At 48.8% G+C, this 286,030-nt stretch overlaps 4 protein-coding genes and 1 non-coding gene across 15 annotated transcripts; 4 read left to right on the top strand and 1 right to left on the bottom strand.

Moving 5' to 3' along the window:
• Positions 1–5,538: 5,538 nt before the first annotated feature.
• CALM2 (calmodulin 2) lies at positions 5,539–22,068 on the top strand. The gene is made up of 6 exons (XM_066267070.1): positions 5,539–5,656; positions 11,627–11,657; positions 19,909–20,052; positions 20,146–20,252; positions 20,556–20,691; positions 21,429–22,068. The coding sequence occupies exons 1-6, from the start codon at positions 5,654–5,656 to the stop codon at positions 21,455–21,457; spliced, it is 450 nt and encodes a 149-aa protein (XP_066123167.1). The 5' UTR covers positions 5,539–5,653; the 3' UTR covers positions 21,458–22,068.
• Positions 22,069–28,252: 6,184 nt separating this feature from the next.
• STPG4 (sperm-tail PG-rich repeat containing 4) lies at positions 28,253–69,857 on the top strand. Its single transcript, XM_066267075.1, has 7 exons — positions 28,253–28,366; positions 31,243–31,302; positions 32,420–32,677; positions 43,296–43,360; positions 43,940–43,994; positions 65,611–65,715; positions 69,606–69,857. Exons 1-7 carry the CDS (start codon positions 28,331–28,333, stop codon positions 69,720–69,722), a joined length of 696 nt encoding a protein of 231 aa, XP_066123172.1. The 5' UTR covers positions 28,253–28,330; the 3' UTR covers positions 69,723–69,857.
• An 11,003-nt stretch (positions 69,858–80,860) lies between these two features.
• Positions 80,861–214,765, bottom strand: TTC7A (tetratricopeptide repeat domain 7A). 2 transcript variants are annotated; one of them, XM_066267061.1, is made up of 20 exons: positions 214,430–214,765; positions 205,636–205,799; positions 199,556–199,724; positions 184,583–184,713; positions 181,942–182,057; positions 166,601–166,679; positions 165,749–165,906; positions 165,131–165,194; positions 154,147–154,284; positions 152,456–152,539; positions 148,377–148,481; positions 132,031–132,148; positions 130,837–130,894; positions 129,674–129,746; positions 126,566–126,726; positions 110,922–111,038; positions 106,244–106,341; positions 103,474–103,608; positions 95,056–95,258; positions 80,861–83,190 (listed from the first exon to the last, which is right to left on the bottom strand). In XM_066267061.1, exons 1-20 carry the CDS (start codon positions 214,611–214,613, stop codon positions 82,969–82,971), a joined length of 2,577 nt encoding a protein of 858 aa, XP_066123158.1. In that variant the 5' UTR covers positions 214,614–214,765; the 3' UTR covers positions 80,861–82,968. The 2 variants fall into 2 exon arrangements, with proteins under 2 accessions (XP_066123158.1, XP_066123159.1); XM_066267062.1 differs by lacking the exons at positions 80,861–83,190; positions 95,056–95,258; positions 103,474–103,608 and adding an exon at positions 105,124–105,560.
• Positions 214,708–249,236, top strand: MCFD2 (multiple coagulation factor deficiency 2, ER cargo receptor complex subunit). Of its 10 annotated transcripts, XM_066267066.1 has the most exons (5): positions 215,187–215,403; positions 215,496–215,578; positions 245,349–245,509; positions 246,264–246,423; positions 247,808–249,236. In XM_066267066.1, exons 3-5 carry the CDS (start codon positions 245,361–245,363, stop codon positions 247,937–247,939), a joined length of 441 nt encoding a protein of 146 aa, XP_066123163.1. In that variant the 5' UTR covers positions 215,187–215,403; positions 215,496–215,578; positions 245,349–245,360; the 3' UTR covers positions 247,940–249,236. The 10 variants fall into 10 exon arrangements, 6 of the variants coding, with proteins under 6 accessions (XP_066123163.1, XP_066123161.1, XP_066123160.1 ...); XR_010730284.1 differs by lacking the exons at positions 245,349–245,509; positions 246,264–246,423; positions 247,808–249,236 and adding exons at positions 218,086–218,183; positions 238,327–239,239 and having other exon boundaries at positions 214,708–215,403; XM_066267064.1 differs by lacking the exons at positions 215,187–215,403; positions 215,496–215,578 and adding an exon at positions 239,233–239,355.
• Positions 230,812–230,887, top strand: TRNAA-CGC (transfer RNA alanine (anticodon CGC)). The gene has a single exon. It is a non-coding gene; the product is annotated as a tRNA-Ala (tRNA).
• Positions 249,237–286,030: the final 36,794 nt, after the last annotated feature.

Raw genomic sequence — 286,030 nt, 5'->3', positions numbered from 1 at the left:
AAGAGGACAGCTTAACTTTATCAACCAGTGCTCCTTAGCCAAACCAAAGAACAAGAAAATGACTTGAGTACTATTTTCTCAATTCTCTCAAAGTTAGCACATAACAAGTATTATTCTAGATGTGCAGGAGAGAAGCTGATGTAATTCTATAGATGCCTTAGGGCATTTAGGGCTCCTTCTTCCACCTGTTGAGAATCACACAGGCCTTACAGTCAGGAGTGCCAATGTGATTGTCCTCTGCTCTTGTTCATTAGTACAACTGACTGGAGGAGAAAGACTATAGGAAGAAAGTGTCAAAGAACTGGACCTGTGTTATCTCTGTTCTGCAAATTAAAGAACTGAGGCCTGAAAAGGAAGTGCGTTCTCATTTTCCCATGATGGACAAAGGTAGAAAGCTATAAGGTCTCACTGGTTAGGAGGGGAAAATAGAAAGACAGCTAGCTACCACCTCTGCCTTGATGTAGTGGTTGTCACCAACTTGGCTTCTCAACTGGCAAATGCCAAAGTCAGGTTGCACTATATATCATCTTGTGGAAGACAAATGATCTATAAATAAATTGACTTGGAACAGTCTCAAATACATATAAACCACAATGACTTTAAATGTAAGTATTGACTTTTTTTCTCATTTCCCCCCCTCTTCTTGGAGAGGTCAGCAAGGAAGATTCTACAAGAGAGGCCTTACTGACATTCAACCCCAGAAACTAGGAAGAAGTTTTCTGTATTCCCTTTTTTTCATTTTCTTTTTTTTTTTTTTCCTGAAGTGAGAAGCAGGGAGGCAGAGGGACAGACTCCCACATGTGCCTGACCGGGATCCACCCGGCAAGCCCACCAGGGGGCGATGCTCTGCCCATCTGGGATGACGCTCCATTGCAACTGGAGCCATTCTAGTGCCTGAGTGGAGGCCATGGAGCCATCCTCAGCGCCCGGGGCCAACTTTGCTCCAGTGGAGCCTTGGCTATGGGAAGGGGAGAGAGAGACAGAGAGAATGGAAAAGGGAAGTGTGGAAAAGCAGATGGGCACTTCTGTGTGCCCTGGCTGGGAATTGAATCCGGGACTTGCACATGCCGGGCTGATGCTCTACTGCTGAGCCAACTGGCTAGGGCCTTCTGTATTCTCTTTGACAGACATATTTTATTACCAAATATTTGTTTAAAAGCTCCTTGATTCAATACATACATCTCTAAGCATGCACCTGTGTATTAGACTTAAGCTCCTGCTTGGTATGTTATGTATCAATTGTTTAAAAAGTTCGTTTTCTCAAGGAGGCAACTATTGATTTTGTCATTCAATTTCCCATCATTAAAAATTTCATATGTAAAATCAATGGCTACTGATGGGGTAATGTGTAAGAGGGACTCTTTTTAGTGACTAAGCTGAAGGAAAAGATTGTTAATGGCTCTTTCATCTGAAGAGGAATCAGAGACAAATTTCTGAATAATACCTTGAAAAGACTTGGGAGCTACTGGAATGCAGAGTATGTAATGGCAGCCTTAGGGCTTCATTTTCAGCTCAGATTCTAAAGCAGAGGTACCCACTTTTAAATAACATTCTTAATGGTATTTCATTAGTGGGATAAAGTTAATTAACCTCCTTTCTTTCCCCCATGGCATCATTACAACACCATATTAGCAAGGACAATAGAAACAAAGGGTTCTGAGTTTTTTACTGAAGTCATTCATCTGAATTAGTTGTCAATACTAACTTAAAAAGCACTTATTTTATGTCCAATTTGCATGATTGTCAGAAAGTAAATCCATCTCTGGCCTAGTAAAGAAAATACTTTTGAAAGCATTTGAAAATGTCTAACTCGACTAAAAGAGGTAGAATTCCACTGAAGCTTTATAAATGGTACAGATAACCACTAGAAAAGGTCTTGGTCTTAGGCCCTGGCCGGTTGGTAGAGCGTCAGCCTGGCATGCAGGAGTCCTGGGTTCGATTCCTGGCCAGGGCACACAGGACAGGTGCCCATCTGCTTCTCCACCCCTCCCCCTCTTCTTCCTCTCTGTCTCTCTCTTCCCCTCCTGCAGCCAAGGTTCCATTGGAGCAAAGTTGGCCCGGGTGCTGAGGATGGCTCTGTGGCCTCTGCCTCAGGCGCTGGAATGGCTCTGGTTGCAACGGAGCGACACCCCGATGGGCAGAGCATCTCCCCCTGGTGGGCATGCCGGGTGGATCCCAGTTGGGCGCATGCGGGAGTCTGTCTGACTGCCTCCCAGTTTCCAACTTCAGAGAAATACAAAAAAAAAAATTAAAAGGTCTTGGTCTTGCTGGGCAGGAAGATGCTCTGGAGGCAACCTTCTCCTCAGAAAGAATAATTTCACCTTGGCTTGCTAAAAATGCTGTTCTCTAGGTTTCAAGGGTCTACATGCCTGTGCTTTTAATTTTACTTGGAAATTCTAAGGTTGATGTAGCCTAAGATAATTTTTTTTCTGGATAATTTCTACCAGCAATTTTCTTTTTTTTTTTTTTTTTTTTTTTTTTTTTTACAGAGGCAGAGATAGACAGGGACAGACAGACAGGAACAGAGAGAGATGAGAAGCATCAATCATCAGTTTCTCGTTGCGCGTTGCGACTTCTTAGTTGTTCATTGATTGCTTTCTCACATGTGCCTTGACCGTGGGCCTTCAGCAGACCGAGTAACCCCTTGCTGGAGCCAGCGACCTGGGGTCCAAGCTGGCGAGCTCTTTGCTCAAGCCAGATGAGCCCACGCGTGACCTCGGAGTCTCGAACCTGGGTACTTCCGCATCCCAGTCCGACGCTCTATCCACTGCGCCACCGCCTGGTCAGGCTACCAGCAATTTTCTTGAGGAACTGCAGTTTAAGCATTAAACCCTAGTCCCTTTCTAACTTCCCAGTCTCTCTCCTGTGCTTGGCTGACTCTAGTAATGCCTAACCACTGGCAGTTCCTTCACTGGGCCATGCAATAACATGCTTCCTGTACTTTCCTCCGTTTTTTGCATTTATCTAGAATTTACTTCCCTCTTCCTTCCCACCTTTCTATTCTTTCCTGCCCATTTATCATGTCAGACTTAATTTAGGAGTCATCTTTAGGAATCCTTTCTGGAACCTCTGTGGTAAGCTGAGGTCCTCACTCTGTGCTTCGCTATGATAACAATTGCGTTATATTCAAATTGAGTTCACACAGTAGGTGTTCACTATCTGCTTGTTTAAGTATCCCACGTTATAGACACCCATGCTTATTCTGGGTGACACCAAAGAGGCAATTAAAAAACAATTATGATAAAATACACATAAAATTCAGCATCTTAACCATTCTTAAGTGTATATAGTTCAGTGACATTAAATACATTCATAATATTGTGCAACTATCACTATTATTCATCCCATAACTCTTTTCATCTTGTAGAACTGAAACTCTTCTCTATATCCACCCATTAAATAATAATTCCCCATTTCCCTTTGCGCCAGTCCTACAACTACCATTTTACTTCCTGTCTCCCTTTGATGATTCTAGGTACCTCATGTAAATGGAATCATACAGTACTTGTTCTTTTTGTGACCGGCTTATTTGACTTAGCATATTGTCCGTTTGTAGCACATTATAAAATTTCTTCCATTTTTATTTTTTTTATATGAGAGGAGGGGAGATAGTGAGACAGATTCCTTCATGTACCCTGACCAGGATCCACCCAGCAACCCATGTCTGGAGCTTTGGCCATTGAGCCACTGGCTGTGAGAGAGGGAGAGGGAGAGAGAAGGGGGAGAGGGAGGAAAGAGAAGCAGATGGACACTTCTCAGGTGTGCCCTGACCAGGAATCTGGGGCATCCACACGCTGGGCGGGGCCTGGCCTGGGGCCGGCTGGGCTGATGCTCTACCCACTGAGCCAATCTGCCAGGGCCAAATTTCCTCTAAAGATTTTATTTATTGATGTTATTGAGAGGAGGGGGAGAGAGAGAGAGAGAGCGAGGTAGGGGGAGGAACGGGAAACATCAGCTCATAGTTGCTTCCCCGTATGTGCCCCAACCTGGCAAGCCTTGGGTTTCCAACCAGTAACCTCAGCATTCTAGGTGGACGCTCCATCCTCTGCCTCACCACAGGTCAGGCCCCAACGAGCTAACTTTTATGTAGCTTTTATGTCTGTTTAAATCTGAGAGATTAAGAGACCCAAGCCTGACCAGGCGGTGGCGCAGTGAAGAGAGCATTGGACTGGGATGCGGAAGGATCTGGGTTTGAGACCCCGAGGTCGCCAGCTTGAGCGCGGGCTCATCTGGTTTGAGCAAAAAGCTCACCAGCTTGGACCCAAGGTCGCTGGCTCGAGCAAGGGGTTATTCGGTCTGCTGAGGTCGGCAGTCAAGGCACATATAAGAAAGCAATCAATGAACAACTAAGGTGTCGCAACGAAAAACTAATGATTGATGCTTCTCATCTCTCCGTTCCTGTCTGTCTGTCCCTGTCTATCCCTCTCTCTGTCTCTGTAAAAATAAATAAATAAATAAATAATTATTAAAAAAAAGAGAGACCCAAAAGGGCAAATTCGTTACGAACTATTACACTGACCACTTGTTTGGTGCCTACCCTGTGTGAGGTGCGTCCACATTAACTCTCATCTTTATATAATTTTAATTCTTACAAGAATCTTTTGAGATAGGTATTATTACCTCCATTTTACAAATGAGGCTAAAAATTAAATGACTCATCCAAGGTCATACAGCTGAGGAAGTGGCCCAACCAAAACTCACACCCAGGTCTGACTCCAAACCAGAATTCACTTATTCTCCAGTATTAACAGGCTATTGGGAGCGACTAATCGCAGACGCTGTGGGTTTTGGCTTTTTTTTTTTTTTTCCTAGTAAATTACCCCTGGCAAGGAAGAGGAAGGGGAAGTATAAACCGAAGATTTTTTTCAGATTACTTAACGGAGCAGCTGTATTTGCCCTTACCCAGATTTCCTGGGTTTTGTGAGGAAAATAAATGTAAAACGTAGCCACGAAGCTGAGAAGCCGAGCGTCGGGTACAGGTTTCCCGTGGTCTTTCAACTCCGTTCTACATCGGCTTAGGGTGTTTTCCTCGGCCCTTATACAGGGGTGGCAAACTTTGTGTGTGAGTGTGGCAGCGAAGGATGGGTGGAGGAGGAAAGTTCTCTCCTCACAGCCCCAGGAAAACGACTCTGCCGCCTGGCGCAGTTGCCAGGACAGCGCGGCCGCAGAAGCAACGGCAGAAGCCGCACCGCGTCCCGGCGCCGGGTGCTGCGAGCCCCAGTGACGCATTGCAGGTACAAACCAGCCAATCAGAGGCCGTCTCAACGAATATCGGTGACGCGTCACTACAAAAATGTTCCTCCGCGCCGCAAAGTAGCGCCCTACAGGCGCGACTCCACCGGCTTTTCAACGGTTCGCCAGGGAGTGAAACCCGCTTACGTCACCCGTTTATCCATTTCCTTTTATCCCTTGCATCGTCAACCAAATAACTGATGTTGATAAAGGGATCTCGAGAAGAGTTAGGGGAAGGGGCGGGGGGGGGGAGTGGCCGGGACTCGTTTGTGATGTTCCGTTATCTGGCGTACGGCGGAGGGATCTGTCAGAGGGAGGTGTTTATGAGGCGCTGGGGGAGGACGGGGAGAATTAGTCCGAGTGGAGCGAGCGAGCTGAGTGGTTGTGTGGTGGTGTCTCGGAAACCGGTAGCGCTTGCAGCATGGTGAGTGCGTCCCTCAGCTGCCGGCGCTTGGCCTGTGGGAGGAAGAAGCTGAAACGGAATGACTAAAGAAAGGGAACTCGCCTTCCTTAAATCCTCCAGAAGTGGTCTTCGCAAGGGGGATGGCGCGAAAGAGGCAGGGGGCGGCCGCGGCGGATGTGTCGCAGGTGTTCCCCCACCCCCATTTTCCTCAGGGAGGTGTCCCGTAGGGTATTGGGGGCCAGGTTCCCTACCCCTAAGGCCGTAAACTCTCCAGGGTCTTGGCTGCCTGAGGATGGATTCGGGGTGGGGGTCAACCCAGCACTTGAGGTAGGCGAGCGAGTGGAAGGGGGTGCGGAGCAGGAGCGCCAAAGCCTTGGGTCGGGCATCTCGAAAGGTCAGCCTCGGGGCCGGTTTCAAAAGCCCAACGGACGGTTAGTGCGGGCGCCAGGAAGCGTCTTTGTCCGCTGTGGCCGCCATGCGCCGAGGGGGCGACAGGGAGCGCGCGAGTCCCGGGCGAGCGCCCGCGCCGCGGTTAGCCCGCAGCCCCCGCGTGCAGGGGTGGGGGCGGGGGGCAGGGGGCGCGCGAGCGGGTGCCGCGCGCTGTGTGGGCCGGGCCCGCGCGGCTTGGGGAGCGGTCGAGGGGCGGAGCGGCGGGCGCGGGGCGGGAGCCGCCGCCCGCTCGGCTCGCGCCCCAGCTGCTGCGCTGGCACCTGCAGGGCTGCGGAGGTCCCGGTGGCCGCGGCGCTGCGGTGCTGGCCCGTCTGGTATGGGTGGGGGAGGGGGGCCTCGATAGCTTCCCCGCCTCCTCCGGTGGCGAGAAGGAAGCTCGGTGAATGCCGATCTTTCTCTTCCACCTTGTTCCTAGGGCATTTTCCCACTATCCGGGCTGGACTTAAAAAAATTTTAAGTGCTTTGTTGCTGGCGGAAATACGCTGAATTCAGGCGCACCCGCGCAGTAAGCATCTTGTTAGAAAAAGCCAAGGATCTGGAAGGCGTTTCCTATCCGCCACTTATGGAAAGCAAGTTCTTGGGTGACTTGTGAAAGTCGGTCTAACTCATGTAACAGCTGGAAGGATGCTTTTGAAAAGAGCCACTGCGTATATCCTATTTTTGAGTAATCACGTGCAGTCCTAATGTCGACCGCACACAGCATTGCCCCGCTCCAGTCCCCTTGGAAATCACTCGTACAGAAGTTGTCAGATCAATTTAACGTCCAGTTTAATTCATTTATACTGTAATGGTTGTCAAATACTGTAGTAGTGTGGTAGAAGAGTATTTGGGGGGTAGAGAATTTTAAATAGCGTTTTGCTGTCACTTGAGACCAAATCTGCTATTCTTTCCTGTAAAAGAAAAAAAAAACTAATGAGGCCGGTAATTCGCAATACTTATTTTGTGGTTCTTTCTGCCAAGTAATTACGGTGATGGGTGTGTCCAGGAGGCCAGGTGACATCTTAAACAAGAGTTGAAAATCCTTGCCAACTGAAACCTTCAGCCTGTATGGGTGTGGGGAGAGGACTTCACCTTGGTTAAAGAAAACTAGTGGTCATTTAAGTTCAATGCACTCGTTCCATATTGATACTTTATTTTGAATTTGTATGTTTGCACTTACTATTTTAGGTGAAATGATGTACATTTTAGGCTTGTAATCGAGGTCTAAGTTGTGAGGTAAATTTTTAAATGAAGGGTAAGGTTTTTTTGTTTTTCTTGTTTGTTTTTTTTTTTTTTCAGTCTGAATCAGAAACTCAATAGGTTTTCTTCGTGATGGGTAGAGAGTATGCTTTCGTGGTTCTTTGCACCAGTAATAAGCTTTTATAATTACTGTTTGCATCCTGATGCTTTATGGGGTTTTGGTTTGTTAAATTGACAGTCATTGTTAATTATTTAATTTGGAAATTGTCCTCAGATAACTTAATAATTATAAGACTTGGAGAGACTTAAAGTTAACTTTTTCAAGTTAAAGAAGTTTATATAAGGTGGAAGAAGTTTGCTCACATAGCTCTTGGGTTTACATATAGTTGATATATTCTCTTTGAGAGGGGCATTGCTTTCAGAAGACTTGAGACGGGTGGTTAGATAAATAAAAGATGTGGAGAGGTAGAAAATTTTTGTCACTAGTCTAAATAAATAATCATGATTCCATCAAACTGCAAGAAGATCTGTAAGTACAGGAAGTTCTAGATTCAGCTAGAATGATCAAATTAGGTTTTTCGTAAAGGTCCTAATTTTTATGAAGTTATTTGTTTTTTAGTGTAAGATGCTATATATAAGTATGATACTTAACTGATGTAATTATTAATGAACTTATTTAGAGAATGCTTTCGATACAGGTAAAACAAATACCTTGATTTATGAAATTGTAGGACATTTTTACTTATGAAGCCTATGTTGTATCTAAGTAACACTTGGAAGAAACAGGAATGAAGGATAGCAATTTATATTCCATTGCAAGCCTCTATGCACACATCCATTTATTTAGATAAGAATTTTGGGTCATTTGTATGCTACCTTTCACCAGGTAAGCTCCAAAAATATCCATACCAATTTTTGAATGTCATTTAGGAAATATTTAATAGGTACATAATGCATTTAATTTGGGTCCCACATAATGTAGATTAGTGTTTCTCAAGGTTTACAAATCACCAGTTGTTTTGAAACTGAGAGTATACTATTGCCTGGAAGCTTTCTTTGGCATGACAAGAGCAAAAGGAAGAATTATATGAATTGTAGAAATAGAGTAAGAACTAGTCAGCTCTGTAATGAATTATTCTTAACTGAGGTAAAACACACGTTAATAAACTTGAGTTTTCCCAACAGTATAATTTTTCTAGTTCTAAGTAAGAAAATGTCACTCTCCATAGAAATAAAAACCAAATTTATTTGATGTATATAGTTAGAAAAGGCTTACAAATTAGTTTGCTAGAGTGTGTTCCTACTTTTAGTAGGCTTTATTCTGAATGTTGCTGGTATAGTTTATTTTAAAACCTTGAAGTCTGCAATAGTATTAAAAACGAAAGTCTTAGTTTCTCAACACTAAGCAGTGCTTTTAGGCTTTGTTAGTAACTTAATTGCCTGAGGGCTTAGTTTTTCCTTGAGGCTCATTGGTGATCTCTTCTAAGATTTTTCCTGGAGGTAAGGGAGATAGACTTTCCAAGCAAAATTGAATTTTTTTTTGTTTTATAGCTAACATCCTTGCTTCTTCTTAAGACCTTCTCAGCTTTCATGTAAATGAGCTTTCCCAAAATCTTTCCCCCACGGTGTTTGAGAACAAGACCAATGTTTTTCCCTTTCTGCACGTAGTTCATCAGTCTTTCAACTTTCATACATTCTATAGTGCCTCCCACATACTTATGTTAACCTTTTTAGTTTTTAGTCCTAAACTGATTTTACCTTCCACAGCTGCAAATGATGGTTTCAGTTTGTGGAAATATTATTTTCTTAGCCTAAAGTTAACACGGAACATGGTAGGTTTGTTGCAAAGGGCTTGATAATGCCATGCATGTTTTCCTTCTATGTGGAAATTGAACTGGTTATGTTGATAATTAACATTGTAGGTTCTTTGATTACGTAATTTATATAAGATAATTATCACTGAACTCTTTGGGCTAGTCCTTTATATAGCTTTTCGTTTATTCTCTACAATAACCCATAAGGTCTGTATTATTTTGTTACAATGGACTATGAGAGGTTGAGTAACATATCCAAGGTCACACAGCAATTAAGTTGCAGAGCTGGCATACTAGTCCAGGGATGACTCAAAACCCAGGCTTTTTTTTTTCTGCACCTATACCATGTTCTTCCTTCAGAAATGAAAGAAATCTTCTGTAGCCTCTAAAAAATAAAGGACTGAATGAATTTACTCCGTTTTAAATATAAATATAGGGAAAACGATCTATGGCTGATTTTTTTACCAAATACTGCTGGAGATAATTATTTTATAAACTTATGTTTTTGAGCTTAATTATTGGCTCTTCAATTTTAAGTTACCAGGCATTTGCCCTGCCTCCCCCCTTATAATTTCTTTTTTTTAATAGAAAAGAGTTGATTTTGCATTGAGGTCAAATAAAATTTTTTTTTTTTTTTTTTTTCATTTTTCTGAAGCTGGAAACAGGGAGAGACAGTCAGACAGACTCCCGCATGCGCCCGACCGGGATCCACCCGGCACGCCCACCAGGGGCGACGCTCTGCCCACCAGGGGGCGACGCTCTGCCCACCCTGGGCGTCGCCATGTTGCGACCAGAGCCACTCTAGCGCCTGAGGCAGAGGCCACAGAGCCATCCCCAGCGCCCGGGCCATCTTTGCTCCAATGGAGCCTTGGCTGCGGGAGGGGAAGAGAGAGACAGAGAGGAAAGCGCGGCGGAGGGGTGGAGAAGTAAATGGGTGCTTCTCCTGTGTGCCCTGGCCGGGAATCAAACCCGGGTCCTCTGCACGCTAGGCCGACGCTCTACCGCTGAGCCAACCGGCCAGGGCCAAAATTTTTGAGCATGGAAAGAAACTTCTGCTATGTTGTTTCTTAGATTTTCTCATCCTGTCCCCTAGAGAAAATGTGATGTTATTCTATGTATATTAAGCTGTTATCCTTCAAAGGGGGATGTTCTTTAAAAAGAACAAAACCAGGCAGGATTTCTTTTTATCCCCCCAATTGAATGAATTAATCATGGTAGGTTTACTTCATGTAGGAAGGTAGGCATATTAAATAGGAGACTATTTCTTGTCAGTAACTCCCAGAACCATGGATAAGTAGTTGTTTTGTGGGTATGTATACTGATACGCAGTGAGATGTCCAAAGATGGACACATGAACAAAGAGCCTTGATGTTTTGCAAATATCTGTATGTATTATGGTGCTCTGAAATTTAAACTTCAGGCATTGGGTATGTCTTAGCATCTTAGTGTTTAGTCCTGACTCTACTAGTTAACTAATTTGTACTCCCACTCCCTGAAATTTAATCTGAGCCTCTTTTCCCCCATTTGTAAATAGGGGATAATAATACCATTATAGGGTTACTGTGAAGACTAAGAAAAACATATATTGTAAGTTTTAGCAAATGCCTGAACATACTTTTTTTTTTTTTAAAAGCAAAAACCAAGTAACTTCTCCATGTGCTAAAGACCTCACAAACCTAAGGTTCACTTTGGGATTTCAAAAGTCAAGAAAATAGGTGTCTGGACTTAGCATTTTGGTAAATAATGTACATAGTTCAGATATTCAGAATTCTGCATTCTTGGCAGGTGAGGAGTAAAAACAGGTAGCTTTCATGTTGCCCCATCCAAGACAGCATGGACTTTAATCTTTTCAATAATGAGAGTTTGCTTAATTTTGAGGTTTGGAAAATCACTTTCATGTCCAAAGGATGTGTTTAATAGGGGCAGTTTTGAAAATAGTCCTTGGGCATTGTTTTTGGTTCAGTGGAAATGTCTGGTAATAGTGATTTATATCTACCACAGGAGGTTAGCTTAAGTTTAGGTATGTTAACTTTGAAAGAAGGAAACAATGTTTCCTTTTTTTTTTTTTTAAGATTTTATTTATTCATTTTTAGAGAGAAAGAGAAAGGGGGGAGCAGGAAGCATCAACTCCCATATGTGCTTTGACCAGGCAATTTGGGGTTTTGAACTGGCAACCTCAGCATTCCCGGTCAACACTTGATCCACTGTGCCAGCACAGGTCCAGCCGGATCTATCTTTACTTCAAAATAACTCCAATTGAATTTTTTAATATGCCAGATTTGCCCCCCCCCATTTGTGTAAAAGATTGATCTTCAAGTATATTCTAAAATATTTTCATTATCTTAAACTTGGGGTCAAGACGACTTAGCTTTAAAGGTAAACCAGATGTGTGCATTTTCTACCCACCCTGTATGCTTTTTGCTGGTAGTAAGGAATGTTGAATTATTAAAAGTTTATGATACATGCTGAACATTGAAAGTTTTAAAACATGTTTTTGTAACTGGTAATGTACAGTCTCAAGTCACCCATTTCTTTGATCTTTTTGTAGGCCGACCAACTGACTGAAGAGCAGATTGCAGGTGAGAAATATTTTGCCCGATTGTACACTGGATTTTATTAACCAGTCTTAAAGTAAGATACTCGTATGAAAGAATTGACTTTGATCTTTGTAGTAGATGATAACCAGTGGGTGTAATGTAATATAGTAATTGAACCTGCTTTGGCAATTGAGAAAGAAGGTAAACTTGCCTGAGAAAGATGTGTGGGGCTGACTATAATTAAAGACATGTTTTTAGGCTACATAGATTTTAAATTCTTTTTTTTTTTTTTTTTATAATTTTATTTATTCATTTTTAGAGAGGAGAGAGAGAGGGAGAGAGAGATACAGAGAGAGAGAAGGGGGGAGGAGCTGGAAGCATCAACTCCCATATGTGCCTTGACCAGGCAAGCCCAGGGTTTCGAACCGGCGACCTCAGCATTTCCAGGTCGACGCTTTATCCACTGCGCCACCACAGGTCAGGCTAGGCTACATAGATTTTAGATCTTTATTTTTTCATTGTTGTGAAGGTTATCTTATCCTGAAAGATAAATTCTGGGCAGTTTTCAATACTGTAACTCCAAATCAGTCTGTATAAAAAAAGAGGACCAAGTAGTATGACTAATAGGTTACTTGAAAAAAATGAACATTAAGTTTACCCTAGTTTAAAGCAGCTAATACATATTTTTAATATATTTACTGATTTGAGAGAGAGAAATACCCATTTGTTGTTCCACTTATTTATGCATTCATTGATTTATTATTGCATGTGCCCTGATCGAACCTGCCACCTTGGCATATTGGATGACGCTTTAACCAACTGTACTATCTGACCAGAGCCTAAAGTAGCTAATATTTTAACCTTAGGCTTACATACATAGGGAATAACCATTTCTCCAATGAAAACCCTACATCCAAAAGTTAACATTCTATTTTACACATGTAATTTTTGTATTACAGAGCAGTGACAGCTATTGAAATGAGCTTTAATCTTGTTTCCTTGGTTTGCTATGTAAATAGTGAAATTGCTACATAAAGCCTGTTGTCATGTCTTTATGCCATACCATTAAACATTAGGGCTTTTGATTTTATTCTAATACTTTGCTATGTCTGATTAACATCAAAATGTTGGGGAAACTTGGCACAAAGTTTTGTGGGTTTTTTTGGTTAATGCGATATTGAAATGTCTTTTAAACTAAAAAATTTTAAACTTTTATTAGATTTTTGTTATCACAAGCATTAAGCAGTTTTAACAACCACAGTTTTCTTGGTAGGCAGGGAGTTTGAAGTACTCAGAAGCAGTAAAGCATTTTTTTTTAATGCTAGAGAAAACTCAGAAACCCACAGATAGAACTCAACTACAGTATATAGCCCATTTTAAGTAAGCCCTCTCCCATGCCCTACACACAAATTTGGAGGAGCCAGAAATCCCTAATCTCCTCAAATACTCATCACAAATACCATTTGATAGGATGATATAGAGTAAAAGCTATTAGCATTAAGAACCAAATTTAAGTAGGTTTTATTTTTACTTATTTCCTGTGTGGATTTGATTTAAACCTGGGATTTGCTTTCTAGGGTTAGCAAATTAAATTGCATGTGTTGAGTGTGTACAAGGAATCAGGACAGCTTTAGAAATTTCTTTGTTGTTTTATACTATTAAAAATTATCAATGAAATGTAAAGTTATTCTGAAATAGTTTTTTTAAATATATCCTTCAGGAACTGACCTGGGCTATCTAGTATTTACAGTTTTAAACTCTTATATTCTCTCATACATTTGACCTTCCTCTCTGACTTTGATTTCTTGGTGCTCCCAGTCAGGTAGTTGTGCCAACAGTACAGAGCACAAAATGTTTACTTTTAAGGTAGAAAATACATCACTCAAGGTTCCTGTCCCAGAGTTGATGCTCATTACTGCCTTCCCAAACACTTTTTAAAAGGTCTGTGTCTGTGATATGTGAGGATCAGTCTGACTGATTCAGCATTTTTTCCAAGAATAGTTGTAGTTCATTAGAACATTATCTTTAAGATAAATTTTGTCATGTTCCTTCATACAATTAAATTTCAAGTGGAGGTGGGAGGAAAATGTAGATTCTCTCCCTATACTGCCTTTTCCTAAGCTTTTAAAGATGTTCCTTGGACCCCAAGCTTTTTAGTGAACCTTTAGATAAGATAAAAGGAATCAAATTTTTATGCTACTAAAATTAAACCCTGTGAGATTAGAGACTTTTTGTTCCCTCTTGTATTTCTAGTGCCTCCCATATAGTAAGGACTGAATAAATAATTCAATTAATAAATTTTATTTTCAAAAAGGAGTGTGACACAAAAAGTATTCTAGACACTACCTACCCTATCCTAAGAATTATTCTGCTTTCTCCCAAAGTCCCTTCCTAAGTTTGGTATGCTTTTAATGTCTACCTTTGAGGTAAAAACACAAATATTTCTTTATTTTACCTAGTGAATTGTAATTACTGGTGACCAGTAAAATCCTAATGTCTAAGACCTACTTGTTTTTGAAATGTTCAGCTTCATACATGTAATGCAACATTGAGACACTAAGTTACTTTCTACTTTCTAAGCTATTTTATCTTTATATGATAATCATTACTACTTCAGATCTGTCTAGAAAAATAAGAAGCTTGTTGTTCAGGTGAAATAGAATTGTTTACATTACTGGTCTTTTTAAAAAATACTAATTGGGCCCTGGTCGGTTGGCTCAGTGGTAGAGCATCGGCCTGGAGTGCGGAAGTCCCGGGTTCGATTCCTGGCCAGGGCACACAGAAGTGCCCATCTGCTTCTCTACCCCTCCCCCTCTTCTTCCTCTCGGTCTCTCTCTCCCCCCCCTCCCACAGCCGAGGCTCCATTGGAGCAAAAGATGGCCCAGGCGCTAGAGTGGCTAGAGTGGCTCTGGTCGTGACAGAGGGACGCCCCCTGGTGGGCGTGCGGGGTGGGTCCCGGTCTGGCGCATGCGGGAGTCTGACTGCCTCCCCGTTTCCAGCTTCAGAAAAGAAAAAAAATTAATCGAATTGAGATGACATTGATTTACAAAACCATACAGGTTTTAAGTATATATCTTAATGCAACAACATCTGTATACTGCTTTATGCACTCTCCATTCCCAGAAGTCTTTCTCTGTCATAATTTCTAAGTGTGTGGGGTTTTTTTTTATTGATTGATTTTTAGAAGAGAGGAAGGGAGATGGAAACATCAATTTGTTTTTCCACTTATTTGTGCATTCATTGGCTAATTCTTCTATGTGCCCTGACTGGAGACCAAACCCCACAGTCTTGATGTTTGGGGACAATGCTCTAACCAACTGAGTTACCTGGTCGGGGTTACATTACACGGTCTTAAAGAGCAGTCCAGAACAATCTAGTGTGATGTCACTGCCATGATGTCATTAATAATTAACATTTTGAGGACTAATAAAAAATGTATAAGAATTTTTCTTTTTGTGCTTAAACATTCATTGAACTTTGAAGGACCAGTGTAGGGATAAAACTTAGTTGATAAAAAATATTAACTGCACTCAGTTTATAGTAGCAATTACATAATGCCAGCAAATGTCTGATGCATAACCTTTAAGGGTTTCAGTTTTCTAAATAGAAGTTAGTAAACAGGCATTTGATTTTTCTTTTGTTGTAATTTTTTCATGATAACCTATTTTAATAAAATTACAAATTTATGTAGTATAAATAATTAGAAAAAGGTCCTGGGGTTGCTGATGAACAAATAAAACAAATAACAATGAGACTTTTCCTGAAAGTTTCAGTCAGACATAACTAGAATGGATTTGGAGGAGGTCCTATCAATTGTGTTGAAGATAGCTGTTTTGTGTGACATTTGGACCTGTTGTTTTTTTACTGTGTATTTAGATTTTAACTCCTGAGTTTATATTTGAAGTCATCCCTGGAAATTACTGTTTAGAATGACATACTTCTATACATGAATATTATACTAGTTCTGCAGTACAGGTGGTAAGCTGTAAAAGCACGTGAATTTTAATGATACGTTTGTGTTATTTCAAGGAATTTTTACAGGTATTTCTGGCCCTTTAGTGTAAAAAAACAAACAGAAATTGGAGTAAACTTTGACTTTTAAAATACTTTATTTGTGCCTGACCGGTGGTGGCACAGTGGATCGAGTGTTGATCTGGGATGCCAAAGGACCCAGGTTAGAAACCCTGAGGTTGCCAACTTGAGCGGAGGGCTCATCCAGCTTGAGCGTGAGATCATTGTTTGATCCCATAGTCGCTGTCTTGAGCGTGCCTCCCCCCCCCCCACATCAAGGCACTATTAGAAGTAATCAATGAACAACTAAAGTGACACAACTATAAGTCATGATACTTCTCATCTCCCTCCTTCCCTCTCTCCCCCCCGCCTCTCCTCTCTCTCTCTTCCCCTTTTAAAACGAGTATTTTATTCCTTTCTTGTGTCCAAATAAATTGTATTAGCATAGTTTTATTTTCTGCTTTTCAGTCTAGTAAACATTTTAAAGAGTTACTAGATTTTTTTAACTTATTGAAATTTAGAACATACATTTATGTAGATTAACACCATGTAGCTTCCAGAACTTGGTTCTAAGTTAAATAGTATTATAATAAAATGGTTATAGCTAGTTATATATTGGGGATTTTGCATATAATAGTAGTGTTAAATGATTGTTGTAGCTAAGTGTTACAGCAGAAAATGTAAACAAATACAATTCTCTAAGTACTACTTTAATTTTCTTGTAGCCTGTTATTGGGTGATTGATGCTATGTGTTCAAACTCTAATAGTTTGTATATTTCTAGGCATTATTACTACATCCTGTTTTAGAAAAACGTAAGAAGGAAATGTTTTCTTCAAACTCTGCAATTTGGGAGTTACTAATTAGTTTGTTATTGGATTTAGTTTAGTACTGTATACTATTTTTATAGCATTAGTGAATAATTTGGTACTAAGTCGGTATCAAATGAATTCAGTTCCTCTGAAAACAAGTATAATATTTGAACAGACTAGAACTGTGTTACTCGCACATGAATGCAGCAGACTATAACTAGTCAGTGATACCTGATCTAAAACTAAGCAGTTTAGAAATTTTAAGCAAAAGAAGGTAATATGATAACTCAAAGGTATATAGGACCTACGTACTTGTGTGGGTAATTTTAAATAAACCCAGGTAATTGGCTGTTGTTATTGTTTAAGCAAAAGGTGATTGGGGCCATGGACCAAATTATTGGTTGTGCTGATGAAAAAGGAATTCAGTAATGTTTAGTCTGACCTGTGGTGGTGCAGTGGATAAAGCACCGACCTGGAATGCAAAGGTTTCCAGTTCAAATCCCTAGGCTTGCCTGGTCAAGGCGCATGAGAGTTGATACTTCCTGCTCCTCTTGCTTGTGTCTCCCTTCTCTCTCTCTCTCTCTCTCTCTCCCCCTCTCTCTCTCTCTCTCCCTCCCTCCCTCTCCTCTTTCAAATGAATAAATAAAATCTTTAAAAAAAAAAGAATCCAGTAATATTTAAATAGAATTCAACAGGACTTGTTGGCAGATTTTAGGGGGAAAGAGTTTAAATGGCTTTTGCTTGTGTTCTAGGTTAGCTGGGGAGTATAGAATTCATTTTCATAAGTCTTGCGTGAGGTCAGCCAGACCACATGTCTGTCCTGTAAGGATTCAGAAATAAAGAGTATTATATTATTGAGAGAGATGAATATACTAAGATAATGAAATCTTCATTGTAAGTGGGCACAGATGAAATGCCAAGGAAAGAAAGAATAAGAAAGTTGATTACATACATTTACTTGTAAGAAATAAGTAGGAGCCAGTAGCCTCTGAACAGTGTAAAATAAAGTAGGATGTAAATAAAAGTGGAGGCCAATAGAAGTTTGAGGGGTTTTTGTGTAGTTTTGGATACTGCAGGAAAATAATTTTTTTTCTTAACATTCATTAAGTACTTACTTGCCAGACGCAGTTCTGAATATTTTGCATATAAATTCTTAAAATTAGGAAGTAGATACAGTTAGCCCTTTTTAACAACAGCAGCAAAAAAAGGCAAGCTGAGGCAGAAAAAAAAGTTTTAGTGACTAAGTTTGCCAGAGGTTACATTACTAGTGAATAGCAGAGCTTGGATTTTTAACCTAAGCAGTTGAGTTTCAAAGTCTGGTTTGAGTTTCTATGTTTTATGACCTCATATACTGAAACATACTTGCTGAATTGGGCATCTGGGTCGTTCTTGGTAAACTTAGTAGCATTGTCAGCAGATGAGTTGGAGCTGGAAGCAATTTTAATAGTCGATAAAGAAGAAATAGATTTGAATAGGAGTGCCTTCCAGAATTTGGGGAGAGATAAGGACTGTCACTTAAAATATAACTAAGGTTTGAATTTAGTTTTACGCTAACAGAGATGGATATAATTAAATTACTGGCAAAATCAGTAGAAGAATGGTTGAGTCCAGAGAAGAGATTATGATAAATGAAACTGGGAGAGGTATATGAATTGGTGCAAGGATAAGAGAGGCAGGAGACAGTAGACTTGGACTGAAGAGGAGGCAGGACCATTTCTTTCTTTTCAGTGAGAGGAGGGGGGAGGCAGAGACAGACTCCCTCATATGCCCCGACTGGGATCAGCCCAGCAAACCCACTTGGGGGCGATGCTCTGCCCATTGCTCCATTGCTCAGCAACCAAGCTCTTCTAGCGCCTGAGATGGAGGCCATGGAGCCATTCTCAGCACCCCAGAGCCAACTTGCTCCAATCGAGCCATGGCTGCAGGAGGAGAAGAAAGAGAGGGATGGGGAAGGAAGGGGTGGAGGAGCAGATGGGCACCTCTCTTGTGTGCCCTGACTGGGAATCAAACCTGGGACATCCACATGCTGGTTTGATGCTCCACCACTGAGCCAACTGGTCAGAGTGGCACACCATTTCTTAAACATGTATTAGGTATATATTTTCAAATGTTCTAGGTAAGTTGGGAAAGCTTATGGCCCCCTAAGTTTAGAACTGCTTTTATATTTGCTTGCTGATAGGGTCTAATATAGAAAGTACCATACTTGGAAAGTACTAGGTTTTGTTACTAGCTCATTTATATGATCTTGCACTACCAGATCTAATCTCTGTTTTAGTTTCTCTGTAAAATAAATGGTAAAGCCAAGTATTGTGGACTCTCTTATCACTCCAACAGCTTTCTTAGTAATCTAGTGGTGAAATAAAAGCAACATAATTTTGTAAGAAGATCTTAGAGATCTTAGGCGATAATATGTTTTACTCTGTTGCAAGTTTAGGGTTTTATAATCATAAAGGCCTGAATTATCTTAGTTCTCAATGATATAGCTGAAATTAGCCGTTCATATCTTGATCATCTCATTGTTAACATCAGTATATAGAGTATTTGGTGGTAGTCTCTTCTGTTTTTCAGAAAAGGAAACTATCCTATTTGGCATATTGTTCTGAAGATTAAAGTCTTTTGTTTTAATTTAGTGGGTGATGAAACAGGCTAATTTTTAGTTTTTGAAGAGTACTTTTAACATAATGCAAATAATATAGTTGCTTTATAGAAATGTATTTGGAGCCAGTAGTTTTATTTTTCCGGGTTTTTTTTTTTTTTTTTTTTTTTTTTTACAGAGACAGAGAGAGTCAGAGGGATAGATAAGGACAGACAGACAGGAACGGAGAGAGATGAGAAGCATTGATCAACACTTTTTCGTTGCAACACCTTAGTTGTTCATTGATTGCTTTCTCATGTGTGCCTTGACCACAGGCCTTCAGCAGACCGAGTAACCCCTTGCTCGAGCCAGCGACCTTGGGCTCAAGCTGGTGAGCTTTGCTCAAACCAGATGAGCCCGCGCTCAAATTGGCAACCTCAGGGTCTCAAACCTGGGTCCTCTGCATCCCAGTCCAGCGCTCTCTCCACTGCGCCACAGCCTGGTCAGGCGTTATTTTTCAGTTTTGATTGAAGGTTAGATCTGTAATTTTGAATTTTGTTTCACAGAGTAGCTTTAACAGAAAATAGAGAAACCAGTCATTTGTTTTGATTCTTTCCCTCTGTAAACCCAGAGTATGAATGGTCTAGATATTGCAGTTTCCTGTAACATTTTAGATAGAAAAACTCACTGGTAGTTCAATATGAGTATATACTGATGTGATTTGCTGAAGGTGTTTGAAATGCCACAAGGCTTTTCCATCTAATCCTTTTTGAAGTCAAAATTGCATTACAGATGCTATCTTCATATATATCTTTAAGAGTTTATTAATATTGTACATTTTATTTAGGTTGTTCTTATTGTTAACCTGTATGTTTGGATTGTGGTCTTTCAAACAGAATTCAAAGAAGCTTTTTCACTATTTGACAAGGATGGCGATGGAACTATAACAACAAAGGAATTGGGAACTGTAATGAGGTCTCTTGGACAGAATCCCACAGAAGCAGAGTTACAGGACATGATTAATGAAGTGGACGCTGATGGTAAGTCTTTTTCATTTGAGGGTTTGGGGAAAGGGGAAGTTGAAGTGGCATTCACATTTTATTGTAATGTTCCAACTAAACAAACCATTTCAGGTAATGGCACAATTGACTTCCCGGAATTTCTGACAATGATGGCAAGGAAAATGAAAGATACAGACAGTGAAGAAGAAATTAGAGAAGCATTCCGTGTGTTTGACAAGGTAGGTTTTAAATTTTGAGAATAAAATGAAGATAATTCAGTATAAGCTCAGATTTCCTAGTTAATGTGTATTGCATTAATCTTGGGGCAAAGGCAGTATCACTTGGCTCTGGATTTAAGAAATGATGATTAAAATATAGGATGTCCTATTGCCTGGCTCTCATTCAGTTATTTGTAGATTCCCTTTAGTTTGTGTGAATTTCTAAAATATGTTTTTCCCCCTAGTATAAATTTAGGTAAACTTACTAACTTCCATTCCAACTCTATAATTTTACTTAGACATTATACTAACTTTTTTTTCTAGGATGGCAATGGCTATATTAGTGCAGCAGAGCTTCGCCATGTGATGACAAACCTTGGAGAGAAGTTAACAGATGAAGAGGTTGATGAAATGATCAGGGAAGCAGATATTGATGGTGATGGTCAAGTAAACTATGAAGGTAAGTCTTTCACTGTTACCACTTCATTCTATGGTTTGATTTTAAATTTAGAGGTATAGGTTTATTCTTATAGGTCAAAATTAGGAACTGCCTTAGTCCATGAAGAGGCTGTAATAGTATATTTTCTAACCTTTCACTACATAGAATGTTGTGTAAAAACTAGGCAACACCCATCACCTAAGAACATTTTAGAACTATTATCAGGTCCCACCCCCATACCTAGGATCTGCATTTTAACAAGATTCCTGGTGGGTGATTTCATGGGTACATTGACGTTTGAGAAGCACTATACTGTGCTTCTCAACTGTGCCAAAATAATGTTTGTATAACGTTTGTAGAATAGTTTTTAAAGCTTCAAACTTTAATTTCAAGATCCTCAAAATGAAATTAAGGTGACTTTCTTTTTCTTCATTGTATATCCCTTTCTCTACTATGCTTTAGTTTGAAATTGTTTACATATGCTTTAGATTCAAAAGTATCATTTGTAATACTAAATTAAGCAAGAATGCTTTTTATTTATAATAGCTATCTAAAGCATTAATTGGGTTTGTTTAATAATTTTCGTTTATGAAAGTCCAGCCTAGGCAGTAAACTAGCTTTTGTCAGTACTTTATGATAATTTTGAGGAAAGAAGGGAAATAGAGAAATAGAGATTGCTTAATGATTGAGCAAATGTGATTGGTTTTGTCAGTTTTTTGCCAATGGCTGACTCAACTTTTTGTGTATTTCTTTTTCAGAGTTTGTACAAATGATGACAGCAAAGTGAAGACATTGTACAGAATGTGTTAAATTTCTTGTACAAAATTGTTTATTTGCCTTTTCTTTGTTTGTAACTTATCTGTAAAAGGTTTCCCCTACTGTCAAAAAAAATATGCATGTATAGTAATTAGGACTTCATTCCTCCATGTTTTCTTCCCTTATCTTATTGTCATTGTCCTAAAACCTTATTTTAGAAAACTGATCAAGTAACATGTTGCATGTGGCTTACTCTGGATATATCTAAGCCCTTCTGCACATCCAAACTTAGATGGAGTTGGTCAAATGAGGGAACATCTGGGTTATGCCTTTTTTTAAGTAGTTTTCTTTAGGACCTGTCAGCATGTTGTTGTTGAAGTGTGGAGTTGAAACTCTGCGTGGACTATGGACAGTCAACAATATGTACTTAAAAGTTGCACTATTGCAAAACGGGTGTATTATCCAGGTACTCGTACACTATTTTTTTGTACTGCTGGTACTGTACCAGAAACATTTCTTTCATTGTTACTTGCTTTTTAAACTTTGTTTAGCCACTTAAAGAAAATCTGCTTATGGCACAATTTGCCTCAAATCCATTCCAAGTTGTATATTTGTTTTCCAATAAAAGAAAATTTTACCCAACTGTTGCTGTGAATCTGAGTCATTTAATTAATTTGAAGTTGAATAATTTGAGACAAATTTTGAGGTGGTTACTTAGTATAACTGTTTTTTAACTAATCAAAATTGTATTTAGTTTTTTATGTGTTTTTTTTTTTTCAGGGACAGAGAGAGAGAGAGAAGGATAGACAGGGTCAGACGGGAACAGAGAGAGATGAGAAGCATCAATCATCAGTTTTTTGTTGCAAGACCTTAGTTGTTCATTGATTGCTTTCTTGTATGTGCCTTGACTGTGGGCTACAGCAGACCAAGTAACCCCTTGCTTGAGCCAGCGACCTTGAGTTCAAGCTGGTGAGCTTTTGCTCAAACCAGATGAGCCCGCGCTCAAGCTGGTGACCTCGAGGTCTCGAACCTGGGTCCTCTGCATCCCAGTATGACGCTCTATCCACTACGCCACCACCTGGTCAGGCGTGTTTAGTTTTTAAGTTATACTTTCTTCAGAAAGATAAGTGAAATATTAATGTTATGTAAATGTGGGAACTGGCATTAAGGTAGATGTTTTAATGTCATACATTTTAAATATATTTTTCAAATTTGCCATCTGTTTGCCCATATTGACTTGAGCCATACAATGATTTATTTATTTTTTGAGAGACAGGAATGGAGAGATGAGAAACATCATCTTATAGCTGTATCACTTTAGTTGTTCATTGATTGATTCTTATACGTGCCTTGACACACCAGGGGCTCAAGCCAAGCTAGTGACCTCTCGGGGTTTCAAACCTAGGACCTCAGTGTCCCAGGTTGATGCTCTATCCACTGCACCACCATTGGTCAGGCTGATTTTTTTAAAATGTATGTATTAAAAACAACAAAATAAATCTAGGGAGGGCGAAAGGTCATGATGTTTTACCTCTGTTTCCTAATATTTACACATTGTGCTTTTAAATTCTACAAGGCAAAGAAGACTTCAGTTGGGCCCATCCATCTGCAATGTTTTACCAATATAAACGTATCTTTAGGAGTGGATTGGCAGTAACTAAACCTTGTTTGTTTTTGCTTCTAAACCAGTGCTTTCTCTAATTTAGGCTACTCAAAAGGTGGTTATTAGGGTTTTTGAGGGTTTTATAAAATACTTGAGAGATTTCATAGCAAACGGAGTATAATTGTTACATGATTATTATAGCCCCAATGTTTTTAACCCTTTGAGCTGTGAGTTTTTTTCATGCTCTCTGACCCCCAGGAGTGAGGATTTTTTTCAAAAAAGGGTATTAGTTCCAGTATATTAACAAAATCATATTTGATAACTTATGGAAACAAGAAGAACATACATTTACCTTTTTTTAATGTTGCCTTACATTTTTAAAATGAAAATTTTTGTACAATTGTATTCGATGGTCAGGAGGCACAAGGATGTACATGAATGTTCGTACTACTCAAAGGGTTAGTTTGCCAGAGGGAGATTCATTTGGCAGGTTACTGCCCATCTTTGACCATTTAAATACCACTGTTTACCAGAAAATAGAAAACTGGATGGTTAGTGAAGGAAAAGAGTGATGAGTATGTTTCAGATAGGAGAAATTACAGGAATTAATACTAATGGTAAGTTACATTTTGATATACTAGGCAGGCAAATCAAATAGGAAGATACTCATTAGATATAAGAGTTTATAGTCAAAAGAAAGGCCAAGGCCCTGGCCGGTTGGCTTAGTGGTAGAGCATCGGCCTGGCGTGTGGGAGTCCTGGGTTCGATTCTCGGCCAGGACACACAGGAGAGGCACCCATCTGCTTCTCCACCCCTCCCCCTCTCCTTCCTCTCTGTCTCTTCCCCTCCCGCAGCCAAGGCTCCATTGGAACAAAGTTGGCCTGGCGCTGAGTATGGCTCTGTGGCCTCTGCCTCAGGCGCTAGAATGGCTCTGGTTGCAACAGAGCAACGCCGCAGATTGGCAGAGCATCGCCTCCTGGTGGGCGTGCCGGGTGGATCCCGGTCAGGCGCATGCGGGAGTTTGTCTGACTGCCTCCCCATTTCCAACTTCAGAAAAATACAAAAAAAAAAAAAAAGGCCAAACAAGGTATTTGGTGGAAGATTTCTGTGTCTGCCTGTTAGAAATATCTGGGCTTTGCTATTATTTTTTTTAATTTACTGATTTTATAGAAGAGGGGGGCAGGGAGCCAGAAGTATCAACTCAAGAGTTGCTTTGCTTAGTTCATTGCTTGCTTGTCATATGTGCCTTGACCCAGCAAGCCCAGGGTTTCAAACCAGGGACTTCAGCCTTCTAGCTCGACATTTTATCCACTGCACCACCACAGGCCAGGCTGGGCTTTGGTATTTGATTGCAGTGTTTCAGATACTGCTATGTGTAAGCTTGAAGACATCAATATAAATCAAGCCTCAGTTCTGATACCTGTAAAAAGAGTATGCTTTATCCAACTGGTTTTTAACTTGGCTTTTACATTAATGTAAAAAGTACTTAGCTTAGTCGTTGGCATTTGCAGTAAGTGATCACTGGTGTGTTAACTATCCTGTTAAACCAGTTATGACCCTAAGATGAGGGAATTGGGCAAAGTTAATCTTGGTGTTTTTCCAGTTTCCACAATAGTTTGAAGTTTACTTTGTCAAGGTGGAAGGGGAAACACAATTTTGGAGTACTTTTGTTGTGTCATGTTAATGGCTTATTTAATATTGTAATATTCACAAAAGTCAGCATTATTTTTTATTTTACAGGAAATAGAAGCATAGAGCAGTTTAACTGGTCATGGAGCGTAAACGGGGCTAGGTTCATCTGTCAGTTATACTTTCTACAGCAATCTTCAAACCCAGGACTATAATTTTAAAACATTTAAAACGACCATGTTACTTGTTTTATATTATCAGGGTCATTCTTGACTCAATACTATCTATAGCCTGTTTGCTCTCAGATAATTAAAACCACTATTGCAGTTTAAATATAATTTTCATTAAAGATCTGATGCATAGCAGAAGCACTATCAAAGACTTACTTGATAATACAAGACTTAGTGTATAGTCTTGTATTATTAAAAAAAATGCCTGTATGATAACCTGAAAATATATATATTTTTTTATTTTTCTCTGGTTATATAATAAGTTTTTTTGTTTGTGTTTTTTGCAGAGACAGTCACAGAGAGGGATAGATAGGGACAGACAGGAACGGAGAGAGATGAGAAGCATCAATCATTTTTCGTTGTGACACCTTAGTTCATTGATTGCTTTCTCATATGTGCCTTGACCGTGGGCCTACAGCAGACTGAGTAACCCCTTGCTCAAGCCAGCGACCTTGGGTCCAAGCTGGTGAACTTTGCTCAAACCAGTTGAACCCGCGCTCAAGCCAGCAACCTCAGGGTCTCGAACCTGGGTCTTCTGCATCCCATTCTGACGCTCTATTCACTGCACCACCGCCTGGGCAAAAGGTTTTATTTTTTTATGAGGACATTTTGTTTATTCTACGTGTCTAATCTATTACTGGTGAAGTCCTTGAAATCATTGACCCATGCTATTTCTGGTTTTGAGATACTCAAGTTATTTTCTCATTTAGATGTTCCCTTCTGTTTCACACCTTGTATGGGCTTCTGGGCTTCTCTTTATGTTTCATCATAGTTTAGTCTCTAGGGTATTAGTCCCTAGTCTGCTGAGCCAGTTTTCTTGAAGAAAATGAAATGAGACACAGTGATGGACTTGATTAATCTCTTACACCTGTGAAAACTGGTTTTTATAAATACTTCCCTCTTGACCTTATAATTCTTGATTTCAAACCTGGTGCCTGATTGTCATTTCTTTATCCTATATGTTTTAAGGCTTTGTTTAATAAATTTAGAATCCCAGTATTTTAAGAGAAATGGAGTCCTCCAGACTCTTGCTCCTCAAAAAGTTGCCAACAGAATCACCTGAAAGCTTGTTAGAAATGCAGAATCTTAGGCTCTGCCCCAGAATCTGAATCAAGCTGTATTTTAACAAAATCCCCTGGTATTTGTGTGCATATTAATTTTTGAAAAGCACTGCTCATTCTCTGGTATTTTTTGTTTGTTTGTGGCAGAGACAGACAGGAAGGGGGGGAGATGAGAAACATCAATTCTTCGTTGCAGTTCCTTAGTTGTTCATTGATTTCTCATATGTGCCTTGGGGGGGTGGGCTACAGCAGACCGAGTGACCTTTGCTCGAGCCAGCGACCTTGGGCTCAAGCTGGTGAACCTTGCTCAAACCAGATGAGCCCATGCTCAAGCTGGCGACCTCAGGGTCTCGAACCTGGGTCCTCCATATCCCAGTCTGACACTCTATCCACTGCGCCACCGCCTGGTCACGCCATTCTCTGGTTTTATTTATAGAGAGAAAACTGGTCAGTCCTTTATTAAATAATTTAAACTTGCATTCAGAAGACTCAGAAGACAATTTGTGTTTTGAATATATTTAAAATTGTGAACTATTGAAATTAGTCCTCCAATGTAGATAGGCACAGAGTCCCTTTGGGCTGCAAGGGATTAATTAAGTTTAGAGACTTCTCAGAGGAGTTAACCTTTGAGGTGTATCAGGCTGTCAAAGAAGAGCTAAGCATATGAGGAGACCGTAGCAGTGTGAAGATGGTATGTTTGGTTCCACTTACTGGATGATTTTTTTCAGTAGTTCCATAGCCTTCCATATCCCTGGGTTTCACATCCACAGATGCAGAGGGCCAATTGTATGCATTGTTCTAAGCCATTTTATAAAAAGGCCATAAGCATCTGAGAATTTGGGTATCGGTGGGGTTCTTGGAACCAATCACCTGTGGGTACCAAGGGACTGAAGGTTTTGGAGTCAAAAATTATGCATGGATTTGTGACTGCTTGGGATCTGCACCCCTCCCTAATCCGGTGTTCAAGGGTCAATTCCATATATCAAAGTGTGAGCTTCCAAAGAGGGGAAGGAGAAGAGATTGGATTGTAAATTTTGTTTTTGTCCTAAAGGTAGTGATAGCCCATATTTACTGAACATACTATGCCAGACATGGTTCCAAACATTTTACTCAGTCTTCATAATCACCTCGTGGGAAGGTACCAATATCACCCTTATAGACAAGCACAAGTCATCAAATGCAGCCAACATTCATATTCTTGCAATCAAGGGAGGAGAGGGATCAAGAGTGAAGTAGAGGAGTAATCGATCCCACCATGACAAAGGTCAAGTTAAGAGCTCAAATATGCCCATTGGATTTGGCCATTGGATCATTGATTAGTTTAGCTAGTGCCATTTTAATGGAAAGGTGTGTACACGTCAGATTAAGGTGGTTTCAGGAAATTATGGGAGGTGAAAGAATTGAGCCTACTCTTAAATTTGTGAAAGGGAGCAGAAACTTCATGGCGGTTTGGACAGTGGAGCACTGGAGTCGGGGATTTGAACTGCCACTGCTGTATAATGCTGATAAAGCTGTCCAAGGCAGCCTCTCTCCTCATTCATAAGATGGGATTAATGCCTACTTCACAGGGTTGTGAGAATTAAATTAATGTATGTGAACTATCTGGAGCACAGCAGGTACTCTATAAAATGGATTCTTTAAGGCTGAGGATTTGTTTTTAAAGATGAGATTGCTTATCAGTTGAGATGCTACATCAAAGGAGGTTGAAGGTGAAAGGGTCTCAGAGAGAGGGAAGGGTGTCTGGTTTCACAGTGAAGCCTGTTGGATCTAGTGCTCATGCCACTTCACAAGTCAGGCAAGAGAAGTGACACGAATTTACCATCTGGAGGATGCTAAAAATTTTAGTGTTTGCTAAACTGATTTTTGCCTTAAAGCTAAGTATACCTAGCCAGCATTCTGTCCTCTTTGCTGGGGGTATGGGATTGGGGATGATATAAAAATGGATTGATGGAGATTGTGATATGTTTAAGCCTTTACAAGGCGCCTTTATTATTATAAATATTTTTATTGATTTTAGCCAGAGAGGAAGGGAGAGACAGGAAGGAACATCGATCTGTTCCTGTATGTACCCTGACTAATGATCGAACCCGCAACCTCTGCGGGGACGATGCTCTCTAACCAATCGAGCTCTCTCTGGCCAGAGCTACAAACCACCTTAAATCTCGGTGCAGATACTTACTTACCTGAGGGCTTTCGGGCGATTCCATCCTCGGGTGCGTGCACGAGGCTGAGCGCGGGACTTAAAAGCGTGTGCCCGCCTCCCTTCCCCCACCACTGCAGAAAGACTTGGCGTGAGCCCTGCGCACGCTAGAGAGCGGACGGTCGCAAGTGTCTCCTGGCAACCAGATGCCAGTCTGGGCCTAAGGACTGAGGTGGTCGCAATGAACAAGGCAGTTCCCACCATCAGCTCCACCACAGTAAGGGCTTGACGGTTCGGTGGTCATGGTCTCGGTACTACTGTCCTTCCCTGGTGCACGCACCCAACTACCTTCCTCTTCGCCCGGCTCTTCCGCCAAAAATCCCAGCTCTGTAATCCAGGGCCGTTGCACCGCTTCTGTTCTCTCTTCTCTCTCTGTTCTCACCGTTTTGTAGTCCTTTCTTCTGATTTTTATTTGAACTCTAGTTTATTTTATTTCCTCTTCGTTGCTACTCCCTTATCATTCCTATTTGCTCTTTATTTTCTCCGTTTCCTCCTTCACTACTAATGCCGGACCAACTCTTGAATAGGGTGATTAGATTTCTTGCATTTTCCCATTTGTTGAGAGATTGGGTTTTTATTTTGTTTGTGTTTTAGTCTATGGACACGTTTTTTAATTTAGCATTTATAAAATATTTTAAACTACCTTTGGTTAGGGAGGTTTAACCTATCTTTTATAAAGTGATTCACCCCTAAAGCAAATTTGAAGTGGTAGATGGGTGTAGTTTAGATCACCTGCCTTGGGCAAAACAAAACAGCAGCTGCCAATTGCTTTCCTTTAGATGTATCATGTTTACTTATCCCTTGTCCTTCCCAACTCATTTTCCTGGCCCAGGTAGAGGTGGGAGACCTGTCTTGACCTGCCTGGGAAAGTTCAATTTCTGTAAAATGTGCACAGAGAATATTTGATGTAAATCCAATAAAGAGAATGTATAGGAAGAAGTTCAGATTAGTGTGTATGAAACAATGTTTTTAGAGAAATGCACATACTTAGTAATGAAACTAAAGCCATGATACTCAAGTAGAGTGGATATAAGTTGCTAGACAGGAACAATGAATTACATCAGTTTTGCTGATTCAATTGTGTATTATTTTTAATGCATTGTGCTTGTGATAACCTATATGCTGTACTAATAACAAAAGCCGTATAAATGAAAGTAGAAATCAGTATTTTAATGCTTTTACCTACTGGGAAAATAGCACCAAAAAAACCAAAAAAACAAAACTGAACAATTTTGTTCTGTTAACAGTGAGGCTGAGTCAAATGTGGAAAAATAATTAAAGGGTATAGAGTACTTATTACGGAAGACATGAGCATCCTTGGAAACTGAAGAATACCAAAACAATCTGTTTCTTAACTTGGCAGATGAGATGTTAAAAATAAAAGCTACCATTTATTATTGAGCCCTGGTTGTGGGTGCAAGTGTTTATATGTACAGTGTCTTATTCTTATGCCAACCCTGGTATGCCTTAATTTTATACTCCTGAGAGGAAGCTGAGGCTCATAAGAGTAAGTAATTTGCCTAGTACCCTTAGCTAGTTAGTGGCAGAGCTAGAGTTCAAGTTCAAGTCTTTCTGGCTCCTCCATCATTCTGACTCTTCAGTGTCACAGCTAGCTAGACAAGGTGAGAGAACTGGCTGTATCATATATATATCTGATAATGTGTGAAGTCTGGGAAATGGCAATTGGCAACATTTGCCATATCTTCAGGATTTTATATCCCAATATCATAGTAATCTGATGACTACACACTTTGGCCTTGAGTTCCCAGCACAATCACCTCAGCCATAAATCTTTTTATTTTTTAGGGTAACCAAGCAGTTTTTATTCATTAATGTTCATAAATACAAATAGCAGCTTCATTAGAGATTTTTTAAAATTTATTTTATTTTATTTTATTTATTCATTTTTAGAAAGAACAGAGAGAGGGAGAGAGAGGAGAGAGAGACAGAGAGAGAGAGAGAGAAGGGGGGAGGAGCTGGAAGCATCAACTCCCATATGTGCCTTGACCAGGCAAGCCCAGGGTTTCGAACCGGTGACCTCAGCATTTCTAGGTCGACGCTTTATCCACTGCACCACCACAGGTCAGGCTCATTAGAGATTTTAATTTTCCTTTTCAGTTTGAATGTGGAGTATTAGGAGAGACTTTTGCATGTCAAGGTATGGGAAGCAGAGATGACCTCTGCACTGCTACCTGTATGTTTACCTGCTAGAAGTAAAAATTAGTTAAGTGGAAATGATTGTCTTACATATTTTTCTCTTCCTTTTGAATGTGTATAACATAGCAAGAGTGACAGATCTGAAATTACAGTCACCAAACAAACCCAAGATAGTTGTTCATTTTCATTGGCAAAAATACAGCACCAAGAGCACTGTCAGCAAATTGGGAGGAGATGGAGGCTCGTGTCCTTTATTATGTTGTTTAAACTTAGGTTTTCTAAAGCATCTGAAACATCTCATAATATCTACACCGTCCTTGGCGCCAAACTCTGCCATGTCTCTCAGTTCATCCTTGTCAGAGGACAAGCTCTCTTCACCCACTGAAGTGGACAAAAGGACTGAGCCAGAAGTCTTAATAACAACTATGATAATACAATTTTGGATTTATACAAGCCTTTTCTTTCCAAGAACACCAAATTTTGTCACATCTAATTATCCTTATGCCATCTCTGTTAGATGGGGATGTTTATTGCTCTAGTTTTTCCAAAGGGAATTTAGATATCTAAAAAGCATTTAAGGCCTGACTTGTGGTGGCGCAGTGGATAAAGCAACGACCTGGAACGCTGAGGTCACCGGTTCAAAACCCCGGGCTTGCCTGGTCAAGGCTCATATGGGAGTTGATGCTTCCTGCTCCTTCCCCCTTCTCTCTCTCCTTTCTCTCTAAAAATGAATAAATAAAAAGTACTTAAAATCATAAAATAACAATGTAAAGAAATATTACAAGCAAAATCGATCATAATGTAGCTTTCATTTTAATTCAGACTGACCCAATTTGGTGCAGGTATTAATTAATTTGAGTAAATATTTTATAAATTCTATTTAACTTCTAGGAATTATCTCTCAGATGAATAAGCATATTTTGTGTTTGTTAATAGAGACCAACCCGGAAGCCATCATCTTTTGAAAGAGAAGGATGGTGGAGAACAGCATTAACAGTATGTATTTTCCATTCTTTCCTATTCAGATTATTCTTATTCCCATGAATATTTGATTTAATTAGTCTTACCTATTAAAGTCACTAACAATTCATAAGGAAGCTGTGGCCCTTATTTTATACTTATAATTTTAGTATTAGCATGTGACTAAGAAACTAAATTTTTAATTTTAAAGCTAGGAAAAGTAAAACAACTCTTGAAATCTAGTTGCTTTACTGAATATCTAGGTAAGATCAACCCATTTTATGACCTTGCTAAGGTTATAGAAAAAAAATTTTAAAAGCATACATTTTGCTGAGGTTTGGGGGTTTTCAGTTTTTATCTTACTTAGATGGCATAGAGTCTATGATAACTTTTATTAACTAACAGATCAGCATATAAAAGCAAGATGGTAATACATGAAAGTAAAATAACCAGAAGAACCCCCTCTAAAGACATCGCTTCTATATTGCAGAAATATTTCCTATCCACACCCTGCAATAACAGAGAGGCCCCATGGGCCAGAGCATTCTTGGAATTGAACTCGTTTTAATGGTGGAACTGAGCTGAGTGCTCAGTGGAAAGATGGCCACAAAAGCAGCAGTGACTAAACGTTCAGGTTTGGCCATTTAGCCACATTGTGGTTGGGATTTGAAAGTACCAAACCCCTTATTGGACTAATTAGGCGATATGTTCTGCCAATTCATGCTTCGCCTCATGTTATTATCCTGTAGCTTCCCATTTAAGGGCTAGACAGAAACCCATAGCACCTCCAAAGCAGAAGTGGGATAACTTTGACTTAGCCAAGAAGCACCCTGAGTGGTCTCACTGGAGGCCTGAGACTTAGCATCAAATTGAATCTCAAATTTAAGTATCTGTGAAGCTACTTTTTAAGAAGGTAAAGCTTCAACTATGGCTATAACCTATTTTCTATAACTCAGCAGTTGTGTCAGAAAGGAAATAATCATAATTCTCTTGAAATGCTGTTCTGTCCAGAGCACTTACAGTATTTTAATAGAATTTTATTAAACCTTGAAACAGAGAAATGCTGCTTAGGAGTGACCCTTTCAAGAATGCTGCTTTTGGAGATGTTGCTGGTTTACACACTGACATGAAAAATGATGTCTTTTTTCCACAGAATACTCCTATCCCTGGCACTTACCACTTGAAAACTTTTATTGAAGAATCCCTATTAAATCCAGTGGTAGCAACCTATAGTTTTAAAGGTGAAGGAAGGAAAAAACCACCTCTTGTGCAAAGAAATGATCCAGTCCTAAATGACCTTCCCCAGTACATGCCTCCTGACTTCATGAGCTTGTTGAAGAAGCAAGTGGCCACTTACTCATTTAAAGACAAACCACGGTCAAGCCCCAGTACACTGGTGTACAAAGATCAGGTAAAGTACTACTAGCAGCTGGGGTTTTGTGGGAAAGCTACCAAGAGCCCCTGGAAAATAATTCTATATAAGTTAGAGTGTATCTTCCCCAGGAAAATGAGCAACCTTTAGGATGCTTTATTTTCTACAGAAATCAAACAAGCGTTGCCTAATTTGCACGTATGTCCCCAAGATTTTTCCCTGTGAGGCCTACTTAACCTAAGTAGAAATGGGGGAAAAATATTTCCTCTGGAGGGAATCTTAGCAGGATTCCCCCAACTGGAGGAGCCTCTGAGATCTTACCTGTGGTTGGGCGATGCTTCTGGTCCCTTCGAGCAGTTTACACAGGATACTCTCTTCTTTTAAAAAGAAAAGTCTGCCTTTTAGTGAATAAGTACCCTTATGAGAGCATGAATATAATAACTATATACCATAGGGAAGCTTTTTCCAAAATTTCTTGTAGAAATGAGCACTGTGGTACCGGTAAGGTGAGTCTATTCTCAGCTCTACCGGTTCATTCACAACATTGACAATATAGAGCACTGCCTAGCTTATGGCTGTATGCTAGACTCTGCGGAGGGAAGATGTTCCTGACTAGGAAGTATTTAAGTGACAATACAAGAGCGAATGTATCAAATGCCGAGATAAATAGTGTAGCAGGAAATGCCAGAGGAGAGTTCAGTGTAAACTGGATTGAAAGTTTGGAAGGTTCCCTGGATAAAGTAGAACTCAAATTGGACCTTGAATAATACACGACATTTATGTGGCTCTTAATGGTTTATTATGAGCTTCTACATATATTTGCTTAGCAGTTCTTCCCAAGCATTTAGAAACAGGCAGAGCACATGTTATTTCTAATTTACATGCAAGTAAACTGAGGTGAATAGAGGTTAGGTAACTTGTTCAGAGGGCACAGCCAATAAGTAGGGGAAGTAGTACTTTTAAGCAAGGGCTTCTGAGCCTAAATTTGGTGCTATTTCCAACCTCCCCTGTGCATCTGACTGTGAATGAGGGGCAGGGTTTGGATGGGTGGAACCCACTCTCACGGGCCAGTTCAAGGATCAGAGTTGTGACTTGAACTTTGGTCCTTAATATCTCCCATTTATAAGGAAGCTGATAATTGTATCAGTCCTCACAAACTTATCAGAATATTGTTGTGATAACCTCAGAGGAAATGCATTGCAACTGGAAGTTGAATTCAATACAAGTGGTTGTAGTTATTAGGATAGACAAGAATTTTTCCGTGTGATGAGTGCATGTTGTACCCAACACGTAAACCCATCCTACTGCTCTGCAAATTGTTTCCAGATTATAATTTAAACAGGACAGAATGATAAAAGTTCACTGGGTAAATCTTATCCTATTCACTTCACTGGATGAATACAAACAGTGAATTATACTTAGAATTTTATGGCTTGGTATCATGTGAAATCTTCTGGCCATGTTCAAAGCAAAATCATTCTTCCTCATTCTCCACCACCATGTGCTTCCCTTCTGCTTCCTCCCGTCTTGCTTTCAGGGTGTCTGAGGGTAGGCGCAGGCTCATTGTTGAAAGGAGAAAACACAGAAGGTTGGTATTAAGCAAAATTTAAAGCTTTAAAAGAACAAAAGAATTTGGCTTACCCAGAGGGATGGATAAAACCTTTGAAAACACGTTTTTCCTATTTCTTTCTTTTCTGCCCCCCCCCTCCAGAAGGATTGAGGGGTTGAGCTCCAGAAACTGGGAGGATTAAATGTTTTCCTAATTTTCTGTTTCAAAGGTCTATGGCAATATGTTCTCAAGAAGAGAACTATCCCAGTTGTAACATTGTTTACTCACCAGGAAAATTCATACTTCTGTTGTTTTTTTAATGGCAGAACTCAATGAAATAATAATTTGAACTTGAGGTATAGTATACATTATTATTATATTTTATTAAGATAGAACAGCATTCTCCCAAAATTCATAGTTTTTAATAGACTATTCACTCTCTATTAGGGCTATTTATTATTTGTAAGAAAGTTTTTACTATTTTTAACACCTTTATTAAGCATGTATAATAATTCAACTAGAGAATCTGTATCAAAGAATCTTTTTTTTCCTTTTTTTATTAAGTAAGGGACAGGGAGGCAGAGACAGACTCCCGCATGCGTCCCGACTGGGATCCACCCAGCAAGCCCCTTACTGGGCAATATTGTGGCCATCTGTGGTCACTGCTTGCTTACTCATCAACCAAACTATTTTAGCACCAGAGGCGAGACCATAGAGCCATCCTCAGCACCCGGGGCCAACTTGCTCAAACCATTTGAGCCATGGCTGCAGTAGGGGAAGAGAGAGACGAGAGAGTGACAGAGAGAGAGAGAGAGAGAGAGAGAGAGAGAGAGAAGGGGGAGGGGTGGAGAAGCAGATGGTCGTTTCTCCTGTGTGCCCTGACTGGGAATCAAACCTGGGATTTCTACACATCAGGCCACTGCTCTACTGCTGAGCCAACCAGCCAGGGCAAAGAATTTAATATATGTATTTACTTTATTTTATTTTTTTAATGTGTGTGTGTGTGTGTGTGTATATATGGGATATAGGGGTGGGGAGTTCATCAAGTATAAAGGGGGCCAAATACACTGCTCATAAAAATTAGGAAATATTTCAAAATGAATATGAAGCAATAAAAAAAGAAGCATTTGATTTTTTTTGTTGTTAAACAAGAACATCAGAAAAGCAAACGTCAAGTTAAAGAAAGTTCAATTATGCAAATGAGATGCAAACTCTCAATGATCGTGATTGAGTAGCAAGTAACATATTAGTTGGTGTGAACCGAAGCATGTCAAACTGGACAAGAGTGCCACACATTGACTGTTCAGTAGGGTGTATGGTCACTCAAGACTGTCAAAACACACTGACAGCGATGGGGCACGGACAGGAGCAGATTGTCCAGCAGTTCTTGTGGGATTCTCTGCCACTCTTGCTCCAGGGCAACTTCCAGCTCAAGAAATGTTGTGGGAGGCATTGGAGGGTTTGACTGGTGTCTTCCCAGTGCATTCCAAGCATGTCCAATGGGATTCAGGTCTGGAGAACGTGAAGGCCAGTCCATGCTTTCGATTCCTGCCTCCTGTAGCATGTTGTTGACGAGATGCACACGGTGGGACCTTGTATTACCGTACATGAAAAGAAAGTTGTTTCCAACTGCTCCAGCATAGGGTACCACTATAGGGTGCAGGGCCTCATCTCGTCATCTGTTTTTGATGACGTGGAGGTTGGTACGACCACCAATGCTGATGCCAGCCAACACTATGATTCTCTTACCACTGAAGGAGTCTCTTTCTCACATGAAACATGGATTCTCTCATGTTCTTCGTTCATGCCAGATCAGGACACTATGACTATCAGGCTGCAGACTGAACTGTGACTCATGAGAGAAGAGGACAGTTGGCCACTCATCACGGGTCCAATGACGATGCTCATCAGCCCACCTTCTATGGGTTCTACAGTGTTCAGCAGATAACAGAATGCATACCATTGGTCACCAGGCATGCAGTCCAGCATGATGGAGCTGATTTCATATGGTCTGGGTGCATATCCCTCGTCTAATGGCAGCAAGAAACTGTCCCTGCAACTCTGTTGCATTGCTGTACCTGTTCCTTCTTGCCAATAAGGTCAAGTAGCCGTCATCTCTTGCTGTTGTGGCAGATGGGCGACCCTGCCCTTGTCTTCTTCATACTGTGTCAAGTGTCTTGAAAGCAATTCCACAGTCTGCTAATCATGCTTTGGGATGTTCCAGTGCTGTTGCCACTGTCATCTGTGTTTGACCAACTTCAAGACGTCCTATGGCTCTCAGGCTTCGCATCTGGGGAAATCGTGCTGCAGGGGCATTGCAAGTGCTGGGAAATTGCAGGATGTGCACTATCAAGATCAGGGAACATGCAGATACTCCAGTACTTTTAGCCTTTTGTATAGTTCATTTTCACCAATGAAATAAAAGTTGGTTTTGCATCTCATTTGCATAATTGAACAACTTTCTTTGACTTGCCATTTGCTTTTCTGATGTTCTTGTTTAATAAAAAAAATCAAATACTTTTTTTATCGTTTCATATTCATTTTGAAATATCCCCTAATTTTTGTGAGCAGTATATATGGTGATAGAAAATGATTTGACTTTGGGTGTTGGATGCATAATGCAATATACATATCATGTATCATAGAAATATACACTTGAAATCTATATGGTCTGGCCTGACCAGGTGGTGGCGCAGTAGATAGAGCGTCGGACTGGGATGTGGAGGACCCAGGTTTGAGACCCCGAGGTCACCAGCCTGAGCACGGGCTCATCTGGTTTGAGCAAAAGCTCACCAGCTTGAACCCAAGGTCGCTGGCTTGAGCAAGGAGTTACTCAGTCTGCTGAAGGCCCGTGGTCAAGGCACATATGAGAAAGCAATCAATGAACAACTAAGGTGTCACAATGAAAAACTGATGATTGATGCTTCTCATCTCTCTTTGTTCCTGTCTGTCCCTGTCTGTCCTTCTCTCTGACTCTCTCTCTGTCTCTGTGGAAAGAAAAAAAAAAAAAGAAATCTATATGGTCTGTTTAACCAATGTCACCACAATAATTTTAATTAAACAAAAGAGTGTTTGAGATGGCCCTACAATTTTTTTTACAGTAATTTCTTTCTTATCAGAGAAATGATACATTTTTATTTAAAATATATGTATTGTATAAAAGTGGGAGCATCTTTCTCCATACCTATAGCTTTGTGACCTGCTTTTCCCCAATATTGCAGTCATCCACTCACCCAGGGTTACTCCCCCTTGTTTCTAATAATTTTAACCCCCTTTGCTCCCTGTCACTCCACTACTCCTGTTATAATTTCAGTACACATGGAGATGATCTTCCAACAATCTTGTTTCTCAGTTTCATAAATTCTCCTCTTCCTAAGCCACTCTCTCCTTAGATTTTTTAAAGACCCATCTTTTTTTTTTCTAAGATTTTATTTATTCATTTTAAAGAGGGGGGAGAGTGGGACAGAAGGCGGGGTAAGGAGGAAGAGGAAGCATCAACTCCCATATGTGCCTTGACCAGGCAAGTTCAGGGTTTCAAACTGGCAACCTCAGTGTTCCAGGTCGACGCTTTATCCACTGCGCCACCACAAGAAAGACCCATCATTTCAACCCTGCATAATCTCAACTACATACACCCCACTCTGATCACTCCTAATGTTCAGCCTCACTCACTCTAGGATCCCAGTCCCCCCAATTTTTGTGTTCCCCCCAATCTATACTCCAGTGATTCTACTATCCTTTTACTGCTTATCAACTTTCTGATGTTTTTCTTTCTTACAAAGCTTAAATCCCATAGTCATCAGAGTTACTCCCTGCATATGCCCTCAATTCTTCTGCCCCTGATGGCACATCTTACTTGTTTAGCAAAGTCACAAAACTGGTTAAAGTTAACTCTGGGAACTTTGTACCTGCATCCATGTAGCTGAATGAGTGGCCTCATTTTATAGTCTTCACCTCACATGGGCACTGAATGGACTTTCCTATTCTGTTTACTCTCCCCCTCTCCTGGGTGGCTTTATCTCACACCTGTCCTCTTTCCAAATCTTTGATACCTCCTCCTCAATCCTCATTCTTATTTTTTCTTCTCAGCCTTTTTGCTGGTTCAATCCCTTCTTCCTGGCCTCTTCTGGGAGTGCCCCAGATCTAGGTCTCCAGATATCTTCTCCATCTACACCCACTCCCTTGGGGATCTCATTCAGTCTCAGCTTTGAACACCATCTTTTTGTGATTTCCAAATTATATCTCCTGCCCAGACTTCTCTTTTGAATTCATACTTGTATATCCAACTGCTTTTATTACTCCTCCACTTATATATCTAATTCAGAGTTTCTCAAACTTGGCACTATAGACATTTGGACCAGATAAATCTTTGTTGTAGGGGACTGTTCCATGCTTTGTAGTATGTTTAGCAGCATTCCTGGATAATTAGATGCCATTAGCAATCCTCCTCTCTCAGTTTTAACAACCAAAATTGTCTCCGGACATTGCCAAATCTCAATCAGAAGGGGCAACCTCCCTCCTGATTGAGAACCACTGGGTTTAAATTTTGGCAATAATGGGTGTGATCTCTGAGTGGTTATTCTCAGGGTCAACAGTTCTATTGCAAACTGGCTTCATTCCAGACCTCATCTTTTACTATTCTTTCTTACTTACTCTCTCTTCCTGCCCCACTAGACTCCTGGAAGCTTCCTGAATTTGCTGCTCCCATTCCCATTTCAGGGTCTTTGCATTGAATCTTGCCAGTTCATTGATCTCTGTTAGCTGTGTTTATAGCTGTGATGATGATATCTCTGCAGACATTTTAACTTGAAAGTCCTCCATGGTAAATAAAAACTGAAGAGATTTTCAACAGGATGGTTTTTCATTGAGCAAGGTATCAACAAAGAGACCTAGTGCCGAAGACCGGACTGGCAGCTAACTCTGTAGGGAACTCAATGTTGGGATAATGAAGAGCAAAACATAGATAAGATAGAGCGATTCATTGTACCAGCACCAAAAGCATTTAAATAAAAAAAAAAAAAGTGGCCCTAGAATTTGGCTCATTTAATAGATATTCTTGAAGCGGAATTCTCAAAGAGCTAGTGCAAGGCAAAGCACTAATTGTCACGTGCAAATATGTCAAGAGAGTGGCAAATGAAAATGGAGTTTGAATGATGGATACAGAGAACTTATCTCAAGGACTGGGACCCACTTATAATTCTTAGTTTATCTGGAGCTGGTGAAAATAAGGTACTGATAAAATTAAGAACATTATAATTGGTATCATTAGGCTTAGGCAAGCTTATTTTTAAGAGTGCTTTGTTTTCTATTTCTTATTCCATAAAGAAGTCTGAGCAGTGAGTCTGTGATACTTCCATATGACATAAAGGACTTTACTTTCCAGAGAGAAAGATACATTTGAAATTTGTACCAATAGTACCTAAAAATATGGTACTTGCCAGCCCTTTGGCTGCATTCACCTTATGATCAAGCTGACAGGGCTTGTATCCCCAGAACTTTTTATCTTTTTTTGTTTGTTTGTTTTTGTTTTTTTGTATTTTTATGAAGCTGGAAACGGGGAGAGACAGTCAGACAGACTCCCGCATGCGCCGACCGGGATCCACCCTGCACGCCCACCAGGGGCTACGCTCTGCCCACCAGGAGGCGATGCTCGGCCCCTCCGGGGCGTCGCTCTGCCACGACCAGAGCCACTCTAGTGCCTGGGGCAGAGGCCAAGGAGCCATCCCCAGCGCCCGGGCCATCTTTGCTCCAATGGAGCCTTGGCTGCGGGAGGGGAAGAGAGAGACAGAGAGGAAGGAGGGGGTGGGGGTGGAGAAGCAAATGGGCGCTTCTCCTATGTGCCCTGGCCAGGAATCGAACCCGGGTCCCCCGCACGCCAGGCCGACGCTCTACCGCTGAGCCAACCCAGCCAGGGTGAACTTTTCATCTTATAATTGAAATTTTGTACCCTTTGACCAACCGCTTTTCTCACCTCTGCCCCTGGCAACCACCATTCTACTCTGTTTCACATGTACAAGCTTTCTAGATATTTTTCTAGATTCACATAAGTGATACAAAACAATATTTATCGCCCTGGCTGGTTGGCTCAGCGGTAGAGCGTCGGCCTGGTGTGCAGGAGTCCCAGGTTCGATTTCCGGCCAGGGCACATAGGAGAGGCGCCCATTTGCTTCTCCACCCCTCCCCCTCTCCTTCCTCTCTGTCTCTCTCTTCCCCTCCCGCAGTGAGGCTCCATTGGAGCAAAGATGGCCCGGGCGCTGGAAATGGCTCTGTGGCCTCTGCCTCAGGCGCTAGAATGGCTCTGGATGCAACAGAGCGACGCCCAGATGGGCAGAGCATCGCCCCCTGGTGGGCATGCCGGGTGGATCCCGGGCAGGCGCATGCGGGAATCTGTCTGACTGCTTCCCTGTTTCCAGCTTCAGAAAAATGAAAAAAAAATAAAATAAATAAAAAGGAAAAACAATATTTATCTTTCTCTTATCTGGCTTATTTTGCTTAGCATCATGCCTTCCAGGTTCATCCATGTTGTTGCAAAAGGCAGGCAGGATTTTCTTCTATTTTTATGGCTGAATTATCAAATAGATATATTTCAGTTATTTTTATATTACATTTTCATTATCCATTCATCCATCAATTGACACTTTAGTTGTTTCCATAGTTGGCTATTGTGAATAATGCCGCAATGAACATGGGAGTGCAGATCTATCTTCCAGATACTGATTTTGTTTCCTTTGGATGGTATACCCAGAAGTGGAATTGCTAGATCATATGGTAGTTCTATTTTTAATATTTTGAGGAACCTGTTTTTCATAATGGCTGTACCATTTTACATTTCCACTAACAGGGCACAAGGGTTCCCTTTTCTCCATATCTTCACCAATACTTGTTATCTCTTGTCTTTTTGATAATAGTCATCCTAACAGTTGTGAGGTGACATCACATTGTGGTTTGGATTTGCATTTTCTTGATGATTAGTGGTGTTCAGCACATTTTCATGTACTTGTTGACCACTTGTATGTCTTCTCTGAAAGAATGTTCAAGTCTTTTGCCCAATTTAATCAGATTACTTTTTGGCTATTGAGTTGAATGCATTATATAAATATATAACTATATCAGATAATATGGTTTGTAAATACTTTCTCCCATTCCTTAGGTTAGGTTGCCATTTCATCTTGTTTATTGTTTCCTTGGCTATGCAGAAGCTTTTTGGTTTGATGTGTTCCCACTTGTTTATTTTTGCTTTTGTTGCCTTATTTGACTTTTCTTTTTTTTTTTTTTTTTTTGATATCATATCAAAACAAATTATTGCTAAGACAAATTATTGCTATTTTCTTTTAGGAGGTTTTTTTTTTTATTTTGAAGGGTTTTATTAAAAGGAGGAGACTTATTAATATGCCAGCCGCATATGACTAACACAGGGCATTACAGACCTGAATCGTGCAGTCTCTTTTAGGAGTTTTATGGTTTCAAGTCTTATATTTAATTATTCAGTTCATTTTGAGTTGATTTTTATGAGTGATATAAAATAGGGGTCTAGTTTTATTCTTTTGCATATGGAATCCTATTTTCCCACTACCATTTATTGAAGAGACTATCCTTTCTCCATTGTATTATATATTATTGGTGCCCTAGTGGAAATAAGTTGATCACATATGCATGGGTTTATTTTTGGGCTCTCCATTGGTCTATGTGCCTGTTTTTATGCTATACCATGCTGTTTTTATGACTATAGTTTTATAATATAATTTGAAACCAGAAAGTGTGATACCTTCAGCTTTGTTGTTCTTTCTCAAGATTGCTTTGATTTTAGGGTCTTTTGTGGATCCATATACATTTTATGATTGTTTTTCTGAACCTGCAAAACAAGCCACTGGAATTTTTATGGGGATTTTATTGAATTTATGGATTGCTTTTGGTAGTATGGATATTTTAACAATATTAATTATTTTAATCTGTGAACATGGAATAGCTTTCAATTTATTTGTATCTTAAATTTCTTTCATACAGTTTTCAGTGTACAGATTTTTCACTGCCTTAATTAAATTTATTCCTAAGTATTTTATTGTGCTTGATTCTATTGCAAATAAGGTTGTTTTCTTAATTTCTTAGATATTTCATTGTTAATGTATAGAAACTTAACTGATTTTTGTATGCTGTTTTGTATCCTGCATCTTTACTGAATTTATTGATTAGTTCTAACAGTTTTTTTGGTGGAGTGTTTAGGGTTTTTTTTTTTTTATATTTAAGATCATGTCATCTGCAAACAGGGACTTCTTCCTTGCCAGTGTGCATGGATTTTATTTTGTTTTTTTGCCTAATTACTCTGGCTAGGACTACGACTACTATGCTAAACAGAAATGGAGAGAGTGGGCACTCTTCTTCTGTTCCTGATCTTGGAGAAAAAGCTTTTAGCTTTTCAGTATTTGTTAATAAATCACCCAGTTAGATTTAAACTCTAACTACCTCCTAAATCTTCATTCTGTCTTTTAACATTGGTTATATTGTTTTATATTAGCATCGCTGCTGTATGTTCCTTCTCACTCCCACTGGTCAGGGACCATCTCTCTCTTATTATTGTATGCCCCACCACATATATTGGAGTTCTTTACCCACAGAGCAGGCTCACTAAAGAATGGTCAAATTTATTTGTTGAATCTAGTACATTTAAAAAAATTTTTTTTAATTCATTTTAGAGAGGAGAGGGAGAGGCAGAGAGAGAGAGAGAGGAGAGAGAGAGAGAGAGAGAGAAGGGGGGAGGAGCTGGAAGCATCAACTCCCATATGTGCCTTGACCAGGCAAGCCCAGGGTTTCGAATTGGCGACCTCAGCATTTCCAGGAATCTAGTACATTTAAAATATGACCAATTATACATATTTTTCAACATATCATCTCAGGTATATAGTCATAAAATTCACTATGAAATGTGAATATCTATGGAATGTTTTAAAGTTCTACCTTTGAAAATGTGCTGTTCCCACTATTAAAATAGAGAATAAATTACATAACATTGTATGGTCATGAAATAAAAGATTATGAATGACAGATAATAAGATAAAGTGAGTTTAAGACCTGTATTAATCTATTATTGGTGTCCTTGTCCATTCTGTATAGTCAGTTAAGCTTTCACCAGGACAATATGATCTACTTCCTGCACCAATTCCCAAGTACGCTGCCAGGTAAATATATACGTAAGTTGCTTTTAATAATTTCACTCATGCCCACATACTTAACAATCAATACAAATGACTTTTAAACCTCATTTATGCCTATTATATCCAGATTAGTACTTTAAAATGTTTAATGAGAGATAGGGAATAAATTAACAACGATCCTCACATTAAAACATAAATTTAGAGCCTGACCAGATGGTGGCGCAGTGGATAGAGCGTTGGATTGGGATGCGGAGGACCCAGGTTCGAGACCCCGAGGTCGCCAGCTTGAGCGCGGGTTCATCTGGTTTGAGCAAAAAGCTCACCAGCTTGGACCCAAGGTCACTGGCTCCAGCAAGGGGTTACTCGCTCTGCTAAAGGCCCACGGTCAAGGCACATATGAGAAAGCAATCAATGAACAACTAAGCTGTGGCAAAACGCAACGAAAAACTGATGATTGATGCTTCTCATCTCTCTCCGTTCCTATCTGTCCCTATCTATCCCTCTCTCTGACTCTCTCTCTGTCCCTATAAAAAAACAAAAACAAAAACAAAAAAACATAAATTTAGAAAATAATATATGATATTTTTCTTTTTTTTAATGTAGGAGCTTCGTGTTTCGTTCTACAGTTCAAAGATTTCCAACAACCTACTTCATTCCTGTAAGTACATTGTAGACACTTAAATCATGGTAAATTTGATGTTTAAAATAAGCAGTGATTCCTTTTGTTATATCAAGATTAACATTTTTCTCATTGGAGTAGATAAGCAATGAATGATTATGTAATTGACTTAAAATATATTTAGAGTATATCTGAAGCTATAATAGGGATTTCAATGTAAGTTAACCATTGTGTCAGTTTACCCAAGAAAAGTAAAAGTTTCTTTACTTTTTTAGGTCTTGACTCATATCACCTCAGTGAGGTCATCCCTAGTCACCTGTTCAGAATTTCCTGTCCCCTACTTTCTTTATTCATTTTTCCCATCAACTCATCACTGTCTGATACACTCACTACATTAAAATTTTACCTATCCTGTTTCTATCTGTCTCTCCTACTAGAATATGTATCATGAAGGTTGTTGAATTAACTAATTAATAAAATCATCAGAGATAGTCATTGTATTAACAACAAAAAAAGAAAAATATAACTAGATTCTTTTCTTTCAAAATGTGAAAATGCTTTTCTGTTTCTTAAATTTCCCAAATACATGTATATGTATTATGATGAGAAATGAACTCTTTTAGATAAGTGACCAGTAGAATGCCAAAAAATAAATAATTATATAAACATTTAGAAAGAATGAGAAACTATGAAATTATTTTGAAATGGTTTGGTGAACGATGGTTGTTTATTTGTAACTAGAAACTCAGGAGCAGGGGGAAAAGATACACAGCAAACATGTGAAAGAGGAATTAAGATACTGAACTGAGCTCAGCAACAGACACTAGAATACATCAGATTGATGGAGTTGAGTAAGATGATATGACAAACCCATAGGGAAAGGGAGAGACATTTTGTGTTAGGTAATTGTTAAAAAAAACTTGGGAAATTAAGTTAGATTCTTTTTCTTTTTTTAAAGATTTTATTTATTCATTTTAGAGGGGGAAGAGAGAGAGACATTGAGGGAGAGAGAGAGAAAGAGAAAGAGGGAGAGAGAGGAAGGAAGAAGCAGGAAGCATCAACTCCCATATGTTCCTTGACCAGGCAAGCCCAGGGTTTTGAACTTGCAACCTTAGCATTCTAGGTCGACATTTTATCCACTGCACCACCACAGGCCAGGCAAGTTAGATTTTTTATAGCAGTGTTTTTCTACTGCTGATCTGCCAGAAATTTTGTGCCAGTTGGCGAAAGAGTTACCACTGCCCAAAATTTGTGCTGGTCCTATAACTTTCACATAACATCAGGTGGTTAACTCTTTCACGGAGCAGCACAGAACTTCTGACAGACTGGCATCAGTCCGTGGACCAATTTTGAAAAACACTGCTTTATATCACATATAAAATAAACCCCATATTGGTTAAAGAATTAAATACTTTTGAAACCATAAAACCAGGAGAAAATATATTAGCATATATTTAATTTTAGGATAAGGCAGATTTTCTGACATACTAGCAAAGGAAGTATTAGAATTGTATGTAATGTTTAAAACACACTGTAAACAAGCTAATAGGCAAATGCAAATTAGGAGAAGCATTTTCAACATACATGGCAGATAAAGGGTTAATGGACTTATCAAAAATTCTCTTAATCTATATGAAAAACATCAGTAAAAAGTAAAACAGATAAAGGGCATGAATGGATAATTCATTAAAAAATTCTGATATCCAACAAAGGTGAAAAAGTTTTGATGTCACTAACACTTAAGTGTGAGAAACTAAAAGGCTGATTGAAAACTTTCTGTATGTGGGTGATATGGTAGGCTAATAATGGCTCCCAAAGATGTCCATGTCTGAATCCCCAGAGTCTGTGACTATTACCTTATATGGCAGATACTTTGCAGATGTGATTATGTTAAGGATCTTGAGATGGAGAAATTATACTGGATTATCTGGTAGCCCTAAATGCAATCACAAGTGTCCTTTAACAAGCTAGGCAGAGGGAGATTTGAGAAAGGAGGAGCAAGCAGCGTAACCACGGAGGCAGAGCCAGGAGTATTGTGACCACAAGCCAAGGAAGGCAGCCCCACCAGAAGCTGGAAAACGCAGGGAATGGATTCTCCCCTGAGCTCTCCAGACAGAGCATGGCTCTGCCAACGCCTCGATCTTAGCCCAGTGAACCTGATTTGGACTTCTGGCCTCCAGAAGTTTGAAAGAATAAAATTCTGTTGTTTTAAGCCACCAAATATATGGTAATTTGTTATAGCGGCCACAGGAAACTAATAAGGTGGGGATTATTTTAGGTGAATTTCACAGTAATAAAGTGGATGGGATGAAGACAAGGACCTGGCTTTTTCTTTTGGTAAACCATAAGTGCTTATAGCTGTAGGCCTTCTCTCTTGGACCCATCAGTTACTTCAAAATGACTCCTGCCTGACCAGGTGGTGGCGCAGACATTTGACCCAGGTTCAAAACCCTGAGGTCACCAGCTTGAGTGCAGGCTCATCTGGCTTGAGCATGGGCTTAACCATCTTGAGCCCAGGGTTACTGGCTTGAGCATGGGATTATAGACATGACCCCATGGTCGCTGGCTTGAAGCCCAAGGTCACTGGCTTGAGCCCAAGGTCACTGACTTGAGCAAGGGGTCACTCGATCTGCTGGAGCCCCCCCACTAAGGCACATATGAGAAAGCAATCAATGAACAACTAGGGAGCTGCCATGAAGAATTGATGCTTCTCATCTCTCTCCCTCCCTGTCTGTCTCTGTCTGTCCCTCTCTCTGACTTTCTCTCTGTCAAAAGAAAAAGGACTCCTTAGCTTAATGCCAGGGTTCTGGGAACTGAATTGGGGAGGGAGCTGGCAGTCTCACTATTTGTAGGGTAGAAATTCACTTAGTTCCTGTCTTCAGTAAAGCCCCCTGTCCTCACAGTGCCTGGGGCACCTGAGTCCAGATCTCGGGTGCAGTCTCTCCGGAAACAAAACTCTGTTTCCTACAGAGATGCGGGATGGGTAGCTACCTGAGCTCTGGGGGTGAGCTGAGTCAGGACTTAGGGAGAAGCCATTCACCGAATCCTCCAGCTTTCAGTTCCACCCTCACCTTCACTTCACAGGTGGTGATGCCTAAAATGCCTGAGCTTTTTTTGGGTTCTGGGGAGCAAATGAGCCTTGGCAGGCCCTGTCTGGGCACTTAGCCTTCAGCTTTCTCCACCCTGCCACATCAGGTTTCATTCCTCCGAACTGCTTCACATCTTCCAAAAACATGTTATCTCTGTTGGCCATTGTCTCTCTTGGCTCTGTGTGTGTTCGTGTATATGTGTACAGGTGTGTGTGTGTGGGGGGGGTAGGGGTGGAGGAGATAGTTGTAAATGCATTTTATGGTTGGCTTTGGCAGCAAGCAGTCAAAATATCAGTTTTTTTCCTTGCTGGGTGATATTGTATTGCCTTTGAAATACATACTTTAAATGAATGTCATGAGTTAATGATGCTTTGTTTACTCTTAGTCAAGAGATTCAATTAAAAATTATTTATTATTAGTTCAGGCTTCCTACAAGATAAGCACCCTGGTATGGAAATAGTACAAGGTAGTTGATCTGACAAAGTTTACCTTTGTTCTCATTGCTTTTATGGAGGAGAAGATTTTTGGAGATCTTTATTCTGCCATTTTTATTGGTGTCACTTCATCCATTTCATTTTATAAATAAAAGTGATTCACTGATTTGGAACATCCTGTCTTTCAACAAAGTGAAAAGAATACTAAAATGTTCCAAGACAAAGAAATAGCACAGGGCTGTGATTCATGTCTGCCCTAAACATGCATTTCCAGAGCAGACTTATGGGTTTGGTTTAGATCCACAAATTTGTAAACTGCAGAGAGCAAACTCCTTTGATCCCAGCAGAAGAAGATGGTGGTGTGCAAGTGTGCATATGGTAAGGAAATGATGCTTGCTAGAACATTATCTCAAACATTGAGATAAATATACTAATCCATATAAACCTTTATCTGAAAAACTCATTTAATTGATTTTATCATTCAGTTTAATGCTTCTAAAAATTAAAATGGTACTCACAGAACTGTTAAGGACTCTTAGAACTGGAAGATACTTTATAAATTTACTACTATTAGGTTCAGCTTTAATGATAATGCATTGAGTGTTTTCTGGTGCCAGGCACAGTGCTCGATGACAGACATACCCTGTTTCATTTAATCCTCACTGCAACTTGATGGAGTTGTATTTATTGTCTCTATTTAATAGGTTGGAAAATGTAAGTTAATTATCTGAGGTCATGCAGTTATTAAGAGGTATAGCTAGGCCTGACCAGTTATGGCACAGTGGATTGAGCACTGGGATGCTGAGGGCCCCAGTTCAAGACCCCGAGGTGTCTGGCTAGAGTGTGGGTTCATTAGCTAGAGTAGTGTGTGAGCTTACCAGCTTGAGCACGCGGTTGCCAACTTGAGTGCATAATCATCAACATGCTCTGAAGGTCACTGGTTTGAGCCCAAGGTTGGTTGCTGGCTTGAAGCCCAAGGTTGCTGGCTTGAGCAAGGTGTCACTGGCTCAGTTTGAGCAACCCCATCAAGGCACATATGAGAAGTAATCAATAAACAGCTAAAGTGAATGCAGCTACAAGTTGATGTTTTTCATCTCTCTCCTCCCCTTCTCTCTTCTTTCTTTTTAAGAGAGAGATGAGAGAGAGAGAGAGAGAGAGAGAGAGAGAGAGAAAGGTATAGCCAGGACTTCGACCCAGTCTATGGTGACCTCAAAACCTGGGCTCTAAGCTCTTCTCCTTAGTTAGCAAGAATAATCAAGTGACTAACTTAATGTCTTTGGATGTTTAGAGCTGATCTGGGATCAAATCCATGTGGCAGACGTTGTGTTGTCTCTTAGTCTACAACTCCCTGCTGATGATTGAGGCTTGTTCGTGGATCCAGACTGGCTTGCTTGAACCTCACTGCAGTAGGATGAGTTCATATGCAAGAGGCTTCTTTCTCCTGGAAGGTCCATCTGTCAGTCTGCCTGTTGGGCCCTGATCATCAAATATCTTTACAATGGATGGATGGATGTAGCTTAGGCTCCTTCTGAGAACATAATACACTGTTTTTTTGTGTTTGTTTATTTTTTAACTGGCCATATTTTCCCCCTGGGATATCCTTAGGATGTTAAAACTTCCAGTCTTTTCTCAGCAGAGTCTTTTTGTAAAAAGCTGGAGTCAGATGTCTTCTAGCTGACTTCAATAGTTCTTTCATCTCTTCTATGAATCTTTTTTTTTTTTTTTTTTTACAGAGACAGAACAAGAGTCAGAGAGAGGGATAGACAGACAGGAACGCAGAGAGATGAGAAACATCAATCATCAGTTTTTTGTTGTGGCACTTGAGTTGTTCATTGATTGCTTTCTCATATGTGCCTTGACCATGGGGCTACAGCAGATCAGTAACCCCTTCTCAAGCCAGAGATCTTGGGTCCAAGCTGGTGAGCTTTGCTCAAACCAGACGAGCCCACGCTCAAGCTGGTGACCTCGGAGTCTTGAACCTGGGTCCTCCGCATCCCAGTCCGAGCTCTATCCACTGCGTCACCACCCAGTCAGGCTCTAGCGAATCTTTTTTGATGGCTATGTGTGTAACATTCACAAGTAGCATTGTTAAACATTCAAAGGCAAATGAGACATTTTATCAGTGCTCTCTCTGCCTTTCTGAGGACAGGGACACTCCTCTAAAGTCAATAACTCAACCAACCAGTACACATTCCAGCACACACAAACTTACACATACTAAACAATAATCTATGACTCACAATGAATGTCTGACTGGTATGGGACCAAATGGCTTAGCATGCATAACTTGAAGCAAGGCACCCAATAGTAGACACTGATGACTCCAGTTTCATATTATCTGTTGAGAGAAGCACATGTACCTTCTTCCTCCCAACAGCCACCTCCTAAACTTTCTGACACATTCACTTGTAATCCGCCCAAGTGACGCTGGGTAGAGGAAGGAGATAAGAACAGGAGTGGATAAAAAGCTTGGGTGAGGAAAGGGACACCTATATCTGTCCCTTCAGAGCCCATATCCCAAACAAAAGTCAGAGAAACCAAAGTGCCAACTGTCCGTTTTTGGATCCAAGGGCTTTTTCACAAGGTATTTGAGGGGCCCAGAGGGAAATTTGCATTTCTGTCTCCCACTCACTGCAGCAATGCCTCAGAGTCCACAGTAGGGATTTTTTATTTTTTTATTTTATTTTATTTTTTTTGTATTTTTCTGAAGCTGGAAACGGGGAGAGACAGTCAGACAGACTCCCGCATGCGCCCGACCGGGATCCACCCGGCACGCCTACCAGGGGCGACGCTCTGCCCACCAGGGGGCGATGCTCTGCCCCTCCGGGGCATCGCTCTGCCGTGACCAGAGCCACTCCAGCGCCTGGGGCAGAGGCCAAGGAGCCATCCCCAGCGCTCAGGCCTGCGGGAGGGGAAGAGAGATACAGAGAGGAAGGGGGGGTGTGGAGAAGCAAATGGGCGCTTCTCCTATGTGCCGAGAATCGAACCCAGGTCCCCCGCACGCCAGGCCGACGCTCTACCGCTGAGCCAACCGGCCAGGGCCCACAGTAGGGATTTTGATGTGTGTGCCTAAGACCTGAGACAGGAGACATGTGTTACTCTTGATTTAATTGGAAAATCTTTGCGGGGGACCTCTCCTTTTCACATGTCCTCTTTTAAATGCAAAAGCCCCTAGAAGGAGAGCTATATTGATTCTATTAGTGACTTATTAGATTCTAGAGCCTGACATGTGGTGGTGCAGTGGATAAAGTGTCAAACTGGAAGTCGTCGGTTCGAATACCTGGGCTTGCCTGGTTAAGGCGCATACAGGAAGCAACTACTACAAGTAGATGCTTCCTGCTTCTCCCCTCTCTTTCTCCCCTCTCTTTCTCTTTCTTTCTCTCTTCCCCTTTTCCAAAAATCAATAAATAAAATCTAAAAAAAATGATTCTCTTTTCTCCTCCTTCACACCTCCAGGAATATAGATGAGACAATAGAATTAGGATACCCGGCCCTGACCTGTGGTGGCACGGTGGATAGAGTGTTGACCTGGAACGCTGAGGTTGCCGGTTCAGAACCCCTGACCTGCCTGGGCAAGGCACATATGGGAGTTGATTCTCCCTGTTCCTCTCCCCTTCTCTCTCTCCCTCTCTCTTCCCCCTTGCTAAAATGAATAAATAAAAATAATAAAAGTAAATAAAAAAGAATTAGGATACCTGGGATAAAGAAAAAGATCTGAAAAGGAGAAATGTTAGAAGGGCTCCCAATTTTTGGACAATTATATCATTATTAATTATTCATTCTGTGCACAAAACATGTATAGTATACTTTTGGACATCAGCCTTAAGAAAATTTCATAAAAGCATCTACAAAATAAGGAAAAATAAAATTTACAAAGATGTGTTATGTTGGACCCTTTCACAGACTTTTTTTTTTTTTAATTTGAGAGAGAGACAGACAAAAACATTGCTCTGCTGTAGCCTCCCCCACCACCGTAAAGGCACATATGAGAAAGCTATCAATGACCAACTAAGGAGCCACAGCAAAGAATTGATGCTTCTCATCTCTCTACCTTCTTGTCTGTCTGTCCCTATCTGTCCCTCTCTGTCACTGTCACAAAAAAACAACGTATTGCATTAGTTTACATTACCCGCAATCAAAACAGTATCCATTTTATGAAATCTCTACAAATCTTGTTTATTGTTATTTAAAAATATATTTGCTTATTTGATAATAAAGAATGATATCTTAATATTTTAATTTAACCTAGGTTCTGAGAGTACTCATGCTAATTGTTAACCAGTTATTTATGGTCCTTCCTGCATACATTCTGGTCATTTTTTTTTACCCAGGTATCTATGGAGTTTTAACATTCTTTTTTGTTGATTTGTGTAAACTCTATAGTAAAGAAATATTAACACTTACATTTGCTGAAGTTTTTCAGGGGATTTTGCTTTTTACTTTTTGTGTTTTATATATATATATATATATATATATATATGTAAGTTTAAAATGTTTCTGTCATCAAATTATAGAGTTTGTCATCACTTTCTGGGGTGTAAGTTTCATGAAAAAAGGCACTGTCTTATTCATCAATGCCCAGCACCTAGTACAGTGCTAAAAGTGTGTTGAATGAAATTTATGTATTCTTTTATTTTTTATTTCTCCCACCACTTAAAAAATCATCTCCAGAGAGATGATGTTCACTTTAATTTTTTTCACATCAATTTGGGATTTTGATTTAAAAAAAACTTGTAACCATTTAATTCTTCTGAGATGTGTTTTGTGTATAGTTGCATGGTAAGGTCATGGTGTCATTTGAGCTCTATTGACTTAGGACAGGTTGTCTCATTGTTGGTACACATGAAACCTACAATCACCAGAAATCTGACCTGTAGATCTGGTGCAACATAGTACACCTAGAGAAATACACCGAGTTACTTTAAACCCTTTTCAGAACAGGCAGGTTATAAAAGATAGATAATACAGGTGCATATCTCTTCCTCCTTTCTTTCCATCATCAGTGAAAACTAGCTCGTTGAAATTTGTTCATCATTTATGCATAAAATCTCCAGAAGCATCCTATGTAGAAAGGAGTAGATGACCATGTGAAGGCTTAGCAGATTACTACATGATTCTTTAGTTGGAAAAAGTAGGCTAACTTTGCATTTGAAAATGCTCTAAGATCTTAGGTGACACTCAGGAGCCATTTTCACTTGTTAAAAAATGCCGCCTTCTTTCTGGTGTCAAGGATTCAGTTGGTGAATTACATTTTTTCCCCAAAGAGTAGGTGGCTTTCAGCAGAAGCCATTGGTGAGGGATTTGGCTGGAAAATGGTTTTTAATCTTCAAATTACCAATGTAAGGTTGTATACTTATTGGCTACTTCAGTTATTGTTGAAATCATAATGATTGATTATGGATCAGCATAATTGTTTTGCCCATAAAGAAGACTGTGCGGCAGAGAGTAAGTATTTATGTGAGTATTTGGGGATAGATGACAGAAGACATGTTCTACCCTAAGTAAATAGGACTTTTTGTACCTACACATAAAAATTAAAAATTAAAAAAAATTTTTTTTTCTTTACCCTAACCCTAACCCTAACCCTAACCCCTAACCCTAACCCTAACCCTAACCCCTAACCCCTAACCCTAACCCTAACCCCTAACCCCTAACCCTAACCCCTAACCCCTAACCCCTAACCCTAACCCTAACCCTAACCCTACAGATAAAAATTTTATTGGCAGCTTCTACCAGCCACCATTCCCTTTTAGCACGTTGATAATGATCAAGCCCCACAAACCCAAAGACCCTAAGTTCTGGTGCCCTCATAGCAGGATTTCTTTTTTAAGAGGAGAAAGCAAACAAATTCTAGTCATTCTTATCCAAGCAAGTTGAATAAAAATAAAACTTGTCATTTGAGGTTTTTTCTTCTCACACTTTTCTTTAATTGATTTAACTGCTTTTGTAAAATGACCCAAATAAATCTCCTGATCTACCAACAAATTGCATAAATTTTGTTTCTTCCTGAATATTTTTCAAAATGCATGTATGAAGGATATCAAATATTCTGCACAACTTATTTGAATATATCGGGGCCATTGGTTATGTTATTTAGTACTCCTATTAAGGTAAAGAAGAGTGAGGAAGATTTTATTTTTCTAAATTTTTCCCCTCCCACTATCCAGATGGACTATAGAGACTAAATGCTTTTCTTATCTAATTGCTGGTGGCAATATACACTAATATCACCCTTTGTGAAGCAGTTTGGCAGTATGTATTGAGCTATAAAAACTGCTTATATCTTTTAGCCCACTAACTCCATTGGGAGAAAATCCTCCTAAAGTAATAATATTATATGCAGAAATACTCATCTATACAAAGATATCATAAAGGGATTACTTATAACAGCAAGATAGCAACAGCCACAATTTAACATCCAACCAAAGGGAAATAATCAAAGAATATTGCACACCCACTCAAAGGAGTATTTTACAGCCATTAGAACAATTGTTAAAATTGTAAAATAGCAACAAAAATGTTTGTGATCTAAAATTTAGTGAAAAAATGCAGGCTACAGATAGGTATGTATATTATGATTAAAATAAGAAAAAATTATGAGTGTAGAAAACAGGAAATGGACCAAAATGCCTTTAGTGGCTATACCAGGGGGCAGTGATGGAAGATACCTGTGGTTGGTTACTTTGTTTACTCTTTTCCATTTTAAAAATAATTTTTCAAAATATTATTTTTAAAAGTCAGAAAGTTCATAATATTTGAGGGGAGGAGCCATCAAAATGGTAAACATAAAAATATTTTGTTACTTAACTAAAAATAGTGCCACTTACTCCTACTACTTAGTGGGATTCAGTCAGTCACATGACTTGGGACTTCCAGTGATTTGCTGAGCAGATTCTTTAGTCATTATTTCCCACAGTTGTCTATAAAGTGAAAAACAAGACATGCACATCTTTCCTGATGGTAGCAATAAAATCTTACAATGTCAAACAAAAGTGGATTTCTTTTTTTTTTTTTTTTTTTTTTTTTGTATTTTTCCGAAGTTGGAAATGGGGAGGCAGTCAGACAGACTCCCGCATGCGCCCGACCAGGATCCAGCCGGCATGCCTACCAGGGGGCGATGCTCTGCCCCTCTGGGGCGTCGCTGTGCCACAATCAGAGCCATTCTAGTGCCTGAGGCAGAGGCCACAGAGCCATCCTCAGCGCCCAGGCCAACTTTGCTCCAATGGAGCCTTGGCTGCGGGAGGGGAAGAGAGAGACAGAGAGGAAGGAGAGGGGGAGGGGTGGAGAAGCAGATGGGCACTTCTTCTGTGTGCCCTGGCCGGGAATCGAACCTGGGACTCCTGCACACCAGGCCGACGCTATACCACTGAGCCAACCAGCCAGGGCCAAAAGTGGATTTCTTTTATTTGATGTCAAAAATATTTCAAGATGTTTCTATATTTCTTAAAACCTAACAAACCTATAAAGAATAAGGAGGGGATTAGATAAACAGGAAAGAGTCTGTACAGACACAAATGAGCATTATATGATTTGTCTCTTGTAGTCATATTTAATAGTAGAAGTTTGAAAAGCAGTATCACATTCATGGCATACTCTCTGCATTAAAAGTAGTATTATGAAAGAATGCTGAATCACTCCAGCTGTTTTTGCATTTAAGGATTAGTTTAAGCCCTGACTTGGTAGCTCCATTGTTTAGAGTATCATCTTGATATGCCAAGGTTGTGGGTTTGATCCCCAATCAGGGCACATACAAGAATCAACCAATGAATGCATAAATAAGTAGAACAATAAATTGATGTTTTTCTCTCTCTCTCCTCTTTGTCTCCTTTCCCTCTCTAAAATCAATAAATACAAGTGACCTTATGAAAAGATACTCAGCATCACTAATCATCAGGGAAATGCAAATCAAAACTACAGTGAGATACCACCTCACACCAGCCAGAATGGCTTTTATCAAGAAGTCAACAAATAATGTGTTGGCAAGGATATGGAGAAAAGAGAATCCTTGTGCATTGTTGGTGGGTCGACAAATTGACAGAGCCACTATGGAAAACAGTAGGGAGATTCCTCAAAAAAACTAAAAATAGATCTAACATATGACGCAGCAATCCTGCTTGTGGGTATTTATCTGAAGAAAACAAAAACACTAATTCTAAAAAAGATATGCACCCCTATGTTCATTGCAGCATTATTTACAATAGTCAAGATACAGAATCAACATAAGTGTCCATCCATAGATGAATGGATAAGGAAGATTTAGTATATACATACAATGGATTATTTTGTAGCAATTTAAAAAAAGGAATAAAATCTTGTCACTTGTTGACAACATGAACAGACCTAGAAGGTGTTATGCTAAATGAAATAAGTCAGATGGAGAAAGACAAATTTTGAATGGTTTCACTTATATGTGAATCTAAACAAACAAACAAACAAACAAAATAAACAAACAAGACAAAATAAAAACAGACTCATAAACAGAGATCAAAAGAATAGTTGCCAGAGGGATGGGGGTGGATGTTTGGTTCACTTATACGTGGAATTTAAAAATGCAAACAAGCAAATGAACAAATGAGACAAAACAAAAAGATTCATAAACAGAGATCAAAGGGATGGTTGCTAGAGGGGATGGGGTAGAGGATGCATGAGAAAAGTGAAGGGGAGCCTGACCTGTGGTGGCGCAGTAGATAGGGTGTCAACCTGGAATGCTGAGGTCACTGGTTCAAAACCCCTGCTTGCCTTGTCAAGGCACATATGAGTAGCAACTGTTATGAGTTGATACTTCTTCCTGCTCTTCCCTCCTTCTCTCTATTTCCTCTCTCTAACAAAATCAATAAATAAATTTTTTAAAAAAGAGAAAAAAGCCTGATCAGGCGGTGGCGCAGTAGATAGAGCATCGGACTGGGATGTGGAAGGCCCAGGTTCGAGACCCCGAGGTCGCTAGTTTGAGCGCGGGCTCATCTGGTTTGAGCAAAAGCTCACCAGCTTGGACCCAAGGTCACTGGCTCGAGCAAGGGATTACTCGGTCTGCTGTAGCCCCACAGTCAAGGCACATATGAGAAAGCAATCAATGAACAACTAAGGTGTTGCAACGAAAAACTAATGATTGATGCTTCTCATCTCTTTCCGTTCCTGTCTGTCTGTTTCTATCTATCCCTCTCTCTGACTCTCTCTCTGTCTCTGTAATAAATAAATAAATAAATAGAAAAAGGTGAAGGGGAATATAGTCAATAATATTGTGTTAAGTTTGCACAGTGTCAGATGATTACTAGAATTAGTGGGATGACCACATTGTAAGGTATAAAAATGTCAAGTCACTATATTATATACCTCAAACTAATAGAACTAATCTAATATTGTTTACTAACTATACTTTTAAAATGAACTACAAAAAGAAACTAAGCTGGTTGTTTAAAATTTTATGAGGAGCAGCCCTGGCCGGTTGACTCAGTGGTAGAGCATCAGCCTGGCGTGCAAGTGGTCCCAGGTTCGATTCCCGGCCAGGGCACACCGGAGAAGCGCCCGTCTGCTTCTCCACCCCTCCCCCTCTCCTTCCTCTCTGTCTCTCTCTTCCCCTCCCGCAGCCAAGGCTCCATTGGAGCAAAGATGGCCTGGGCGCTGGGGATGGCTCCTTGGCCTCTGCCCCAGGCACTGGAGTGGCTCTGGTTGCGACAGAGCGACGCCCCGGAGGGCAGAGCATCGCCCCCTGGTGGGCAGAGCGTCGCTCCCTGGTGGGCATGCCGGGTGGATCCTGGCCGGGCACATGCGGGAGTCTGTCTGACTGTCTCTCCCCGTTTCCAGCTTTGGAAAAATACCCCCCCAAAAAAAAAAAAAATGTATGAGGAGCAGAAAAATAATTAATAAACTTGGTCAGATTGAATAAAGCCAAACACAAATTGAATGGAACCTGAATGTTAAGGTCATGAAAGCAGGTCTCAGTCTCAGTGTCCTCAGAAATGAGTTCGTGTGTAGGTAACATTTTTGGAAAAAATATAGTCTTTCAAATATAGTTACAGGTGTACTAGCATTTTTAAGAAAAATGTATCCTGGCAATTTTTCTTTTTAAACAATTTGTGCAACTTTTCTGGTGCTCTTAGCAGCAGAATCATAGATCCCTGCCTGGCTGTGAGTGTGAGGAATTTCCTGAGCTCTTTTATAATAACAATATCTTGACTACAAACAGAAAAAGAATATATTAGGATTTTATTCAGTGGCAAGTGACAGAAGCCCATATCAATGAGCTGCAGCAAAAGATAAAAAGCTAAAGGTGTGGTGGGGTGTACCAGCACACAGCCTCAGGCACTCTGGCACTTTGGACGTGTTCTCTCCATGAGCTGGACAAGAACACCTCCAGCAGTCCCAGAGGCACGCCTGCCTGCTTAGCCCCCAGAGTGTGAAAAGGCAGGCTCTTCTGACTGGCCAGGTGATGGTTCTGTGCCTGACCCTGCACCACTTGCTGTGACCAGGAGTAAGGGGTTGCCAGTTTGACTGGAAGTTCCCAGACAGAAGTACCGCCTCCGATTTCTAATGATGATGGAGCCCCTTCTGCTCCCAGAGTCATGTAGAAAAGGGAGGATGGGCCAGGACACACCTGCAACAGTTCTGAATTCTATACAAGCTACATTTTATTTTATTTTATTTTATTTTATTTTATTTTATTTTATTTTTTTTGCGACAGAGACAAAGAGTCAGAGAGAGGGACAGATAGGGACAGACAGGAAGGGAGAGAGATGAGAAGCATCAATTCTTCATTGCAGCACTTTAGTTGTTCATTGATTACTTTCTCATATGTGCCTTGACCAGGGTGCTACAGCAGACCGAGTAAGCCCTTGCTCGAGCCAGCGACCTTGGGCTCAAGCTGGTGAGCCTTGCTCAAACCAGATGAGCCCACGCTCAAGCTGGCAACCTCAAGGTCTGGAACCTGGGTCCTCTACATCCCAGTCTGACGCTCTGTCCACTGCATCACTGCCTGGTCAGGTTATACAAGCTACATTTTTAGTGTGTGCAGGTTTGTGATAGCTCAGTGTCCCCCCCCCACACACACAGCCCCATTCCTGGAAACCCACACCGCCACAGCTTCTCTCTCAGCAGAAATGAACAGTACTGAGCTAGACTTCAGAGGTATGTCAGTCCTTAATTCCACAAATGTGAATAGCTTTTGGCCCCTGACAGATTTGCTTGTATCTCATCCACCAATATACTGGTATCTCTTTTTCCTATGAACGTGCAGACCGATATTTGCAGAGTTCTGGAATTTCCCGAGTCGGACACACCCTGCCACCTGCCTCCTCTTGAATTCCCAAAAGCCGCCAGCTTCTCTCGGTGCCCGACTTCCATAGGAGATTCCACCCTCCTTGCAGGATCATCTGTTTCCTTTTTTGCACAGTGTGGCCCACCTCTCACACCTGTCTCACCATATTTAAGGGGGATCACCTTGATTATCCCATGTGACAATTTCAGTTTATGTTGCATATCATTTATGTTTTATGTGTATATATGGACATTATTGGCTATAAATTTTATTTCTGACACTTTCTCTCTTCAAGTATGATTCACTGAAAGTCGTTTGTACCTAGGATCCATAGGGACACCCTATGTACTCGTTCTAGGTTCCATTTAGCTTTAGGATAAGAAAAAAATGAGCTTCGAGCCAAGTACTGACATCTGCCAGTGGAGAAGCAGGCTCAGTAACGGCGCTGCTCCTGCAGCTGAGCTGCTGTCATTTGTTTCTAACCCCGCTAAGCCTCCCTTTCTTGTCTGTAAAACAGAGGTGACAGTGTTTTCCTGCACTGTTGTGGGGGTCGAACGAGAGGGGGTTTGGGAGCTAGAGACAGCAGCAGGCACAGGGCTGCTCTCTGGCGGTGCCCAGGGTCAGGCGGTGGTGGGGAGCAGGCAGGGCGCACCCTTGGTGACCGTCTGCTGAGCCTGCGTCGGAGCAGACTGGTGAGGTGCCTGTTAGATCGCACACCCACCTGTGCATGTGGAAACTTCAGAACACTGAGGCCTTACCGAGACTAGAACGACAAGGGAGACATTTAATATTTACACCTGCAATTAAATTGCAAAACCATCTGACCTGGGGTAGAGCAGGCGATAAAAAGCAACCTGGAATGCTGAGGTTGCTGGTTCAAAACCCTGGGCTTACCTGGTCAAGGCACATATGGGAGTTGATGCTTCCTGCTCCTCACCCCTTCTCTCTCTCCTCTAAAATTAATAAATAAAATCTTTAAGAAAAAAAGAAATTTGCAAAACCATTCTTAGTGTTAATACTAAGTATAACAACAGTGAAGTGATTAACTGTAGAGAAAAAGCTGAGTTTCACATTCCTAACTGTATGCACTTTATTTTATTTATTTTCTGTGATGCAGTGAACTTATCCCTATAGGGTTAAAGTGAATAACACCCTCCTCTCCCGGCTGGCCCGAAGGCCCTGCCTGTGCTGGCCTTCCCTAACCTTTCCTAGCACTGCTTCCTACATAAACCCTTCCTTCCACCCCTGTGCCCTGCAGACTCCTCCTCCTAGTTCTTTAGGTCTCTCCTTAAATATACTTCTTTAAGGGGCTTCCCAGCCCCTCAGATCAGATCAGTTTACTCTCTTACATGCTTTCCCATAGCATCGTGTGTTCCTTTATGTGTTACTCCACATATTTGTAAGGTATATATTCCCTAGTAGAATGTAAACACCATGAGAGTGGGAAACATGTAGATCTTTTCAATTAAGACTGAGTTCTGCACAAGTTAACAAAGTTCCCAAAGAACTAATATTATAAGCAAGAGAGGAGCATATTTTTCTCTGGTATGAAGTGCCTGCAGTGGTGGTTTAGGGTTGGTGTGGCAGTTCCACAGCATCAGATTTCGGAGTGCTGCTCTGCTAAGCATGGCTTCCATTCCCTTGGTCCCAGAGAGCGGAGAACATGGGACAAGCTGGCAGGCAGGAGGGCGGGGAAGATGGACAAGCTGCCTCTTCCTTAAGGATGCTCCTTGGAATTTATGTATACCTCTTCCACCTCTGTCATATCGACCAGAAATTAGCCATGTAGCCACATCTAGCTGCAGGGGAGACTGGGAAATTTAGTTCTTATTCTGAGTAGATATGTGCCCAGGTAAAAAATGGTCCAATACCAAGGAATAGGAGAAAGGATATTGGGAGACAATTACCAGTACATATGCTGTATTCCCAACTCCCAGCACACTGTCTGGCACATTGTACTATATTAGTTAGGTGAAGAAATGAAGTGTGTATTTATTTTCCAGGGCTGCTGAAACAAAGTACTACAAACCGAGTGGCTTGAACAACAGAAATACATTGCCTCACAGTACTAGAGTCTAGAAGTACACGGTCAAGGTGCCAGCCATGTTGGTCCTTCTGCTCCTCCCCTCTCTCATAGCTTCCAGTGATTTGCTGTCAATCTTTGGCAGATCTCTGCCTTCATCTTTGCATGGTGATTTCCCTGTGTACGTGTCTCTGTGTCCAAAATTCCCCTTTTTATAAAGGATGCCATTCATATTGGATTAGGGCCCATCTTAATGACCTCATCTTCACTAATTATGTCTAGAATGACCTTATTTCCAAATCAAATTACATTCTGAGGTACTGGGAATTCAAAAGTCACAAGACTTATGAATTTGAAGCAGACACTAATATTCAACAGAACAAAAATTCATAGGACTTATGAATTCTGGGAGGACATAATTCAACATATACAAACTTGGGAAAATTTCATCTACTCTCACACAGTCTCTCAGAAGCACCTGGTACCTTTGCATTCCTGAGCAGTGTTGTGTAGATGAGCCAGTTCCATCCGCTCAGCCCTGAAGTAGTGTGTTCAGTGGGGGAGGGGGGTTGGCAGGGCCTTACCAAAGTCCTAACGTGGCAATGAGCATTCCTGTCTGTTAGCAGTTGTAACCAAATAAGTCAAGCTTCTTCATGGTATGACAGAAACTCAGGAGCACTCCAGAGAAGTCAGTGGGATCTATGTGTGTGAGTCGTGTGCAGTGAGTAAGAAGCTTCTGCCCTTGTAACATCCCGGGGCCCGCTGCGACCGTGCTTAGCTTCCGCCCCAGGTGCCAGGGTCTGGTTTAGGATCTCGGAGCCAGGCAGCTAACTCAGCCCTCTCAGCACTGCGTCAGGTCCTCACACCTTTGTTGACTCTTTTGAGGAGTTTTTATTTAGTTTTGCCTGGGTCCCTCCCTGTACTGTAAACTCTGAGCTCGAAGCATCTGTGTAATTCCTACAGCTCCTGTTGGTTAAAGCTGCCCTTAAGTAGAAACACCATTAAACAGGACTTTTTTCAAAGGAAAGAGGTTGCAATATGATCATGCCCCAAAGCAGAAGAATGAGTCCTAGAAAGGGGTTCCTGCCCTCTCTTCTGGCAGCAGGCTCTAGGAAGGCAACAGTTTTGTTCTCCCTTGGCATCAACTGTCAGTGGTCTTTGGAAGGTTAAGTTCTGGGGAATCCAGAGTGACCAAAGCACGGCCCTGACAACAGCAAGGTTTAAGAAATGATCCATTTGATTTGTGCAAAAGGTGCTTAGGACTACTTGATAAACCTGAGTGTTGCTCTTCAACCACACATTGCACGTAATATGGACCAAAGCTGTGGGTCGTGTTCAGTAATCCCCAGTAAATGAGGGAACAAAGTCCCCTGTCTCAAGGGAGAGTAGGGCACATTTTAAAGTCCTTCTTGTTTTAAACAGGCTCCTGTTGAATGAGGTCCATTTCTTGCCATGCATCTAGAGCCATTCTGGACAGTGTCCCCTCCCCTTCATTCCTCCTCTGCCCATTCTTGTGCCCTCGGATGGGCAGAGCCAGGACTCTGCTGGAGCCATTTCCCACCCATCGCAGGACCCTGGCCTGATCATTACTTTCCACTTAGGACAGCATTCCTGTGGCTTCTGGAATATGAACTTGGGCCTGTATCCACTTCCCTAATGCTCCCACTTAAACGATTTCATCTGACACATGCAGGGCAAACAGCACTCAGTTATTTATTTCTGCCCCAAGTCTTAGTTTTTTTGGTTCAGATGACCAAGCCCATGCAAGGAGGCTGCTGGATGACACAGGCAGACGTCAGTGTTTTGCTAAGCCTGACACCTGGCCTGCCAACGAGCTCATGACTTGGACGCTTAGAAGTGAAAACCATATTAGGCTTGGGGGAAAAGGTGCAGATGGTGGCATTTCCTGGCCACTCTGCAGACAGCTGGGCTGTCATAGCCATGGAGACAATGGTTGTACACTCAGTAGCATCTTTTGCCCCAATTATCACTCTGGCTTGAGAGTCTTTTTTTTTTTTTTTTGTATTTTTCTGAAGCTGGAAACGGGGAGAGACAGTCAGACAGACTCCCGCATGCGCCCGATCGGGATCCACCCGGCACGCCCACCAGGGGCGACACTCTGCCCACCATGGGGTGATGCTCTGCCCCTCCGGGGCGTCGCTCTGCCGCGACCAGAGCCACTCTAGCACCTGGGGCAGAGGCCAAGGAGCCATCCCCAGCGCCCAGGCCATCTTTGCTCCAATGGAGCCTCGGCTGCGGGAGGGGAAGAGAGAGACAGAGGAAGGAGGGGGTGGGGGTGGAGAAGCAAATGGGCGCTTCTCCTATGTGCCCTGGCTGGGAATCGAACCCCGGTCCCCCGCACGCCAGGCCGACACTCTACCGCTGAGCCAACCGGCCAGGGCCTGGCTTGAGAGTCTTGTGCTTATTATGGCCACACCAAGGGGTCATTGCACAAACTTTTCCTGTCAGAACCTGTTGGCTTTCTAGTCCTTTGATTTTGGGGTGGCTCAGATTTCTCCATTGCGGGTACAGAGGTCACTGCATACAGATAGCCATCTCCGTTCCTCAAGTGCATTCATCTCCCTGCCATGTGTTGTGAAAGTATGAGGCGCATCAGACTTGTGCTTGGCTGTTAATAACAGACTCCGTTCATGGTGGGGTAACTGAGAATGGAGCTGGAGCTGTGACGACACCGCTGTGCCACTGCAGGAGGGAACAGGAAAGCCCTGCTCCTGAGTGCTGTGCGGGGCTCGTCCTGCCAAATCCGTTGGCCAATTTGTGGCCCAGTCCTACCTATTAGAAGGATCTTATGGGACACATTTTTCTGTTCTAACCTTCCCTTCAGTTTATCTTTTTCTCCCTACTTCCTTTTCTTCTTCACTCATTTTCCATACTCATTTATCTATACATTAGGTATAATTGTTTTTCATATTTTAAGAGCACTCAAGTCCACTGTAGAAAAATTAGCAAGTGCTGATAAGCAAAAAAAAAAAAAAAAAGTTTCTTTTTACCCAACATGCCATCACCTGGAGAAACTGTCAGTGAACACTCCAGTCCCAACTTTTTCATGCATCATTTTAAGCTTCTTTTTTTTTACTTAAGGATATTTTGAAATAGCTTTTATGTCCATAAAAATTCATCAACACTGGATGGCTGGATGAGAGAGTCACAATTTATTTAACCAAGCACACAGCATCGGTTATTTAGTTTACTTCTCAATTTCAGATTTTAGAAATGATGTTACAGTGAATGTCTCTGGCTAAATATTTGCAGACATTCTCAGTTGTTTTCTTTGGACGAACTCCTAAATGTATAATTGCTGAGTTAAAATAATAAATGTACATGGTCTTTAACTTTGTATTATAAAAACTTAAAAAGCTACCTCATGGACAGAGTGCTGTGTTGAACCCGTGTTCCCATTCAACAGTGATCAGCTCCTGGACCGTCTCTAGCTTCACTCACTTCACTCCCCTAGTTCCTGCTTTATTTAGAAACAGATCCAAGACATCATGCCAGAAAACCTCATTTTTGTCAGATAGCACAGGTATTTGAAAACAGTGAATTACTAGAAAATAAAATAAAAGGCTAACATCTTTCCCGCATTATTTGCTATGGTATTCGGCTGTTTCCACTCTCTCTGTTCTGGGCTCAGGACTCATTTGTCTCCTGAATTTCTGGAACAATCTTGTAAACAGTCTCTTTCTTCTTTCTCTCTATTTGGACAGGTATAAATATATATTTTTTGTTTGTTTGTTTTTGTATTTTTCCAAAGTTAGAAGCGGGGAGGCAGTCAGACAGACTCTCACATGCACCCAACAGGGATCCACCCGGCATGCCCACCAGGGGGTGATGCTCTGCCCATCTGGGTTGTTGCTCTGATGTGGTCAGAGCCATTCTAGCGCCTGAGGCAGAGGCCACAGAGCCATCCTCAGTGCCCTGGCCAATTTTTGCTCCATTGGAACCTTGGCTGAGGGAGGGGAAGAGAGAGATATAGAGGAAGGAGAGGGGAAAGGGTGGAGAAGCAGATCGGTGCTTCTCCTGTGTGCCCTGACTGGGAATCGAACCCAGGACTTCCACACGCTGGGCTGACGCTCTACTGCTGAGCCAACCAGCCAGGGCTGACAGGTATATATGTTTTTAAGCTATTTCATAGTTTGTCAAGTTGTGCTCCAGAAAAGCTAAATTTAAATTTATACTTCCACCACAATCATATGCTAAGTTTTGTTTTTTTCTCTTTCCTTCCTCCCTTTTTTCCTTTCTTCCCCCCTTCCTTCCTCCCTTCCTTCCTTCCTTCCTTCCTTCCTTCCTTCCTTCCTTCCTTCCTTCCTTCCTTCTTCTTTTCCTTCCTTCCTTCTTCTTTTCCTTCCTTCCTTCCTTTCACCTCTCTTTTTCTCATAGCATTATACTTATGTCAGTGAATTGCTGTAAATACTTGTTTGGATTAACATAAAATATACTATAGTTATATAAAAGAATAAGTGTGTTTTATAAAGCTAACAGCTCAGAGAAGCAAGTCACTATTAACAGTCAAAGGGACAGTTATGGAGTGAGGCATGCCAGTGTGGCGAGGGGGCCCAGGCATGGACAAGGGGAGACTTTTACTGTCACCTGACCTTTAGTCTTCACAGTCATCCATCAAGCAGGCAAAGTAGATAAAGTAGCTATTTTTCCCATTTCACAATGACTTGTACCAGGGCACACATTAATAAGATCTTTCAAGCCCAAATACAGTTTGTCTACTACATCACTGATTCATATGTTTATTTCTAGAAGGCAAATAAAGCATTAACATATATCAAATATTAGTAATTATGAAACACTATTTAAAAAAAACAAAACCTTTTTTTTTTTTTAATAGCGTGAAGGCCCAGGGCCAGGTCATTATGACTTGAAAATACCTCCAGCAACTTCTATTACTTCTTGTTTCCAATCCCGAATACCTCGATTCTTGCCTGCCTGTTCAGTAAGTATTCTAAAAGACAGATATGGTCGTAGGTTTCATGGCTGTGTGTTGGGGGGGGGGGGTAGTGGAGGTGGGGTGGGGGTATTTTAGTCATATACAATTCTAGTAGAGTCATATACAATTGTATAAATATATACAATTATATATCATTGCTTGTCAAGACAGCAAAGAATATAGAGCTCAGCCTGACCTGTGGTGGCGCAGTGGATAATGCATCGACCTGGAAATGCTGAGGTTGCTGGTTCAAAAACCCTGGGCTTGCCTGGTCAAGGCACATATGGGAGTTGATGCTTCCAGCTCCTCCCGCCTTCTCTCTCTCTCTCTCCCTCTCTCTCTCCTCTTTAAAAATGAATAAAGAAAAAAAGGAAAAAAAAAAGATTAAAAAAAAAAAAAAAAGAATATAGAGCTCAAATACCGGGCAAGCCTTCAGCCAGGGTCAGGCACAGAGTGACTCCTGAAGGCTGTAGTGAATTATGAGTTCAGTTGAGAACAGCCAGCAGAGTGACCTGCCATCCATGTTATGACCTGGATGCTTTGTGGGGAAACACCTTTAATGAACTGAAGCAAGCAGTGGACAGTGGCCGCCCTCATCCATCCAGAATTGCCTTTTTGTGTGTGGCTTCTGAGAGCAAAAAATGAGAGCAGAAACATTATTAGGAAACCAAATGAGACCATTAAGGCAGGAGCAATCCCCTGCCCTTGACTCAGGGCAGACAAGGAAGAGGCTCAAGTGCAAGGAGATGTATGAAGAAGTATGTGAAAGCCCCGAAGACCTAGGGAAGGCCAAGGAAGATCTCAAGAGCATAACGTGGAGTTTATGAACACACTGGCTTTTTTTTTTAAATGCTAAAAGACAGTTTTCATTTCCATGACCTTAGTATTTCCAGCCTGCACCCCAGTCTGCAAGTCGCTGGTATTTAGCCTTATTTGACATGGTTGGGAGACAGAAATACAAATTCTGCCTGTAAGGAAGTGGGCCCACTCTGCGGGGTGAGGCTAGGCAGTGGGTAGGAGAGGGCTAGTACTACTGTCAGGCCGCTGGTCACTCCCCAACCCACTTGTGGGGTCCCAAGCCCTTGCCTTCAGGATCTTGTTTCAGAGCTGCCAATATGGGGTCCTGCAGTCTTTATCTGGAAGTGTGAATACTGAGAAGTCCCTGCCTGTAAAACTAAAAACCGACCACCAGCAAGAGGCGGGTGAAACCCTTAATCCAGGGGTCCCCAAACTACGGCCCGCGGGCCACATGCGGCCCCCTGAGGCCATTTATCCGGCCCCCGCCGCACTTCCGAAAGGGGCACCTCTTTCATTGGTGGTCAGTGAGAGGAGCATAGTTCCCATTGAAATACACTGGTCAGTTGGTTGATTTAAATTTACTTGTTCTTTATTTTAAATATTGTATTTGTTCCCGTTTTGTTTTTTTACTTTGAAATAAGATATGTGCAGTGTGCATAGGGATTTGTTCATAGTTTTTTTTATAGTCCGGCCCTCCAATGGTCTTAGGGACAGTGAACTGGCCCCCTGTGTAAAAAGTTTGGGGACCCCTGCCTTAATCAGATCCTCATACTCCATGGCTTCACCGAGACCCAGACATGGAGGGTTTTTTTTAGCTTTCACAGGGCTGAGTACCCCCAGGAAGTTGGTGTCATGCTAACCAAACTCCCAGGAAACTGAGAGAGAAGCCAGAGGTGTAGGGTTAATTCACAAGTGTCCACCAAGGGGGTAGCTGGAGTTCCGGGCTGCTGCTCTGTGGAGTGTCTCCTCTTACAGGAAACTTCATGGAAACCAAGGACAGCCAGAGGTTTGCTTGGTGTCAGTGAGACTAGGGCTGGGAGATGATGGAGCCAGATGTTCTCAAGGTCTGAGAACCGTAATCGGCAGCCTCCCGAGGGGTGCTCTTGTGGGCGGGGTGGCTGGGGGCAAGCCCACAGACCTAGTTTGTGGGCCGGTCATCCAGGACTCCTCACACAGCCTGCTTCCTCACTAATAGCACTAATAAAGGCTTCAGTGTTTTTGACATCCGGCCAGGACTTGATGAGATTTCCAGGCTGCTCCTCTGCTTTTGGCAAGGGAAACATCCTGTCATTTAAAGTGGCTTCTGCAGGCAGCTGACGTCATCCATGCTGGGCCGACTTTCTGTCCTACTCTCAGAGTAATCCAATTGCCACTCTTACTGTCTCCTGAAGAGATAACAAGCTGCAAGCAAGGAAGGAAATGACAAGAAGGTGATAACAGAGAATAATACAGTGGTAGGCAGCATGTGGAGACCCTGGCTGGGCCTGCTCAGTGCTGTCTGCCCTGCAGAGCTTCCTGTGAGACTCAGAACCTCACTTTAATGGGGGAGGCATGGGAAGCCCATCGCCCAAGGTCACACTGAGCCATTGGGGGTGAGACTGGGACTTAAACCAGGTCTATGTGACAATAAAATTCTTCCCTTAACCGCCTGACCAGGCGGTGGCGCAGTGGATAGAGCGTCAGACTGGGATGCGGAAGGCCCAGGTTCGATACCCTGAGGTCGCCAGCTTGAGCGCGGGCTCATCTGGTTTGAGCAAAAATTCACCAGCTTGGACCCAAGGTCCTTGGCTCAAGCAAGGGGTTACTCGGTCCGCTGAAGGCCCATGGTCAAGGCACATATGAGAAAGCAATCAATGAACAACTAAGGTGTCGCAATGCGCAACGAAAAACTAATGATTGATGCTTCTCATCTCTCTGTTCCTGTCTGTCTGTCCCTGTCTATCCCTCACTCTGACTCTCTCTCTGTCTCTGTAAAAAAAAAAAAAATTCTTCCCTTAACCATACACAGAGGCCCTGGTGTTTCTTGGACAACTCAAGATAAATCCCAGCATGGAAAACACTGACCTTAGAAATCCAAGTCTTAGTTTATGAAAATGACAGTCATTTGCATTTATCAGTATAGAAAAGAAGCTTTGTTTAAAGAATTGGCACAATAATTTTTTAAAGAATTTCATCAAGCCTGACCTGTGGTGGCACAATGGATAAAATGTCAACCTGGAATTCTGAGGTCACTGGTTTTAAATCCCGGACTTGCCTGGTCAAGACACATATGGGAGTTGATGCCTGCTCCTCCTCCCCTTCTCTCTCTCTCTCTCCTCTCTTTAAAATGAATAAATAAAATCTAAAAAAAAAAAAAAAAGAATTTCATCAAGCTCTGGCCGGATAGGTCAGTTGGTTAGAGCATCGTCCCCAAGTGCAGAGGTTACTAATTTGATCCCTGGTCAGAGCACATACGGGAACAGGTCACTGTTCCTCTCTCTCTCTCTCTTTAACCCCCTTCCTCTCTATAAAAAAAAAAAATCATTAAAAATAAAAGAATTTCATCAAAATGAAAACATGATTTTTAAAAAGTAGAACTCGTAGATCCCTTGAGGATACTTCTGACCCTGGGGTCCACAGACCATGGCAGAAAAATACTTTACCACTCACGCTGGGTCAATGATCAAAACACACGAGTTTGGGCTTTTAAGGTCAGCCACTCAGCTCAGAATCCACTCTTTAACCCCTTACTACTAGACGGAGATTCACTAGAGGGGACAGCAATGCCATTCCCAGGGACAAAGTGCCCTGTGACTGAGTGTGCCTGGAGGTGCAGGTGGCCTGTGAGCTGCCCCCGTGCCCCAAGTTCAGGCTGTCGCTTGTCCGCTGTCTCTCGGCACCTCTGCAGCATTGGGGAGAGCGGCTGGCAGGAGCAGGTCTGAGCTCCAAGGATACACGCCAGTGCAAGGAGCCCAGGCCTCAGCCGAAGCCAGAGTGGCCCTTGTCTCCCTCCCTCCACGGGCATTTGCCAGCCGTGCCGGAGCCAGCAGCCAGGCTCAGCAGGCTCCAGGGTTTGGTGTCAGACTCTCATCAGTTCCCGTTTTCTGTTCTCTTTTCAGAAAACCCCGGGCCCAGGAGCATACACAGCTTCAGCGCAATACCCCAAGCAGCCCCGGACCATAGCCAAAATGGGGCAGGAGCATAGCCTTTTCTTCAACAATACCATTGGCTTTTAAAATAGGACCATCCTGGCCATAAGCGACTTTGTTCTAGCAAGTTGTTAGGTTGAGAAAACTCTCTTTTGTTTGCTCTTTATGAAAGTTTAAGTACAGAATTCAATAGATTGCCCAGAGTGACCATCCAGCCTGCCAATCTGGACTAGTCCCGGTGTCATTTTCCGTTCACTCTCAAAGATGTCCTGATTTGAACAATAAATTCTATACTCAAGGTTTATTGTCAAAGGCTATTTTCCTGGAGTGGGCTGTCAGGGCTGCCCTCGCAGTGCTGAGACAGGCCCAGCCCCTCGAGGCTGTGCTCCATGCAGCCTCGGGCTCTCCAGCTGGGTCTCAATGGCCCTGGAGTTGTAACACCTCGCAGGCCTCACGGAGACTTCCTTAGGGGTGGCCAGGGGGTGTGTATTCAACCAGGGCTTGACAGGATCCCAACAGGTGGTTCTTTCTCTCTTTCAACTCCTTGAAAAGAATAATATTTATTCAACCCGGTGAGTATTTGTGGTTTCAAGTCAACAAAAATATTTTGAGTATCTGCTGTGTGCCAGGTGCTGTGTTGGGATCAGGGAGTGTGGGCTTAAAAGAAAGATGAACAAGGCATGTGACTGAGCTTGGGGAGGGTTGCAGGCCAGGTAGGTAGTTTGGGGTCACCCTCAGCTTGAGGAAGGCTTTAAAAGCTGTGCCAACAAGCTCCTTCTGGTGTTGGGAGCTCAGGAGCTACCTTCACGCAGATGGAGGTTTAACCAGGAAGGTGGCCCTCCCCTCAGGAAGCTGTGATGTCACTGCACCTGGCGTCCAGAGGAGCAGTTTCAACAATGAAAACCTCAGGCGATCAGAGCAGGGACAGGGGAGCAGGCGGAAGGCAGGAGGGAAGCTTGGCTGGCAACCAAGGACCCAAGATGCTGAGAGGCAGAGGAGAGGGAAGAGGTCAGGGACAAGGAGCCCTGTTTGGGCAAAAAGCAAGTATAAACAGCTGCTGGAGGGGAAGAGAGGGAGCCTAGTCTGGCCCAACGAGAGTGCAGGGTGTGAGGGAGGGTGGTCCCCTTGGGAGCACAGGCAGCCACGCATGCCCAGAAGTCCTGCTGAAGGAACCTGAGGGACAGGTCCCATGTATGATAGCCCGTGTCTCAGAAAGGTTGGGGTGAGTCCAGAGTCATTACTGAGTAATTGGAAGAAAACTTTAAATGTTTATACAGTATTTTATTATATCCTAAAAGGGGGGAGAAAACAACCCACCTTTCTTCTCTAGTCTGATAAGCCCTTATAAAATGGGCAAGGAAGGGAAGGCCACCATCTCACTGAAGTTATTCAGGTTTCACATTTGTGGGAGAAACTCCCGCATTGCATTCCTTCAGAGCTGAAAACAATCACTTGGAAGATCGGAGGGCTGGTCTCAGGGCTGGTGGCTCTTGTCCCGCTTTGATCAGAAGATGGCTGCAGGGCAGACAGTTCCAAATTTCATTCTCCGAGTGGGTCAGAGTCTCCAAGCAGGATCAGAAGGTTGCGGCTGGCCGTGCTGATGGAGGGTGTTTTCTCCAGGTTGCACCCGGTGCTCAGGGGAATGGTGCTAGACAGGGAGAGGCGGTCCTGTCTGTCCTAGAGCTCTGGGTGGAAGTTAGAGAAACCCCTCCCAGCAGCAAGGGGAGGAGTGAGATGGTGGTGTCATTGTGTAGGGGTATCTCCTGACAAGAGTGTGAAGCAGGGGCTGGCAGCAACCAGTTCTCTGTCCCTCTGCCTCCTCTCCGCCTCTCCCTCAGGCCTGCTTCTCCTCCCTCAGCAGGCTGACTGTGCTGCCTCTTTCCCGTACAGAATCTAATGCAGCTACCTTGGCCCCTCCTCATGTCATTTCCTGAGCCAACACCCTACAAGGATGCAACCTGCCTCTCTTGGTTCCAGTAGCCGATTCCCAGGACAGAGAATCCAGTTGGCCAGCTTGGGCCAGGAGTAGTTTCCCCACCCTCGGGGCCTTCAGCTGTGGCCAGAAGCACCTAGACCAGGCATGGCCGACATAGGCCCGCGGGCTAGAGTTTATGTGGCCAACAATTAAATTTTTAATATTCTCCGCTACTTTAAAATCTCAGCTACTCAGAAGTGGAAATGTCTTTGATTATTGGAAATTGAGATATTTAAGAAGATAGTGATACGCGGAAAAGAATTCCATGTGTGACTAGGGTTAACTTCCAATAACACTGGGGAACAAAATTTTTGTTGCATCCACAAAAACACTTGTTCTTACCTAATTCGAGTGTGCTGATCTCAAATCTGACATTAGTTTTTCTCTGTAAGCTACAGTTTTTTTGCAATTCAAGATTTTAGGTTTTCATCTTATTGTAAAATTTTCAACATTTAGTTCAACATAATGAAGTAGAATGTCTTCTTGGGCATCATCTTTGTGAAAATATAATAATTTATATAATGCAGTAAATATACTAATACACTAAAAGATGTGATTGCATCAGAATTTGTCTACAATTTCAAAATATAACATATTAAAACACTTATTTTAATTATAAAATTTGCGCAAAACTTATTTAAATTCTATTCAGGCAAAAATTTGCATTTGTAGCTCTTGCATTTGTGTACTTGTTGAGGACAATCTCAATTGATGCTCCAGCAGTAAATAGTCTGCTCATCACTAACAGCTCCAAGATTTTCAGGAAACTTATCAAGGTGACTGTTCAGGAAGTGAATTTTTTTTTTTTTTTTTTGGTATTTTTCTGAAGCTGGAAACGGGGAGAGACAGTCAGACAGACTCCCGCATGCGCCCGACCCGGATCCACCCGGCACGCCCACCAGGGGCGATGCTCTGCCCACCAGGGGGCGATGCTCTGCCCCTCTGGGGCGTCGCTCTGCCGCGACCAGAGCCACTCTAGCACCTGGGGCAGAGGCCAAGGAGCCATCCCCAGCGCCCGGGCCATCTTTGCTCCAATGGAGCCTTGGCTGCGGGAGGGGAAGAGAGAGACAGAGAGGAAGGAAGGGGGGGCAGTGTGGAGAAGCAAATGGGCGCTTCTCCTATATGCCCTGGCCGGGAATCGAACCCCGGTCCCCCGCACGCCAGGCCGACGCTCTACCACTGAGCCAACCGGCCAGGGCCAGGAAGTGAATTTTAACGCTCATGTTACATCCAATGTCTCGGAAAGCCAACAGCATCCTTTGAACCAGAAGTTCATAGTTTTCTGCTTTTTTTGTTGCCAAGGAAGTTCTTTGTAACTGCCACAAAAGACTGCCATGCTGCTTTCTCCTCCTTATTTATCTTCCTGGCAAATTCTTCATCACGTATGAGGGTTTGAATTTGAGGTCCATTGAATACACCTGCTTTTATCTTCTCGAAAGACAAGGCAGGAAAAGCAGAAATATGTTGAAAGCATTCACTTTCTCTATTCAAAACCTGAACAAACTGCTTCATTAAGCCAAGTTTGATGTGAAGTGGGGGGAAAATGATCCTGTCTTGATTAACTACAGGTTCATTCACAATATTTTGCATCCCTACTTCCAGAGCTTCACATTTTGGCCACTCCGTCCGTGTCCCGTGTTTCTCCCGAGCTCGGCTGTCCCACAAACACAGAAAGCAAGGATACTTTGTGAAACCTCTCTGTTGTCCTAGCAGGAAATTTACCATTTTAAGATCCACACAAATGATTCAGTTATACTCCTTATACTTCAGAAGGTCGAGGACAATTTTTATGTCATTCTTACTAAGTCATTCAATTCAGGTTGGCTAAACTGCTGAGGGGTTAATGACTGCTTGGCATCAGAAGAAGACCCTTCAGATTCTACAACCATTTCCTCATGCATCTTATCAAAATACACTTGATCACCATGTTCACTTTCTTCATCCTTAGAAGAAATAAAACCATTGAAAACTAGAACTGGGAGTGTCTCAGAGTGTGGGATAGGTCGTATTGTTGAAAGAATATTAGGATATGCGATCATATGCTGTTTTTTTCTTGCTGATGCCCTTTGTATGGATCAGACAAAAATAACAGTCACTGCTGTGGTCCTTAAGTTCACGCCAAACCATGGGAATACCAAAAGGCATTCCCTTGCGTTTTCCTTTTGTCCAGTCATAAAGCATTTCCTCACAATTATGACACACACTATGAGGAGCCCAATTCTTGTCTTGATTGCCAAAGGGAACTTGAAAATAGGCAATATATGCACATGTCACAAATGATGAAATATTGTGCCTTTGACATTGAAGTGTGTAACAACTGCATATATAACAGAAGGTGTCAAGACTATTCTTACATTTATACCTACTCGAAGAAGCCATGATTCAATCTTAAAACAAAATAAGAGGGTGTGTTTATCAGATAATTTTTTACATTTAAAAACAAGTTATGTAAAAGTGATGTTTGTAAAACATTAATTGCCTGTGGTTATGTTCAGTCCAAGAGTCGTTGCCCTTTAACTCCAATTTAAAAACCACTGCAACAAAAAGAAATTAAAATTGCATAAAAACTAGAACATCGCCTGACCAGGCGGTGGCGCAGTGGATAAAGCGTTGGACTGGGATGCGGAGGACCCAGGTTCGAGACCCCGTGGTCACCAACTTGAGCGCGGGCTCATCTGGTTGGAACAAAAGTTCACCAGCTTGGACCCAAGGTCACTGGCTCGAGCAGGGGTTACTCGGTCTGCTATAGCCCCATGGTCAGGGCACATATGAGAAAACAATCAATGAACAACTAAAGTGTCACAATGTGCAACAAAAAACTAATGATTGATGCTTCTCATCTCTCCCTTCCTGTCTGTCTGTCCCTGTCTATCCCTCTCTCTGACTCTCTCGCTGTCTCTGTTAAAAAATAAAATAAAATAAAATAAAATAAAAACTAGAACATACACCAAAAAACGGATTTCAGATTTGGAATCAGTGATGCAAAAATATATAGAAACAGTTCTAAACCCTCATGCAACTGAAGATGAAAAAAAAAATTGTTCCCCAGTGTAATTAGTCGAATGGATTCGCGATACTTCTTTATTTTTTAAAAAAATTTCATTATAAAGATTTACAACTTTTGTACTTGTCTATACTCGATATGAACTGTTTGACATTTAGCGGCAATGTGAAACCCACATTCTTTTAGGCTAGTTTGCCAGTGCGCACCCAAGGTCAAAGAATTCATTATTTTTGTGGTCAAATGTGCTGAATCAAGTGGCATTGTAGCATAGACAATAGCTGCAGTTGATAATGAAAACATGTCCAGGCTATTTGTAAAACAAAATAATTGTTTTATTTGCGATATAACCCCTTTAAGCTCATTCTATTAATTAAATATTGTTTCAATTGATTGTGATACAGTTTGGATATTTATACAGTATGTAATTATATTTTTATTAAAATAATAGTGTATATTAAAATTTTTTTCACTCACATTTATTCATAAACAAATTACATAATAAAATTATGTTTACTTAAACGAATCGTTTTTATATTTAACATTTTTAAATTTTTATTTATTTATTTATTTATTTTTATTATTATTTTTTTTTTCTGTATTTTTCTGAAGCCGGAAACGGGAGAGACAGACAGACTCCCGCATGCGCCTGACCAGGATCCACCCGGCACGCCCACCAGGGGGCGACGCTCTGCCCACCAGGGGGCGATGCTCTGCCCCTCCGGGCGTCGCTTTGTTGCGACCAGAGCCACTCTAGTGCCTGGGGCAGAGGCCAAGGAGCCATCCCCAGCGCCCGGGCCATCTTTGCTCCAATGGAGCCTTGGCTGCGGGAGGGGAAGAGAGAGACAGAGACGAAGGAGAGGGGGAGGGGTGGAGAAGCAGATGGGCGCTTCTCCTGTGTGCCCTGGCCGGGAATTGAACCCGGGACTTCTGCACGCCAGGCCGACGCTCTACCACTGAGCCAACTGGCCAGGGCAACATTTTTTTAATTTTAATATTTCGTCCGGCCCGTGAAAAAAGTTTTCTTTCTAATCTGGCCCAGGGGCAAAAACTGTTGGCCACGCCTGACCTAGGCCCTCGGCGCAGACAAGGCTGCAGGGGCCCAGCCACGTGGGGGGTGTCACTGTGGTGGAGGGCAGCTCCCGGTGTCCCAGCAGAGAATGAAAACCCGTTCAGAATAAAAAACAGAGAGTGTCTTGAATGGCTTGCAGAGGTTTCACCTGGAGGTGAAACTGTTGGAGAACATTCTTCCGGGCCGTCTGGACACTCTGGTGTTTTGGGCCTATTCTCTAAGTTTGTCTTTGGCTCCTATGATGTCTGTCTGTCTTTCTGGAGCTGGGAGTACCTCAGCCCTGTGTTCCTTACCACTGCTGCCATCTGGTTCCAATGCAGCCCTCAGCCTCCTCTGCGATGTGGTGGCGAGGCAGAAACTCTGCCCCAGGTATTAGCTGAGGTGCTGGCAGGATCTAGGTGCTGAGAAGATGTTTTACTTCTCCTTGTTGGCATATTCTAATGTTTTTATAGTATTTTATACAACTAGGGAGAGCAGAGGGATTCTGGATGGCTTTTTCTCACCACAAGCCTAAAATTGAGACACTATTTGAAGAGCAGGGCCTCCTTCTGTCCCTTCCAAGATGGAGAGGCTGTCAGACCTGGCTTGACCTTAAGCTTGAGCTCTGAGATTGGGATATTCACACCTGGCATCTAGGACTGTTGTGCACATTAGATGACATGCCCAGAGGGCTCCGAGAAGCCTAGAGCAGATGGAAGAGACTTCTGCCTGTATCCTAAGTCCCGAGAGGCTTTCCCTGTAGAACCCCTCCTCCTTCCCCCATTGGCTGTTGTGACACTGGCTTCCCAAGGTCCCTGCCCTGGCTTCCCCGAGCATCCTTCTATTCCTCTCCCAGACCCACCTCCCACCTCCAACTGCCCTCTGAATTTGGCTTCAACCAAAGAGAATGGCTCTTCTTAGCTGCAAATGCCTTCTACTGGCTCCATGTGAAATTCCCTCTCCACCAAGTCAGAGCATGTCAAAAGTCACAGCACTGATGGGGAGAGCTTGTCCTCCTCCCCCTTCTTCTCCTCTCTTTCCCTCCTTCTTCACTCCCCTCTCTTGTCACTGCTTTCTGGACCTGCAGTGACATCTTCCAGACCCAGAAGCTGAGGGCCACAGGTTGCTTAGGTGGCTGGCCCTGCCTCCAGCATGATCGCTTACCTACCTGATGCCACATGCAGCACAGAACTGCCAGGAGGACTCATCCCACTCCTAGGATTGCTTTGAAAGCCCTGTTACCTTAAAAACACAGTTCAAGGCCCTGGCTGGTTGGCTCAGTGGTAGAATGTCGGCCTGGTATGTGGATGTCCCAGATTCAACTCCTGGTCAGGACACACAGGAGAGGCAGGCACCCATGTGCTTCTCCACCCCTCCCCCTCTTGCTTCTCTTTCTCTCTCCTCTCTCTATCCCTCTTTCTTCCCCTCCTGAAGCCATGGCTTGGTTGGAGCAAGTTGGCCCTGTGTGCTGAGGATGGCTCCATGGCCTCCACCTCAGGCACTAAGAAGAGCTCAGTTGCTGAGCAATGGAGCAACACCCCAGATGGGCAGAGCATTGCTCCCTAGTAGAATTACCAGGTGGATACTGGTTGGGGCACATCTCTGCCTCCCCTGCTCTCATTGAATAAAAACAACAACAACCAGAAAAAACCACACACACAGTTAAAAATCTACAAGTTCAGAATCAGTGGTTTTAAGCTGCATTTTAGAATCCCCCAGGGAGACTTTAAGAATCTTGGTGCTGTGAGTTCCCAAAGAGATCACATCAAAGTCCTTGGGGGTAGGACTCAGGCTCAGTATGTCTTTAAAGCTTACCCCCTTCCTCATCCTAGTTGATTCCAATGAGTGGCCATGGTTGAGAACCACCACTGAGATGGTGTGAAGACACCAATCACCAATAACTCTGGGTGAGGGCACAGGTAGTTCTCCCAACCCTAAAGATTTAAGGAGAAGACAGGGCCCTCTCGGATGTGAAGAAGAAATTAACTCTTGTTAGCACCTGGCTGAGTCCAAAGGGAAAAAGCACAGGGAGTTGGGGTGAAACTAATGCCTGGAGCAATACCAGGTGGAGTTTTTCTGGGTCAGAAAGACAGCAGAGGCCTGAACCCCGGCACCTCTCACCAGCCTGCCCCCTGGCTGGGCTCCTCACAGACTTCGGTTTTGGCCAAAGGCATGGCTGCAGGCTTGCCAAGCCTTCCAGGCCCAAAGGCAGGTGGGTGTTTGGGTTCTGGATTCAGGGCTGCAGGGGCTGGGTGGGTTTATGGGCTTCTCTGCAGCTTCCTTAGAGAAGAGGCCACTCTGGATGGCAGGGGGAGCCAAGGCTGAATCCTCGAGGCTGGGGGTGGTGAGAAAATAAGGCACGAGCCGCAGACAGACAGGGAGGAGCTGGAGGAAGGGGAGGCCCAGGGGGGGACATGTGGAGATCACCTCCCAGAGGGTGCTCCCTGTTGCCTTGTTAACAACACCCTTGGCCATAGCAGAGCCCAGAAGGTGTCACCCTTCTGAAGAGCGGTGGCGGCTCAGAGAGGCTCACCATCAGGGTAGGGAGGTAGCAGTGTGGCTGCTTTGGGTGTGAGTATGGCTTAGTCCCTGAGGACTTTAAACAGGAAGGTGGGCTCAGGCCCTGTGACACGGCATCTCTGCTCACCAGAGCGGGCTAAGAGGGGGCAGGCAGCAGAGACTGACGAGACTTTTCATTCAGTTCACTGTGCTGGAACTGAGTGGCCTGGGAGAGCACAGGGTGCGGCAGCAGGCAGGGCACTGGGAGCTTTGGGGGTCACAAAGGGAGCCTAGTGCTTGATGAAGGCTGGCTGTTGGCCCCTCATTCCTCTTCTGAAGTCCCGCAGCTCAGGGGTCCTGCATGGTAACTGAAGGCCAACAAGGAGAAAGGAAGTTACTGGAGCTTCCTTTATTCAACGGAGCCAGAAGGGACCCTTGGAAGCATGACAGGCATGGCTTCTAATCCCGACCCGTCCTGGGCTGGGCTGGGCATGGGAGCGGGACTGCAGGGCCCCCTGAGCCCACGTGTGCAATCCTGTGCCTGGGGTAGCTTTTTTAATCTAAACCGTCTGTATGAATTTCCTGTGGCTTCTATAACAAATTACCATAGACTTTTTGCTTAAAACAATATGGATTTATTCTCTTAGAGTTCTGGAGGTCAGAAATCCCAAAATCAGTCTCACTGGGCTAAAGACAAGGTGGTTAGCCAGGTGATTCCTTCTGGAGGGTCCAGGGGAGAATGTTTCCTCGTCTTTTTCAGCAATCTAGAGACTACCTACAATCCTTTCCTCCGATCATTCCAAATCCCTGCTTCCATCACATCTAGTCCTGACTCTGACCTTCCTGTCTTCCTCTTTTAAGGATTCTTGTGGTTATATGGGTTCACCTGGACAATCCAGATAATCTCCCCAAGGTCCAAAATCCCTTTTCTATGTAAGGGAATATATTCACAGGTTCTGGGAATTAGGACATAGACACCTTTAAGGGGATAATATTCAGCCTTCCACACCCTCTAACTTATAGCTGGGGTAGGGAATGAAGCATTCTTCTGGTTGAAATGCTGCCCTCCCCGTGACCCTTGGTGTGCCCCAAGTACCTTCCCCAGTCCTTTCTGGGCTGATGGGGTTCGTCTCATCAGTGCTCCAGCGGTCCCCAGGTCCTCCTGAGGCCAGGCTGGACTGTGGGCTCTGGGATCGCAGTGGGTTGTCACTAGGGCAGGCAGCATGGGCTGGAGGTTTATTTAGCTGGCTGCTTCCCAAACAAGGCCAAGAAATATTTGCATGGTGACATCTGAATGCCTGGGTAGGGGCTGCAAGTGCAACAATGAGCACTTTGGTACCAGAAAGGAGTCTGGGTGGTGGTGGCTGGGATTCCATTCATATTTGTGTCTGCAGATAAACACTGTTGATACTGGAGGGCTGTGTCCTGGAGTGGCGGGTGGGCTGGAGGGCCAAGGGGTGACAATGCGACATAAGTCTTGTTCTCAGACCTCAGTCCTTGTTCTGACATAATGGGTTGGACACACTCCTCCTTGCCACTGAGGGTTCGTGTGTGAACAAGGCATCTGAAGAGCCAGGGGTCAGGAAATGTGTCCAGCCCTGCCTGACTTTTCAACATCTGACCAACTTGAGGTCAGTTCAGCAATTGAACAGGAAGACCTTCCCTTCCTCCACTCTTTCTTGAAGAATGACCCTTCTGGAACTTTCTCCAGGGCTGGCAGATAGTGTAACATCACCTAAGGCCTTTAATTCTCACCCCAGGGGAGCATGAGCTGGGGGTGAGGGTGTGACAATAATCTGATATTGTTAAATCACTAAGGATTGTGAATTTGTTTCCTTAATAGGAGGCATCACAGCAGAGGAGAAGCTGGGCACCTAAAGGCTCCAAGCGAAACCTCTCCCTACTTGGACACAAAACCACAATGGAGATGAGAGCCAAGGTGGGGAGAACCCCACCAAGGGTGGGGGAGGCCAGGGGGGCAGGGAGCTCAGTCTAGGTCAACCCCAAGTTCTAGGGAAAGCCTCAAGGACAGCTGTCTTCAAAGTGGGTGGGTGCAGCCTTGGGGGTACACCAGGTAACCCCTTGGGGTGCATGAACAGAGCTCCTGTGTAAATATGTCATCCTTCAAAATTCAGTGCACTTTATATAATGTATGTAGGATGTTGGTGTGTGGCATAACATATACTAGACACATGTTGGTATGGACCTCTCCACACAGGTGGCCAGTCTGGACGCAGCCTAGATCCTCCCCCCTCTCCCCGGTGCTTCTGCCCAGGTGCTGGAGGGGACTGTTCCCTGGCACTGCCCTTGGAACCGTCTCTCTATCCAGATGGCAAGTCTGGCCCGGGGCTCTCCAGTTGGGTCCTGAAGGCAGGAAGGGGCTCAGAGCTACCCAAGGGACAGATGGCAGGGAATCGAAAGACACACTCTAGCTGGCATTGCCGGGACCCCTCTCTGCCTCCTCCCACCCATCTCTAGGCTTCAGCCGGCCCTGGAAGGCTTCCCAAGCCCCCACTGTGCTCATGTGCTCCTCCACTCTCGCTGGAGTCAAATCACAACTCCCTCGCAGGCCCCCCCCCTTGTTCCTCCAACTCCCATCCCCGCGTGGCTCAGGCCCTGGCCTGCATGACTCCTCAGGCCCCTCTCCTGCAATACCCACTCCGTTCCAGGGCCCCCTGACGCGCTGAATGAACACACTGTTTCAGACAAACCTGCTTCCCCTTCAGGGGTCTCTTTATTCAATCTGCAAACTGTCAACAACTTGGGCCAGCCCGCTGAGACCTCCTCTGAGGGCACACAAGTCAAAATGCATTCGGTGCCTTTCCTGTTGCCAAGAACTGACTACCAACATCTTTGGGCCTTCCAAGGCAAATCAATGGCATTTGCTTTGTGTTGTTTACATTTTTTTTCTAACAGAATTCCAGAATAAAAATAGAGCTCTATCATATATATATATATATATTTACACACACACATACACACATAATAGAGATCCTTCAACCAAGAGGCAAACGACCCCGGCGTCCTCTGCAGTGTCGCTCACCTGGCGGGAGGCCAGGAGGCGCGCGCTGTCCCTGGGAAGAACCTGGGGTGCAGTGCTGAACCAGTGGGGCGAGGAGGGTGGCTCTCCCACAGAGACCGGGCTGTGACAGACCAAGGCAGTCCTCGCCAGACCTTTCTACACACACTTTAAAATGACAAAAGTACCTGAAGGAGCTTTAAAATGAAAATCCAAAGGCAATAAAAAAGGAATTCCCCTGATAGGCCTGTGGAGGGGGGGCAACTTCTTGGGGAGAATCCGAGGAGCATGATACAGTGGGCTAGTGGAGTAGCAGGGAGGACACCCACCTACCAGCACCCAGGACCCCTGCAGACAAAGTTGGCAAGTAATCCAGAGACCCATTTAACCAGTTAGCAGATGCCAGGCTCCGCCTCCTCCTCAGGTCTCCAACCATTTGGTGCCAGGCAAGGGAACCAAATGGCCAAGAAGGCCCAAGGTGAAGTGGGCTGTGGGTGGTGAGATGGACAGGGGACAGTCCTTGAGACTCCCCACCCCCACGTCATAACCCCTAGTGATCTAAGGTGAAGTGGGCTGTGGGTGGTGAGATGGACAGGGGACAGTCCCTGAGACTCCTCAGCCCCACGTCATAACCCCTAGTGATCTACACCGTACCCACTGCCAGAAGGTACGGCTTGAAGAAATGTTGTGTGATGTAAGGTATCAGAAAGGGCTGGGTCCAGCAGCCACGTGTGTATCCTGAGCCCAACCTGGGGCTGCGGCCTAGGGTCTAAGGAGGCGGCTTTCGCTGGGGGAGTTTCCAGGAAGATGGGAGGTGGGAGGAAATGGAAGGTTAGTTAGCGCCAGTGCTCAATGTCCCTGCCCAACACCATAGGCCTCAAAGGTACTTGGCAGCAGAGAAGAGTGCACAGTGAGTCCCCACTGGCTTTATCGGGCAAAGAATGGCAACGCTGGGCATTACCCACTAAAAGTGCTAGAAGAACCCGGAAGCCCATCTTCCTGCTTGCCAGCGGACTGTTCAAGCCATGACTGCTCTGGGCAAGACCTGAGAGAGATCCAAAACCTTTCCTGAGACTGGGGCGTGGGACCAGAGCTGTGGGCTCTCCAAGGCAGAGAGGCATGGTGTGTGTGTGTGTGTGTGTGAGTGTGTGAGTGTGTGTGTGTGTAAAGTACCGCTGTGATGCTCTCAGGGAGCAAGTCAGTCACCATACTCCTTAAATCACTTAGGGTTCAAGTGGACTGTCCTCTGGACACCAGAGAAGGAACCCAGGAAAATCCTCTTGGCCCAACCAGAGAACAGCCTGCAGGATTCATCTTTGGTGCTGGAGAGCCGAGAGCTGAGGTTCGAGACTAAAGCTTGTGCAAAGTGAAAAGCAAGGGGCAGGGATGTTGAGGGAGGGTAGCAAGTACAGTACAGGGGTTTCTAGATGGTTGGGAGCCAAGTCACATAGACCTTACACATTTAGATGATGCACAGACACTCTGGGGAGGCGCCCCCAGGTTGATGTGGACTCTCAACTACTTCCTTGCTCATAAATGCCACCATGTCTGAGTCCCAAGGAGCAAGGAATTTGCTTTTGATGCAAATCTGGTCCACCCAGCTCCGTAAGAGCCGCTCCCAGATCCAGTTGGCCCTAGAGGGAATGCAGGGGTGGGAAGGGGGAGGCGAGGAGAATTAGGGCTGCAGCTTGCCGAAGTGCTCCCTGGAGATGTATTTCCCTGAGGCCCGTACCTCCCCGATCCATGCTCCCTGCTGCCCGCCCTCCCTCGCTGCCGCTGCAGGGCGTGTCAGAGCTCTCTGGGAATGATGGAGAAGGGCAGCACCGGGCTGCTGGACTCCAGCTCGAGGGCAGTGAGGAAGCAGTCGACGGCGGCCCCGCTCTGGCCCTGGGCCTGCAGCACCTCGCCCAGGCCCTGCCACGCCTCATGGCAGGTACTCTGCCTCTCCACGGCGTCCCGCAGCACCTTCTGGGCCAGGCACTTGTGGCCCAGCCGACTCAGCATCAGACCCTGGGGAGCAAGCACAGGGTGGGGGTTTAGTGAGGGTATCCTGGGGCAGGGGCACCCTGGCCATCAGGGCAAAGAGTGGAAGCAGCGTGGCCAGCAGCTGGAGAGGGCCCCAGATGTGGCATCTCAGGCTTGGGTATGGGTAAGCGACCATGCCCTTGACTAATGCAAATCCTACCTGTCGCCACCCCAGACCTGCTTCTAGCCCAGCCTCCTAGATCACCCACTGGCCCCAAGGGATGGGCTTTTACGTTGGCAGACCTGGCTGTGAGTAACCCCATTACCGGCTGGGGGATCCTGGGCAATCCACTACTCTCTGTCTGGCCTTTGGTTTCCTCATCCATAAATGGGAAAGACCACAGTTGCCACCTGGAGGGTTGTTGTGAAGTTGATGCGAGTCAGTCTATGTAAAACACTTGACCAGCTTCTGGCCTGCATGAGTCTCAGTCAATGCTGTGTAGTGTAACTTCCAGGCCTGCTGCCGCTTTGCAGGCTGCCCGCCCCCCACCCCCCGGGGACGCCAAGAGACCGAGGAGGTCTGCTGCACCTCAAGTGCTCGGGGCTGGGGGCAGATCTTTTACCTGCATCAGCAGCCAGTCTTGCTAGGGACATCTGGGTCGTGGGACCTAATGCCCATCCCAGCCTGGCCTGGCAGGTGAAGGTCACAGGACGGTCAGAGGGCCAAGGATCAGGGATGGATGCTGGCTCTGGGAGGGTGGGCCAGGGTGGCCAGAAGGTTGGCCTTACCTTTGGTTCCAAAAACTCCGTTGCCAGAGAGACAAAGGAAATCACAGGAACTGTCACAAAAGTGGGTCGGGAAGGAAGTGAAACTGGCACCTGCCTCATGATGTTCACTTCCACTCATACTGGGAAGAGTGCAGGGGGGCAGGGGAAGGGGCTGGGGTTCTCTTTTGGCCTCTGTTCCCAGAAAGGCTGCTTTGTACCATACCATCTCACCGAACTGTATCCCAGCCCTCAAAGGTGGCATAGGAGGACAGCACAGGGGGACCTCCTCGCGTCCAAAGTTAAGAGGTAAGGCACAGAGATATGAGGTCAAGCATGAACACCGACTTCCTGGACAGGCGGGGGCTGGCGTGGGGATGGGGAGCTGCCTTCTCTGTGCCGGGAGCCCCCTCTCGGCTGCCCGCCCACTGATGGCCATGTACATTTTTAGCTGGAACATTTTCATCCTCAACACGCTCCCTGGAGTTAGGCTCTCCGTTACTATGGAGACCCACTCGGGAAGATGCACATGCTTGATTTCATATAGTCCTCTGAGAGCCTGGAACATGACCAATAGGCGAGAGGGAAAGATGGCACTCAGGTAGCCCCAGGAAAGGCCTCTCCCTCTCTGGAGCTGCTGGCTGGCGGTACAGGGGCAAGGGGCCGGGAAAGGGAGAGGGAGAGGCAATCACAGCCTTTTCAACCCAGGGCGAAGCCATCGCCAGGGAACCACGAGGACGGGGCAGAGGACAGGGGAGGACAGGGGAGCTGTGGCCAGGCAGAGCCTCAGAAGGAGCCCCAGCTCCGGCTCCGGCCAGATGGGAGCGGTGCTGACTCAGGACTGCCTAGGAGCAGAGGGCTGTGCCCAGTCTGGCCAGAAGGGCTCCAGGCCAAGCTGTTCTGCCCGCAGGGCCTGGGAGCTGGACCCTGAGCAGCTCACGATGGAACAGGGCCCACAGGGAGGAGGGAAGGAAGGCGAGATGACAGGCTGCCAGACACCAAAATTAAGCACCAAAAATGGAAGGTTTGAGTCCTCTAAGTGCTGCCCGTTGGGGAGCGACAGAGGACAGGGGGGGAGGCCAGCAGACCCTCCCAGGGAGGGGCGGGGCCGCACAGGCCTTTACATACTCAGATTGCTATATTGAGCTTCCACGAGATTTTGTTTGAAAAGAGGGCTCCATCTAAAAATGAGTTTGAAAACCCCTAATCTCAAGAAGCATGTGGGTGTCTGGGAAGGGGCCAGATCTGCCTGCAGGCTGCACAGGGACTGTGTGCATGTGTGTGTGTTAGCCTCAGTTTGGAAGGTTTGTAGGAGGCTGCTCTGCATGCTAAGCATTGAGGACAAGCCCAGGGCTCCACAGCCACAAGACTACCTGCTCTGCCCTGAGGCGTGCAGTGACCCTGGGCAGGGGCCCTGTTTTCTCCGAGTCCCGGTTTTCTCATCTGTAAACTGTGGGAACAGAAGAGTCCTTGCTCGTAGGCTATTGTGAGGATTCTGCAATGATGAATCTGAAATCACGTAGCTGGGGCAAATGGTGGGCAGATGGTGAAAGGAAGTGTCCCTAGGATGAGCAGAGGTTCCTGGGAGGAGGTGGGGGGAGGGGGGAGACAGCTGATTTCTCTACAGGGCAGGACTCTCTGCGGGGAAAGACTGTAGGCTAGGCTGGGGTGGGAGCATGTCCCCACCACCCTGGGGTGCTGACCTTACAGCCTGAAAGGAGACACCGGGCTGGGGTCAGGCAGAGGCCCAGAGGCCCAGGGCCTGTAACAGGATCTGCTGCCACCTGCCTGAGACACCAGCCCGTTCATGTTTGGTAGCAACTCGGAGCTGTTTGCTGCTTGACAACTGGACAGGGCCCGCCCGGGAAGACTGCAGGTCTCACCTGCTCTGCCCCCACCCTGCACTGCCAAGGGCCCGCCGTCACCCTCCTGGCACCCCGGCCCCCAGCTGCCCAGAGAACAGGTCTCCTGGAGATGGTGGGAACGCAATTCCATTCAAATGTCCCCGCGGACTCCTCCCACCCTGGCGGGGGGGGGGCATCCTGAACCCAGAGAAACCAGACCTGCTGGTGACCCTCACCTGGGAGAGGCCATATCTGTGCTGCCCATGCACAGGGATCAGAAAGCGAGGTGCAAGTGCTTATGATGAAACACTATGTCTCTAAGAGGGGCCAGGGTTGATTACAGCTGCTCAGGGAGGGGCAGGGCTGGGGGGAAAAGTCCCAGAAATTCCCAACTTCCTCCATTCCTTCCCCTCTCCCTCTTAGCTCTCAGGGAGGAGTGAACATCTGGACACATCTCCTGTACCTGGGACCCTGCTCCTCAGTAAGCCCTCCCTGAGGACAGCAGTCCCTCCTGCTCACACCCATCACCTGGACCTTGTACTCCGATACAGCGGGCTGTGGAATGCAATCCCTGTCCTCCTCTCTAGGCTCAGAGGCACAGGTCCCTGGCCCCTGCCTGCGTGACCATTCCCCACAGGACAGCAGCTCACTACAACTCAGGAGGGAGGGTCCTGGGCCCAGAGCCACTTACACCAGAGCCACTCGTGCTTGCTTAGTGACATACTTAGGGCCACAGGACAGGCCGCCTCCCCGAGGGGGCTGCTCCCTGTTCGGAGCCCAGGTTCTCTGTGGAGGTACATGGCGGGCTCGGGGGCTGCAGGCTGGGATGGGGATGAAGGAGAAAAAGAATCCCGTCTTATTTCTCAGAACTGCCACTGAACACCATCTCACCCCATTAATGCAGTGCCTGACACTGTCCCCCGGAAGGGAGAGACAGCAGGAGGTCCCGGCCATGTATGTCTTCTTTCGGGGCGGCTGGCCCTGGGAAGTAGTCCCCAGTGCTAGGCCAGCTGCCGGCCATGCTGAGAGCTCCCTCCCGCCCCTACCCTCAAGTATTTATAGAAGTTATTTTGGGAATTTTCTTTCTGAGCTCAAGGCACATTCCTGGGATTCTGTCACAGTCCTTCCAGCTGGGAAGCTGGAAATCAGCTGGAGCCTCCTGCTCGGGGACCCTGGGCTGCAGGGAGGAGACCCTGTTGTGGGGCTCCTCAGAGGCAGCCCCACAGAAAGGCTCCCCCTTCACCCATCCTGGGGTGCTGACACGCCCCGTGAGGGAGGCCCACATTTTTGCATGCTGGATTCTCCCAGGTATGTCAGCCTCAACCTGTCCAACCAGACTGGAATGAGGCGGCTTTTCCGGCTGAGAAGCCAGCCCACATATCACTACATCCATCACCACATTGGAGCTGGGGTGGCCCCACAGATGGGTCCTTCCTACTTCCTTGTTGGGAGAAGGGACACAAATCCTTCCCGATCCCACCCGATGCCTGGCTGATGACACCCCCTCCTAGGCTCTCAGAGAAAGAGATCCCTGCTGAGGGAGCTGCCAGACGCACTTGGAACCCAGCCTAGGGGGGCTCCACCCTGAACATGGCCAGGCCCTCAGGCCTCAGTCAGGAGGCTGCAGCAAAGCCTCTGGACCTTAGGTTTCAGAAGAGAAGCCCTGGAACGGGCAGCTGGAGGGGGCCCGCTGCAGAGGCCCCACTCTGGGCCCAGGAGACAGCGCCACGTGGGGGAGGTGGCTGGACAGGTCAACAGGGGTGAGTCTTTCTGACGTTGATTCTGGGGCTAAACTAAGCTAGCAGTGCTTTGGCTTCGCTCACACTCTGATCTGAAGCTGTGACAGGATGACAGAAAGCTTCCTTTCCGCTTCCTCGTCAGGGCTGGCATGTACTTCAGGAGCCCACGCACCAGCCTAAGGCTTTCCAAACTCCAGCGCCAGGGGAACCACCCTCATCTTGTGGAAGGTCTCTGAGTCTGGGCTGAGGGCTCAGAGTGTGTGCTGGCGGCTGTGCCAGGCCGGGGGTGGGGAGGCAGGGTGGGCAGGGGCCTCCAAACATCAGTGAGTGCCGTGCTGGGGGACACACCTGCGCCCTCCCACCCCCCACACAGCAAGCCCCCAGAACTCTCTCTCCTCCCTCCTTCCTTACTTTCCCATCAGGAACTACAGACTTCAGGTAGCACTGGGGAGAAATGAGGAATAAACTCACAATAAAACCACAACACCAGCCTGACCAGGCAATGGCGCAGTGGATAGAGCGTCAGACTGGGATGAGGAGGACCCAGGTTCGAGACCCCGAGGTTGCCAGCTTGAGTGCGGGCTCATCTGGTTTGAGCAAAAGCTCACCAGCTTAGACCCAAGGTTGCTGGCTCGAGCAAGGGGTTCCTCGGTCTGCTGAAGGCCCACGGTCAAGGCACATATGAGAAAGCAATCAATGAACAACTAAGGTGTCACAACGAAAAACTGATGATTGATGCTTCTCATCTCTCTCCGTTCCTGTCTATCTGTCCCTTTCTCTGACTCTCTCTCTGTCTCTGTTAAAAAAACAACAGAAAAAAAACAAACCACAACACCAGGAGGTCAAATGACCAATAAGATCTTCCTATTGAACTTTTCTGTCAAAAAGCAGCAACATTCCCCATCTACTAGAGCTGGTGAGGCAGAAAGACTCCACTGATACACACACACACACACACACACACACACACACACACACACACACTCCAGAGCTCAAGACTTCTGGGTCCTCCCATTCCCTCGGGCTGCCGGCCCCTCTAAGCCACCTGTTACAGCTCAGGAAGCTGACAAGGAGGGGCCTAGAGCAGACAGGCGTCCTGGGCTCCAGAGACCCTCCTGTTCTGTCACTGCATCCTCATCCAGAGGCAGGGAACGTCCAGAGGCCGGGCACCGAGTTTTATTTCTCAGCTGCTCAGGACGCCCTTCCTCCTTAGAGTCCGAAGCAGAGGCTGAACCAGCCTGGCATGACAACGGGTCAGAGTGCAGGGCTCCCCAGAGCCTGGCCTTCCCTGCTCCTCTGCCCCCTCGGCCTCAGGGCCCCAGCATGCCTCTTTAGCTGAAGAGTCTCACCCAACATATGAGACTGCAAGACCAGGTCTCAAATTTCCCTCATCTGTCAGCTCACTCTTGCCCACTGAGCAGGCTGCCCATGCTCTCAACTAAGGTCAGCCAGGCCTTGTACTATGTATGTTCCTGTCCCAGCCAGCCACAGGGCAGCTGGGGTCAACATCCTGCACATCTGTGTCTCGGCCTGGTGGGCTCACTGAGAACTGAGCAGCTTTGCTGCAATGAGTCTCTGGGGCTGGGCCCTGGCTTCTGTTTCCCTATGCAAAGCAAGAGTGTCTGAACCTGGCCTGGGAGCCACACTTCTAAATGAAAAAGATAAAAGTAACCCCAACCACTGGGGTGTTAACTTGCAGTTATTCAACCTAATTCTAATAGGATCCCTACATGCTTGGCACTATGGTCCCATTCTACAGATGAGGACACTGAGGTTCTGAGAGGTTGAGGAACTTGGTCAAAGTTAAACAGCAAGTTCAGGCAAAGTGGGAGTCAAGTCCAGGTCAGTCAGACTCAAAGGCTGTGCTCGAACCTTCAGGCACAAGCTGGCTCTGACACTGGGGTTTAAAAACCATCCCAGCCTGACCAGGCGGTGGCGCAGTGAATAGAGCATCGGACTGGGATGCGGAAGGACCCAGGTTCGAGACCCCAAGGTCGCGCCAGCTTGAGCGCAGGCTCATCTGGCCTGAGCAAAACTCACCAGCTTGGACCCAAGGTTGCTGGCTCAAGCAAGGGGTTCCTTAGTCTGCTGAAGGCCTACGGTCAAGGCACATATGAGAAAGCAATCAATGAACAACTAAGGTGTTGCAACGAAAAACTGATGATTGATGCTTCTCATCTCTCCGTTCCTGTCTGTCTGTCCCTATCTGTCCCTTTCTCTGTCCCTGTAAATAAATTTAAAAAAACAAAACAAAAAAACAAAAAACCGTCCCAGTCAACCAGCCCCAGAAGCAACCCAAAGGCAGGTCTTAGGTCCCTGGCCCCACCCTGTGCACCCTCCCCCTGGCCCCATGGGCCGCCTGAAAGCACCAGGAAGTTTGGGCCTGTGACCCTCACCCGATAGCAGCCGGATCAACAGTGGAACTTAGGCCACTTGCCACCAAGTCTCCCACACAAATGGCAACAAAAATTCCTGACACTAACTTATCTTTCCATGGCTCTCAACTCATCTGAGCCCTAAAACTATTGCTGGAACTCATACGGCCTTGAATTATTTTCCTCATTTGATAGAAAACTGAGCCAGTGAAAGGAAGTGATCTCCGTGTCCCCATAACTTGAGGGCTGGTAGGTTGGGGTGTCTGTCTTAGATGGGTGTCACCTCTACTGTCTGGTCCTGCCCCCCAGGACTGGGGATGCGCCAGCCCAAGGGTGATGGGGGAAGTTCTGTGTAACCACAGTTCACCTCTTTGGCCTTAGAGAGCAGAGATTTGTTGGATCCTGGAGCATCTGCGAAAGGCCTGACCCAAAACCAGAACCTCAGGGCTCGATGAGGCAGAACCCTGATGCTCAGACTCAGACCACACCCTGAGGGAGGCCGGGGATGTGGTGGGGCATTCTGGGGACTTGAGATGTGCTGCAGCACACCCCGGTCTGGAAAGAAGATGGCCATGCCCTCGATCCCCCCACCCACTTCAAGAATAAGACATCAGGCTAATGCTGGGAGCAAGAGGGAACAAATGCAGGGAAATGATTCATGGCCACGCTCTCATCAGAGGGCAGTGGGTGACAGAAATGCTGTCTTCCCAACTTTCCAGGGCATCTGGAGAGGGAAGAGGCCGGGTCACATGGTAGAACTGCTTCAGAAATCACATCTCTGGGAACTACATCACAGGAGCTAAAAGCTCATGCAGGGCCATCTCTCCGGGTGGCTGGGGTGCCCGAGGAGGAAAGGCTTCTGGGGAGATGGGGCAGCAGGAGCCTGGACCCCTTTCCAAGAAGAAAACATAACCAGGGCCAGGGGCCAGCAAGGGGCAGCAAACGCCCTCTACCTTCCCCAAGAGTGTGTCCTTGTGAGAGAAGGGAGGGTGCCACCCACAAGTGTAGGTGACAGAAATGCACTCATACCTGCCCCTCATGGCTGAGGCTTTCTCTGTAGTGAGACAGGCTGCACGAAAGCATCCACACCCCCAGCTCAGCCATGCGGAGGGCAGGGAGAGTGGCTGGGTCTGTGGCCAGGGCTGGTGACCCTCCTATCATTAAGGTCAGGTGGCCTCAATGAAACCCCCTTTATGGGCTCTCGGTGACTTAGCCAGTCCATCAGCCACATTTGGGCACCTTACTATCGCCAGGTATCCTTGCCCCTTGGGGGTGCACAGGGGTTCCTGGGGGGAGCAGGGCACACACAGCTCAGAGAGACGGCTGCGGGACTGTTCTCTGGCTGAGACAGTGAGTGGAGCCTCTCAGAGCAGTGCCGTCCCAGGGCCAGCTCCTCTGCTGATCCCGGGAAAGACCCTGTTTTCCTTTTCATGTTTCCTCAGGGGAAGGCAGCTAAGTCAAGTTCAGGCTCTCTCTTTTTAGCCAGATTCTTCTGCCAGCAAATTAATTTCTGAACACCCAGGCCGAGTGACTGGGGTTTCCGGCTACCTAGAGGGGAGGCTGGATGAGCTGGCAGAGACTGTCAGGACGTGCTGCTGAGAGTTCCCTGGGAATTTCCATCTGCAAGAGCCTGCCCTTTGCTTTCTGTACTCTGGCACTCTCCTGAAGCACCTGGCCATCCTTGAGTCTGGCAGAGGTGGCAGCTGCGGGCCCAGGGCGCGAGGACACAGACTGCTCTGGGACACTGCTGTGGGCACAGTAATGGCTCTTCCGTGGCAGAGCACTGCCAAGGAGGTGTCTCTTTCCTGACTGATCTGGGTGGGAAAACCCGTGCCCAGCCCAGAGTGGAGCCAGAGCCATGGAAAGGTCTCCGTCACATTCAGGGCAAGAGGGCAGCAGGACGCGGACAGTAGGCAGCCCGCTTCTGGGCCAAGTTCAGATTCTTAGAAATGCCTGAACCCTGGCTCCTCAAAGCAATAGCCTTCCACTCCCAGGGGCTTTCTCCAGCCTGTCCCCAAATACACTATCCCATGTACACAAACACAGGAGAGGCCTGCAGGCTGGCCTCCTGGTGTTTGATGCTGCTGCCCTAAGAGCTACAGGGCCAAGCCTGGCCCCTACACGGCTCACTGGGCCTATCCTCACCCTCCTCTTTCCAGATCTCAGGGAGTGGGACTCAGCCACAGCCTGAGAGAGCTCACGAGGGACCCAGAGCTCCTTTAGCCCATGCCGTGGGTGGGTGGCTGTGCTCTCAGAGGACTCTAGTACCTACAAAAGGCAGTGTCCTCACAAAGCCACAGTGGTACGGTAAGGCCAGGATATCCTCCCAGGGAACCTGCCTGTTCGTGAATCCACAGGGAGGCACACCAGTTCCTGTCTTAGGATAATTCTCCAGGGATGCACCCACCTCTGGAGTCCACAAAGGCTGAGAAAACTGATGTGTTGCTCTTATTCTCTAATATTTTTACAGTGACTCTTATACACAAATGTCAAGCTGACTTAGGCCAATAAGTAGTGGCTCCCTTCATGTTGTACCATGGTGAAAAAGATCCCAGTGTCACATTTGTGCTCGGTGGGGAAGAGTGCTGTGATTGATTAGTGATGTCTGTCATGAGTGAGAGATTGGAGAGCGATGGCATACATGCTGTTTTGCCTTCTCTTGTTATTGCACTGCAGACTTTTCTTTCTTTCTTTTACAGAGACAGAGAAAGAATCAGAGAGAGGGATAGATAGGGACAGACAGACAGGAACGGAGAGAGATGAGAAGCATCAATCATTAGTTTTTGGTTGCGACACCTTAGTTGTTCATTGATTGCTTTCTCATATGTGCCTTGACCGTGGGGCTATAGCAGACCAAGTAACCCCTTGCTCGAGCCAGCGACCTTTGGTCCAAGCTGGTGAGCTTTTGCTCAAACCAGATGAGCCCACACTCAAGCTGGTGACCTCAGGGTCTAGAACCTGGGTCTTCCATATCCCAGTCCGACGCTCTATCCACTGCGCCACCACCTGGTCAGGCACACTGAAGACTTTTAGAAGCATTTTTACATGCATCACCTCATTTGATTAGAACATTGGTCTAGGAATGATGATTATTACTCATTTAAAAAGGGAGACATCAGGACAGTTAAGTGTGTCTTTTCCTAAGTCACCCAAGGTAATTAGGGCCAGAGCCAGAGTTCAGTCCCAGGTTTCCTGAGTCTGAGGCCAGTGCAGGAAAGATACTTAGATTGGGGAACACTGGAGATCAACATGCCAAAGGGTTGCTGAGCCTCTGGGAAAAGAGTGCTTAGTAAATCTTCCCCAGGCTTGAGATTTGCTATTCCGTATGCATATGTGTAGGATGTTGGCAGGAACAGAGCATGTGGAAAGGGGATGGGCTGCCCACGCTGCAGCTGATGGCTCCTCTGGTTGCTTGCAACTTTAACAGTGGGCAGGCCTGCCTCCGACTTGCTCCAATTTCATCACGTTGGCAAGGCACCCCGGGAGGAGAAAAGGGACCATTTCAGAGACATCTGTAGGGAGCCACTCTGGACAGCTCTTCAGTTACCATGGAAACTCACCCTAGGAGACTGCTTCAATTTCAGGGAAATAGCTACAAACAATAATAAGCATAAATGAAAAATGGTACACTGTTACTTCAAAATTGTACTTGTTATTGGATTTCGTTGGGTTTTAGGAACTGAACAGCAGCAGGCTCATATCCTGAGTGCAGTGGAAGGCAGACATCTCTACCTGGCTGGCGGCCTAATGACATAGCCCACATGTTCCCTCCCACCTCCCTCATCAAGTTCCTGGATGTGACCTCTGGGGAGGCATTTATCAGAGGAGCTCATGTCTGAATTGTGGGAGGAAGGAGAGTGTGCCTTGAAAAAACAAACATGTGCTGAGCAGAATGGAGGGCAACATGGAGCCCTGCGAGGGGACGTGGGCCGGGGAGTGATGTGGCCACGCGGGCTTCTTCAGCTGACACAGAGCGTCCACACGGGCCTGAGCTAGAGAGCCTTTAAGAAATCAGGCAGCAGGAATAACGGCTATTCTAATCTGTTTTCAAGGACTCTCAGGGTTAAAAATGACCTTATAGAGATGATCTGGTCCAGCTCTACTCCATGTGTGGTTTCTATTCTTTCGATTCCCAAGTTTGTGCTTGGGCTTTTCTAAGCGTTGTACCCCTTTTCCTGACACTGAGATGAAATCGAGCTCCTTGTAGCTGCTACTCATGAGCAAACACACCCCGTTTGGCCATGACAACCCTGCCGCCACACGCGGTCCTCCTCCTGATCCTTCCGTGTTCTCCAGTGACAGTCGTTAGTGACCCTCTCCTCAGAGAGCTCTCAAAGGGGACACAAAGTGGAACCTGGACCCTGACAGGGGCAGACCATCTTGCTGACTGGGTCTCCTACGTCACTGTGCACGCGCAGGCCTGCACACTTTCAGATCATTGCATTAGTCTACCCGCTCTCCAAAAGCAGCTAAGGAAGGCAGGGGAAAAAAATTACGCCTAGGGTCTACTGTCCTACCTGTCAGAGAATCTCCACAGACAGACAAGTAGAAGCGAGGTACAGAGATGGTGGCTGACCTGCCCATAATCACCCAGGAACACAATGGCAAGGCCTGGACAGGAGCATGAGCATTTGGTCCCAATCTCTGAACCATCCCATAGGAAGGTCACTGAGCCTTGGGCACCCAAGTCCTGAGTCCATGTCCTAAGACTGGGGACTCCAGGGGCCATTCTCAATGTGTGCTAGGGGCAGACCTGAAATGACAGCCCATCCTGGACATCCCCTGAACCCTGCCGAGGACCACCTCTGAAATGGGAAAGGCTGCCCGATGAGCAGGAAGGGCCCGGGAACCTCCACAGAGCAGCCTTTTGGTATCTGGAGCCTCCAGGATGAGGATCTGACGAGTAACAGTGAAAGCCCTTTGGGCTAGATTGCCATACAAAAACTTCAGCAAAAAGTCACAAGGAACATCAACGATCCTCCCAGACTCTCTCATCTACTCGGGCAGGCTCTGACTGAAGGGAAAGGAACTGCCTCTGCGGGAAGGAGCACTGCCTTTCCCCACAGAGCACGGAGGAAGCCACATCCCCTAGACATCAGGGCACAGTGGCAGCAAGGCCCCTGCGGGCATGGAGGAGGGGAGAGGGAGGAGGGCCCGAGGCATTCGGGGGGTGCAGGGCCGACTCACCAGGCTATGCATGATGCGCACGCCGTCAGGGTTCACCGTGAGGGCCTCCTTGTACAGCTGCTTGGCCTCCTCCAAGCTGCCCTTCATCTCGGCCAGCCGGCCCCGCATGTAGAGTACTGAGTGTGAGGTGGGGAAGAGGCCCGCTGCTTCCTGGATGCAGAAACCTGCTTCCTTAAGGTGCTGCTGCTCCATGAATAGCTCAGCTGCAAACGGAGGACAGCAGGAGGTGAGTGGTGGACAAGTTCGAGGCAGCACTCCCTCCCTGGGAACCAGTCTTGGGTGAGGAAAACTATCCCCATGAGCCACAACACAGAACAGGCTCGCCCTGGGGTGCAGGGTAACACCAGGTCACGGTTTCTGAGCACTCACTCTGTGTCAGGCATGTGCTATGTGCTCTACACACACTGTCTCAGCCAATTCTCACAAAGCCCTGCAGAGCAAGCACTGTTATTGCCCCGCTTCAGGGAGGAGAACACCGAGGCACAGAGAGGGTAGGGAACTCGCCTGAGGCCACAGGGAGATTAAGTTAGGAGCCAGGGTCTGCACTGGGCCATCGGACTTCAGAGCCCTGCAGTAGGGACACAAGTGGCATCTCCTAGCTTGCTCAGGCGACCCTGACTTGTTTCCAGTGTCCTCTCACGTCACTTGTCTATTGTGTGGCTGGGTCAGAGGGATGGAGGCAGATGTGGTGGCTGTCCTCCAGCTCTTGGTCTCCGGGGAGGGAGGCCGACAGTGTGCACAGAACCCTAGGGACAGCCCAGTGATCCTGCCAAGGATCGGCTGGGGGAGGAAGAGAAGAGAGACCCAGGGAGCACCTGTGAAGGGGCAGACCCAGGCTCCACCAAGGAGCCTTAGTAATAACTACCGAAAGCCTGAACCAATTGAGAGCTGACTATGGGCCACGGCCGAACTGTGTGAAGCATCTTCTCTCATTTAATCCCCACAAGTCTGAAAGGGAGGCAGGTGCTCTCCTGAGCCTCCACCCCAGTCCTCAGTGGGAAGGGGCAAGACAGTGGATGGCCCCAGCAGCTCCTGGCCTCCCTCCGAAGGACTTCCTGTTGCACCCAGGAACAGAGGACACACGTACAGTCTGCCCCAAACCAGCTGCCTTCTTCCCTAGATCAGTGGAAAACGGGGCGGTTTCTCCAATCCCAGGCCAGCCCACATAAATGCACATTTCACACCCTCTGTGCAGGTACCCACCCACAGCAGGTGCTTCTAGCAACACAGCTCTTTGGGATTGCAGCTTAGCCTCGCGACCCACTCGATGCTCCTGTCCTGCAGCCCTGGCCTCGGCTGCCCCTCCTGGGGCTGCTGCCCGCACACAGAGGGAAACGCAGAAGGTAAGCAGAACCTTGCTAGTGACTTTGCCAATAGCTGCTCCTAGTGAAGGCCGAGGGCTGAGGTTACATGAGTTCAGATTGGGTCTGGGGTGGGTTCGATGACAGATACCCCAAAGGAAGCTCCCCAAATAGATGGAAAACCTGGGCTCGGGCATCTCATCTTCCTGTTCCGACAAGAAGCAGGAAGAAGGCCTAACTGGGACCTTGACTGCAGCTCACAGCACTTGGGTACAGAGCAGGAATGCTGCCCAAGGCTCGCTGTGTAATCAAATAGCTTGCCACATCCTAAAATACTACAGAGGGCTTTCTGAGCAAGGGTACTTTTTCCCTAGTGTAGATGAGAATTTGGGAGAATCAGAGAATTAAACACAGAGGAGCCAGACTTTCATGATAAAGCAAGAAAGAGAAATGCAAGTTCTTGTTCCCTGAGCCAGCCTGAACTGGGGATTCCCAAGACAGAAACCACAGGTGAGGCAGGTACGGTAGGCTCTGAACCTGGGGCCTTGCAGGGAGACCACAGGCGAGGCCAGGTACGGCAGGCTCTGAACCTGGGGCCTTGCAGGGAGACCACAGGTGAGGCCAGGTACGGTAGGCTCTGAACCTGGGGCCTTGCAGGGAGACCACAGGTGAGGCCAGGTACGGTAGGCTCTGAACCTGGGGCCTTGCAGGGAGACCACAGGTGAGGCCAGGCACGGTAGGCTCTGAACCTGGGGCCTTGCAGGGAGACCACAGGCGAGGCCAGGTATGGCAGGCTCTGAACCTGGGGCCTCGCAGGGAGACCACAGGTGAGGCCAGGTACAGCAGGATCTGAACCTGGGGCCTTGCAGGGAGACCACAGGCGAGGCCAGGTACGGTAGGCTCTGAACCTGGGGCCTTGCAGGGAGACCACAGGTGAGGCCAGGTACGGCAGGCTCTGAACCTGGGGCCTCGCAGGGAGGGCTGGCCCAGCGGCCGGGGGGTTTGGCTCTCCGCCTCGGCTCTCCCCTGCGGTGCTGCTGTGTTCCCTGCTGGGGCTGCTGCCTGGCACTCTGAGCAGCCTGCCTTCATAACTAGGTGTCCAATGTGCAATTATTGAGTACTGACGGTGTGCCTGGTCCTCCCACGTGGAGAAACGGTGAAGCCACCAAACGGCTGGAGCGACCCAGGGCAGTGGGGTGACAAGTGCCGACTCTGCGTGGGCACTCAGAGGGGTCAGGTCTGCTGTGCTGGTGTGATCAGGGCAGTCTTCCTGGGGGCGGCAGCATTTGAGCTGAGGCCTGAAGGCACAGGGGCACTTGGACTGGCAGAGAGGAGAAGAGAAGCTGTGCTAACCTGGAGGGCTGGGCTCCACTGCACAGAAGTCCCTATAGGGTCACAAAGGTTCTAGAGGGGAGAAGCAGAAGGAAGTGTGCGGTGTGAGTGTCGGGGTGTGAAGCCATCCTGCACCTGCCCTCAGGGTGGCCTCCTCCACTGCCAGCTCAGCTCCGAGGCCAGGCTCCCCGGCCGAGACCTTCTCCAGCAGCTCAGTGCCCAGGCCTGGTCTACCTGCCCACCTGGTCTTGGCACGGCTCATTAAGCTGTTTACAACTTGCCTCCCGGTCTCCTGAGCTTCATTTCTGGAGGCTGCCCTTGGTCCCTCCCTTGGGGATTCCTCACAGTGCCTTGACACAACAGATTTCTAAACTATATTTTATTTATACACTTTTTTTTTTTTTTTCAGAGACAGAGAGTGAATCAGAGAGAGGGATAGATAGGGACAGACAGACAGGAACGGAGAGATGAGAAGCATCAATCATCAGTTTTTCATTGCGCGTTGCGACACCTTAGCTGTTCATTGATTGCCCTCCCACATGTGCCCTGACCGTGGGGCTACAGCAGACCAAGCAACCCGTTGCTCGAGCCAGCGACCTTGGGTCCAAGCTGGTGAGCTTTTGCTCAAACCAGATGAGCCCACACTCGAGCTGGCGACCCTGGGGTCTCGAACCTGGGTCCTCGGCATCCCAGTCTGACGCTCCATCCACTGCGCCACCGCCTGGTCAGGCGACACAACAGATTTCAATGACAGGCTCTTTACCTTCCTCCTTTCTGGAGGCCCTGGGCCTTGTCAGGCTGGCCTTCCACCAGAAAACATGCCCCGAGAAGTAGGTAGGGCCGCTCTGCTCCAAGACTTCATTACCACTTAGGCAGGAAACCAGATGACACAGAGCAGAGCCAGAGAATCTAGGTCTTCTGAGGGCTGCTGGCGGCCTTGCCCTGGGGGCGGGGCCTGACACGCAGACAGGCTCACTGGTCTGGGGGCTGCAGTATACCCCTTCATCTGAGACTCAGTGTCCTGGGCAATTGTTTTACCAAATAGATAGCTGATGGCACTGTGCCCTCCCACGGCCCTGACCCTCTGGCAGCAGGCTCAGGCTGCCACGGCCCTAGGTGCCCATGCCCATCCTGGCCCCTCCTGGCCTGGACTGGATGAGCACTCACTGTTACTGGATTTCCCTTGAATTCTCAGTCGTGGTCATCACCCCAGGAAACAGAGGCCTTGCTGTCTCCTCAGTGTCACGGGGCCCTCTCCGATTCTCTCGGCTCCTCTACTCTCTCCCTCTCTGGTTTCCAGCTTCTCCCATCTTCCTCCCTGCCTGCTCCGGACCTCCTGTCCTGCCTGTCTGTCTCGGCTTTTCTTCCTCTTCCCTCCTCTCTCCACCCGCCCCCCTCTGAGCTCTCTCTCAGCAGACTACAAATGGAAAACATCTGTTCCCTGGAGCTTTGCAACAGTCCCTTTTATTATTTTTTCTAAGGCATCCTGCTCTAACCCTGCACCTAGAGCCGGTTCCGGTCTGCCTGCCACTCCTGCCGGTGCCCAGGCCTCACCCCCCAAGGCTGGGGGATGGACTCACTCCTCAGGGGCTATTTGCATACCCTCTTTACAGGGAAGGCCTTGCCCTCAGACTGGGCATGAGCCGAGGAGCTGGATGAGAGAGGGCCCAGGACCATGCTTAGGGCCTTTTAGGGGCCCTCCCGGGTGAGATAGAGACCCTCTGAGAGACCTCAGAAAGAAGGGGGACACTGGCTAAAAAGGTAGAGCCCCCCCAAAAGGCAGGAGAGAAAGAAGTAAAGGTTGGGCCCTAAAAAGGATCCCCGGTAGCTAAGCTCGAGCCCCAGGGGAGTACCAAAACTGCCCCCAAAGGACATAAACCACCTCCCCATGGAGCGGACCCTCAGGACACAACGACACCCAGAGCAGAGGAGCGGGAGGAAGGGGGGAATGGAAGAGAAGCCCAGAGGGGAGGCCCAGGAAGATACAGAGAGAATCCAAAGGTCAACAGGGACTTCTGGGGTTGGTCTGAGACACTTCACCCCTAGGACCCAGACAGGGACATGATGTGCCTCAGCCACAAGGGAATCAAGCCTGCGTGGTCCTAGCTCCTGTCCCTGGGCGGCCAACTCCCTGACTTCAGCCCTGACTTCCTGTCCTGGGAGCGCTCTCCTCACTACCCCAGGCCCCTGCAAGGAGTGAATGGCAGGCAGGGAGGAGGGAAGACAAAGCCAGAGCACGGGAGGAGGGGACTTGGAGAGAAAGCGCAGAAGGCAGGAGGGGGTGGGGGTTGGGAGCTGGGAAAAGAGAGCGAAGAAGATGAGGAAAGGAATGGGGAGAAATGAGACAACAGGGTACGAGAGCTTCTTCCTTGACTGTGATTTTATGACAAATATGATCTTGAGACACAGCCCTGGCTGCCCACTCCAGGTCCCCAGGCTGCCCAGCTAACAGCTGGGGTAGCTTCCACCTGCAGAGCCACCTATAGAGTGAGGGCACCAGTGAATTTGCCATTTGGGAGCTAAGACTTGGGCCAACTTCCCCTTCCCCAGGGAAAGCCCATGGATGCTGGTGAGCCCACGGACCCCCAGGTGAGGGTACTCTCCCTCCATCCTGCCTCTTCAGCACACTGTTAGTTCCGGAGATGTGAGCGGCAGTGAGAGAGGGAGGGGGACCGTCTTGCTCTCCTGAAAGGCACCTTTAGACACTCAGGGTCCTGGAGCACCTACGGGCCCAGTGCCTCTCCCATCTTCGCAGACATGCTGCCAAGGCGGCAACATTCCTGAAACTCACCTCTCCAGTGGGAACCCTCTGTGAAATTTCTCACATCAGACCAGAATGGGAGAGACACTTGAATAGGGGAGGGGAGGAAAAAGGGAGCTGGGAGAGGAAGGACATAACATTTCCCAACCTAAGAGGGGGGTTAGTGATGGAACTTACTGCCAAAACAGACTGGGATGCAGTTTATCTTGAACCAAACTAGGGGAATTAGCTCATTCCAAAATGATAAAGGGGGATATTTTTCCCTTCCTGCAAATTGCTGCAGCTGGTGGACTCATTAGGTGGTGGGTGGGGGTGCAGATGTCAGTTCTCTTAGTTTGGGTTAGGTGGGGGAAGGGCAGTAGTCAGGGAGAAGTCATTGCCTTGGTGATTTGCTCCTGGCAGCCCTTCATTCAGTAGGTGCTCAGCACACTTGCTGGAGATGATGGAGACCAGGGGAGGGGACAGGGCTCAGAGAATGCAGATTGTTCCAGAATTCTCCCATGTTCAGAACAGAAGACCTAGGACACGTTCTCATTTCCCTTTCTGGCTGTGGCAGCTGTCCACCAGTCTATTCCTTCTTTCTTCTACAGTGACAGATCCCCTGATTTTATTTTTTATTTTTCTGAAGTGAGAAGTGGGGAGGCAGAGAGACAGACTCTCTCATCTGCCCAACCGGGATCCACCCAGCATGGCCACTAGAGGGCGATGCTCTGCCCATCTGAGGCGTTGTTCTGTTGTAGCCAGAGCCATTCTGGCACCTGAGGCAGAGGCCATAGAGCCATCCTCAGCGCCTGGGCCAACTTTGCTCCAATGGAGCTTTGGCTGTAGGAGGGGAAGAGAGAGATAGAGAAAAAGGAGAGGGGGAAGGGTGGAGAAGCAGATGGGTGCTTCTCCTGTGTGCCCTGGCTGGGAATTGAACCCAGGACTTCCATACACCGGCCGATGCTCTACCGCTGAGCCAACCAGCCAGGGCCCAGACCCCCTGATTTTTAATGGGGCATATGGACACCCAGAATAATGATATTTCTCATAGTCCTTTGCAACTAGGTATGTGGTCACGTGACTGAGCTCTGACCAGTGGGTGGTAGCGGGAAATGATGTGAGCAAATTCCAGGATATGACCTTAAGGGAGGAATGTGCCCTTCTCCCATTTTTCCTAGTTATGCCTTGGAGTGTGAATGTGGTGGAGAGCCATGTTGGATCACACGGAGAAGAGTGACACAAGGAGGGCAGAGCTGTCATCCCCAGACCAGGCTGCCCTCTCTGAACTGTTACATGAAAAAGTGACACGTCTACCTTGTAGAAGCCACTGCTATTTTGGGTTGGTCAGGCATACTCACACCTGTCTCCTAATGCCATACTGCCCAACCCTTACCTGGCACCATGTTCAGAGTACCCAGACTTTGTGGGCTGAATATCTAGGACAATGCCTAGAAAAGAAAGGCTAAGGTGAGAATTATTGAAGGGCATGTACTTATACCAATATTCTCACCTCTAAGTATAGACTTCAGGAACAACGTTAACTTTCCTTGGAGTTATGGAATGTATTACCGATAAACCTAACATGAAGTAGCATATCTGTGAAATGTAAGCAGGCTTGTAAGATGCAAAAACATTTTCATTTTGCTGACGACTGTAAACACGACACAATATTAAAACAAACGGCTCTGGGAGCTCCAGAGTAGGCAACACACAGCAGGCTCTGGAATGGGGTCACCGCGTTACTGGTACAGTTCTTGAAGCTGATGAAGCCCCCACCGTAGCCCTCCAGAGCAGTTATGGCTCCATGTCTTAGGACAAAATGGGGGGAAAAGAAGAAGAAATCAGGACAGTATTTGCCTAAGAGGAGGCCTTGTCTATTATTCCTCTGAATTTTTCAACATTCTTTTTCCTACTTACAATGCAAGAAGCTGACCATGGAACACGGCTCCAACCCACCCCTAGCATCCTGAGGGACACTGATATAGTAACTGGGGCAACATTTGCATTATTAACATGCTTCCCTGTCTAGCCTTTATGTGAATCTTAGTCTAAATTTTATTTTTCCAGATTCGGAACCTGTGGTGGGAGAGTGGGGGTGTACAGCATACTAATGTGTCCACACGTGAACTCCATGCAGCAGGAAACCTTAGATTCTGGTTAAGCACATTCTAACTCACTTGCAAAACTGCATGTCCCTGGAACTAATTATATACTTTGGGTCTCTTTTCCATCTTCCCCTGGGGGCTATCAGCACCACTGCTTTGGGGGGGGGCACAGGGGAGGGTCATGGGGAAACAGGTGAGGAGCTTCGCTGGGGCGGATCTCAAACAAGGAGGCACGTTGGCCTGGTACATCTTTAGCATTCCACTCACTCTGTCACCTTCTTTATTCTGTGGCTGCCACCATTTCATCTCGGGCACATCTCTGGCCTTGACTCTCTTTTCACTCTAATCCACCTCTCACACCGCCATCTGGTTAAATTTTCAATCATTCCAGTGAGTCACTCCTTGGCATCTTTAGTTGAGCATCAAGGATAGTCCCTGGTGCTGGTGCCATGCTGTGTCTACGTCTACCAGCAGACCTCCCTTCCCTGGGGCTGCCACACCTCACCTCTTCTCTAGCTATTCTGTGAGCTCCTCGGACTGAGTGTACTCAGGAGAGGGTGGGCAAGAAGAAAGGTGGGGCCTGTTGTGGAGACTAAGACCGTCCATCTATGTGGCCTTTCCTCAAATCCTCTCACATTTGTATTTGCCTCCAGAGAGCCTCTCCCGGGTAGGAAGGGAGGCGCTGTCCCCATTAGGCAGAGAGGAATTCAACGATCACACCGATTAAGTGACTTGTTCCTGTGCCAAGCAAAGAAGAAACAGCTGGAACTGGAGCTGCAGGTTCCTGATTGCTAGGCTTTTCCATGAGGAGTGAAGCCCAGGTGAGCCCTGTCAGGGACCCGCACCACCCCACATTCCCTTCTCCAGGGCAGGACCCAGCTCTGAGCCGGGCGGCCTGTTGGTAGGTGGGTGGGTGTCACAGAGGCCAGGGACTCACCAGCCTGGAGCCAGATCTGTTCCAGCGTGGTCCACAGCTGCATGGGGCCCTGCTTCAAAACAGAGCTGGGCATGGTCAGCTCAGACATGGCCTCCTCTAGCCGGGAGGCTGCGATGGACGACGCCCGCCGAGAGCCTGCACAGCAAGAGGGGAAGGACTTCAGCAGCAGAGCCAGAGTGCCACACACCACAGGCCCCGAGGCCAGGACTGCGCAGCCCCGTGGAGAGAGGCGGCAGATTGAACCAGGGCAGGGTAGCCGCCAAACGCCCATCTCGTCCCCTCACCCACTCTGGGGAGAGGAGCTTCAAAGTGGCAATCGGCAGCAAGCCCACTTCCAGGAGTCTCTCACTGAAGAAGACAGTCATAAATGTCAGCGAAAATGCTCCTACTACTGCCTGTAACCCTGACGTTGACCAAAATGCCCAACAGGGACTGATTAAAACCAAGTGAAGGTATAATCATACAAGACTATGCAGTCATTCAAATGACAATATACAAATTGGACATCGATGCAGAAAGATGTCCAGATTCTACAGTTAGGTCAGTGGTCCCCAACCCCTGACCAACGGTTGGGTACCGGTCCGTGGGCCATTTGGTACCAGTCCTCAGAGAAAGAATAAATAACTTACATTATTTCTGTTTTATTTATATTTAAGTCTGAACAGTGTTTTATTTTTAAAAAATGACCAGATTCCCTCTGTTACATCTGTCTAAGACTCACTCTTGACGCTTGTATCGGTCATGTGATCCATTTATCCATCCCACCCTAAAGGCCGGTTCGTGAAAATACTTTCTGACATTAAACCAGTCCGTGGCCCAAAAAAGGTTGGGGACCACTAAGTTAGGTGACAAAAGCAGGCTGAAAAACAGCATGACCACATTTTTTGAAAAAAGAAACCTGGGCGTAGAGAAAAGTCTGAAAGGCCATGTATTAAGGCAGTGGTTCTCAATGTGTGTGCCCTAAAAGATTTCTAGGTGCACCCTATGGTATTCCAGAGAAATATGTGGCTGTTGGGGACCAAAAAACCAACAGGGTTTTTGGAGTTTAGATTTTTGGGGGACAGAGGTGTGGGGAATTGACAGTAAGCTGACAGTCTGCCCAACCCCCCACCTCACTTGCCTGATTAGGTTGCAAAAGGCTGTTAAGCTGTGGTGCTGGATTGTTTACATTACCCCCCATATTCCCCGGAAAGACTGGAGGCAAGTTTCTCCTATCCCTTGTTTGGTGTAAAGTTAAGATGATATGTATGGTGGGGGTTTTCTGCACTCAAAACAATTAAGAGTAAAAAGAGAAGAATTCTTCAATGTATTGATGAGGAAATGAGAGTTTGCCTTTCAAATATATGTCCAAACATTGAAGAAATTGCTAGGAAACATCAGGCTCATGTTTCTCATAAACAGAAGAATGAAAAAACTTAACACATTCACGCCAGATCTGCTAAATTTACTAAATCTTACTAAGAATGTATCTATATATATAAAAAGATAACTTTTTTGTAGTTTTCTTTTATTCTTTAACCCCTCTCTTTTACGAATTCTAAAAAGCATAACTCAAAAAATGTAACATAAAAATGTCTTTTAATGTCAGAATAAACTTAATTTTGTCATATTTATTTTGTTTAATTACCATAAAAGCACGCTTGAACTTTATATATTTTTCTTTAATATTTGACTTATTATAACATATAAGAACAGAAATCTGTACATAGTGTGCCTATAATTATTTGTAGGATTTTAAATGTGCCCAACTTCAAAAAGTTTGAGAACCACTGCATTAAGGACTGGGTGGGAAAATTATGGGTGATTTTTCTTTTCTTCCTCTTGCTATTTCGGCTTTCTGTTTTCACAAGTGGACATTATTGCTTCTTCCACAAGCATGTCCCATCTGAGGTTACGCTGTGAGGGATCCGTGGGTAGCAGCGCAGGTCAGAGCCTGTGCCCTCTGGAGAACCTCTCCCTGTGTCAGTTCTGGGTGACGTGGGTCCCTGTTCGGGATATATGAGCTGTTGACATTTATAATTCACATGCAGGTGAAATGTGAGCACTTTCTCTCAGAGGCAATAAAGGCTCCAGTAAACTCAGGAGACCTAGGGCAAACCACAGACAATTTCATTTTCTACGACGGATGCACAAGGAATCCTAATCAATCTGTTCGTGGTTCTTCCCTCTTTCATAGCAAGGGCGCTACGCCCTCCGTCACCATTTTCTCCTTGGAGCCAGCGGCTCCACGCACAATCCGCGCTCCTCGCTGCACCTCTCCACTCAGGTGCCCGGCTTGGCACCGCGGATCAATGCCATCACTTCACAACGAAGGGGCAACTTGGTTCGTGGCCACACGAGTGGAAAAAATGAGCAAGGCCACTAAATACGACTCCCTTGCACTCTCATTCCTGTGACTAATTCTTCTCGTGTCTTTGAGAAATGTGTGCAGCTTTATTCAGGCCCTCTGTTAAAAGTCAGCTTTGGGCTTAGAGTGGTAAATATAAGCTCAGCTCATTCCTTCCCACATGACTTGATCTACTAAGGATGTTAGAATGGCGGACCTTCACCTCAAGCTGCAGCCTAAGAGGAAATGGGTTCTCCAGTATACTCTCTCTTCACCTCTACCCAGGAGGTAAGGCCCCCCTTCTTTGCCTACTCCAGCCGCCCACTTCCCACCTCAGGCCTAGTAGCCATTTCATCCCAGAGCCATGATGGGCCCTGACAGATGCTCAGGCTGGGGGAGCGAGCAGTGGGCCCACATGGACTGCGGCCCAGGGCACATTCCTACCTGAGTCCGCATCGTGAGCATCGGGCAGAGTCAGGTGCATGCCACTCTGCTTCTTCAGTGCGAGGCCGTCGCCGAGGCTGCCATCCTTCTCCAGGCCTCTGGAAGGCAAGAGAGGGCCAGGCCCCAGTGAGGCGCAGGGTTGACAGGGGGAATGAGGGAGCCTCCTGGTAGGCAGGCTCTGGGGCTGAAAGTTCAGGCACCAGAACAGAGCCAAAGCCGCAGCCCGTAGGAAGGATGGAGACAATCAGAGCAGCAGGAAGGGCCAGGGCTCAGGCTTGGGATGCTGGAATCTGGCTCACCCCAGAGGCTCAACTGACCTGCTGTGTGCCTATAGGACCATCAGTCTCCTCACTAGTCCCTAATGCCACCACGTTTCATCCTCCCCCCCTTTTTTTTACAGAGACAGAGAGAGAGTCAGAGAGAGGGATAGATAGGGACAAACAGACAGGAACGAAGAGAGATGAGAAGCATCAATCATCAGTTTTTCGTTGTGGCACTTTAGTTGTTCATTGATTGCTTTCTCATATGTGTCTTGACCGCGGGCCTTCAGCAGACTGAGTAACCCCTTGCTCAAGCCAGCGACCTTGGGTCCAAGCTGGTGAGCTTTTGCTCAAACCAGATGAGCCCGTGCTCAAGCTGGCGACCTTGGGGTCTCGAACCTGGGTCCTCTGCATCCCAGTCCGATGCTCTATCCACTGCGCCACCGCCTGGTCAGGCTCATCCCCTTTTTTCATGGCACAAGCACACACTAATTACTAAGGTCAGTGCCCCTGACTAAATACAACCATTTTCATCTCATGGCACAAATAAATTAGTTACTAAAGAAGAAGAGGTCAGGGCTCCTTTTTCTTTAGTAATTAGTTTATGAGTGCGTGAGAAACAAAGGTTGAAAATCACTGCCCAAGGCTACACTGTGGCCTTGCTAACGCTGAAGCCACTGACCACAATGTTCTTGCTGTTTCTCTCGGTCCACCCCAACCCCCTCCCCATCCTTTAAAACCCAGCCTCAGTGTCCCTCATCTGTTTAGAAAGCCTTCTGTGGCTCCCTGACCCTCACAGTGGCCTTCCTCCCCTGCCCTCCCTCAGCAGGGACCCCCACACTCCAGATGCGGAGGTTCAGAAACTGCCTTCCAGGCCCGAAGCTCTCCCAGGCTATGGGTATGTCTTTCTACTTTTTGTTGCCTTCACAATGTCTAGCTGAGGGCCAGGCACAGAATGGGTACTGAGGACTGTCTTTCAAGGACAGCCTGGTCCTTGAAGGCTACCAGAAGTGCCCCCAGTTCACTGTCCCCACCTCGCAGGGAAGGAAGGCCCAGCTGTCACTCTCTGCCTCATGCACCCCACCCTGGTTGCCAGAATGGCCTCAGAGGAGCCGAGGGGGGCCCCTGGCGTGGCGATAGACAAGCGCGGTGACCCCATTCCCCTCCCCTGCCCGTTCCCCAGGTGCCGGCAGCTCCCACACTGCCAGAGAGGTTCCTCTTTTCTCAGAGGGGAGGGTGGGGAAGTCCCCAGCTCAGAAAGGCGGCCCAGCCTACAATGCCCTGGCCCCTGGAGCTGCTGACTAGGGAAGCTCAGAGGAGGCCTGAGGCAAGAAGAAGGGGGCAGAAGGCAGGCACAGCCTGGGGCCAGACGTTCCTGCCCTGTATAGGGGTGCCAAATTGATGGCCCCATAAAGAATGCCAGAGCTGGTGTAAGGCCAGCAGCCACAGCCAGGGCCGCCATCACAGCAGCCAGGCCCATACAGGTTCGCATTGGATTCGGAGAGTCGGTAAAGAAACAGCGAAGCCAAAAACTGATGGGCCATAGTCTTTAATTCTAGCTTGCACCTGGCGGGCAAGTAAAAATACACACTGGGCTCCAAAACCCAGTCACATTCAGTGCTCACAAAGCCACTGACTTATCCGAGTTTCCTAGAATCAAAGGTTTCTAGCTCACCAGCCTTATTCTCCTCAGTTCCCCATCTCCTTCCTTATCCCAGATACAAACTCTACACAAACTGGGGTCTCACTCAGCACTCCGCCATCTTGGCTGCTTTTCCTGGCCTCCTCCACGTGGCCTCCTTCCGCTGCTGGCTCTACCTTCTCTGCTCTCTCCTAATGATAATCTCAGGAACCAAGAGAGGGCAAGCCCCCGTTCTGCCCCTATTTTATAGTGTAGCTTCACAACCTCTAATCCAATATACAAAATAGGGAAGTCTCTAATACAAAGTCACTTCTCTGAGGCATGATTGGATTGTACCGCCCCACATCAAAAAGGGTGGGAAAGGCTTAATCCCAAAACCAAGCCCCAGGCTACAAGGATTCTCAACACACATTAATATCACCTGGGTGACAGCCTCCTTCTGGGCAACGTAATCTTTAACAAAGTGAGCATAATACATTTTATCTGCCCAACAGCTGGGATACTCTGGCCACCCTAACTCAGGCTCACGTGGCCTGACCTTGGGCCCGGGGATGCACAGCCATCTTCACGGGTACTAGAGGGAACCACCCATAAAAGCCCAGTGCATCAGGGCTGGTTCCTGTCTTCTCCCACTCTCTTCCCTCTCCCAGGAGGCACCTGAGTGTGGTGCCAGAGACACTGAGTTAAAATCATGAGGTCACCCCTTCTTAGCTGTGTGACCCTCAGCAAAGCCACCTTTCAAGGGCAGTTTTCAAGATGGAGTTGTCCCATCCTGAAATGAGCATGAAAATATTGATCTAATGAGGTTGTGAGGACCATATGAGATAATACGGGCAGGTGCTGGCTTGGAGCAGATCCCCGGGTACAGTGTCATGTCCCATCTGCCTCCCTGCCCCTGTAGGGGCCTCTCCTAGGTCTCCAGAAACAGCCCATCTTGGGGTTTTGCCACTTGGTTCTAGGCTGATATACAGCACTGCTGCAGCCCTGGAGAATCTGACAGCCAGATGCGGAAAAGAGACGTGGAAGTTGAGCAATCAGCAAGACTCATACGGAGAGGGCTGAGCGGAAGCACGAGGCCGGGCAACTGGAGGGGCCTCTGAGCAGGGCCCACGGGGTCCTGTGGACAGCAGGGCTGGGAGCACAGCAGGAGGTGGGACAGGGTAGGCCAGACCCTCAGGCTGTGGATTCTGGTCTTGATCCTTAGCTGCCCCAGATTAGACTTGACAAGCTCCAGTTCCTGCTCCGTGGCTCCAGGTTGAGAAAGAATGTTTCCTATTCTTAGGAAAGCCTGGAGGGTAGGGAATTGAGTCCTCTGATCCTATTTGTCTGCAGGTAGCTGGCCTGGCTGAGCCCGACCCCACCCTGAAGTTTCCCCAGAAGGCGTGTCAGGGGAGGAGCTTCACCAGGCTCTCGGGTCACAGAGCAGTGTGACTGTTGACTTGAAAAGACTCCAAGGCAAACCCCAATGCCCCTGCAGCCCCACGGTTTTTCAGCCCAGGGAAGAGCACAGGCTGGGCCCTAGATGCCTGGAGACCTGAATGAGCAGGCATCAGTCACCTAAGAGGCGGGCCTTGCCAGCTTCAGGGACAAGGAGAGCCAGGTTGGGCACCTGCCCACGTGGCCACAGCCAGTAAGTTGCAGAGCAAGGTGCACCTCAACATAGGGTCCCTTCACACCCGAGTCTGGCTTTCACCTCACATTAGCCAGGTGGTTCCCCATTTCTTTTCTGAAAAGTCCTTCACCTCAAAGCCTCCTTCTGGCAGCTTCCACCCTGCTCTGCCCTGGAATTTTCCAGGCCCCAAGGCCTGCAAGTAGAAGGCTGACCCTACCCTGCTGAAGGATTTTACTCCATGTTATTACCCTGGGACCTCCACTGTAAATTTCAGTTACAGACCCGCCTCGGGGGACTGTAAAAACCTGGGCTCCCAGTCCCTGTGAACATGCAAATACATCTGTTTAGAGCTGGGTTTCCCTGAGGCCCTAGGGAGATGACGCAGCCAGCAGTTTTGGAGAAAGGGGAGGGGGTGGGGTCCAGAGGACCAGGAAGAAGCCGTGCAAGGCCCTGAAACGATGCCCTTTTCTACTTTGGGCCCGCAAACTGAATCCCAGCATCCCGGTGGGTTTAAATGAAGACTTTCTGCAGATTCTGCCTGGAAAGAGTACCCTGTTCCGGCCCAGGAAAAACCCGGAGCCAGGTTGGGGACTGTAGCAGCAGACAGGATGTGTCAAGACTGGGTAAGCGAGGAGATGTCGCGGGGCCCTGCTGGAATTCTGCTTCCTCCGGCTTTCAAATAGAACCAGGAAAGAAGTGTCAGGCTGCACAGGCTGGATTCAGGAGACCCAGCACACCGTTTATCAGACAAGTGGCTCTGGCAAATTATATAAGGTCCCTGAGTCTCAGTTTCCTCACTGGGGTGAGAATAAAATCTGATACTGTTGAAGATACAAGCAGCTGAGGTGGAAGACAGAGCAGCAAGCCTAGCACCTGGCCCAGATGCTCAGTAATGAGTCCTGCTTTTTCTTCCTTCTACTCCTCTGAACTTCAGCCTCCTAAATAAGTTCTTTATGTACCTCACAGAGGACTGTCACAAGGTTAAAATTAGACCAGAGATGTAAAGGACCCCAGAAGCAGTAAGTCCCACACTCTCATTCAAACATTCTCACCACGCCCCTCCCCCTACCCACCAGGCCTGTGGCCATTGTGCAGTGGGCGGTTGCCCTGGCAACCACTGCCTGTCAACTCTGGCAAACCCAAGGGACAATGACAACCACTCACCCCAGCTGGGAGAAGTTGTACAGGGTCTGCCACAGTCGCAGCATTTGTCTGCAGGTCACGAGGGCTTCCTCTGGGCCTTTCAGTACCTGCTCCAGCTTCACCTTGGTGAACAGCAGGCTGTAGGGGAGAGAGCGGCAGTCAGCCTGTCCCCGAGGAGGCTCCCTTTCCCTCAGCTTTCCTCCCAGGGTGGGAGCCCGGGGGGTCGGCCCCACCAGAGCAGTCCCCAGCCCACAGAAGGCAGAGTGTCCGTGAGCATGGTGGCCTTGGCCATATTCTGCCAATGCATGGAGCACACTTCTGCACTCGTCAGGGTCCACACTGCCCAGCCACTTGTCCCCTGATCACAGCCCACTTTGCCCCACACTCTGAAGCACTGTCAAGTGTGGTTACTAGTCCTGCTTTGCTTGCATATCCTCATTGCACATGTGGCTCTCTCTCTCTCTTTCTTTTTTTAATATTTTTCTGAAGTGAGAAGCAGGGAGGCAGAGAGACAGACTCCATCATGAGCCAGACCGGGATCCACCCGGCAAGCCCGCTAGGAGGTGTTGCTCCATTGCAACCAGAGCCAATTTAGCAACTGAGGCAGAGGCCACAGAGCCATCCTCAGTGCCTGGGCCAACTTTGCTCCAATGGAGCCTTGGCTGCGGGAGAGGAAGAGAGAGACGGAGAGGAAGGAGAGGGGGAGGGGTGGAGAAGCAGATGGGCACTTCTCTTGTGTGCCCTGACTGGGAATCAAACTCAGGCCTTCCGCATACCAGGCCAGTGCTCTACTGCTGAGCTAACTGGCCAGGGCTATGTAGCTTTATCCCAACATGTCCCACAGGCCCACGATGGGGCCTTGTATAAGAGACCCAGAAAGCAACTCTGAGGCAAGGAAAGAGGCTAAGTCAGAAATTGGTAAAAAGGTCACTATCAGGCAGAGTTCTGCTTTCCACCTTGCTTGTACGTAATAGCTGCTCAATTAGCACCTCAACTGAATTATAAACTTTGTTTCCTGATAGTGGATATAGGAGGACACTTACGTTTGATTTTATCAAAGGATTCTTTATTGAATTTTCTAAAAGAGCCTCGTCCCCTTATATATTATTCTTTTTCCCCCTAAGATTTTATTTATTGATTTTGAGGGAGGGAGGGAGAGAGGGAGGGTGGGGGGGGGGAGAGAGAGAGAGAGAGAGAGAGAGAGAGAGAGAAAGAGAAAGGTGGGGAGGAGGAGCGGGAACCATCAACTCATAGTTGCTTATCACCTGTGCCTTGACCGGGCAAGCTGGAGGCCTCGAACTGGAGACCTCAGTGTTCTAGGTTGACGTCTATACACTGTGCCACCACAGATCAGGCTCCCTCAATAGGATTAAAGCTACATGAAATACCACTCAGTCACCAGTTAGGAGCACAGTTACTGTGCAAAGGGAGAGAGCAAACTCAGAATCTCTTTCAAGCTGAAAACCAGAAGTTCTCTGATATAAGAATACTGTGGGGATGTGGCTCTTGGAGGGGCTGGGCAGAGAGGGAAAGAGCTGGCTCCACTGGGAAGGGGGCTACAGGAGGGGTACGTGGCTACCTCCCCCTGCTCAGGACATAGCAGAGACCTTTGGAAAACTGGCTCACCAGGACTTGGGTGGGGCCTGGACAGCCTGTGCCAAGGGTTCGACTTTCAGTTGCTGGGGAGGCCTGGGGACACGCAGGAGGTATAAGCAGGGTGGTGGGCAGGGAGGCCCTTTTATTGCCAGTATGGCTGTTGGGCAAATCCACGTGACTGTTAGGGCCTGAACTTGAGTGCTGCTGGCTGGTTCTGCCAGCTCATCTGAGGTTGGCACACAGGCCTTCATGGGAGCTGAGTCCTGCATCTAGACAGGGGTGTCCCTGTGATCTCAGGGTGCGGCAGCAGGCCCACGGACAGGGAGGCCCGGAGTCCCTCTGGGAGCTGCCCCTCTGAACTCCCTCACTCAGGGTACTGGCCTCCCCTGTCTTGTTCTGAGACCTGGGCCTCCAGCCTCATGAAGGACTCTGAGGGCCCCCCTCCGCTTTCTCCTCACACCTTGTTTTTCTTAAGATTGTGACTTGTTGGTAGAGAAGGAAGAGGGTGGAATCTGCCCCAGTCCTCTTTTCTGAGTAGGTGGGGTGGGGTCTGTGCAAGTATTATTTTTCTTCCTAACTTTTCCTCAAACACGCCACATACCTTTCGTACCTCTGCAGACCCCGCCCCCCCCCCCCCCCCCACACACACACAGCCTCTCCTCTCCATTTCCATCCACCCCCATGATAGACATTAAACCTCACCTCCCTCAGGAAGCCTTCCCAGACTCTTAGGATGTCTTGCTGACCTACAAGGTCCCCAGGGCAGAAACCGTGGTCCCCACAGTGTGGCCTGCACAGGCCTGAGAAGGAATATGGTCTCACACTCTGGTGGGCAGCTGCTGGGACGGTCCTGCCACCCCTGCTCCCCTTCCGTAGGCTCTCAAAGAGGCCAGCACTCCACAAGTACTAGGAGCTCTGCCTCAGGGAATAGGAAGTGGAAGGCAATTTCTGCTTTCAAGGTAACAATTAGTGCTGCAAATGACAATCTGCCCGGCAAACTGAGTGCTGTATTTTTGGATCAGACTCAGTGCCAGGAAAAAAAACAGAGAAAGGGTCTTGCTGGTGTTTGATGAAAAGGAGGGTGAGATGGGTTCTAGTTAGGAGTGGGGGAGAAGGGGGGAAGCCTCGGGGTGGAGGAGGAACAGCAGGAGCGAGCATCCCTCCCTGGCAGGGCAGGAAACATCCAGGCTCAACTCCATTCCACGGCTGCCCCTCCCCTCAGGCAGCAGAGTCCCCTGGGCGGGGCCACTTGTTCTGGGCTGAGCTGGTTCTGGGACAGCTTCTGGGTAGACCAGCCCTGCAGCATTCTCCTAATACCCAGTCTCCCCAGACCCGCCTCCTCTTCAGCCTCCTCTCTGCCGGGGCGCTTCCCCCTTCCTGCTGCCTGAGTCCCCGGGAGCCAGGCTGGGGCCACGGCAGACCTGACCAGCCATGTAGCTGGCACAGAAGTGAGCCGGCATTGCAGTCACTGCTACCAACACGGCTGCTACCCTCTCAGCTGCTGACATTCCTTCAGCAGGAGTGACCCAGAGTGGAATTTCTCAACCCAACCACATCCTTTCTGGGCTGGGGCAAGTATTCCAACAGTCACCCTCTGCTCAGACCCTTCACTCCCAGGTCCTGGGAGGCTCCAGATTAGCTCCCGAGATTTCCTCAGTGTCACAGCTCAGTGCTGCCAGAGAGATCTTCCCCACCAGAAAGAGCCCTGTCCTGACTGTCCATGACATCAGTCCAAGTGCCCGCCCATGCCCCCTTCCACTCCTGTCACCCTCCGCATGACCTTGGAGGCCTGTGCACTGCTCAGATGGGCATTGGCAGCTCCCTGAACTGCAGGACAGGCTCCCATATGCGTCCATGCTCTGCTTCATGTTGTCGCCTTGCTGAGACTCAACCTTCCCCTTCCAACACCTGGCCTAGTGAGGTATTACCCTCTGTGCGTCCCCACGAGGGCTGTGCACACCCCCCTCCAGAACAGACTTCACTGCGTCAGATGAGGTCATCTGCACACTTGCTGGCACGCTTCTAACTCTCCCCTGGTCTCTCCCCTTTTGCAACAGGAATCAGCAAACAATTCCACTCCCTCCAAAGTAGCGACTCTGCTCTTCTAAGACCATCAAAACCCCAGGCCTGTGAGAGCACAGGGCTCCCTCTCCATCCTGTCAGCCAGGATGGGTGGCTCAGTTCTTCAAACAATAGCATGGAAGGCTGACAGAGCCCTGGTAGGCCACCCTGGCTGGTGGGAGACACTTTCGGGCCCACACAATGAACTACGACGCACCACAGCACTGGCCTTCCTGGATGGGCCATGGGGAAGCCACTAGCAGTGGGGGCTAGGAGATACAAGGGGCCAGCCCGGCTACCCAGCCCCTGGCATATGTGTCTTATATACTGAACGCATCTGAACTGTCATTTGAAGAAAGGATTCTAAGGATTTTAAAAAGTCCACTATTTTAATCTAGTGGCTCCAAATCCTCCACCGAGAAATCCTTGTATGACCACCCCACCCTTCTCTGAATGTTCAGGATAGTCTGCAGTTAGTACTTAATTACATTACACATACACACACACACACACACACATATGTGTGTGTGTGTGTGTGTATATCTATATCTATATCTATATCTATATATAGATATATATGTAGATATATATTTCTTTTTGCTATATAGGCTTATGAGTTTAATAGTGAAGATAAACTCACATCAAGCCTTTTAATATTAAGACACGGTGCAAATAGTTGTGGCCAGTCTAGCCTGCAGATGGTAAAACCACCATTTGTTTTGTCCTGTGTCTCACAGTGGGCCCCCCACCTGAGGACAGGGCCCTCCCTTCCTCCTTGTCAGTGCGCTTCTACCTTCCCCAGTGCCTGGTCCAGAGCTGAGCACACTGCCCGCTTGGTACTGTGGAAATCTGCGTTGCTACAACTATCTGGCCATGGTCTAGGCCTCACAATCCATGTTAAATCAAAGCCAGTTTCTGACACCACTTCCCACTGCTGGGTCCACGAAGGTGGGAGAGGAACTGGACCACTTGCTGCTTCCTAACTGCAGTGAGCTGGACTCCTGCAGCCAACAAGAAACATGCTGGCTGATTCCGTTTTGAGCTGTTCAGAGGCAAAGTTGTACAGGGCCTGGGGAGGAATAGGGAGTTCTGAGCACGGTGTGAAGACAGCTGGCTCCTTGTGACTGAGGTAGGGGATGGGGGGTGGGGAGTCGTTATCCTGGAGGACAGTCATCCAGGCTGAGCCAACAGAACAACTGGGGAGAGTCTGAGATAGGAAGGACCAGAATTCTGGAATCAGGCAGTCCGCTCATACCCTGACAAAAGCCATTCTGGGACAGGAATGGCCACAGTGCTGTCCTTAGACCCTGCACTGTGACCTCACTCAGAGTGGACACTGGCCCTGGAGTGAGAAACCTGAGCCAAAGTCCCAGCTTGAAGGCTGCCCAGCTGGGCATGTTATAGGTCCCAGACCTGTGAAATAGGAGCGAGGTCTCCCGTCCCGCCTGCCCAGGGATCCCACAGATGAACTTGAAACAGCTGCATTTAGTTCTCAAGCACAGGTCCGCCCAAGGCTCAGGGCAGGAACTCCTGCTTGGAAACTGCAGCCCTAGCAGACTTGGAAAACCAGTTTCCAGGCCAGGTGTCCCTGAAGGCTCTCAAAAGCCTGAGCTTCACGGCCTGTTTGGCAAGGCAGGTGATCCTCCTTGTGGCCCCTGGGACCCGAGGGCCATCATGAGAAAGGAGGAGGACGGAGGGATGAACAGCCATAGCAACCTCGGCTATGACCCCCTCTTGCAAGCACTTTCCTGTTTGTTTGTTTTTTTAAGCTGTGGAAGCCCATGTGGAATAAACACTGAGGCCTTTTAAGGCTGCAAGCCCCTGCCACGCCATAGCATCTGAAGGCAGATGTGAAAGTGAGGGTTCTCTCTGGAGGAGGGGAAACAGCGAGGCTCAGTGTACACATGCCAGGCACTCTGTCCCCCCCAGGGAGGCTGCTGGGCCTCCAAGGAGGGAGTCCTGGGTCCTTGCACTCTCCACAGCCCCATCTAATGGACACCACTTGTGTGCCCTGGTCCTAGTGGGGAGGCCCAGTTTGGCCACAGCCCACTTTCTAGGAGCTCCCACCCTCCCTAAGAATGCTACCAAAGCCTTGACAGCCAGCGCGGCACCTTGTACCCAGGCTCAGTGCTCCCTGAGACACCCCATCTAACCACCGTACTCTGGTCAAGGCGGGGACCGGCCACCTCTGGAATCCCTTTCACAGTCCAGCACAAGATAGGGTGGGGAGGGGGGTGCCCGTACTGAGCAATGACACGTCTCAGCACTGCAGACTGTCTGTGTGTCTGCCTGTGTCTGGGCCAGCCCCCCACTGTGGGGAAAGTCAGAGACCAGGGAGGTCAGTGTCTCTGGATGTCACCACAGGTCACCAGCTTTGCAATCTTCCCTATCACTCTGGCCAGGGCTGATGCTGGGGGCTCCCAGGGGAATGTGCGAGCAGGCCTGGCACCCATCCCTGTGACTCCCCACCCTTGCTGGGCTCTGCCTAGTCTGCACTCCTGGGGCAGGGGCAGGATTGGCCCGCTAATTATCTGTCAAAAGGACAGATTTGGAGCTATTCCCATTTGCAGCAAAGACAAATCATTTCTTTCCACTGTTGTGAAAAGGGTCTATCTTTGGGTGCACCTCCTAATTGGGTGAGCACAAGCCTTTCTGAAACCTTAGTTTTTTAAAAAAGAATTATTTTGTGAATTGGGGATATTATTGTGACAATGGCTCTGGCTAAGCAAGGACTGCTTTGGGGTCAGAGGTCATCTTGTCCCTTCCCCCTCCGCTCATTCTTCCATGTCCCTTGCCTGGCTGCTTACCCCGGCCCCCACTCTTGGTGGCAGGGAGTCTGGGCAGAGCAGAGCTGGCTGCAGGAAGGACCTGGCTGTGTAGGCGGCAAGTACAACAGGCCCACATCTTCACTTTCACCTCCTAAGAGCAGCTGCCTGTAAATTGCTCAGCATGCAATAACACTTGAACACAGTAACTGCTGTGCACCTGCGGGAGCCGCCCCAGCTCACTCCGGGTCAAAAGGAAGGACACTGTGCAGGAGCATGTCCTCTGGCAGCAGACGCTTCCGGCTCTGCCACTGCCTAGCCAGTGCTTTGGCCTCTCCGAGTCCCGCCTGCTGTGTGAAGCAGGGACAGCAATGGCAACGCCAGGAGGCTGTTGGAGGCCTACGGGCCGTACAGCCTGCAAAGGCAGTGCTGGGACAAAGTCACCCCTCAAGAAGCATCAGTTGCCACCCCCAGACCACTCGCTCATGACCAGATCTTGTGCTCTGACAGGGGCCACGTGAGTCCCCAATACCTGATGTAATGTCACTCAATGGAGCTTCGCTGGATAATGAAAGATGGAAGTCGAGTCACAAGGACTCTGGGGAGCTGCGGGGTTCCCAGGACCAGACAATTCCAAGGAAGTGCAGCTCAGCGCGTCCTGTGGAATTCTCCACTCTTCTTGGTCCTGCCCATGCATCCATCCGTTCACTAGGCCCTGAGCAGCTCTGCCGACGCCCCTGGCTCCTGGCCACCATGGGAGCCCTCCACGCTGAGGGAAGGGGTGGCAGCAGGTGTGACGAATACACGAAAGGAGGCATTATCTCTTTAAAGGACAGTAACTTGTAGTTCCAGCTGACTACTATACTGTGCTGTTTTAATGAAGCATCCTATTTTTTTATAGAAAACACATAATTGAGTGAAAAAGCAGGCTATTCTCTGAGTCAGGCAACCACACCTCTGGAAAGTCTAACTCCTTGGCCAGGAGGCCAAAGCCTGCACACAATATGGGGTTCTACAGGAAGTGGGTCCTATCTCGGGCCATCCCAGGTCTGACTCAGTGGTGGTGAAAAGCAGGGTCCGTGTTTGATGACCCAAGTTCAAGTCCCAGTTTCTCTTTTTCTAGCCATGTGATCTGGGCAAGTCACATAACTTCTCAGAGCCTCAGTTTTATATCTGTAAGAAAGAATGACAGTATCTCTATGCCTCAGGGGTTCTTATATGAAAATAATGTATATAAGGCCTAGCAGGGGTCTGGCACTTCATAAAGGGTCCAATCCATGTTTGCCCTGGCATTATTATTTACCTGGTCCTTGTTTGTCCAGTTGCTCACTATGCTCTCTGTGCCTCTGTTTCCTTATCTGCAAAGTGGACTCATGGTAGTTCCTATAGCTCCTAGGGTTGCTGAGGGAATTCAATGAGTAAACGCAAAGTGCTTAGAGCATTGGCTGTACTGCTGTGTCATTATTACTGAAGCTCACAGGTTCAAGAATCCCAAGGTGGCTCAGCCTCCCAGCTGGCATGGGTGCTGGTCCCTGCTCTGACTCTCATCAGTTACTGAACCTTGAGATATCCCGTTAGTTTTTTCACTTTTATTCTTCTTCCTTCCCTCCCTTTCTTTTTTTTTGACAGAGACAGAGAAAGTCAGAAAGAGGGACAGATAGGGACAGACAGACAGTAAGGGAGAAAGATGAGAAGCATCAGTTCTTCGTTGCGGCATCTTAGTTGTTCATTGATTGTGTTCTCACATGTGCCTTGATGGGGGGGCTACAGCAGAGTGAGTGACCCTTTGCTCAAGCCAGCGACCTTGGGCTTTAAGCCAGCGACCTTTGGGCTCAAGCCAGCGACCATAGGGTCACGTCTCTGATCCCACACTCAAGCCAACCACACTGCGCTCCAAGCTGGTAAGCCCGCGCTCAAGCTGGCGACCTTGGGGTTTCGAATCTGGGTCCTCCGTGTCCCAGTCTGATGCTCTATCCACTGCGCCAACCACCTGGTCAGGCTCATCTTTAAAGTAGGAGGGTTATAAAAGCTAAAACATATACAAATCAAACCAAAAGAACAATAAACAGGATAAGGGGTATGAGCAATCTTGAGGGTTGTAAGATGCCAACATCCCCATGTGTTCCCGTCCTTCCTTCCGATGGTCTACCCGTCCGAGGGTCTACTTGGATGCTGGGTGCCCAGCTGTGGGCTCCCTACAGAAGGATCAGGAGACAAAGGACAAGCCACTGTTTCTGTCCCTGAGGTGCTTCCAAACTCAGGGGAAGCTCAAACAGTACACCCGAGGCAATTGGGAAACAAGACAAGATGAGAACCAAGTATTCAACTGAGGAGTTCAGCACTGAGGAACGTGCAGAGGCTTCAAGGCCACGGAGAGCCCAGGGGAGCCTCTGAGAATGGGCAGGATCTGGAAGCAAAGCGAGGTGAGGAGGGCACCCTAGAGGGCTGGGCTGGCAGGGACAGAGGTCTGGAGGAAAGACGGAAGGGGCTGGCTTGACCAGGCACAGATCCCTTCCCAACAGGACAGGATGGGGGCAGGAAGAAGAGGGGAGCAGCCCCTCTGAGCAGGGTCAACTGCCCTCTTGCTCCCTGCCCTGACTCGGGCTGTAATCACCAGGCCCGCACAGGCTGGCCCAGCCCCGGCCAGGAGTACCAGGGATCACTGAAGGACAAAGGTCTCCCAGACTCCTCTAGATTTCATGCCTCCAGGACAGACTCCACCAGGACAATTAACTGGTTAAAATCACACTGGGTGCTCTCTGAGGTGGTCATTTCAAAGCTCTAGCAGGAGAGGGAGAAGGCCATAGTCAGGCCTGGCTTTATCACCTTCCAGTGGACTAACCCTCAGTGTGAAAGGGACCTTGATGGTGGCTCTTCTTAGCCCTAAAAACCCACGGTTTCTCCTTGGGTCTGGAGGACTACATTGACCCAGCTCCCCTAATGTTTTAAGACTCATGCTGATCTTCCACCTCCTCATACATTCACTTAATGTGATCTAAGTTTAAAGTTTCAAAAATCAACAGCCTGTAAGCTGTGCTCACTGAAGTGAGCATCTCCTGACTTCACAGGGCCTGCCCCGCCCCCCAGCACTGACCACGGCCAGTGCGTGCCTTGTGGCGGGCTGCACAGCAAGGCCTCCTTATCTGTGCAGATTGAAGGCTGACCTGGTGGCCTCCAGGCCACCTCCAGTCACCTCTAGATGATTCACAAATTCACGGTCCTGAAGGATATGAACACAAAGCACACAGAGCCGTTCCATAACTATTCAGGGGTGGAGGAACTTCCAGAAGGAAGGTCCTCAGGTAGAACAAAGGTAGGTTCCCATTCAGGCATAAGACACCAAGAAGCAAACACCTTGGTCCTGGTTTAGGATCTCTGCCTGGAGAACCAACCCTCGGGACCTGGAGACCACCTACCGCAAAGGGGAAGCCAGCCCTGCTCCACGGGCGTGAACGCCTGGCCCTCGCTTCTCAGGGCTGGACCGTTCCTGCTAGAGAACGGTGCACCCTGGACCCCAGTGTCCTTCTCCCGCACAGGTTGACAGCAGGGAGAGCGAGGAGTCAGGAAGCAAAGGGCTAACACTGTTGTAAAACAATAAAGAATTCCTTTTGGAAAAATTGGCAAATACTGCTTTCCTTTCCTTCCTCTTTTCCAAACAAAAGAACACAAGTTCATCTACCCTCCTAGTCTGAGTGTAAGCAGACCACTACAGGAGGGAACGAGGACTCTATGTGGCTGCAGTGTCACACAGAGCGAGATCACAAGAGGCTGCAGGGAACAACCAGCGAGGGGAAATGCTGAATGTCAAACCAGCTGAGCGATGAGGAGCTGACCTTTAAGGAAGAGAATACAGTGCCAGTGATTATGCCTGGCTTAACACTTCCCTTAACCACGTGGCCTGCAAGTTTAACCCAAGCTCTTGTTCTCAGGGGGCTGTAGCAGCCAAACATGTTTAATGAATGCAGCAAAGTGATAAACTATGTTTGTGCTAATACCTTTGATTCCAGTCCCCTCACTGGAAGGTTGGTATTTTAAGCGTCCTTTTGATCTACTGCAAGTCTCCTAATAAGATCTATCCAATAAACACCCTGGATTTAAGTCAGAAATGTTAACAGGAGCCCCAGGACCCTGATCCTCTGCTTTGCAGAATGCACTGCTAGCCACCTGAGAAAAAGGTAAGGCAGGCCAGGCAGGCAGACCAGAGAGGTGCCGCTGGGGCCAGTGTGAGCCTTAACCGGAAAAACCGAGGCCTGGCCCCAGCCAACGCCTAGTTATCAACTCAAACATTTTCCAAAACAGCCTACGTTTCCCTGCGGAGATGGCTTTGATGGTTCCATTTGTTTGTGCACAGCAAGCTCCAGCTTGTCCAGGGGGCTACACTGTCCTGTGCTGGGGAGTGCCCCCTGGTGTTTTGACACCCCTTCCCCCAGGACCTTCCAAGTCCCCCTGGACCTGGCCTTGGCTGGGTAGAAACTCCCATGAGGGCCTATCCCGACCCACAAGGGTGGGAGGAGGCAGCCTTGGCATTGAGGAGTGGGCAGGGCAAGCCAGTTGGCTCCTCTGCCTCTAGCCCTATGGCCTGGGCTTTCAAAACCGGTCTGGCAGGCTGCCAGGCCTGGAGTGGGGGCAGTGACTGACAGGCTAGTTATTGGAAAGCTCCCATCATTAGGCCAGGAATGTTGTTTGGTTACTATGGCGACCTTCACTACAAGCAGCCTGACTAAAGCACAAGGAATCTGTTACCTAAAACCAGAGCCTCAAGGAGCCCCGGCTTCAGAAACCACACTTATCAGTGGCAGGTTCCCTTTGACCTTATATTCCAGCCCCTCCCCTCTGGGCCTCCCAACTGCCTCCCATACCCAGGACCATCAGAAAAGACTAGCAAAGGCATCTCCAAGCTTGCATGGGCCTTCTCACATTCCATGGCATGGCCTGGTTTGGAACTAGGCCCAAACAGGGTGGCTGCTGCCACCATGAGGCCCCCTGCAGGCTAGCCAGGACCAGCCTGGCCAGCACACGTGTCCAGGGCTTAGTCAGAAGCAGTCAGGATTTTAGGAACCTGCTCAGGGTGTCAGTTCCTACTGTGCCAGGTTCACACTGTCCCTGCAGCCATGGGTCTCTGCCTCATCACGTTCCTGCCTTTTTAAACCCGAGCTCCATTAACTAAAGGTCATCCTGCAGCACGGAAATTGAGATCTTTGCTTTGCTTTCTAATCCCTAAATACAGAAGGACTTTCAAAAGTTCAACTCCACGAAAGCTGGGTTTTTCTCCAGGAGTCTTAAGACTGCCTGTAGGAAGACTGGCTATGTATGCAGCTAAAAAACTTAAAAACCTTGCTCAGAGCAAGATGGATCCCTGCCTCTGCTTCTCTGCCCTCCTTCACACAAAGGGCACCCTTCTCCATCGCCTGGCCCACGTGCACGGCCCCCCTGGGATTCCATGGTGCAGTCTTACATCGTCTGTGGGCCCACTTCCAGATCCCACCACACTGCTGTCCCTCAACATGGTTGTAAACCGACTACAAGACCTTCTCTTGTCCGAGTCTCACAATAGACCTTGGAAGCAGAGAAAGGTAGGACAGACGTCAGTCTTTTGGCAGATAAGAAAACAAAGGCACAGAAAGGAGGAACTTGCTGCTGTAGGGGTTACAGGTAAGGGGCAGGCGTGACTCACCAGGGGGATAAGCTCATGTGGAAAGGGGTCCATTGTTACCAACAACACCCTGAGCTGAGCCAGGATTCCTCCACCCCTGACACTGGCTTGCCCACCTCTTTCTTCACTAAGGCAGGCTCTGCAGCCTGTAAAAGGGCTCAGCCAATTGGGACAGCCAGTGGGGAGGAGCTCAGTGGCAGACAGACCCAGGCCTTGGGCCTTTAAGTGCCCTTCGAGTATGCAGACCTTGTTGGGGATGCTGAGGACAGAGCGAAGGGGGTTTGAGAGTTCTCTTTTGCTGCAGTGATATTTATTGGACTGGCCCTTTAATTAACTGCCGTGGTAACAGCTGGAGCCACACAACTTGTTCCCAATGCAGGGAACAGCTGGAGAAGCAGGACACAGTTTCCACTGAAGAGCAATGACATTTTTCCACGATCCCTGACCAGTAATAGACTCAATGACATTTCCTGCTAATCCATGGCTTTCTGTATTTGGGGGTTTTATGTGTGGGGAAAAGTACTGACTTATTTGCAAAGAGCCATGGTCATACCCTATGGTCACTCCAGAGCTATGAGGTACGTGGATTTTCCACCCCCACTTTTTTTTAAAGATGGATTTTTTTGCCTGTCTAAGAAACAGAAATATGTTCTCTTACAGTTCTGGAGGCCAGAAGCCCCCGGCATTTTTTAGTTCAGTTGCTTTTTAGGGCTGGCTCAGAGCAAGATGGTCATGGAGGTGAGGGGGGCTCGTGGTGGCTCAGAGATAGAGAACCTCTCACCATTTCTCTATCCTACTAAGCCCAAGGCACAGATTTTGAAAAGTGAGGGACCACAGGGAATGGGATGCTCTGATCTCCAAAAGCTCCACAGCAGGCCTCTCTGCAGTGATGAAGGCACAGAAGAGCCCCGAGGAGGCCTCCGGGAATAGGACACTTCCTCAGTTGCGCTCAGACCTCAAAGGGGTCCCCTGTGGCTGACCACATGGCCCCCAGCCCTGTGGCCCCTGTAGTGGCTCTGTGGTATCTGGATTGGGGAGGTCTGTTCCCACAGTGGAGGTTGCCCCTTTAAGAAGGCTCCTGCCTGCAGAAGCAGGGACACAGATGACACAGACGGGCACAGTTATCCTATAAACTGACCAGCTGCCCAATCTGCATCGAAGCTCTCTACCTATCTGGGGTTTAGGGTCCCTCTGAGGGTCTGCTGAAAGCCATCTCTCTAGATGCATGCACAGCGCAGACCTCCGAGTCAGGTCCAGGCGTTCTTTGAGGCCCAGAAGTTCACCCATGGGCCTCCCAGGGGAGTCACCCACCTCACAGCAAGGACCACTTCCTCTGCCTACCCACAAAGACGCTTTCAGTGAGTGAAGCATCCTGGGAAAGAACTGGGCACCTGGCTGAGGCCGGAGGAAAGGGCGGGTGGAGAGCGCACCCCCTGTCAGTAAGGAAGGGAGGACTGGGGAGAACAGCTCCCCCACCCAGGGCGGGGATGACGGAGAAAGCTGAGAGGAGGCGGGAAGCACCTCCCCTGGGTGGGCTGGAGGAGCTGAGGGACAGCCAGAGGGCTCCCTACATCCTGGACACACCCCCTCCTGCTGGGCCTGGAATAGCAAATGGGCTTCAAGCAGATTTTCAAAAAGTGGCATCAGCCTCCCCAATCAGGCCAGCAGCAAGCAGCCCGCCTAGAAGTTAGGAAGAGAGTGTGCAGTGAGGTGCCAGGTGCGGGCCCGGGGGGGCCTAGAAGGGGCCGAGCAGGCAGCATCTGAGTCCCCTTCCCTTGTTTCCAACAGGAGAGCTCGGCTCCCATCTGTTCATAGCCTTGACTTAAATGTAATGTTTCATTTGGAAGAAAAGACTTGCTGATAAAACGATGTCTGAGGTCTGATCTGGCCTCTTGTTTCTTTGTGACCCATTCTAACCCAGGGGCTGGGCGAGAAGCCCACTCCCCACTCTAGGATTCTAAGCCTTTCTTCTTGACAGTTTGTTCCCACTGAAGCCTAACAACAGAATAAAAACACACAGGCACTCACACATGTGCGTGTGCACAACTGGCCGGTTGCAGACCATGGGCCAGGCCCTGCTAGACAGGAGTGAGGATGGAATTTGGAGAAAAGCAAGATAACTAGTATAGGAAGAAGAGGACCTTGTCTAGCTGGCCATGCATCTCCTCTGCTTACCCTCCCGGCTGTGGGTAACTGGGAGCCCCCTGGGGCAGGATGGGGGAGGGAGAGGAGCCAGGGTGCTTCAGGTGGGGGGCTGGTGTGAACCCGGGTAAGCAGGCTGACCTGTAGGATGAACGTCCACCTGAGGCTGTACTCACCGGGGCTCCCTCATCACTGGGGCATACTGGGAAGTTCATGGTTAGGATGCTCTGCCACCGCCAGAGCACCTTCTGAGCCTTGGCAAGGAGAAAGCCATCCCCGGAAAAGTCCACAGGCCAAGCCCCTGGTGGCATCCTCTCAAGGAAGCCAAAGGCACACAGGAAACCTGAGCCTCGCCCAAGGGTCAGCCCTGTCCCTGAGGGGCTAGGAATGAATGGGGTGGACACTGGGCTTCCCTGCCGGGGCAGAGACAGCTGCCGCTTCCCTCAGTCACCTCTCACGGCTGTGGCACCGCAAGCTGCCCCTCGTGCTTTGAGAACCTGTTTTTATTGCCAGCGCACCACCTCTCAGGACTGGCTGGCTCCAAATGGCACTCTTTTGGACCCTGAGGTGGGATTCAGTAGGAGTGGGGTGTGCTGAGGGACCCCCAGCCTAGAATCACAGGGTTCAGAGAAACAAGGTCTGTTATACCCGGCATCACCTGCCCGAGAAGAGGAGGGCAGAAATAAGCTGACCACCCCCTTGTTCCCTCTTGCAAAGCAATGAACCCTTTGGCCTCGGCTGGCCCAGCATGACTCTTGTTCCCACTGATCCAGGTCCTCTGTACAGGTCGGAACAGGAGGGTCTAGTCTTGCCCAAACTACTACCGCCTGGGCCAGCTGCAGTGTGAACCTGCTCCAGAAATGGGCACTTGGGTGATGCCATAAATGGTGCTGGTGGCGGAGGTGGCAGTGTTAATGTGTGTAGGATCTGAGGATGAAGGGAGAGGCTAGGACCACCCTGGGGGTAGATAACTCCTTCCCCCAACTGCCCGCTGACCTGCTTGGAGGCAGAGGGATGGCTCCCTTGGCCTCCACCAGCCTAGCCAGTGTTAGAATTCACCCTTGGCTAACTGGGCCAGGGCTATAACTAAGTTACACAAGTTAGTGTCTCAGGAGGCTCAAGTGCAGAACCCAGGGCAGGGTGGAAGCAGCTTGAAAATGTATGTTCCAGCGTAACCCTTTCTGTGGTCCACACAGCACCCGTGGAGCCTGCAGGTGCCACACAGAACTCCCCTCTCCCAATCTGGCCCCCCTGGGCACAGAAAACCAGAGTGATTCTCTGACCCCATTGGTCCTGGCCACGTCTTGACTCTCCAGCCAGGGATGTGCATGCAGTGGGTATTTAGTCAGTGTATGTTGGCTGGCTCAGTGGCATGGCGAAGTGTGTAGGGACACCCACACCTGTGGCCAGCCACCCCCCCCAGCCCAGCGGTGTCTACAGGGACTCACTTGAAGTTCTCGGGGTACTCCGTGATGGCCATGTTGATGACGTCCAGAGCGTGCTGGTAGTGTTTCTGGGCAGAGAAGAGGAGAGCCAGCAGGTGGAGGGCATTGGCATCGTCCCTGCACAATTTCAGGGCCTCCTGCAGCTGCTCCATGGCACTGGAGATCTGCCAGAGAAAACCGCCAGCTCAGTGACCTTCCCCAAGGCCAACACTTCCCCCTAGGACTTTTGTGTCAGGTGCCAGCCATAGAGAGGACATGAGACTCAAGTGAGGCCCTGGGCACTGGGGGCACAGGGCTGGTGCTCTGATGAGAAAACATAACCCCAAGTCACATGGCGAGAGGGATCTGCTGCTCCACCAGGCCCAGGAAGCCTCTGCTGTCCCCACTTGTACGGAAAGAGGGCAGGTGTATGGCGCAGCACGAAAGAGCCGCAGAGGCTGGGAAGCATTTTCTAAGCTGGAGGAGTGGGGTTGTAAGGAGAGACCACCAGTCCACTGGCTACAGACCTGCAGGTGGCCAGGCTCTTGAGAGGCAGCCGAATAAATGCCCCTCCTACTTAGGAGGGTCACAGTGGCAAGAACAGGGGCTCTGGGGTCAGATGGGGGCGGCAGTGCTTATGCTGCAAAATGAGACGGTCATACCCATTACAATGGCCGAGGGGACGTGACCAATGTTCTGCAGAGCCCCAGAACATTTGAAAATGTGTTTCCTCCTTCACGTCCTCAAAGTCAGGCAGCAAATGGCCAGGTGGAAGTTTTCCTTCTAGTCTGAGGGACGTGTGGTCTCCTGCTCTCAGCTCTGGCATTTGCATCAACTCCTGCGACTCGGTCCACACCCTCCCAGGAGCCTTGAGCCTCTTTAGAAACCCCTGCTTCTCATCCAGCCTCAGACACGGACTCCCTGAGGGGCCTATGGTGCAGGCTAGCTGAGGCCTTGGGCCCTGGCGTGCCTGGCCCGTGCCTGGTCTCCCCTTGGCCCCTGTAAAGGCTGTGGGCAGTGCCAGGCCCCGGCCATCCCATGGGGAACTTCCTTTGTGGAAAGGTTGAGGAAAGAGGAGGAGGAAGACACGGTCAGTGTGGCTGCCAGCTTGACGCGTCCGTGCCTCCCTGAAGCTGCTTCCACCCTGGTGACTCTCCAGAGTGGACCCCATTATCCCGGGCTGGGGACCCAAGACCACGTCTTCACTTCTCAGGCAGCAACACATGCTGTGAGCGGAAAGGGCCAGTGGGCCCGAGACCCAGGCAGGCCAGGGTCCAGCTTCGAGTCCATTCAGAGGCCCTTGACCCCCTGATGCTACCAAAATCTGGGGTCCCCATGGGCTCCACTGGCCTGGTCCAGCCATTTCTCTGAGATAACAAATGCCATTCATCAGAAACAGCTGAATAATGAAAGGTATTAATACACACATCATCAAAGGTTTATCATGAATTTGACTGGCAAGAAAAATCAAATCATGAATTTGATTTACAGAGGACTAAAAATAAAGCGGTCTCAGGTATCCGTCTGTGCTCCTGGGAGCACCAGAGCAGACTGAGGTTCCTCGGGAGAGAGGAGCAGAGAGGTGCCAAGAGCTCCTCCAGGACCTGGAAGTCAGGAGCCATGGGCACAATGGGGTGAAGGGCTGAGGCAGTCAGCGGCAGCCTGGAGCTGGGGGAGGGGTGGAGCGAGCTGGGGGAGGGGTGGAGCGAGCTGGGGGAGGGGTGGAGTGAGCTGGGGGAGGGGTGGAGCGAGTTGGGGGAGGGGAGGCTGCTAGGGAGAGAAGAGCTGAGACAGAAGGACCCAAAGAGGGATACAGAGTGACTCAGAAATAGAGTGACAACGAGTGACAAGGGGCACCAGAACATGAGAGGGAAGGGTCCCAGCAGAGAGCCAGGGTGCAGTGAAGGAAAAGCCAGGTGATACAGGCCTGACAGGAAGGTGGCGCAAACAGCAACCTGACCAGTTGACTTGGCTCAGTGAACCAACTGGAGCCAAAACCAGAGGCCAGAAGTTGACACAGACTAGTAAATCCAACCTCCAGACCAGTGGACAAAGCTCCAAGTGCATTGTCACCAATCAGGATACTTAGAGTCGCTTGGGGCTTTTTGACTGGGGCCCGCGGGCTCTGGGCTAGATGCCTGGGTTCAGGCCTGGCCTGGCCAGTAGCGCCCAGTGACTGAGCTCAGGAGGATCCGAGGTGCTCAGGTATAAAATGGGGCCAAGGGCACCCTGCTCATCAGAGGCAGGGCTCACCCAGACCAGCAGGGGTGGGTACAGCAGCACCGTGTTAGCCGCACTGAATGTCACCTGACCATGGGCAGACGGGAGCTCTGCTGGCTTCTCTCCAACAATGTGGAGTCCAGATATTTCCCTGCTGGTGCAGGTGAGGTCTGCGCTGTAGGAGTTGAGCCTTGCCTGCTGTCCCCAGCAGTCCAGAGTCCACACTGGGCCAAGGCCACCGAGAGGTCCTGCTTCAGAGGCCAGTGTGAGCACAGAGCGCTAGCCCGAGAACCCAGGCACACACGTGAAGCCCAGACTCTGAAGGGCCTGGGGACTACTCTGTCTGGAAAGAGAACCTGCTGGGTGGGCGACTGTCCGGTCTCACTGTCAGGGCCAACAGCTCGGCTGCTCAGCTTGGGGAAGGAAGGCAGGCTGGCCTGGAGAGCTGTGGGTGGGGACGGCGGTGGTCCCAGTGGGACGAAGGCAGATGGGAAGCCTCCCATCGGGCCCGAGGCCATGCCTGATGGTGGAGTCCAAAGGGTCAGGGAATACAGAAACAGCTCCATGTGCCAATCACTTTGCTCCCCCAGATCCGTGGAGAAAGCTTGGTGGAAGGTGAGGATACCCACGAATACTTATTGTGATCACTCGTCAACTTCTCATGAGTCTGACATATTCTAGGGGGAATGAGGACAGAATAATCAGCCCACCATGTGCCCACCACGGGTCGGGGTCTGTACCACGTTATCTAGGTCCCTCTGAGGTAGACTTTGAAGGTGCTCATGTAACAGGTAAGGAAAGGTCAGAGAGGTCAAGTCATGTGCAAAGGGTCACACGGTTGGTGAAAGCAATGGTGTCAGGAAAAGATCAGCAGCCCCAGAGACCTGGAGGTTGAGAACTGTTAGGACCCACCTGTCGGACGAGGGCCAGCTGCAGGGAGACATAGAGGATGACCTGGGGGTCACCAGGCGCCAGCTCCTGGGCTCTGTATGGAGAGAGGGAGCACCAAATCAGTCACCGAGGGTTGAGCACCTGGTGTGTGACACAGGCCTCCAGCATGCCACTGGAGGCATGGGCACTGTGCTGGGCACTGCGGGTGAAGTGTTGGGGGTTCTGCCCGGCCCTGTGTGGAAGGGTGCCCAGCTGGAAGATGATGGCTTGGGCAGAAAGCGACTGGCAGGGGCAGCAGTCTCCTAGACGGCTCTGGCTGAGGTAGAGGGGCCTCCCGGGAGGGGTAAAATTAGGGGAGGGAAAGCCCCTCATCTCTGGGCAGCCATTGGCGTAGCTGTGGCCTTGTACCCAGCCTGGAGCCTGTCCTTTCTACTGCAGGACGGAAGGGGACACCTTCCTGAGGGAGGAGGGGCTGGGAACGGCCTCTCCGGGCAAGAAGCTTTAGGAATGAAGAGGTGGCAAGGGAAGGAAGGAAACGTCCCCCTGTCCTGGGGACCTAGGATGGGTCTCGCTGACCTCCCTGGGTTCCACTGGGGGAATGGGGGACAGGACACATAGGCTCTGAGGAAGGAGTGGGGAGGGGTGCTCAGGGACTCGGGGCTGTGGGAGACAGGAGCTCAGGGGGATGGGTCAGAGGGAGGGAAGGCCATGCTGGCGGGGGGGCTTCTCTGTCCCCCCTTCCCACTCCCTACTCACATCTTCCAGATCCTGGCTGCCAGAAACCTCTGAGAGCACTACGGATGTGTGTGTGGGTTTTTACAGCCCTTGAATTTTTGAGCTCCTATTATAGGTAAGGTACTGTGCAAGGTGCTCTTCCTGCTTTTCCTCAGATAATTATCACAACAACTAAGTTATCATTTCCATTTTAGAGCCTTGAGCTCAGGAGGGCTGGGGCTCAGCCTGGGGTAGGAGGCAGCCCACCAGTGTTGAAAGACTCAGCCACCTACCCAGTCTCAAAGGCCTGTTGTCCCTGCCTCACCTGTGAGCTCTCAGAGCCTCGGTTCCCTGGTCAACAAAATGGGGACATAAACCTCTGCTCCATCTACACCAGAGGGTCCCCTGAGATAAACACAGATAAACATGGGGCACTGGCCACCTGTCCCTGTGCAGTTCGGGCCCCTCACCTCTCCAGGGTCTGCAGCGCTTTCCGGTGCAACTCATCCTGCCTGCTTTTCAGAGTCGCTGCAGAAGACAGAACAGAGACAGCCGTGAGGGGGCTGCGGGTGCCGACCAGCCCGGCCCCACCCCAGGCACACGGGCTCTGCGGGGGAGGCTCCCGCGGGTCCTGTCTGGCAAACGCATGCATTTAAGCAGCTCCAGACTGACGCCACCCACCACCCTGGTTACTGGGGAAGGGTGTGCGGTGTCCACCGGGCCCCAGCCACCCGGCATGCTTCTTGGCACAAGTTCTTCCACTCCACCACCTTCTTTGCCACCCAGACCAACCCCACCCTCTCAAAGGCCCGAGCCTGGAGAAAAAGCTTCCCACTTCCATCCTGGCCACATGCCTCCATAGGCTTCCTTACCCTTAAAGAGAGGCTGCTGCTGCTTTTTAACCACTTTAACAAATTTTAAGTGTACAATTCAGTGGCGTTAAGTACACCCACAATGTTGTGTAATCATCACCATCATCCATCTCCAGAACTTCTTCATTATTCCTAACGGAAAGTCTCTACCCGCTGAACGCTAACTCTCCCGCTTCAAGCCCCCCAGTAACCTCTATCAGATTTTCAGGGGCCAATTCCTATCCCAGATTTAGACTGGGGGGCCCATCACTCCCTTTCCCTCAAGCTACCTGACCCGTGGAGGACACCCAGCTGAGCTGGCATGGATGGGTGGCAGGAGTGAAACCCTTCCACCAACCACAAGTATTTAACACCTGCTGCATACCCCCAGCTCTACACCATGCGTGCGGGGGATCTGAAAGACCCCGGAAGATCACAGCAGTGCCGAGGTTAAAGGAGGACTAGAATGTGAGGTCAGGGCTGGCAGCTGTGCTGTGCTGTGCCCCCAGAGGAGGCTGCCAGCACCACAGGAGTCCCAGAGGCAGGCACGGGTTGTGCCGGGAGCTGGGGCTGGGCCGTGAAGGGCGGGAAGAACTGGTTGATGAAGAAGCCCTCTCTGAGAGTGGTGAAATCTAGGCGGAAGGGTAGAAACGGGGCTGGGGAGTGCAGCGGGTATGTATGTGTGTGTACACATCTCTCCCAGAGGAGTCGGTGGGGATGTGCTGGGAGGTGGACACAGATGGAACAAGAGGCCTGGGAGGCCAGAGGAGGCCTGAGTCACTCAGGCAGAGACTCTGAGATCCTGGCACTCACCGTCGGTGGCCTGCAGGCTGTAGGTGAGACCCAGCGCCAGGTAGCCCTTGGAGAGGAACTCCCCAGCTTCTTCCCCAAGGTTGATCACCATCATGGCAAAACACTCAGCCTCCTCCAGCTGCAAAGAGGTGAGGCAAAGGTTACTGGGAGGGCTCTGCTGGCCTTGGCATTTAGGCCACACACGGTCATCAGCTCTGGTCACTCAGAACTGCAATTCTTCATGTGTGCGCAGCATGACCAGAGAGACCAGGTCACTTGTCTGAGGCCACACAGCCAGAGTAAAAGTGTCAAAGCTGTTATCTCTACCAGTGACTCCCTGGATCTCCCCACCCACCCAGGGCCCTGTGCTCAAGGTCACAGGGCACTAGCTCTCTGGGAGAGCCTCCCTTGCGTCTGAGACCTGCATCTCCTATCGTGTGCTCTGCTGAGAGCAGGGACGCAGGCCCAGGCCGCGTGTGCCTGGTCCTTTCCTCATCTGGCCTCTGTAGGTGCCTGTGTCTGTCCCTGTCAGGGACAGGGAAACAGGCAGGGATCTGGGCCTGGGCCTGGGGGACACTACCCACCCTGAAGCGGTCAGGCTGCCAACCTATGAGCTCGCTCCTTGAGGCAGAGAACTAAAAATTTTCAGGGGAAAAAGGCCTGAGGCTGTCTTTATCCTGTTCTAGTTGGAAAGGGACCAACCAGCACAGGTTATGTGTGCACACATCATCATATACAACACATGACACTGAGAGAAGGGCTTACACAAGGCAGCCTCCCGAGCCCTCTAGGTCACCCATGGCAGTCAGGCCAGTGAGGGTGGCAGGGGACAGCTGGGGGTCTCAGCCATGCCCACTCACAGTCCACGGGCCTTCCAGAAATGCCCCCTTCCTCCTCTCAGGTCCAGGAATGTCATCTGTCCACATGTCTGGTGTGGCAGTGCATCCAAGTTCATGTCACCAAGAACAAGACAGATACTTCCCCATAGCAACGGGGCTTAACAAATCTTAGCCAAAGCCTACTGTGACCCACAAGGGCCCCTCATGTGGGGTGTCTTCCCCCAGTAGAGGCCCATGAAGTCAGCCAGACAGGGAGCAGAATCAAACCTAAGCTGGCTTCTGGCACCCAAGCCACTGTGCCCTGCCCACTGCTGTCCCTGCCTAGGCTCAACCCTACTCCTTTAGGAGAGAGGCAGCTCTGTGCCTCTATGGCATGGCGACTGGCCATAGCTTGTGGGGGCTAGGATGGACTCTTTCCCTGGAGTGTGGAGTTGAGATGCTGAGACAGAGGCCATCACCGTGGAGCAGCACGTTGAGCAGAATCCGCCATTTGGGCACGGCTGTGGTGAGGACTCAGTCAGTGAACGGAGAGGGAAACACAAAACCAAAGTACAGGGGGCGCTGAGAGCGTGAGCTCAATCGGAGAGAGGGGGCTGAGGAGGCCGGATCCCTCTGTGGCTCAACCACCATCCTGGCAAACGCTGACCGGGGCGCCCTCCAGTCCCCCGAGGTCCAGCTCGAGCTGCTGGCTCGGGCAGGGCCACTTCCAGGTTGGTAGGCTGGTCATTAAAAACCCCCAAAAGCCTGAGGGAATTGGGGAGCTGGACCTCTGATACTCAGAGCTGAGAAGCTGGGGTTCAGGGGGGGGGTGCAGCAGCTGAGGAAACCCCATAGCTGCCTACAGCCCAGCCCCGACCAGCTGGGAGGGCCTGAGGCTGGAGACGCTGAGACCTGTCTCCTGGGTACCTGGCTCTGCAGGACTCAGGAGGGCTGCGAGGCCAAAGTTAGGGCCAGGTTGGAGGACAAGCGTCCCGACACTGGCTCTGATCCTGGCTCAGCACCTCACAGCCATGGGGCCTTGAGCAAGTCACTTAGTGTTTAGAAGGCCCAAAGGTCCTCACCTGCAGAATGTGGAGTTGCACCATTTAGAGCAGTGCTTGAATGAATGTAAACTATTGTTATTAGATGTAATTTTGTATCTATAATTAGCTCAATTTTCCAGAATATTTTTTTTTTTTATTTTATTTTGCTCCCCACCCCTCACCAAGCCTGGGGATCATTCACCTCCTCTCACCCTGGCCTCCAGCCACTGCATCCCCTTGGCAACACCTGTCTTTGGCAGTTTCCCCTTCCTGCTCCGCCTATCCATGTTTTCACTTCCACCAGAGGCCACCTCTTCCAGGATGTTCTCCTGGACTAGCCCTCCTCCCTCTGATCACTCAGGTCCCTGAAGTGAGTCTGTGCCATTTGTTCCAAGTGGGTCCCCACCAGTGACAGGGTGGGGGCTCTCCTCCTGAAGGCTGGGCAGCCTTCTGGCTGCTGATGCCAATGTCAGCACTGCTGTACTCCAGGCTGGCCAGAGCTGGGCTGGAGCTAGGACCTTGGCTGCCCGCCCCTTGTCCATACAGTTGGGGTTCTGACAGCAAAGTCCCTTCTCCTCAGCCAGGCTCCCGGTGTCCATGGAGGAGGCACCCGGGTGGCCGGGGGTGCGGGTGGCGTGGGAGGCGCCGCGGGCCTGCCGGACGGCGGCTGGGACAAGCCGGGCCGCGGGGAGAGGCCCGCCCTTCCAGAATATTTTTAAAGATTTTATTTATTCATTTTAGAGAGGGGAGAGAGAGAGAGAAAGGGGGAGGAGCAGGAAGCATCAACTCCCATATGAGCCTTGACCAGGCAAGCCCAGGGTTTTGCACTGGCGACCTCAGCATTCCAGGTCGATGCTTTATCCACTGTGCCACCACAGGCCAGGCCATCTTCCAGAATTTTCTTGGGTCACAACCTGATAGCTGTAGCAAGCGCCACCTAAGTAGACCCCTCCCCTCAGTCACAAATTAGGAAGTGATATCAAAGACCCTCCTGAATCCCGAGAGGGGACACGACCGCCTGCCTTCTGTCCCTGGCCTGAGCCTTAGTCACAGAAAAGGAGTGACTCTACACAAGGACAAGCTGGGATTCAGTGCCCTGGGCAGCCCGTGGTGGCAGGCTGCTCAATCTCTGACCCCAACCGTGGCCCAGAACACACACACCAGTAACCACTGAGCTACTCTTCATCACAACACCACCCCGACCGTGGATGATACACTGAGGTAGTTTCTAACCTATTCTCTAACAGTCTATTTCAATTTTTTTCAAGAGTTCTATTTCACAACCCTCCAATGGGGCTCAACCTGAGTTGTGAGAAACAAACAGTTGACTGAGGTGCCCAGCTCTGCCCCTCTACAACCACCCCAATCATCCTTCTCCCATCCAGGACCTCACTTTCCAATCTCCAGCTGCTTCCTCCTGTGGCCTGAGGAGTAGCAGCGGGTAGCTCTGTCGTTGTGGTTCCGGCCTCTGCAAGATTCGCTCAGGTTACAGCACCGGCCCTCCCTGCTCATCACAATACGTCCAGGGCAGTGGTTGGCAAACTGCAGCTCGCGAGCCACATGCGGCTCTTTGGCCCCTTGAGTGCGGCTCTTCCACAAAATACCACGTGCAGGCGCTACCTCGATAAGGAATGTACCTACCTCTAGAGTTTACGTTTAAAAAATTTGGCTCTCAAAAGAAATTTCTATCGTTGTACTGTTGATGTTTGGCTCTGTTGACTAATGAGTTCGATGACCACTGGTAGGGTGAGGCAGTGGTCCCCAACCTGTTTTGGGTCACGGACCAATTTAATGTCAGAAAATATTTTCACGGACCGGCCTTTAGGGTGGGACGGATAAATGTATCACGTGACCATGACAAGCGTCAAGAGTGAGTCTTAGACGGATGTAACAGAGGGAATCTGGTCATTTTTTAAAAATAAAACATCGTTCAAACTTAAATATAAATAAAACGGAAATAATGTAAGTTATTTATTCTTTCTCTGCCGGTACTGGTCCACGGCCTGGGGGTTGGGGACCACTGGGGTGAGGGGTTCTCAAAGATCTTTTCACCTGTTCCCTTCCCAGTGGTACACTGCTTTCATACCTCCTTTACCTACAGCAGCCATGTGACTGCACAAAACCCAGGTGGAGACCCTCACCCACTCTCTCCCTCCCTTGCAATTCTAGAGCAAGTTAGTGCGCACCTGACCTTTTCCAGCACTGCGGCCACCTGACGGGGTGGGTATTTCATGGTTGAAAGTTCTGAGGCCCAGGGAATGTAGGGGACATACCCGAAGTTACCTGGATAGTAAGTGGCAGAACTGAGTTTCCAACCCGGGTCTCCCGATTCACAGCTGGCTCTTTCTGAGCTGCCCGATTCAGAGCTGCCCTCTGTGGTTCTTTTTCGCCTCTCTGACCCCTTGGGGAAAGGATGCACTGAAGGATATCATGGTTGACCCTATGCTTTTGCCTTCCGTAAGTAAGAGGAGTGTTATGTGACTTTGGAAGTCCCTGCATCTCTCCAGTGGTCCTCATCTGGTCCCCATGTACGACCGCCCTCAGCTGCTACCCTGCGCTCACACTCAGGCGACCACCCTCAGCTGCTACCCTGCGCTCACACTCAGGCTGCACCTTGCGCTCACACTCAGGCTGCCACCCTGCGCTCACACTCAGGCTGCCACCCTGCGCTCACACTCAGGCTGCCACCCTGCGCTCACACTCAGGCTGCCACCCTGCGCTCACTCAGGCTGCCACCCTGCGCTCACACTCAGGCTGCACCCTGCGCTCACACTCAGGCTGCCACCCTGCGCTCACACTCAGGCTGCCACCCTGCGCTCACTCAGGCTGCCACCCTGCGCTCACACTCAGGCTGCACCCTGCGCTCACACTCAGGCTGCCACCCTGCGCTCACACTCAGGCTGCCACCCTGCGCTCACACTCAGGCTGCACCCTGCGCTCACACTCAGGCTGCACCCTGAGCTCACTCAGGCTGCTTCCCTGCGCTCACACTCAGGCTACTACCCCGCGCTCACACTCAGGCTGCTTCCCTGCGCTCACACTCAGGCTGCTTCCCTGCCCTCACACTCAGGCTGCACCCTGCCCTCACACTCAGGCTGCCACCCTGCGCTCACTCAGGCTGCCTCCCTGCGCTCACACTCAGGCTGCCTCCCTGCGCTCACACTCAGGCTGCTTCCCTGCGCTCACACTCAGGCTGCACCCTGCGCTCTCACTCAGGCTGCCACCCTGCGCTCACACTCAGGCTGCTACCCTGCGCTCACACTCAGGCTGCTTCCCTGCGCTCACACTCAGGCTGCACCCTGCGCTCACACTCAGGCTGCTACCCTGCGCTCACACTCAGGCTGCACCCTGCGCTCACACTCAGGCTGCACCCTGAGCTCACTCAGGCTGCTTCCCTGCGCTCACACTCAGGCTGCTACCCTGCGCTCACACTCAGGCTGCTTCCCTGCGCTCACACTCAGGCTGCTTCCCTGCGCTCACACTCAGGCTGCACCCTGCGCTCACACTCAGGCTGCACCCTGCGCTCACACTCAGGCTGCCACCCTGCGCTCACACTCAGGCTGCCACCCTGCGCTCACACTCAGGCTGCACCCTGAGCTCACTCAGGCTGCTTCCCTGCGCTCACACTCAGGCTGCTACCCTGCGCTCACACTCAGGCTGCTTCCCTGCGCTCACACTCAGGCTGCACCCTGAGCTCACTCAGGCTGCTTCCCTGCGCTCACACTCAGGCTGCTACCCCGCGCTCACACTCAGGCTGCTTCCCTGCGCTCACACTCAGGCTGCACCCTGCGCTCACACTCAGGCTGCACCCTGCGCTCACACTCAGGCTGCACCCTGAGCTCACTCAGGCTGCTTCCCCGCGCTCAAACTCAGGCTGCTTCCCCGCGCTCAAACTCAGGCTGCTACCCCGCGCTCACACTCAGGCTGCCTCCCTGCGCTCACACTCAGGCTGCCACCCTGCGCTCACACTCAGGCTGCACCCTGCGCTCACACTCAGGCTGCACCCTGAGCTCACACAGGCTGCTTCCCTGCGCTCACACTCAGGCTACTACCCCGCGCTCACACTCAGGCTGCTTCCCTGCGCTCACACTCAGGCTGCACCCTGCGCTCACACTCAGGCTGCTACCCTGCGCTCACACTCAGGCTGCACCCTGCCCTCACACTCAGGCTGCACCCTGCCCTCACACTCAGGCTGCCACCCTGCGCTCACTCAGGCTGCCTCCCTGCGCTCACACTCAGGCTGCTTCCCTGCGCTCACACTCAGGCTGCTTCCCTGCGCTCACACTCAGGCTGCACCCTGCGCTCTCACTCAGGCTGCCACCCTGCGCTCACACTCAGGCTGCCACCCTGCGCTCACACTCAGGCTGCTTCCCTGCGCTCACACTCAGGCTGCACCCTGCGCTCACACTCAGGCTGCACCCTGCGCTCACACTCAGGCTGCACCCTGAGCTCACTCAGGCTGCCTCCCTGCGCTCACACTCAGGCTGCCTCCCTGCGCTCACACTCAGGCTGCTTCCCTGCGCTCACACTCAGGCTGCACCCTGCGCTCACACTCAGGCTGCACCCTGCGCTCTCACTCAGGCTGCCACCCTGCGCTCACACTCAGGCTGCCACCCTGCGCTCACACTCAGGCTGCCACCCTGCGCTCACACTCAGGCTGCCACCCTGCGCTCACTCAGGCTGCCACCCTGCGCTCACACTCAGGCTGCCACCCTGCGCTCACACTCAGGCTGCCACCCCGCGCACACACTCAGGCTGCCACCCTGCGCTCACACTCAGGCTGCCACCCTGCGCTCACTCAGGCTGCCACCCTGCGCTCACACTCAGGCTGCCTCCCTGCGCTCACTCAGGCTGCCACCCTGCGCTCTCACTCAGGCTGCCTCCCTGCGCTCACACTCAGGCTGCACCCTGCGCTCACTCAGGCTGCCACCCTGCGCTCTCACTCAGGCTGCCTCCCTGCGCTCACACTCAGGCTGCCACCCTGCGCTCACACTCAGGCTGCACCCTGCGCTCACACTCAGGTTGCACCCTGCGCTCACACTCAGGCTGCCTCACTGCGCTCACACTCAGGCTGCCACCCTGCGCTCACACTCAGGCTGCACCCCGCGCTCACACTCAGGCTGCCACCCCGCGCTCACACTCAGGCTGCCACCCCGCGCTCACACTCAGGCTGCCTCCCCGCGCTCACACTCAGGCTGCCTCCCCGCGCTCACACTCAGGCTGCCTCCCCGCGCTCACACTCAGGCTGCCTCCCCGCGCTCACACTCAGGCTGCTACCCCGCGCTCACACTCAGGCTGCTTCCCTGCGCTCACACTCAGGCTGCACCCTGCGCTCACACTCAGGCTGCTACCCCGCGCTCACACTCAGGCTGCTACCCCGCGCTCACACTCAGGCTGCTACCCTGCGCTCACACTCAGGCTGCTTCCCTGCGCTCACACTCAGGCTGCACCCTGCGCTCACACTCAGGCTGCACCCTGCGCTCACACTCAGGCTGCACCCTGCCCTCACACTCAGGCTGCCACCCTGCGCTCACTCAGGCTGCCACCCTGCGCTCACTCAGGCTGCCACCCTGCGCTCACTCAGGCTGCCTCCCTGCGCTCACTCAGGCTGCCTCCCTGCGCTCACACTCAGGCTGCCACCCTGCGCTCACTCAGGCTGCCACCCTGCGCTCACACTCAGGCTGCCACCCTGCGCTCACTCAGGCTGCCACCCTGCGCTCTCACTCAGGCTGCCACCCTGCGCTCACACTCAGGCTGCACCCTGAGCTCACTCAGGCTGCTTCCCTGCGCTCACACTCAGCTGTACCCTGCGCTCACACTCAGGCTGCCTCCCTGCGCTCACACTCAGGCTGCACCCTGCGCTCACTCAGGCTGCTTCCCCGCGCTCACACTCAGGCTGCTACCCCGCGCTCACACTCAGGCTGCTTCCCTGCGCTCACACTCAGGCTGCACCCTGCGCTCACACTCAGGCTGCACCCTGCGCTCACACTCAGGCTGCACCCTGAGCTCACTCAGGCTGCTTCCCCGCGCTCACACTCAGGCTGCAACCCCGCGCTCACACTCAGGCTGCTTCCCCGCGCTCACACTCAGGCTGCACCCTGCGCTCACACTCAGGCTGCACCCTGCGCTCACTCAGGCTGCACCCTGCCCTCACACTCAGGCTGCACCCTGCGCTCACACTCAGGCTGCACCCTGAGCTCACTCAGGCTGCCTCCCTGCGCTCACACTCAGGCTGCACCCTGCGCTCACACTCAGGCTGCCACCCTGCGCTCACTCAGGCTGCCACCCTGCGCTCACTCAGGCTGCCTCCCTGCGCTCACACTCAGGCTGCCTCCCTGCGCTCACACTCAGGCTGCTTCCCTGCGCTCACACTCAGGCTGCACCCTGCGCTCACACTCAGGCTGCCACCCCGCGCTCACACTCAGGCTGCCACCCTGCGCTCACACTCAGGCTGCCTCCCTGCGCTCACACTCAGGCTGCCACCCTGCGCTCACACTCAGGCTGCCACCCTGCGCTCACACTCAGGCTGCCACCCTGCGCTCACACTCAGGCTGCACCCTGCGCTCACACTCAGGCTGCCTCCCTGCGCTCACACTCAGGCTGCCACCCTGCGCTCACACTCAGGCTGCCACCCTGCGCTCACACTCAGGCTGCCTCCCTGCGCTCACACTCAGGCTGCACCCTGCGCTCACACTCAGGCTGCACCCTGCGCTCACACTCAGGCTGCTACCCTGCGCTCACACTCAGGCTGCACCCTGCGCTCACACTCAGGCTGCACCCTGAGCTCACTCAGGCTGCTTCCCTGCGCTCACACTCAGGCTGCTACCCTGCGCTCACACTCAGGCTGCTTCCCTGCGCTCACACTCAGGCTGCTTCCCTGCGCTCACACTCAGGCTGCACCCTGCGCTCACACTCAGGCTGCACCCTGCGCTCACACTCAGGCTGCCACCCTGCGCTCACACTCAGGCTGCCACCCTGCGCTCACACTCAGGCTGCACCCTGAGCTCACTCAGGCTGCTTCCCTGCGCTCACACTCAGGCTGCTACCCTGCGCTCACACTCAGGCTGCTTCCCTGCGCTCACACTCAGGCTGCACCCTGAGCTCACTCAGGCTGCTACCCTGCGCTCACACTCAGGCTGCTACCCCGCGCTCACACTCAGGCTGCTTCCCTGCGCTCACACTCAGGCTGCACCCTGCGCTCACACTCAGGCTGCACCCTGCGCTCACACTCAGGCTGCACCCTGCGCTCACTCAGGCTGCTTCCCCGCGCTCAAACTCAGGCTGCTTCCCCGCGCTCAAACTCAGGCTGCTACCCCGCGCTCACACTCAGGCTGCCTCCCTGCGCTCACACTCAGGCTGCACCCTGCGCTCACACTCAGGCTGCACCCTGAGCTCACACAGGCTGCTTCCCCGCGCTCACACTCAGGCTACTACCCCGCGCTCACACTCAGGCTGCTTCCCTGCGCTCACACTCAGGCTGCACCCTGCGCTCACACTCAGGCTGCTACCCTGCGCTCACACTCAGGCTGCACCCTGCCCTCACACTCAGGCTGCACCCTGCCCTCACACTCAGGCTGCCACCCTGCGCTCACTCAGGCTGCCTCCCTGCGCTCACACTCAGGCTGCTTCCCTGCGCTCACACTCAGGCTGCTTCCCTGCGCTCACACTCAGGCTGCACCCTGCGCTCTCACTCAGGCTGCCACCCTGCGCTCACACTCAGGCTGCCACCCTGCGCTCACACTCAGGCTGCTTCCCTGCGCTCACACTCAGGCTGCACCCTGCGCTCACACTCAGGCTGCACCCTGCGCTCACACTCAGGCTGCACCCTGAGCTCACTCAGGCTGCCTCCCTGCGCTCACACTCAGGCTGCTACCCTGCGCTCACACTCAGGCTGCTTCCCTGCGCTCACACTCAGGCTGCACCCTGCGCTCACACTCAGGCTGCACCCTGCGCTCTCACTCAGGCTGCCACCCTGCGCTCACACTCAGGCTGCCACCCTGCGCTCACACTCAGGCTGCCTCCCTGCGCTCACACTCAGGCTGCCACCCTGCGCTCACTCAGGCTGCCACCCTGCGCTCACACTCAGGCTGCCACCCTGCGCTCACACTCAGGCTGCCACCCTGCGCTCACACTCAGGCTGCCACCCTGCGCTCACACTCAGGCTGCCACCCTGCGCTCACTCAGGCTGCCACCCTGCGCTCACACTCAGGCTGCCTCCCTGCGCTCACTCAGGCTGCCACCCTGCGCTCTCACTCAGGCTGCCTCCCTGCGCTCACACTCAGGCTGCACCCTGCGCTCACTCAGGCTGCCACCCTGCGCTCTCACTCAGGCTGCCTCCCTGCGCTCACACTCAGGCTGCCACCCTGCGCTCACACTCAGGCTGCACCCTGCGCTCACACTCAGGCTGCACCCTGCGCTCACACTCAGGCTGCCTCACTGCGCTCACACTCAGGCTGCCACCCTGCGCTCACACTCAGGCTGCACCCCGCGCTCACACTCAGGCTGCCACCCCGCGCTCACACTCAGGCTGCCACCCCGCGCTCACACTCAGGCTGCCTCCCCGCGCTCACACTCAGGCTGCCTCCCCGCGCTCACACTCAGGCTGCCTCCCCGCGCTCACACTCAGGCTGCTACCCCGCGCTCACACTCAGGCTGCTTCCCTGCGCTCACACTCAGGCTGCACCCTGCGCTCACACTCAGGCTGCACCCTGCGCTCACTCAGGCTGCTTCCCCGCGCTCACACTCAGGCTGCTACCCCGCGCTCACACTCAGGCTGCTTCCCTGCGCTCACACTCAGGCTGCTTCCCTGCGCTCACACTCAGGCTGCACCCTGCGCTCACACTCAGGCTGCACCCTGCGCTCACACTCAGGCTGCACCCTGCCCTCACACTCAGGCTGCCACCCTGCGCTCACTCAGGCTGCCACCCTGCGCTCACTCAGGCTGCCACCCTGCGCTCACTCAGGCTGCCTCCCTGCGCTCACTCAGGCTGCCTCCCTGCGCTCACACTCAGGCTGCCACCCTGCGCTCACTCAGGCTGCCACCCTGCGCTCACACTCAGGCTGCCACCCTGCGCTCACTCAGGCTGCCACCCTGCGCTCTCACTCAGGCTGCCACCCTGCGCTCACACTCAGGCTGCACCCTGAGCTCACTCAGGCTGCTTCCCTGCGCTCACACTCAGGCTGCTACCCTGCGCTCACACTCAGGCTGCTTCCCTGCGCTCACACTCAGGCTGCACCCTGCGCTCACTCAGGCTGCTTCCCCGCGCTCACACTCAGGCTGCTACCCCGCGCTCACACTCAGGCTGCTTCCCTGCGCTCACACTCAGGCTGCACCCTGCGCTCACACTCAGGCTGCACCCTGCGCTCACACTCAGGCTGCACCCTGAGCTCACTCAGGCTGCTTCCCCGCGCTCACACTCAGGCTGCTACCCCGCGCTCACACTCAGGCTGCTTCCCCGCGCTCACACTCAGGCTGCACCCTGCGCTCACACTCAGGCTGCACCCTGCGCTCACACTCAGGCTGCACCCTGCCCTCACACTCAGGCTGCACCCTGCGCTCACACTCAGGCTGCACCCTGAGCTCACTCAGGCTGCCTCCCGGCGCTCACACTCAGGCTGCACCCTGCGCTCACACTCAGGCTGCCACCCTGCGCTCACTCAGGCTGCCACCCTGCGCTCACTCAGGCTGCCTCCCTGCGCTCACACTCAGGCTGCCTCCCTGCGCTCACACTCAGGCTGCTTCCCTGCGCTCACACTCAGGCTGCACCCTGCGCTCACACTCAGGCTGCCACCCTGCGCTCACACTCAGGCTGCCACCCTGCGCTCACACTCAGGCTGCCTCCCTGCGCTCACACTCAGGCTGCCACCCTGCGCTCACACTCAGGCTGCCTCCCTGCGCTCACACTCAGGCTGCCACCCTGCGCTCACACTCAGGCTGCACCCTGCGCTCACACTCAGGCTGCCTCCCAGCGCTCACACTCAGGCTGCCACCCTGCGCTCACACTCAGGCTGCCACCCTGCGCTCACACTCAGGCTGCCTCCCTGCGCTCACACTCAGGCTGCACCCTGCGCTCACACTCAGGCTGCACCCTGCGCTCACACTCAGGCTGCACCCTGAGCTCACTCAGGCTGCTTCCCCGCGCTCACACTCAGGCTGCTACCCCGCGCTCACACTCAGGCTGCTTCCCTGCGCTCACACTCAGGCTGCACCCTGCGCTCACACTCAGGCTGCACCCTGCGCTCACACTCAGGCTGCACCCTGCCCTCACACTCAGGCTGCCACCCCGCGCTCACTCAGGCTGCCACCCCGCGCTCACTCAGGCTGCCTCCCCGCGCTCACTCAGGCTGCCTCCCCGCGCTCACACTCAGGCTGCCACCCCGCGCTCACTCAGGCTGCCACCCCGCGCTCACACTCAGGCTGCTACCCCGCGCTCACACTCAGGCTGCTTCCCTGCGCTCACACTCAGGCTGCACCCTGCGCTCACACTCAGGCTGCCACCCTGCGCTCACACTCAGGCTGCCACCCTGCGCTCACTCAGGCTGCCACCCTGCGCTCACACTCAGGCTGCCTCCCTGCGCTCACACTCAGGCTGCACCCTGCGCTCACACTCAGGCTGCACCCCGAGCTCACTCAGGCTGCTTCCCCGCGCTCACACTCAGGCTGCTACCCCGCGCTCACACTCAGGCTGCTTCCCTGCGCTCACACTCAGGCTGCACCCTGCGCTCACACTCAGGCTGCACCCTGAGCTCACTCAGGCTGCTTCCCCGCGCTCACACTCAGGCTGCTACCCCGCGCTCTCACTCAGGCTGCTTCCCTGCGCTCACACTCAGGCTGCACCCTGCGCTCACACTCAGGCTGCACCCTGCTCTCACACTCAGGCTGCACCCTGCCCTCACACTCAGGCTGCCACCCTGCGCTCACTCAGGCTGCCACCCTGCGCTCACTCAGGCTGCCTCCCTGCGCTCACACTCAGGCTGCACCCTGCCCTCACACTCAGGCTGCCACCCTGCGCTCACTCAGGCTGCCACCCTGCGCTCACTCAGGCTGCCTCCCTGCGCTCACACTCAGGCTGCCACCCTGCGCTCACTCAGGCTGCCACCCTGCGCTCACACTCAGGCTGCCACCCTGCGCTCACTCAGGCTGCCATCCTGCGCTCTCACTCAGGCTGCCTCCCTGCGCTCACACTCAGGCTGCCACCCTGCGCTCACACTCAGGCTGCACCCTGCGCTCACACTCAGGCTGCACCCTGCGCTCACACTCAGGCTGCCTCACTGCGCTCACACTCAGGCTGCCACCCTGCGCTCACACTCAGGCTGCACCCTGCGCTCACACTCAGGCTGCCACCCTGCGCTCACACTCAGGCTGCCACCCTGCGCTCACACTCAGCTGCACCCTGCGCTCACACTCAGGCTGCTACCCCGCGCTCACACTCAGGCTGCTACCCCGCGCTCACACGCAGGCTGCTACCCACGCCCAGCGTCGCCTCCTTAATCGCAGAGTGGCTCTCCCCCAGAATCTTCACCCCCCCTCCTCCCATCCCGGGACCTAGACAGAGGTCACCTCTGAGCCTGCAGAGCGTGTTTAGAAAGCACCTCTGGTTTCTCCCTGAGCCCATCCCACATAGCCCAGGACCTGTTGTTATCTGCTCTACTGAAAATGTCCTTTCGTCTTCCTGGGAGGAGCAGGATGACTTCCTAATTCCCACAAGCTAATGGCAGGAGAGCAGCCCTCTTTCTTCCCTGCTTCATAAATACTTAATCCATCTTCCTGGCTCTGCCCATCCCCGAATCTGAAAAAACAAAGGCAACACACAAAAGCACCTCTCTTCTGAGAGCCTGCTCTTTTGAAGAGGCTGTCACAGGGAGAGCTGCCATTTACCAGGTGCCTGCAGGGTGCTCAGCAGGGACACTCCTCAGCTCTGAGGTTTCCAGGTTACAGAGGAGGCACAGTGAGGCTGAATTACTCCCCTAAAGTCACACAGCACTAAGTGGGTAGGCAGGGATTTGAACCCTATCCTCTCTAGAGAAGAGGTCCGGAGATAGTAACACAGACCCTTCCAAAGAGGAACATGACCTCCTTTTCTGTTGTGTGACCTCCTCTCCTCTTTCTGGTGTGACACACAGGATGCACACACACCCTCATCTCCTAGCTGCCTAGAAAACATTCAACTTTTTAAATTACATCAATCTTAAATAACTATGTTTGAAGGGATATAAAAAAATATTTACATCTCCCTTTTTTCCTGCCCCAAATAACTGGCTGGGGAACCCGGTAAGATGCTGGCCATGCACACACGGCTATCACCTAGAGGAGCTTCAGGCTTAGCCTCCCCGACCCCATAGCTGCCCCAGCTGTTCCTGCACTGCTGCAAAGCCCAAAGCACCCAGCACGTGACCATCCCTCTGCCTGGTCCCCTCCCTGCCCACCCTCAGACCCCGATCCAGCCTGGGCTGTCCCACACTGGCTCTGGGCATAAGGACAGGACGTAGGGACAGCAGGTTCTCCGCCTCTGGGCACAGGGCCATCCAATCTGGTTTCATCCAGCACAAATGTCCCAGTTTCAGCCTCCTCCCTTCATGCAACCTGGGCCAAATTGTCCACACTTTGATTTCTGTCCCCTGCTAACAGGGCATGGCTGGGCAATGGCTAGGCCTGCTGGGGGCTGAGGTGAGCCAGGACAGCTATGCAAGCACAGGACAGATGTGATATCAGACACCTTTCAGGATCCGTGTCTTGTCCCAAGTACTAGCACTCCTGTGTGCCACAGTCAGACCCATTCTTTTTTTTTTTTTTTTTTTTTTTTTTTTTAATTATTTTTATTTATTTATTCATTTTAGAGGAGAGAGAGAGAGAAAGAGAGAGAGAGAGAGAGAGAGAGAGAGAAGGGGGAAGGAGCAGGAAGCTTCAACTCCCATATGTGCCATGACCGGGCAAGCCCAGGGTTTTGAACCGGCGACCTCAGCATTTCCAGGTCAACGCTTTATCCACTGCGCCACCACAGGTCAGGCCAGTCAGACCCATTCTTCCTGCTCCCAGCCTTGATAACAGCAAATGCTAGGCCGTCCCTCTCCTGGCCCCCTTGGAGAACAAGCTGCCTGCTCTTGGCCCAGCAGCAACCCAGGGAGCCAAGGAGAACCACTGAACCAGATGCAGACCCCCACACCCGTCCCTCCCAGCCAGCTGGGGCAGGTGCCATTCTGTAAGGAATTAGTGAACGCCTACTACGTACAGGGTTCTGTGTGGGTGAGAGGAGCTCAGGGTGCAAGACACGGCAAGTGAAGAAGCTCCCCATCTAACGGGGAAGACAAGTACTGTAGAAGGCAGAATCCAGTGCCATGTGTCTGTGCTCATCAGCAAGTAGTATTCCACCCTGTACGCACCAGGCATCAACTCTCAGCTGGGTTTCAAGATGGAAGAGAGACGGTTCCTGCCCTCAGGAACAAGGATGATTACAGTGTGATGTTCTAAGTGAGCAAGGCAGGTGTAAGTGAGGCTTTAGGGAGCTGCAGAGGTGAGGTTTCAGTCAGGGAACGCCACCAGAAGCCTCCAACATGACCCTTTCTAGACGGTGCCCAATTTAAACCCAGGCTTACATCAGCCCTTTAACCCAAACATGCCCTCAGCTGAGGTTAAACAACTCACCCTCCTCCTTGATTCTGATGACAAGCCTGCATGTTTAAGTTTCCTTTTGGGCTTTTCTATTTATGTTGTCATTGATTACTTTGCTCCTAACTCATCTGATTTCAATTTGGACTGATTTGATCCTAATTTTATTACCATGTAATCTGAATGCACATAATTACTGTAATTATGCTGCTGAGGGAAACAACTCCTCCACGGCGGGAATACCTAAATTTAGGACTTCCTGGCAAGAGCGGCTGATGGCTGGGTGGACCCAGAGCCACCGCAGAGCTGGCAGCCTCGGAGCGGGAGCGCGATGCCCACCCCACCCCCACCCCTACCCCGCCCCAGGGAGGTGGGCACTGGGGGCTTCCTCCCAGTGTGGACTGAGGTCCTGCTCAGGAGCCCGGGAAGGCAGAGGGCTGTGAGCCGGGGCTGGCCAGCCCCCTCTCCGAGCTCTCCAGCTCACACCCCTGCCCTCCGCTGCATTGCTCAGCCTGGAGGTCTTCTTCCTGCCAGCACCCACGTGCCACCCACATCCCCAGGCTGCCCCACCTCTAGGGTGCAAGATGACAGCAGTTTCCTCAAAAATACTTGGGGAGCAAGAAGTTTCCCTGCTTATCATGGGGCTGGGGAAAGCAAGCTGTGACAGAAGTGCCTGCCACTGGCCTGGGTGGACCCTTCCCAGACCTCTAAGCCTAGTCCAAGGCCTCCTCCTCCAGGATGCCTCCCATCCAGCTGACCCATCCAGCTCTCTTTGTACTTTGTCATTTATATTACCTTCATATACACAGCAAGATGGGCATGCCTCTGTCTAATGCCCACCTGCTGCCATCCTCCCACAGGAAGCTGCAGGACCTGGGCCTGCCCCCGCAGATCACTTACCCAGTGCAGGGACCCGATGCAGACCTTGGCAGCCATCAGGGGCACGGTGGGGTCTGAGGGCCGCAGCTTGACACACTCCCGCAGCAGCGACACAGCGTAGGCTGACTGCAGAAGGAAGCAGGCCGTGCCATCACATGCAGCCCCGGGTGTGACAGACCTGGTGCCTCATGCGCAGTGTGTGGGGTCCCCAAACTGCTAGGCCCTGCTCTGCACCCCTTTCCTCCCGAGAGCTAGGAAGAGCGCCCAGTAGGAGCCCAGGCAGTGTGGGCAGGCAAGCCCTTCCTGGGCCTCAGTCTCCTCATCTGGAGAATGGAGGCTGTGACCCTTGCTCAGAAGTGATAGGACAAAAGCTAAAGTGACAACAGATGGAAGCTCTTTAAAAAGAATCCAGATGTGAATCACAGAAGTGTTAGGGTTAAAAAGGGGCTCTCTCAAACTTCTGTGTTCAATGCTCTTGAGTTAATAGATGATAAGATCAGGTCAAATCACATGGGGACTTGGAGCCAGGGGCAGTGGTGGAGAGTGGGGTGGAAGTCTACAGGCTGGCAGACAAGGAGAGAAGTCAAGGTGGCAGAGCCAGAGACCCTCCAGACAGGAATATGGGGGTCCCCCAAAGCTCCTGGAACTCAGTCATGGAGAAGGGGTCAGACTGGACCTGCTGAGGACGGCCAAGTATGGACAGAGGGCCAAGGGGGAAGAGCATTCAGAGCCGGGGATATAGGTAATCACAGTAATGAGAAGAGCACTAGCAACACTTATCTGGATCTTACTATGGACCAAGCACTGCTGTAAGTCAGAGGCAAACGTGGCTTCCACTGGGTTTTGTAAGTGAAGTTTTATTGGAACTCAGCCACGTCCATTCATATGTGTATTGTCCGTGGCTGCTTTCAGGATGTGAAGGCAGAGTTGAGTAGTTCCCACAGAAACTGTCTGGCCTGCAAAGTCAAAAATGTCTGCTATCTGACCCTTTACAGAAAGCCTGCTGACCCCTATTCAGAGTACTTTATAAAGTTATTTAATTCTCACAACTCTCGTATGACACAGGTGCTATGTCCCTAGTCACAGATGAGGACACATAAGTGCGGAGAAGTTAAGTAGCTTGTTCAAAGCCACACTGCCCATAGTGGCTGAACTGGGGCTTGAACAGTCTGGCTCTAGGTTTATAACTGCTGTCCTATCCCATCTCTGTGGTGACTGCCTGGGCCGGAGAGGAAGCCTCTGTCTCCTGCTCCCCCCGCCCCCAACACACACACACACACACACACACACACACACACACACACACACACACACGCAGGGCTAGGAACTCCGAGTACAATGCTTTTCCATGAAACTCAGCAGTGACCCATACCACCCGCCCACTCATTCCCTTTGCTGGGTGAGCTCTGGGCAGGCAGGGACATGTGAGTATAACGTTGACCATTCCCATGTGCTGGGCACTCGTGTGGGCTGAGCTCCTCACCATTAATTAGCTCTCACTGTCCCTGGCAATTCCGGAGGTCCTACTGAGGAAATGGGGGCTTGCCACCCACAGCACGGTGGGAGGGACTGGCGGGCGCAGACCTGGGACCTGCTGGTCAGTGTCTACCCTGGCCCCTGCCTTCCTTAGGCGACCCCTCCCTTTCCCACCAGCTAGGGAAGGAGAGCTCTTCTCGGCCCAGATGTGGCAGATTTCCCCTGGGTCTGGGCTCAGGCTTCTCAGGGCAATTCCAGTGTCTCAGGCCCGCTCTGTGCCCAGTACTGCAAAGGGTGAAGAGGCCACAGCTCTTGGCTATCAGGAAGGCTGGAGACAGAGGACAAATGCCAGCGTCCCCCACTGTTCTCTCAGAAAATGAGGACCACACACAAGTCGGTGTTAGCAGATGACAGGTTCCTGCAGGCTGGGAGATTGCACAGGGCGCCCTGCTGGGCTGGAGCAAGGGAGGTTGCAGAGGGGCTTGAAGGAGCTGCCAGGCCATCACCTCTTCCGGAACCCTCTGGGGTGAATGCCACTCCCAGCACCCTCACTGCAGCCGGCGGGCCACCCCCCCCAGCAAGCTCTAAGGCCTCTCCTCAGCTTCCTTCCCTGGCCGCTGACCTGAGCATCCCTGAAATACAGGGTTCTCTCACCCTGATTGTCCACATTCACATTCTACCCCTACACAGACCACAGAATGCTGCTATTTAAGGAGCCATCTGAGGACCCTGGCTCTTTTTTTTTTCTTTTTAAAAACATGCTGGTTACCTAGCAACGCAGCCAATGTGATTGCTGAGACCGAAAGAAGGAGCGACCTAAATCATGCCATGGAACTCATCCCTTCTTCCTGCACGCTGAAGTGCTGGATGTATTTATATCTGCCCAGCCTCACCTTCTGGAAGCCCTTTCGGGCACAATCACAGGTACAAAACCTTGATTTCCACCTTAGGATCTTAGACAAGGTGAGGTCTGGCCAACCAGGCTGACTGACTGATCTGGTGGGCAGGTTCCCTGAGGAAGGTGGACAGTATACTTCTAGAACAATCTCCAGCTGCACGGAATGCAGGGGTGGGTGTAACCTGGTGTCCTCAGCCCGAGGGGCCCCACGGGTAAGGAAGTTACCAATCACCCTGCTCCTCGTCTCTAAGCACATTCTTATGTGTCCCTTGCTGGTCTGTGAATCCTGGGATGTGCCAGGCTGCATCTGGACCTCTCTGAGCCTGGCTCTTCTCAGGAAGGAGGTGGCAGACCCTATACCTCCCGGGCTAACACGACACCTTCTCCTGAGACTGCGGGGGCTTCCCGGAGCAGCCACAGAAATGAAAGCTAACTTCTACCTGTGGTACAGTCTTTTGAGGAGAGGTCCCCAGCTTTCCTTAGCATCTCAAGGGGTCAATGACTCACGGAAGAATGAGAGACACTGGGGCCCTAGGCCTCTGCTACCGGTCCGTACCCACTATTACAAAACGAGAGGCACTTTCTGTTTCCTGGAAGCAGGAAGAAGCCGTCACATGCACTGTGAGCTGTCTGCCCAAGCTCCATGTAAGCTCCAGCCCCCACTCCTCCCTCCCCACCTCTGTTCTGAGCTCTCCCTGAGCCTTGACAAAACCCTGCAGGGCACAGAGCCAGGGTACATCATGTCACAACTTCAGGGTGCTGTGAGGGGTGGCCAAAGTGATGGGGGGAGGAGAAGAGGTTTGGGGAGACGAATGCCCGGTGGGGCGGGGGCAGAGAAGGCTCCTCCCTTAATTCTCAGTGTAGTCCCCACCTGTCAGGCTACAGCACCTGCTCTCCTCCCCTCTCCCTGCCAGGACCCAGCCTACAAACCCTTCATTCGTGACGGAAGTGCTGGCAAGCCTAGGAGGGCCCTCTTCACGGGCAGGCGGGTAGAGAGGAATTCTCTCAGCCCCGCGAAAGGGCCCTGGGTCTTTACAGCTCTTGGAATGATCTGTGAGCTCATGCCACATTATTTCCTGCCTTCGAAGCATTCTCAGTTCCAACAGCCCCAGCACCCAGTCCCGAAAAGCTTTTCCTTTCATGTCGCTCCTTAAAATAGAGGCTTATGTAAGTGTAATTCTTATCCGGGGAAAGTCGAGGGATGCTGGAACAGGGCTTGGTGGGTGGAGAGCAAATGTAGCCTTCGACCCAGGATACAGTCAGCTCCAGGGGCAGGGGCAGGGGCAGGGGCAGGGGCAGGGGCAGGGGCAGGGGCAGGGGCAGGGGCAGGTCCCTTCCTGACTCCACATTCAGGGGCAGGAAGGCAGCTAAAGCCCAAATGCAACAATGTTCCGCTTGTGGGAACCCACTCCCCATGCCTGTCTCATGCCGTCACACCCATCAATTCACCCGTGAAAATGCTACCGTGCCCTGTATGTACACACATCCTCAAAGAAAAGCACCCAGACTCACACTTGTATAGCTGGCACACTCGTAACCTACACATGGATAGTGGATTCACACAGGGGTCTGTGTGTGGCCTTCCCTTGCCCTCACTGTCCAGAAGATGAAAACAGTTGCCTGACAACCCTTCTGAATCCTTGCCCGCTGTCCCCACCTCTGGGAGGGGCCAAAAGGGAGCAGTCACCTGAGGGTGAATGCACAGGCCTCAGCACCTGGGCCTTACCTTTCCACAAGCCACCATGGAGAGGGCGACTTGGTACCAAAGGTGAAATTCTCCACATGCAAACTTCATGGCTCGCTCCAGGCACTGGGGAGAGGGAGACAGTCAGTACTTCTCTGCCAAGACACCCCTGCCCCCACCCCAGCCTAGCCCACTCTTCTAAGGTAATCAGTGCCCATATCACTGCCCTCAGGAGGCTGCAGGAGGCCTGTACTTGGTTCCACTCAGAAAACTCCAGGGGCAACCTGTCCATGCGACTGGCATGCTGTGTTATTCCGGGTAAGACTCTCACCCTCTCTGGCCCCCAGTTCCCACCTCCATAGCATGTGACTAATCTCACAGGGCAATGGTGAAAGGAGAATGAAATGAGATTTGTGAAAGTGCTTTCAAAATGTAAGTAATACATAAAAATAAGAACAGTTGACCTTTATTAATATCACACAGGCACTGTTGTTCTCAGCTTTTTATATGTATTAACTCATTTACTCCCCCCGACAACCCTGGGAAGTGTGTTATCTAATTACTCCCATTTCTCAAATGAGGAAGCTGAGGCTTGAGGGACTTGGCAGGGTCACAGGGCCTGTCAGCAGCAGAGCAGGCTGACGGCAAAGCCCATGGATAGAAGGCAGCCAAAATGTGAAGCCTCCTCTTCATCCTGCTGTCTTCCACGCCCACCAAGAAAATCTACTGCTCCACTGGTCCGGCCAGCCCTGGGCCACTCAAAGCAGGAGCTGCCTGGTGAGATCTGACAGTCCCCAGCGGGAGTGGTTCCCGGGCTAGAGGCAGATGCAGACAGTGTTTGAGGACAGGACTCACTATGTGTCCATGACCAAGCGGGGTGGGGGACAGAGGTTAGGGGCACAGGACCAGAAAGCATATACTTTAAGAGCTCAGTGGTCTGGGTTCACGTGCTGGCTCAACCTGTACTCCCTGTGCCATCCTGGGCAAAACCACGTCTGTCCCTCGCTTTCCTTGTGGTAAACCTGAGAGAACATCACGCATCCTGCCCGCATCAAAGAGGGGATCATCTCAGAAAGCACCCTGCACAGTGCCTGCTGTGAGCAGGGGCTTGGTGGGGGCCACTGTCCCTCCTGTAGGAGCCCTCTGAAACACACGAAATCTATTGCCAAGAGGTTTACTCCTGCCACAAGGGGAAAAGGGTCCCAAAGCCACCTTGATCTCAGCCTGGATTAGAAAGCTCAGAAACGTGACTGCCATGTGCACTGTGGGCAGGGGGCAGACGAGGATTGGCTCAGTACCTCTGGTTCCCTCTACCCCTCAGAGATGCCACCCCTGGGCTCAGCCCACTGAGCACTGCCCCAGTAGGGTTTGCCCAACAGAATGGGGTTATCTGTCCATCCAGCTCAGAAGCTGCCAGTAGAGGAAGTCAAAAATCAGTGTCATCTCTGAGGGAACCCAAGGGGTGCATAATTTTCCTCTTGTGCCTCTCTGTACAAAGCCATGTGCTACTTTCAAATGAAAAACACATAAAAACATATTAGTAAAATTAAAAAAAACCACCCTGCCAGTGAAGGGCAGCTCTCCTCGCATTGGAAAAGTCCCAAGCACAGCCTCCCAAGAACTACACCCCTTGGTGGAGGCAAAGAAGGGACAGTGGAGAGGAATGACTGCGGTCTCCACCTGAGTCCCCCTGTGCGCCACCCGACTCCTGGGGGGGGGGGAGCTGGCCGTACCTCAGAGAGCATGACGTACTGCCCCCTCCTGCCCAGCGTGATGCTCAGGAGGTCGTAGATGGCCGCCGCGTTCCGCAGGCTCACCGCCCGGTCGTCCTCCTGCTCCGGCGCCCGGCTCAGAACCACATCCCGAGTAGCCTGTGGAGGGACGAGATTTAGTTAAGAATGAGAACAGAAAATAAGCAGGTGCTTGTCCTCATAGGGCCCCTGCCTCCCAGGTCCAGGGACCATCACCTTTTCACCAATGACCCAGGCCAGGCAGGTGGCCACACTCCCAGGAACAGCCAGCTCTTTCTCACCCCCACTGAGGCCCTCCCCACACGGAGAAAACCTCCACTCTTTGCCCAGGTTGGGCTGAGGGAGCAATTCTGAAGGGTCAAGCCCCGGGTAGTCAATGCTTCATTCTGCAAAATCACAAACCTACAGGAAAGGTGCAAGAACAGCACCCTGACAGTAAACCCAATTGGTAACTTTTACCACACTTGCTTTGTTTCTTTAACATAACAATAAGTTAGGGCAACATAACCCATTATCCCTAAACACAAGAGAACATTCTTTTTGTAACCACAACAGAAATGCCAAACTCAGGGACTGTAACACTGAAACTACTATCATCTAATACCAGTTCATATTCAGAGTTTGCTAGCTGTCCGTCCCATTGATGACCTTTGTAGTCATTTACTTTCATTCCAAGATCCAACCCAGGACCGTCCGTGCCTTGCACTCACATACTCTGTCTCTTCAGTGTCCTTTCATCTGGAAGAGCCCCTCAGCCTTCCTCTGCCTCTCAGGACACCAGCAGTTTTAAGGCTTTAGACCAGTTGTTTTGTGGAAGAGCTGCTCACTCGTAGAAACAGCCTCAGAGAATATGCGGGATGGTCTAGATCAGGGGTCTCAAACTTGCGGCCCGCCGAACAATTTTGTGCAGCCCGCAGACTAATCCACGAAGTTCAAAATATTTTGGATAAAATTAAGTAAGCCTAGGGGCCTACTTGTATTTTTCATTTCTCTAGCATCCTAGCTAGATATTAGCTTAGTTAACAGCAGTTGTGATGCGAACTACAGTTTCTGGTTTTGTGACACTGAGTAAACTGCATGTACGATTGTGTTTGTTGTACTGATTTTTTTTTGTTTTCAACTGCAGTGAGAAAAGTGTTGCGTAACAGTTGCCTTTTGTAGACCTAGTGCGGCCCGCCGAACGGCTGTGATCTTGCTCTGCGGCCCACATGCTGAGTTGAGTTTGAGACCCCTGGTCTAGATCAAGTAGTGGCTTGCTGCTAGACTCATGGAGGCTAGCTCAGGCTGTGGGCTCTTGGTGCCCTCTTCTCTGACTCTGTGGGTCTGCCTGGTCCCTCTGATAAAGACCCCCCATACTTCCTTCCCATCACCCACATGTCTATCCTTGACTCCCTCCAACTACGGTGCTCTCTCTGTTCCTCCCCAAGAAGCCTCCCCCAAACTTGAGGCCTCTGTGCTGGCATCCAGAACGCAGGAGTTTGGTAGCTCAGAGCTGCCAGGTGTCTGCTCAGAGAGGGGAGGGCCACAATCTGAAGAGGAAGCTCTGTCACACCACGCCTGAAACCTCATCATCACGGATCCCAGACCTCTCATTGTGTGGCCTGTGGCGTGCGGCCTGGTCCCCTTACACCGATTCCCTATGGATAGATAGCACTCGGGCTCAGGAATGGCTGACCAGAAGTTATGGGGGTTTCTGAGCTGAGCAACAGGGCAGGGACCAGGCTGGGGGTGCTCTGGAACCCCTGAATCTGCCCCACTCCCAACATGCATGGAGGGCTGAAGCAAAGCTGAGTTCTGGCCAGATGCTCCTGCTGCTGCTCCCGGCATCCTCCCCTCTCCCGCCCACCTCTTCTCCCCTTTGCCCAGCTGGTCTCTTCCCAGCATCCCCCTCCCTCTAGGAGCGTCAGAACCTCCTCCGTGTGTTGGAACTCACCCTGCTCTACTTTCCCACGCAGGACCTGAGATCAGGAACTCGGCCTTCCTGACAGAGTAAAAGGGAAGTGCTAGCCCTTAAAAAGTCAGTCCCAGACAATCCTTCCCATCACAGATGGTCCTCACATCCTCTCCCTGGCCAGGACTACCATCCCTTCTTCCAGGTCATGGGGCTGAGGCTTCCAAGTGGCCGCAGAGGCAGAAGTCCAATGGCCTTTGGTTTGCAGACTCTGGATGTCCTGCCGTGTAGACCTGAATTGTGTTCTCATAAAGGCTTCTGGAAGCCAAAATGCTTATAGACCCAAGAATGCGACTCACTCACAGGGGCATTTCAGACAGTAAGGAAGGCCAGCGGCCAGCGGTCTACAACAGGCAAGGGCTGCCCACCGCCACCATGGACCGGCACTAGGAGAGGGGAGGGGAGGCCAGGAGACCCCCAGAAAGGCTGAGCACTGGTGCCAGTGGTATAAGAGCAGGTCACGCACTTGAAAGGGTTAAGGGAGCAGAGTGGAGAGGGAAAGTACCAGAGAACCCCCCTCCTCCCTGGTGAAATCTACTCACACGGGGCCCAACAGGAAGGGAGAAATTTTAAAGAGATGCTTGGCAGGAGCTATTCCACTGAACTGAGGAGGAACGCAAAACTCCAGAATTCGCTCAGTGCCTGGCCTTGTTCCTCCCACTCCCCTACCTCCAGCCCCTCCCCAGCTCAGGGGGCCCAGGATGCAGCCAGGAGAGGCAGCTCCCACCAGGCAGCACTGGAGCTGGGGGTGTTAGGGAACAAGAGGAAGGGAGACAGCCCCAGCTCAGGGGGCCCAGGATGCAGCCAGGAGAGGCAGCTCCACCAGGCAGCACTGGGGCTGGGGGTGTTAGGGAACAAGAGGAAGGAAGACAGCCCCAGCCCTCAGCAGCAGGACGTGGGCATGGACCGAGCCCACTCGGTCCATGAAAGATCTCAGCTAGCGTACTGGTGAGAGGGAGAGGTCCTGAGGGACAGGGAGCAGGCAGGCAGCCTGCAAGGTGGCTTTTCTGTGGGGAGGAGAGAGAAGCCCGCCTGGGCATATCCAGTCTCCATCAGGGGCAGGTGAGCAGCAAGCTGTCAACAAAGACCTCAGCTCTGGCTGGTCTGTCCTTGAAGAGTAGCCCTTCCAGAACCCAACTCCCAGCCCCCTCCAGACTACCTCAGGATAGTCTAGCTTCCTTTCTGTGGCTGCCATCGGAGGCCCTGCCTGTGTCCCCCCCCCCCCCCCACACACACACCTCCTACACGGGCTTCTCCTCTCCCATCCCCCCACCCCACCCCCACCTCCCAGGTCCTCTCCCTGCAGCCCCCTATCCTCACCTCCACCCGTCATTGTTCCCTCTGTCAACTTGGATGCCTCCTGGCTCTTCACAGCTTAAAGCAGGTACCTGCACTTCTCTGACCAGGTGAGGCTGGACCACCTCATCCTCCTCCAACACTGGGCACACGCCATGACCCCCACACAGCCAACCGGTTCACCAGACCTTGAGGCAGGGGCATGTCCCTAGACTCCCAGCCCGGGTACCGGCTCACACAGCACTTTCCTCGGTTCACATGTATACAATGAGTGACATTTGAGAGAAAGATTTCTGGGCCTGGGGCAAGAACTTCCTCCTGTCCACTGTAGACCCCGATCTTGATATTTAAGAGAACAGTGTCTCCTAAGGTGGGCCTGGTGGGAGGGAGGGGTGGATTTCTAGCACTGAGAAGAAATTAGGTCAGAAGAACAGGACCAGAAGAGGGGGTTGCAGCAGCATCTCCTTGGCTGAGGACTGGGTGCTCCCCAAAAGGTTGACAGTAGGGAAGGCACCTTCTCAGGGGTACTCAGGACTTGGAGCCTGTGCCAAGAGGGAAGCGTGGTTCCCCAAGAGAAAGCCAAAAGCAGAAGTCGGTCCAGCAGTTGCTATGGCTTTGGGGCTGGGCTGCGGTCTACGCTCCAGTGCTCGCTGGGCTTGGTCTATGTACATAACCATGGCAACAGGGCGGGGTGGGGGAAATGGGGCAGAAAGAAGGAAGCCAAAGCTGTGGAGGGAGCAATGGGGTAGGAATTCACTTGCAGGTCAGGGGCTAGAGCAAGCTGCAGAGGACAAGGCCTCAGACACCCTGGGGGCGTCAAGTCCCTGCCCAAGGGCGCCCCAGCTGTCCTGCTCCCTCCTCCCCGGGGCACACCACCCTTAAAGCCACACAAGGCTCCAGCTCCATCAGCAGCCTGCCTTGAACTAGTGCCAGTCACACTCTTTCCCTCCCACCATTTAAACGGCCTCATTAGGAAATCCTGCAGGACAGATGCTGTGACAGATGTGAGTGCACCCGTGACCCTTCAAGCAACATATGGACACTCAATTCTCTTCTCACCATCATGGTTCGGTGGACAAAAAGGGGCCACATGGTGAACCTGACAAGCTCAGGGAAAGCCTGCATGCTGGCCTTACAGACTCTGGGACCTAAAGTAAACACTAAACACACAGGAAGGTCTGAAATGGAAACTTTCAACTAAAAGCGGTTTACGGTGGGGAGTCCTGTCCTATGGAGTTATTCTTTACCTGAACAAAGGTCAACGCTTGCTTTGAAGTCTGTCTGTTGCCTTTTGCATCTTCAATAACGTACCTGATAACTTGCCTTTAAAATGTAGGGCAGGCATCCCACCAGAGCAGGAACCAAGAGCCGCCTACGCTGTTGTTATTATCGTGTTCATTCATTTACCTAGCTTATGCCTCCCTATGTAAAAGAAGTTTCAGTATATACTTTTTTACTTTTTATCCAATCCCAGAGATTTTCCTGCTTTATTTTCTCCCCTCTCCCTAATCTATCACCAATCAATTTCATGTAACCCTCTTACCTTTTTCCGTTTAATTCTAATGTATAAAATAAGTAGTGAAACAGTCATTTTCAGGAGCATTTTCTCAATCTGTTGAGACTCTTGCTTCCTGGCAATTGTCGACAGTTTGTCTCAAATAAACTCATAAAAATTCTCCCATCCAGGTACTAACCAGGCCTGACCCTGCTTAGCTTCCGAGATCAGGCGTGTTCAGGGTAGTATGGCCGTAGACGCTTTCATAAAAATTCTTACGGGTTTGGAAGGTTTTTTTTTACATTGACAGTTCTTACTAGTCTTGGAATAACGGTGGAATATTCTCCACTGGTCTCTCCCTGCATAATCTCCAGGCCCACCCAGGTCTCAGTCCTCTGGGGATCCCCAACACTTGTTCAAACCATGCACTTAATCCCGGGCAGGGCTCATGGGATGTCCCTGCTCCTAGGCTGGAGCCCTCTGGCTGTCCTCCCCAGACTAAAGGACACTCAGCCCAGGTCTTCCAGCAGGTCAGAACAGCCAAAGCCAGAGAAGCATCCTCCTCTCGGGGCCCCATTACCCAACAGCTCGGTGTGGCCAGCCTGACCCACATCTGGCCTCTGGACAAATAGGCATGAAGCAAAGACGGGTCTTACAAGAAGGTCCACGGGGGAATGTCCATTCCTCTGTGTGTGCCATGCATTACCCTTTCAGGAGCTGAACTTTCATGTCCATCATCTCATCTGGCCTCACAGTGATCCGCTGGAGAGGCAGGATGAAACCACTACGGCCCCTTTGCAGATAGGGAAACTGAGCCCCAGAAGGTTCTAGGAGTTAGGGCTCAGCCCCTGCTGGCCTGCCCAGGGTAGCTTTTGCTTTCCTGTGCTCCTCTCCTGCCAGCCCTGGGATGACCCTCTGCTGACCACAGGGCCTGAGACAATAATAACCTTCTCTTCTGTCCTGCACTGTCTCTCCTCTCTAACCTCAGCACAAACAGGGTAAGAGAAGGAAAGGGAACTACCTTGTGGACACTTTGTAAGTGGCAACTCGTAATTCTCACAATGACCTTCTTATGTACTACTCTCCTATTTTGTAGATGAGAAGACCGAGGCACAGGGAGGCCAGGGAGGCACCCCCAGGCATACATATAGATGGTGGGGAACTCAGGTTAGAACCTAGATATTTTGGCTGCAGCAGGCAGCTCTTTCTGTACCTCCAGATGCCTCTGAAAAAGTGTCTAGTGGGCTCATCCAGGCCATCAGAGGGCCTAGCAACGTGTTTCTGCCTGTGGAAGAGCCAGAACAAAACCCAAGGCCAAGCCCCCAAATGCTGCTTCTCTGCAGAGAACTTGAGCAACAGGCCGGGGTCCCACTCAGCCCTGTTCTGAGCCACAGCCTCTCCACTGGCCAGGGACCCAGCCTCAGGGCCTCTGGCTGACATCCCACAACAACTGCCCCAGAAAGAAGTCCCCTAGCAGCATCTGTGCCCGGTGCCCGCCCCTCCCGGGAGGACACTGTCATGTTCCACTTGTGCTGCCGTCCCCCACTGGAAGACATAATTACCACCGGCTCTCAAGCTGCCCATCTAGAGCCAAGAAATAACAGGCTCTGTGACGTGTCCCATCCACCGAGCGGCCCAGGCCAGGCCCACGCCAGCCCCCGCTCGCTGCTGCGCCAGGCTCCTGCAGCAGGAATCCCAGCTCTTCCTGCCAGCTCGGGCGAGTGGCTCTCCCCCTCCTGACCTGAGCGCTCTGAGCTGGCAGTGTGATCAGACCCTTTACCAGTGCAGCCGAGCAGAGCAGGGCCTCGTGTCAGAGCAAACCAGGTGCCAAGAGCTGGAACAATCTGTGCTCGTCTGCTGAGTCCCACATGGAATCAAGCCCAGGAAGCACTATTTTTTTTTCTCTGTTAACCAAATGATATCCTTAAACCAGTTTTTCTCCCAACCAGATCTGAACCTAAACATTTTCTAAAATGACTGAGTCAGAACTAAGTATTTATCAGGACAAAACAGATATATGTTGGACACCCACAATGTCTAACTTCATGTTCATTTTCCTACTGATTCCGCTCAAATCCCTGCAAGCGAGGTCTTCTTGGCCCCATTTTACAGGTGAGGAAAATGAGGATCAGGAAGGTAAGCAACTTACTCGGGCCATATAGGTTGCAAATGGCAAATTCAAGATTCAAACTGCCACCTGACATTGGGTATGCCAAAACGTTAGTTTACAAAGGCTACCTCCCTATCACTCACGACGAGGCCTCTTCTGCCCTTTCAGTTTCCAATAACCCAACACCAACAGCCACTTTTCCAGCAGCCAAATGGACAGGGACGCAAGGATTTACTTTGCTGTCACACATTTTTATGCCCTAGATCAGTATATTAGAAATGGCCAGGATTCCTTTTACGTCCTGGTTCCCTGACTGTAAGAGAAAAATCAAGCTTATTTTGATACATAGTTCTTTCAAAACCTAGACTATGCATTTGAGGTTCAGCAGATTGGGGTACATCCTTCGGGTTTGGGGACCAGGATTTCTCTCCTGGCTCTGGACACACAGCCCGCCAGGTGGGAGTACACTGGGACAGGGGCTCTGATTGAACTGTTCACTTCTGTGTCTCGTGCTCAGCACAGCCCAGCAGGCTGCTCAATCACGACTGGGTGAATGGGAGATGGCTACGTGCGTGGGTGGATTTTAAAATGCTCTTTTGGCCCTGAAGACTCAAAACTGGATCCAAAACACAAATCTTCAACCAGTTAACCCTTTGAGTAGTGAGGATTTTTCATGCTCACTGACCCCTGGGAGTGAGTTTTGTTGTTTTTTTTTCGAAAAAATGACATTAGTTCCACTTTCATTAACTTAAAATCATCTTCGTTTGATAACCAATTTATGGAAACAAGAACATACATTTGCCTTTTTTTAACGTTGCCTTACACATGTACGATCGTACTCTGGATGGTCAAGAGGCATGAGGACGTACATGAATGTTCGTACTGCTCAAAGGGTTAATAGCTTATACCCCTTGCAGTTTCTGTGATAGCATTTGTAAGGTTTCTATTTGCCTCTCTGAAGAAAACAGGAACTTACCCATTCATTCTGATCACACTCAGTCAGCCCATAACAGAAACCATACCCAAGAAGGCACCAGCCCCCCACTCAGATCCCATGCAGGCTACTTCTCTGAGCTCCCAACCACAAACAGGCTGACGTGCTCAGGAAACATGCAAACAGCTTTCCCCAGAACAGCTGCTCTGGCAATCCCGGAGGTGGAGAGAGCTAGGACGGTACCTGCTGGGCTGGCTATGCTGAGGTAGCTTTCACTGCAGTATACTGAATTCTGCAGGTATAAGGAAAACCCAAGTAGCAGCCATAGCATCCAGCTGTTATTCTAGAGGTTTCTCCCTTTCAGCTGCAAGCAAACCCAGCCAGCATCGAGAGGAGATGAGGAAACCCCTGCAGGTACACGGAGGCTGGGCCTCGGTTCAATGGAGGGGTCAGAGCACGAGCCTGGGAGGCTCCCACAGTGACGCCCATACCCGCTTGAGAACGCGACTGCAGGGAAGGAGAGTCAGAAACAAGTACAAGAGAGAAGCCAGGGGCGGTCTGGTCACTCTGAGAAAATGCTCTGAGCCACAGCAACCAGATCCAGATCCCAGGTAAAAGGCGCCCTGTAGACAAGACACCAAAGCTAAGTCCATTGCCCAAGCTCTTCCCTCAAATTGCTGCCGTTTCTAAATGTGTGATGGGCTGGGTGTGAGCAAGAGGAAGCCAGCGGCCAGCCCCAGGAGAGGTGTCTCCTCCCCGCTGCGGCACACTCAGCTCCGAGCACTTCCTCTGCTTTGCCTGCTACAGGGAATTCCCAGGACAGCACCTGGCCTGCAGGCCCAGACCTCTGCAGCCTCCAGAGCAGGCCAGCCAGCCACACGGCCTCTCAGAAAAGGGAATGAGCTGTTTAGAGGGAAACCACACATTCAGGAAAATTTACCTTGGCTCCCAGTGTGAGCCAACTTTTAGCAAAAGGCATTCTTCACCTTGTTTTTGGGAGCCTGAGAGTTTGAGGAGGAATAACCTTAATGAAAAGGCATCTGCACTCTGGTTTTGGGCACCCAGGTCAGGCAGAGGCCACAAAAAACTCTCGGGGAGACGCAGCCCAGCATCCATCCTAGCCTGTACTTTGGAATTTATTCAGGAAAAAAGATGTGATTTGAATCGTGGCTGCAAGGATTATGACAAGTGAGACCTTGACCAAGACATGTACCTGTTCTGGACCTTACTTATCTCATCTGTAAGATGGGAACATAACAGCTTTAAGCTGAACCATGTCAAACTGTCAGTTTTCATATGGCTCAACATAATGCCTACCTATATGAGATAATCAGCTTAAACCTGGCAGAGGAAGGACCTCAGAAATGTCCTTGTTTTCACCTCTGACCTCCCACCTATGGACCACACTGTACCCCTCAGCAGAGGAAAGTGACAACAATCTTCCCTGTTTCCTGAGACAGGTCACTGTGGCTAATCTCACTTGAGGGTGTGTGGGTGGTCAGACGGCTAACTGAGGTGTGTGTAGGGGCAGAGGGGGGCACTGGTCTATGTCTGAGGTCCCACAGTTAGAGACTGGGATTCAGTCTGTGGTCAGAGTGAGGATCCCTTTTCTATGGAAAGTGTACTATCCCCCAGTGAAAATCAGATCCGGCACTTGGTACTTCTATTTTCACATCCGGCTCTCCAGCTGGATGTCCCCTCCCTGGAGCAACTGCTTCGCCTCTCACAAGCCCACACACACCCTGCAAACCTTTCAGGACCATGCCCTGGCCAGTTAGCAATCAGAACCAAATATCCACGCCCTTCACGGGAACTCTCAAATCCAAATGGACTCGGCTAAGGAAGGACACAATCTGTTACCCTCTAGTCCAGTGTCCCTCCTTCTATTGGCCAGGGGACCTGTTGAGCTGAAGGTAACCCCCCTCCTCCACCTCCCTCGGATCAGTCCAGGGCACCCATCATCTCACCACTTCCTGTTCCACCCACCACACCTCTCTCCTTTGTTGAGCCTCCAAAGCCCAGGCGTGTATGCGCACGTTCATGCATGTGTGCACATCTCCCTGCTCAAGGCAGGGGAAACGGGTCTTATAAACGGGCCCTGGCTGGTTGGCTCAGTGGTAGAGCATCAGCCCGGCATGTGGAAGTCCTGGGTTCGATTCCTGGTCAGGGCACACAGGAGAAGCGACCATCTGCTCCGCCCCAGTGCCCCGCAGCCATGGCTCATTATGAGCAAGCTGGCCCCGGGTGCTGAGGATGGCTCCATAGCCTCGCCTCAAGGCACTAAAAGAGCTCAGTTGCTGAGCAACAACAGAGCAGTGGCCCCAGATGGGCAGAATATCAGCCCCAGATGGGGATGGCCGGGTGGATCCCAGGCAGGGTGCATGAAGGAGTCTGTCTCTCTGCCTCTCACTCGAATAATAATAATAATTAAAAAAATTTTTTTTAAAAAGTCTACAAATCACTTCACATGTGCTTTGTACAGCACAGCTTATTTGCCCATTGCTTTATTTTTCCATGGCATGCACACAATGTTAACTGGGATATTTTAGTAATTAACTAATATACTGTCCACCCCCCCACTGGAACTCAAGTTCCAAGAGGGCAGGGACTCTTCTCCGTTTTGCTTGCTGCTACAACTCTCGGATCTAGCACCTGGCCCAGCACAGTCGACGCTCGATGAACGGTTCTGAGAACAAGTGAGTTCCTTTTACAGGCACACTGACCTCTGGGGGTTACTATCATTCTATCGGTGGGGAAACTGAGGCTCAGAGGGGTCAGGCGGTGTACCCAGGGCCCTCAGCCAACAAGTGGCAGAACAGGAGCCTGGACCCAGGCCGTCTGCATCAAGAGCGCACGCTCGTTCCACTCCCTCACCCTGGTCCCAGGCCCAGCAGAGCTGCCGTGTGCACAGGGCTGACTTGTTGATACACATCTCTTGTAATCCCAGAAGAGGTGGGTGGGGACTTCTTAGCTCAATTCCTAGTCATTTGGGGGCAGGCCCCAGGCCCCCAAATTCAGCCTTATGCACCTGACCCAAACCTGGTGCCCCTCACCCCTGTGTGGGGGGCTGGGGAGCAGGTCTAAGAATCCTGGGAGGCGGAGCTTGGCCACGACCTGGTGGCCTGTGCCTGAGTCCCGCCACCCTACCCCTCAGAGGCAGAGGAAGGCCCAGGCGCTTACCATGGACTCGCTGATGAGGAGCAGCAGGAGGGCTTCCTCAATGTTGTCCTTCGGGCAGTAGAGGCTGAAAGACACAGAAGGCGGCGAGGCTCCAGCAGGGCCCTCACGCCTGCCCTTCAGTCCCCGTCAGCATGGCCCAGCCTGGGTAAGGTGACCCTCTCCTCCTCTCCTGCATAATTCACAGGCACCAGATACCACCTGCAGCTCTGTACCAGGCCCAGTTACGGATCTGAAAGGCCACTGTGGGCCAGGCTGGAGATACTGCAAATGCTCTCGGGGCAGAAATGGGCCTTCCAGTGCCCAACACTGCGTGAAGATGCTGGGGCGCGGAGCTCTGCTGGGGCCCACAGACCCTACCTTCAGCTTTTGTCACAAAGATATTAAGACAATTAGGAAGGCAGATGCCCCCTCAAATAGTTTGTGTGGCCTGGGATGCCCTACAGGAGTCTCCTGCCAACCCCCACCCAAGTCCCGCCTCGTCTAGTCTCCTTGGCTCCTGCTGACACCAAAGAGCCTGCGTGGCAGTGAGCGGGGCGCTGGAGTACACAGGGCAGAGGGAGGGGACGTCAGCGGGGGCTGGCGTGAGACTGGCGTGGCCCAGCAGGGCCAGGAGCTTACTTGTCTCCTTCGTAGAGGTGAGGTTTCCGCAGGGTTTGCATGATGAAGGAATTCTCCTCTTTGCTCATGAACTCAGGCAGAGGGTGGGACAGGGGGCTCCAGTAGCACTCCTCACTCAGGGAGTGCAGCAGGACCCCAGCCAGGTGCTTGGCCGCCATCTGGCAAAGAGGAAGGGGTCAGGCCCAGCCACAGGCCAGCTCTCCCCTGATGTGGCCAGAACGTCCTTCACCCACCTCCCGACCAAACCCGCCTACTTCGCAGAGTGCTGGCCCTCCTGCAGGCCCACCACTCCACTCCTAAGGAGCCCCTACCAGAGCTGAGTACTCACAGGCCCTTGGAGAGCTTAAGGTCACGAGCACATGCAACTCTCTTTACCAGATACCTTTTCTGATATTGGACCAAAAACTCTAGAGCGACAAGTAGCTCTGACTGATTTGGAGTGAATGGCAGCCTAAGAAGGCAGGCCTGAATTGTGGCAGCAAAGCAGAGTCAAGTTTATTTACTAAGATCAAAACTCCCTACGAATTAGCACACCACGTTGCTAGGATATGGTGGCAATAGGTGTCAACTCGGACCTAAGACGAGGGGCCATTTGAGTGTTGTGATGAGAAGGTAGGCGAGGGTGCTTCCTAGGCTCAGAGGGAAAGGGCTGAGACTGACTATCAATGTGTGCTATGAGCACAGATGGGCAGAGTAGGAGTATGCACGTGACTTCCTGCCATCCCTGACTCAGGGGCTGCCCGCTAGGACTTCTGCTATCTCCCCCTGAACTGGAGCCCGGAATAAACCAGCCACAGCCAGCACCCAGCACGCAGCACCCAGCGCCCGGCCCTGGGGCCTCCTCCTTGTTACCACTTTGAAGTTCTGAGTTGCTTTCGTCTCCACTGTACGTAGGACCTCCCGGAGTTCTCTCATGCCTTTCACGATGTTCCTAGTGGGAAGACAGCACAGGCAGGGTCATTATCAGCCTAGTTCCCCCAAGGGCATCCTTCTCAAACCTGTAGATCCTAGGAGACCGCATAAATTTTATTTTAAAACATTCAATAATTGGGATGGAAGGCCAGAGTTGTAACACCAGGACCCTCGAGGGCCAGGACATCACCCATCCAAGAACAGGGGGATCCTTCCCTTCAGACCCCCTGAAACTCAGCCCTGCAGTCCGCCACCAGAAAGAGACCAAGATCAAGTGTTTCAAATCATGTTATTTTGGCCCAAGAGCCTTGGGCTGGTGTCTAACTTTCTGACTCAAGTCCGTCTCAAATCTTCCATCTTCAATCTCCGCGTCTGCTCAACGCTAGAACCCATCCTCACCTCTCAGTCCTTCCTGCTGGGGCCTAGACCGGCGGCCTGCCGCACCGTGGGCCTGCGTAGCCACCCCGGCCAGTCTCACCCCTTCCGGTCAGCCCTCTGTGCCTTAAAACCACTCTCAAACTTTTTAAAGTATGACCCATAGTAAAAAATACATTTGACATTGCAACCCAGGATATACACTCACTTTCCTCACATAGAACTGAAGGAAGTTTCTTGACATTACCCACCTCCACCACATCCTCTCTGACATTTCTATTTTGTCTTCCAATACTCCCCTTTTTCAAAAATGTTGGCTGAGGCCTAATAAATAGATCTTGCCACCCACTAAGAGATTGTGACCTGCAGTTTGAAAATCTGCTTCCACCATCCTTCGTAGGGTCTACCCAACATGCAAAAGTCAACTTGTTTGTCCCCAGGTTGGCCCCTTTGTCGGTGCCCTCAGCATGTACGGAGTCCAGTGCAGGCCTCCAGATGTTGGGTCTGCCTCTTACCTCTCTCTCATCTCGTCTCCCACGTCTCAAGTCTTTTCAGGATGACCGAGCAGAGCTCCCTACATCAGGTCTTGGCACAGGCATCTCACACTTCCTTAAATAGCCTTTCCCATCCTTATCCTTTAAAAAACCCTTTCCAAGATGGCTTCCTTCTTGTAGCCTTCCCAGGTCCCTCGCCATGCCGTGTCACTCTTGCACCCTGTTAATTTGTCTTTGGAAGCATGCACACCAGGTTTGGGTTACTTTCTGTTTACAGGCTCACCCCTGCCCCGAGGACTTGCCCCCGAAGCTCGGCCCGCACACAGCGCCCAGCGCACTGCATGTGCTCAACCAATGGCTGAAGCTACTCTTCTCATCTGCTCTAGGGCTTCTGTGTATCACAGCACAAAGGGAAAGCAGAGGCTGATGGGCGGCAAATTAAGAAAAGAAATATCACAGAGGGTGAAATGCTAAAGGTGGCAGACAGGAAAGTCACACAAGCCCCTCCTGCAACTTTCAGGTACAAAACAGATTCCTGGGGGCTCTGGAACCCAGGTCCGTAAAAGGACAGGTTTGTAGATCAAAACTCTGCCTTTTGAGGCCTCTGGTTTCACACTAACAAGTTCCAAATGTGCAGACTACCAACATTATAAACACAGATCCTCGTTTGTAAGGCTGAAAATGGAGACAGAGACTTAGGGGATGGAATCAGAGTCACAGTGACCGCTCGTATACTTGGAGCTTCTGAAGGACCGGAAGAGGCAAGCAGAACAGGGCACCATAGCGTCCTTAGAGACAGTTCGAGTCTGGATGCTGCTACGGATAGCCAAGTGGCCCAGGGAGTCAGGCTCACCTCTGTGCGCCATGCATGGGCTCCTACTCTACATAAAGTCAGGCCTTTAGTTTGAATCAGCATCTCCCAGATCTCCGTTACCTGCATACCTCATTTGCAATTTTTGCTACTAGCTGCATACCATTAGAGTTATTATCCATGTAATACTTTTCTTTATATCTTCTTTTTTTGTTTTGTTTTTGTATTTTTCCAAAGTGAGAAGCAGGGGGGGGGGCAGGTGGCAGTCAGACAGACTCTCACATGTGCCCAACTGGAATACAGCTGGCATGCCCCCCAGGGGGCGATGCTCTGCCCATCTGGGGCATTGCTCCACTGCAATCGGAGTCATTCTAGTGCCTGAGGCAGAGGCCATGGAGCCATCCTCAGCACCCAGGCCAACTTTGCTCCAATGGAGCTTTGGCTGCAGGAGGGGAAGAGAGAGACAGAGAGAAAGGAGAGGGGGAAAGGTAAAGAAGCAGATAGGTGCTTCTCCTGTGTGCCCTGTCTGGGAAATCGAACCCGGGACTTCCACACGCCGGGCTGACGATCTACTGCTGAGCCAACTGGCCAAGGCTATATCTTCTTTTACTTCAGTAGATATCTTGCTTTAATCAAAAATACCTGAAACCATAGATTTGGTGTGCTATTTATTTATTTATTTTTTGGCAACAGGAATTAAATACTGAAGCACTTTTAAAAAGTTTGTGTATCACTTAAAACCACCTTGTGTATTGCTAGGGCTATTCATCCCATACTTTGAGAAACAATAGTTTAGCCCATAGATTCTCAAAAGTGTGCCTTAATTAGCGTCATCAACATCCTAGAAACTTATTAAAAAGCAAATTGAGAGAGCCCCCCTGCTACTTCAGACCTGCTCAATCAGGAATTCTAGGATGGAGTCCAGCAGTCTGGGTTTTGTCAAGTCTCCAGAGAGTTCGCATGGTCATTCAAGTCTGAGAACCACTGGTTTAGATGCTCTCTGGTGTCTCCCAGTTCTCCTATGCTACAAATTCAGGTTCTAGAAGGGACAACCAGACACGGACACCCCAGCTTTGCAGCCAGATCCAAAATCTGTAAACTTGGGAAGGAAGGTGGCCTCTCTGAGCCCTAGTCTCCCCACCTGCAGGAGGAAGGTTCCCTATTTACTCAGAGCACTGTCAGGAAAATGAACACAGGAGAAGCCCCAAGGCATGTGGTAGAAGGTCACTGAATATTAGTTATTTTCCTTTCCGCTTCTAATTTGGGTCCAAAGATCTTATTACTCCTAACTCAATTTGTCACATTATTTTGCATGGATGTTCAGGAGCTAATATAAATCGGGGGAGGGGACAAGTGCCTGTGGAGATCCCCAGCCTTGGGTCCATCTTTCTCACTCCACCGCCCCCGCCCCCACAGAGGATGTAAGAACTGGAGTCCTTGGTCGACAAACCACACCCAGAGACAGGCTGGAAGCCCCATGAGTCCAAGAAGGACAATCTGCAGCAGAAGTGCTTCAGTGCCACTGAGACCTCTGCCTTAGAAGAGAACCCAGAGCTGGACGGCAGGCCACCCCCAGGACAGAGAGAAGACAGAGACTGCTGCACTCCCGGAAGAGAGGAAACGTCCAGCTCTGGGACTCAAGTCTGCTGGCTGAGAACCCGGAGCTGGACGGCAGGCCACCCCCAGGACAGAGAGAAGACAGAGACTGCTGCACTCCCGGAAGAGAGGAAACGTCCAGCTCTGGGACTCAAGTCTGCTGGCTGAGAACCCGGAGCTGGACGGCAGGCCACCCCCAGGACAGAGAGAAGACAGAGACTGCTGCACTCCCGGAAGAGAGGAAACGTCCAGCTCTGGGACTCAAGTCTGCTGGCTGAGAACCCGGAGCTGGACGGCAGGCCACCTCCAGGACAGAGAGAAGACAGAGACTGCTGCACTCCCGGAAGAGAGGAAACGTCCAGCTCTGGGACTCAAGTCTGCTGGCTGAGACCCCAGAGCTGGACGGCAGGCCACCACCAGGACAGAGAGAAGAGACTGCGTGCACTCCCGGAAGAGAGGAAACGTCCAGCTCTGGGGACTCAAGTCTGCTGGCTGCTGGGCCAAATGGCCATAGGCCAACAGGAGGGGCTGGGTCCCGGGGCTGCCGGCCCAGAGGAGGTCCTCCGGCCCAGAGGAGGCTCCTGGGACCTGTGGGTATTTTCCACTCTCCGGGTTACCTGCCCACCTCCTCCCTGGAAGCCTGGCCCGGGCTGCTACCAGGAGGCCAGAGCCAAGAGGGACCGTGGCTCCTTCTTCCCACTCCAGTGCAGGGACTGTCTTCTCTGCCTTTAGTCAGTCCCCTGTCATCAACACTCAGAGTGCTCCCAGACCCGTGGCACTGGTGTTAGCTGGGGGCTTGAGGGAAATGCAGGCCTTAGGCTCCCTGCTCCCCCAGCACAAACATAATTAAGGAATTAGAGTTACATTTTAGTAAGATCTTATGTCCAAAAAATTGTGTATTTTTACCATTTTCATGTCTATACGGGATTTTGGTATCAAAATCAGCACCCAGGACTTTTTTTTTTTTCTTTTCCTGAAGTGAGAAGCAGTGAGGCAGAGAGACAGACTCCCGCATGCGCCTGACTGGGATCCAACCGGCATGCCCACTAGGGGGCGATGCTCTGCCCATCTGGGGTGTTGCTCCGTTGCAACTGGAGCCATCATTCTAGTGTCTGAGGTGGAGGTCATGGAGCCATCCTCAGCACCCATGCCAACTTTGCTCCAATGGAGCCCTGGCTGTGGGAAGGGAAGAGAGAGACAGAGAAAAAGGAGAGGGGGAAGTGTGGAGAAGCAGATGGGCGCTTCTCCTGTGCGCCCTGGATGGGAACCGAACCCAGGACTTCCTTATGCCAGACTGATGCTCTGCCACTGAGCGGATGCTCTCTGGTGTCTGGCTCTCTGACCAGGGCCAGCACCCAGCAATTCTTAAGCTAAGGAAATAATCACCTTCAGGCCTCTTTTGGGTAAATCTCAAATTTTATTAAATGCACATAGAGAAAAACCAACACAGAGGTTCTAGTGCCTAAGGCTGCCCAGGGAAATAGCTGGCCTCCCAGCTGGCGCAGACCTGTTCTGAGGTGCTGGGAACGCCCCTCCGCTCACCTCTCCGGAGACGGGAAACCAGACGGGGGTTTCTCCCACCAGCAGGAGAAATCCTGCCCCAAAGTCTCAAGCTGCCCGCACCAGGTAGAGCTCGGGCTTTCCTGAGCCTCGTGAGAAGCCAGCTTGAAAGATCTCTTTGTTCTGGTCTCTCATGCTGACCTTTCTGAGCAAAGCTGCCACTTTTAACAATATCCAAACAGGGCTCAAACAAACCCTGGCCCAGAATCAGGCTGCCTGTGGAGGAGCCAGGAAGCCACCGATTCCAACTCCAGGAAAGCCCAGCTGGCCAGGGACAGAAAGAAAGAGGAGATGTGTGCGCAGGGAGGGGCTGAGGAAAACAGCTCGCCTGAGCGAGGCCTCCAGGTGGGCCACGCAGGGGGGTGGCGGGCTCCTTGGGTCCCCTCGCCAGCCACGGGCAGCTGCACGGACTCTCCCAAGTGCTTCATCTCATTGAGCCAGTGCAGCTCTAGTGGAGGCTGATGAGGCAGGCTGTGTTCCCCCAGGTACCAGCACAACGCTTGGCACACAGAAGGCACCCAAGAAACCCATACGGCATAAGTAACCCCCCATTTCCCAACGGGAACATTAAAGCCTAGACGATAGCTGCCTTTGCTCATGATCACCGACCCAAGGGGAGAGGCAGGCTGGCCACAGGCGCCAGGAGGTTTGGCTTTTACTCCCTTTTAACAGAAAGACCCCTGAGAAGGATACCTCTTGCTGACTTGGCATGGTTATACCTTCCTTTCCCAGCCATTAGAACTCCAGGACGCCCAGGACTCAACTCACTCTTTTCCAAAGTGTCTACTGCGGACCAAGTGCCTGGTGGTCAGACCTGCTCTCCACAGGCATCCAACAACACTGGCGGGATGAACTAAGGGGCTGAGTGAGTGAATGAGTCTCATCCACGGCCCTGCGCAGAAGGGGCTCGGTCTGTTAAACTCGCCCCGCTCCTGAGGTATTCAGGTAGTCAAGTGCTCTGCAGACAGGAGGTGCTCAATAAAAAATTAGAGGAGGGGGTTTAGTTTGATTTGAAACAGAGGATGAGAAATTGTATGGAATTTCCAGTCGGAACCTAAACAGACACAAGCGCACATGACCTTGGTCAGCAGTCCCTGTGTCAGGGCTGCGCTGGACACTGTGTCAGAGAAGTCTCCGGTTAAAGCCTCAGAAGAACACAGATAGTGGGCAGATCCCAACAGCAGGAGGACTGAATCAGGAGACAAGGTCAGGTGAAGTTCAAAGGTTATCAAGCTGTTTACTCCTGTCATAGACCCATACCATCCATCAGTTTTCAAAACTAAAGCTCTCCTCTTCACCCCTGGCCTCAGAAAAAGGCTGTGACACTGTCCCTGTGGGGCTCTGAGAAGGTCCAGGCAAGGGCCTTCTCCTTTCTAGTGAGGTGGGGGATGGGCGGGGGAATGGACGGACGGACGGTGGTGCTAACAATAAATAAAGGCTGTGCATCCAGGGAGGCTGGAAGAGTGGGTTCTCTCCAGTGGGACTCAGAGGTCTCCCCAGGCCCCAAAGCGTGACACAGACCACCAGGAGGTTCTCCTGGGCTTTGCTGTTGGGGGATTCTGGCCCATACGCTCTCCCTTAGAGCAGTACGCCTCCTGTCCTCCCCACCAATGCAGCTACTGGGTGGCTGCTAAAAATAAGACAAAATGACGCTGATTGAACACAACCCTCATGGGGTCACAGCAAACAGCAGGCTGGGTTCTCTAAGGTGCCTCCCCATGGCCATCCGCAGCCCCAACTGTCTTTAGTGGCTTCTTGACTCAGCACCTAATTGGCAAGGTGAAGCATGTGCATAAACGGGTGCAAACACACAGACACCAGATCAGCAGAAGGCGAAAGTGCTTTCATAAGGCTGAACAACCTGCCAAGCTCCTGGGAACTCCCTTAGAAAACACACGCTCCCTTCTCTATTGTTTGGTTTTGGTACAATGAGCACATATTGCTTCAGTAATTAAAACAAAAATTACTTAAACATGCACAAAACATATAGCCCACCTGGTTCCACACACATGGCCTAAGCTCATTCCCAGCCCTGAGCCAAGAACGGCTCTGCAAGGCTAGGCAGAGGAAGAGGAAAAAAGAGAGATGGCCCCTTTCCCACTTGGGGTGGGGGGTGGGGAAAAGAGCTAACTCAGCTCCTGTTGTTATTGTTGGGAGATGCCCAGAGACTTGGTCCTAGTGGTCAAGGCCACTGAGGGAGGAACAGTCCGCTTCGGGGGCATTGTATTTTCCCAGCTCCCCTGCTGCCTCACCCCTGGAGTCGCTTCCTGCAAAGGAGAACCAACCCTCCTCCCCAAGCAGGACTCTGGGCCCAGCTACCACTGTCCTCCCAAAAACATGCCAGAAAGGTGCCCCCTCCTGGCAGCTGGCATCTTCAGAACTGCCTGGAGCAAGGCTCCAACCAGAGTCCACGGCTGCCCTCTGGTGGCCATGAGGGGAATCGAACGCCTGGTGTCTCAGGTCCCGGCCCTTTGGGAGGGGGCCTCCCAATTCATGATTGTCCTTTACTTAGAGTTCCAGGTCAATTAGGAACCCTGTCACCAGTCCCAGAGCAAGGGGCAGGAGTCATCTGGGAGAATTAACTGCTGGATCAATAGGGCAAGGCCCCTGGAAAAAATTAATGTCCCCCAGACACACTGCATGAGTAACTGGGCAGTGGCTCCAGACTTAGGCAGCATGAGGGGGGCGCCCAGCTTCACCAGAGCTCAGAATAAAAGAAGTGCTGTCTGGAGCTCGAGCAAACATCTCCCATTCTGCACAGGGAAGAACACCACACCCTTTAAGTTATGTCAAATCCTTGGTTGGAGGGACAGGGCTGGTTCCTGGGGCAGGGGGTGGGGGGCACAAAGCACTCACTTAGCTTGGGCTCTTCCGGCCCCTGAGGGGGCTGGGCCCGCCCCAGGCCCAGCTGGGAGTGAGCCGTGGGTCTCAGATGCCCACCCAGAAGCAGTCCTCCATCTGTCCTTTTCCTTAGGCCCTAAGGAATCTCTTCGGATACCCAAGCACCTTGGCTCCTGGCTCCACTCCACATGGCCCCTCCGGAAGAACTGCCTTCAGAGTCCATCCGGTCCCCAAAGCGCCCCACCTCCCTGCCTTTTCCTCTCTAGCAGAGTGTGGTCAGACGGCTACTGCTGGTTCCTTCACGGTTGGTTCCCACTGGGATGCAAGCTCCATAGGAGGGGACCTTGTCCTGTTCCTGGCTCCAACCCCGTGAGTCAGACAAGGTGCTTGGCACACAGTGGGCTCTTCTCTGGGCTTTCTTACCTTAGCCTTATCCCCTCTCCTGGGCTGTGACCCCTCCGGACACAGGGAAGGTTTCTCCCCTTCCCAAACACCCCAAGAGTCCAGCAAGTGGGGGTGAATGTAACCAGCAGGCAAGGGCCCTTTTATGGAGTTTTCAGAGCCGACTTGGAGAGACTAAATGTCAGGCATCTGGGTCCCCATCTCCTCCTGACCTTCTGCTTCTCACACCTTAGGCTAAGACAGTGGTTCTCAACTGGGGTAATTTTGCCCCCTCCATGCCCATCCCAGGACATTTCTCAATGTTTGCAGACATTTTGGGTTGTCACGCTTTGGGGTGGGGGAGCTATTAATATCTAATGGACAGAGGCCACGGATGTCATCAAACCCTACAGTGTACAAGACAGGCCCCCCCACAGACCCAGGTCAGCACCAGATTTGCTGGCAAAACCACCTGTTGGCCCTGATTTTAGGCAAGTAGTTCACCTCTCCTTTCTGCAGTAAAACGGGGATATTATATGTAGTATATATACATCATAGCATTCTGCCTGGTGTGCAGTGTGTACCCAATAAATATTAGCTACTATTAAGAAGAAAAGTGTGAGGAAATTAATTAAAGCTCAGCTATATAAATCTATCACATTCTGGAGCCATCTAAGTGCTGGATGTGGCCCCAGAAACCAACAGAGGGGCTGAGTTGCTGCCACGTGTCCTGGGGACTGCTGCTTACACTCAGGCTTTCAAATGTTTGGGCTGTTTGCTTGGAAATGAATGATGACTCAATCTCCATTCCTCTTTATTTGGGAGGCACCAGAGAGGGGGAGGGAGAGGGGAGAATAGTTAGCATCCTGATTTTAAAGACTTGCAGTTGTGTTTCAGGAGGAAAGGAGTTTGAAGGGAGTGTAGCAAAGTGATAGGAACAGAAAAGTAACTGAAATCACTTGGGATTTCCTGGAGGGTGATGGCAGGTTAATGCCTCTGCCCACTGTGGGCACCACCACCACCACCACCACCACACACACAGCCTGGGTGCACAGCACGCGGAAGACAGGGGAGGAAACAGGCCCACCCTGAAGAGGGTGTGGGACCAGCTAACAGAAGAGGAGCCACCCCCTCTGGGAATGGTGACTCAGGTCCCAGGGAGGCAACGAGAGCCCCTGGCTAGTATACCAAGAATCAGCCCAGAGACTTGGGACCAGCATCAAAGCCCTCCTTTCTTTCTCCCACACACGCCATAGGCTGCCAAGGCTGCCCTTCCACATCCCCAAATTGGAAAGGGCATGGGTTTCCAGGCCAAGCTACCCAACCTCTGTGAGCCTCTGTTCCCTTGCAAGTGTAGAGGGGTCACGCAACCTTGTGTACTGAGCACGGGGTCCTGCCTGGCACAAAGCAAGTGCTTGGAACCTGCTGGTCTTCTCCCTCCTTCCCTCCTCGCTGTTCTTGACATTCACCTTAAGGTCATCACACCTGCAGAATATGCACTGTGGGAAGGGAGGCAGGCCGCCCTGAGGAGTGGAGATGGGGAGACCTCAGTGGAGAGGGGGCAATGGTAGTGCCTCCGGTGCTCATTCCTCCCTCTTCTTGGACCCTCACACCCTGGGAGGCAGGACATACAGACACCCCGTTAGAGGGGGGAAGCAGAGCTGGAAGGTAAACAGGAACTTGCTCAGGGCCATCAAGTGGCTTCCATCTCCAGGGTCCTGCCCTGATGCCCTTTAGATGGTGAGGGGGCCCACTAAACTCTTCGAACTAGAAGCCGGGACCACAACTACCAAGCTTGAGCACACTCAGGGGAACGAATGTTAGATTGTGAGCAGCAGGGTCTCATTAACCCCAGGTTTTCTGCTGTAGGCAGGGGAGCATAACGATTAAGAGTGACAGATGGGCCCTGCGTACATACTCCTAGCTCTCTCTGCCCATGACGGTCACTTATGGTCTATGTGTCTCAGTTTACCTCGCCAACAGCAGCACCCACCTCAAAGGGCTGCTGGAACTAAACACACATGCAAGCAAAGCACTTAACAAGCGCCGGGCACAAATTCAGCACTTAATAAGTACCATGCCTCAGTATAATGAATATTTGTTAAATGAATGAATGAAGGGGACAGAACACTAAAATTAGAACTGTCCCCTGCCCACAAAAGCTATTCCATGGGGCTCCCATGAAGGAAAACGGCGCTGCTTCTACCAGAGGCCTTTGGTGGGGGTATATTAAATGTAGTGCAGGCATCAGTCAGCAAACTCTTTTCTTTTTCTTTTTATTTTTTGAGAGGCAGTGAGAGAGCAACAGGAACACTGAGCTGCTCCTGTACGTGCCCTGCTGGGGAATCGAACCAGCAACCTCTGCGCTTGCAAACTCTTTCTCATAAAGGGCCAGAGAGGAAATATTTTAGGCTTTGCCTTACCAGGTTACCAATCTCAACTGCTCAGCTCCATGGGTCAGACACTGTGTAAACACTGAGTGTGGCCAGGTTCCCATAAAGCTTTATTTGCAGAAGCAGGCTGCACTAAGCCTGCCACAGAGGGTCAGCAGCCCCCTCTTCCAAGTTGCTGTGGGTAGGGGCTGAGGGTGGCATCTCTTCTTGTCCTCCACTCATCCCTCAGCGACAACTGCCAGCTGGCAGTCTCCAGTTAGAGGGTGGCAGCCAGGCACAGCTGCCTGAGCAGTAAAAACAGGAACCAGCCCTCTGGGCCACCCTCTAAAACTGAAGCTCAGCAACAACAAAAAAAAGCAGATGGTGGAGCTAGAGCAGAGGCAGCATGCTCCCTGGTGTCCTTGTGATGGGATATGGCGTGGCCTGAGGGGCGCAGGGCTGCGGCGAGACCCACCCTTGGGGGGGGGGGGCTGCCACTGCTCCCTGGCCTCCGGGTGTACAGTCCTAAGTGGGGGCCTGGGCCTCCTGGTGTACAAGTCCTAAGTGGGGGCCTGGGCCTCCTGGTGTACAGTCCTAAGTGGGGGCCTGGGCCTCCTGGTGTACAGTCCTAAGTGGGGGCCTGGCCTCCTGGTGTACAGTCCTAAGTGGGGGCCTGGCCTCCTGGTGTACAAGTACTAAGTGGGGGCCTGGCCTCCTGGTGTACAGTCCTAAGTGGGGGCCTGGGCCTCCTGGTGTACAGTCCTAAGTGGGGGCCTGGCCTCCTGGTGTACAGTCCTAAGTGGGGGCCTGGGCCTCCTGGTGTACAGTCCTAAGTGGGGGCCTGGGCCTCCGGGTGTACAAGTACTAAGTGGGGGCCTGGCCTCCTGGTGTACAAGTACTAAGTGGGGGCCTGGCCTCCTGGTGTACAGTCCTAAGTGGGGGCCTGGCCTCCTGGTGTACAGTCCTAAGTGGGGGCCTGGGCCTCCTGGTGTACAAGTCCTAAGTGGGGGCCTGGCCTCCTGGTGTACAAGTACTAAGTGGGGGCCTGGCCTCCTGGTGTACAGTCCTAAGTGGGGGCCTGGGCCTCCTGGTGTACAGTCCTAAGTGGGGGCCTGGGCCTCCTGGTGTACAGTCCTAAGTGGGGGCCTGGGCCTCCTGGTGTACAGTCCTAAGTGGGGGCCTGGGCCTCCTGGTGTACAGTCCTAAGTGGGGGCCTGGCCTCCTGGTGTACAGTCCTAAGTGGGGGCCTGGGCCTCCTGGTGTACAAGTACTAAGTGGGGGCCTGGCCTCCTGGTGTACAGTACTAAGTGGGGGCCTGGGCCTCCTGGTGTACAGTCCTAAGTGGGGGCCTGGCCTCCGGGTGTACAGTCCTAAGTGGGGGCCTGGGCCTCCTGGTGTACAGTCCTAAGTGGGGGCCTGGCCTCCTGGTGTACAGTCCTAAGTGGGGGCCTGGGCCTCCTGGTGTACAAGTACTAAGTGGGGGCCTGGCCTCCGGGTGTACAGTCCTAAGTGGGGGCCTGGCCTCCTGGTGTACAGTCCTAAGTGGGGGCCTGGGCCTCCTGGTGTACAAGTACTAAGTGGGGGCCTGGCCTCCGGGTGTACAGTCCTAAGTGGGGGCCTGGCCTCCGGGTGTACAAGTACTAAGTGGGGGCCTGGCCTCCGGGTGTACAGTACTAAGTGGGGGCCTGGCCTCCGGGTGTACAAGTACTAAGTGGGGGCCTGGCCTCCAGGTGTACAAGTACTAAGTGGGGGCCTGGCCTCCGGGTGTACAGTCCTAAGTGGGGGCCTGGGCCTCCGGGTGTACAAGTACTAAGTGGGGGCCTGGGCCTCCGGGTGTACAAGTCCTAAGTGGGGGCCTGGGCCTCCGGGTGTACAAGTACTAAGTGGGGGCCTGGGCCTCCGGGTGTACAAGTCCTAAGTGGGGGCCTGGGCCTCCTGGTGTACAGTCCTAAGTGGGGGCCTGGCCTCCGGGTGTACAGTCCTAAGTGGGGGCCTGGGCCTCCTGGTGTACAAGTACTAAGTGGGGGCCTGGCCTCCTGGTGTACAGTCCTAAGTGGGGGCCTGGGCCTCCTGGTGTACAGTCCTAAGTGGGGGCCTGGCCTCCGGGTGTACACTCCTAAGTGGGGGCCTGGGCCTCCTGGTGTACAGTCCTAAGTGGGGGCCTGGCCTCCTGGTGTACAGTCCTAAGTGGGGGCCTGGGCCTCCTGGTGTACAGTCCTAAGTGGGGGCCTGGGCCTCCTGGTGTACAAGTCCTAAGTGGGGGCCTGGCCTCCTGGTGTACAAGTACTAAGTGGGGGCCTGGCCTCCTGGTGTACAGTCCTAAGTGGGGGCCTGGGCCTCCTGGTGTACAGTCCTAAGTGGGGGCCTGGCCTCCTGGTGTACAGTCCTAAGTGGGGGCCTGGGCCTCCTGGTGTACAAGTACTAAGTGGGGGCCTGGCCTCCTGGTGTACAGTACTAAGTGGGGGCCTGGGCCTCCTGGTGTACAGTCCTAAGTGGGGGCCTGGCCTCCGGGTGTACAGTCCTAAGTGGGGGCCTGGGCCTCCTGGTGTACAGTCCTAAGTGGGGGCCTGGCCTCCTGGTGTACAGTCCTAAGTGGGGGCCTGGGCCTCCTGGTGTACAAGTACTAAGTGGGGGCCTGGCCTCCGGGTGTACAGTCCTAAGTGGGGGCCTGGCCTCCTGGTGTACAGTCCTAAGTGGGGGCCTGGGCCTCCTGGTGTACAAGTACTAAGTGGGGGCCTGGCCTCCGGGTGTACAGTCCTAAGTGGGGGCCTGGCCTCCGGGTGTACAAGTACTAAGTGGGGGCCTGGCCTCCGGGTGTACAGTACTAAGTGGGGGCCTGGCCTCCGGGTGTACAAGTACTAAGTGGGGGCCTGGCCTCCGGGTGTACAAGTACTAAGTGGGGGCCTGGCCTCCGGGTGTACAGTCCTAAGTGGGGGCCTGGGCCTCCGGGTGTACAAGTACTAAGTGGGGGCCTGGGCCTCCGGGTGTACAAGTCCTAAGTGGGGGCCTGGGCCTCCGGGTGTACAAGTACTAAGTGGGGGCCTGGGCCTCCGGGTGTACAAGTCCTAAGTGGGGGCCTGGGCCTCCTGGTGTACAGTCCTAAGTGGGGGCCTGGCCTCCGGGTGTACAGTCCTAAGTGGGGGCCTGGGCCTCCTGGTGTACAAGTACTAAGTGGGGGCCTGGCCTCCTGGTGTACAGTCCTAAGTGGGGGCCTGGGCCTCCTGGTGTACAGTCCTAAGTGGGGGCCTGGGCCTCCTGGTGTACAGTCCTAAGTGGGGGCCTGGCCTCCGGGTGTACAGTCCTAAGTGGGGGCCTGGGCCTCCTGGTGTACAGTCCTAAGTGGGGGCCTGGGCCTCCTGGTGTACAGTCCTAAGTGGGGGCCTGGCCTCCTGGTGTACAGTCCTAAGTGGGGGCCTGGCCTCCTGGTGTACAGTCCTAAGTGGGGGCCTGGCCTCCGGGTGTACAAGTACTAAGTGGGGGCCTGGCCTCCGGGTGTACAAGTACTAAGGGGGGGGGGCACCGCCTCCCTGGTCTAGCACTTGAAAAATTAATAAAAAAAAGAAAAGAAAAGCAAAAGGTATAAAGTTCAAACATAGTGTCATGTGCAAGAATTACCTGTTTTAAAAATGTTGAATTAAAAGAATGAATAAAGGAGAATTAGTAAAATAAAGCATACCCCAAATAAAATACAGGCTTCGAGGGCTCCAGCCAGTCAGAGCAGAGCGAGCTCTGTGACGCTGCCCCGAGCTTCCTCACCCGTGAGAAAGAGGGGACGCATGTGGCTCCCCCACGCCGCCCCAGGGAGGCTCAAGTGAGGCAAGATGTGTCCTGAGCACGGGGAGCCCCTCGCTTGCCCAGGACGTCCTCACAGCCCCAGACAGTGTCTGTGAAGGGCGGTAATGACGCCAAGCAGGGAGCTGACGGGGCACAAAGTCTCCGCCTCAGAGACACGTAGGAAACCCCGGCACGGCAGTCTCGGGGTGCACAGTGGCCTTCCTGGCAGGCGGCCCTTGTAGAACCGCCAAAGAGCCACAGTTGCCTGCAACGTGTCCTGCCGACTCTGCGGCGTCTCCCTCCTCACCAGCACCAGCCAACACCACCCGGGCAGCACCCCTCTGGCCTGGCCCCCACCTCTGCCCCATCCCACCCAGGGAAGCATCCGCGGCGCTCCTCACCAGCACCAGCCAACACAACCCGGGCAGCACCCCTCTGGCCTGGCCCCCACCTCTGCCCCATCCCACCCAGGGAAGCATCCGCGGCGCTCCTCACGCAGGGAAGGCACAAAAGACGGAGGAAGGTGTCCAGCACCGTGGTTCCGGACAGAAGAGCCTCCCCAGGGCCCTCCGGGCAGCGTGCGGAGAACGGCCGCTCCTGCGCATCCCCGCAGACACGGGGAATCCCTAGAGCGACGCCAGGCTTCCACTTTCACCACACGTCCCCTCACCGCTCACTGCGCCTCGAAAGCTGAACGAGCAGGAATCAACTCCCCATTTTCAGTTTTGGAGAGACTGAGGCTCAGGGAAGTGAAATAACTTCACCCGACACCCGAGGTTACAGTGAACAGTTCAGACAGGCACCTGCTGCCCAGCGCACTGTCCTTCGCTCTCTCCCTCCCAAAGAGACCCCGCTCTCCCCCTACGTATGTGCAGGTTTATTGCCCCTGAAGCTCGGCCCTGCCCCCCGAGGGCGCCTCTGAGCAGCTCAGTAGGACAACACGTGAACAAGCCAGCCTCGCCGGTCCCCTCCAGAGCGCACACCCACAGAGGGAGGCCAGACTAAATGCCACCAACACCAGGAGCCCCTGGCCCAGAGAAGAACGTCCACGTCCCCACTTGGCTGCCGGTGACCTACCCCTTCTTCAGGTTTGTCACGTAAGCGCTCTGGAGAGCAGCTTCCAGGAAGTAGGTGAGCTCATAGTCAACAGGGTGAGCGCCTTTCAGATGCCGTGAGGTGGTGTTATTTGTGATCTGGGAAGGGAACACAGAGAAAGCCACTGTTTTAAAGTTCTGAGGCACAGGGGCTGGGGTGAGGGTCCTCAGCACAGGTACAAATGGCCCCATGACCACCCCAAGTCCCCGGCCACCCCACAGGAACATGCTGCAATTCTCAGATCAAATCCAACCTAACTTGCTTCCATTTAAAATATGTCTGTAGCACTCTCTCCCCATCCAAATGCTGGATGCCGAATAGCCCTACAAAGCTGGCTTTGTCTGCATCTTATAGATGAGGTAACTGAGGCTCAGAAAGAGCCTCAAGTCACAAAGCTGGCATGCGCCCCGACCTCAAACTCAAGTCTGGCCAGCTACGGATTCCAGCCCGTCTCTGCTCCTTACTGGTTCATTCGTTCAACAAATACCTGCGTGCCTACCCTATGCCAGGTACCACACTGTCCCTGTAACATAATCGTGCAATAGCAAAACAGCTCAGGGAAGGTACCCCTGGTTCCAGAAAAGCTGAGGAACAATGACATTTTATTAACTGAGCTGTCCCTAAGCCTCAGCTGTAAGAGGCTCACCCAGGCCCGGCAGACTGGTCTGCCTTTGCAATACCACTTCCCTTCTCTGAGCCAAGAAGAAAAATCGACGAGCCAGCCACCTTAGTTTTCAGAAGTGAAAGTAGATTTAAGAGATGTTTTCAGTTCCTCGGAGCTTGGGGGCTGGGTCTCAGGAAGAATACACAGCATTTCTGAAAACGCATGTGGTTCTCTGGCTTGTCCTCCTTCAACCAGCAATGACCAGCTGTCAGGGCCCATTGCAGCTCATTGCCTTAATCCCCTTTAAGTCCAAAACCTAGGCTCCTGGCTGAATGGGAGACTTGATCTTCTCCATGAAAGTTTCCTCCAAACCCCACACAATTCAAATGCAAAGAGCGCCTACAGCGTTGCTGGCTAGCGCGATCCATGTGACTTTGGCAGAGGTCCCCTCAGCCCCATCAGGTCTCCATGTGGCCCCCTGCCAGGGGATGCACTCCAGTTCTGTCTTTGCTGAGCCCCTCAATCACTGCTCCTTTCCTCCTGAAGTCCAATCCAGGAGAGGGACCCTAGGGCAGTGACTCCTAACAGGGAGTGACTTTGCCCTCGAGGGACATTTGGCAGTACCTGTAGACATTTCCGGTTGTCACAACCAAAAATGGCTGCTGGATCCAGTGGGTATAGGCCAGGGATTATAAAAAACTGCTAAACATTTTGTGAAACTCAGCCCCTCCACCAAGAATTCTCTGGCCCCAAATGTCAATAGTGCCGAGGTTGAGAAACCCTTCTCAAAGGGAACTGGCCTGGTTTTAGGAGGACTCCTCCCTAAAGCCTCATCACAAAACCGGAGCTGGTGGACATTCTGACACCTGCCAAAGCAGGCGAGTGAGGGCTCTAGGTCTCTCGGCTCAAAACCACCTTCTCCTGCAGGACGCCAATCCTCACTTACTCTGCCGCGGCGCCTGCCGCCTAACAGCCATTAAACATCTACTAAAGAGGATTCCTAAGCCCCACCCCAAGTTCTCCCCAACACGTGACCAGAGCCACACCACCAGGGTCCAAATCCTGCCGATGTCATATATTTATTCACTGTCTGAACTCCAGGAAGCTATTTAATTCCTCCCCAAACCGAGTTTTCTCCCTTGTGAACGGGAAAGAGTTCAGGGTCTGTCCCATCCAGCCCCCAGTGTGGGTTTAGATCAGAGAAGGAATGGGAAGCACTCAGACAGCGCCTGACACAAAAGCAGGGACTCAGTGACTGTGAGCAGTATCTTTGTTGAATGAGCCTGCTTGTTCTGCTTGCAATAAACCAAGAGCCCCCAAAAGGGGGGAACGGGGATAACTTCACAGTATACTGCTAACCCCTAGAAATGCCATCCCACAGACAGGTCAGACACGCCCCGCCACGGGGAGCTGGGAGATGAGGGGACCTGAGGACTTCCAGACCCCTGCTGGGCAGCTCCCTGCCAGCCTCTGAAAGGCTAGGAGAATGAGCCTCAGACCTCACTCCCCGTGGTAGCAGTAGGGAGCTTCTAGGGCACAGGAGAGCCAGGAAGTGTCTACAAGACCAGCCTGACTGTACCTGTTCCAAGGGCAAAGGAGTGAGCACATGGTTTGATCTCTCTACACCTCACCTGTGAAGCAGAGATGAAGAGAAGACCCACCGTCAGAGCTGTCGTGAGGAGCAGACGAGTTAATGGTTATAAAGAGGGCTGCCACGTTTGGACATACAAGCTGAGCTCACCGAGGAGGTTCCTAGCCACTCAAAGACAATGTGGACTCATCTATTTATTAAAACTATTTCCTGGCAGCAAAGAGTCTCAATCTAACGGAATCAGTCTACTATGAGTTTCCAACTGATGAGGTAGAGTGCCTTTGGAGGGGCACAGGGCACCTTTTTCTGGTTTGCATAAGGCTGACCTATGGGTCAGCCCACAGGGCCCACATGGGTCAACGGGGGCCTTAGAGGTCGGTACTCGGTGGAGGACAGCCACGAACGTGGTGCTGTAATTCCCAGCTCACCTTCTCCAGCTCCTGCAGGAACACCTGAGCGATCCAGGAGGCCCTCTCGAAGCAGGTGATCACTTCCTCCTCCCTCTCAGTCAGGCGGTGGCGGGAAGCGATGGAGCTGGGTAGGCGTTCCAGGGAGAGGCCTGCAGAAGGAGAGCACCTCAAACCTGCCCTGCACACGCCCCCGACTCCAGGCCCTGCGCAGGGGCCCCAGTGGGCTCAGCCGAGGAGACCTTCGCTCTGGAGCAGCCAGCGGGAGGCGGGGGCCGTGGAGGGGAAGGAGGAGACTAAGCCACGGCGGTATTAGCAGCAGCTGGGATCAAGCGGTAGGCAGACAGCAGACACCCATGCCTCATGTGAGGAGTCAGTGTGACATCCCCACATGCATCTCCTGCCTATGCTTCCAGACTAACGTCTCCAGGAACCATTACCAACCCCCTTCCCGTTGCTAGACTAAACACCCAACCACCAGGCACTCAGTGCCACACTACAGTGGTTATTTATGCCAGGTCTTCCCTCCCCCAGTAGTTAAAAGCTCTATGTGGACAAAATGTGGTTCTGTGTGGACCTCCACGATCCCTAGCGCATGGCACATGCTCGAGTTACAGGGCATTTTACATGCACCTCTCCCGGGAGCCAGTTTCTACCGCGTCTAAGTAACCCGGACGCAGGTCTCGTCTGCCTCGAGTGAATGGACATCTGCTGTTTCTGCCTCCTCCCCGGCATCCGCGGCCCACTCTTTCAACAGCAGCACCTCGCGTGCCCTTGGAGCATCCCTCCTGCAGTCTCAGTCTGCGTGGTTCCAGGGTGATGACAGCACCTGAGCCAGGCTGACACACTAACACCCAATGTGGTGGTATTAGGAGGTGGGGCCTTTGGGGGGGGGGTAATTAGGTCCTGGGGGTGAATCCCTCAGTAATGGGATTAGTGCCCTTAAAATGACCTCTCTCCTTTGCCCCACTGAGTCACCTCTATGGAGCCCTTCCCAGCGTAACCTGGTGTAACCAACCATTCCCTTCTTGGGTCTCTGTCTATACTTTGCATAGAACTACCCCGCCATTTCCCAGACTATGTGTCCACAAGTTCACCCAGCCAGACTGTAGGCTCCTGAAAGCATTGATCTTATCGCGCTCACCTTTCCACAACCTGGCGCACAGTAGGCACTCAGCAAGCCCTGGCTGGCTGAGGAAGCAGCAAGCCCGATCACGTCTGACAAGGTGAGGGATTCTTACTGTTTTCCCGGTTATAGCCCAACTCCTACACCTTCGGTGACCTTGCCCTCTGCCAGGCTAGGGTCTGAAGGTCAGGGTGCTTTAGCCTCGCCTAGGAGGAGGTGGGTGAAAGCTCTTGTTCCACACCAGGACTCGGTTATCCGCGTCACGGAGTGTCAAGTGCTTCCTGCCAAATGACTCACGACCATTTCCACTCCTTGCTGGAGAGGACTAAAGGGAGAGGGGAAACAGAGCATTGCAGGAGATGCAAACAGAGGGCAGGAGAAGGCAGGCCTGCTGCTCGCTGCTGGTGCTGGCCCAGCCCCTGTTCTCGGGCCGCGTGGCCTGTCCACCCTGCAGGCATGTGGGACAAACGTACAAGCTGCCATTGGCCTAGCCTGCAAGACCAACTGCAGATGGCAGGAGGGCACTGCCAGTTCCAGAAGCCAGTGTGGATCTGTTTAACACGCCACCCTGCTCCTGCCTCCCCCCGAGATGTGCTATTGGCTGGGTCCCCTCCTGCCCCACCTCTGGATGGGTGATGCCAGCTGTCTGGCAGGTTCAGGAAGCCAGTCCCAAGCCCTCGGTTGAGTGGCTGCAGCAAAGCAGTGAATTCAGTCACGTCTGTCTGTGGGGCCCTCGTGCTTCAACTGTTCCTCTGCTGCCAGCGAGGCCTCTTCTCCAGGCTCCTCTGAGAATTCCAGATCCCATCCTCCCTGAAGCTCACAGCAAAGCCACCTCCTCTCTGCAACCTCCTTAGGCCTCCCAACCTCGAACCAGCAGAATGTTTCAGCTGCACCTCCTTTGTCTATGCCTTCGTCCTACACTGTCACCATCCTCTCTGCCCATTTCTAATTGATCCTTGCACCCAGTGAGAGCGGGGCCCGGCGCTGAGTGAGTGAGAGACGGCCCCTTGCGAGAGGAGTGCCTGCCTTTTCACTTTCAGTCTGGAGGCAAGGTGATCCTAGCACAGCCTGGGGCTCAACACGCAGATGAGCAAACGTATGCTCATGCTGAGGGGAGAGCCCAGCGGGCTTCTCCCTCTCCATTTAAAAAGCAGTTCTTGTGGAATTCATAAACAAATCGTATGTTTATACATCGGAACAGTGCTCAGAAATAAACAAAGGGACAACCTCCTGATATACACGCAACACAGACGAGTCTCTCAGAAACTTAGAAGCCAGGAATCAAAAAGCTGTACTATTTCAAAATAATATTAGAAAAGGGGCAAAATTATTCTATATTAATAGAAATCAACCAATCACTGCCTGGGGTGGGGGCGAGAGACCGGCTGGGAAAGGGCCCGAGGGAACTACCCAGGGTGAAGGAAACAGCCTTTGTCTTTATTGGGGTGTTGGTTACATGGGTATTTTCACTTGTCCAATTTATACACTTAAGATTTGTGCACCTAGCCCTGGCCGGTTGGCTCAGCGGTAGAGCGTCAGCCTAGCGTGCGGAGGACCCGGGTTCGATTCCCGGCCAGGGCACACAGGAGAAGCGCCCATTTGCTTCTCCACCCCTCCGCCGCGCCTTCCTCTCTGTCTCTTTCTTCCCCTCCCACAGCCAAGGCTCCATCGGAGCAAAGATGGCTCGGGCGCTGGGGATGGCTCTGTGGCCTCTGCCCCAGGCGCTAGAGTGGCTCTGGTCGCAACATGGCGACGCCCAGGATGGGCAGAGCATCGCCCCCTGGTGGGCAGAGCGTCGCCCCTGGTGGGCGTGCCGGGTGGATCCCGGTCGGGCGCATGCGGGAGTCTGTCTGACTGTCTCTTCCTGTTTCCAGCTTCAGAAAAATGCAAAAAAAAAAAAAAAAGATTTGTGCACCTTACTGTATGACAATTTCCCTAAAAATAGTGGATATAATGCCTTCTTAAAGGAAGCATCATGATTCTGGAGAACTAGAAGACTAAAGCAGAGGGGCCACGTCTTCTGTAAAATAATTTCCAACATACATAAGACCAAAAAACTTCTGGGGCTGGCAATGGCTTTTCCTAATCGGGGTCACAGTCCAGTCCCCCCTAGTTTTGCCCATAAGAAGGGGCTTACTTCCTATTTGCTCTCTGATTCACATGAAGACCCATTTTCCTGTCCACAAACGCCTGATGGGAAATGTGCTGGGGACGCCTACCCTTGGATTCCCCTTCGCCCCCTGACCTTGAGCGTTTCTGCTCAAGTGTCCAGACTATAACACTAGATCCAGACGGTGATGGGCTGCTCCTGAGCCAGGCCTCAGAGGGTCCCAGGGGTTGTAGCACAGCCTGGTCGATCAGGGAGGAAACCAGGGCTGCCAGAAGTGCCAGGAAGTGCCAGGCCTGCCTCACCATTGCCACTGGCAGGTTCAGTGACCTGTGAAAACACCCAGCACTACGAGCCAAGGGAGGGCCCCTTTCAAGAGGAGCACATGTTTTTTCATTAACTTTCAGTTTGGAGGCAAGCTGATCCTAGCACAGGCCCGGGCTCAGCACCCAGGCTGCTGCCAACCTCTTTAGTCTGGGATGACTCATCACAACGCAGACGGCTGCCCTTCCAAGAAGCCCCACCCGGGAAGCTCTGGGCCCTGGATGCAGAGGTGGGAACACAACACTTTCTCTACAATGGAACTTTCCGTCTGGGAGGACTCCCTCCCTCTCATCTACCCAAGCTGATTCAAGAGCAGAAGGTACCCAAAGATGGCTAAGCCCAGTGTTTCAAAATGCTGGGTTGTGGGGGTGGGAGGAGGAAGAACTGGAGTCACTGCTTCAGCCCTTAGGGACGAAGCCTCAAGGCCAGGCTCATAACCACACGCAAAAGTGGGCAACGGTGGGAATGTAAAATGGTTTAGCTGCTGTGGAAAACAGCCTGGCAGTTCCTCAAAAAATTAAAAATAGAATGCCCATTTGACCCAGCAACTCCACTTCTGGATATATACCCTAAAGAATTAAAAGGAAGGTCTAGAAAAGATACTTGTACAGCCATATTCATAGTAGCATTATTCATAACAGCCAAAAGGTAGAAGCAACCCAAGTATCCATTGGTAGATGGACGGATAAACTAAATGTGGTATATCCATACAATGGAATATTATTCAGTCTTAAAAAAGAAGGAAATCCTCACAGATAAAACTCAGCAGGTCAGAAACACACACCACTGATAACTCTACTTCTAAAAGACATCATGGTAGACACTGAAAAGCTAGTGAAATCTGAGTGTTTGACCTCTTGTCTTTGTAGTCAGGAGATGAGGCTAGCACACTGGTGATTTAGGGGCATGTGTGTGTAGGAAGATTAAGGGCCTGCTCCATAAATCTTCTATCTCAAATGGATCAGAAAAGCCAATATCTGCTCACTGGTACCACACAACCTAGCTTGAAAAGATCATGTACCCCACATTGGGTTACCATGGCAGAACTTCCTTCAGCTATTCAACTTGATGAGTTAGTAATAAAGACCTGGTTCAAGAACCAGTGCACCGAAAGGAGGAAGCAGCAGCCACAATCTTGGCCAAGTCTTGCACTAGAAGGACTAAAGCAGATCATGTCAGAGAAGGAGGAAGAGGCCCCTTTACTAGTAACTCCTACAAACACTCATCCCATGAGTCCTAACATCGCAGATGTCTAGGACTATGAACCACCTGAGCCTTCTGGTATCAAACGACCTGGAGGGGCTGTCATCTCTGTGTGGAATTTATCATGGGATTCTCAGCCTCATGATCTCTAGCAGATATGTGTGGGTGTCTCTGATCTTCCTTGGGCCTCCATTCCCTATACAACTATGGATATGCCTTATCTGGGAATGATCACCCAAGCAGTCTAGATCAATATCTCTTCCCATAGGGCCCTGGTGGAAGGGATATGGCTGTGACTGACCTTCAGTGTGATGGCTCACACATCCACAAGCTCTTGAGAAAGGTCTGTGGCCCAAATCTTGCCAAACTGAGTAACATTTCCAAATACTTTTAATGGGTTGACTCCAATTTAAACAGACTAAACAGACCAGTTATTTATCTTTTTCTGTAATAAGAAATCCCTCTACCTTTCATCATTGCCTGAAATTTCTGTTGTCTGAGTCGCCTGAGCCAAATTTCAATATCAAGGGCAATCAATGGTAAGTGCCTTAGGAGGAAGCAGAAACCAGTTAAGTTTTTCTTGGAGCCTAGCTTGTCCGAATTGAGCTTAGCACCATGAAAGCATCCCAACTCAAATAAAAAGTAACATGATTCTGATGTTTTATGTTTTTAGAAAGGTATAAGATTTGCCCTATGTGAATGAATAAACAGATAAAAAATATAGATTCTCAGTTGGCGTGTAGATATCAGATAATTCAACCACAGTTTACATCCCAACAGATGTGGGTAACACAGGAAAAGGTGGTAATTGTGCCTAACAACTAAGAATAATGCTGTTAGAATTTATTAAATTAAGCAAATTTTGAAGAGGAATCAAATGTTTCATTATGATGAAGTATTTGATGGGGCTAGTGAATCTATTGAATTGTTAATAATTTTGGTTAGTGGGTGAGATTTCGATATTGGTCATTAATATTCTCATAGTTGAAATACAATGATGGCTTTTAATGAATGATTGATTTGCACTCAATAGATGTATGATAAAGTCTTACAATCCTTATTTTTCAAGAATTAAATTAATTATATTTGTTTAGAGCTTTGAAGGATTTTCATTTATATTAACCCACATTCTTAATCCAGTCCTGATAATATAGATTTTAAGGAAAGGAGTAATGTTACAATCAGTGAGTACAGAGGATTATTTATTTATGTTCTTGAATTGTTATTTTATTTTTATGTTATTTACTAATGAAAATATAGTTAATGATGTGGAATAGGACAATTGTATTTAGAAGTATAGAGTAAGTAGAGCTGTAACAGCTATTAACGTTGGTAAAACAATGTGATTGCTTTTTGTTATTTTTTGAATAATTATTTATTTGGGTAGAAATCCTGAAAGTAGGAAAAGGCCTCCTAACGATAATATGAAAATGGTAATAGACGTAGTAATCAAGGGCATTTTATATCATGTATATGAGAACAATAATGTTGAACTAAATAGAAATAACATGAATGTAATGAGTGTTATAAATTAATAGGTTTAAGATTATTGTAATTGGATTATAAATTATAATTGTTGTTATTCATCCTATGTGAGCAATTGATGAATAAGCTATAATTTTTTTGTAGCTGGGTTTGATTTAGACTTCCTCACTCTCATAGTATAATTGATAAAATGGATATAGTCAATTTATTTGTTGTATTAACGAATGGTACAATTTGATATAAAATTGATATTGGTGCAAATTTCTTCTTGTAAATAAAATTTGACCTGATATTTAAAGTGGAAAAAAGAAAAAAGAATGAAATCCTGCCATATGTGACAACATGGGTGAACCTTAAGTACATTATGCTATATGAAATAAGCCAGTCACAAAAAGACAAATACTCTATGATCCCACTCTCTATGAAGTTCCTACATTAGTCAAACTCATAGAGACAGAAAGTGGAACGGTGGCTGCCAGGGGCAGGGGAAGCGGGGAATGAGGAGTGATTTAATGGGTAAGGGCTTTCAGTTCTGCAAAATAAAGAGTCTCCAAAAAATGCATATGCTTTCATCTAGTATGTAACTCTACTTCTTGGAATTTAACTTTAAAAAAGTTAATGATGTATGTAAAAATTCTCAAGGATATCCAACGCAGCAGTATTTATAATGGGAAAAAAAGAGAGAGAGAGATTTAACACACAGGTCCAATTAACAGGGAACAAGTTTGCTAAATTACAATAGATCCTTACAATGAAATGCTTGCTATGAAACCACTTTAAGTAGTGATGCAGATGTGTACTGGAAACTGGTTCACAAAAACATTAACTTTAAAAAATATGACTGTAGGCCCTGGCCGGTTGGTTCAGTGGTAGAGAGTCGGCCTGGCATGCGTAAGTCCCAGGTTCATTCCTGGCCAGGGCACACAGGAGAGGCGCCCATCTGCTTCTCCACCCCTCCCCCTCTCCTTCCTCTCTGTCTCTCTCTTCCCCTCCCACAGCCAAGGCTCCATTGGAGCAAAGTTGACCCGGGCGATGGCTCCCTGGCCTCTGCCCCAGGTGCTAGAGTGGCTCTGGTCGAGACAGAGCAACGCCCGGAGGGGCAGAGCATCGCCCCCTGGTGGGCGTGCCGGGTGGATCCTGGTTGGGCGCATGCGGGAGTCTCTCTGACTGCCTCCCCATTTCCAGCTTCAGAAAAATACAAAAAAAAGAAAAAAAAAAAGATTGTATGAACTTATTTTTGTTTAAAAAAATATATGAACTTAAAAAAATTGGAAGGATATATTTCAAAATGTTTATAGAGTTTGAAGTTTCCCCAAACACAAAATGGGATTACATATTAGCAATGCCCACCTCATAGTGTGTCCATGGAAATTCAATTAGATGATACTATAAAGAGTAGAATGCCTGATCAGGCGGTGGCGCAGTGGCTAGAGCATCAGATTGGGACACAAAGGACCCAGGTTTGAAACCCCAAGGTCGCCGGCTTGAGCGCAGGCTCGCCAGCTTGAGCACAGGGTCTCTGGCTTGAGAATGGGATCAAAGACATGACCCAATGGTTGCTGACTTGAGCAAGGGGTTACTTGGTCTGCTGTAGCCCACGGGTCAAGGCACATATGAGAAAGCAATCAATGAATAATTAAGGTGCTGCAACAAAGAATTGATGTTTCTCACCTCTCTCCTTTCTTGTCTGTCTGTCCCTATCTGTCCCTCTCTCTCTGTCTCTGTAAAAAAAAAAAAAAAAAAAGCAAAAAGCAGAATGTATGCTCTCAGAAAATGTTTTCAAGTCATCCTCACACTGACCTCCTAGATAGGGGTTTAGCCCTTCCTTGGAATGAATGACACATGGAAAATCTAATTCAGGGAGAAGAGATTCCTTCCAACACCACACAGCTAAAAGTGACTGAGTCCAGACTAGACCCAGGTCTTTGTCTTCAGTTCTGTCTGTCCTCTCAGCTGAGATTCTAGGTGTCTTTCCTTACCCTCTGGTCACTCAGGGATTCCCAAATCTTTGGCTTCTGGCCAGCCCACGGTGGCTCACCTTTCCCACATGTATCTATGGCTGAGTTATTTATAGCTGTTTACCCTAGTGCTGAAGCCAGTGTCTCAGATGCACCCCTCAAAGCCGGGTCCACACTCCACACCCCACTGACTCTCAGGGGTGGCCTCCCACAATGGAAGGCAGGGCTTCCGACAGGAGATGTGGGGAGACCACACCAACGGCTTCCCCCCCAGCCCTATTGTATCTCTCCTGTGACTCTGTTTACCATCTTGCCATTTTGTATCCGCAGCCCAGAAAGCCACACAAAGAAGGTTGGTGTGCACACAATTAACACTCCTGCCTCCTTCCAAGATGCCCAAGAGTGGCCTGCTCGTGCCTCTCCACCTGAAGCCAGGCTCCACTCCATGGACCAGTCCAGGGCCAGGGCCACAGAACCAGAAGTGCTGACCTGCTTCCCCACAGGGCAAACAGAGCATGCTCCTTTGAGAAGGAACCCAAAATACACAGCTAATTCCTGCCATACCACCACTAACAAACAAACAAACCAACCAAAAAACCAAATCCCAAATTGGTCACCATATCCTGCCCTAGAGGAGACCTAGTATTCTTTCTTTTCTTTTCTTTTTTTTTTTTTTTGGTATTTTTCTGAAGCTGGAAACAGGGAGAGACAGTCAGACAGACTCCCGCATGCGCCTGACCGGGATCCACCCGGCACGCCCACCAGGGGCGACGCTCTGCCCCTCCGGGGCATCGCTCTGCCACGACCAGAGCCACCCTAGCGCCTGGGGCAGAGGCCAAGGAGCCATCCCCAGCGCCCAGGCCATCTTTGCTCCAATGGAGCCTTGGCTGCGGGAGGGGAAGAGAGAGACAGAGAGGAAGGAGAGGGGAAGGGTGGAGAAGCAGATGGGCGCTTCTCTTATGTGCCCTGGCCGGGAATCGAACCCGGGTCCCCCACACGCCAGGCCGACGCTCTACCGCTGAGCCAACCGGCCAGGGCCTCTTTTATTTTCTTGTTTTAATAAGCCACAAAATCCCAGCTGGGAGCAGAACAGCTGGGGTGGCACTGGCTGAATGAGCCAAAAAAGAGAAACTAACCGTGAGGGGCCAGGAGAAGAGAATGCAGATCATAATTCTCACAGCTGTTCGGTGTTCTTTACATCTTTACTTGTCACAGCACCTTCACAATTTACGTAGCATCTCACTGCAGTGTTTCGGGTGCACAGGGCCAGCCTGCCCAGAGCACGAACTATGGCCCTCCTGGCGCTGAGCTGCGAGCGGAAGGAAAGGGCTTGGCGAGGCTGAAACACAGCTCCTCTGTGGGGCCACAGCCAGCCCCAGATTGGTCCTGGGGCAGGACTCACACTGGAGACACAGCGGGAGGTGGAGGGAATCAAGCCACACTGAGTTAGCGCCAGAAATGGAAGCGACATGGGAAAGCTTACAGAGAAGGAAGCCTTCCGCCATGGAACAGGCCTCTGAGGTGGAAAATGGCACCAGGGCTTTTGGGGGCTGAACTGGGAAAGGTTTGAGATGTCTGCAGGCCCTGACGCATCCTGCACGTCCATCCGAGATGGGAGTAACCCTCAGGGCTCAGATCAACAAAAAGGAGGGCAGCGTGTCAACCTGGATCCACAAAGGCTCGTCCTAGGGTCTAGAGCCCAGACCCCTCTGCTCCAGACATCCTCAGACACTGCTGACTAGCAGGCGGGCCCTAGTCTAGGGGAAACAGGCTGTGCCACAGCAGCCATGGTGGGGCTCCCTGGGGCCACAGTGCTAGAACAGCAGCATCAAGGGACATCCTGAGCCTTACTGCCGGGCTTTCAATGCCCCCTTATTTCCCACTCCCTCCTACATGCACCCCTCTCTCAGCTCCAGAAAGGTGCAATTACACCCCACCTTTATTTAAGCAAGTCACCTTCACTTCCCTTTGGATTCAACCTGGAATGCATCTCTCCCACTCAACTCCCAGTGATTTCTCCTTAAGTTCACCTCCCAGCTCACCTGGGAAGGCTCCACACTAGCTGTCTCACTCACGTCCCTCTCTAGAACACAGCAGTCCAAGCAAACCAGTATTCCTTGGATGAGCCCAAAAGCCAGAGTCAGAGAGAGCCAAGTTCAAATTATGACCTGGCTACTACTGGTGTAACTGGGTGAGTCAGTTCTGCCTCAGCTCTGAGCTTCTGCCCTTTGAACCTCTTTCATCTATTTTGGTAACAGCACCTTGATTTTCCTATGAAGAACCCATCCTCCCAGCAACCCCACTGAACGGCCAGCTTTGCTAAGGACCCCTTTACCCTGGGGACAATTCAAGATTAAGGATCAAGTCAGATAATCAGGGTCGGAAATTCTCTACTCTTTCTAAAGGTAGGAAGCAGAAAGACCAGGCCCTATCAGAAGTTAGGACTAGGGCCTGGGAAAGGCCTGATCCCCCAAACCTCACAAGGCCCCCCACTGCTGCAGTTCTCACACCCTTCTGGGCAACCAGATGCAGCTCGGGGGGCAGGGGCATGGAAACCCCAGCCTAGCCCACGGGTTACCCATGATACTGAGGGCCGGGATGCTGCCAGGAGCCTGGGGGTCTACTGCTGAGAGACAGAACCTCTAGTCCTGGATCTAGATCCACGGACCCTGGGTCCGTGTCTTTGGCTCCAGTTTCTCATCTGTGGAGATGATCCAGGGCCACATACCCAAAGGCTTATTATCAGCTCTCAGGAGCTGCTGAGGCAGAGAAACCCCAGTCTTGGCAAATGAGGCCTCAGACCGCTCAACTCAGAAGGCTACCCCAGGTGGGACAGGCCTGTTTGGAAGTGGACTGCCGAGGAGCTGTGGCCCCAGAGGGGATGTCACAAACCCCCCTCGTGCGTGTCAAGGTAGAGCTCCCCACAGAACAGGACTCGGGCGCAGCCGCACGGCCAGGGCCCCACAGCCTGGCAGCAGGTCCACGGCCTGCCACAGCCACGTTAATAAGCTGCAGACCAGTCACGTCTGGGGTGCTTGCGTGGCCTGGTGTTTCCCACAGCAGACTGCACTGGCACTATGGCCTGTGGATGAAGAGACTGGGCAGGAAAGAGTGGCACCAGGTAGCTCATGACTCATCAGTTCTGCCTCGGGCAGCTCAGCTCCTCCCCCAGAGCAGCTGCTCTCCTAGAGCCATGTCACTCCTGCACACCGCACACCGTGGCAGGCTTTGCTCACCTGCCTGACGCCTTCGCAGGGAGGGCCCTTAACTGTTCCTCTTGGGGCCCTGGTAGGCACTGGCTGAGTCGGCTCCTGGCAAATTTTACTTTTTTCTGTGGGAGATGGGCCTTGAGGGGTACAACTGTAATCAGGAGGAACATACTGACAGCCCTGTATACAACTGGGGAGATGTGCTGAGCCAAGGCCCACATGAGACTGGAGGGAGAGTATGCTGTAGGCTGAACAACCGAAGGGAGCCTCCTGGTGAAGGAGGCACTGTGCTGTGTCTGTGTCTGACAGGAATATTAGGGTTATTTATGTGTGAGGGCAGTGGCCCAAGAAAAGGTGAAGGAACAGAACTTTGTCCATCATGCTAGGACAGACCTCATCTGCCTGTAGTATGGGGCTCTGGGGAGGAAGGAGGGGGAGAGGATACTGGGGCGCAGAAGAAATGAGCACCTGTGCTCGAGGGGCTCTCAGTTCAGTGGTGAGGCGGGCTGACAACCATGAGCACACCCAGTCAAGCGAGCAGGGTTCTGCTAAGGACTTTATTATGAGAGTGAGCGACACTTAGGCCTTCTGAGGAGAATCTGGAAACCAAACTATTCTAGATTGTTTTTAATACAAAGTAAATGGAAGATTCTCCCCTCCCCCAACAAACTGAAGCGGTGGTGGGCTGCACCGTCAATCGCCTGCACCATCAATCGCCTGCACTTGGATCGGCTGGGAACATATCCTTTCCCAGGGCAATCCCCTGGTCTGACATGCTCGGGCAGGGGGCTGGCATAAGTCACAACAGGGCCATTGCAGAGCCGGGGGACAAGGGTAGGAGTGGGGTAGGCTCCCCATTCTGAACCAAGGTGAGTGATGCTAACATATAAAAGCAAATTTCCTGGAGAGCTGGCCCGCTGACAGCACGGTACTGGGCGGCTTCTGCACAAGCAGACCCACGGGACAGTGGTACGGGGCTGCGCTGGGGGCTGGGGCTGCGCTGGGGGCTGCAGATCCGGCTCAGGGCGAAGGAAGCCAGGATAGGCTAACGTCCCCTATTTCCACAAAGTCCAGTTAGGGCCCCCTCTGGGCTACCCTCAGGGACAGGATGATGGAACCCAAAGGCACTGTCCCTCAGGGCTGGCCCCCAGCCTCTGCAGTAAGTGCCAGGAGCCTCTTTCTATCCCGGGCTCCTGCATCCCCTGCCTCCTCCTTGTCTGCACAAACCCATCTCAGAGGCAACCAGAACTGCTGCTCCCCACCACCCTCTGGTGGGCTTCTCTGTCACAGGCAGTACACAAGCTGGAGAGACAAACACCTGGCCACCAACAGGCTGCAGGGCCTGGCCTGGGAGCCTGCACTTCCACCAAGCTCCTGGGTGGTACATGTGCGGTATTCTTGTCCTCTCTCCCCCATCAGACCTTCAGTTTCCACAGGGAAGGGCCCACACTCCATTTCTGAGTATACCACCGAAGTCAGGTGCACCAGAGGGGCTCGGGAAAATAGTACTTGGAGAATGAAGGACTGAACAGGATTCTGACAGGCACGGAGAGGGCCCTCAGCTCTGCCCAGGGCCGACAGTGACTTGGAAGCAGCTGGCCACGGACAGGCCTCTTACTGAGTGGCAGACAAGTCAACCTGGCTGGAGCAGGAGCTAGGAAGAGGCAGTTTTTCTTTCAACAGCACAGGCTCTGACAGGGCCCCGCCCACCTCCTGAGGGCCCAAACTGACTAAAACAAACCCCTTGCTCACAAATGGAGTCAGGACCAATGATCAACCACCCCCAACCCCTACTCTCTACATGGAGAGACCCACTGGGTCCCCCCAAACCTAGGAAAAGCAACGGCATGCACACTCTGGAGGCCACGTGCATGGTCTCAAGCACACGCAGGGTCAGGTGAACCACAGCATACCGAGCAGCAGGGCAGTCACTGCGACAGGACAGGGGGGACAGGAAGAGAGGAGGCAGGCAAGTGGGAGGCCACATGCAGTCAGTGAGGGGCAGAGAGCTGGCGCAACCCACGACTGAGCAGCACCCGCCACGGCGCCCGGCTCCTTACCTCCCCTGCCGGACCTCTGACCACCAAGAAGCTGGAGGCGTGCTGGAAAGAGTAGAGAGCAGGAGACAGGGAGCAGTAGGTACCCAGCCAGTTCTACAGGAAAAAAAGTGCTGGAAAGGACCCCCAAGGAAAGGTGTTAGGTTTGGGAAGTCTATGGCAGAAGTGGTTTCCAAGAGGCCCAAAAGACCCAAATGCCAAATAAGGATCACCCCCAAGACCGGCCTGTGCCAGGGGCCCAGAGAAGGGGATGATGGCATACAGGGAAGAGAGTCCACAGACTGGACCACCCCAGATGGGCACCTGGCCTCCTGCAGGCTGGGGCTGTCCAGGGCGACACTCTCGGCAGGTTTGCTGGGATGGTGGGAACAGTCTCTCAATGGGGAAAGGGTCCCAGGGCCCCAGCAGTGGACAAACAACACTCAAGAAGCTCCACCCACTAGGAAGAAGAAGGCTGTGCCCTGCACAGATGTCACTGTCAACATCTAGGCGCATATCCCCTTCGGGCCTCAGTTTTCTCATATATAAGATGGGAGAGCATTCCTATCTGTGATGGCAAGAAGGTGACAAATACTCTACCAATGCCAGACACCAAATCCCACAGGGCCACACGCATTTCTAGACTTTTCTCTGGGGGTTGGTTTGTGCTAAAATAGGGAAATGTTCAAAAATTCCAGATTGCTGGGCAGAAGAGCTCCGGAGCCTCAGGGTCACCAAGGCCCATGCCACAGGCGCTGTGATCCCAGGGCTCAGGGTCCAGGGAAGAAGGAGCCTGAAGCACCAAGTATGGGGTAGAGCTTTTACCGGCATGAAACACCGTCAGGGTCCAGTTCAGTGGCACTGTTACCCCAGTCGGGCCATCCCTAGCCCCCTATATAATGAAATTCCTATATCACCGATCCTATGTGCCTGGGTCTCCACCAGAACATGCCTCGCCCTGGGAGCTGGTTCTGACCTGCCCATCAATGGGTCCTGGCACCGCCTCCCTGGGCCACTCACAGCAGTACCCAACAACTCTGAGAAGTGACAGACTGCTCTAAACCATCGAGTACCTGACTTGTAGCCAATGTCGGCCACCAGCACCAGCCTGACAATGGGATGACACATTTTTTTAGCCTTTCTCAACCTGGTTACACAACTGACTCCCCTTGGTCATGGTAACCCTGGGAGGGCAGGTATTACAACCCCATCTGATAAAAAAGTCGACTGCAGCTAAGAAAGGTGAAGAGGTAATCTGCCCAAAGGCACACATAAGGGTAGCTAGTTGTTGACAGAGCCAGGTTGAGAACCCGAGTCTTCTGGGCTCCAGCCTGCTGTCCCCATCAGCCAGCTACCACTGGTGGGCACCTGCCTGGTCAGCACCTGGGCACCACCAGGGGTGATGTTTCTTGGACATTGGCCTGGCAGGCTCACCCTCAACCCAGCATCTGCTGCCCTGCAGCTGCTGCCTGCTCCTGGCACAGGGGGCCCTGAGGGTAATGCGCTGGGCACGGGCGTGGGGGGCAAAGCCGGTGCTCACACCTACCTTTGATGACAAAGGCCTCTGCCAGCAGCCGCATCTGATACAGGGGCTTGCTCTCCACGGACATGTCGTCGATCCCAGCACGAGCATACATGCTGATGGCGTCTCGGTAGGAGCCCTCCACGTAGTGCAGCTTGCCCAGGATCAGCATGGCCTCACACAGGTACTGCGGCTGAAAGGACAAGGACCACATTAGCAGGCTCCTGTGCCAAAGTCCCTGCCTAGGCAGGATGAACACCCTCTCACTGAGTCACGACAACTTGCCTAAGACACTGCTCAGTAACCTCATCCTACTCCGTGAAGCCTTCCCTGACCCTCGAGCACAGGCCGAGGGCTCCCTTCTCTCCACACCTGCAGTCTGTGGTACTTATTAAAATTCTTATTGACATTCTTACTGAAATTCTGAAAGGAGTCCCTCACTGTTTCACATGTGTGTCTTAAGCGCCTAGTTACACTGCAGGCAATACAGCATTAGATGAAAGTCCTTGGAAAGAGCCCATGCAGTGAACGGCCTCAAGCTGAAGCCCCACACAACAGCAGGGCCTCTGTGGGGAGACGGCCACACCAGCAGGGTGGGATAGAAGAGATGGGGAGACAAAGGCTGCTGGGCCCCTGTCCCATCTTATCAGAAGCAAGTAAAAGTGCACAATCAAGTGCCGGAATTCAAACCTGTTCTTTTTGCCCTACTTTTTCAAGTGCTGCTTATGCCCAAATTTCCACCCCACACAAGGACTCTCGGGCCCCAAGGTGGTCTGGTTGGCCCTGCCCAAGAGTTATGGCCTTGGACTTGGGCCTGGCTTCAGGATCTCGCACCTTTTGAGGCTACTTGCCCTAGCCTGCTGCCTCCATTTCTGTGCTCAGCAGGCCCACCACCCTTCGGCCAGGCTCCGGGCACTGTCCCTACCCCAGCCTCTGTCACCACAGGAAGGTGTGTCCCTGACTCCCTGTGGGCAGATCAGACTCTGGGTCACATGTGATAGACCTCAGGTGAAGCCTTCGGCACTCCCCACCATCTACTGCCCTCTCAGAAGCCAAAACTGAGAGAAATGGAGCACAGCACAGCGTCTGTAAATACACATTCTGCCTTTGCCTTTGTTCACACAGGCCCCCTATCTGGAACAGTCTCCCCTTTTTCTCAAGCTATCCAGATCCTCTTCTATCCTTTGGGGCTTTGCTCAGAGGCCCACCTCCTCCAGGAAGCCTCCCTGATTACCAGGGAGCTCACTTTTACTGCATTCCTACAATGCCTCTTTCAAATGGACCGATTTGGCCTGAGCAGGAGGTAGCACAATGGATAGAGGTTTGGCCTGGAATGCTGAGGACCTAGGTTCGAAATCCCAAGGTCACTGGCTTGAGTGTGGGCTCGCCGGCTTGAGCATGGTACCATAGACATGCCCCCCTGTTCACTGGGGCTTGAGCCCAAAGGTCACTGGCCTGAGCACGAGGTCACTCGCTCTGCTGGAGGCCCCTCAGTGAAGGCACATATGAGAAAGCAATCAATGAACAACTAAGATGCCACAACGAAGAATTGATGTTTCTCATCTCTCTCCCTTCCAGCCTATCTGTCCCCCATCCCCACTATCTTAAAAAAAAAAAAAAAAAAAGGACAGATTTGGCTCCTGCAAGCCTGACTTGCTGACTATCATGAACTCTCAAAAGCTGAATTTTTCAAGGGCATTTGCTAGCCTCCCCATAGGCCACTCTGGGCCAGGGCCATAGATCACACATCCCCCAGGGCATGCAGTCCGTGGTCTCCCTCCAAAATGGGCATCATCTCTGCTATTCTCTCCACTGGTCTCAAGCCAAAGGCACATTTCCTCCCTGCTCGCCTTATGGCCTTATTTTCCCATTGTGTGGGAGAGGTCTTAACTCCTACTCCTCACCTCCCATGACAGCAATGTCAATGGCATTAATAGGGCAAAGTCCAGAAAAGAGCTTTGAACTTTTCTTTAGAAAGTAGCGAGATAAATCACATCATGAGTAATTATTATTATTATCCTCTTCTACCATAAACAGGGAAAAGAGCCGCTAAGCTCAGAAGGACGAGTTTCAGGGCATGATGACAGGGTGGAGCTCAGTGGCTCCTGGTGGACCAATGACAGTTTACAGTAGAGCTTCTTCCAAGCTGGGGAAAAAAATCAAGGACAATGTGGCAAATGTTTCATAAAGCTAAATTTATACTATTTAAAAGGCTGCCCTTAATTCTGAAAGCATATTTGTCTTGCATTTTGGTGTTAAGATGCATTTTCTTTTATGGATGACAGTGATGATGACAGAAAATGGTATGGTTTTGCTTTTATTTTTTGAATGTCCCTATTTGGCAGAATTGAAAGTTGACTACACTCTGTGGGACCCACACACTTGAGTTTGAAATGTTCTTGGCCTGCCAATCCAATAGTCAGGGAACCCCAGGACTTTGGTCCAGTGGAAGGATGCTAAGTAGGAAGTCTGCTGTGGAGCAGGCATGTCACCCAGTCTTTCTGCCTCACTGTCACTCTGTCAATAAAAAGGGAAGAATGAGCACATGTGAATACCCAAGTCAGAGGAGAGAACACACGAAAAAACACTTCCCAGAGGCAATACAGGACTTGCAAACCTAGAAGTGTCACCATCATCACTAACGTGCATCCAACTCTCTCTGACATTATTTTATCTCCACTCCAGGACTTAGGGACACAGCATCGAGAAGTAGCAAAGAGCGTGAGAACTCGGGATGCAGAGACGAACAGGACTGTTCAATGCCGGACCTGCTACTGTGGTCCTTGGCTGCGCACTTAACCTCTCCTGGGTCTCAGTTTCTTCGCCTGGAAAACGGGGATGCTAGGTAATGCCACTGAGAGGGTTCCCATGAGGCACCCATGAGATGGCGCAGTGCCTGGTGCTCAGTGGGTAAGTTATGACAAATGGTTCGTTTTCACCGACCTCCACAGAACTGAGCTGAGCAGGACCTCTGCGGTCACGGAGAGTAGATTTCAAACTACACTGAGGAGGTGCTTCTGGGCCCATCTCGTCTCCACTTTCCTCGTCCCATCACAGTTACTCAGAGGATGTGGGACTCCACCTAGGATTTCATCTGCTGCCAGGAAAAATCACCCCCTCCCCCAGCTACACTCTGGCCTTTGGGGTGAGATAGAGCATCCCATAAACTACTTTTAATATCTTATTTTGCCAGATCAACGTCAAGTGTTTGGCTCTGGCCTGGATAACAGGGAATTTCTCAATGTTATCGGTGCCTGTGTATGTCTTTGATGAATAAAGCATGGTAAAATTTGTATTTAATACATGTGATGTGGCAGACAAAACAGTTTGCACAACAATACATGTGTATACTCTTCGGCCAGGACAAAGAAGGAGGCACTGGCAAGGAGAAGGCTCCAAGTAAAGTTCTCGGTGCAAGAGAGCAACTTCTAAATATATACCCTATGACTGCAGTAAACAGGGAAAGCTTTCTATGTGTGTACGGGTGTTTGTTCACACACAGAGAAACAAGTGTGGGACATACAGCCAATGGTGACCAGTGCCCAGCTCTGGAGAGGGAATGGCTGGGGGGTAAGGGTGGCAGAGCCCGGACTGTTATTTATTATTCAAACGGCTTGTTTATGTACTGAAATTACCATAAGCAAGGGTCATATTTATTTTCAAAACAATTTTTTTTTCTTTTTTTTTTTTCTTTCTGAAGTTAGAAATGGGGAGGCAGTCAGACAGACTCCCACATGCGCCCGACCAGGATCCACCCGGCATGCCCACCAGGGGGCGATGCTCTGCCCATCTGGCGCGTCGCTCTGTTGCGACCAGAGCCATTCTAGCACCTGAGGCAGAGGCCACAGACCCATCCTCAGCGCTCGGGTCAACTTTGCTCCAATGGAGCCTTGGCTGCGGAGGGGAAGAGAGAGACAGAGAGGAAGGAGAGGGGGAGGGGTGGAGAAGCAGATGGGCGCTTCTCCTGTGTGCCCTGGCCGGGAATCGAACCTGGGACTCCTGCATGCCAGGCAGATGCTCTACCACTGAGCCAACCGGCCAGGGCTATTTTCAAAACAATTTTTAAATATTTAATGCAGTCTATTAGAAAGAAAAAAAATTGAAAGGGGTCTTAGTGGGAAAAGCTTGGGACACAACAATCAAATCTAACCCTTTTAACTGGCAGATGGGGAACTGGAAGGCCCGAGAGGTCAGAGGACATGCTATTTTAATCCGATAAAAAAATCTCCCAGGGCTGCAATAATCCCTGTCAAGGAGTCTAAATGCAGTAACCTTAAACTTCCAAAACACGTTTCCTGCACTGCTTACAGAAAAAGCAGGACACTTCTTGGTGTGGTGTTCCAGTCCCCATTCTCTAGGCCCAGTATACTCTTATAACCTAATTACTCACCATTCCCTTTCACGGTTGCTAACTGACATATTTTAATGAAATTCTTGTAAGAGGTGCCCTTCGATCACACACTGCTTCCTTAGCTTGGAATGCCCTGTCTTATCTCTGTATATCCATCTCCCTTCCCCTTCAAGGTCCAGCCCTCCTCCCAGAGTCCAATTCTAGTACTACCATCCCCGAGCTGGCTCCTACCTGAGCTCAAGGAGTGTCCTCTTGGACTTGCCTCCGCATGTACATCATGCCTGTGGCATGTGTCACAGTCCACACTGGACCATGTGATGATAAGATTTAACTTCCTAGTAGACCTGCAACCTCCCGGAGGACAGGGTCCATGCTGGACTCATCTTTATTGCCCTCAAAGTACACAACACAATGCCTTGCACAAAGCTGGTTGCCATCAAATGTTTAGGTCAATAAACGTATTACTTTAGACCATCTCTTGAAAAATCATATCTTCTTTGGGTCTCTAATGACATACCAGTACCTTTACTGTATAGTTCAGGATACACTTTAATCTAGGACAGTCTCAAACTTTAACGTGCAAAAAATTACCCAGAGAGTTTGTTAAATGCAGATTCTAATTCAGATTTTGCATTTCTAACCAGCTTTCAGATCATGCCCAATCTATAGGTGGGAGGACCATGCTTTGAGTAGTAAAGATCTAGAGAAAGCTGTGACTATACTTTCTATTATACCTCTCCTCGGTGCCTTGTATACAGTAGGTGGTCAATAAATGCCTTTGGACTTAAACTAGCTCACCCTGCTATTGAGCTCTTCCGTCGCTAGTCAGCTCTGCATATATGCCTGTTTCCAACTAGATCTTGGGCTCACTGAGGTTTTATTTGCCTGAAACTCCCAAAGAGCACCCAGGACCAGGACCCAGGACCTGGTTGACATACAAGGTCAACCAGGAATTAATAGAAATATAACTTAAGCACATGTGTAATTTAAATATTCTAATCACATTAAAAAAGGTATAAATAGGTAAAATTAATTTTAATAACACTTTATTTAACACAATTTACCCAAGATATTATCATCTGAATATGTAATCAATGTCAAGAATTAATGATCTGCCTGACCAGGCAGTGGCACAGTGGATAGAATGTCAGACTGGGATGCAGAGGACTCAGGCTTGAAACCCTGAGGTCGCCAGATTGAGCATGGGCCCACTAGCTTGAGCGCGGGGTCACTGGCTTGAGCATGGAATCATAGACATGATCCCATGGTCACTGGCTTGAGCCCAAAAATAGCTGGCTTGAACCCCAAGGTCGTTGGCTTGAGCAAGGGGTCACTTGCTCTGCTGTAGCCCCTGGGTCAAGGCAAATACGAGAAAGCAATCAATGAACAACTAAGGAGCCACCATGAAGAATTGATGCTTCTCATCTCTCTCCCTTCCTGTCTGTCTGTCCCTATCTGCCTCTTTCTCTGTCTCTGTCACAAAAAAAGAAAAAAAAAGAATTAATTATCTTTTACAGTCTGTGTTTTGTACTAAGTTTTTGAAATCCAGTATATGTTTTATAACTATAGCACATCTCAATCTGGAAAAGCCATATTTCAAGTGTACCTGTGGCTAGTGGCTACTGTACTAAACAGCACAAAGCCAACCTTAAGAGACACTTGCTGCTCAGGTGACCACATGACCCAGGAGGTTGACAGCGGATAGGAGGCAAGAGAAGAAAGGGAACCCCAGCCTGGGGCGCTGACAACTTACCGACAGCCTCCCCTGGTTGAGAATACTACTCAGATAGTTCCTGGCTTCATTCATCTTCGGCTCACTCTTCTCCAGCAGAGGGATGGAGTCTTTTATCTTGGCATTGTTCTCTTTCAGACACTGCTCCAAGAGGGCCTCAGCCAGGAGCAACTTTCCAAAGTCCTCTGAAAAACAGGGCAGATCCCCTGAACATGGCAAATGTGGAGATTGGCACAAGTCCACAGTCCTTGTACCAACCCAACTACCCGAACCAGGTGTATGCACGGCCCAGGTCCGAGAAATCAATAAAAACAGTTTCCATAAACTTAAGCAGCCTTAAAAATAAAATAACAAAGGAGGTATTCCACTACTGTACCAGCACCAATTGCCCATATGGGTTTATTTTCTGTAGTTCAGTGGTTGAGGAGGCAGAGTTCCTAGGACTTGGGACAAAGTCCCAGAATTTAAAATGAGGGACAAAGTCACACCCATGCCGCATTGTGCGTACTAAGTTCTTAAAACCAACAAGGAATTTCTCCAAGTGACCAAAGAAGAAAAATGTATGAAGCAATTCAATAACACATTTTCCTAATTTCCACATAACCCTACTTGGTTTTCTCCAGTATGAAGGAATTTTATTTAACATGACCCGGGGAGAACCTAGCCACCATTAAGGTGGGAAGCAGATTCACTTCTGCAATAAGGCAAATCCTTGAACAGGTTTAGTACCAGCACTTTCTGGAATTCTCTCACATATGTTAGCTGATCTGCAGACTTCACCACCTAGCAGGTGAATTTATACTGCTTGCTTAATTTGCCGTCTTCCCCACCACACTGAAAACTCCAATCTTGTGACCACCATACTCCCGCTGCCTATAGCAAAGACTACTTGGGTTGGGCTGGGATTCAGGTGTTCAGTGTGTAGGGCCAAGGTCAAGTGTGCTTTGATATTTGATAGCCTTGGGTGGCTGTGCTTAATGCGACTGGCTCATTGCCCTTCACCTTCAACCAGGGCAAGGACCAGGCCCACCACTCAATATAGGTGCCCTTTCATATTAGAAAGACAGGTGAATTACCAGCTGCCTAACCCACATCATTAATGAGAAATAGCTGTTTGCAGAATATTGGAAATACAAGACCAGGAGCACCTTTCATGGGTTTTCCTCCTACTCCTGCCTGCCCCACCGGTTGATGACAGCCCGTCCGGAGCAGGACTCCCAGGAAGAATCCATTCTGCACTCTTCCAACTAGAAAGAGGATGAAGCACGAGCCAGGCCCTGGAAAATGCTGTGTCTGGCCTTAAGGACCTTTTCCTTGTCTGTTTTGGAGAAATGTTACAACCTTGCCATGTGCCTACTGGAGATAAGAATTGTAAACTGACCACTTTACTTAAGACATCAGTCCTCCTCCATTCCTCCCAGCCACTCTGGCCCTGGGATGGCTGGGGTTCTACCTACAATCCCGAGGCAGCCTGGGGCTCAATGTCACCAGTCTTCCCTCTGCGCCCTTGAAGATTACAAAATGATGAAACAGGTGAGGAAACCCCTTACTACACACAAATAGCTGCCCAGTGAATCGGATCCTCTCCACTACCCCAGGAGGAAGCCATAAGGCTCAGGGGGCTATGTGCCAATCCAGAATGTTTCCAGGAATGTGTGTGTGGACCCATCTCCTCATAGAGCTCTTTCTCCTGCCAGGAAGGCATTCTCAGACCTATCCAGTTATGCCACTAACTCCACACTCTCATGACCACCGCAGTTTGCTCACAACACAAAGCCACTGGTCCCAAGCTGCATGCCTCTGAGGAAGCCTCTCCATCTGTATGGGAGGGAGAGTCCATGCAGAGAGTGTCCCAAAGCCCAGATCCCACAGTACAGCCACAGAAAATTTTCCCTCCCTCTGAAAACGGCATAGCCTTCTAGCAGATCCTTTGCTATACCTACGTCACGATTTCTAAAATTAACTTTTGGAGGAAATGGTGAGACAAGTACCTGGTTCAAATTATCATCCATCGCTGGTAGAGTAGAAGTTGGCAGGACACTTCTATAAAGGGCAATTTAGCAACAACTATCAAAATTATTTTTGTACATTCCCATGGACTCAGCAATTCTGCTCCAACAGATGTCCTTGCAAATGTATGAAGCAACTTGCATACAAGGTCACTCCTGCAGCGTTCTTTGTAATAGCAGAAAGTTAGAGACAACCTGTATGTCCATCACCAGGAGGCTGATTAAAGCATGGTACATCCATAAAAAGGAATACCACGCTGTCATAAAAAGGAATGAGCATGCTATTATGGAATGCACTCCAAAATAAATTGAGAAATAGGCAGAGTCCACACAGTGGACATAATGGGCCACTGTGTGTTTATGCACGCATAAAAATATGTAAAGCATACATAACATGTAATAACCTTGCAGGGTTATAGGGAAAGGGGGCAGACATGGAGGGAGGCTGCTCACTCTTGACTGTGGGTACCTTTGGAAGTTGACTCATGTGGATGTATTAAGCAGTCACATCAACCCCAGAAGGGACTCATTTTCTTCTTCTCTTTTTTTCTTTTTTGTATTGTATTTTTCTGAAGTTGGAAACAGGGAGGCAGTCAGACTCCCGCATGCTCCCGACCAGGATCCACCCAGCATGCCCACCAGGGGGCAATGCTCTGCCCATCTGGGGTACCGCTCTGTTACAACCAGAGCCATTCTAGCGCCTGAGGCAAAGGCCATAAAGCCATCCTCAGCGCCCTGGCCAACTTTGCTCCAATGGAGCCTTGGCTATGGGAGGGGAAGACAGAGACAGAGAGGAAGGAGAGGAGGAGGGGTGGAGAAGCAGATGGGCGCTTCTCCTGTGTGCCCTGGCCGGGAATCAAACCCGGGACTCCTGCACACCAGGCTGACGCTCTACCACTGAACCAACCGGCCAGGGCTGGGACTCTTTTTCATTTCCAAATTTCAGCCAGAAGGAGGGGTGGGACGCTCAGAAGCAGGTGTCTGAGCAGCAGCCCAAGGGTGGGTCTCCAAGCAAATTGCTCTTCTCATCACCTGTTTGCCTCTGTAATACTAGGGGTGGGGTTAGGAACCGGCTTCTGGCAAGGAACCACCCCTTCCCAGGCTCCACCTCCCCAGCTGGTCCCCGCCCTCCAGTACACTTAGGCTGAGAACAGTAGCACTCCACCCAGTTCACAGCAGCAGACCCATCCCGCCACCTGGCCCCACCTCTGCCACCCAACTGCCAGGCCCAGAGTTCCCCACGGTTCACTGGCTCAGTTTTTTCTTAGTGCCTAGCGAAACCAGCTTTCTTCCAGGCAACCCTCAATCTTGAAATACTCCCCAGGGCACGCACCACTCCTCAAAATAATGGGAGTGTTCTCTGAACACTTGATGCTCAAACTGTGGCCCGTGGACTGGAACAGGTAGATCTATGAGTGTGATCCAGTCCCTGAAGGTAAGCGCAGAAATTTAGAGTACACATTCACAAAGGTTGGTAATAACGTGACAGAACGATTTTGGATCTGTTGAATCAAATAATGAAAAAACTGAGAGGAGGGGTAAAAGTTTGTGTATCTTATGCAAGTATCAGAGCACATCAGATTGGGAATTCAAGAATACAAAACAGGTCCTTCACAGATCGCTTGAGAAGCACTGCTCTAAACTACATGAGTGCCTTTTAAAAAGAAAGGGGGACTAATATTTGTTGAGGGTCTATTCAGTGCCAAGTACTTTATTATATAGTATCATTGAATTAGCACAGCCCTAAAAGGTAGATATTATTCCCATTTTATAGATAATAATAAAGATAAGCAGTATTGTTATGGTCACAGCCTGTAACAATAATATACAATAGTTTGTCTCTCTTGCATTCCATGCAGTGTAGAGCTTCTGGTAGCTTAGAAATAAAGAATAGTCTAAGAGCTGTAAATAGTAGGTTAAAAGTGAGTAGTAATTCCAAGGGCAGGAATAAGAACTGTCCTCACTGTAGTATACCTATGAATTTCAGACTATTTTGTAAATATTTCAGGTCCTTCTCCTGAGCCGTGTGTGTGTGTGTGTGTGTGTGTGTGTGTGTGTGTGACAGAGATAGAGAAAGACAGACAGAGGGACAGATAGGGACAGATAGACAGGAAGGGAGAGAGATGAGAAGCATCAAATCTTCGTTGCGGCACCTTAGTTGTTCATGTAGTGACCCCTTGCTCAAGCCAGCGACCTTGGGTCCAAGCTGGTGAGCTTTTGCTCAAACCAGATGAGCCCGCGCTCAAGCTGGCAACCTCGGGGTCTCGAACCTGGACCCTCTGCGTCCCAGTCCAATGCTCTAGCCACTGTGCCACCGCCAGGTCAGGCTCCTGAGCCTTTTTGCCCTCCTCTTCACCCCCTCCCCAACTCAATCTCTCTGACTTAGGAGACACTCAGTAGGTGTTGTGAATTCACTCCCTTTACTTTCTTGCTCACTTCTTCTCCCTGAGCCAGCCACTCTTCCCCTTCTTTTCCCCCTTTCTTTCCATCGACTGTTCACAACTGGCCAGTCTATGGAACTGAAGGATATTCTGCAATCAAAAGTTCTAGATTTCGGCCTGACCTGTGGTGGCGCAGTGGATAAAGCGTCGACCTGGAACGCTGAGGTCGCCGGTTCGAAACCCTGGGCTTGCCCAGTCAAGGCACATATGGGAGTTGATGCTTTCTGCTCCTCCCCTCCCTCTCTAAAATAAATAAAATCTTTAAAAAAAAAAAAAAAAGTTCTAGATTTCAGTTGGTAAATAAGAATCCAGGTGGACAGAGGCTTTCCTGTCTTTCTCTAAAGGTAAAGCAAATTGCTTTTTATCATGTTGTCCAAAATCTCCCCCGTAGCCAGTCTGGGATAAGTGTCCCAGCTTCTCCCCTCCCAGGGCAGCAGGAAGCCTTCCTGACAGATAAGCTCCAGGAGCCTGAGTGCTGCTTCTGGCAGCCCAGCCCAGACCCCAGTGAGGACACCACTTAGTGGCTACCCAGTCTGCCCACCCACCTTGTTGTGAAGGCCTTTGGCAGCTAGCTTCCTTTCTGCTCCCACCCATGTCCAGGCCTTTCTTAGGGTGCCACATTACAGAGACCCATTTCTAGGACACCTGCCTCCTCCCCGCACCCACACTTACAGGACAGTTTTCACCTTTCCACGACCTGCCAATTCGCTGTCCAGAAACGTGGGTCCAGCCAGCGGGCTCAGAGTTCAGACCAAGCCCTTCCTCACTGGGTCAAATGGGGACACAGCAGTCTCTGCAGCTGCTCACCTCTCAGGACTGCAGAGGGTTGGGACCTTCCACCCATCCAGAGAGGAAGAAGAGGTCGAAACACCTGCCTCAAATATCCCCGCTAACTTCACCTGAAGAAACACTCGGAAAAATCTTCGGGTTAAAAAAAAAAGATGGGTGTGTGTGCATACAGATTAGGAGAGACTCAAGATGGATAGAGAGAGGGGCAGACATGTGACATAGCAAGTATAGTAATAGAATATCAGAATCAGGGAGGTGAGTATATAGATATTTGCTGCAAAATTCTTTCAACTTTGCTGTCTGAGATCTTCGTAGTAAAATGTTGGAGGGAAAAAGAGAGACCCAATCTATTAACCAAATGCACTGTGTGGCCTTATTTGGATCCTGACTTTAACAAGTGAACTGTAACATGTAGTCATTAAATTTTTGTGTGGGGGGGTGTGGAGAATGGTATGGCAATGATACTTTTCAAGAGTTCTTATTTAATAACCACATGCTGAAATATTGCAGTGCGAGGGGGGAATGGGGGAAGAAATAGCTCAAACAAGATTGCTCGTGAGTTCATAATCAAGGACGCTGATGTTGGACACATGAGATTCATTCTCTTTACTTTTTTGGTGTCTTGGAAATTTTTCATAATGAAGTGTTCTTTTTCTTTAGCCACCTGCACGGGCTCTCTGTTTTTGCATGAACCAACCCCACCACAAACAGTTGTTCTCTGGGGTTCCCCTGCTTCATCCTGACCAAATCTAAGCCGGATATGAGTTTGAAAGTAAATGTGCAAAAGTAGCAACCACCTTCCCCCTGGGTCGGTGGCAAGGAACAGCCTCCCCAGACAGGAAAAGGGGGTAGGGGCCCCTTCTGAGGGAGCATCTCCCGGTCTGTCACTCCCAACAGAGGGGCCCCCAGCTTGGTCCCTGCCTCCTACTCCCGGCAGTAAAATCCATGCTCTGGGATTTTTAGTTCCTGAAGGAAATCTCACAGATACAGCAGGGCCTCAGGAACTCACTCTGCAAAATGGGGTTCAACTGGGGTTTGGCTTCCCCCTCAGTACCTTCCTTCTCCCAAATTATATAACTGTTGAAGCTTCCGGTCACTGACTATAAATCTATCTAACAGGCCAGGTGGGAGTTTAAGAATCTCCTTCCTGGTTTGCAGGTAGGTCAGCGCCAGTACCCTCCAGAAAACAGGTTCTCAGTCCCCTGAGTGATCAAGAACCCCTTGGAGAGAGAAGCAAAATAGCAGTCAATCAAGAATAAAAAAACAAAAACATGCTACACATATGGACTTTGGGAGTCACTTGTTTTCCTTGCTTGTGTGTGGGGGCATTTTGGAATAGTGTATTTGGATTTAACAGTCGGGGGAAATCACTCACCGAACCAAACCCAAAAGTTGGCAGGAGAGACCCCCCACCATCCCTCGATCTCTCTTGGCTGGTAGTTCCCATACTGAAGCCAGGCCAGGCTCCATGCACCCCACTCTGTCACTAGTAGTGGTAGCAGGGCCTCAAGCTTGGGTACATGCTCTGCCACATAAACATTGCGTGATCTCTCTGAGTCTTGGTGTCCCTGTGTTTAAAATGGGGACAATAATTACTGCCTTCCCCACAGGGTTGTTTAGAAAAGTGGAAAAAAAATATAGAGAGACAGCACTTTATAAACAATGTCATACCAGTGTTTCCCAATAATGCTTCATAGAATAGGGTAAGGTAAGTTTGAGAAATGTGGTATTTATACTCTAACCTTGGCTTTTATATCACATACAGGCAAACATTATGAAAGGCCCTGAGAAGTCCTGCAGTTTTAAAAAGTCTGTTTAATGATATTTAATCCACTAGGTCCAATTTCTTAACTTGTGTGGCTCTCTAAATCCTTCCTTCCTGGGGTACCAATAAATTAACTACTCAATGTCCTTGAGACCTCTGAAGAATAGCTTAGGAAATACAGCTCTACATGGACTCGAGGAGGCCCTGTTCCTGTCTTAGTTGCAGTATGTTTCTCTGCAGGGCCATTCTGACTCAGATTCCCACATCTCTCCCAGGTCTTAATGCCCTCTGTGTGGGTCACTTCCCATTCTTACCATCACCAGACTCACCCCATGATATAACTCCACACAGGGTACAGAGGGGAACCTGCAACTTATCTATTTTGTCCTGAAAAGGGGGCCTCATCAACTTTCCCCATATATGCTCTGGCCACTGCTCTTCACTGTGACGCTTTAGACCTACCTCAAAGGTTCATCGCAACTCCTCCATCCCTGTCACCTGGCCTCTCTCAGTGTCCTTCTCTCCTTCCTCCTCACTGAGTAGAAACACTGCCCCTCCCAACACCACAGGTCAGTACACATTCTGCTTCTTCCTGAAACCTTCTCCCCTTCCTCTGAGCTCGACAATCTAACACAAAATTGCCCTCTGACCACCTACCTGCCTCCCCATCCTTTTTCACAACTCTTTAGGCTGGGGTTTTGTGCTATACATCTTTGAGAAGTAAGAGTGCAAATGGTTAAAAAGGATGTACTAAGAAACCTGGGTTGAAATCCCCATTCCACCATTTATCAGCTGGATGATCAAGTTACTTAACTTCTCCCTGTGCCTCAGTGTCCTTATCTGTAAGTGGGGCAAACAAGAGTACTTGCTTCATGGGGCTGCTGGGAGGAATTAATGAGTTGATTAAAATGCCTAGGACAATGTCTTGCATACAGTGACTGCTAGATAAGTAAGTGTTTAGCTATTACTATTATCATTCATTCTCCCCCACAGAGCCTGCCACAGGCAGTCTTTGAAACTCTTTATATCTGTTTTTATTTGCTCCCTTCCACAGGGTTCTGCACTGCTCCACAGATAGGGCTTAGGGAGGGCTCTCTAGGCTGAGCTGAAGGCACCAGGGCCAGGATTTGAGGTTAGAGACTGGGGTGGGCTGTTCCCCCATTGCCACATCAGGGTGCTTTCCCACCCCAGCGCAAGAGCCCAGCCTAGCCCAGCCAAACCAGCCCTACTGCTAAAGCCACGGGCTGCCAAGGCTAGAAGGGTCCCGAGTCTGACCACAAATGAGGAAACTGAGGCTTACCAGGCCTCTTTCACACGTCACTACCCCACCCTGGCGCTCATCAAACCCTCCAACGAGGTCGGTTGTGAACAGAGCGCTGCTGTCAGCGTGACTTGGAGAAAGAGAGGAAGGAGAAGGAGGGCAAGGAGAGAGACAGCCTTCACCTGATGGAGTTTAAAGACCTGGGCGGGGGTTGGAGGTGGTGGAGGGGCAGTGCATACTCCAGCCCAAACTCTAATCTGGCACATGCCAATACTACCATTTCACAGTAGACGGATTTACCCACATGATCCTAAAGGGCAGAAAGCAAAAGCCGTTTATGTCTCTCCCTCAAAGCACCCAACCTGCATGATTTTTCTCCTGGGGCAGAAAAACCTTTTGTAACTGCCCTGGCACTCCCAAAACCAACATTACAGTAAGAGTAATACCAAAAGTGGCCGTCGCCGGCTGGGGGCAGTCGGGGTGTGCTTCCTGGAGGAGGAGGCGCGTTTCGCGCGCTCCAGCTTCTGAACCAACCCGTTCCCTCACTCACCGGTGTCCAGAGACGTGAACGAGGCACCCGGGATAGCTCGCCGGTTGCCTCCGCCACTGGGCAAGACCAGCGCCTGCATCTGCCGGACCAGCTGGGGCACGCGGTCCCAGTGGCCCTCGGCACGGCAGCGCTCCAGCTCGCTCTCTATCTTCAGGTGGGAGCCGTGCGCGCCCTTCGCAGCCATCTTCGCGCGGGCGCTGTCATGGGAGGTGCGGCCAAGAAGTGGAGACCCGGCCGGGGGCGGCGTCCCGGCTGGGGCGCACACGCGGGCGGGGTCGATGGGGGCGCGGACGGCGGCGGCCGGGGCCCTGGTGGCAACGGGGGCCCAGGAGGCGGACGATGGGCAGCAGCAGCACCTAGTGCACCGCCCGGCGCCTCCGGGCTGGGGCTCCGGCTGCGCGGCCCGGACGCTTCCAAGAGCAGCCTCCGCCTCTGCTGCAACAGCTCTTGGCGCTGCCGCTGCCGCCGCTGCTGCAGCTGCTGCCACAGCCCCCGCCCCGGGCCGGGGCGCCGCCAGCTGCGGGCCCGCCCCCGGCCTCTGCTCCACCCCCACGGGGGCGTGGCGCGGCCCTGGCGAGCAGGGCTCGCGGGCGGCCAGCGCAGCCACCGGGGCCACAGCAGCCAGGCGCGCGAGGAGCGCTCGCGACCGCCCGGGCGCCAGCCCCGCGCCGCACGGGCGGCGGACTCGACGTTCACTCTAATGCTGCGCGGACACCCAGCGCCCGGGGGCGCGTCGCTCTCTGCCCCCTCCCCATCCCCTTGGGGCTCTTAGCCTGGGAGACCCCGCCCCGACGTCCTGGCTTTGTGTGGTGGCCCCGTCACTGCTGCTGCCCCGGGCACGTCATAAATCTGGGAAGAGGCCGGAAGACCGGGAGTCCCCAACTCCGAGAGTCTCCCTGGGAACCAGCTGCCGCCGCCTGGGACCTACCCTGTTCCCTGTTGGGAACGCGCGGACCTCGCGCGCCACCCCCGGGGTACGCGGGAGAAAACAAGCCAATTTTGAGTTCCTCGCCTCTCTGGACGCCTCCATTCTGACCGACATTTTCTTTATTATTGTTTTTAACAGCGGAGTTCCTCTTTCCAACTTGACCTCCCTACACTAACAGACTGGCCTGTCCTCTGCAGAATCCAGTTGCCCTGGAATTTAAGGTTTTAAGCTCTTTCTCCAACTTGGAATTTATTTCTTAATTCTGGTGTCTAAAGGCTGTGATCAGAGCTGTCTTGAGCTCTTGGCAGGGCTTAATCCGGCCCTGTAGGGTACTAAGAAGTTCAAAGGATTAATTGGTGGCTTGGGGGGGGGGGGGAGGCTCAGACGAACACTCTTTCCCTGATATGGGTTATATTGGCCCCGCCTCCGGGGTGACCTCCGTTTACAATTTCCTGTAGGGATTGAGGTCATCACGCAAGAAATCACAGCCAGACCAAAACAAAAAACAAACAAACAAAAAACCTCCTGTATTTAAGTGAAGACGCCAGTAAACGGGAGTCAGGGGAAGCTTTTAAGTATAGACTCCTAAGACCCCCTATCTGTATTTTTACCACTGCCAGATATGTGACCTTGGGAGTGAACTTGACACTCTCAATTTTAGGAAGCTCACTGCTCGGGCTTCTGGACAACTGTAACTGTGGGACGGCTTTTGTCAAGTGGAGCCCAGGCTCCTAGTGCTTAGTCCCACTGGGCCCTTTGATCTGCAGCCACAGGGGATTATCTGTTGAAGGCACCTGCCCCCTACCTCCAATTCCTCTGTCAGTACCCTGCTCTCCAGGTTCCAAATGCAGCTCCATTCCTCACTTGGCAAGCAGGATTTCCTGACCTTGGAGGCTGCTCTGAGCACCTAGGGTCTGTTCTGAACTCCCAGAAGCCAGGTGTAGGAAAACTGGGAGAGCTCTGGCAGTTAGAATTTACTGTTTACATACACTCCAGCTTGCCTACTCCTGTCAACTCCTCTAGTTGGCTTTTGGTTAGTTACGCTTTGGCTGCCCTTGCTAGTTACCAGGACAGGGTAATGCTCAGAGAGTGATTTGTGCATGCCCTTCAGGTGAGGGTGGCCTGAGAACACCCTGTGATTGACTCCAGGTCTGGCATTTCCCAGAATCAGCCCTGAAGCAGGCAAAGAAAAGCAGAGTTGATAAGTAGAGGTAATCCTTATGGAAAAAAGAAAACCTCCCCTCCTCCCTCTTTTCTCTAGTCCTTTGCCAGCACTGCCTCCAAGTTGCTGGACTCTGGGGAACTTACTGAAGGGGAATGGCTGCTTGTTTCTTTTCTTTTTTTTTTTTTTTTTCATTTTTCTGAAGCTGGAAACAGGGAGAGACAGTCAGACAGACTCCCGCATGCGCCCGACCGGGATCCACCCAGCACGCCCACCAGGGGCGACGCTCTGCCCACCAGGGGGCGATGCTCTGCCCATCCTGGGCGTCGCCATGTTGCGACCAGAGCCACTCTAGCGCCTGGGGCAGAGGCCACAGAGCCATCCCCAGCGCCCGGGCCATCTTTGCTCCAATGGAGCCTTGGCTGCGGGAGGGGAAGAGAGAGACAGAGAGGAAAGCGCGGCGGAGGGGTGGAGAAGCAAATGGGCGCTTCTCCTGTGTGCCCTGGCCGGGAATCGAACCCGGGTCCTCCGCACGCTAGGCCGACGCTCTACCGCTGAGCCAACCGGCCAGGGCTGCTTGTTTCTTTGACGGATGCTTCAGTATTTGTGTGGACATGGGTTGTGGTGGGGAGGAACACTGCTTAGCAGGAAAAGGCCTGCCCAGTATCACGATTAAAACTTATGACAAGCTGCTCCTCAAAACTGTGGAACATGTGCCTTCATGACCATTTTCCAGCAGAGACAAGACCCCAGAACACTAGTGACTAGTATTTTGGGGGACGGTCAGAGACTGTAGGTACAACAAAGAACAACCATGATTGTATTAGTAACATTTGCCAAAAGCATACAGAAAGGGTAGTTGTTGGGTAAATGAGTTAGGTTTGCTTGCTTGTATTTGGCATTGGCATAGGTGTCATGTGTGTAGTATGGTGAAGGGCTGCCCCTGCTTGCCCTCAGGGCAGCAGATTGCAAATTGCAGGTTGCCTTCCTGCTTGGAGGGGCCATAGTTTGCTCTTGTTTGCTGGAGAAGCCCCCCCCCCCCACGAGCCTGTTTTGCTGGTGAGTCCAGAGAGAGAGAGGGAGTGCTGAGGGGCTTGGGAGCCCTGAGATTTCAGCCCTGTTGGGCAGGAGGAGTGCTGAGGTTGGTGGGGGCCTGTGAGTCCAGGTGAATCCGGAGAAAGGGAAGCGGTCTTCCCTGCCTGTTTGCTTGTCCGCCGTTAGGACACTTTAATAAACCGAATGGCCCATCATTTTCTGGCTCCACAGTTCCTTTACCATCTGCCTGAATCCAATGAGAACCTGCATGGCCACGGCCACTGGCTTTACGGTAGTGATTATTTTTTTATTAACTGAAATCTCTTAGATGAGAGTTTAGGACAAATTCTGATAAAGACTGCTTGCCAGCTTGAATAGGCTACCAAGATAACTTGCTGATCAGGTGAAGGTGAGCTCATTGCTTACCAGAGTGAGGGAGAGCCTTGCCTTGATGTCTTAGTAGCAGGTCAGAGGAAGCATTGAAGTTCATAGGAGGTAAATCACCTTGCTGAGAAATGTGTGTTTTTACAGGGCAACAAAGACACAGCATGAGGGACCATATGGTTTAAAGGGACTCTAAAACCAAGCCAACAGAAGAGGCTACTAGTTTACCTGCTGCCCCAGAGAAGGTAGGGAGGCGCTTGCCACTGGATCACGAGAGAGTAGTAAGCTATGGGTCTTTTAAAAAAATCTTTCTTTGCCTTGCGAAGGAAAAAGTTAACAGAGTAAATTTTCCCCTTCAAGCTTCCATAAAAATGCTGACGTGGCAAAATTTTTACAAAAACAGTTTAAGAATAATTACTGTGCATATAACTTTTTTTTAAAAGTTTATATTAAATGTCCTTTACTACATAAAAAAGGAAGTTTGCTTCTAATTTCCAGGCCATGTCAAATAAATTATTGGTCTTGATTTTCATGGTGAGATCTCTCATACATTTATTTATAGGTGGAAAGGTTTATGATATTTAGTTAGGCCTGGAATGGGAAGCTACTGTAGGGCTCATTTGAACTCACACAAGTCTGTAAAGGTTTGGTTAGCAAGTACTTCGGTGAGTCAAATTAATGCTGCAGAAATTGCAGGAAAGTTGGAAATGCACTGCTTGCAGTGGCCAGTGAGATCTGGATATCCTAATTGTCTCTTAGTGACTGACGGTTAATCTTTCGCACAACCAGGAAGGGTGTTACCTCTATGGGATAAATCCTGTCTTAGGTCACACACTGTCCTTTGACAAACTGTTAACTTCTCGATGAAAGCAATATGCCCTCTCTGAGCTAAAAAGTAAGCAGATAGATGAATCTTAGAGCTTACTATATCTTTGCAAAATAAATTATCATCCACAGGTTGGATAAGAATAGAATCACAGGACAATTTAAAGCCCTTGAAGTCCTGGTTGAAGTTCTGTGAATAGTAGAAGGGCACCTCAGTGAACCAAGGCATAGTGGTCCAGGTATGTTGTTGATTTTTCCTGGAGAAAACAGTCATTAACTTTTTTTAAAATTTATTTTAGATAGAGAAGAGAGAGAGAAAGAGCAGAGGAGGAGCGGGAAGCATCAACTCATAGTAGTAATAGTTGCTTCTTGTATGTGCCATGACAGGGCAAGCCAGGGGTTTCGGCCAGAGACCTCAGCATTCCAGGTCAATGCTCCCTCCACTGCACCACCACAGGTTAGGCATTAACTTTGATTTAAGGAGACACTGTATGGCCAGTAGTCGCGGCCATCACAGCCACCTGACACATGCAGGTTCACATTAGATTCGCATAGACGGTAATGAATCAGTGGAACCAAAAACTGGTGAGCCATCCCTTTTACTCTAGCCTTGCACCAGCAGGCGAGCAAATACACATAATTGGAAAATACTTTCCATTCAGGGCTTCCAAAACCACTGACTTTCTCCTGGTTTTCCTAGACTCAAAGGCCCCACTAGCTCAGTCACCTCTGTCCCACATCTTCTCTCTGCACAAACTCTGCCCAATCTGGCTTCTCCTTCAGCATCCCGCCATCTTGGCTGCTTCTTCCCTGCAATCACATGGCCTCTGCCAAAAATGGCCTCCTAGCTCCTCTTTCTTCCTTCTTCTTAAAACTTTTCAGCGTGACAACTCCTCCTCCAGCACACATTAGCATAACCAAGCCCTTTCCCAAGCATGAAGGTAATTAACAGTATCACCTGGGCAACACAATCATGTGGTCAGCGGCCATTTTTAAGAATAAAAGTGAGCAAAACCAAAGAACACAAATTTTACAAACTTATTTGCCCTACAGACACCAAAGAAAGTACAACATAGTTCTATAATTACAAAACACACAATCAGTCTCCTTAGGCCCTGAAGATAAAATAGTATTTGAGTTTGGTTCTAAACATAGAGTGACTCATTTATTTATGACTGTGGGGACCTAAGTGAACCTATATTCTTGCCCACTGGGTCTCTTGATGGGACAATAGGATGAGATACAAAGACTCTTTCTTCTTTAAGACTTTATTAGTTTTATTTCTTCTTTAGCACTTTGTTTTAGAGACTATTGTGCAAGTTTGGGTAGTAAACCTCTACCCAATCTGGACCTTGGGTCAATCTGGACCTTGATGGGTTTAATCTGATAGAATATCAGTAGAATTGTTTGCCCACAAAATAGCTTCAATCTATACTTGATCTACACTCAAAAGTAATGTTGAATCCATATCCAAATTAGACAGAATGTCATTATGAATAGGGAAGTCCTCTGGGACTGGAAGGAAGAAACCAGCAGGAGATCATTCACACAGTAAATCCCTTGCTATTAAGTTAATGAGCATAGTGTCGCAAAGGAGAAAAGTTTCTTTGGTTAAAGGTCCAAGGCTGACAGTTTTGGGCAGGAGGCCTAGAGACAGCGTGGTGATGATTATTAGATGCATGACTGGAGTATTTTGTTGACTCTAAGGAACAGGTTGTATAATAGTGCTTGAGTTTAAGATTGATATTATTGTGCCTGTATCAGTCAAAAAGGTATAAGGTTGCCCTTTCATTTTTAGAGAAATGTTTCCTTGCAGGTTTAAGATTAGAATGGGAAATTGAACACTTACCTAGAGCTCTTTCAATAGAGAGCTTGTTTTGGAGGTCTGACCATAGTGTTATTTCCCATTCTACTTTTCACTGACATATGAACTAATTGGTATACATCTGGATCCTCTAGACCAGTGGTCCCCAACCCCCAGACCGCGGACCGGTACTGGTCCGTGGGCCATTTGGTACCGGTCCGCAGAGAAAGAATAAATAACTTACATTATCTCCATTTTATTTATATTTATATTTAAGTCTGAACGATGTTTTATTTTTAAAACATTGTATGGCTGTGAGAGCCATACAATATGTTTAACACTAAATACAAGTAAATATGTGCATTTTATGTAAGACCAACACTTTTAAAGTACAATAAGCCTCTGATTTCTTTTTAATAACGTTGTTATGCTGTTGCTAACCAATGATGAATAAAGTACTTCTTACCATTAATGCGACTTCTGGTGCTGCATGGTTTTGCTGATGGCTTTGTAGTCTGGTTGATACGTGATGAGGTTAAGCTTCATGCAGGCGTTGAGACTTCCATCCCTTAAACGTGATCGTAGGTTGGTCTTAACGTTCTTTAGATGTGAGAAAGACTGCTCACATGCGTACATAGAGCCAAACACTGTCAGTACAGCAATACTCACTCACTGCAGTGTGTGGTATGTGATGGGAAGCACGTTCCAAGTTTTAACAATCAGGTGGTCTGCAGGTTGAAGTTTTTTCAATTCTCCCCACTTGTGTTTGCTCACCACTCTGCTTGCTGTCATGCAAGTCTTTCCAAATCTTCATTCAGTGACTTGAACTTATTCACCCACATGTCTGAGGCCTTCAGGTCAGCAGCTTGTAGCTCAAAATCTCTGACGGGAGACACCAGGGATGTAACTTAGGTCGGCGCTGTCCACTGCACACTCGTGTGAATGGGTGATGAACTTAAAAAGACGAGTGCACTGACGAAATTCTCCAAAGCGTGCTTTGAATGACTGCAGATTAGATGTGAAGCCCGTTAGCTGCTATAGATCAAGATATTGAGCAGGGTCTCTTGCTGTGCATGCATCTTTAAACTCTCCCAGTTTTTCAAAGTGTAGTAAATGACCTGTTTCAATGTTGGCGATGAAGAGTTCCAGCTTGTTTTCAAATGCAAACACTGCTTGTTGAAGGGATAAAACTGTATTTCCAACGCCTTGCATTTTCACATTGAGCTGGTTCAGATGTTCAGTCATGTCTACGAGATAGTAGAACTTCAGGAGCCACTCAGTGTTAGCTAATTCAGGATGCTCGACATTTTTCATTTCAAGAAAAGTCCGGATTTCACTCAGACAAGCCGCAAAACTGCTGAGCACCTTTCCTCTGGACAACCAATGCACATTGCTGTGCAGAAGCAGACCAGGATAATTATTCCCAACTTCATCCAGCAGTGTTTTAACTGGCGATCATTTAAAGTTCGGGCAACAATAAAGTTGACCACCCGAATGACCAGTGATATCACCTCACCAAGCTGCTCACCGCACATCTGAACACAAAGCACCTCCTGATGTAGGATGCAGTGAAAACTTAGGATGGGTCTCTTTTCATGTTCACGAAGAAGCACTACGAATCCTCTGTTTTTCCCCACCATGCACAGAGTACCATCAGTACACACCGAAATAAGTTTATCCATCAGTAGATTTTTTTCTTTAGCGAACTCAGTGAAAGACTTGAATAAATCCTCCCCTCTTGTTGTCTCTTTCATAGGCAAAACAGCAAGACTTTCCTCAGGTAGTGTGTCACCGACAGCATACCTTGCAATCACGCTGAACTGAGATAAATGGCTTATGTCTGATGACTCATTCATCCAAAGTGAGAGAAAAGAATGGTGCTGCATTTATGTTGTTCACTTGTGTTGCCTCAATTTGATTTGCCATCATGATGGTACGATCGTGAACAGTTCTTGCCGACAGAGGCATGTCTTTTATTCATTTGATTATCTTGTCTTTATCCGAAAAGTCGTCAAAAAGTTCATTGGCAACATCAAGCATGAATGCTTTGGCATACTCCCCATCTGTGAATGGCTTTCCATTTTTCACAATTGCTAAAGCACCAGCAAAGCTAGCCAAATTCCAGTCACCTTGTTGGGTCCAAACATGGAGTTGCTGCTGACTAGCTTGCACTCTGCACAGTAGCTCTTGACATGCTTTCTTCCTGCTATACCCCGCTGGATATTTTGATGCAAATGTAGTATGGAATGTGTCAAAGTGTGGCTTTGTATTTGGCCATTTCTCTGATGCATATTAGACACACTGCAGAACCTGCTCTCTTCCACAAAGGTGAATTCCTCTGTCCATTCCTGCTGAAAAGTATGATACTCCTCATCTTTTTTTCTTTTAGCCATCTTCTTCATCAAAAGGGTTTCTGCAATTAGCTAGCTGACTACTTGATTAAAAGGAGGGAAGTTTACTTCCTAACCTCACAACGACCCGTGTATGTTACGCATTATCCAATAAAAATTTGGTGTTGTCCTGGAGGACAGCTGTGATAGGCTCCAGCCACCTGCAACCATGAACATGAGCAGTAGGAAATGAATGGTTTGTAATACATGAGAATGATTTATTTATTTATTTATTTATTTATTTATTTATTACAGAGACAGAGAGAGGGATAGATAGGGACAGACAGGAATAGAGAGAGATGAGAAGCATCAATCATCAGTTTTTCGTTGTGAGACCATGGTTGTTCATTGATTGCTTTCTCATATGTGCTTTGACCATGGGCCTTCAGCAGATCAAGTGACCCCTTGCTCAAGCCAGTGACCTTGGGTCCAAGCTGGTGAGCTTTGGTCATATCAGATGAGCCTGTGCTCAAGCTGGAGACCTTGGGGTCTCGAACCTGGGTCCTCTGCATCCAGTCCAACGCTCTATCCACTGCGCCACCGCCTGATCAGGCTGTTTTATATTTTTAACATTATTTTTTTTATTAAAGATTTGTGTGCGAGCCAGATGCAGCCATCAAAAGAGCCATATCTGGCTCGTGAGCCATAGGTTCCCAACCCCTGAACTAAGGTGTCGCAACAAAAAACTAATAATTGATGCTTCTCATCTCTCTTCGTTCCTGTCTGTTTGTCCCTATCCATCTCTCGGACTCTTGCTCTGTCTCTGTAAAAAAAAAAAAAAGAGGTAAGTGAGGTTTGGAGTAGCTTGGCCAGGCAGGAGGGAAGGCAAGCGGGTCAGAGGGAGACATGGGGCAACAGGAAAGTAGGGTATGGGAAGAGGATAGTAGGTTTGAGTTGTGATTTGGAGGGGATGTACAAGACAGTTTTAAGTTCACATTTTTCTTTTGCTTTGGCCAAGCAATCTGTTAAGGAAGTAATTTGAAATCAATTTCTTTCGGATGCTTCCTCATTCTACTAATAAAAAAAAGATAATTGGATATTTGGGATTATGTTCCCTTTTCATTCTAGGCACTTCTCAAATGAATAACTTTCTTCATGTCCAAAGCTCCTTATAGTGGCCACTGTAATTCTAAATTATCCTTGGTGAATTGATGCTGTTTAGAAAGATAAGTGCACAAATTTGGGCCACACCATAAATACATGTAAGAAGCAGAAGTTGGCCCCCAGGAAGGCATGGATTGAGGTTTATATTGCGAGAAACCCCCCCCCCCAGAGTCTAGGAATGGTCAGTTTAAAGTTGCTTATGGCCTGACCAGGCGGTGGCACAGTGGATAGAGCGTTGGATTGGGATGTGGAAGACCCAGGTTCAAGACCTTGAGGTCGCCAACTGAGCGCTGGTTCACCAGCTTAAACCCAAGGTCGCTGGCTCGAGCAAGGGGTTACTCCGTCTGCTGAAGGCCCGCGGTTAAGGCACATATGAGACGGCAATCAATGAACAACTAAGGCGTCGCAATGAAAAACTAATGATTGATGCTTCTCATCTCTCTCCGTTCCTGTCTGTCCCTATCTATCCCTCTCTCTGACTCTCTGTCTCTGTAAAAAGAAAAAAAAAGTTGCTTATGCCTCCTGTGGCTCAGAGCCTCCCAACCTCCCAGCTAGACCTTATCCAACCACAGTTCGGATTGTGGATAGAGGGTGTCGAAAGATCTCTGCTGGACCAAACTCTCATAGACAAAACAAGTCTGAGGAAAGTTCCCATAAGATGTTGATAGTGGCCTGAGGCAAACTTTGTCCCTGGGACAGCTTTCGGACAGACTGATTAGGACCCACCTGTCCTCTTCACTATAATGTCTCTTCTTCTAGATACATAACAACAAATGACCAGGACGGACACTGATGAGCAGTAACCTTGTTAATAATAAGGCAAGGTACCCACTGAGAAAAAAAGACTTTCAAATATGGCCAGATAATGAAAGGATTCCTAAAAGGCATTCCTTATTGCTAGGAGACAAAATAGACTCAGTGTTTGGGGAGCTCAGTAAAAAGAACAATTATCAAAAGAAATTGGAACTCCTGCCTAATGCAGCAGGCCTTTCATCCCTCATTGGTGTGGTTTGAAAGACCCCTGGGGGCCTCAAAGGAGCAAACAGTTTCTGAGTCAGGGGTCTTGCACCAGAGCGGTGAGGAGGTCTCAAGTGGATTTCAGTGGGCCTCAATAAGTAACGGTTGGCTCCCTGAAAATATCATTGAAACAACTTTGTGATAATGCAAAGCTTGAATTCTCATTGCACGAAGGGAGCGCAGTACTCTGTAGAACTGTATTAGCATCTAGAATGGGGAGTAGCGCGAAGTTGGGAAATTTATGAAGTATTAGGGTCTATGTTAAGGTGGCTTTTTCAATGAGGGGGCTTGTTTAGAACTGGCAAAGGTCATGAACAATAGTTGGGGATTGTTGGGTAGGGCAAGGTAAGGGTTTTGAGCAAGGGTTTCAAAAAGTCAGAGAATAAAGATGCGATCTATTGAAGAGTTGTGAAGGCCATTTAAATGGTTTCTGCTTGAAATTTCTGCAAAAAACAGAAGTTAGTTACAACTTTTATCACCCTGGGCAAAGTTTCCTGCAATAGTAAATTCATATCAGTGTCAACAGTAAGCAATTTGGGTGTAGGTGGTTTTGCTTTTTCCTGTGTACAACTCAGAGATGTATTATGTATGTGTATTATTACAACATCCCCTTGCTCCTATCAAATCCCATTTATTTGTACTAGTTGTCACCATGGCCGTGGATAGTGAAGACATCTGGAGGTAGAGACAGCCTGATGAGATGTCCTCCCCACTTTCTACTCCAGCCTCTTCCTTTATACTATTGTACTTGCCATTTGAGGTCAATGGCAAGTCTTAGGGTCCTCCAGAGCCCTAAGTTCCCAACAGGAACCCTAACAATCCTAAATTTTAATATGAGTTAAACCTTTTTTCATAGTCAACAGTGCCTTCATCCACTCTGATCACCAGGGTACATGATGTGGAGCAGAATGACAAACTGCCTTCCCAAACTTCTGTAGTCATGTGGCCCACAATCCCCACATTCAGAATCAACTTTTCCTTAGTACCATGATTATTGGCTCATAGCATATCTGGTCACAAGGTCTCCTGTCTTAGTAAATTACCAGGACTGTGGACTGACCAGCTGAGCCAGCCCTCCTGGAATGTTGACATGAAAACTCTGCCAGGGGCTGGCTGTATGCTCACTCTTTCCCTTTAACAGCTGCCAGAAAAGCTGGGGGGTAGTCCTGAGGTAAGGGACAAAGTCCTACAATAGCTAGCTTCAAAATCATAAATTCTTTGTGCTTGTGCATAGAAGACACTTAATATTTATTTGTTATGTTAATTTTAGGATCCTAGAATGTTAAAGGTTTTCCCAGAACTCCCCACTCACCCACTTCAGGGTTGAGATACCAGCACCTCCCTCCATGCACTGACCTCCCTCCCATCATCACACTTCCTTCTGTTCTCTGGGGTCCCAGGTGACCCCTGCTTCTCCTGGGTCGCTTCTGTGTCATCTTGCAGGACTGCTGCAATGGTCCTCTTCCAAGAGTGCGGGCCCATGCTTCCCCTTTGCCTTGGCCAGTACTGGTTTTCTGCCCAGATCCTACCATTCCGGGGGACAGAAGTCAGCCCAGTGCACCAGCACCCAGCCTTCCCAGCTCACCTTCACTGCTCTGACCTTCAGCCCCCCTCATCCCCTAAAGCCACCTGAGGATCCGCCCTTCAGGGATTCTACCAGTTTCAGGCCTTAAACAAGAGCTTTGTTCCATCTGCTTTTCAAATCATTTATTTTTATTTTCTACCTTTCAGAAACCATTTCTGTTGTGCAAAATAACACAATTAAATGGAAGTACATAAAACATAGAGTAGGGAGAGGACGATAGACAGAGTGGAGAGGCTGTTGTTCCCTTGACACAGGGACCTCTCCCCCAGGGAGGTGCCGCTGGACTCCACCTGCAGCCGGGGCTGCCATCTTGGAGCTGCAGCCACCCGCCTGGCTCTGGGAGCCTGGGGCCAGTCTGCTGGAGGATGGCAGCACCTTCTGCTCCGCCCGGCCCACACCTATCCTGTGCATAGTACCAGCAGCTATGCAGGTCTAGATAATAGATGCTTCTGATAGACTAACTGGATTAAGCTTGCCAGACTTCTCAAACCATCGGAGAAAAGGTTCTGATTGGGAAGGATAAAGGGTGTGCAAGTTTATATGGATGTTGCAAGAAAAACAAGACAGGTACACAATAGTGCTTACAATAAATTCTCTCCTTAAACTTGGATGGGAGAGGGTTGTTTATTAAAAGCCTCTTGGCAGTTTTGGTACTACACCTCCAGGGTGGCATCTAAAATGGACCTGCTTTCTCTTCCTCGCCCCCTGCTCTACCTCCAAGCACCGGAGGATGAGCCATCAGTCAGTACAGAGAGGTTCATACAAACACTCTGGATGGTTCTTTGGGTATAAGGAAGTTTTGAATATTCTTCCAGAGGATCATTTTCTATCATGCAAACCTTTACCTTTGCCCTGGCTGGATAACTCAGCTGGTTGGAGTGTCATCCCGGGACGTGGGGATTGCCGGTCTGATCCCTGTCAGAGCACATACAGAAACGGATTGATGTTCCTGTTTCTCTCTCTTTCTTCCTCTCTTGCTAAGTCAATAAATAAAAATTAAAAACACAAACAAAAACAGAACCAAGTTTTAAAAAAACCTTTACCCTTTTCTGAAAAAGAATGCTCTGTCAAAAGGAGTCACTTTTAATTTTAGTGTATTCCTTTTTCCATGTCCAGGGTGGTCCTGGAGTGTACCATAGACCCTGAGAACATTGACCTAATCACTCACAAAGAATAACGAATCCATTGATGACTAAGCAGAGGGCTTGAACTAACTCTTGGAGTAAATGCTGTGGCCGGGAAAACTCTAGGATGAGTGAGTACCTCCGTTCATGCAGTGGCTATCATGCTGAAAAGTGACATGTCAAGTGAAGTTTTGTAAATTAAATCTTCTTAGGCAAAACTCATCATCATAGAAAATGCCTTTAAAAATAGAAAATACCTTCTATAAGAAGAGACTTTCATAATGTGAACAGTATAACATATAGATTATTGTTTGTTTAGTTAATGGCCTATATGTATATAATCCAGTCTTATGGCTGAACACCCATAGCTCAACTCTCACCTACTCGGTGAAGCCTTTCCCTGCCACGGAGGTCTTCCCACTCATGTTCTTTCATCTCTGCACTCAATTTTAACATCGTCTGTGTCCTACAGTTCAGCTCTTTTCAATATTCAATTCCTGCAATGTTTTGGTTTCTCTTTTGGAAAAGAGGTATAATACTTAGTACATTTAAAAAGTCTTCTCTTGCTTTCCTTTTCTATAGTGCTACCATTGCAATTTTCAGTGCATTTATAATAAGAATTTCAGGTATAAGTCAACAGATGTCACTGAAAAATAAAATTTAAAAAGGTTTCCATTCTTTTAGAATTGATTAACCAATTCATTTACTCATCCACCCCTTCATTTCTTGTTATTAAAACTGTTAGCTGTTGGGTCAAGAAGAGAAAACAATTATTAAGGTTGATTAGAGAAAAATAGACTGTAATGGTGGGGATTTGGGGGGGGGAAGGCAGGAGAAAAGTCACCTTATAGTTGAAATAATCAAGTTAATTTATTCTGAGCAGGCCTATGTCAACATTTTACTAAAAAAAACAAAAAACAAAAAAACAAGGGCAATGTACTGAACTGACCTGTACTTTAAAAGAATACCGAGAGCTGAGTGAAGCAGTCCAGATCCCCAACGGCCAGTTCATGGAAGGATCAATTAGTTCAATGTCCAAGCTATCCCCAATTTGCCAAATGTGCAATTTACCAAAACCTTGGACTATTCTTTTTTTTTTTAATTTTTTATTTATTCATTTTTTAGAGAGGAGAGGGAGGGGGAGAGAGAGAGAGAGAGAGAGAGAGGAGAGAGAGAGAGAGAGAGAAGGGGGGGAGGAGCTGGAAGCATCAACTCCCATATGTGCCTTGACCAGGCAAGCCCAGGGTTTCGAACGGGCGACCTCAGCATTTCCAGGTCGATGCTTTATCCACTGTGCCACCACAGGTCAGGCCTTGGACTATTCTTGAAAATATCCAGTGACTATTAAGGTATTTTTTATGAGTATCACATGAAATATTTTAATTCAAGGTATTCTTCCAGATATTATTCCCCAATATTCTAATTCAAAACATTCATATTCAACATATTCTAGACTATATTTTTCTTTATGAATATGAATATGTTCCCTAAATGTATTTACTCCTGTCTCTTTCAAAACATCTTGAAATGATAGTTAAAAATAAATCAAACTTTCTATTCATTGGAAAGCTAAGCTCATAAGAACATAGGGAGAATTCTCAGTGGTCAAAAAATTAAGGGGGTGGTAAATGGGAAATGGGAGAGGGAGTGTTGGATGAGCTGATACTGAGGCTTCCCTGGGGGCTACTGGTCTCAGAAACCAAGAACTTTGAGGGGGTTTTTTAGCAAGAGACAGAAAGTGAGAGACAGAGAGAGGGTCAGACAGACAGGAAGGGAGAGAGATGAGAAGCACCAGTTCTTTATTATGGCATATTAGTTGTTCATTGATTGCTTTCTAATATGTGCCTTGTCGGGGGAGGGGGGACTCCAGCAGATCAAGTGACTCCTTGCGCCCAGCCAGTGACCTTGGGCTTCAAGCCAGTGAATTTTGGGCTCAGGCCAGCAACCATGGGGTCATGTTTATGATCTCACACTCAAGCCAGTGACCCTGCACTGAAGCTGGTGAACCCGTACTCAAGCTGATGACCTCGGGATTTTGAACCTGGGTCCTCAGCATCCCAGGGCAATGCTCTATCCACTGTACCACTGCTTGGTCAGGCAAAAACTTTGAGGGTTTTTTTTTTTTTTTTGTGGCAGAGACAGAGAGAGTCAGAGAGAGGGACAGATAGGGACAGACAGGAAGGGAGAGAGATGAGAAACATCAATTGCAGTTCCTTAGTTGTTCATTGATTGATTTCTCATATGTGCCTTGATCGGGGGGCTACAGCAGACCGAGTGACTCCTTGCTCGAGCCAGCGACCTTGGGCTCAAGCTGGTGAGCCTTGCTCAAACCAGATGAGCCCGCACTCAAGCTGGTGACTGACGTTGGGGTCTCGAACCTGGGTGCTCCACATCCCAGTCTGACGCTCTATCCAGTGCGCCACTGCCTGGTCAGGCAAGGACTTTGAGTTTTAATAAACACATAGCAACAGAAGAAATGTTGCGTTAACACAAATGAAGAGATATACTTTATACTTTCACATAAGGTTGAACTTCTCAAAGGGTTAAATCATTTGTGAAAGTATGACCCAGAAACATAAGCTGCAGAGATGACAGGGAAACAGCAAAGCTGTATCTCTTGGCCTAGCATCTGGATTGGGGGAAAAATTATTTTGGAAAAAAACAGCAAAAAAAATTTTTTTTTCCTGAGAATTTAAAATTACAGTCTGACCATATTCAGGGCTAGTGCTCAATCTTACGCTACCTCCAGAAAGCCCGAACGCACAAGTTGAAAAATTAACTTAAAGTGAATATTAAGCAGATAATAACATTGCTTTGAAGGAATATACCCTCCACCTGGACCACACAGTATTCCCACAGATGAAACCCCACTAAAGATGTGCTCATCATCTAAAATTATAAAATGCAGGAGAAAATAATCACTGGGAGTGAGAGTTGAGAAATTTTGAGGGAAGACAGACCTGACCTAACAATCCTTATCATCAGCCTGGCAAGAATGTTCCACGGTTAAAATCTTCAGGACAGGCCCTGGCCGGTTGGCTCAGTGGTAGAGCATCAGCCTCGCGTGCAGGAGTCCCGGGTTCGATTCCCAGCCAGAGCACACAGGAGAAGTGCCCATCTGCTTCTCCACCCTTCCCCCTCTCCTTCCTCTCTGTCTCTCTCTTCCCCTCCCGAAGCTAAGGCTCCATTGGAGCAGGGTTGGCCCGGGCACTGAGGACAGCTCCATGGCCTCTGCCTCAGGCGCTAGAATGGCTCTGGTCGCAACAGAGTGACACCCCAGATGGGCAGAGCATCGCCCCCTGGTGGGCATGCCGGGTGGATCCTGGTCGGGCACATGAAAGAGTCTGTCTGACTGCCTCCCTGTTTCCAACTTCAGAAAAATTAAAAAAAAAAATTTTTTTTTTAAATCTTCAGGACATCGGAAGAATCTGTCAATAACTGAACTGTCAGTAACTAGCCAGCCTGTTCAAGAGCACACTTTACACACTAGACCAACCCTTCACTAGTTGCCTTAGCCTCCTTCCCACCCAAATATCAAAAGAAAAAAAATCACAAAACTTACTGTTCTCAGAGTGTCTTTAGTTCTTCTCGCTTATAAATCATTTTGTTGACAACGGCCTAATGATTATACTCTTTTAAATGAGTATATCATTTGCATGCAGATAAATAAATGTCTGTGAGTTATGGCTAGATAGAGTCAAAAGAATAGACAAAGCAACCCACAGTAACTAGAGATAACAGAATTATCAGACTATTAAAAAAAAGCATGCTTACAATATTTAAACTTATCCCTAAGTATTTTATGTTTTGGGATGCTATTATAATGGTATTTTAACATTTCACTTTCCATATGTTCATTATTAATATATAAAAAATATCATTGATTATTGTATATTGACTTGTAACCTATGGCATTGATAACTTTACTTAATAGTCTAGTAGCTTTTTTGTAGTTTTTTTTAGAATATTCTCTGTGCATGATCATATTATCTATGAATAAAGACTCTTACTTTTTCCTTTCCAATTTGTGTGCCTTTTACACCTTTTTCTGCAGTGGCTTAATGTTCTCATATAATAGTGAATATAATGGTGAATAGATGTTGAAGGTGGACATCATTGCTTTGTTCCTGATTTAAGGGGAAGGATTCAGTCTTCCACTATAAGAACATTACTGTGGGTTTTTAATAGGTGCCCTTTATCAGTTTGAGAGACTACCCTTCTATTCCTAGGTTGCAGAAAGTTTTCTTATCATAAACCAGTATTAAAATTTGTTAAATACCCTTCCCCCCTGCCCACATTTTAGATATAGCATTTCTTATGACCATACAGTTATTTATTTATTTAAGGGCTGAAGAAAAGGAACTCTTGCCTGAGTTCCTTGTGTATGCTACCAAATTTTCATTTCGATGAGAGACGGTAATAAAAATGTTCTCAGGCATTCAAGGCCTTGGAAGTTGGCCACACGAAAATCCATAGTGAAAATACCTTAAAGGAAATATTCAAGTAAGAGAAACAAATCCAGGAGCATCTTCAAGAGATATGGGATGTCAGGGTGATCAAATATTTTGATAAATTTATTGCTCTTAAAAAACAAACAAACAGTTAAGCCTGACCAGGTGGTGGCGCAGTGGATAGAGCATCAGACTAGGACCCCAGGTTCGAGACCCCGAGGTCACCAGCTTGAGCGCAGGCTCATCTGGTTTGAGCAAGGCTCACCAGCTTGAGCCCAAAGTCGCTGGCTCGAGCAAGGAGTCACTTGGTCTGCTGTAGCCTCCCCCCCCCCCTAAGGCACATATGAGAAAACAATCAATGAACAACTAAAGTGCCACAATGAAGAATTGATGCTTCTCATCTCTCTCCATTCCTGTCTGCCTGTCCCTATCTGTCCCTTGTCTGACTCTGTCACAAAACAAAACAAACAAACAAAAAACCAGTTAAGACCGAAGAAAAGAGAATGTTTATTCAAAATAACTAATATAAAAATTGCAAACAAAAACATGACTGGAAGGAATAGGAGATAAAAGGAATGTTAAGCCTGACCTGTGGTGGCACAATGGATAAAGTGTCGACATGGAATGCTGAAGTTACTGGTTTAAGACCTCAAGTTTGCCTGGTCAAGGCATGTGAGAAGCATGAGTTGATGCTTCCCAACCCTGCCCACCCACCTTCTCTCTCTCCATTTTCTAAAATTAATAAATAAAATTAAACTATCCATGCCTGGACACCCCTTGGAATGTCATGTACTCTCTGAGTACCCAGGTTCTGTATGAACAGTGACAGTTCATCATGAGGGAAATGAGAAACACAACCTAAGATAGGCTGGCTGGATAGTTTTGATGGCTTTAAGCATAAGAGAGCTTTAAATAAAACATTTTTAAAATCACCAGCTCAGAATTTAAAATTCTTGGCTCAAACTATAGTCAGAGCCGCTAAAAGGGTCCCAAAAAAATCTATTTTAGAGTTCCTGAACATAAGTAGCTAAATTCTAGATGCCGTGTCTGATACTGTGGGAACCTGTATTATTATAATGTAAGATGAATTTGCCAACAACTCATGTCTGAGAAAGTTGTGACATGCACTAAGAACACATGGGACTTTGGGAATTAGAATGGGGAATCTAGGTGGATTTCAATGTATCTGTGTACCTGGAATTCCTAAAACTCCTCGAGTCTCTCTTGCCAGTGGAAGCAGCTTCCTCCTTCCATCCTCTGATCCCTTGCTGGGGCCCTCTACTAGCTTAGCCAGCAGGAATGCAGGTGAAGGAAGGCTAGGAAATGCAATTCACTGGTGTCAGCCCCCTCATGATGCAAAACACAATGGGGGAAGAGAGAGGAATGGCTCTGAAGGCCAACAGTCCCAGGACAGGACATCTTTCTGCATGCGCCACTACTGTTTGGAGTCCTGCCATGCCTCTCATTGTCACATAGATCTACTTTGTGTTCTCCTCACCTCAACTACCAGGTCTCATCTGGTTGTTTTGCTCTTACACCTGGCCTCCTTAGAGGGCTTGGGAATTCTTGCTGAACCATGCAGGAGATGGAGGGACTCCTTGAGGATGCTCTTGGGCTCATCTTTTCAGACATCACCCTCAGTATGGCTTTTCCATTGTTCATGTCCCATATTGGACCCCATGGGGCTTGGAAAACACCCGAAGAAACTGGAGACTCTACCCTGGCTCAAACACAGTCCAAGTCATGAGCCCTTGAAGGAGCATGGGATCATTTTAAGGGGATCTGCCCAAAAGAGGGTCAGCTGGAATACCAGGGGAAACCAGATATTGAGAGAAGGCCAGCAACCTTCTGAAAGAGGTGCTGCCCATGTCAAGGGAACTGCAGGGAGGGCTCCAGCAGGGAGCCACACAAAAGCATGAAAGCACATGAGTGAATCAGCAGTAACCATCAGTCAAATGGGGCAGGATGTGCATGGTGGGGGGTGGAAAAGCCAACCTAACTGTACCAGTCAAGTAAGAACTTCCTTATTTCCCTAACCACTCCCCCATCCATCCCTCACTCAACCCTGGTATGGTCTTAAACAGCAACTAGCAAGGGGGGGGGGCAGCAGAAGAATTGGTGATTGAGAAAGGAACTTTATTTCCTTTATTAGACAACTTTCTGTTCTATTTTTTTCTAGCCATGTCCATGTATTACTTAGATACAAAAATGTTTAAAATTAAAATTCAAGAAATGTACATTAACCATTGTATAAAGTCAACTAATTATGCACTGTACCATTATAAATGAACAACCTTTCATTTTAACTGGGCCTTCAACTCAGGCCAGAAGATCTTCTATCTCCCTTAGGCAGCTTGCTTTCCTTGTAAAACAGTAAAGATTTCAAATTTTGACCCACTCAATCTTCCTGGTCAACCCTCAATCACAGCAGTCTCAAAAAACAGTCATGCTTTACAAATTTGAGGCTAACCTTCATCTGGGCTTCATTCTCTCCTGCCACCTCAATAACCTTATTCTTTCAATTTTATCCACTCTGCTGTTTCTTTATTCTCATTTTTTGCTGGCTCTTCCCAGAGGATTTAAGACCTACACAAGGCTTAAAGACAGCCCTTCTTGCATCCTGTGTCCCCCTCTAGCTACTCTCCTGTTTCTTCACAGCCAGTGCTTGAAAGACTTTCACATACTTGTTGTACCCACTGTTGACCTACTAGCTACTTGTCACCCAATGCAATCTGGCTGCTGCTCAGCACTCCACATGAACTGTTCTCTGAGCCCCCAGTGACCTCACATTAATAAATTCAGTTCCCATTTGAGTCCATATCTTAACTTGACTTCTGTATCACTTAGGAATGCTTTGGACTGCAAGTAACTACTAGAGTGGCTTACACAAACGGTTCTCCCCACATAACAGGGTAACTGGATGTAAGCAGTTGCTCATGCTGGTTCAGTAGCCCCACAGCATTGGGACAGTATTTCTGAAATTCTCAACTGCCCTTCAGGGTTGAGGATGACTCAGGTGGTACATAGCCCATTCAGGGCCGGAAAAAGGGGAAAGGTCTGCACCAGTCAGTTTTCTCTCTTATCAGAAAAGCAAAAGATTTGCCAACTTCCCCTTATGTCTCATTGCCCAGTATTGTGTCACATGTCCATCTAGCTTCAAAAAGGTGACTTTTTTAGCCAATCTTGTAGAGATGGCAAGAGAGAGAGAGAAGGGGGTTGAAAATAGAAACTGGGAGACCACCAAGTGTTAGAATATTTGTCTTCTAGGGGCTGGCCTGTGTGTGCTCAGTTGCAGTTGAGGCAATTCAAAACAACAGCTGCAGGTAGAGAGAGGCCAACCACAGTCCCTTTTGTGTGACCTCGGGGCTCAATCTTAATTTCCTGACAAAGCTGCCTCCTTCCTGTCTCCACTTTGCTGGCTTTAGCTGGGGTATACAAAGAAAATTCTTTATTTCAACCCAGCAAGGCTCCAAGTTGTGGGACTTAGCCAATTTAGGTTGTAAGCTGTAGGTAAGGAGTTCTTACCAAGGTCTTATTTAATCTCTGCTTTCAAATTAGTTATCTCTAATCTTGACTTGCCAGTCTCTTGAAGGACTTTGCTGAAAGCTACTAATAATAAATGAGAAAGAAAAAAAAAAGAGGGAAAAGAAAAACACCCGACATACACTAGTATTCTATATTGTTCCTTAGATTTCTCCTATTACCCTGTATATAACTTTGGCACCCTGGCCAGGCGGCTCATTCGGTTTTAGAGCATCATCTCGATATACCAAGATTGTGGATTCGATCCTTAGGGCACATACAAGAATCAACTAATAAATGCATGCATGAAGCAAATCAATGTCTCTCTCCCTCTCTCTCCCCCTTCTTTTCTACAGAAAATTAATTTGAGATATATATATATATATGTTTTAACTTTGGCATGTGGCCAAGTCCGGCAAGTGACAGCAGTTTTAACAGTTTTGCTACTGCTTAACAAGTTGGTCACCAAGTTTCCAGTTTGGAATAGAGTCTTCACCACTGGCTATCTTAAATTTTGTTAGCCAGTTCCACATTGTAATGTGTTTTTAGTGTCCCATTACCAAATGATGTGCCTCTTAGGAACGTGTTCAGCTACAAGCTATGGAATACTCACTTGTAAATGGCTTAAAACAAAGGTATCACCTCACTTTTGGACTAGAATGGGGCAAGAATGGAAGCAGGGAGGTCAGCTATGAAGCTCTCATAGTAGTCTAGGTAGCAGAAGATGGTTTCTAAATCCTAGCATTCTGGCTTGAACAACTAATTGGATGGTGGTGATATTCACTAATATGGACAACAGAGAGAGGTATATGTTTGGGAATAAAATTTAGTATTTGAGGGGACCAAGTTAAGTTTGAGAAGCCAATTAGACATTCATGTTTACAGATGTCAAGTAGACAGTTTTTTCCCCTAGAGCAGGGGTCCCCAAACTTTTTACACGGGGGGCCAGTTCACTGTCCCTCAGACTGTTGGAGGGCCGGACTATAAAAAAAACTATGAACAAATCCCTATGCACATGCACATATCTTATTTTAAAGTAAAAAAACAAAACGGGAACAAATACAATATTTAAAATAAAGAACAAGTAAATTTAAATCAACAAACTGACCAGTATTTCAATGGAAACTATGCTCCTCTCACTGACCACCAATAAAAGAGATGCCCCTTCCAGAAGTGCGGCGGGGGCCGGATAAATGGCCTCAGGGGGCCGCATGCGGCCCACGGGCCGTAGTTTGGGGACCCCTGCCCTAGAGGAAGGAGAGAGAGAGAGAGAGAGAGAGAGAGAGAGAGAGAGAGAGAGAAGCATCAACTTGTTCCACATATTTTGTACATCCATTGGTTGCTTCTTGTATGTGCCTTAACCAGGTATTGAACTAGCAACCCCGACTCCAGGAGGCAACCCCAGGATTGAGCTGGCAACCTTGGCACTCCAGGTCAATGTTCTATCCACTGCACCACCTCTGCTCAGGCAAGTAAGCAATTATTTAGAGGAGTTAAGACTTACAGGCAGAAGTCATCATAAGATATAAATTTTGGAGTCATCTACTTATAAATGGCACCTAAAACCATAGGTCTAGATGAAATCACATAAGGAGAGTAGGTAGGTAGATAAGAGACGGGAACTCAGGATAGAACCCTGGGCGCTTTGACATTTATAGGTTGAGCAGAAGATGAAAAGTGAAAAGAATCCAAGAAAGAATAGCCAGTGAGCTAGGAAAAGTGCATGGTGTCAGAATACAGGAGAAGAAAATGTTTCAAAGTGGGAGTGATTGGCAATGAACAATACTGAGAAGGCAAGTAAAAACATAGATAGTACTGTTGGATTTGCATGAAGACTGCAGTTTCAGTAGTGTGGTAGGGAAGAAATCAGAGGGCAAAGTTACATGATAATAAGAATGGTTTATTAGAGAGGGAGCAACTGGTGACTAAACAGAGGGAACAGGATAAGATCCACAGAAGGGGAGGCACTGGTGTCAGACACTGAGCTTCTTGGAGAAAGAGACCATGACTTATTTGTATTTGTATCTGTAGTAACTTCCAGTACATAGGAGGTACTCAAGAAATACTACTAAATTATTAAACAAATGAGCAAATGGAAGAATAAGATGGATGGCAGATGCAGGGCTAGAAAATGAATTATGTCAAACCTAACTCAAACATCAGAGTAAGGAAAGGAGAAGGGGTCTTGGACTAATAGGATTTCTTCAGGGACTTTGGGATCCTAGGACTTTTCTCTGGGAGAGGGTTGACAAATTTCAAACTCAGATGAAGGTGAAAGAAATGAGTCACTGTCTATGGCTGTTACCTTGGTCAACTCTCAAGGCACTGATTTGCTAAAGCTGACTGCAGGGAGAGTTCTGGGACCATCTACTTAACCACTTTTCTTTGCCTGCTCCCTTTCTGGGTCCAGACTCATATGAAAAAAGATTTAAAAAATGACAGTTTCACATTTATTTACCCACCTGGTCAGTAGATAGTCACTGAATGGCAGTCTTGTATGGAGGGAAGGGTATAAGGGCAGGTTTATGCAAGGCTTCTATTTGTTTATTTGAGTCTTTTTTTTTAGGGGGGCCTTGGAAAGGAGAGAGATACGAAGCATCAACTCCCAGATGCCACACTTCAGTTGTTCATTGATTGCTTCTCAAACATACCTTGACCTGGGAGCTTCAGCCCAGCCAGTAACCCCTTGCTCAAGACAGTGACCTTGGGTTTCAAGCCAGCGACCAAGGGACCATGTCAATGATTCCACGTTTCACTGCAACCTGGGTTAAGCTGGTGAGCCTGCGCTCAAACCAGCGACCTAGGTTTCGAACCTGAACCTCAGCGTCCTATGTGGATGCTCTATCCACTGCGCACACCGATCCAGCGGGTCTTTTTTCTTTTCTTTTCTTTTTTAATGCTTGTCTTCTATTGAGATAGCAGCGGATTTCCCGAACTGCACAGGTCAGGTGGTGTTTGAACTGGGCCACCCATAAAGTCTTGTGAAACTCCAGTACCAGTGGGTAGGTATTGCAGATGATGGCTCTTGTACAATAGAATGGAGAAAGCAGAGTCTGGAATTAGGCCCATCTTGGAAACACGGGATTAAAGCCCGGTTCTAGCGTCTCGTAGAGCGAATTAAGGCTTCTAGTATCTTTCTTCCCAATTTGCAGTTGGAATAACCGCTGGAAAAGTGGAAGTGGAGGCGGGACTGGACCAGCTTTGGAGTCCGCCCCATCGGTTTTCGCCACTTTACGTCACACGCGAGACTAGTTCCTCGGGGTTTCTGGCGTTACCCTCACAACCCTTCCGGACCCCTGAGTGTTCAGGTGACCCAACCGAGTTTGCAGGCCAGTGTCGCCTTTGGGAAGAACTGCGAGTGCCCAACTCCCCATAGCCTTTTACACGTGGAATCACCCGAGCCGTACACACTGCTGGTCGCCGGGGAAGGGCGGGGCCTCGCGGCGCCAATGGGCAGACAGAGGGGAGCGCGCCTGCGCGCAGCAGGTTAGGGGGTGGGTCGGGGCCGGGAAAAAGCGTTGCCAGACGGGGGCTGGCGAGGCTCACGCTGGACAGCTTCGCGTCTGGGAAACCTGGGCAGCTAAGAGCAACGAAGGTGAGTGAACTTGAGAGCAACCCCAGTACAGGCTGCGCGGCTTGTGAGGCCTGTGACTCGACCCTGGGGGAAGAAGTCGGTGGGGCGACGCCCAGGGGTCCGCAGCAGGGCGGGATCCCGGCGCTTCTGTGAGGTCTCGGGGCCTGGGGCTCAGGTTGAGAGGCGGGAGCGGCCTAGGTGGGGATCTCGGCCCCTGAGCCGCTTCGGGAAGCTTAGCGGGCTGGGAGCGGAGCCTCTCCGGGGCAGAAGCTGCTGGGGGCTCTGAAGCCAGATGGGCCAGGCCGGGGCCGATCTCCGCCCTCTTGGAGGACAGGCGTTGAGACGTGACTCGGTCTGCTGCCCCCCCGGGAGGAGACAAGCAGCAGGTCCGGTCTGGCCGGGCGAGCCTGGCTTGGCTGTGCGGGTAGAGGGGAAAGGCGAGGGAAACGGATTTCATGTATCTGGCCATGGGCACCGCCATCCACCCAGTGCCCCAGCCAGAACCTGGGAGTCATTTGCACCTCCCCTGCTCCATGTCGAATCTATCACCAATTGAGAGGTACAAATCAGATACATCCCCTTCTCCACTCTCAGTCTCTCTGCTCTGGCTGGTTGAGGCCGTCATCATCTCTCCCCAGGACTTCCTCGGGAGCCTCCTGACTGGTCCCCCGCGTGCCTTTTTGATGCTCTCTAGTTTGTTTTATATTGTTAAGCCAGAGTGATGGTCTTAAAACGCAGATCCATTCTCATTACCATTCCCCTTCCGACATCTCAGTGGGATTCTCATTGCTTTTCCAAATTGTCCAAGGGGGCAACAAGCCCCTTCATGGCCCGGCCTCTTTTTACTCTAATTCATCGGTCTCCATTCTTCTGTCTCAAACCATATTGAACCCTTTTTAGTTCCTGGGTTGGACCAAGTTCCTTCTAAGTGTAGGTGTCTTTTACATCACGTTCCCTCCCTGGAGGTGCTATCCTTTGGTTGAAAAAATCCTCCTCATCCTTAATAAATTACTCCAGGTGTGGGTTGTGTGTCTTACTGGTTCAAAGGTTGTAATCTGTATGAGTAGAGTCTCAGCCACAGTTCTTCCTTGGTACCTGTGCAGTACCAAGCTGTTAGTAAAGAGTATGTTAGTTAAAGGTATAGATTAAGCATGGCAGCTCCTTGGGCACCCGAAATGAACAAATAGAGCCACTTATTTTAAATGCCTGCTCTTTCAGAGTCCATTCCTTATCCCCCAACCCATATAGAGGTTTCCTTGGCTTAGGAACTTGGCTATTTTTTCATGTTCAGTTCAGGCCCATGGAAGTTTTAAATGGGGAAGTACTGATTAAAGGTTTTCTCTGGCATCGATGCTGGGTACCGGATGTCTAGATGCTGGTGAGTGTGCCTGCTTTGAGCGTGAATTCCTAACCGAGGGATCTTGGCCTGAGAGAAAAGCTGCCAGCAGCTGCTGTGGTCTTTAAGGGAGGAATGCTGGCTCCAGGCTTTTCTGTGCTGATAGGACAAACTACATAATGGGAGGGACGGTGGGCCAGACCAAATCACTGGTGGGAGGGCTCCAAAGGGAAGTTATTTCTCCAGCTTAGGCTAGATCTTTTGTGATAGGGAACAACATACCTGAGGCCAACACTCACTGCCCCGATTCAGATGTGGAGGTCTGCTATCTGTAGGTCAGCTCTGTACTTTGTGATACTTTAGTAGAGTGTGAGAGTGCAGAAAAGATAGGTTCTTATCCCTCAGAGAAGGAGAAGAGAAAAACAAAAGAACAGTATGTGACCATATGTTAAGGCCAAATGAGTGTGAGAAGCTACAGACTGAGGTCAGAGGAGGGGACAATTGACCTTGGCTGGAAGAATTCAGAGATGATATTTGAACTAGCCCTGGAAGGAACAGGGAGGACAGACAGGTGAAGACCCATGGGAGCAAATGCTCTGGGACTGGAAGAGGATGCTGGAGAAAGGAGGGAACCTTTCACAATCCCAGCACCGCAGGAGGCCCTCTGCTGACTATGGGCCAGTGCTTTGCTCCCAGAGCTGAGGCTTCAACTTGAGAAGCATCTCTCAAAACGTGGGCTGTATTCCGAAGTCTCTCCTTTTTTAAAAAAAAAATTATTTATTTTTAGAGAGAGAGGAGAGAGAGAAGGGGGAAGGAGCAGGAAGCATCAACTCCCATATGTGCCTTGACCAGGCAAGCCCAGGGTTTTGAACCGGTGACCTCAGCATTTCCAGGTCGACACTTTAGCCACTGCGCCACCACAGGTCAGGCCCCGAAGTCTTTCAGAAATCTTTCGTCCTTTGGATTTTTTCTCCAACCTGGCTCTTACATTTTCTCAAATAAGGCCAGCGAGGTCAGGAGCTCCTGGGGTTTATCTGCCTGGCTATTTGCTCATGGTCTTGGCCTTGGGCTTAGTGTTTGGTGTATGGGTGATGCAACACCTGGTTCATTGGGCTGAAGGGAGTTGCTTATGTTTCTTTTTGAATGTGACGGTTTAAAGTGTTAGGTGGCAGACAGATTCCCTGTTTTCATTTTAGCACTTGGAGGGAGAGGATTTCCTTTGTGTTTCTAGATTTGGTTTTTGTTGTGTTCTAATACAGGCATATCTCAGAAATATTGCAGGTTCGGTACCAGACCACCACAATAAAGTAAATTTTGCAATAAAGTAAGTCATACAAGTTTTTCAGTTTCCCAGTGCATATAAACATTATGTATATACTATACTGTACTCTCTTTTTTTTTTTTTTTTTTGTTTTGTTTTGTTTTGTTTTTTACAGAGGCAGAGATAGACAGGGACAGACAGACAGGAACAGAGAGAGATGAGAAGCATCAATCATCAGTTTCTCGTTGTGCGTTGCGACTTCTTAGTTGTTCATTGATTGCTTTCTCACATGTGCCTTGACGGTGGGCCTTCAGCAGACCGAGTAACCCCTTGCTGGAGCCAGCGACCTTGGGTCCAAGCTGGCGAGCTCTTTGCTCAAGCCAGATGAGCCCGCGCGGGACCTCGGAGTCTCGAACCTGGGTACTTCCGCATCCCAGTCCGACGCTCTATCCACTGCGCCACTGCCTGGTCAGGCAACTGTACTCTCTTTTAAGTGTTCAAAAGCATTATGTCTAAGAAACAGTGTGTATTCTTAACTAAAAAATATTTTATTGCTAAAAAGTGTTGAACATCATCTGAGCCTTCAGGGAAACATATTCTTTCCGCTGATGGAGCGTCTTGCCCCCGCACTGCTGAAAGCGCAGTAAAGTGAGGCACAATAAAATAAGTTATGCCTGTAGTTAGAAACCCAAACAGCAAACCAAGACGGGACATGATCAGTATCAATGGGTTTTGGCCCTTATTCCGCCTCCCTTGAAGAAGGGATTGTTTGGACCCATAGTTACTATACTGTCAATCACTTGGTTACTTTTGATATTCTTTGGACAGACACCACCACCCCCGCCCCTTTGATATACCAAGTTTCCAACCATGTACTTATAGGAAGTGGTGCCATGGGTTTAGTGATTACTCAGCTCAACTATCTGATTGATATTTCAAAAAAAGTTTTATGCTCAGTTACATTGACATCAAAACTGGCAGCCTGTCTTTGAAAGTGAGACTCTCCTCATCCCCCAAGGACCACGGCACACAGGCTAAGAACTGTCAACCTCTGTGCCTGGCACTGGGCCTGATTGTAGCCGTGTAGATCCAGTCCCCACCCTCACAGAGCCTAGCTCAGCAAGGGTCACTGACAGCAGTCAGGCATTGTTCAAGCTCACATTCACAGCAGTTGTCAGCAATGGACAGGACCATTCTGAAGGGAAGCTCTCAGAAGCATCTGGGAGGCACCTCAGCCAGACTTGGAAATGGAGGTGATTGCTGAGAAAGAGACCTGAAAGGCTTGGGAGGAGCTGGCTTCACTCTCTGACCCCTCCTGTCCCAGAACTCTTAACAAGCTGTTCTGTTCTGGCCTGCACTGTCACTGTGAGAGTAACTTAAAACCATGTTTCCTCATGCCAGGTACAGTGGCAGTGGCCTCATCAGGGTCTGGACACTTGTATTTGGTAAAATTGGAAATGTGGTTTCTGTTCCTGAATTATTTTCTAGAGATGAGAACTGGAAGCCTTTTTATTCTAGCCATATAATATTGGAACAGGTTTATGGGATGAGTTACAATAAATGCATACATGTAAATGAAATAAATGTTTATAGTGGAAATTTTAAAAGCAATAAAGTAAAAAGAAAAATCGAAACCATTCCTGTTCTCGTGACTCAGAAGATAATCTTTGTTTTTAGTTGTTCTGTGTGTGAAATATATACATTCTTTTTTATAAAAGTCAATTATTCTTTTCAGACTTTTGCAGCCTGTTCTTTTTGTTTGATTTTATACACACACACACTCACATATATAAACATCTTTTTTAGTATTACTTTTGACAGATTGCATTATGATATCCCTCCTCGGTAGTAAGGTTAGATGCTGCTTTTCTGCCCTAAAAGTTATACATCCCAGTGACTATTTTTCCCTTAGGGACCATGCCATGGGAGGTTATACTGCTGATAGGCAAAGTGGGTTTGGGAAATTTTCCTAAATGTTGTAGAGGTGGAATTTTCCAGGGTCCCACCTTTTAGGATGGGTGAGGGGGCTGCAACATGCCTAATTCCCAGCCCAGGCCCAGGGGGTGGAGATGGCACAGCTTCGGAGCTGAACTCTGTAGCATGTGAAAGGATATGACCAGTACCTTATGCTTTCTGTTTATTGATGTGTGTTTGGGCTGTGGCTCCAGTCAGTCCCTTAGAAGTCTGCGGTCCTTGTTTTCCTGCAGAATCTGTGCTCCTGTTGGTAAGTCAGGGCTTCTCTTTGTGTTGGTGTGCAGGTGTCCTGGTTGTCCTTCCCCTTCCTTTCTGAGGCCACTCCATAAGCTCCAGGAAGAACCAGGACTTTCAGCTTAACAAACACTTACTGAAGCCCTGCCTTAAGCCTTAGTGGGGAATACTGATGGGAATGAAGTACTCATGACCTCAGGGTGCTTACTCTGTATCTGACTGTGTCTTCCTGTTGTCTGTCACAATTGCAGGTCTAGCCAACCATGGAAGTACTTGATGGAATCATAATTTCGATGTACTCCTCCTTTCCAATGCTCTTTCACAATGGCTTGCCTCTGTCACAGTTACTTGCCTGTGTCACAGCCCTGTAAATAAACAAGGCAAGGTTAATGTTCTCTTCTCTGTGCTGACCTTGAAATGACCTACCTCATTCTTTCCCTCAACTACCTTAGCTCAATTAAATACCTTCCCTGCAGTGCTGCCAGATTAACCATTCTGAAAACAAGCTCTGGTCTCATCTCCCATTCTGGAATGCTCAGTGGCACCCCATTATCCTCAGGAAACTTCAGTCCCCTGGCCTACCATGCAAAGTCATGTTCAGGACTGCCTGCTCAACCTTTGCAGCCTATTTGTTCATTGTTCTGCCTACTTCACACCCTCTGTGCCCCAGACCGACTAAAACCAGACCAAAACTACTTGCAGTTTCTTTCCTGCCACTGTCCCCACACCATTCCCTTAGTCCTCAGTCCTGCACGTCCACAGCATACCCATCCATCCAGGCCCAGCTGATGTGTCCCATGTCCATCAGCATTCTCTGATTCTCTCTCACCCAGAGGAAGTTTTCTGTGAACTTTCATAGGGTTTATCTGTCTTCAGTACACCTAACTTTCTGCCTTTATTAGCATTCTCGTTAGGAAGTGTTTCTCTCACCAGACTAGAGCTTCTTGTAGGCAGGAATGATCTTCTTAACCCTTGAAGCTGTCAGTGAGTTGCTTGGCATTCTGAAGATGCCGTAGGAAATGTCATTTGAGTGATGGGGCCCTGAAGTCTAGTGGTCGAGTGGCAGAGCCAGCCTTGGAACCCGTTTAACATATTCTCTTCCCCAACCCTGTTCCTTCATCAGGTACTCAGGAGCACACTGTGTTGAGTCTCGAAAGAACTTCAGCTCTGGTGCTCTCACCTTCATCTTCTATGTTCCCCACCTCCCAGGTACCAGTGACCATGAGATCGCTGCGGCTGCTCAGAACCCCCTTCCTTTGCGGCCTGCTCTGGGTCTTTTGTGCCCCAGGTACCAGGGCCGGGGAGCCTGGGGCCGGCTCTTCCCATCCCGGCAGCGCGGCCCTGGATAAGAACACAGTGCACGACCAAGAGTACGTATTCAGCCACGCTGCGGGCCAGGGCCCAGGGCTCTCCCCATCCTCGGCAGCTGCAGCCTGCTGCGATGGCACCCAGTCCTCATTCCTCCTGGTGTTTATACTCCTCCTGGGCACTTCTCGAGGATGATAGTTAGTCCTTATAGCCACCTGTAAATCAGGCATTTCTTTATTGTCATCATATCACCAAGGGAGGATCTTGAGGCCCAAATGGGATAAATGACTTGCCTGTGAATTCATTCTGTCTCTCACCACAGACAGACAGACAGGCAGGTATACATACACACATGCATGCACACATGCAGCAGTAGTGCTGGAGTCCAGAATAGAGCTAAGGTTCTTGACTCTGATAAGACCGTTTCCTTTTTTTATTAACACATTCACACATTGACATTTATTGCAACTTTTGTCTTGGGCCAATTAACCTCACACATTATACTCTGTTTTCCTTGAATTGCTTAAAATTTTTTTTTAATTGATAGCTTCAAAAAATGTTATAACAACATTCTAGTAATAAAGAGGAAAAACACCCATGACCTCACAGCAGATAGATGCAGTGTTTGATTTTATTCCCTGCTCCTTTCATGGCCTTGCCTATGTCTGCCGTCCTTGAGTGTGGTCTGTCATTGTTTCTGTTTGTTTTTGTGGGATGGATGGATTTTAAGACCTTGGAACTTTTAAGAGTCTTTATGATTTTGGCATGATCCCACTGTCCCTGCCAAGTGGTCTGAGTCTAACTGTTGGTTTCTAGGCATATCATGGAACATCTAGAAGGTGTCATCAACAAACCAGAGGCGGAGATGTCCCCACAAGAACTGCAGCTTCATTATTTCAAAATGCATGATTATGATGGCAATAATTTGCTTGACGGCCTAGAACTCTCCACAGCCATCACTCATGTCCATAAGGAGGTAGGTCAGGCAGTGGTGCACTGGGCAGCACCTCGGAAAGGCTTCCCTTTGGCACATCAGTCCCCAGTCTTGATGACCTGTGCTGTCCTTGTACAACAGTGTCGCTGCTTCTCCTTTTTCTGCTCACCACTCAGTTCTGTCTCTTTTCCTGCTCAGTGGTCTTCTTGCACAGGTTGACCTGCTGAGGCAGAAGCCCCAGGTTCTTGTGTTCTAACAAGTGTGGTAGGCATTTCTGCTGCACACCAGTATAAAAAAACAGCATGTAGAAGACAGACCATGTTCAAAATGGAGAGCAGGGAGAAGTTATTTTATTTAAGAAGACTGGTGCATCAGGGAACCAAGGGCTCAAGAACTCAACATTGTTAATTGAGGGTTTGTACAGTATTGCAAACAAAGCATTTGCAAAGCCCTTTCAAGTAGGTTAGAGATCTCACTTGATCTTTGCAATAGCCTGTGAATAGTCAGGGCCAGGCATTGTCATTACCTGATCTTAGAGGGGAGGAAACTGAAACCGAGATCTCATGTCTTAGATCTAATGCCTGTCCTGCTCGCTTACACTGCAATGTAGAGAGGAGGAGAGGCAGAGTTGGTGAGGTGGGTGCAGTCAGGTTGGCTGCCTGGTAGGGGAGGTCTGGATTTACTTTGAAGGCAGTGGGGAGCTCTTTCAGCTCTACACACAGGAGTGGCATGACTAGAGCTCCTTTGCTATGTGAGGCCCACTGATGGACGCGAGGAGAGTCCGCATCAGGGAGAGGAACGGATTCAGTGTCCTGGCAGGTGAGGGTGGTGGTGGCAATACGGAGGAAAGGGTGGACGTGGGCAGGTGCCAAGGAAGAATCGGCACAGGATGTCAACAGCTTAGCACTTGGCACAGAGAGCCTCTGGAGCAGGAGCAATACCTTCCCCTCAGAGATCCTAACAGGTTCTACTGGTCAGCTGTGCCTTCTGCCTCTTGTTCTGACCCCAAGGTGTAGTCCAGTGTGGACTGTTTCTTACTTTGGCAGGGCAAGTTGTGCCCAGAGCTGAGCCTCGGGAGGTCCTGGGCCGTGAGCTTTTCTCTGGGACGGGTCTGTGGGTCATGGAATCTATGAAGCGCACACTTCTGTGTAAGCCAGATCTTGCTTTTATAATTAGGAAAGAATTAAAAGTAATTTTTAAAATAAATAAACAAGGGTCTACTTTGTATCTTTTAACTGGCAAATATAATTTCTAAATTAGATTATTATGAATGGACTGTATATCTGATATATGGATTGTTTATTCCTGGAAGTAGCCACCTACTACATTGAAGGAGTTTTTGGACACAAATGAACATGGACATTTGGAAATTGGTAAATACTTATAGTAAAATGTGTCAATTCATTGTCTAATTTAAATTTTGTAGGGAGGAAATGACCAGGCACCACTGATGAGTGAAGAGGAACTGATTAACTTAATAGATGGTGTTTTGAGAGATGATGACAAGAACAATGATGGATACATCGACTATGCTGAATTTGCAAAGTCACTACAATAGACATTATTCGATCATCTACTTATTATGCAGATGTGACCGTTATAATGTGATTGAACACTTTCAGTAATGCAGAATAACTTTTCCAACTGCTGCTGATATATTTTGGTAAAAACCTGTAGCAAGTGTTACACTGGTGTGAGAGATAGAAGTCAAGAGAAATGAAAGAAGCAAAATGGGACATGTTGGCATCCCCAAGTACTGTTAAATCTCCTGTTGGACAAGGGCTTGATTAAAGGATCTGTTTAAGAATAGTGGATAATTGGAGCTGAGTACTCAGGAACAGGGCTGCAGAGTATTGCTAGGCTCTTGGTTTTAATTCATGCTACCTGAAAAGTAAGACAAGCTTTGCCAAACAGACACACTTTTCAGTAACAGTGAAGGAATGGAGTCAATGCCAAATGTTTCCCCTTGTGGGTCCTGTCTCTTCAGGTAAACGTGGTCAGTATTCTGTAAAGTCTCCCTGGCTTAAATGATTACTTTGGGCAAGTGAGTATTGATTAAGCTATTTAAAGCCACAGCAGAGCAGGAATTTTGAGTTCAGCCAGCGAGAGTCTCTGTCTCCTGGCACTTCGGATATGACACACCACTGACCCAAGTAATTAACCTTGTTCAGTTTTTCAATATTTTATAAAACTACTGCCATGTCCTTATACTTCATTTCTTTTATGTCTTCTTTAACCGGGGAGAGACCTTGTATTTTAAAGTGTTCTCTAATCAATAGCAAATGTTTTAGCTTTCTTAATATTTGTATTTAACTCTTGTTTCTAGGGTTTTGTTTTTGCAGTTTAGAAACTTAGGAATGCAGGGATTTATCCCTCCTGCCTTAGCCTAAGTGGAAAGTGAAAAGATCATTCACCAACCACAGTGATTAACCTGATACAAGTTACATTTAGGAGTGTTGTTTAAATGACCTCTTTTAGCCTAAATATGTGAATTCTTTCAGATCAGGAAAGATTAGAAGAAGCCTAAAAACTGTTTAACAGTGTGCATCTCAAGAGTTGAAAATGAGAAGCAGCAGCAAATTGTCATTTGGTTTATTGGCTGTGATGGACATACTGTGATGGGAGAATGGGGTGGGGCTAGAAACTGCATAAAAATGCTGTAAGATGTATAGAGACTTATTTTCTTTATTAAAATATTCTTATAAGAAAACATGTATTTGTACATGGTTTCCTGTGTCAGGTATTTGTGCAATCAGAGCTGACTTATAAACTATTCTTGTAAAATCTAGTTATTTTGGAAGATTTATATAATAAATTCTGGATATATGACCAATAAAACTGATGAAACCAGTAAAGAGCTGTTGATTTTGTCCACACAGGCTTCTCCCACCACGTGAAGGCTTCGTTTAGTATAGATGTTTACACGTGCCTGCTCTGTCGCAGGTCCTGTGGCCCTCCCTGGCTGCCTCCTGACCCTTTTGCAGGGGTTTATTCCCAGTACTGTATTCAGTCATTTCCCCTTTTAGACATTTTTTTCTTCTGAATGAAATCACTTTTTGGACCTTTTTTTTTTCTGGCCAAGTTTAGATTATGACAGCATTTTCTGGCGCAGGAAAATAAAGTATTTTCTCTTTGAGTCTGGTGACTGTTCTTTCTTTGCTGGAAAATTTAATTAGATAGCATTGCAGGCCTCCCGGGACCAAGCAAAAAGTGCAGTCTCCCCTGGCTTTTTTGGAAGTGACACTTTGTTCTGCCAGTTGAAAAGCAGGAAGGAAGTTGCCATTGCCTTTCCCCCCAAGATCCTGCATCTTGTACCAGCCCTTCTTCATCCAGAGCTGCCCCTCTGGACAGGTCTAGTGAGTGGGCTCACTGTGGGAGGAACCGCATACTGTTGGCAGCTAGGAAGGGGTCAGGGAGGCAGCTGAGGAGAGAGAGAAGCAGGTCCTTAAAAGGTCATCTTATTAAACCCAGGATGGACACCTCCCGCTCTACAGCTGCTGCCGTTGGTAGTGATTCCACTGGCCCATGCAGTCTTAGTCTGCCTTTCCTCACAGAGGCTCCCTGGTGAGTGAGGGGCCTGCGACGTTTAGGGACACAGCATGATTAGCCATTCCCTGTATCTCCCCTCCATGAGGCTTTAGACTTCTCATAGTCCACCACAAGGATTTTGCAGAATGTATTAGAAACATCTTTGTACTTCAGTTTCTCATCTCTAAAATGGACATAAATATACCCAAATGAGTCAGCCTTATATGAGCACAGGCTTTGGACTTGGGCAAACCTGAGTTGAAATCCTACTCTTTAGCCATGAACTGTGGTTTCTCATCTAGAAACTTATAATAAAACAAATACAGAATGGTTAAGAGGATTAACAAAATGGAGAAAAAGATATAAATCGTCTAGTAAGTGCCAGGCACAAAGCTAAACACGAAGTTACCTGTTCCTCAGCCTGGCTGTAGAGCCTAGACCCCCTCCTCATTAAAGAATGGGAGCTGGAGGGGCTATACAGAAACTGGTGACGCCTCAGGGGCATGGCTCCAATAACATCCACTGGATATTTATAGTGTGTTTGCCTTATAACCTCTCTGGTCTAGTTTCTGAATTTCAGTATCTTTTGGAGAATAGAGAGAGAGAAAAAAGCATTTTATTTTTAATCACATGCCAGACTTCCCCTGAGGTTCTAAGGGGGACACAGATATTCTTGCACAATAAAAATGGGCTAAATCATACCTCTACCTCAAGAGGAAATTCATTATTTCAAGAACCTAACCAAATATCCAGCATTTCAACCAGAAAATTGGTAGCAGAAACCATGAGCATTATGTCTGAACTTCTTGGATGTTAAATTATTACTGGACTTCTGGGAAAATGGACTAAGTATACTTTTCCCTTTTCCTTTAACTAAGCACAACAAAACCCTGGGACCTTATATATATATATATATATAAAGCAACATAAGAAGTGGAGACGTCAGACTGGCTAGTGGCCTTGGGGCCTAAGCAACAACATGTGGTAAGTTTCCTGTCCCCCCAGCCCAATCCCCATATAGTCTCAGACTTGGAGCTAAGGAAACCGGCAACCCAGAAATGTCAAAAGCAAGACGCTTAAAAGAAAAAGAACCTACTCTCTCTAGCTAGAGGGTGAAGAAAAGGCCCACCTAACAAGGCAAAAAGCTTTTAGACAATAACTGCGCTACTCCAAACCCCACAGGGAAAACTGGCCCTGCCCGCAAGGGCTGACGGGAACCTGGACGGGAACCTGACGGGAACCACCCTTGCCAAGCTGTCATGACGCACCCTTCCTCCTTCCTGTATTTGAAGTGATGCCAGGGGAGGCCAACGAGGGATCTGGGACTTTCTTCTCCCTACCTTCTGGGCATTCACAACCCCCACCCCCAGTCTTGCCCACAGAGTCAGTGGAGAACACACAGGGAGGACCTGGACCTGGGACTCCCCTCCCCCTTCCCACTGGATGTGTCAGAGGAGGCCTAGCAGAGGGTCAAGACCTTCACCACTGCCCAGTGACAACATGCCCACCCTCCACTGCCCTGTCAGTTGAGATCATGGTGGGGTGGAGTGGGGTGGGGGGCAAGCTCCCACCCCTGCCCAGCAGCAAGGAGGAACTCCTGGCCTGGGACGTCAGTGGAGGCCAAGTAGAGAGTCTGGACTTCTCCCTTCACCTGTCAGTAAAGAGGCAGCACGCCCCCCTTCCCCTGACAGAGTGATGACACAGAAAACCAATTAAGACAGAAGTTTAAATGAGATCCAGACAATACAAAACTGTCCAGGTTTCAATTAAAAATCACTCAATATACCAAGAACAAGGACATCTCAAACTGAAGAAAAAAAGATGCCAACACTTAGGTAATAGATGTTAGAATTATTTGACAAAGGTTTTTTTTTTAATATATTTTTTAAATTACTTACTTAGTTGAGGGAGAGGAAGGGGGACAGAGAAAAATGCCAATTTGTTGTTCCACTTATTTATGCATTCATTGGTTGATACTTATATATGCCCTGACTGGGGATTGAACTCATAACCTTAGTATATGGGGATGATGTGCTAACCGACTGAGCTACCCAGCCAGGGCTTGACAATGGTTTTAAAGCAGCCATGATTTAAAAAATACATGTACAAACATGCATCAAACAAATGAAAAAAAAAATCTCAGCAAAGAAATAGAAGATATAAAGAAGAACCAAATGGACATTTGAGAACTGAAAACTATAGTCAAATAAAATAAAGTAAAAATGCCACTGGATAGGCTCAACAGTGAAATGGAGGGGCAGAGGAAAGGGTTAGTGAATTGAAGATAGAACAACCAATGCCACCCAATCTGATCAACAGAGAAAATGGACTGAAAAATAAACGTGCAGAGCCTCAGGCACCTGTGGGACTGGGACAGAAGATCTAACATTCTTCCCAAACCCAGAGTCCCAGAGCAGAGGAGAAGGAGATGAGCTGAACAGACATTCAAAGACCTGTAGGTTCAGGAAGCTGAGCAAACGCCAGAGAGAAAAAGCCTAAGAATCGACCCCAAGACTCATCATCGCCAGCCTTCTGAGATCTAAAGACAAAAACAAAAATTTGAAAGTAGCAGGAGAGAAAAACCACCTTACTCATAATAGAAAAATGACTTGAATGACAACATATTTCTCACCAGAAGGATGGAGACTAGATAGGAAGTGGCATGACAGGTTTCAAGTGCTAAAAGAAAAGAATCCTCAATCTAGTATCCCGTATCTAGTGAAAATATCCTTTAGGAACAATGGGTAAATCAAGATATTCTCAGATGAAGGAAAGTGAAGAGAATTTCTCACCAGCAAATAATATGGCTAAGGAAGTTCTTTTAATAGAAAGGGAACAATAAAAGAAGGAAAGTTAGAAGATCAGGAAGGAAGAAAGAACTTGGTAAACAAAATACAGGTAAATAAGCAACCTTGGTGTCAGTAGATGAATGGACAAAGATGTGAGATTATATTCATATATATATGAATATTACTGAGCCATAAAAAGAATGAAATCCTGTCATGGTGGCAAAATGATGGATGGACCTAGAGAGAATAAATATTTCACTTATTTCATTAAGTGAAATAACTCAAAGACAGATACTGTATGATTTCGCTTATATGTAGAATTAAAAAAAAAATGAACAAGTGAATCAGACACAAACTCATAGATACAGGGAACAAACTTATGGTTGCCACAGGCAAGGGAGTAGGGCTGATGGGGGGAAAGGGAAAGGAAATTAAGAAGTACAAACTGGCAGTTATAAAATAACTCATGGGGATATAATGTATAGAGTAGGGAATACGGTCAATACTATTGCAATAATGAGACTTCTTATTGTGAATAACTAGACTTATTCATAAGGTATACAAATGTTGAACACCTGAAACTAATATTATATGTCAACTATAATGAAAATAAATTTTAAAATGAAAGAAATAGGTAAATACAATAGACTCTCCTTTTTCAGTAAATTATATTCAATAGTTGAAGCAAAAATTATAATGTGGCCTGATATGGTTCTAAATGAACTCAGAGGAAATATTTAAGACAATTATATTGCAAATGAAGAAGGTAAATAATGTAAATAAAAGTAAGTTTTCTATACTTCACTTGAACTGGTAAGATGATGAATGTAAAATGGACAGGCACCTGGAAAACAATTCGGCAGTTTCATAAAAAAATGAAGCATGTAACTACCATATGATCAGCAATTTAACCCTTGGGCATTTATGTTTGCACGAAAACCTGAACATGAATGTTTATAGCAGTTTTATTTGTAATAGTCCCAAACTGGGAACAACGCTGATGTCCTTCAACAAGTAAATAGTTAGACAAGCTGCGGCACACTCATTCCATGGGACACAGCTCAGCAACCAAAAGGAACAGCCTATGGGTATGGGCAGCACCAGGGATGAATCTACAGAGGATATGCTGAGTAAAAACAGCCAATCCCAAAACATTGCACACTGTATAACTGCATTTATATAGGGTTCCGGAAACAACAATATTACAGAACTGGAGAAGAGATTTGTGGTCGGCAAGAATTAAGGAAAGGTGGAAGCCGAAGAGAAGTGGGCACAGCTATTAAAGAGCAACACAGGGGAACCTGTGGTAATGGAAATGTTCTCTATCTTGACTATATCAGTGGTAATATCCTGGTTGGGATATTGTATTATAGTTTTGGGAGATGCTACCCTTGGAGAACTGGGACAAGGGCATGCAGGATCTCCCCTTGATTTCTTACAACAGAATGTGTATGAACCTAACCATTTTTTTTTAAACTAAAACATTTAATCAGGCATGGTGACAGATGATTACTACTGGGGTGATCACATTGTAAAGTATAAAAATGTCAAATCACCTGGAACTAATATAACTAATACAATACTATTTACTTAAATTAAAAAATAATTAAGTTTAATTTAAAAACCAGTCTTTTCAATACCAGCATGGCGCTTTTGAACTCAGAACAGTGTTAGAATCGCCCACTGGCCGGCGTTAGGGCCGGGGCTGTGCTCGCTGTGCTCACAAGCGGAGTCTGCTTTCAGAGAATGTGCTTTGCTCTGCCAGAACTGAAAGGAAACATTGCACTGGGCATTTTCTGGGCATGAATTTCCTATTGCTCTCCCACTGGGTGCTTGGGAAGTATGTGCAGGTCATGCCTGCCAAGGCTAAAAGGCTCTGCTGTCCACCTAGGTAAGAAAAATTTGAGGAGGTTCTTGTACCCCGCTAGAGGGGGAGTATAGAGGGCTGGCCTAAGTGGCTGGAGTCCCAGGACTGAAAGGCAGAGAGTGTTCCTGTCCCCCAGCTGTGAGTACAGTCAGGGTGGCAGGGAGTGTGTGTCTGTAGTTGGTGAACCTGAGTAAAGAGATCCAAAAGGCATACAAATGGAGATCTTAGGGAGAGATCTTGACCTTCATGGATGTCAGAGGAAATTGTGATGGCTTATCTGTGAGGCAGGCTCTGGTGTCTATAAAATTCTGTGCGTGCTGTAGAGACTGTGAGATGATGCTAAACCATGTCCCAGGACTTGTTTTGAAGGGTTTTAAAGTGCCCATTCTCATAGCCTATGGGTTATGGAAGCCCAGAACCCCATTAATAACAACCTCATCAAAACCCAGCCTTGGGCCTGACCAGGCGGTGCGCAGTGGATAGAGCGTCGGACTGGGATGCAGAGGACCCAGGTTTGAGACCCCAAGGTCGCCAGCTTGAGCGTGGGCTCATCTGGTTTGAGCAAAAGCCCACCAGCTTGAACCCAAGGTCGCTGGCCCTAGCAAGGGGTTACTTGGTCTGCTGAAGGCCCGCGGTCAAGGCATGTATGAGAAAGCAATCAATGAACAACTAAGGTGTCGCAACGCGCAATGAAAAACTAATGATTGATGCTTCTCATCTCTCTCCGTCCCTGTCTATCCCTCTCTCTGACTCACTCTCTGTCTCTGTAAAATAAAAAAATAAAAACAAACAAAAAAACAAAACAAAAAACCCAGCCTTGGGCTGTTGGAGGAAGTCCCTGGGTGCGAACACAAGGAAATAGATAGACCAGAGCACAGAACAGAGGCTAATGGTCAAGTCTAGCGCTCTAGTTGATGACCTCTGCCTCAAGGTGGGGCCTCCAGCCTTTAGCTCAAGCACATGTGAGCCACCCTCTTTTTTTTTTTTTTTTTAATTTAGTGAGTGGAGGGGAGGCAGAGACAGACTCCCGCATGCACCCCGACAGGATCCACCTGGCAAGCCCACTAAGGGGCGATGCTCTGCACATCTGGGACCCTTGCTCTGTTGCAGCTGGAGCCTTCTTTTCACTGCCTAAGGCAGAGGCCATGGAGACGTCCCCAGTGCCTGGGAACAACTCGCTCCAATCAAGCCATGGCTGCATGACAGGAGGAGAAAGAGAGAGAGAGAGAGAGAGAGAGAGAAGTGAGAGGGGGAAGAGTGGAGAAGCAGATGGGTGCTTCTTCTGTGTGCCCTGACCAAGAATCGAACCTGGGACATCCACACGCCAGGCCAACGCTCTACCACTGAGCCAACTGTCCAGGGCCTGAGCCTCCCTCTCAACTGTTCTGATAACACTTTTCCCTCTCCAAGGTGGACATACCCAGGCTATAAGGCCCTGCCTATATACCACAGTTTTCAGACGTAGACCCAGATACCCACTCCTGTTGGCCCAATACATTTTCTCTCCCAGAGATTTGATATTGGGGACCGACGGACACAGCAGCAGGGTGACATGGTGGAGGCATGTGAGTGGTGCCCTTCCTATTCAGTATGTGGTCCAGACCACCAGCATAACGTTGGCATTTAATAACTGCCTTACCTCAGGCATCACCCCGGATCAACCGAGTTAGAATTTGCTCTTTAACAAATGCCCAGTGACATGTGCAGGAGAAACAGCTATGGAGAAGAGGTGCCCTGACACCTACTGCCAAGACCCCTGAGCGCCCCCTTCCTGCTGTTCTGAGAGGCGTGGTTTCATCCTTTCTTGGATTCCCCTGGAATCCTGTTGACTTGTCTTTTTCTAAGTCTGGGCAACTTGGTTTCTATATTGTTTACAACTGAAGGAACCTTGCTAATGCATATGGGCAAGTCAGGAGGGACAGTGTGATTCACGGGCAGGCTGGCCCTGTGTGCCCCACCAGCCAAATTTCATCAACAGAGGGCTAGTCCTCTGTGTTCATGGATGCTTTGAATATTATTAAATGCAAATCTTCCTGAAATGAAAGTGTTTTTTAGTCATTTATCTTTTAGTATAAAGTACTTTCTCAGATTCTTTCCAGTGAGCCATTTGCTGGGCTGGACATAGGAGAAGTCACAGAAACCCTCCCGTGTTTACACTTTGGCGAAGCCCACCTCTGCTTCCCCAGATAACATCTGTATTGAAATAGCTCTGTGGGGCCCCTCTTAATAAAGTGCAAATATAATTATGATAATTATATTTTAATAAAACTGAAAGAAAAATACTGTGAAGACATTCATCTCCTGTCCTTTGGGAAACCCACGGTCACCTGTCCCTTCTGTGAACCTCTAGAACAGCCATTCTTGACTTTTTGTGGGCCATGGACTCCTTTAAAAAATGATGTGTGCAGATTGACCTGTGGTGTTGCAGTGGATAAAGCATCAATCTGGAATGCTGAGGTTGCCAGTTTGAAACCCTGGGCTTGCCTGGTCAAGGCACATACAGGAAATAACTATAAATAATATGAGTTGATGCTTCTTTATTCTTTCCCCACTTTCTCTCTCTCCCTCCTTTTCTTTCTCTCCTCTCTCTAAAAATTAATAAATAAAATCTAAAAAAGGAAAATGATGTTTTCAAACACCTAAAATAAAAACAAAGGATTTCAAAGAAACTAATTATGTTGAGATACAGATAAGAAAATATTTTAAAAGGCAAATGACTTAGTAATATATGTGCTTCTTAATGAACATTAATAAGATCTAGCTAGCTGCAGGTCTAATAGTGACTGTAATTTCTAAGATCTGATGAATAAATGATTTGTGATATCTGTAACAACTGTACTATGATAGGAAAATATTTTATAATTTCTATGAATGATGAAGTCACAGGTTCTGATGATACCATCACAGTTTGTTGCTTAATTTATAATTAAAGAAGATGCGAAATTTCAATCTGAGGTTTCTGAAAACAAAAATGTAATTTTTTCTACCTAATTTTATGGGTCCCCTGAAATGAATCTAGGAAGGACTTGTAGACCTGAGGTTAAGAACTCATGCCTAGGGAGCACACGGTCAATAAGAAGCCATGAATCATTATAACCACCGAAATGATGTGTTTTAAAACCTGGGCAGCAAATAGCTGTGTGTTAAAGTGAGATTCCAGTCCCCATCACTCCTCTGCTTGCTGTCCTCTTGGTTCTGCTCCTCTTCTATATGGTATTGTTCTGGCTGGTGTTTGGTGCTTGGTGGACCTGAGTCTGTCTTGTCTCCTGGACCACCAGCCCCGCTCTTGTGCATTGCAGGAGCTGGGCTCAGCATTTGTTGGCTCGCCATCAGCATTTATCGACTCTTTGCCTGTGATGACTCTTTGAATGCCAACATTTTAAGATTCTGAGATTTTTATTATCTATCCTGACTATTGAACCCCTCAGTCTGATACAAAATTTGTCATTTGCACATTAACCACTAGATGGCAGCAGTGTCTCAAGACTGTCCATTCCCAGACCTTAACATCTCATCCAAGGGCTATTTATTTTTTTTAGAGTCAGTTCTATGTCATTCCTGGGAAACCCAAGCTCACTCTCCCTCCTGACCTCCCCTCACTTGCGTGGATTTCCAAGACAGAGTCATCATTGCATTATTTTTCTTCTCCTGTCAGGAGGTGTAGTATAGAACAGTGGAAAAACATGGGTAGGTAAGGAGACTGTCCAAGGTCATGTACAAAATGATCAGACTGGTCTGCATGAGAAATTCAATTCTTCTCAGCATTTACTGGGCATCTACTATGTGTCAGACACTTCACTTACATAGACACACTGTCCCTGTCACAGATGTGTGGCCATGTAGTGAGCTTGAAGGGGAGTGTAGCTGGGGTCTTTGGGGGAATGGGGAAAGTTTAGTTAGAACTGCAGCAGGGAGCCAGTGCTGGCATGAGCAGGAATGCTCTCACGAGGCTGTTCACTCCACGTGGAGCATTTAAGCCACACAGACTCTGACTACAGTGAAGCTGAAGTATGCGGATGAAGTCCCAAGGTGACGTGCAAATGTGAATCAGTGGTTGGGATGGCAGTGAAGAGTGACGGTATCTACAAAATGCTCTTTATACAAACTGCTCTGTCCTTTTGTCATTCATAATTTAAAAAACATATAACAAGTGATGCTAGCAAGGAGTAGACGTTAAGCTAGCCTTAGAACCTATTACACATGTTGTTCGTAGATGAGTCAGGTTTTGTGAGAGACCTTATTGTAGATTGTGTTTGGGAGGCTGAAGTGGCAGGAACACAGAGCACTCCCACGTGGGGTTGGCTGCTTTGTTTGCCTCAAGGTGGAACAAAAGCCTTTTAATCTTTAAATTCAAGAGGCAGGCTGGCTGATATCGAATGCTTCCAGAGTGCAGAGCACAATGACACAGTCTTAATTGGATGTGACACCCTCCTTTCCCACACCATCCTTTACAAGGGCAAGAGGTGGGCTGACTCCTCTTCAAATCTCCCTGAATCAAGTGGCCACGAGAGGCCCTGCCCCCTCACCAGTACAACACACATCTGCATACAATCATATAACAACAACAAAATCATTCAAAAACAAATAAGAGGCCCTGGCTGGTTGGCTCAGTGGTAGAGCGTCAGCCTGACATGTGGATGTTCCCAGGTTAGATTCCCAGTCAAAGAACACAGGAGAAGCACCCATATGCTTCTTCACCCTTTCCCCTCTTGCTTCTCTCTCTCTCTCTCTCTCTCTCCATCTTGCTCTCTCTTTCTCTTCCCTGCCTGTAGCCATGGCTCGATGGGATCAAGTTGGCCCTGGGTGCTGAGGATGGCTCCATAGCATCTGCCTCAGGGGCTAAGAGGAGCTTGGTTGCTGAGCAATGAAGCAAGGGCCCCAGATGGGCAAAGCATCGCCCTCTAGTGGGCTTGCCAGATGGATCCCGGTTGGGGTGCATGTGGGAGTCTGTCTTTCTGTCTCCCCTCCTTTCACTGAATGAAAACAAACAAACAAACAAACAAACAAACATACAAACAAGAACTTGAAGAGACTAGACCCACTCAGGCTGGACTACTGTGGGAAGAGCACTGTTCAGCTTTCCCCAGGCAATGGAAGTGATAACCAGGATAGGAGAGGTGGGGTGGCGCTGTGGACCCAGTAATCTCTGAACGGGCCACAGACTGTTCCGAGACCTTGGTGAAGGAACTTAGGCTTGTCAACTTCTGTGCCACTGTGCTTTCTTTTCCCGATACAAACCTTTCTGAAAAATCCCCACCATGTGGCAACTGAGATGAACGGGAAAAAGCATTCTCCAAAACTCCATCATTAAAATGGGTCTCCAGGGAGCAGGGCCACCCCAGATGTCGCAGCAGTGGGGATGGGGTGGAGAGGCATGGCAATTGATAGGACACAGCCTGGGCTTAGAAAGCACGGTAGTTGGGAAGAGGTGGGGGTGGGAGAAGGGCTGGGGGAGCTTGGGAAGTGCCTTGTACCTCAGAGTCTACATCCTGATGTCATCCTGAAGTTTTGATGCCAGCAAGCCCTCCAGATTTGATCAAAGCTGAGGAAATCCTCCTGCCACCCTCCCTTGGCAAAATCTGAAAGAGCTGAGACCCCAGCAGAGGTGACAAAACTTTGCTTTCTAAAATGTTACCTGTTCTTTCAGCAGAAGCACCAAAAAAGAAATCACACTGGTTTATTTATTGTCAAGCCTGAGGAACTGATTAAGGTGTAGGTTCTACCATCCAGTTTGGTGAACATTTCTGAATGCCTCTGGGGAGCCAGGATTGTGAGGGCGGCTCTCAGACCTGGGATTCAGGTTCCAGGCAGGATTCATACAAGTTATATGGCTTCACCAAGCCTCAGTTACCTCCTCTGTAAAGTGGGAATAATCTGGTGCCTATTTCACAGGATTATTATGGAGAGTAAGTATAAAGTGCTGGCACAGAGCCTGCGGTTTTTATTGATAATTTTACCAATAAATTGTAGATATTGACATGTTGTTAGGCATGTATTCACTGAAACAGGTCTGATGGATCTCTGAGGACATAAAGATGAGTGGGACCCAGTCTTGCCTTCAAAGAACAGGATATGTAATGAGCTAGATGAGTATACATATGAATTATTGTATTTCATCAATTCTGAAATGTACTCTCACATTTCAACATCTTTGAATTTGGCAATATTTTTTTCTTTCTTAGTGGTAAATGAAATAATGGTGTGGCTTACAATTAGCGGAATCTTAGATTTGGTGAAAAGTAGTATAGTCATAAAGACAGAGATAGCGGTTTACCGTCGTGACCCATCCCCTTCATGGATGGCCAGAACCAGAACAGGGGACTCAGGATGCTGTCTTCTCTCTCCTCAGATATGTTGGATATGCGGGCTTGCCCACTGCCTTTGAGACAGCAGTGGGAGGGCCTTTGGGAGCCTGGGCTGATGACCTTCCTGGTGACTGAGGGCTGGACTACACCTGAACTCCAAGTCCGGTACAGGTTCCTGCTTAGAATACAGGCCTTTAGGCCCTGCTCCCAAGGCTCGGGTGGGGTAGGTCCGGTGGTGGAGCCCCAGAACAGTCAGCCAGCCCTGGCCCCACCCTGGTATAAGGAGATTCTCTGTTTTCAGGAATCATCTCAGACATGGGATCAGGAAATGAGCTTTATCTAAAACTGGGATGCTTGAGTTTGCTTCCAGATGCTACTGTAGTGTGCTGAAACTAGCTCTTATTAGTGGGTGTAAAACCAGCCACAATGGGAATATTTATACCACAGCAACGGCAAACCCTACAAACCAAGAAACCAAAACTTTTTTTCCCTTCAGAGAGGAAGTTTATCAACACACCACTGTGACTTCTCTTTAGCTGAATGACCTTGAGAAAGAATGCCATTGCAAATTACTCTGAGCTTCTGTCTTTCCATCTGTAAGGGGATAATTATATTTCTTACCTCATAGACCTGTGGTAGAATAAATGAATCTTCAAGTATGAGGAGACATCTAGTCCAGTGCTAGGCAATCTCAATTTATAGCTTATTCTTTAGCTCCAGAAATTTCCTCTATAATGCTTTTTCCTTGGGAACTTGCCAAGAAGAAAATAAAATGAAATGTATAATCTTCATGATACAATTCAAGTCTTTATGTAGATAATTAGCATTTAACAGTAAGGATAATAACTAACTTTATATCACCTTTTATAATTTAACACACTGTATTTAAGGTGGCATATTAAATATGGCCGATACAGATATCTATCTCCATTTTTCAGTTGAGAAAATCAAGACTCAGAGAAGTTTAGCAACTTGCTTCATGTCATGTGGCTGTAGTGAAGCTGGAACCATAACTTTTGATGTATTCTGTCCCCTACCCCTGTCTCATCACAGCAGAGCCTGTGTGAAGAGCCCTGGGTGGGTGAGTGGTGTTAAAACAAACCAAACCCCAAGTACCACAAGGTTCCTGCCCAAAGCTTAAAGTTTAGTTGGAAAAGTTAAACACTCACAAGGGAATCACTTGAGCATGGTGTCCAAGCAAAGTTGCAGAGGGTGCTGTCAGCAGATGGTTTTGTGAATTCACTTAAACCAACACTCGGAGGGCAATGCAAGATCAGAAGCTTAAGACTAACAAAACTGCACAGATATCTCCTTTGTATTTCTTGCCTGTGCTATGGTTCTTCTCCCACCACTCCCGTGTTTGCTGGGGAACAGAGCTTCGGGCTGAGGCGGCATTTTTCTCTTTCCCTTGGCTACAGTTAGGCTCTTGGTTTTCTCCAAGACAAACACTAAATTCTTGAAAGCTGAGACCGTCCACCCTGGGTGTGAATGTGGACGGTGATTTAGTCTGGTTTCTCCAACTATGGACTTTATTGCCCAAGCTGCTTATTGACTTATGAGCTGATTAAAGGGAAGGAAGAAAACCTCTCCCAGTTAAAGGCATGCACCAGACTCTCCCAAAGTTTAAATAAAGTTGAAATTCAGCAGCAGTTTGGCTGCAGTTGAGGAAGGAGAGTTTGAGCCAAATGCAGCCTTGGAATTAAAAAGGTGTTAAATGGTCCAGCCCTGTAGCTCCAACGAGTACAATATCTTCCCTTAAAAAGAGCTTCCTTAAAATAAATAAATTAACCTGACCTGTGGTGGTGCAGTGGATAAAGCGTCGACCTGGAAATGCTGAGGTCGCTGGTTCGAAACCCTGGGCTTGCCTGGTCAAGGCACATATGGGAATTGATGCTTCTTGCTCCTCCCCCCTTCTCTCTCTCTCTCTCTCTCTTTCCTCTCTAAAATGAAGAACTAAAGTCTTAAAAGTAAATAAATTAATTAATTTAAAATAAAGAGCTTCCAGTTTATTCCCTCAACCTTGGGTTTTGCTGAAAAGATCAAAGCAATTATTCAAGTACAGTAATTCAGAAATCCAGAGGGAGGAGGGAGACCTGGCTACAAGTTTCTGGAGATGGTGCAGCTTGATGGTCATGATTAGCTGTCCTGATCATGTCACCCACAGGCCACCAGGCACACAAGTCATTTGGGTCTCTGAGCTCTCATCTGTCAATGAACGGGTGGCTTTTCAGGGGCTTTACATGGAGGGTTGAGGCTAAATGTTGCAGAGAGTTTGAACTTTCCTTCTTTTCCCTTCCCTTCCAAAAATGTGTGTGCTATTAGAAGGAGAATGCCACTGCAATTCATAATCCCCACCACTTCCTGATTTTTATACCCACTTCACACACCCACAGAATAAGAGTCTGTTAAGGACTCTTTAAATATTCTATGATTAAGATATTTATGATTCATGCACATTTTGAAATACTAAGATCATTTGGTTGAGATAGTTGTTGATATGGGAAAATATTTACAGTCTAATGCTATGCGTAATACTAATAACACTGATACCAGAAGGTCATGTAGTAAAATGTGACCCATGAAAATCTCTGCGCTTTGAGGTGATGAATAAGTTGTGTTTTTCTTTAAATTGTTCTGCATCACATGACATCATAATCATTAGTGTCTGCCTGATGCCCGGGGAAACTGAAAGCTGAGTGTAAGATCTTTGTCTGATGTATTTCTTGACCTACCCATAGTGCCAAGAACCATGTCAGGTATACAGAAGGCACTAGATCAGGGGTCCCCAAACTACGGCCCGCGGGCCACATGCGGCCCCCTAAGGCCATTTATCTGGCCCCCGCTGCACTTCCGGAAGGGGCACCTCTTTTATTGGTGGTCAGTGAGAGGAGCATAGTTCCCATTGAAATACTGGTCAGTTTGTTGATTTAAATTTACTTTTTCCTTATTTTAAATATTGTATTTGTTCCCATTTTGTTTTTTTACTTTAAAATAAGATATATACAGTGTGCATAGGGATTTGTTCATAGTTTTTTTTATAGTCCGTCCCTCCAGCAGTCTGAGGGACAGTGAACTGGCCCCCTGTTTAAAAAGTTTGAGGACCCCTGCACTAGATAAATATTTGTTGACTGATTTAATGAATGCATTTCTACATGTATGAATTATACAATGAGTGTATGAATTATACAATTATTGAAAGGTAGGGAAAGCAGTGAATATAACTGCAATAAAATAAGCTGTACTGGGGCTCCGGCCAGGTAGCTCAGTTGGTTAGAGCATTGTCCCTATGCACCAAGGTTGTGGGTTTGATCCCCTGTCAGGGCACATACAAAAATTTACCAGGGAATGCATAAATAAATGGAACAACAAATTGGGTTTTTTTTCTCTTTCTATAAAAAAAATACATAAAATAAGCTGTACTCTGATGAAAATTTGTATCTTTAAATGCTTTTACTAGAAACAAACAACATCAACAACCCTCAGAAGTCTGAATATCATTTCAGGATCTGAATATTGAACAGGGATTATGCTGTTGTGTCAGTTCAGGAGGAAACATTGTTAAATCCGGGCTCCCCAGTCATGGGGAGTCTCTAATAGTGCACGAATCTTCCCCAGAGCCAGCATTGAACACTGGCTCACCTTTGAACCCAAGCCAGCTCGGGGCTGATCTCCCCGCCAGGGGGAAGGGTAGACATTTAAACTGGGTGAGAGTCTGGGGTTTTGAGATTCAGTTGAGGTAGACTTTTTATTATAAAATATGGGATTATTTACAAATACCCAAGAATAACTGGAAAGCTATGGAAACTGCCTGCAATTTCATTGAAAGAACACGAATGGCTAGAGTCTTGTAATGCCGGTGGCCACGGCCAGGCAGGTTCACATTGGATTTGGGCAGACAGTAGAGGAACTGCAGAGCCAGAAAGTATCAGGCCATACCTGTTTAATGGAGGCTCACAAAGACAGGCGAGCAAATAAACAAAAGAGAAAGAGTTAATAAACAAAAATCTGCTATTTGCAGCGAGGGTAAGGGAGCAAGGAAAACCATACCTCACGGTGGCAGGAGAGCCATCTGGGAGAATCACCCCCCAGGGGAAGCACCCGTAACCTCACATAGGCTATGCACACGTGCTCACACACTAATCAAGCAAAGTGCTTGCACCTGGTAAACCCGTGAGCAAGCCTAACATAGCTGCCCCACAAGGCTCGTCGGAATCTCTGTGTGCACCGCCTGAGGCAGCTCATCACAGGCATGGATTCCACTTGCTAAGAGATACGAATTGCTGTGTGCTTGAGGAAGTTTTGTTGACTCCTATGTTCCTGCTCCATATCAGGCCATTGCCCAGTGCAGTCCTGGTGCTCACTATGTGCCTCAAATGGTCAGCAAAGGTTTGTAAATGGAGTGAAAGAAGCTCCCGTGGCAGCTGCGTCTGCTGCCCTGAGGACATTTGGCGGAGGGCAGAGGAGCCAGAAAGCAGGACGAAAAGTATGCATGCATATATGACCACTGCACGAGGGGCAATGTTTTTGTGCATTGGTGGGAACCCCAAAACAGATTCAGCATCTGGGCTCGGATTGGGCGCAGCTCCCCAAGGTTCTGCATCCTGCACCGAGGCCTCTTCCCAGGGACTTTGTCACCCATGGGGTATGGGAGTCAGCAATATGGCTTCATGAGCCTGGGCAGAAACTACTTCTCTATGTATCCTATTTCTGGGTCCCCCTGTCAGGTTGTACAATACTTGCAAAAAGCTTGCAGTTTGAGTCACTGATTGGCAGGCAGGCTACGGCTTATTTAGCCCTCAATCTGGACAGTATATCAGAATCACTTGGGTGGTGTAAGGCTAGTGGCCAAGGCCAGGCAAGTTCTCATGGGATTTGGGCAGATGGTAGAGGAACTGTGGAGCTGGAAAGCGTTGGGCCATACCCATTTATTGGAGGCTCACAAAGATAGGGGAGCAAATAAACAAAAAGGAAAGGGCTAATAAACAAAGGAAAGCCTGCTTTTCGCAGTGAAGGGCAAGGGAGCAGGAATACTGCTCCTCGCAGTGGTGGGAGAGCGATCTAGGGGAATCTCCACTGAGGGAAAGCACCATAACCTTACCTAGGCCATACACAGGTGACACTGCCACGTGCTCACGCACCTGCGAGGAAAAGTGCTTGCAGCCAGTAAACCAGCGAGGAGGCCTAACACAGCTGCTTCCCCACAGGTGGCTTTTAGAGCTCCCAATGCCCAGGCTGCCACTGACCGATGACATCAGAACCTTTTGGGGTGGGACCCAGGAGACAGGGCCTGTTAAATTCTGACTCCCACATCTCTGCTTCCACAGTTGATACCCACCAGCAACCAAAGTTGGGAACCAGGGATGTACCTGAGCTCCAGCCCTTCTTGCTGCCTGTCTTGGCCTAACCCTGGCCCTGGCTGACCCTATGTGGCCCCGGTGAGCACGGGTTAAATGAGCAGGGGTGAGGCTGGGGTGATGCCCGCTGGGGAGGCTGCCTCTGGCTGTCACCATGGCACCAGCTCAGGCTGATTTCTTGTAAGTGTGATTTATGAGGCAAAAAATTTCTCTCTTCATAAAAATGTCCTATATTCCTGTCACGAAGGGTAACTGAGGCTTTAGCTTCTGTGTCACAGCCCTCCCATTTCCTCCTGTGCTTAGTGGTACTGCCTGTGGGGAGCCCAGTCATATGCTCAGTCAGTGAGTAATGGAAAGGCTATGAAATGTCCATCCATCCAGGCCAGCTGACCCGGCCAAGACCCACGTCCCTGGAGAGCACCTCCTCCCGTCTCAGGCCAGACCTAGTGGGGCAGTACGGAAGGAAAAGCTCCCAATGACTTCTGCTTCCTGGTTTGTGAAAGAGGTGACTCTTTTTACCCTTTGGGGTTACTCAGAGGGTCAAAGGAGGCCATGGATTTGAAAAACATTGTGCCTACCAGGCGATGGTTTATTTGAGCCACCTGCATGCGGCTTCCGGCCCCCGTCCCTGACCAAACCGCGCGTGCGCGCACAGCCACAGTTTCCTCAGCAGCAGGAGCTCAGTAAATACTTGAGAGCTGAATTCCAATGAACTGCAAATAGGGTTGGTGGGAATGTGAGGCCTCCTCCCTTTCCGTGCTGAGAAGCTCTTTTCCTCTCCTGAGTGCTGTCTACACCAAGGCCTCTCCCGCCCACCTGATATGGGAACCCCTAGGGCAGCAGCCTGAATGGCCCTTGTAACCCCTCAGACTACCCTTTCACCTCAGCTGCAGCCCTCTGTGGTCGTTAGACCTTGGAATAAAATACATATCCTTCTTTCAATGCACAGGTGAGGAAGCGAGGGTTCAGGGAAGTTGAGCAGGTGACCCTGGGCCCTCAGGCCCCTGCGCTGGAGGATGAAGGCGCCTTCTGGAGTGTTCTCCTGAGTGGCGTCTTGGAGGGAGAGAGCTCTGGCTGGGGAGCTTGGGGCTGGAAGACAGAGCTCAGAACCCAGGGGCCTGGAGATGACGGAGCAGGGTACCTGGGAAGAAAGAATGGGGCGTGAATTCCCAGGGTTGGTCAGGCCAGGAGCACTGCTCCAGTACAGCAAAGACACCAGCTCACCAGGGGAAAATGGCCAACTGCTGAGGAGCTGATGGGTTTTGTCTTCTGGAAAGAGCCCTGCATTTCTGCAACTATTCCGAGGTGAGCCCGGGAGACTGACGCAGGCGTGTCAGGGAGAGTGTGTGGGAGGTGGTGAGGCTTGTAATCATGGCTCTGCCAGCGACCCGTGGCTGATCTTGGGCCCAGTTACCTAACTACATGCTCAGTGTTCCCATCTGTCAAGTGTGGCTAATAGTATCATTCTCAATGGGCTGTTAGGAGGATTATTTGAGTTAACATAAAAAGCACTAAGTTCCCAGCCCAGAGCAAACAGGGTGTAAGCGTCTGTTATCATTTCAATGTCCACGGACACGCCGGCCCATGGCGGGAGCACCATGCTCAGTGACTCTGAATTTATCATTCCTTTTCCAGGGAACAGGAGGCCTCAGAGCCCTGCACAGTCTCACCTGCCATGTCCATGACCCGCTCTGCCTGACGGAGATACACAGAAATGTTCAGGAAGCTCAAGTCAGGGTTCAGCTTTAATTTAATCAGATGTGGAAGACATTCTGTCTGTGTTTCTTGTAATTTGTTTGTTTGGGCAATCTGATATAGGTGCATTATTTTTTGTTTTAATTTGTGCTTCTTTGAATAATAGATCTAACCCCACATTGTGTTTGTTTTGCTTGCTTTCTGATCTCCACACAGAGGCTTATGTAATTTTGACTAGGGTGTAATGAGCTTTACAGTTTCAAAAGTCCCCCCCCCCCAAATAAAGAGTTATTGCAGTTCCTCCCCACCAGGAGATGGAGTTTGCTTGTTGTCCCTACTTCAGGGACATAGAAAATGAGGCTGAAGGTGTTAAACAGCATGTCTGAGATGAGAGTGGCCCTGCATACAGATCTAATATCTGAGTCTGTGCTGTTCTTTCCACCAAAATACTTTTCCACCTGCCTTTTTGTGTGTGTGTGTATTTTTCTGAAGCTGGAAACAGGGAGGCAGTCAGACAGACTCCCACATGCGCCCGATCAGGATCCACCCGGCACGCCCACCAGAGGGCGATGCTCTGCCCTTCTGGGGCATTGCTCTGTTGCAATCAGAGCCATTCTAGCCCCTGAGGCAGAGACCATGGAGCCATCCTCAGCGCCCGGGCCAACTTTGCTCCAATGGAGCCTTGGCTGCAGGAGGGGAAGAGAGAGACAGAGAGGAAGGAGAGGGGAAGGGGTGGAGAAGCAGATGGGCGCCTCTCCTGTGTGCCCTGGCTGGGAATCAAACCCGGGAAACCTGCACGCCAGGCCGACGCTCTACCACTGAGCCAGCCGGCCAGGGCTCCACCTGACTTTTAACATAACTCCAAACTTACAAATTTTACAATATATTTACATACTGTTGTCTGGCTACACTTTATACTTGAATGGCTGCGTAATATTTTTCCACGGTTTACTCATCAGCCTCAGGTTTTTGTGCATGGAGGTCACTCTGGTTTTGCTATATTAGAAGCAACTCTATTGCAAACTTTTCAGGCCGGGGCAGTTTTCTTCCCCTGAATTGTTTCCTTAGAGCAAATTCACAGGAATAGGATTAAGGACTCAATGTGTGTGAACATCTTTTTTTTTTCTTTTTTAAAGATTTATTAATTTTAGAGAGAGGAGAGAAGGAGGTGTGGTGAGGAGCTGGAAGTATGAACTCGTAGTTGTTGCTTCTTGTATGTGCCTTGACCAGGCAAGCCCGGGGTTCTGAACTGGCGACCTCAGCATTCCATCGACACTACATCTACTGCGCCAGTACAGGTCTGGCAAGTGTCAACATCTTTATGACTCTTGATTCACCTTGGTGTTATTGACCTCCAAAGGAATTGATATATCCATCAATATATGCGTTCATTGCTTTGCTTAGCCAGCTAGCCAGCCACCCACTCACCCAATATACTGCATTTCCCCTAAGCCTTAAATATATTGTGGGAGTCCCACAAAGAGTGTGTGTTCTGGGATATGTGAGTGGATGTGGGGTCTAGTAGAGGAAGTCCCTGCTCTGCCCTCCAGTCTATCCCCCAATCTCTATCATTTTCTTACCCTAGTCCTTGGTGTATCCTGGCTCCCTCTGAGGTACATGTGCTCAGGCTCTGTCCTGCCTTATTGCCCTCCGCTGACTCCCTCACTGAACCTGGCAGTCTTGGGTCCCTCGGCTCCCCTTTGCTTATTTTGGAAGGTTGGGCCATTTAGCTGCAGCCACTGAAGTCATTTGGTTCCAGCTGTTTCCCCGGGGCCTGGCTGGTGGAGGCTCTGTATGGAGATAGCCAGCCTGAGGTGTGTGTGTGTCGGGTTAAGTCCCTGCGGGAGAGAGAGGCCAGCAATAGCTCTGGGACATTTTCAGAGGCCAGTGGCCTGGTGTGGGAGACTTGACTGTGGGTGGGCTTAGCCCTAGTCACCCCTTGGTAGGTCACGTGATATTTCTGGACTGCTCTTCTTCCTCCACCTATAACCGTGGCCCACCAACCCCAGGTTCTCACAGCATACGTGCGCGCACACACACACATTGGCAAACACTGGAAGGGACTCTTCTCTCCAAAAGAATCTTGACAATGGTTTTTTTTTTTATTATTAAAACCCCCCACTGTTTCTTTATTAAATAAGCCAAATATTGTCATGGTGGGAAGTACAGATAAACAATAAGAAAAATCATCTCTGATTCCACCATCCAGTGGTGCCTGTGCTCACATGGGGTGTCCACCCTTTGAAGGCCACCAGTGTGACTAAAGGGCGGGGACTTTGCTGGATCCAGGAAGAGGTGAGACTTGAAGGCATAGATTAGGGCCAGGTTGTTCTGTGTCTCTAGGTGCTATAAGGAGAGAAGTCTTGGGCCTTATATTCAGACCTGGGGTCAGAACATGACTCTGGCCACTTCTTGCTGTGTCATCTTGGACAAGTTACCCAACTTCTCTGAATCTCCACTTGTTCATCTGTCAGGTGGGAAACATAACATCTACCTCGTGGGATTACGTGAGAGTGCCCAGGTCTCACGCTCAGTCCCTCCCCAGAGAGTGGGGGTTTTCTCCCATGAAGCCATATTTTAAGCTCAGGAGGGAAAAATATCTTACTTATGACTGACTCTTTGAAAACCATTTGCAGGATCATAGGACATAAGTGGGAGGGAAAGTGCACTCTCACAGGCTGCCTGAGGTGGGGGAGGCAGGGCTTACTACTACAGTTTTCTCTGGCAGAGCAGTTAGGTGATGCCTCAAAAAACTTAAAAAACCCTAATGCCTACCCTTTTTTAGTCTGGCAATGCTACTGTCAGTAACTTATCTAATGGAGATCATCAGGCAAGATGTATGTACAATGGCAGTCCTTCATAGTGTTGTTTTCAGTGTCAAAATTGCAAATAAGCTAAATGCCCAAGAACCAGGCACATGCCTCTAACTCTGTCACATCTTTACAAGGGAAATTGTACCAGCAGCAAATGAAGTTTTAGATCTAGGTTTATTAACATGAAAAAATGTTTGTAATATATTGCTGAATAAAAAAATAGGTTACAAAGAGAGGTTGTACAGTTTGGTTTTGTATTTATAAGAGTGTATATGTACCCAAATTTGTATAGAAAATGTTTTTGGAGATTGCTAAGGCCCTCCCTCATGCTTGGGTTAAGGCTCCCTGAATTTCTTAAACTGCAGTTCCTGAAGCCAGCTCCAGGGGGCAATAGTTCCTGGTAGCCAAACATTACAACCAATTAGGAGACAAGCCCTTCAGCTTACAGGATTCATGTCTTCAGAATTTCCCCCAGATCAGAAAACAGATGCTTTCCTGCCTTGGTTTCCCAGGACAGAGTGGGGGAGAAAAGTGAAGGAGACCAGTTGCTCTCAACCCTGTAAGCCGAGGGGGACTCAGGCTTCTGCAGAGAAAGAAAGCACCAACACCAAGGTTGAACCTGGCTCTTTCCACTAACTATAGGGAACAGAGAGGGTCAAGGTCAACACTAGCCTTGGGACGTTAACCCAGAAGTATTATAAGCACCCATTACATGCACCCGCTGTGCCAGGTGTATAAAGATAAATGAGCCACAGCTCTGCCTTTAAGAAGCTCAGTTTTGTGAGTAAACAGAATCCAACCAGTTTTGAGGTGACTGGTTAGAAGAGAGGGGGTGACTCAGAGGAGAAAGGTGGTGCCCTGCTGGGGTGGATTTGGGAAAGGCCTTGCTGAGGAGGTGACCCCTTAGCTGGTCCTGCAGGATGAGGACCAGGTGGGTGGGGAGCAGCAGGATCTGGGCAGAGCATGGGGGACTGTGTGCTCAGAAAACCTCTCCCTTCCCTGCTCCTTTGGGCACCTGCTTCGTTCTTCTCTTTTCTGGTAGCTGTGTTCTCTGCTTTCTAGTCTACAGAGTGGGGAAAACAGCCACCCACAGCCTCAACTTTATATGGCTTCTGGTCAGGGGGACAGTTGGATCAAGGGCGGAATCTTAGTCCCAGTTCCCATTTCCTGGTTCTGTGCCTACTCCTGGCCTTGTAAACTGTGTCCAGGGGCAGGGGCAGGGGACATGCTATACGGACAAAGTCGACAAGTGGTGGGTGCAGGGCAGCTCGCAGGAAGAGGGAGTGGAGTGGGTGCAGTGCTGAGTGGACAGCCCTCCATCCCCCTGGACCACTAAGGAGTGGGTCCAGAGGTGGATGCTTCTATTGCCCACGACCCCGTTATCTTTATTGAGCTTGTGATTGAAGAACAATTACTTTTACTCCAACTGTGTTAGGAAATAGTAATTTTTTAGGTATATGCTGCCCCGTGTGCTCTCAAGGGGGTTCAAGCACACGTGTACACACTTGCACACATGGATACACACATACGCATACACCATACACACACCCATACCCGTAAACTCACATGCCCAGAGCGAGCTGAGAAAAACCAACTTCTCCTGCAGCCTGACTGCTTCCTCCTGGGATCATGAACAGAAACAATGCGGGGCTGACTCACGGCCTGTGACTCACTGCGCTGCAGGGCCTCAGGTCCTGCAGCAAAGGGCAAAAGTCTCGTTATTTGTTCTTTATGTCCTCTGAGATGGAGGGTCCCCAGCCTGCCTTCCATTTCCATCCAGGTGAACCTAGAAGGGAGCAGACATTAATTTAGGAGCATCCTAGAGAAGCTCCCCTGATCTTTGCAGGAAGAGGGGGGTATAGGGTGGTGGGTGTTTCCGTATGAAAGGATTTACTGGAGATGTATTTCAACACAGCATTCCCCACTGGGTGTTCAGAACAGGGCATGATTACCCCCAAACCGATTTCCCGGCATCTTTTCAGGAATCTGTTGATGGTGCAAAATGAGGTTAGAGTGTTCGGGGCGAGAAATATCCTAGTGGGGGGCAGAAATTTCCAGTTGAAAGGTCAGAAAGGGTCTTGGACCATCAGAGCCACTTCCTACCACTACCATAGGCACATTCCTGATCCTCTGCCATCCCTCCTCCCCTGTCCTGGGCTCAGGGCTGGAGCTGTGGAGGAAAGGTGGCACTGGTCCTCGCTGTCAGCTTGATTCTCTCGCTGGGCCTGAGAACGTTCTTTCCCTGCCAGGTGTGTTCATCAGGCAGTCTCTGTGGGCCCTTGATATTCAGGGGTGCTGGGGGTATGCTATTGCTGGACGTTTAGCTAGGAGCCGAGAGTCCCATGTGAGGGTGGGGTGAAGACTGCCATTTGGGGGCCAGGCCACAGTTTAGAGAAGATGTTGCTGTACTCTAAAGCAGGCTTCCACACTTCTGGGCAGCCAGATGCCCAAGTGTGGGGTCAGTAGTCACCCATGATTCCGGGGGAGGGTGTGGTGGATATTCTGATCCATGTGGGCCTTGGCTCTAGCCCTGTGGGCACATGGAGCTGTGTCACCTTCTCCTGTGATTGCACGGACAAGGAGCTTGGCAGTTGCTTGATGAAGTGGTGGTGGCTGTGGGGAAGGCAGCAGGTGCTAAATTTGCATACCAAGCCTGTGGCACTTTTAGGAAGGGGAGGATCTGCTCCGAGGGTTTAAGTTACTGAAACAAATCAAGGTGTACCAGGTAGTCCTGGGACTGAGACCTGGGGCATGGAAGGACTCTGAGAGCTCTGAGATGAAAATCAATGTAAGGTAGAAGGAGAGGAAGGCAGTGGGTTTGCCCAGTTGCACAAGAGGTAGGAGTGTGCTCTAGGCTGGTGTTTGTTTCTGGCTTTCTCAGGCCTATGTTCCAACCCCAGTGTGAGCTGATCTGATGGAATGTTTCCCTGCAGAGGTGACAGGTCCTTAACTCAAGGCTGGGTGCTGTGGGGGCCTCAGGATCTGTGATCTAGGGAGAGGCCAGCTGAGGACTCAGTCTATGTGTCTTAGAGACAGCTTTGCTTTTTGCTTTTGTGTGTGTGATTTTTTTTTTTTAATTATTATTTTATTTTTTACAGAGACAGAGAGTGAGTCAGAGAGAGGGATAGAAAGGGACAGACAGACAGGAATGGAGAGAGATGAGAAGCATCAATCATTAGTTTTTCATTGCGCGTTGCAACACCTTAGTTGTTCATTGATTGCTTTCTCATATGTGCCTTGACCACGGGCCTTCAGCAGACCGAGTAACCCCTTGCTGGAGCCAGCAACCTTGGGTTCATGCTGGTGGGCTTTTTGCTCAAACCAGATGAGCCCGCGCTCAAGCTGGTGACCTCGGGGTCTCGAACCTGGGTCTTCTGCATCCCAGTCTGACGCTCTATCCACTGCGCCACCGCCTGGCCAGGCTGTTTTGTTTTGTTTTTAATGAGAGGAGGGGAGATAGAGAGATAGACTCCTGCATGCGGGCCCTGATCCACCCAGCAACTCCTGTCTAAGGCCAATGCTTGAATCAACCAAACTATCCTCAGCACCCAGGGCCAACACTCAAACCATTCAAGCCACTGGCTGTGGGAGGAGACGAAGGAGAGAAGGGGAGAGGGAGGGAAAGAGAAGCAGATGCTCACTTTTGTGTGCCCTGTCTTGGATCAAACCTGGGACACCCACACTCTGGGCCTACACTCTATCCACTGAGCCAACTGGTCAGGGCGCGCGCACGCACGTTTGTGTTTTGAGTTTGCTGCTAAAACACCCTGAGCCAGGCCAGTAGAAGATGGGCTCTGAGCTGCTCTTGACAAAAGCCTACTTGAACCCACATGGCCCATGGTGTCAGAGGTAGTGGAACATACTGTAAGTCCCAAAGGAGAAAAAAGTCCCCTAACCCACTGGAGTGGGGGATGCTGGGAAGGGGAGGAAAGGAGCCTCTCAAACTCTGGCAGGTGCGGCCCTTCAGAGAGGACTCAGGGAGTCTTCTGGGACTCTGTCCTAGGAGGTGGCAAGGTGGGTTCCAGGTCTGGCCCTGTCCTGCCCCTTGTGAGACCCTCAGCTGATCACAGCCCCTCTGTGCCTCATCAGTGCCATGAGCACACAGAACTTGTCAATCCCTATTGTCAGGGTGACTCTTATCACTGGGACCCCCTTCCTGGGAGTCCTGCTCCAGCACCTAGCCTCCTCCTGGCCCTTGTGTGGGCTGGGGCACCCCTGACACCCCTGTCTAAAAGCAGAGTTTCTACCCCTGGACATATTGACTTTGGGGGCTGGAAAATCTTTGCAATAGGGGCTGTCCTGTGCATTTCAGGATATGTAGCAGTGTCCCTGCCTTCAGATCAAGAGGTGTCAGTATCATCCCCCTGTCACTACAACCAAACCATCTCAAGACTTGGACAGATTGCCCCCTGTTGAGAACAGGGGTCTAAAAGGAAGGCCTGGGGGGAGAGAAACTGGGACTGGAAATGCCCAGACTGGTGGCACTTTGGATGGGACCCTTCGTTTCTCACAAGGTCCTCAACTGCCTGCCTCTTGTAATGGGGACCAGAACTCTGGGCCCCTGAGACTGGGGAGGAACATTGCTTGAGACCCAAAAAGCTGTTTTGAGTCAGGGTTGGTGGGCTGGGGGACACAGACCCTCCCACCAGGAAAGCACCAGGAGGAAGGGCGCATGGTCAGGGAAGCTGGTGCGGGGCACAGGTTTGTTTCCTGTGAGAACAGTGACACTGGGTGTGCAGAAACACACCTAGCGTATAAACACACCTGTCTGGTTTCTGGCACCTTGGCGAATCTTCTTCCCAGACACTTCTGACAGTTTCCGCTCCTGCTGCCTCTCTCTTCTGGATTGCAATTAATTTCACGCTCTCCTCTTCATTGTCACCGTCACCTCCTGGCCCAGCCCTCCTTGCTTCTCACTGGGGCTGGGCTGTTGCAACAGCTCCCAGAGCTCTTCCTGCCTCCAGTCTCTGCCCCTTCGACCCCTGCCCCGTCTGTCCTCCACACTACAGTGTGTTCTCTGAGAAGCAGATCTCTGTATCATACTCTCCTGCCTAAAACCCTTTGCTAGCTCCCTAAGGCCCACAGGGTAAAGCTCAAGCTCCTCAGGCGGCCCCCGAGGCTCCGGCGCTTCCCTCACTTGCAGGCTTGGCCTCAGCCCTGGTCTTCCTCTTCTCTTCACATTCATTCCGTTTCAACCCCTTGCAGTTCTCCCCTGCCATGCTGTTTCATCACTTGGCACATTCTATTCCCTCTGCCTGGAGGGTTTTTATTTTTGTGCTTTGGTTTGCTTGTCGAGCTCCTATTCACCCATCAAAACCCAGTTTAGGAACCATCTCCTCTGTGAAACTTTCCTGGACCTCCCTGACCAAGCAAATTCCTTCCTTCCTTGACTTACTCTCTTGCCTTTATCTCAGCGAGGTTTTATTGTCTGTCTAATCCTCCTAGAGTAAGAATTCCTGGAGGGAATTTCTCGAGCCCAGCTCAGAGCCAGCCACATGCCATGGCCAGTCAATGTTTGTTGAGTGAGACACTTCGCAGAGGCAGGAGGAGACTCAGCCCCTGTTAGGAAGGCAGAGGCCTCACCTCCAGAAGGTTCTCACTTGTTGAAGGAGAAAGGCTGCCCTTCTCGCCACAAGAGCTTATAGGACACCCAAATAGAACCAACATAGGAATGCACAGCAAGTTATCTATGCGGCACCAGCTGGGTTCTAAAATGGAATTCTAGAATCTTGAAGTTGAAAGGGGGCTCTGAGATCCAACATTCTTGTTTACAGTCATAAACACCGAGGCCCAAAGAAATGATGTGCCTTTCCCTAGACATCCAGGTTCTCTGTGACTCGACTGGGACAAGAATGCAGGTCTCTGCAAGCCGCTCTTCCGAGGAGTAGCCCCGACTCTGATGAGCTGTGTGGTAGGGTTCAGACTCTGCATTTCAGCTCTGGTGCTCATCTGCACAATGGAAACACAGTGTCCGCCCCCAAGGGAGGCAGGTGTTGGGAAGGCACCCCCCCCAAGGGTGGGTGTCCCTTAGCATAGTGCCGACACACGGTAGGCCTATTCAGAGGTGACTGCCCCTCCTGTCTGCAGGGCAAGGTGCCAGCACTGAGGCCATGTGGTTCAGCATCAGGAAGTTTGTTGGGGGCAAGGAGCCAAGACCTATAACAGGAACTGCTGTTTCCTGAGAACACTGTGTTCCCGGAGGCCTCCCTCCTCTCTCCTCAGAACCCCGTCCATCTCTACCCTCCCCCACACAATCACCCATTACTGCAGCTTCAGCCTCTGCCCCCAAATCTGTGTCCCCAGCCACAACCTCCCTCCTGAGAACCCGCCCCGCATTTCCACTGGGCAGCTGGACCTTGGCCTTGGCTGTCCCATCCTCACTGCAAAAGACTGAAGGTCTGAAACCATGGTCTTCTGTGTGACAAGGGGTGCTTTGTCAGAGCTGCCCTGGTGCCGTTAGAGCTTATATTAGAGGGCAAGAAGGTGTCTGGTCTAAGTCCAGGTGCTTTGGTAGGTCTGCCAGGCACATGCTCCCTCTCCAGGTCTCCCTCTCCCCATCATCTGCGTTCCAGCCCAGGGTCTCCATTGTTCTTGGACTTGTCTCCTTTCCTCAGTTCGGTGTTGTTGGCATTGGGCGCCGCATGTCCGGGGAGTGCATGGGCCTTTCAGCTGCACACTCCCAAGGGCCAAAGACCCGAACATTTTATCTTCATCGGCTCCAGGACAGAGTCTACCCTCCTTTTCTCTCTCTTTAAAAAAATTTTTTTTACAGTATAGCTACCACCACCCCCTATGGGTGTCATGGTGAGATTCAGGTAGAGATGGATATTAGATCAGAAGACCTAGAGGCACTCAAATCTTTCCCAACCTTCTAGCCACTCCCACAAGAAGGTAAAACAAGGTAATGATCCTTTGTTGCTGGCTGGAGCTTGGACCCCAAACCTAGAAAGCAATGTCAGACCACTTTTCTCCTTGGAGAGTCAGGCCCAAGAGCCTTGAACCCAACGACCTCTTCCCCTGACACCACACCTGAGTCTGAGGTGAGCGGAGGCCAGCACAGGAGCAGTGGGGCGCCCCAGTGTGTGGGTCTGCATGGCCCAGTGCCTGCCCCGGAACAAACTTAGACTCACCTTGACTGAATGGAGCAAGCTCGGGGTGGGGGAAGAAGAAGGTGCAAGAAAGAGCTGTCTAGGGCCACTTGCAACAAGTGGGGAGAAAGACATCCCCAGAGAAACAGCTGTTCTGAAAGAGAGCGGTCCTGAGCATTTCCTGCCTGGACTCAGCCCTGGCTCGGAAGAGCTCTGGCTGGGCCTGCAAGGGGCTATGCCCAAGTACCAGGTCTTTTAAATAGGCACGATGGCCCGACCCACTCTCACAGGGCAGTGTAAGGGCCAAGGGCCGCACCTGCACCTCCCTGCCCTGATATACATGCCCGGCTTTTCTCCCCCTTTCTCTCTCTTTTTGCCCAACAACCCAGAAGACATTCTTTTTATTTATTTATTTTACCAAGTTTCCTAAGATCACTATGGAAAATCAGGTAGCAGACAACAATAGCAACAGATGTGAGAGGTCACAAAGGTCCTGCAGTCCCCAACTTCTTTTTGTAGAGGTGGCCCAGGATGCTTGGTGACCTCTGAAATTGTGGCATTGTGTTTTAATTGGGTAATGTCCCTTTTCCACAGCTCAGATTTCTCCGATTTCCTCAACACTCCTCCAAAAAAAAAGATTTTTGTTTTTTACTTAGATAAAGGAGTTGCTAGGCTGTTGGTGTAGTGAAAAAATGTCAGCTGTGGACTCAGCCAGATCTGGACTGAGATCTCTGTTTTCTCACTTCCTGACTGGAGAGCTTGGACAAGTTCCTAGCTCCTTCGGCCTGGGTTTGCTCAACTGCAAGATGGGGGTGTGGCCTTCCAGAGTGGTTGTGAGGACCACTGAGATACCATGTGGGGACAACCTGCATTGTGCCTAGTGGCAGTAGTGCCCAGTGAGTGGTTATGAACTGCTGCTCTGGATTAGAAAGTAAGCATGGCCCTGGCTGGTTGGTTCAGAGGGTAGAGCATCGGTCGGGTGTATAGATGTCCTGGGTTCAATCTCCAGTCAGCGCACACAGGAGAAGTGACCATCTGCTTCTCTCCCCCTCCTTCTTTCCTTTCTATCCCTCTTCCCTTCCCACAAATAGTGGCTCGATTGGTTCAAACCTAGTGCTGAGGATAGCTCAGTTGGTCCAAGTGTCGGCCTTAAGCATTGAAAATAGCTTCGGTTGATTTGAGCATCAGTCCCAGATGGGGGTTGCTGGGTGGATCGTGGTTGGGGTGCATGTGGGAGTCAGTCTCATTATTTCCCCTCCTCTCCCTTAAAAAAAGAATAAAAGGAAAATGCAGAAGTAATAGTAATAATAAAAATGAACATTTAGAGAATACTTACTATATGCCAGACACTGAAGCTAAGGACTTTGATCTAGTCATATTTAATCCAAGAAAGCTCAGTGGGGCAGGTAGTATTGCTATCCCCATTTTCAGAGGAACTTGGGGCACAGAGAGGTAAGTCACTTGTTCAAGAAGCAGAGCCAGAATTTGAACCAGAGACCTGGACTACAGTGTGGTGATTATAGGAAGGGGTAGCAAAAAAATGCAGAAGAGAAGCGGGGCTGCCAATCAAACATGGCCCAGAGTTTGCTCTGTTCTTAAAGATGAGAGCCCTCTGAAGCAAGTGGTCAAGACTTCCATGTCCATCCCCTTGACTGCAGGCGGTGCTCTGAGCTATTCCAGGTGGGTGCTGGGTGGGGGGAGTAGCCTCTCCCATCTTTCAGAGTCTCTGTTGAAAGAGATCTTCCAAACTTTTGCCCCAACTGTGATACATTCCTGGCAACCCAGACCCAGCAAGTAGGGGTGGGGGCCCCACAGGAGGCAGCACCTGGTGTCTCAGCATACGGAGGGAAGGGCCCTCTGTAGTACTAACGCTAGGGGTTTGAGTGAGGAGCTGGGATGGCAGTGCCGCTGACTTGCAAAAGATGTCTGCTGGCATGCGGACAATGTGAAGGAAAGCTTGTAATTGCAGCCATAAATCAAGTGTGGACAGAGGGAAAACTGTCAGACTTTTTGGAGTTATTTCATACAGAGAGGTGGAAAAATGCAGCTGCGAGGTGAAAGCTGGGCTGGCTGGGTGTTTGGCTGAGGTGGGTCACTGGGGAGTGGAGGGGTTCTTCTGCCCCAGAAAACCACTGCTGTGGCCCTCTCTTTCAGCGTGAGAAAATAGCCAGTTCCACAAAGAAGGAGGTGCCTACATCATGGGGCTGCCCTGGGGGACCCCTGGGAAAAATTCTGTTTGTCTTTAACCCCTTTGCTCTTCTCTTTTGGATTTGAGTTCCAGCTCTGCCCCTTGGAACTTTGTGCCCTTTGGCAACCATGTAAAGGGAAATGGCTCTGTGTATTTTGTGCCTGCTTTATGCCAACCTTGGGTTGGCCTTCTCAGCTGGTATATAGGTTCTTTCTCACCAACAGAACCCGGTTTAACTCAAGCTTCCATTTTCCCATTTCCGGCCACGTGCTTCAGCCACTGGACTCATTCTTAGTTCTAGAAGGTGGGTCCTGATTAGTTTCAGCCAATCATGGTGGTCCCATACCTCATAACCTGTGATTGGCTTAGGCATGGACATGTCACCCAATTCTGGACACTAAGATACAAGAGGGTGTTCATTAAGGGTGCTCCAAGGGAAGGCTTCTCATCTCATTCTCAAAGGAGATCATCTCTTAACCCTCTGGAGATTGTGCCTGGAACCATCACAGGCATTGACTCCCAGCCCAAGGCTGACAATAGCATTAAGGATAGCAGAACAGAGAGGTAGACAGAACCCGGGTCCTTGGTGATGTCATGCAGCTTCTAAATTGCTGAAGCCAGCCTACCTTTTGATTTCTCATTATGTGACATTGTTTAAGCCATTTTGAGTTGGCTTTTCTGTTAACGGCAGTGAAGTGTCCCTCCTACTTCTTGCTTCATGGAAAAATGGATAGTAAAAGAAGATTCTCTTCCTGATGTTGGACAGTCCCATAGCTGGGTTGCTTGGTCCCTGTGGTGTCATTCTCTTTTAGCTTTTCATTGAAAAAGTCACCCCCTCAGGTACAAACACGTCCCTAGGGTGGCAAGATGGGTGGTTCAAGTAACAACCACGTTGTCTCTCCAATGCTCAGGCTGTTTTGATGGATGGGACTCATTATGGTAGATGTGTTCTCTCAAGCAAACATAAAATGATCTTAGGAAGTACCTGTCTGATAACTGTCATTCACTGCTTGTTTTATGTGTGCCTTGTTCAGAATGTGATATTAATTAGAATTATGAGATATTTTGCATGTAAGCTTATATTGGATGCCATTGGTGAATTATTGAACATCTGTTGTCTAGTTTTGCCTTAGAGTACCCTGTGCTTCCTGAGTGTAGACAGCGTGAGATCTGAAAGCTGCACGGCGCCTTTGGAGGTCTCTGGCTTTCCTGTGAGGAAAACGAGGAGCTGCCCCCTCTGGAGTCTGCGGGCTCAACTCTTCGCCTGGGGGAAGAACTGATTAATGTAGGGCTGGCTGTCAATTCTTTCTGGTGTCAAGAAGAGGAAGATTCAAGGCCTACATCTCCCCTCCACAAACACTCCCAAGCCAACAGCTGGGGCCGTTCAGAGGCTTGTCCCTTGTCTATTTCTGAGATGCCTGGGGGCCAGGCAGTGGTCAGAGGGGAGCCCATTTCTTCCAGGAGGACTCCCAGTCTGTGTCCCCTATTTGACAAATGTGTTTTAACCAAGGAGAATGCTACTTAATATCCTGGTGGTCAAGTGCTCAAGTCGTACAACCCCCCAGGGAGGAGGTGGGAGATCAGAAACGGCTTGTCCCTACTGTTTGCAGTTACTCCCTGCTGTGGAGCTCTGCAAGGCCCAGGTTGAATCTGGGAGTAGACCTTCTGGGGAGGTCAGGGCTGTAGGGGCTCTGAGTTCAGCTGAGCCTCGATGAGGTAAGACCTGTCTGGTCTTTCCAGGGACAGCCTCGGCAGCCTGTCCAGGTGTGCAGGTACCTCTGTCTGCCCCATCAGGTCCACGCTCCACCCCACTTTCACTCTGCTCTGGCCCCGTGGGCTGACCTTCTTGGACCATATCTACTTGCTCTTATGCCCTGTGCTTTTGGTGGGATTTGGCCAATGTGGCCCAAGTTTATAAAGAGGGAGGATGGTAAAGTTGGGGTATTCATCTACATTTCTTTGCTAGGTCTGCTGTAACAGACTACCTCAGACGGGATGACTTGTACAAAAGAAATTTATTTCTCACAGTTCTGGAGTCTAGACAACCAAAATCAAGGTGTCTGCAGGCCTGGGTCCTTCTGAGGTTTCTCTCCTTGGCTCACAGATGGCCACCTTTTCCCTGTGTTCTCACGTGGTCTTTCCTCTCTGTGTGCGTGCTCCCAGAATCTCTTCCTGTCCAAATTTCTTCTTCTTATAAGGGTACCTGCCAGACTGGATTAGGGCCCACCTAATTTTAACCTAGTCACCTCTGTAAAGGCCCTGTTTCCAAATAAAATCTCATTCTGAGATAGTGGGGGTTAGGGCTTCAACCTGAATTTTTTTGAGGGACACAATTTATCCCATAACACCATTTCCCTTACTCCCTTTCTGTAGGGTCATTGAGGGCTTGCTGTGCCCCCCAGTAGAAGGTCACAATCTTGTCAGACAACCAGCCCCCACACACCCTACCCACACCTTTGTAAATAGTCCCTTTATTCAACCGTCTCACATTGCGCATTTGGAGCATGCCATCTGTTTCCTGCTGGGCTCCTCCCTGATGCCAGGGATGGCAGATGCAGCAGTGCTCCCAGAAGTGGAGGATTTCTCCGGGGAGGGGCGGGGGCCATACTGGTTCAGTGCTCCTGTTTACTGTCTTTCCTCGGCACTAGCATACTCTGCTCTGATCACTTATGTGACAACACAGCACAGGCCTCTAAACGGAATTGTGCACACCTCTGAGAGCCTCATGGCCACTCCGTCCCTCCACACAGATACAGGTGAGTGTCTGAATGTTCTACTTGGCAGCTCCGCATTTTCCTCCAGCTGCCAGCCCTGACTCTCAAATTCCTGTTATTTCTTTTGTATTGTGCAGTTCAGTGGGCCTCCTCCACACCTTCAGCCCATTCAGGCCGTTCCCTGGGGGCTTCATATTTCACACCCCTAGTGGCCTCCTGATACTGATCCAGACAGGCATCCCCTGGAACACTGTCACCAGTTTGTAAGCTAACAGTTTCCTTTCTGCATTGCAGCCTGTTTTCACCTGATGTCAATCACATTATGACAGTTTTTCACATGGCATATGATCACATGATATTCCAAAGAGCCAACATGCCCCGATTTACCCAACCATTCCCATGTTGTTGGGTATTTACAACATTTTTACTTTGTTAAGCAAATGTTTAGACCCAGTTCCTTCCATCTTCCTTGCTCAGATCTTAGGGATATGGGGGTGGTCTCTACACAGCGTTTTCAGTCACCTTTTGTTGGGCAAATAAGTTTGTAAAATTTGTGTTATTTGATTTTGCTCACTTTTATTGTTAAAAATGGCTGCTGCCCAGACATATGATCTGTGAAACTGCTAATTACCTTCCTGCTTGGGAAGGGGCTTTGTTATGCTGATGTGTGCTGGAGGAGTGGTTTCCTGCCAGAAAGTTTTAAGAAGAGAAGAAGAAGGAGAAAGGAGGAGGCCCTGGTTTTGCAGAAAAGGCAGCCAAGATGGCAGGGTGCTGAAGGAGAAGCCAGTTTGTGCAGAGAGGAGAGAAGGTGTGCAGATGGGGAACCAGAGGTGACTGAGGCTGGTGGGGGGCCTTTGATTATAGGAAAACTTGGAGAAGATTCTGCTGGTTGTGGAACCAGAGAATGTGTGGGTGGGTTTTGGTGCCCATGTGTTTGTTTTTACTCGCCTGCTGGGTGCGAGGCTACAATAAGGAAATGACCCACCAGTTTTTGGCTCCGCAGTTTCATTACCATCTGTCTGAATCTAATGGGAAACTGCATGTGAATGGCGGCAATGGCCGTGACTACTGGCCATACACTTTTCCATGCAGAAAGCATTGGCTTCTCCTGAGTTATTTTGAGGAGGTGGATGTGGGTGCTGCTTGCCTAGGCCCAGGGCTTCAGGACAGCCACTGAGAGGAACTCATGAAGACTAGAAAAGTGCTCTGCTGACCTCAGAGCTCACCTGAGAGGGAATAGTCACCTGGCCTGTCAGACTTGGGGCCCATGTTAAAGGAATGATGACAGGAAGAGCTTTGCCATCAAACATTCTAATAGCTGCTACTCGCTTCACAGACACTTCAATCTAAAATCCTACAACCTGTATAACAAGGCCAATGAGAATAGTTACTTTGAATGTTGAAGCCAAGAAATGAAGAATTTCCCAAAGTTGGGGTCATGAAACACCAGTCACATGACATCCTCCAGAAAAGAGTATTGAGTGGTCAGGAAAGTTTGGAAAATACTCTACCCACCTCTGATGCATTAGTAAAGTCTCAGAATCAAGCCATAAAGAAAAATATTAATTTAAAAAATCTAATATTTCACAAATTGGCTAGACCATTGTTTTTTATACAATACCAATTAACATCTCACAACACTTGAGATTCAGGGAATAGACTTTAGAAAGCATTGCTCAAAGCACCCCAAAGGCTTTTCTGAATAAAAGCAAGAGGAGGAATGATCGCAGTGGTCATTACTTTATAACCCTTTGATAATTGCTGATACACACGAGTATTAACTAGAATGCTGGATTAATGAGGTCACACTCATCCTTTGATCAGGTTAATCAGTGGCAGTGCTGGGATATAGAACAGCACAGGAAGAAAAAAAAATAAGACCTTGAGTGACAGGTTGCATTTTCACAACTACAGATACAAAGAAGACATTAAGGATATTTGGGATGTATTGGGAATCTTTTGAGGAAAAATTAACATAGAAAAAATCCTAGTCTTCTCTTAGACTGTTCCTTACTACTTTTTTTTGGACTGGATGCTGAGCTGGCGGGTGGGGGTGGGGTCCGTGGCTTAGATTTCCCACTTGCCCAGCAACCTGACACTATCGCAGTTCCGCAATGCAGAGACAGCTGGAGTACAGATATTTGGGCTCAGGCCCACCTTTCCAATTCTTTTTTAGAACAAAGGTGTGTGAAGTGGGTGGTCCTAATTCTGTGCCATTTTAGTGCCTCTATTGCCTGGCATGGTTTTTCCTGGTGCCAAACAGGACACTGCAGCATCACCAGTAACCATCAACTATGACTTCCCTGCCTCCCTGTCCCCTAACCCAGCCCCAGCCTTCCTCCAAGGTCAGGACAGATCCTAGAAGAGAGACTGGACAGGACCAGGAGCCACTGATTTCTCAACAAACCCTGGCTGCAGCTGCAGCAAGAGAAGGGTTGTCTGCTTGCCTAGAGGGACAACTGCCCCAGAGAGGTGGAGGGAAAGGCAATTGAGAAGGAAAGATCTGAGGTAGGAAAAGAAGGGGTCAAAAAGGTTGTTTTGCAGTTGCTTTGGGCTCCCACCTAGGCACTTCCCAGCGAGGCCCAGCTGAGTAAGCTCAGAGCTGGTCCTCAGCCTCGGCTTTCCTCTGCAGTGACGATCAGCTCTCGATGGAAAAGCTCCCTGGCAGTGAGTGCTTGGGGACAGGCTTTTGAGTCCCCAAGTGGGACTCCTTGCCCATGAGACTGACTAGTGCATGTGAGGTTCCTTGTGAAGTTGTCCACTTGGGTGCAGAAAGTCACAAGGATGTGCAGCTGTCCCTGGTTCATGCTTCCCAGTGAGAGACAGGACAGCAGTGGCCCCAAAGAGGAGAGTTGCAGAGAAGTCAGAGGAGGGGACAAAATGCTCAGAGCCAGCTAGGACCCTGCAGAGGGCCAGGACCATGTGACTTATGGAGAGGGCCAGGGACAGTAGACAATACCCCCAGACCTGGTGGTGTTATTGGAAGTACCCAATAATAATAATAATAATAATAATATCAACAATACTGAGAACAACAATGATAATGATAGCAGTAACAACAAAATAATAGCTCATGCCTTATTCATTCAACTAATACTCACTAGGTGCCTCCTTGGTGCCAGACACGTGCTAGGCACCCAGCGTATAAGTAAACAAGACCTTTGCTTTCATGGCATTTACAGTCCAAGGTAGAATCGAATGAATTTGCAAATACATAATCACACACCATGATCATGGTAGCAGCTTTGGGGAGAGCTTACCAGGTAGTATGCATTGTGCTCATTACAGGTATTGCCTCATTTTTATCC

The sequence above is a fragment of the Saccopteryx bilineata genome, chromosome 3 (genome assembly GCF_036850765.1).
Source record: "Saccopteryx bilineata isolate mSacBil1 chromosome 3, mSacBil1_pri_phased_curated, whole genome shotgun sequence".
Taxonomy (NCBI): Eukaryota; Metazoa; Chordata; class Mammalia; order Chiroptera; family Emballonuridae; genus Saccopteryx; species Saccopteryx bilineata.
This window is presented reverse-complemented; position numbering and strand designations above follow the sequence as displayed.

Bases quoted from the DNA above. Each gene is read 5' to 3' on its own strand.
- CALM2 (XM_066267070.1), top strand. The intron at 20,053-20,145 runs GTAAGTCTTTTT...AAACCATTTCAG, and splicing joins TAATGAAGTGGACGCTGATG to GTAATGGCACAATTGACTTC. The intron at 20,692-21,428 runs GTAAGTCTTTCA...TTTCTTTTTCAG, and splicing joins TGGTCAAGTAAACTATGAAG to AGTTTGTACAAATGATGACA.
- STPG4 (XM_066267075.1), top strand. From the start codon at position 28,331: ATGAACAAGGCAGTTCCCACCATCAGCTCCACCACA. The intron at 43,361-43,939 runs GTAAATATATAC...TTTTTAATGTAG, and splicing joins ATTCCCAAGTACGCTGCCAG to GAGCTTCGTGTTTCGTTCTA. The intron at 43,995-65,610 runs GTAAGTACATTG...TTTTTTTAATAG, and splicing joins CAACAACCTACTTCATTCCT to CGTGAAGGCCCAGGGCCAGG.
- TTC7A (XM_066267061.1), bottom strand. From the start codon at position 214,613: ATGGCTGCGAAGGGCGCGCACGGCTCCCACCTGAAGATAGAGAGCGAG. The intron at 126,727-129,673 runs GTGGGTCCTAAC...TTTCTCTGGCAG, and splicing joins AGCTGGCCCTCGTCCGACAG to ATCTCCAGTGCCATGGAGCA. The intron at 106,342-110,921 runs GTGAGTGGTTGT...CTTGCCTTCCAG, and splicing joins TACAACTTCTCCCAGCTGGG to AGGCCTGGAGAAGGATGGCA.
- MCFD2 (XM_066267063.1), top strand. From the start codon at position 245,331: ATGTTCCCCACCTCCCAGGTACCAGTGACCATGAGATCGCTGCGGCTG. The intron at 245,510-246,263 runs GTACGTATTCAG...GTTGGTTTCTAG, and splicing joins AACACAGTGCACGACCAAGA to GCATATCATGGAACATCTAG. The intron at 246,424-247,807 runs GTAGGTCAGGCA...TAAATTTTGTAG, and splicing joins TCACTCATGTCCATAAGGAG to GGAGGAAATGACCAGGCACC.